Consider the following 238789-nt stretch of genomic DNA (forward strand, 5'->3'; position numbering starts at 1 on the left):
GTCTATTAGTTCTAACTCCCTGAATAATAATATGAATATTTCCATATTTTTAATGTTGACTAATGCAGGTACAAGTACTGACCTTTCTTCTCTTTAAAGGTATTCCAAAAAAATATTTTCTGTTTGGAAATGCATCTTTGTGTGCAGCTATAAGGTTAGAGGAAACAGATGCTTTCTTGCAGTTACTGATTATTAAGAAAGAAAGAGCTTTTAGGAATTTCTTTTTTTAAAGAGATTTACAGCTAGAGATAAGAAAAAGTTTACTTTCAAATTAAATTTTTCCTGATGCCCAAAGTTAATTATTATTTTATTGCAATCTGCATGCTGGCATTCCTAAAGGATGTCAGAGTGAAATCTGACTCCTTGTTTTACTCAATCTATTTGTCCTACATCCTACAGCAGACCCATCCTGTGTCTGTGTGTAGGTTTCTGAAAATCTGTGTGTGCTGGATGTGTGTTATCCATGACTACTTTCCTGTGGCTCCCTTGGAAGTAATGCCTTTCGACAACGTGGCCGTAGGCTGGCAGAAAAACACGCGGAGGAGCTCACTTCTTTCTGGGTGACTTTATCCCTTTAAATTAAACTTTAGGAAAAGGTACTCCATTCCTACATGTGGAAGATACCCATGTTCTCTCAAAGGGAAAGGCTTTTGTTGACATTCCTGAGCAACCATTAAGAGTTCCAGGGTGACATCCATGTAATAAGTTTTAGCAACTGAAGTATCAGCTCCTTTTCAGGTGCCCTTCCTGCATGGCAGATAAACATGATTCAAGTAATTTCAGTATTCCTACCTAGCTGTTTTTTATATTAAAACATGAAAATATTTCTGATAAATTTAACTTTGTGTATAATGTGGTTTGGATTTTTTAAGAATGGTTCTTTAGATGAAAGATAAAACACAGAGTTTGCAGATTTCCATTTAATTTGTGTAGGATATTCTTGAATTGAATTGAGCTGAATTATTTTTGTTGTTTAACACGGTAAGGTTTTCCTTTTTTTTTCCTTCTCTTTGCATTTCATGCTGAAAACATCTTGATTATGGAAGCAATCTAGTTAAATATTTTATGTTTTGGGAAAGACTCACTTCTCTTGGAAGTCTTTTTCAATTGCTGTATTTTGAGAATTTGTCACTGATCTGAGGAGAAAGGGACAGAGAGAGAATTACAAATCACAAATTTTTGTACTACTAGAATTGTAAGTGACAACCCAGGATTGACTATGGGATATTCTGCATCTTTAGTTTGACAGGGTGCAACAGTCCTGTGGCCATGCAGCCTTCACAGTTGTCATTTATACCCCCGTCTGTGCCCACGTGGATGTGGTGGATATAAACAGAGGCAGATTAGGTGGGACACTCCACTTCAGCAACACACAAGCTCTTACAGCTGGAGCTCTGGGACACTTCATGGAGTAGGGATGTTTGAATCACCTACAAGGTAGCTTGTACCATGCCCTTGACCACTTTACCCAGTTAAAAATGGTCATATACACATTTGCTGCTTGTTAAAACTTGGCTCAGGCCACCACTGTCCAGCATGCAACTTTTCAAGCACTTAAAAAAATTTAAGAAAATTCAGAGATCTCAATGCAACATTTAGGCTTTGTGGGTTATTGGGAATGAAGGAGGTGTCTTCGAAGGGAGTTGGATGTTCATGAAGTGTAGAGGTGCTGCACTGGTCATTAGGACACATCCATCCAGAAGCAGGTCTGAGCTGCTGGTTTGTGAAGGTGCAAAAAGTTCCTTGATCCACTCAGAACTGGGATGTCCCTGGCAGGGCTGGTACCTGCTTAAGGAGGAATAAAAAGCAGTGGTCTGGTGTCAGGAACTGCCTTGTTGAGGGGGGCTAGTGGCCCACCCCAAGAGGAAGGAGGCCAAGGACCTTCTTAGTGCACTGTGCCACTTTTAAAAGATGTCCTAACCATGAAGCTGTGGATAAGGCTATGGAAGGGCCACCACCAGCTGTTCTAGTGAAATCAGACTAGAGAAGGAGCCTGATCTCATCACTCAATCACATTTCCCTTGTGTGCCTGACTTAAAGTATTAATTAGTCCTTACCCACTGTTTCTAATTGTGTCTTTAAAACAGCAGCCCAGGGAGGGAAGGTCTCAGTGTGAAGACTCTCCTGTGAAATTCCCATGATTCCATTGAATTCAGCCATGATTCCTTGGAATACACCAGAATCATCTCTTTTCCCTACAGCACTATAGACTATTAGATTCCATATGGAGAAGGATTCCCAGCCAACCATCCAAATCCTCCTCAGGAGCAAAGCTGGTTGGACATTCACAGCCCTTTTGGGTGGCAATATTGACCTGTATCTTAGACAGTAGAGCAGCGTTTTGAGTAAACTGGTTGCTATTGTGAAGAGCCATGGGCACACCTCTGAGTCTGTCCAGGTCTGTCCTAAGTCGTAAAACAATATATAAAAAGACAGAAATGGCAAAATCCTGCGCTGTGCTGGTGCACAGCACACTGCAATACTGTTAATTAATCTTTGTTAGTTTGATGTCCAGTTTTTCTGGCATGGGTTTTGATCTAATTTTGCAGAATTCTAAAACTCTCTCTTTTTTCTTTTTATGTGCAAGTACATTTGGAAGAGATTTTCATAATTTCTTTGTGTCCAGCTCCTCTAATAAGGTTGGACAGATTCTCACAGTTTCTGTTGCTAATATGATTCCTGGCAAATAGAGCAGAAGGTTCAGGAGAACAAAAGAAGTGATCTAATTTTAGTAATGGCGCAGACTGAGTCTGTCATTTTTCTTTCTCTTTTATCCTGCTACCCTTTCTGAATGTCAGAACGTCTCCCAGCACTGCCTCTTTTCAGTTTGAATTGAATTCTTGTTCCTCGTCAAGGACTGGGCATGATGAGTTTTTAGATACTCCTCTGAACAGACACTGAGTATTTGAGAGGCTGATCAGGGAAATTCTGACTTGTCACAGGTAATTTGCTAAGAACGAACCGCTTCCAGTGAAGCTTTTTTGCAGATTAGAAACTCTCATATCTGAAATTTCACTCAATATGTATGTCATATTTCTATTCTCCATTTTAGATCTTAAATTGAGGTGTGAATGCATTGCAGTATAAAGCCAATAAAGGAATTTAGTTTTTGAAAGACAAAGAAAGTTGCATTTAGTGCAATAGATCTGCCTAGTTTGTGAGGTGCTCAGATCTTGGTCCAATGAAGGTCTTTAGCTTTTGCATAATTCAAGTGTGAGAATTTCTGTAGCTTTAACATAAAACATATTCTTGCAAAGACAATGGAAATGCAAGCATGTTTTAAATTAAATATATGCTTACAAACTTTTCTAGGTTTGGATCTCGGAGGATTGTTCTAGTGAACAGCAATTATACTTGTCTTAGCCTTTATTCTTGTGCTCCTGTTTTGGATGTGAGAAATAAACAAGCTGTGTATGCAATTTAGAGGATGGCAATTATAGACATCTGATGTGCAGAACTGGATAGGAAAGCAAAGAGTAAAGAATAACATAGTTTGAAGTGAAAATTGCTTGAGCAGTAACAAAATGCAGAGGATGTCCTTTGTTGGATGTTTATTGAGTGTTCTACAAAAACACCAGTGTTGAGAATAAATTATAGTTCAACATATAGAGACAGAGTATGTTACAAAATGAAAAACAAAGCCAGCCTAAAAGTTAATTTTGTTCCCGAGCAGGTCGACTTAATTAACTGTGGCAAACATGATTAAAAATGTGCAATCATTTTTCAAAATAAACAATTCTGTAGCATCTAGCTCCAGTTTGTTTCATTTCATGTGATCTCTATAGAAGGGAGCAGACTAGCATTGCAATTGAATCTATGAAACAAACCTACAGCCATATGATGATTGATGTAACAGACCACACTATTAGATCTAAAATTGGGCTGTGGAATACACTTGATGTACTTTAAAATAATATTTTCATCTGTCTTTGCAGATGAAATAATTAGGTAGACCTTCTTCCCTAACTTACATGATGGACTTAAAAACTAGGCTGAATGATTTTGAGATGTGAGGAGTGTTGTTTCTCAGTTTGTGTCTTTTGGAATTATGTTTACATTGCTTTTTCTGAAATTGTTAGGTCTGAAAAAAAAAAGAAAGCTTAAATGTATTCCAGGAACTGGAGCTTAAAAGAGCCCTCTGCCAAACAGGCAAAGCTGGCAATGAAATCTCCCTTATCACAATCAAACAGCTCATCATTTAACCCGGAAATGGAAGGGAAGGACCATTCTTTCTCCATTCCTGTTTTCCATCCATGAAGAGGCTTGGTTACACCGAGAGACTCAGCTGCCAGACCACCCCTTCAGCAGTGTTCAGTCTTGCTTATCCTTTACCTTTGCCTGCTCTGGTGCCTGCCCATTACTCCCACTCCACCCACAGCCATGGAAAAGCACAATATTTCTGCTGAAATGAATGTTCATGAAATACTTCTCTGCCAGGGGCTGGGTAACAGACTGAAAATGAACAGTGGGATCTGGGGTCTGCTGACCGTTTTCCCCAGAGTGTGAGAAGGCCAGGTCTACCAGGCCTCTCTGTTGGCTGCTCTGGAACCATCTCCATAGTTGTTTCCTATATCTGGTACTTGTTTGTCATGGGGTGATTTTCTGGCTGGGCTAAGGCATCCATACCCCTTTTGGTGAAGCAAATCCAGTGGCACAGGCTCAATCCCAGTTTCAGCCAGCCCTTCCTACTGCAGCTCTTATCAGTGTGCTACTACTGTGGCTAACAAAGTCGATGTTCTCGAGGCACATTGAGAAATCTGGCACCCAGCCCTCGTCTAGAGCTCAGATTCTGCAACAATAATGTTTACATTGGCAGCCCATTGAACAGAAACTCGCGTCCTCTCCAGCTGACTGGTGTGATTCTAGCAATTAATTCAGCTTTTCCAGTCACAAAAGTTTGTTGATACAGCTTGTGGCTCTTCCTGTTTCCAAACGCATCAGTAACTTGGAAAAAAACCTGGCTCAGCAGTCACAGAATCACAGACGTGTTGAGGTTGGAAGAGACCTTTGGAGGTTGTCTAGTTTAGCCCCTAGCCCTTCTGCTCAGAGCAGAGTCAATTTACAGCAGGTTTCTCAGGGCTGTGTCCTCTCAGATTTTCAGTATCTCCAAGAATGGAGACTCCAAAACAACTCTGAGCAACCTTTTCCAGTGTTTGATTTCCTTCCCAGTATAAACTTCTCATATGTAAATGGAGTTTCCTCTACTGCACTGCATGTCCATTGCATTACCTCTTGTCTTCTCACTGGGTACCACAGGGAAGAGTTGATCTCTGTTTTCTTATTCCTTCACATCATGGGTTTATGTGCATTGATATAATTCTCTGACCTTCTCCAGTCCCAGCTCCTTCAGTCTCTCCTTATATAACAGATTCCCAGTTCCCTTCATCATCATCATGGCCCTTTGCTGGACTCATTCCAGTATGTCCACATCTCTTTTGTACTGGAAAGCCCAGGCCTGGACCCAGCACTGCAGATGTGATCACCACTGCTGCTGAAGAGAGAAGGATCACTTCCCTTGACCTGCTGGAGGTACTTTCCCAAATTCTTCCCTGAAGGCTGTTGGCCCTCTCTGCCGAGTGGTCACCTTGCTGGTTCATGGTCAGCTTGTTGTCTGCCAGGACCCCCAGAGCCTTTCTTGCAAAGCTCTTTTCCAAGATGTTGGCCTCATCCTGTACTGGTACTTGGGTGTTTTAATATCTGAGTGCAGGACAAGGAGCTACTGGAGAGGGTCCAGTGGAGGACACAAAGATGATCAGGAGTCTGGAGCATCTCTCTTATGGGGAGAGAGGAGGGAGCTGGGCCTGTTTAATCCAGGGAGGAGAAGAAGAGGGGATCTCATCAATGCCTACAAATATGTCAAAGGTGGATGCCAAGAGGATGGTACCAAATTCTTTTTGGTAATGCCCAGCAACAGGATGAGGAGCAGTGGCTATAAACTAAAACACAAAAATGTTCATCTCATTGTAAGAAAGAACTTCTTTACATTGTGGGTGAGAGTACTGGAACAAGCTGCCCAGGAAGATTATGGATTCTCCCTCTCTGGAGACATTCCAAACCCACTTGGATGCATTCCTGTATCACCTGCTCCAGTTGGACCTGCCTCAGCAGAGGGGTTGGACTTTGATGTTTTCCAGAGGCCCCATCCAACCTAAACTATTCTTTGGTTCTGTGACTTTGCAATTCTTTGAGTTGACTTTGATGATATTGCTGTTTGCCACTTGGAAGTATTTATAAATAAATGCTTGGGACAGAGCTGGAGGGATGGAGATTGAAGTATCCGAGGTCCCCACAAAACCCACACATCAAGTTTTATTTCATGGCCTTCACATTTGTAAGACCTCATCATCCTGACCTCTGGAAGATGTCAGTACTCTGAAAAGAGGACAAAACCAATCCATACAAGGATTACCTTTGTAAATCTATACTGAAACAAGAAACTGCTAATTCTGTGTTGTAATTTGAGTCCTAAAATGTTGTATTTGTAGCATATATGTTTAAATGATGGCAACGCTGCCCCAAAATAAACATGTGTAAATGGAATTCTCTTAGTTATGAATGAACCACTTATTTTCTGTATATTTATGTAACTGAAATTCATAGTTTCCTTTGTATATTACTTTTTTCTGTATTATTGGTCTTTCCAACAACAAGACCTCACTGTCTCTGCCTTCAGCTTACCAATGGTGAGATGTAGAGTGTCCATCTGGTTTCTTGAGTACAGAGGATACAGCAAAATGCTGGTTGTGAAATGTCACTGACTGGAATTGCCAAATGTCCAGAGTATGCCCTGTTTGTTCTTTGCCTTTATCATGGTGCATGCTATTTTGGGGTAGAAGGACCTAAAGCCGAATAGAACTGTCTGAGAATTCCTGTTTTTCAGCTTTGCTTTTGCCATTCACATGGGACAGTCATTGATTCATGACATGGATTTACACCCATCTGTGAAATTTGTTACTTTGTTCTTTATCTTGAATCCAGACTTTCCTGTCTATATTGGATGGCTCAGCCAATGCACTAAGGAGATTGAGAGCACAATCCTGGTTTTATGGAAAGTCAGAAAGGACGATGCTTTTGTGCTGCCTGTATTTCCAAGCATTTGGAGATCAGGAAAATCCAGGCCTGTTCTTTCATCCACACTGAGAAATTTAAGCACATTCAGAATCCTCTCCCTACCTTTCTTTACCCAAACTCACTGAGTAATTTTTAACATTAACATAGTTTACTTTATTAATTTTAAATCTCTGGTTTGAAATGTTTGTTTTCTTTCAGGTTTTATACTGCAAATTTATAAATAGTACCAAAAGTTTGACTTTTCAAAAAGGTGTGGGATTGAAATAACATTATAAAGGGCGTGCAGCAGGGAAAGGAAGTAGAAATGTTGCTAAAATTAAATTATGATATTTACAATTAATCTGCACACTCCTAACTTGACTGTGGGAAAAGGTCAGGCTAGAGGGTCTTCATGGCATGCTCCTAGGAATCTCTTTGGGTTCATGAAAATCAAAGCAGCACATTTTAATCCCTCAGCTCCATGCCTTGCATGGCAGGACAGAGCTCAGTGCCTTGTCTGGGGCTGCCTTGCTCTCTGCATTCCCTGCAAATGCAGTTCCCCATGCCTTCCCTTCAGAAGGCTTCAGTTTGAAGGGTGGAAGAGTGGCCTTGAGTTTAAGATAATGGACTGAGATGCATCCAGGCTAAAATAGTAAAAAAAATGTTTTCTTTAAACAGATGTGATTTTTTTTGATCTTCTGTAAATCTGCCAAACTTCAGCTTTCCCTCTGAAAATCAGGTGCTGTCTGACTAAGTTGGTTAGATAACAGATAGCAGGAGGGAAAACATAATTATTTATTAAAAATACCCAAATCCTGCTTCATGGACAGAGCTCATCTCTTATAAGTAGGTCAGAGTCGTTTCAGAAAGCGTAGCCACAGTCACACAGTGTTTAATAGGTCCTTTTAATGTTTCACACTTCCCCCCCCCCCTTTTAAAACTTCCATTTCGCTGTCGGATGAGTCACTACAATATGTTTTTTTTCCTTCTTCAGTTCACACATTGTCCCTGCATCTTGGCAGCAGCGCTGGGAAACCTCGCTGGTGAATCCAGGTCCCCTGGTCTCCGAAGGAAGCACCCCTGAACGGGTCCCTGGGATTAGGCAGGAAGCGGAGGTTTTAATGAAGCAGACTCCATTCTTCCAAGGGGTGAAGGGAGGTAAGGGAAGCTCCTGTTGCTTATGTGATTATTGCTAATTACTGTAATAGAACATCCTCATGACGGGAATATTTGGTGCCTGAGGTAAGCTTGTTTGCTTCCATTCTCTTTTTTCAGCTTCCATTCTCTTTTTTCAGCTGTCTCGTAGTGCCCTCTCGAGGCAGGAGAGCAGCCCCTTTTATTTCCCTTTTTTACCGCTGAAGATGCAGCACGATCTGGAAACACAGATGCTGGTAAAGAAGCCGAGGAATTGCTGTTTGCTGTGAAAAAAACAAATTAAAGGTGTTATAAATCCATGCAAAATCACTATAGTTTTTTATTCCCATTTATAAAAGCACACTAGTCTCTCTGTTTCCATCTTTTCCATGAGATCCAGCACTTGAAAGGGCACAAAAAGCACAGGGCATGCTTCTTTGTAGTGCCCTGAGGCCACAAAGGTGCATTTCCCTGGAGCATGAACAAGCAGATCATACAAGGTTAAAGACTATTTCCATGAAGGATGGGAATGCATTTCCCACAATGTGCTCTTGGTGCCCTTGAGGCAAAGCACAAAATGCATCAGGAAATGCTGATGTGTTTGGATATTAAAGTGGATTAGGAAACTTGACGCATGAGGAAGGCTGACCTTAGGGCTCAAGTCAAACAGAGGGAATTGTGCTTGTGAGGGAGGTCTGTGAGTGAGGTGTGGTCTCTCTCCAGGCTGGAGGAAGCCAAATGCCTTGGATGTCATCACCACCTCACTGAGAAAGACTACAAATTGTTGGTTTCTCTTTAAATGTGACTATTAGATGTGTGGTCTTGAAATATCTCTTTCCAGGTGACAGCAGATTGTCCTTCCAAGAAAGCTTCATCTTAAATTCATCAAGGAGCAAGGACTGGCAACACACTGGGTCTTGAAAAGGCAGTGAATTAATAGGTTTTGGTTTGGGGTAGAGTTGATGCTGAGTGTTCGGGGCAAGGACATGCAGTTTGAAAGATGAGCACACTATGGTGCTGATTTATTAAAAATACTCTTTTTCTAAACATCTCTGCTACTCGTAGATAACTTGATGGGGATAAATGTAAACAGATGCTGAACAACATGCTGGATCTGAAGGCATAAATCCTTTCCACAGAGCTGCAAATTGAAGACTCAAGGCTGTGGTTTTGTTGAAAAGGGACTTTTGGGCCCAACAAGGGGTAAGATGTTAATAAAACCTTTGTTCACTGTTACAATAGGAAACAGCTAAATGTGGTTTGGGGTTTCTGCCAATTTAACCCTGACTTATTCCCATTGCCACAAATGCCACTAAGAAACCTCTTAACATCTTATTAAAGAATGAAAAACAATTAATACTCTTTATTTTAAATACTGGAGTTAAATCAAAAGCTTTTATTTTTAAAACATCATTTATTTCCTTTCCCATTTGCTAGACTAGGGGTTTTGAAGAAAATTCACCTTTCATGTGGCATTTACTTTCTTTTTGCAGGGAAAGAAAACCTTAGTTTAAATGGTCTAAGACTGGCACTGTCTTTAATATTAATGGAGTTTTATTTTCTCTAAGGTGAAAGTTCAGATGTTCTGAATCCCCACAAACACAGGCTAACCTGTCTTGTTTTATTATTTCTTTCTGTTTGGTCTGTTGTGCTCTGTCCATCTGTGGTTTCTCCACCTGTTGTTGTCAGCAGGAACTGTGAGCAGCACATTCAGACCGAGGACTGGACAGAATTGCTGTGGAAATTGAAATAGTAACAACAAAAAGCCATGGGAAAGTAAGACAACATTAAATAATTATTTCCCCTTTTTATTTCTCCAGCAAGAAGGGCAAAAGGGAGCTGGCTTCTGTCTGCAGTCTTGCCTTTCGCTGTGCTGTTAGGTGTGTGAGGTGGTAGGAGGTGTTGGTTTAGGGGCATCTCCACATGACATTGTTGTATTATCTTGAGAACAAGGAAGAAATGAAGGAGAGGTGTCAGGTGTGCCTGAGTGCTCTGGTCAGGACAGGATGTCTGGAGCACCAGGGTCACACAGGTCCCATGCTGTTTAAAATCAGGCTGGCAGAATATCTTGGGGTGACAATCACATTTCCTCCCGCCCTCATACTCTCTGCTCTACTCTGTGCCACCCCCTCATCTAAGGAAAGGTGGCATCTTTGTTCTGGTAGAATTAACTAATCAAAATATGCTGTTGGTGATTTCAATTATGAATGCTCCCTCCCATTCTTAAAATGTTTTCACTTGTTTTCTTGGCAGGATCTTGAGGATCTCTCCTGAGAGCTCCTTTCACATAGATATGCACAGAATGAATAGTTTATCTCCACCTCCTGCTGACTTTCATGAATAATTTGATGTAAAAAGCTAAGTTGGACTTCTTCTGTGTCGGATAACTTGGGAGTACCAGCTTCAAATATTCTAGCCACAGACAGAAACATATTTTCTAGTTTTAGAGGACAAAGTGACCTCTCTTGTTTCCACTTATTTCAAATACCTAGCCTTTCCCTCCTTCCCAAGTATAACTAGGTTCCTTTGGGCTTCCCAAAAAATGAGCAAGGCTTTGGAGGCTTCCAGCTGACAATAACATCCCTTGTGAGTGAAAGCGCTTTATGTAGACAGGGAAGATTTAGTGGGACATACGACCATGATTTTTACAGTTTCTTGTTTACCTCCCCAGGTATATGCCAGAAAAATCCTGTGGTCACTCCTGAAGCTGACCAGCTCATTTTATGGACTTCTTTTTGCTGTCCACTCTCACTGAAGGCAAACACAATTGCTTATCTGAGTAATGTCACACGTGTGCCTAAATGATTGCAAAAGATTGAAAGGAGCTGGGAGTAGAAATAATAGCACTACTTCATCTCTCACAGAGCTGTGCCAACAAAATAATGAAGCTATGTGAATAAAGAACCAACATAATAATCAAGCTCTAACCATTTTTGGAAAATTAGCACTTCTTCCATAACAGTCATGGCTGCTAGGAAAATGGTACAAAATATTAACTGTCAGGTTAAGCACACCTTAATCAACATGTGCCAAGCCTCACTGATGTGTCCTCAAACCTGTTACTTAAGTACTTGTTAAGGCCCATTAAATAAACAAAATTTTAAAGCCTAATAGCATAAACCACATAAATAACATAAAAGAGCCATAATGGTTGAATGGGTGGGTGTATAGCCCTTCTTGATTTAAAACAGTGATGTGAAAAATGTTGAAGCCCTTGAAGGTGATTTTGAAGACGAGGAAGTGACTGTGCTACACAAACAGCAATCAGAGACAATTAAGAGAACTGGGACAAGTGCCTCATTCTCCCCGCAGACTGCATGGGAAATTGCACTTTACATTTCAGTCTCATTGCATTTTCAAATAAGGCCCCCAGCTATGTCATTTTTCAAGTCCAACTCAAATCAAAAGATATTGCTTAAAATCTTCCTATTACTCCAGAAGTAAAAGGAATGATTGTCTATGCTGATGAGCCTGGAAGATTGTCTTGGAAAGAATTTGACAGTTTTGTCTCTTGGTCCCATTATAATGTTATTACTGCCCTGAAGAAGGCTGACAGAGACTGAATGCCAGCGTGAGTACAAGGGTAGTTGAGGATGGCTCTGTGCTGCTGCAGACTTTGTGTTGTTTCTCTGCAGAAACAGTAGAGAAAATGCTCTATGCTGTGCATGTGTTTTCTCTTTAAGCTTAGTCTGATGAAGGATCTCTGTGAGGCCCTATGTTAACAATACAACAGAACACACAAACAAGCTCAAAAAACCCCCCTCATAAAAATGGAATGAATTAAAATAGGGAAATTTGAAAATAGTTATCCATGTCTAATTATAACCCTGTCCCTATATAGAAAGTACAGCCCACCATCAGTACTTTTTAAAGAACTTTCTGTTGAGCATGGGAAGTGTTCCAGTACATGATTCAGAAATTTCCTGGAGTGTTGAAGTGATCCCACTTTCACAGCCTTCTCCCCACAGATGGGAGTACAGTGAGCTTGCAGAGCTGCTGCAGATGTTTAGGTTTGCCACAATAAGGGAATTGGAATAAGGGAATAAGGAATAAGGGAATGAGCCCTGCCCTTGTCCCTGGCTCCTCAAGGGGAGCCAGTGCTGGCCCAGCCACCGCTGCTGCTCCGGCACAGGTTGGAGAGCAGAGGGCAGCAGGAGGACCTTGCATCTGTCTGACTGCCTGTGTGGTGCCCAACAAACCTTCCCTTAACCAGCCCTGATGCCTCTGCTCGCTGTCATGGAAGCTGTGAAATGGAGGAGCTGTGGTGCATCATAGAAGTGATGCAAGCTTTGCCTTAGAGCAATTTTCCCATGGAAGTATCTGTGTCGATCTCATCTTACTGTTTCCTTTGCACAGGGCACTTTTTTCTTTTAAAGATTTTAACTGAAGCTCCAAATAAGGTGCTCCCCTTCCCCTGTTTCCCTCTGGCGACAAAGAGACAAAGGCAGAAACTGGGTTGAGATAATTTACTGACAACCAACAGTAATGGGATGAGAAACAAACAGTAACAGCAACAATATTTTAAAAAAGAGTGTACAAGAGTGATTTACACACAAAGGGTGCTCCATTACCTCAATGCAATTCCAGGTAGCAACTGAGACAAAGACAAAATGGTAGATAATTTCAAAGCCTGGAGTTGCTCCAGCACAGGGAGATTTTTTCCGCCCTGTGTGGTGCAGACGCGCCTGGCATCACAGACATCACAGTAACCCATCAGTCCTATTGCAGGAATGCTAAATTGTCAAGGCTGTCAGATCTGTGCATGAAAATACACCCCCATGTGGTGGGGTGAACCAGATGAAAACTGAGCATTGCAACAAAGTTAGCAAAGTGTTTGACTTAATTGTTGTATTCAGCAGAACTCTTTGCTCCTTCACCCAGGGCTGAGCCAGCAGATTGAAGTCTTTGCTTTCGCTGGTTGCAGAAACAATTCAGTTTGACTTGGAGCTCCAGGCTGTGCCTCTTTCTCATCACCTGTGAGAAAAACTAGGACAGCTGTAAATGGAAATGTTCATTTATAATGCTAATTAATAGAAAATCTAAGATCCCACCACTCAGATACAAACAGCTCTGCATAAATGAGGTTATCACTGAAAACAAGAGTGTAAATCATTATTTCCAAATTAAAGATTCAAACTTTTATGTTTCACTCTATAAAGATTGTCTGAGAGGTAAATTACGTTTACAGTGGCAATCTGGCTCTTGCTGTCCTCAATCTAGAACATAAACTACTCATATCTCAGAAAAAAAATAAAGCAATGCTTTGTTGCCTAGTGATGGTTGTAGAGCAAATATGCACACTGAAATGAAGAGGAATTTATGAAGGAAATAGTCTGCTTCTGAACCAGGGATTTTAGAAGTAATTATTAATTGTGATGACCCTGAGAGGAAGCCTTTTGCAGGGTGGGGTCAGAAAGCATCTCCAGCAAAATCACGTACATATGGAACTATGTAAAAGAAAGAAAAATACTGCAAACCCACATTCTCTGCACTCAGAACTTTATCCCAGTCCCCAGAACTGCAATGAAAAATGTCTCTAGCAGAAATTAATTTATTTTGGTGGGAGTTCCTTGGAGCACAGTACTACTCAAATGACATTTGCAAATTTGGGTCCTAACCTGCTTCTTTTAAACCAGGTTTAGCAAAATTACGTTTAGGGCAAGTCTTATCAGAATAAGACCAAGGGGAGTTTTGTGATTGAGTTTTCAAACTATACAACAATTACCTTTGTTACACATTCATGTACCTCAACTATGTAACTCCAAAGTGGAAGGAACACATTTATGTACATAAAAATGATGTATATAAAAATTCAGTATTTATTGTTTTATGTTCACTAGTATCTCAATGGCTCTGCATCAACATCCCTCTGTCATTCTCTGAAACAGAGCCGAAAGGCCAACGGGAGTGAGATACCAAACCTGAGATCACAGTCTAGCAAGGAAGGCAATGCTGTCACTGCAGAGGGACTTGGAGCAGAAGAAGTGACACTTGCAGTTACTGAGGCTGTCAGTCCAAATCCACGTTGCTTTGGTACCCTGGATAAAGATCGGGCCAACTTAAGAGCTGGCGACACGCCACGCAGACAGATGGACACAGAGTCCGTGCCAGAGCATCATCAACTGGGGGTTCTGGAGGCAGCATTCCTAGCTGGGAGGCTCCAAACAGCTGGCCAGCCTGAATTTTTAAAAAACAATTCATGTTTTAGGAAATGCTGCAGTTTGTTTGGTTCTGGATGATGTTACACAGTGAACAAGCTTGAGATAGGGAGAGGTATTGTTATTTAATGTTGGTAAATATGGCCTGAGCTGCACAAAGAGAAGGAAGTGGAAAAGGGCATTCCCTCTGAGACCTGGAGAAAGTGAGAATGAGAAATGAGAATAGAATTTCCTTGTGCTTTTCTGTGACAGGACAACACAGATCCCACACACTTCCAGGCAGAGCAGTGGAGGGATTGCACAAATGCAAAGCTGCACACTGGAAACAGGGAGGAGAAATCTCACCCTCAGTTCAGAGGCTGGAATTCATCATAAACTCACACTTCAGCCTTCCTCTCCCAAGAGGATCCGTGTTAGGGTAGAAGCCCAGTGGGACACCTCCTCTCCTGGGACAAAGGTAGACACAGGATAACTGAAATTTTTATTACAAACTGAAACCCAAAGCTGAAAATTGGATACCAGTGCATTGCTTTTTTTAAACAAAATAGTTTAGAGGACTTCATCTGTATATCTGGCTTTAAGGAGCTTATGTCCTTGGACAACAAACTTTAAACACTTAAATTAGATAATTGAAGTGTAACTAAAATTTATGCCGCTCTATTGAAGTTTGAATGCATGGTCCTCACATGCATCAGCATCCCTTTGTCTTAGAATATTTCAACCCTTCTGTTTGAAAAAGGGGAAGAGTTTTCCCAGACAGATCATTTATGTGGACTGCACCATATTAAGTTTTTAAATAACCAATCCAAACTGCATGTCAAACACCTCTTCTAGTCCATTTTCTGTAGCTGAGTCCTTATTTACTTCAAATTCCTGGGTTGCCTCATGTTTCTTTGCCAGCATGATGCATATTGGGCAATCAGGTCATTCCAGGTTGCTCTTGTTTGTGTTATTCTTGTGAAGTCAGTTTATATTTAATCCTGGGAATAACAGACACAAAAGGCCAACAAGAAAAAGAAGAAAAAGGAAAAGAAAAAGAAAAAGAAAAAGAAAAAGAAAAAGAAAAAGAAAAAGAAAAAGGAAAAGGAAAAGAAAAAGGAAAAGAAAAAGAAAAAGAAAAAGAAAAAGAAAAAGAAAAAGAAAAAGAAAAAGAAAAAGAAAAAGAAAAAGAAAAAGAAAAAGAAAAAGAAAAAGAAAAAGAAAAAGAAAAAGAAAAAGAAAAAATGTAAAAGGAAAAGAAAAAGGAAAAGGAAAAGGAAAAGGAAAAGGAAAAGGAAAAGGAAAAGGAAAAGGAAAAGGAAAAGGAAAAGGAAAAGGAAAAGGAAAAGGAAAAGGAAAAGGAAAAGGAAAAGGAAAAGGAAAAGGAAAAGGAAAAGTTGATGCATCCAGTGCAGTCAATATCATGCTCAGTCACAGAGTTAAAAGGGGACAGAATGAGAGAAGAGATTGATTAAGGGCAAAAGCTCTTAGCTTTTGGAATTGCTTTAGGTTTGATAAAGTAGAAACCTATTATGAGGTAAGATCACTGATTTACTGCTGGGTTCCTCTCTTTGGGACAGCCCTTCTAGTGCCATTTCAGGACATTCCTCCATATTCCCTGATCACTGCAGCTCCCCCAGAAAGGTAACATGCGCAAAGGCTGGGTGGTGGCCGTGTTGTATTCAGGGTGTTTGGATTACCAGAGGCCCAAGACCACAGATGTCAGCAGAGACTTTATCTAATTGTTGCCCTTATCTGGGCTGCAAAGATCAAGCACAGACCATTGTGCACCACCAGCAGAGAGGACAAAGCTACCACCATGACCCCAGCTCTAAGTTGGTGTTACAAAGGAGTGAATCAGGATTTAAGTCCACCTCCGTTTTTTTGAGGTCACTGATTCTCTTTAAAGAAACAAAACAACATGCAGACTTGTGTGCACACAAACACACACGCTTAATAATTAAAAGAATTAACACAGGAATTAGTTTGTGTTGCAAACCAAGAGGCTCTTGTTAAGTGGACATTTGCCATATGCTCTCCAACACTAGACACAAAGAAGAACCATTTTACCACTTAAACCTCTGTTTTGCTGTAGAATTGGGATGCGCAATGCTGTTGACCGGCTCATTTAAAGACCATTAATGTTTATTGTGGAATCTGTATATCACGGATATCAAGGTTACTTAAGAAGAAGTTTTGAGAAACTCTTTCTCCCAGGCTGCTGAGCTTTTATTTTGAGGAGAAAGTAACACAAATAATAAAAGACAGAGCTGCCAGTGGGCTTAGTGTAAAGAAGACGCTTGGAGGTTTATATTTCTTTCCCTTTTTTCTTTTTTTTTAAACAGTCCAATTATGTACCACATAGCAGCAACTGGGCTAACACCAGCCATATGATGGAATAGCTTGTAATCCGGTTGTGGGTCTAACTCCATGAGACAGACTCCAAGTAGATGAGTTTTAAATCTCCTTAGAATTAAGAAGGGTTTGGCAACCAAATTAATTGTTTTGGAAAAATCCTGCTTTATGGATCATGAAGAGGATAAAAAGGGAAAAAACATGTCATCTGTAGTGGTTAGTCAGATGTTCTTTTGGAGTTACAACGATTTCCTCTCTAATTCCTCTTCTTGTTGACATTCCCGTTAAAAGAATAATGAGCACGATGTTCGTTGCCTTAGCGCTGCTCATCCCTGTGTACATTACGAAATCTTTGCATTAAGCCACCCAAATGGATTGAATCATACCGTGAGGCAGACACTGAAAAAACAACTGCACTCAGCTGTGGGCACGCGTAGGAGCCACGTATAAACTGAAACAAGCGGCGATAATCGCCGGGACCCCGTACAGGAGTTTGTTTGAAAGCAGTGCCGGGGCCCAGGCAGCCAGGAGAGTGCCTCACTCTGCTTTAGCAGGGCTGAATTATTTTAAGTCTTTGGGTTGTTAATATTGATGCAGTTACCCTTTTACCAGGGAGGTTGTGATGCTTTGGAAAAATGTGTTCTATGCATTATTAACGCCATGTTTAAATAATGAGAGACAATTAAACGATCGCTGGGTGATATTTTCCCAGGTGTATTCCTGTTTTATATATTTTGTAGATCTATCCTGTATTCTTACAGAGGCTGCATTACTTAATTACCCCGTGCTTTTGCAGTATTTTGGTAAAAGTGGGTGTGCAAATAAAGGTGTTATTATTTCACAGGTGGCATAAAAGCAGCTTCATTAAGGAGCTTGGTACTAATAGTCCTTTAATAAACTAATAGTCTCAGAAAGCAAAGAGATGATTCTTCACATGGTACATTAAACAGTGAAATATGCCAATTTTGCCTTGATTTCTCTGCTGCTAAACTACCCCACATTCGTTTGCTTCAGCTTTAAGCCCTTCCATTCTCGTATTCTCTAGCCCTGGTTACAGAATTGCAGCTTGCTTTTCACCTATCTCCTAACAGTTTAACATGGATGTCTGGGTCCAGCCCATTGTTCCAATTGTATATAGTTTAAAAAGCTCTGCAGTATTTTACTCTTTTCATTATATCTTGGCTTCCCTGAGCGCTCTGCTCGCTGCATTTTGCTTGTACTGGCTCTGTTTTCTAAACCCATTTATGGCTTTTTTTTTCTGTACACACTTGTTCATTGGGGAGCTTAAATTGACTTCTCTCCATTCTGTTTCCTTAACTAAAAACACACCATTAAGGTTGATTGAAGTCTTTTGAAAACACTTCATAAAAAATGAAAGGCCACAAGAAATTAGGCTACCAGTGTTTGCAAATACCTGTTTTCAGCCAAATTGGTGGGAAGGAATAAGAACTGAAATTTAAAAATGCTACTGATATGTATTTGGTTGCTGGCTATTTTTATAAGAATTAAAAGAGTGTGTGTAAAACATTTTGACAAATAAAATACCAAGACTTTAACAAAATGTGCCAGACAGTAGCTGGTTGTTGCAGAAAGCCTTTTCCCCCAAAAAAACATCAAGCACAGCTCTGAGAAGAGAAAAAGTCAGAATGAACAGAAGTACCTAGATCAGTAATTTTTATGATTTCCCCTTATAAAAAATATTTTTTACTCTCAAGTATGTCTCTTCAGAGAGTACTGAAAACTCTTTAAAAATAACATTTGAACCATGGAATAACAAATTTATCAAGAATAGGAGTTACTAATAAATTTCTTTACAAATGAAGAAAAAAGTTTAATTAAAGCAGTGGAACTTTGAGTGCCTTTCAGAAAAAAACATCTGTGCAGAAGTTGAGGATATTAAGTATATTTTACAGTATGTACACGTATCCTTAATGAACAAAGCAGCCTCATTTCACAAATCTCTCACTAAGAATCAGGGAAGTCATTCTGAGCAGTGTGCTGAATTGTTAAGGAAACTTTTATGGACATATGGAAATGCATCTGCTTTAAAAAGAGAAATATCAAGAGGGATTTGCACAAAGTTAAAAGCAAAGCAAGTGCTTTAGAATCAAAAGTGATTACATTGAAAATGGCAGCTTGCTTGTCAGAGCAGCTGAGGCGGCTCCTCACCAAACAAAATACTAATTGTTCCAGCTGTTTCCAGGCTCTCCTAATACTGCTGCTTATCATTAAAAAATATGTACTTTATAGAAATGTGGCAAGCTCTGAAAGAAACATAATTTGATTTTGGTTTATTTTTAGATATTTTTTCAGACAGCTGCCAAACATATTTTATTTACAAGATGTATTGCTTCTATGGCTTTTTCTCTTTTTTAGAAATATAGATATTCATTCTGACAGTCATCTCACTAAGTGAAGACATCTAGAATGCAGAAGAATTTTGGTGTAAAACTTACGTTGCAGAATGGGAGCAAAAAAACCTGCATAGGATGAGTTTTACAGTTCTAATGGACTTTAAAAAAAAAAAATCTTAATATGGAAAAAACCCACACCTTTTGAGCCTCAAAATCAAACTCAGGCTTGAATTCAGGATCAAACAAAGTTGTAAATGACAGCTGTTCCCAGACTTTGCCTTTAATAATATGATGAATTTAAGACTTTTGTTCCTTTTTATTTTATAAAGGCAATGGAATCAGCTCTCCAGGCCTTGGCTGGGGCTGTGTTTGAAGGTGTGTGTGAGCAGAAACTGCAGAATGTATCCTGTACTTTATGAATTCTCCCCTTAATGGAGGAAGAGAGCAGTGAGATCAACAAGCAAAGTAGCTGAGTACAAGGAGGTCATGCAGCAGCACTGAGTTCTGCTGCAGAGCTACAAGGAAGCCCTGTCAGCTTCCATCCCATTAAACAAGCCAGGAGCTATGTGTTGGACTCGCTGGGATTACCAGCAAACCCCTCCCAAGCTGTCTGCTGGCTCTTGCTCACATCCTCTATCAATTATTCATTTCCTTTTATGCAAATACTGTTCCATGGAAGCGATAGAGGTTCATAATGGGGAGAAGAGTAACATCCATTTAGGAGAATTAAATGGTAGATGAAAAGTGTGACGCTTTGTGGGCAGAAGCTATTGAAATGGTGCAGTACCAGCACTCTTTAAATGCATGCACAGACAGGGAGAGTCAAAGTTTTGTTTGCTTTTTTCTCTGACAATCAGCTCTATACAAGATTAAACAAGGTGGGAATAGACACGGACTGCAGCATTCCTGGTTCTGCCCAGGGGACAGAGAAGTGAGGCCTCTGTAGCAGATCTGTCTGTGTTGTGCAGGCTCTGAGCTCTCAGTTTGTGCCTTACAGGGGATCTGTGCAGCCAGTCTGGATGCCAATGTGTCTGCCTGTGCTAAAGACAGGCTTCACTGCTCCTTTGAGTCAGGAGTCACAGAAACCAAGGGCCATTTCTGCATTATATTATCAGGCAGAACATTGGTTTCAATGCATATATTGGACCAAAACTCTGCTGTAGCCTCATTGTATTTCATAGGGCCCAACTCAGTCCTGCTTCCTTCTGAGATTCTTCCCACAGAAGAGATTGGTGAGTAAATGCAGACGATCCTGGGTGCATCCAGCCAAAGAACTGATTATGCCTCTATCTTTAAGTCCTTTTCTGGGATTTTTCTTGTAGGTTTATCCTTTGTCTTGTCAGTCAGCTCATGGTGGTTTTCCTGCTGAACTGTCTGTGTGTTGTTTGGCCATTTATGTGTGCACTGCCAAGTTTGGAAGCAGTGATACCCCACTAATGCCTCCACACTGCAAAGGCTGTGGTGGAACTGCCTGTCCTGAACACAAACAAATCTGTGGTGATGTGAACACCTCCGTCATCCTGTGTGCTCCAACATCAATTACAGAATCTAAACATAATGTTGTATTTTATACCAGAAGACCAGTGTTGTTAAGGCAGAAACTCAGAATTAGGACCACCTTCTAAGGGCTTCTGTCTGTGTCCTGTGCAGCCCCTTTGCAGCTACTCTTTGTGTGCAGGGAGTGTGAATCAAAGGCAAACAAAATGTTAATAAAACACAGAATCATAGAACCATTTGGGCCGAAAAGACCTTTAAGACCATTGAGTCCAGCCATTAACCCAGCTCTGTCAAGCCCACCGTGTCCCTTCTTTCAATCTTTCAACTTCCTTTGGGGGACAACAGCCCAAGTTAAGTTAGCCCAAGTGCTAAGTTCTCACATCTCCTGTATTCCCTGAAATGCACATACAAGATCCAGTGCTGTAACTGTGTCTTCTAGACATAAAGACATCTCTTTTAAAAGCTTTGTAATTCAAATGCCCTGCATATTTATGGAGCTTCAGCATTTAACTATCTTTAATGACACTGTTTTTCAAAAAGGAAATCTTTTGCTCAACCAAGAGAGCCAGAAAGTGTGTTTTAATGGAGTGCAGTTGGCCTCCAAAAGTGAAATAGGCTTCCATTATAAAATTCTGCACTTAAAAGAACCCTGGCCATAGGCAGAGATGGAAAATTGGCAGAGTGTTATGCACAATGGATAAGTTCAAGAGAATTAAAGCATAGAAAAATTCAGAGAATCAAAAAGAAGCCAAGCTACAGGGGGTACAGGTATGTTTCTGATTTTGTATTTACCATATGGTGCTTTTGCAGCCCAAGGAGATGGAAGCTCTTCCCCTGCAGCAGGCAGTGCTGTCCCTCTCAGGAGGAGGCAGCAGGCCATTGAAACTCCAAGATCTTGGGAAACTTTGGCTGCTTAAGGATAATTCTACTCAGGACGATACAAGGGTCTTTCTGTAGGGTTCAGAATTACAGAGAGAGCAGCAATCTCTGCAGAGAACTGAGCCCTTTCCTCTCCCCTTATCCCACTTAAGGCCAATTGTTAATTCTTGCCTTAAAATCCAGTTTTACCTCTATGGGGCTGGAGCTGCCCTTGTACACAAATCAATAACACAGAGCCACAGGCACCAAATGCTGTATGAGCAGCTCTACTCTTCTTTTTCCTCCACATAGTATTTTCACGTGCAGTTCACTCATAAGGGAGTGTCTTCTGTTGTTCTGTGCTTTTCCTCTGCTTGCTTCAGCTACATTCGTGTACCTCACCCCTTCAGGCTCCCTTTAGAGCTACAAACTCTGTCCCACCCTTCTGGCTCAGAGCAGCGCCTGAAAGCTGCTGCCAGCTAAGCACTGACTAGCGAGATTCAAGTTTTCTGTACCCAAACCAGCCCAAAAATTAAATAATGGGACCTAAATCTTCGATTTGTCCTGGTACAAATCTGCCACAACCCGGCTGAAGTGGGTCAGCTCTTGTTTGCCAGTGCCCTCCAAAGATGTGCTGGTGTCCCTGGTGTGGAAATTCAGCGGTACAACAAAGACACCTCGTGGCTGCCCTGCAAACCACACACAAAAAGAATTCAGCCAGGAGCATCAGCTCTGGTGGCAATCTTCACTCTTACTCCCTGACACCTACTTAAAAAGTGTAATTAATTCCAACCCCTCTTTCAAATCACCTCGGAGAAACAAGAAATGATACTAATAAATTGAGTACGTTATGTTAATTGTGAAGAATAAATAATGCACTCAATAGAAATGTGATGTTGGCTTCTGAATTAAGCTTAGGAACTTAAATTATTAGATAAAAAAAAAACCTTAAAAATTCTATTCAATAATTTAATTTGATCTGATATGCGAAGTGAATGCTGTGAAAGATTTATGAAGTCTAGAAGTAAGCTTTTATAGTTCTTCAAAGTCTTCTAAGAACTTTAATTTCATAGTAACATGGTAAATTTTCCTTTTAAACTACTACCACATTTGCTTTTAAACTACTTACAATTTTATTAGAAATCAGCAGGTACGTGTTTACAGTTTTTAAATATGTATTTTAAACCCTTATATAATATTACATGCTGTACCCCAAGCACTATATTTTAAAATATATAATATGAAAAGTGAGATTTATTTTTTAAAAATAGATGGAATAATAAAGTCCATAATCACATTCAGCTGTAGTTTCATTGTTATCCTTGGAGTCACACACACATATATGTGAGGAAGGCTCTACAGACACAATAAGCCCATTTATTTTAACAAGGTGTCAATTTTTTTTTTAATTAAACTATTTCTGAACAGCAAAACAAAGTCTTACACAGTGAATGTAGCAGCATAAAGCCTTGAGCTGATGTGTACTGATGTTGTATTTTCTTCCTCACCTTTGCATGAAAGTTTAATGTATCATAACCAGGTCAGTAAAAAAGAAGAGTAATTAAGTCAGATCACGAAGTTATTGGAAAACCCACTATGTAGTAAAATTGGAGAGATCAGATTCTCCCCTCCAATTTTTTCCTGGTGCAAATCTGAAGAAATCATATTAAATCAAACTTACTGTAAACTAAATTCTTAGATTTTATTGCTGATTTCTACGAGAGTGACTGAAAACACAACAAACCAAAGGCATCTCTGTGTCCCACAGGTATTCTGCATATGTGCAAATGGTTGTTTTACTGAATTAAATAATTTCTTTACATAATTGATATTTCATATTCATTATACATTCACGATGACTGTACTAAAATGAAAGTACAAATGCCCAAACTCTCCCTTTGGTGATACCACTTAAGTCTGTGGAGCAATGCTCAGAATAATTTTATTTTTTCCCCAGAATTTCTCTCATTTTTGTGTTCTTTTGACCCTTAGGTTTGATTTAGGTGGGGAGGCTAGAAACAGCTGCACATTACACCACAGAGACTTTGTTTTTTTAAAGTATCTATTAATTTAGAGAAGTAATAATTCTAATAATTTATTGTTATATATAATTATTTAATGGATTAGTAACATCACATTCAGTCCTATCATGTACCCCCATGACAATAACTTTTTTATGTTCCCTTCATGGATGAAAGCAGGAATTTGTTAATTAACTTGGAGTTCTACTAATACAATGTGCTAATACAGACAAGTCAGGGTTTCACCATTTACTTCAGTACATCCTTCTACAAGCATCTTTAGAACTTTATTTGTTTTAGAAAGAAGAGATTATTTACAAACAAGATGAAATACTGAATTTGCTTCCCTGAAACAGGTGATTCAGGAATAAAGAGCAGAAGAATGCCATTAGTGGTTCCTGAGCATCCTGTTGCATCTTTTAGCTCCAACTTGTTGATTTTTCTGGTTAATAGGGAATCTTTTAGCCCTGTTCCATTTGTGATGCCATGAAAGCAGCAGTGTACAAGGGCACATGTCCCAGAAAGGGACCTGAAGGAACCCCTCAGATTATCTCATTAAAATTATCTCATTATCCCTCTCATCTACAGGCAGCTGGTGGATGGAGTGACTCACTCCAAACCTACTGCCTGAAGCCATCAAAGGATAAAATCCCAACAGTCTTAAAACACAGGTGTTTCCATTTGAGTCCAAATTATCCTTTTAAAAATCCTCTTTTTTTATTTTTTTTTTCTAGAATTTCCCCTCTACTAAAATATAACTTGCAACTAAAATATTTAAAACTGAACAAAATGAAGATTGGAAGTTCTTAATATTTGGAAATGCAGACAAATGTGATGCTCCCTCTCAAGTTGGGGACTGTAGAGGGGAATCCAGTTGTAAAAGAAAGTTGTTTTAATTATTAAGCAAGTATCCAGACTCCTTCTTTTGTACATTAAGCAGTGTGTGCCTTTGCATATTAAACAGCTCATTACCATCTCTCTGATAGAATTGGAAAATTCAAGCATTTGTTATCTTTTGAAGTACAGTAAGGTGAAATTCTCTCTTTTAAGAGCTTTGCCTTCCTGTGTGGGTTGTTTCTTTTGATCACAGAAAAGGAAAACATACACTTTAAACTTTCAAGAGAATTCTATATTATATACATAGAATTAACTTGCATTAATTATCTTGCAGTAAATTTAAGCTTCTAATTAAAAATCACGCACAAGTGTTATTATTAATTAGGTGACACACAAACTAAGGGCAAAAATTCAGTAAATTACACCAAAGAATAAGGGAGAAATGCATTGGTTCATATGTTTTTTGGGGGTGGAATACAACTATAAATTTAGCTCAAATGATTACTTTGGTCTTCCTGCTTTCATGCATCAGTGAATCTTTCTTGAAATTTAAAAAAATAAGTGCTGATCAAAGACAGATCCAGTAAGCAGAAACAATGAACAGTGTTGACTAACAACATTCTTCTTTCTATTTTATTTAAAAATGTGTGCAGGATTTCTCACTTTCAATAAAATAAATTGTAAATAGAAATTAGTAAGTAAATATCAGTAACAACTGCAAAGTGCTAAAAGATCCTACAAATATCATGTCAGTTAATAAATTTAGGGAAGATAATACTTCAAAGAAATCTAATCACAGAAAGATTTATGCTGTCAAGACACCTGAATAGCTTTATCTCTGCTTGAAGAGATATCATGAGGGGAAAGATTAAAAAAAAAGTCTCAATTGCCCTAAACTATCACTTCATCTGGTCTGGGATGATGTGACTTGTGTTTCTTAATCAAACATTTTGTTGTTTCTTTTTTTCTACTGTCTAGGTGTCTTTGTGGTGTCCTTCTAATTTAATAAAAAAACTCTGTTAAATTGGAAACACCCAGACACTGAGCATGGAGTTGTAAAGGTACAACAGGCTGAGAGATACGAGAAAAGATCAAAGAGCAGATGTGGCATGTGAGGAAATGCAAACAAAACTGCTGATAGGGGATGCTTGCTGCAGCAGCTCATGTACATGACTTAAAAATACATGGTCTCCACGTGTTGGATTTTTTTTTTAAATGTGTGAGGATCAATTACATCATAGGGAAAAACTCATAGATGCTGCTTTAGACCAGAAAAGCCCATGTTTTAAATAGCTGAGAGAAGTACCTATAACAGATCCTGTGCAGTGAAGGTCGAATCCAGCCCTGTGAACCCAGCTGAGGTCAAGGCTGGGGGGAATTTAGCTCTATATAAATCAGTCATGCTGAGTAATGTCACTTCCTCTGATCACTGCTTTCTCATGTGCCACATCTGAGTCAGCACAGCCCTCTTTTGTTAAAATGGGGTTTATTTAAAGTGTTTCCTCTCCAGGGGTTTGGTGGTATCAGTCATGTTCTGTTGGGGTCAGAAGCACAGAAAATAAACTCTTAACTGTGGTGCCTGGCTCTGGCACCCAAGAGAGCACCAAGTTTAGCATAACACCATGGAGACAGCTTTTAAAGTTAAGCAGAGAAACTGGGAATGTGAGTGTGTGAATTAGAGTTTTCTTAAGTGACTGGGTGAGAAAGTTAGAGTTTAGGGTTTAAGCTGTATTAGAGAATAAGAGACAATATGGAGGATTTAGGGGTGTTGTCCCTTTCTCCTTCTTCTTCCTTCTTCTTCCTTCTTCATCTTCTTCTTCTAAGGGTTTTTGGGTAATAATGAGTGATTGGACAAAGAAATCTGCAGGGCAGCACACAGGTGTTGGGTCGTTGGGTCACTAAGAAAAATAACTTACTTGGCAATTGATTATTGGACAAATAGACACATAAAAGACCTTGGAGAGATTCTTCACTCTCCATTTTGCACCTCTCTGTCTTAGTGATAGTGATAGATATCTTGTGCTCTGTGTATATGTAATATAGATAAGGAAAGAATAAACAACCAAGCCTGAACAGAAGTAAAGAGCCTCTGTCTCCCATCACTCTCAGTCCTGAGGAGAAGAACCCAACCACCAGTGTCACCATGACAATGTTCCTGTGGAAAATACTCCCAGCACCACTGGGCTTATGTAAATCCCAGCTGAAGATGGTTGTGGAGAAACATCTTTGGGAGCAAGCCCTTAATTATCACTTTTTCATTGGCAAACATGACATGCAATTTTTAAATGCTTTTCTAGCAAAGAAAACTGACAGCTTATACTGTGGTGTATAAATACAATAATACATGAAATATAGCTAAGAAAATTGTTTGTTTGGGACTAATCTTACATGAAAAGCAACTTTACAGAATGATTGCAGAAGGAACCACCTCCCTGGCTTACACACTTGATTTTGAGGAAATCTCTTCAGGTAATAAATATTAATAATCAAGATGGAAGTGTAAAAGTCTGAGTTCCAGGTTTGTTCATGTTCCTGTTGCAGAGAAATATTTGATATGATGAGAAGTGTTGGTGTAACATGTGCTGGTTCCAGCCTCTGGCAGTCAGTGATAGCAAGATACTGCTGTTTGTATCATAATTATTATTCATAATATTCTTTAATAGAGTATTTATAATATTAGAATCTTAACTATAAATATTTAACCACAGTAAGAGCTCTGCCCTTGCATTTCTGCTTCCATACTTAATATTTTTAATTGCTAAGCAAAACTAGATTTCATGCGACAGAAAACAAACAAAAAAGCAAAGTATTAAGTTAGGGATAGAAAAGGATTAAGCATGGATTTGAGAGATACCAGCTTATTTCAGTTAAACAGCTGGCTCCATTTTCTATTACAGTCATTATTCTAGTTGCAAAGTTTTAAATTGTTTAAATGTTTTCTTAGATGCATTGCAAGTTTTATCAGAAGAAAGAGAGTAAATGTGTTTCTGGTGGTCTGGAAAACGAGACAAAGAAAATAGAGGAAGGAAAGTAATGTTTGAAGAGAAGCGCTTTGGCTGCACCCCCAATCCAAAAAAACCCAAAATGGAAAGAAACCAGAATGTTTGGGAGTGGTAAGAGCCTCCCCTGCCTGGATTTTCTGTGTGGCCCCAGTGCAGTTGTCTAGTTTGAGTTGCAGCACTGTGATGCATCAAATGGTTTAGAAGATTAGTTGCTGCTCCTTTGGCTTGCCCAAGAACTCTTTCCACATGGATGCTTCAAAGATTATTTGTTGTAATTCCTGGGTTCTTAGACTTATCTGTAACACAAAATGCACACGGATATTCTCCCTGCATGGCCTCCCCAGCTGCCAGTCACCAAGTTTGGCACTCATTCTTCTTTTCTTTTTAATTTTCCTCACCAGAACAATGTTTTCATAATTTCTTTTCAGTTCCTAGGATAGTTAAAACTTTAATTTAGAGTCTGAAGTTGTTTAATAAATTAAAAATTAAAAAAAACCCAAAACCAAAAACCCCAAAGCTTTTGAAAACATTGAAAGGCTAATTCTTCTATCTGAAGATCCATCCAAGGGTGAAGAACTGAGAAAGATATATATTTTTCCAGAAAACTCATTTTCCAGCTCTGGGAAGGTTGTGTAAAAGTTAGTTTTGCAAAACACCCAGGAAAGATAAAATTGTACTTATTAAAAATGCTCTGTATGACCATGTAATATGCAGCATGAAGGATTATAACTGTGTTAAGTATCCAGAATATCATGGAATCACTGAATGGTTTGGGTTGGAAGGGACCTTAAAGATTATTTTGTTCCAACCCTCTGCTATGGTAGGGACATCTTCCACTATCCCAGGTTGCTCCAAGCCCTGTCCAAAGTGACCTGGGAAACTTCCAGGGATGGGAATGGGTAATGAAGAAGTGTAACCTGAAGGAGTGTAACTGTGTTAAGTATTTAGGAATCTGTAATCCTGTTTATTTACATTTGCTTTCACTTGAGTTATTGAGAAGATGCCCTTGATGTTCATGACCAAATATAAGATCAGAGCCAAATAAATGGTAGATGTTTTCATTCAGGTTCCCATTTGTTGTTCTGAGAGGATTATGTCTTGTAAAGTTTGCTGGCGTTCCAGGAAATCCAGAGTTCCCTGGTGAGTTTGCAACTGGAAAATGCTTCATAAGAAAAGAAAAAAACTCCCCCAAACCATAAAGATTCTGTATCATAGTCTTTATAACAGAAATGTCATATTGGTTTTGCAATAACATAAACAGTAAAGATCAACTTCTTGTGAGTAAAGAACTGTAAATCATCTCAAATTCAGCAGTGACAACATTAAAAGAGATTTAATCAATAGCATGAAACAAGAAAATATTATTATGTACAGAGTGTTCTGGTGTCTACCTAACCCAGTACTAAATAAAGTGCCAGCCTACTCTCTGCTGGGAAAAATCTCTTTTGAAGCTTAAGATCAAAAGCACTTTTTAAGCTTAAGCAACACCATACGGTTTCAATTCTTTCTTTTGAGCAAGCACTTTAAAAAGCACAACTAAAATGCAACTGACAAACTCGAAAAATCTTTTGTGTTGTTCCACTTGGATGATCTAATGAGAAAATGGCTCAGTTCTGTTGTAGCTAATGAGGTATAACATCTTCACTGAACCTGAATATAAACCAGATACTTCTCTGAAGATATAGTCTGAACATGCTTCTATTGCTTTACTCATTCATTCTGCCATGTTTTTATTTAAGTGATGTCCAATGAATAGAAGCACAGGTCAGTTTTGAAATAGAACATTTACACGTGAAATGACTCGTTCCAAAAGTGCTTTCAACTCTGTATACAAGCATTGTGGATTCAAGTGGGAAAATGAAGGCCCCAAATCTGCAAACAGAGATATTAATGCAGCCAGACAGAGATCTGTGCTGACACATTTTTGACAGGCAAAGTTCTGAGACAGAACCTGAGTGTACGTGGATTTTAACCTACCTAGTTTCAGCAGCAACCTACTATCAATGTGAATGCTGAGGTTTGGCAAAGCAGTGAAATAGTATCAAACAAAAACATTTGTTCTGGTAGGACCTAGAAGGCAATATTCTGCTAAAGAGCTTTATTTATATTTATGTATAAATAAATGCTTTATTTATACAAGAAAGGATTAATGGCAAGAAATTTATACAAGGATACAATAAAGGCATAGGTGTGGGAAACAAAGGAGTGAGATTTAGTGCATCAAGTAGCATTTGCAGCTCAGCAGCAGTTTAGACATGTCTAAACATGGTGACAGCACCCTGGCAGTATAAAATTTAAGGAGACAATCGGAGTAGAATATCCTTGTGCTGTAGGTGTATACTGCTAGAGCTTCTTATCATAGAACCATGGAATCCAAGAATGGTTTGGGTTGAAGGGGACCTTAAAGATCATCTTGTTCCACTCCCTGCCATGGGCAGGGACACCTTCCACTATCCCAGCTTGCTCCAAACCCCATCCAGTCTGGCCTGGAACACCTCCAGGATGGGATCCAACTTCTTTGGATACCCTGTGCCAGGTCCTCACCACCTTCACAGTCAAGAATTCCTTCCTCATACCTGATCTAACCCTGCCCTCTTTACATCCGTGAATTCAGGTACAGATATGTCAGCTTCATCAATAAAGCAAAGAGGTGTTAGGAATAGCTGAATAGGTTGATGAGGATCTGAAAATAAAACTGAACTGATGCTTCTCATCATCCTTAGTACTTGTGTTCAAATCTGTAAAAGAACTTTTTCTGTGATTCATAAATACAAAACAGAGACAAAAGGAGAGAATTGGTTTGCAGAACACAAAGTCCACATCTTCTCATTATTCAGTGCATCCTTCTGGGTAAACCAATGTTAAAATGACAACTGCAGGCTTTTGAGCTGTAAGGAAGGAATTCCACTCATCAAACAAATCTCCAGTGAAGTTTCATGCTGTGATACAAAAAACACAGGTCTGCTGTGGGACAATGAGCTGTTTCAGTGAGTGGGGTCTTAGTGATAAACGGGACTACAGAGACAATGACCCTTCTGTTTGCAGGAGACAACGTGCTGGGCTGGCCTCCTCTCCGTTGCTGCTGTTCTTGTATTTAGGAAACCTAGCAGTGAATCCCTCTAAAAGTCTCTGTTCAGGGAATTTGTGCTGTAAAATAAGATGAGGCACACCCAGTGAACGCAGACAGACTGACAGATGGGTGAGCACGAAAAGATAATGAGTGATGAAATCGGTCAGTGTGACAGACAGTGATCACAGCAGATGCCCAACTGCTGGGAAGCTTTCTTTTGAGGTTCACAGTCAGAGAGAATTTCAGGGCAAAGTCTGGAGGAGAACAACAAGGTCCAGGCAGCCCCTTGTCAGCAAAAGGGGCAGCAAAGGTTGAAATACAGCAAAAAAGGGGTGTTGATGACCAGTAGCAGTGGTCATGCTCAAGGCATGAGGTAGGACACAACCTCACTCTCAGCAAGGATGGGCAAAGGCAGGACTGAGTCACAATAATGGAGACAATTAGCTTGATGAAGAGGAACAGTGAGAGCTGGCTCAAACCAACAGGCTTGTGTCAAAGCAATAAATAAAGACTATTTTCTGTGTTAAAGTATTTCCAGTGGAAGAAGATGGGACAAGATAGCATCTCTCAAGACAAGGCAATATGTTTTTGCATTCTCAGATTTAAATTGAAAATAACTATGTAGGTGACCATCATCAAGAAGATAAACTGGAATTTCAGTTAATGAGAAAATATGGACAGGGAAGTTTTAAGGGTAAGTATTGCACCTTGAAATTAAAATTTCAAACATTCAGACATAATTGCTGTTAAACTGCATTATGTAGTAACATTATGAGGCAGGAGAGTAAGTTAAATCTGAAACTTTTATGAAGAAAATATCAGACACCCTGTGAAAGTGTGGGTATTTCTTCTCCCTCTGTTCTTGTTTCATGTGGATATAATTGCATGGCATTGTGCTGTGGTTTAACCCCAGCCAGCAATTAAGTTGCCACCACTCATCTCCTCATGCCATTCTCAGGAGAAATTAGAAAAAAGGTAAAACCTGTGGGTTGAGATAAGAACACTTTAATAATTGAAATTAAAAAAAAAAAATATTATTGTAATAATTCTAATGGCAAGTGAGACAACAAAAAGAGAGTAAAAATGAAACCTCAAAATTGAACCAATATATTTTCTTTTTTCCAACGCAAACCCTGAGGTTGCTATAGAAATTTTATTGAGAAGGGGGAAAAAGTCTATTTTAATACTATGATGACTGCATCAGGGACCCATTATAGATTGCATTAGTATTGTCCTTGGTATCTGAGTAACACTTATTTTACTTGTTCAAGGGGCTGGTAAGCAGCTCCCATCCCTTTGTGTGCATTTGCTGACTGTCAAAACACAAGCAATGATCAGTAGTTCTGCCTCAGCAAAAGACACCCATAACCTTTCTGAATTGCCCATGTGTTGTTTTGAACCACTTCAGTGACAGTGGAAAACAATGTGTTTGATTTCATCTATCTGCCATCTCTACTTAAAACAAAATATCTTCCTAAATAAGATCTGGGCATCTTGAGAAACAAGGCTTAGGTCAATCATTATGATTGGCATTGCTTATATATGTAATTATGAAGAGTATATATGGGTGACTGCAATTTGATTAATCACTGGCACAGATTTTGTGGGAATTATATCTGTATATTATAAAAAAGATGTGTTGAAAAATTAAACCTATTACTTGGAGGTGTAAATATTACATGTATGCACTCCAGCTCTGTGGAAGATGGGTTAAATCTTCTGCATGCAGACCATGAAAATTAAAAAAATAAAAAACCAAACCTCTTCTGTTCATGGAAGTCTGAGGACATGAAAAGAAATCAGCTGTAAACTGCTGCTTAATTTAGTAAAATACTTACAAAATCACAGAATAGGTTGGAAGGGACCTATATTGTGACTTCTGTGTGTATTCTCACAACAGTTGAATGACAGTATGGCAAAATAGATCAACATGCAGTGTTCCACTCATCTGATTGTGAAAGCTTCCTTTATGTTCTGTCTGACCTGTGATTAGGCAACATGAGCTAATAAATTAATAAGAAAGAGAAGGGAAAGCAAGAGTTATCATTTTATCTTTGCTTCTTCCTTATGACCCAGCTAATGCAACATTGGGCTTGGTAACCCAAATTTCCACAAAACCACTAAATATTGGTGATCACTGAGCAGGTATAGGACATGAAATGATGACATTCATACATCAAACACAAAACAATATCCAAAATGTACGTTAATAGGCGATATTAATTTGTGTTAAGATGTGTAAATACATACTGTGCACACTTCACCACACAGGCCTATCTCAACAAGGCTGCAAAAATGAAGGGCTAATTCAATTTCTGGAGGATGTGTCAAGAGGATCTGGGGAGTCTTTAACACATATTTTTGTCCCTAGAATACTTCACACTTGAGAGAGAAAACAACAGTCATAAAGGTGACAGTATCCACACAGTGGGAATTTGAAAGCAGATAGAATAAATAGAAAAATAAAGAAATGGACAGTAAGAAGTAAAAACTTAAAAAAACCCCAAAAACCCAGAAAGATGGAAAGAGCAAATGCAGAAAAGGGGAGAGGGAGAATAAATTGAGTGCATATCCATAACAAAAGTAATCTTGGCAATGTTACTGTACTATTATTAAGTGAAGATGGTAGAAGCATCAGTAAATCTGAAATGAAGTGTAGGTGTTTACTAAATATTTTTGTGCTGCTTTTGTGGGGGAAAATAATGTCAATGTTATATATGTTACACAGTAATAATGAAATTATTTCCATTTCAGTACTGATTTAAATGTTGTTAAATAGCAGCTACTGAGCTAAAAGCTGTCTTAATCATTGACTCTGAGCAAGTCACATTTGAAGAAGCTGGCTGAGAAACATCATGGAGCATTTATATTGAGTTACACTGAATTTAGGAACATCAGCCAGGTTTCAGGGATATTTAAGAAAGGTACATTTTCTCATTATTTAATAAAGGAAAGGAGAGGAAGCTGGAAGGTATTAAAATGAAAAAAATATTTTCCATCAACAAGAGGGGCATTCCTACAGTTACTGAACAATTATTTCAAGACCAGTCTGTGTAAGGAATGTTCATCTCCCATGAGGAAACAGACTCACAAAATGAGAAGAGAAATTTGTGATTTTGTGATGAATACCCAGAGAGCCCATATCCATGTGTGCTTCTGTCAAGGTCCCTTTACCCAAGAAAATCTGAAAACAAATTCATGGTTTTCCCACCCCCCAGATGCTGAACATGTAAAAAGAATGAAGGAAGAAGAGCTGGGTGAAGTCTTGAGAAAGATGCATACAAGTGGGTTCTGAGGGGTTCTCTGATGCTCTGCCTCTCTTACTTCTATAAAATTGACCAATGTATAGAGATAATTCAATGTACAGAGGGAATTCTGTGTGGTGGCTTTGCAAGACTTGTCTGAGTTGATGAAGCTGAATTTGACGATGGATGTTGCCTTTATATATGCAGAAATGAGTAAATGAATCCTGACAGGTCCCGGAAGTTTCAGCCCTGAAAAAGTGCACAGATGAGAAATGCAAACTGAAAAGTGATTTGAAAATGCTTTTTAGGACAGAGGCAGATCCAGCATTGATGGGAAAAAGAAGATGAAGGCAGTACGGCCATCTCCTTCAGAGGATGACGAGAAGGATTTCACTTATGGAATGAGCAGAGGGAAGGAGGGTTAATGGCAGGATGAAGGATTGATCAGACTACACACAGTGCTGAGGAAGAACTTTGGAGGAATATAAAAAAAAAGCCTTCTTTATGCTCATAAAGGGTGCAGTAATCTGAACTGACTGAACTCATTGATTCTAACAAGGAGCTGTGACTGCCATCAGAACATTATACAGTGTAAGACAGCTGAATTTTCACAGGTCAGGCTCAAGGGACTGAAATACTATCTCAATATATTTCTCACCACCTGAATGTATATTTCTAATATTTGTTGTGTGATGTGTTACAAATTTAGGAAGGAAAACAAAGTATCAATGATCAATCTGATTGAATATACGTGGACACAACCTCCCAGATCACACCAGCAGAGAGGCAGGTGGTTCCCTTGCTCAGAATGAAATCCTTTACAGAAAGGTGAAAAAATTCAGTGTATGCCTGGCCCCCTGTGCAAAGAAGGGTCCAAAATACAGATGATGGAAGCCTGGTACAGTTGGTTGGATGAAGAAGTGGCCTAACAAGCTCTTCACAAAGAATTCAGCTAAGAAAAGACAACAAGGTGATGCCCCATGTGCCTTATCTGTGCAAAACAAACTAAACCAGCAAAACCGGGTTTCTTCAAGCTCAGAAGAGATAAAAAAAGGGAGATCCAAAGCTACTGACACTGAAGGCACCTCCTTCCTCCTCCATGGAGTACAGGAGAGGTAAAAGTATATGTTAAAAGCTGAAGGGGCTTGCTTCTTGTGGCATGTCCTTGCTGTCCATAGGCCACCTCTGGGCACAGCTGCTCCCTCTTTGTTACCTGATTTGGGAGCTTTTGTGCAGGCAGTATTGATTCAATCTGACTGTAGCTCAGCCATAATCCATGTAAAAAGGAAACACAGTTAATCAAACAGAATGTTCCTCTGCTAACACATTAGCAAAACTGCCAGTTACACTTTCCTGATTTGGGAATTTGATCTTTAGAGAGATGATTGGTCAGTTTAAGGAAGTTTGGTGCAATTCACTGATTTTGGATCAGATTACTGCGACAGTGCCACAAAACTGAAAGAGTCGTTGCAATCAGCTTGGTGATGAGTGATTGCTGTTGTTACAAGGCCCACAAACAACAGGGTATTAAAGGAGATTAAAGACTATTTTCAATCAGAGGAAATTAGTTTGTCATTAGTATTATTACACAAAAATAGACAAGACTGTGTTATGAATCCCCCTTGGCATTAGGGAGGAAGATTAAACATGAAAGACATGAGATTGTTGTTCTATAAATTCAGACTGCAGACATTTCTAGACTGGTCTGCAAACACCATGTCCACAGTTCTGAATAAAGCAAAAAAAGACAAGTGTGAGGATAAAAAAGACAAATGTTGATACCAAACATGTATTTTGCTGTCCTGGTTGTGAGTTTCTTAGACAGGATCTGACTTTGGACACCTGGCAGCAAGCTTCCTGTACAGGTAAGGCAGTCAGGAATCCTATAGTTAATTTGTATGATTTCCCATACTGCCATGGTGTGTTAGCAATCATTGTTCAACAGAGAAAAGATAGAGATTCTGAGTCAAAAAAATTCAGATTATATTGTCAAGGCCCAAATCATCGAGTATTGTATCTAGGTTGTAAGACAATCACTTTAATAATCAGTAGCATTAGGCTGCTTTTTAATGACTAAAGAACATTTCTGGCTGGACTATTTTATTTTCCTAAGTATTTATTGTACCCTTTATGAGTCCCTTCTCTCTGATGTCACAAAACATACATGACATATGCTAAAGCATTAATTTTCCTGGCAATTTTTCTGAACATGAATTCCCTAATGCACACAGAATGAAATACTGCAGTTATCAGCAGAAATGTGTTTTCCTCTAGCAATTCTATATTCTAATAACAAATTGAACTGACAGAGCAGCTTTTAACCTTTCATACTGGGCAGATTAACATGATTTCAGCTGATGGATCAGAACAGGTTGGGATGACCTTGGATCTTCCTCCACTGAGTCTTGTGGCTTTTTGCTAGGTCACTTTCCTGAGGAAACAAGCTAATGGGATTATGCTATCTGTATATCCATCTGCTGGCCTTACTGCTGATTTTTAAACCTATTGATGAGTTTTGGACCAATTTGTCAGACCAGAATTTCTTGCCTTCCTACAGATTCTGTGAAAATGAGCAGCTGAACAAGTGTTGTAAACTGATGGTCCCTGTGAAGGAACAGCTTCAATATTCAATATTGGCTCAAATACAATGCCTGGCACTGGAGGATCCAGGAGAGACCTGTTGTGATTGATCTGGGGAACCCTGAGAATTCACACCTGATTAAGCACTGCTAGCCCAAAGACAAGGCTCTCTAATAGAGCAAACCACTTTCCCACAGTGCAGCTGCTCATCACCAACTACTTAATTAGTTCATAATTTCAGGTGGTCTTTCGAGGGGTGAGGTGATACTCAGAGGGTTATTCTCAGTGTTTGCTAGTTTGAAATTAGATATAGTGGCTCTCTCCTTGCAATGTGCTTTTCATAATGGTATTCAGTAGAACTCTGAAATTTTAATCCTGCCTGATCACAAGAAATGGATTAGTGTGGAGGGTTTAACATGCACATGACAAAGCTCATTTGGCTTTAGACATGAAATATTCCTAAGCCTCTAAATTTTAGGGCAGGGTATATGTGAAGGGTCAACATTAGAAAACTATGTTGCTATATATATAGAAGAGATGTTTATAGAATTTTCTAGGAGAATTAATGTTTCAACATTATTCTTCTGTGACATCAGAAAAAGGCTGGGTTCAGAATTGGCAGAATAAATAAACTGAGCACAGCTGCTGAATTTTCTAATGAATAATTCTCAGGGCCAATTCCTACAGATCAGGGGGAGAATGCAAAGGAGCTGGCTGCAATTTCCTGAGTCATTCTGGTTCTTTGACACCTTACTCTAAAAAATTGCTCAGTAGTCTTGAGGCTTCATTGACACTCTCCTTTGAAATACTTCCAGAGCATTTAGAATTCCTGGAATCCTTAAATGAAGCAAGTAGATTAAGCACTTGATCTTGGCTTTAAAAGAGCAAGCACATCCATTGTACAACCTTGATGTTCTGTAAAGGAAATTTTTCATGTGCTGCAAGCAGGCATGAGTAAAATGTTACCAGAGTGACACAGAAACTTGATCTAAAAAATGTGAATGCTGTTTATAAGATGTTTAAAGATGCAGAAACACTAAACACTTCATCAATACACACTCATTTACATTAAAAACATCTTCACCCTCTCGAGTTTACAATAAAAGCAAATATTAATGAGCCCTGCTCTGTCAGGCCATGGCCCTTTTATTCCACTATAGCAGAAGTGAATGAAAAACAGGAAAAGTGATAGGAGTGAGAATTAGACAGTTGTTAGAAACACAAATTGCTGAAAATGGAAGCTGCCTTTCAATGCAAATGAAAAAAAAGCTTTCAGTGGCAATGAAAATTTGATGGCTCATACAGATCACAGTCAGGACCCAAGGAAATTCAAGCAATGCTGTAGGATTGAGCCTGTCTAAGGATTTAAAAATAGTCAGAATACAGAAGGGAAAGATAGCTCCAATGAATGTTTTTCTACACCTTTGGGAAGAACCATGATGAGATCCTTATGATTTGCATGGGTAAGGGAAAACAGTTTGTATTTCATTTCCAACTAGAAAGAGCCTAAACATGCTAATGTTTTTAAAGGAGGCATTTTTTGATCAGGGATGTTAATGAATCAGTGGCAGAACTTCCAGTTCATTTTATATATATGGTAGTAAGCTTGACAACTTGTAGAAGGTTATGAGCAATATGAAGTGATAATAATATTGAGAATAAATGAAAGATAGTAGGTTTAGATTGGATGTTAGGAAAAAGGTCTTCCCTGTGAGAGTGGTGAGGCCTTGGCACAGGTTTCCCAGAGAAGCTGTGGCTGCTCCATCTCTGGAACTGTTCCAGACCAGGTTGGATGTGGTTTGGAACAACCTGGTCTAGTGGAAGGTCTCCCACCCATGGCAGGTGATGAGCTTCAGTATTCCTTCCAACCCAAAATATTCTATGATTCTCTGATTTTCCACTCCATTGTTTCTGTCTGTCAAATATAGTTACTCTTGCGTTCTGGATTCAGCAGGATCTGAACATGACTGTTTCCAAGATCACGCTAGAACAAAAATTTTGATACCAGCCAAGATCTTTGTAGGATCAATGTTTAATATTTAATTTCTGCCCTACTGCCAGAGGCAAGGGCAAAGCTTCTACATTTACAAAACCCATAAAATGAAATTTGCATTACAAAAACAGGTGCAGAACTTATCCTGAAGATTTCTTTTTCAATAGCAGCTGGTATAAGTTATAACAAAACAGAACATTAAGCCTCATTCATCTTTGATCTTGCAATATTTTGTGATGCTTCTGTGACTTCTTAATCAGAAATCAGGATTGGATGCAGGTGAGTGAGAGCCTTTAACTGCCCAGTGACACTCAGCTGAAATGTGGCTGGCTTGGAGATTAAACATTTTAAAATTTCTAATATAACTTATATACACAAAAGAGATTTGCATTTCCTTTCTGTCTGGTGTACTGTCACCTCATTGGTGACAAGAGCCAGAACTTTGCTCTGGTTCCTACAGAGCCACTGTGCCATCCATGCTTATGTTGTTTGCTCAAAACACATGGGACAAGGTACTTTTGTGCCAGTTTTGATTGTCCCCATTTTCTGTGACACTGATGGTGATGAACTGCTCTGGAATCACAGGGGCTAACTCAGAAGCTGACTCATCTTGCACTGCTCACTAATATATAAAGTGTGTTAGTATTTGTTTTTATAATCTTGGGATTTCATTCATGACCTAGAAATAATACCAAAAAAACCCCAAAGAAAGCATCATAGGACACATGAGACATACTTAAAAGATTTACATGTGACACTGGAACCTCAAAGCATCACCACAAACCTGCCTTATACACACAGAATATGTTAGACTGCCCACTAATTTAACATATAATACACGAAATACACACCTCTCACATCGTGAGTAAAAATGTCTTTGTGAATGAAATACAGTTCTATTTTAACAACCAAATAAGCCAAAAGCAATCATAGAGTGTTTGGGGTTGGAAGGGACCTTAGAGATCATCTAGTTCTAGTCACCTTGTCATTTATGAGGTTTAGTGATCTGTAATACTCAAGAGTTGTTGCCACATAAAGCTGGTGACAGCACAGCAAAATTAGAATTATCAAAATTTATTATGATAAATACCTAAGGAATAACAACAAAGAACCAGAGACTGGAACTGGTAGCTCTTATTATTTTGTTTATATCTTAGCATGTGTTGATGAGATTAATTGGAGCTTAATTGACAGGACAAATAGACAAGGCAGCATCTTTTTGGATGTTTCCTGGGTGCCCTAATGGAGTTCTGTTTTTTCTGTTGGCTTGTTGTTCAAATTATTTCAGAGTTATTCTGTTCAAATGGTTGGCCTGATTCTGACCAGTACAAAATATTAAATTTAAGTGATCATTAAAAAAAAAAAAAACCCACCCAACTTTTTAAAGAGTGTCTCAATGCCTCAAATTTTTGATGTTTAAATCTGCCAATTCTGACTGAGCCCTTTAAATAGTGCTAAAATGCACTGATTCAAGGGGGATAAAACACAGAGAGAAAGATTTGTTCCAGAAGCTGCTTGGGCAGCAGGGATGAATGAGAGTCAGAAAAGGGCTGAGTACTGGCTCTGTCACCAAAGCTGCAGCCAGCACAGCTGTGCTGCTGCAGGCACATCCAGGCAGGAACAGGGACTCCCAGTGTGCACAAACCTCCCCAGGGCTGGGAATGTCTCTTCCCAGGGCTGGGAATGTCTCTTCCCAGGGCTGGGAATGTCTCTTCCCAGGGCTGGGAATTCCTCTGCTCCCTCCCCTTCTTCAGGGCAGCTGAGAATTAACACAAGCGCTTGGTTTTGATATCTGGCACAGGCCACCAATATGTTTAAATCCTAAGGGAAGCAAAAAATAGAAAGGAATTATGCCTCAGAGATGTCTCTGTGCAAAAATTTTGCATTTTATTCACTTGGTTAGGCTGGGACTGCAAAAAGAAGTGAAGGCCCTGCGAGAACAAAATGCCGTAAAACGACCACAAGGCCTCTGACACTGCAAAAGCCTCAGAAATAACAAGGTGGAAGACCAGACTTTAAGCTTTTACAACTGTTAGGATTCCTTCCCAGGAATTCCAAGTGCTACTGCCTGAATTGTGCCATGAGTTGTGTGTGATACCAAGACTGGCTATGTTAGTAACGTGTTTTTGTAAAATGTTTTTATTTTCCCTGGGCCCTTTTAGCTGGTTCCAGCTCAGGTTGAGGAAATGCACTTTGTTCAAGCCTCTGTTGCCCTCAAAAGTGATCACACAGTTATGATTCACATGCAAATATTTGGTTAAAATAGACACATTTAATTTTGAAGTACACTTCACTGGATCCAGAGCCCAGGACTCCCCATCCTCAGTATTGGGCCTGTTGAGGGAGACCCAGTGTGCTCCAGGAATATTTCTTTATTTGTTGAAATGAAATGACCATCATAAAGGTCAGATGGATGATAAAGTGACACCACACTGATGCTGTGATTCAAATTGGAGGTCATGTAAATAGGTACCAAAGCTTTTGGCTTCTGCTAATACCCCAATATTCATGATCCAAGTTCTGTTTCCCTTGTGCATCCTGGCCCAGCCCTGCCCTGTGGGCTTGTTGCCATTTGGTTCAATAAACTGTATTAGTTAGCATTGGTTTGACATTAGTAGTAGTTATGCTAAGGCTTGGTAGGCCACATGTAACCTGCAGATGAACTATACGGCAGATATTGCAATGTAAGCAGTGTAACTAGGAGATAATCTAGGAATGTACTCTTGGCAAAATTTAAATGTCAGAGAGATAATCGTACCAGGTAGTGAGAGAGAATTAAGAAATTATGATGATGAAGAAATCGTGTAGAAAACATATAAAAACCCTGTGATTTTTCTGTGAAATGGGGCTCTGTCTTTGGACGCTAGTCCACAGGCTCCCGGGCCCTCAATAAAGCACCGCATAAACGACTTCGGTTGTTTGTGTTTTCTTCGGATCGGGCAACAGTTTTCTGGCGACCGCGGCAGGACTCCGAAGGTGCCTGGGGCGGTTCGCGTTCTGATCCACTCCACGCCGGCACCGAAGTGATTCTCGGGGGGGAGTCATCGGTTCGTGCCGACCCCCGCACCTGACGGACGACTGCAAAAGGTAAGCCCGAAGGTGCTTTATTTTTTTTTTCTGGTTTGGGTGCTGCTCATAAGACGAGGCGGCGATCCTCGCAGGGTTGGGCTAAGACGTCTGGTTGGTCTGGGAAGCCTAGGCGCCGGCTGTCAGACGCGGCGAAAGCTGCGCAGGTCCGGCACTTGCCCCTCGCGGCGTCGAGAAGCGGCAAGTTGGATTGGTCTGGTATTTATTTGGTATTTATTTGGTATTTAGTCCTTTTTGTTTGTTTGTTTTGGATATAATTGTTGGTTGAATTTGTTGCTGCTAAAAAGGAAACTACCTCAGTATTGAAGTGATTGTTGTGTGAGTGTGTGGTATGATTGATTTTGTTGGACTGTTAATATTGATTGTGGTTTTATTGTTTTATATATTGCTGCATATTGGTTGTTGCTATTGGTTACCGAGTTTTTGGTACGGCTGTGAGTAAGGTTTAAAATGCCATTTAAGACACTTAAGTTTATGGTTCAGTCTAATAAAGGTATCCCAGAAAATACCCCACTGGGATGTTTACTGAAGAGGTGGAAAAGTGAAAGGTTTTTCCAGGAGATGAGTAAGGATAAAATGATTGACTATTGTAATCATTGGTAGCCCGAATATAAGCAAGAAGGACCGTTATGACCAGAGAATGGTACTGTGGATTTTGACACCATAAATTCGTTAATGCGCTATCTGGAGGAAAATGAAAAATGGGATGAAATACAGTATTTAGACTTGTCTCATTTACTGCACCGTAAAAAGGAATGGCAGACTGAGTGTGGAATAATGGTATTAAAGATGAAAGAATTTAAGTGCGGGGGTTGTAAAGAAGGATCTAAATGTGTTCAGTGCTTAGCCTTAACCTTTTGACCAGAGGAGGATTTGTCTTTTATGGTGTCACCCGGTGCGCTTCCTGCTTCACCCCCCCCCCGCTCCTGCTGTCTCAACCCCTCCTGCTGTCTCGCCTCTTCCCTCTGTCTCACCCCATTCCTCTTTCTTTGTATCCACCGTTACCAGAAACCAGCACTGAGGATGAGGATGAGGAGGAAAAAGTAGCAAATTTAACGGCAGTACCGGGGAATGTTAAGAAAGTTGTTATCCGACCTAAAACCCCTTCCCCTGTTACTCCCCAGAATCGGCGAAATACTCTGCTTGCGGCACGAACTAGACAGGGACGTAAAAATTACGGGGGAACCCCAGCTTATTGCCCCTTTAAGGGAAAGCTATGGGACCCCAAGGAGAGAAAGTGCTTGTGAAAGTGCCTTTCTCCCCAGGAGATCTGGTGATTTGGAAGCAGTCAGCAGGCTGTTACCGAGAGAATCCGGAGAGGGTGGCCCGGGTGGTCAAAATGATAATTAAAACCCAGAATCCAGATTGGAATGACATGCAGGTTTTGTTAGACACTTTGATGGATTTTACCGAAAAGGAGATGATGTTACAGGCAATGAAAGAGCGTGCTCGAGAGGTAATTAGGCTGCGTTGTACAGTAAAAACAGTAAATGACTTAGTTCCGAGCGATGATCCAGGGTGGGATCCAAACAGGGTCGGAGGAATGGAATCCATCAAGATGTACCAGGAGTTGTTAGTAGAAGGAATCAGGACTGGGATGCCTAAGACGCTAAATTGGTCGAAACTGTATTCTGTCAGGCAGGATAAGAATGAATCTCCCTCGGCGTTTTTAGAAAGACTTAAAGAAACTGCTAGACGCTTCACTGATTTGGAAATTGACAGTGAAGCAGGGAAATTGCAGCTTGCTTTAATCTTTTTGGGTCAAACACAGGAAGATATTCGGAAAAAAAAAAACTGCAGAGATTAGAAGGACAAGATACTCGGGACCTGGATAAAATGCTTAGAAGTGGCTTGGAAAGTTTATAATAACAGGGAGAAAGAAACAGCCAAGAAACAGCAGGCGAACATACTAGCTATAATGCAGCAAGCCAGTGAAAGGGGGGGAGGCAGAGGTGGTTTCGGGCGCGGTCGTGGTTCTGGACGCGGCAGGGCAGGATTCCAGAATGTTAATTTGGAGGACGGGGGATGGCCCCTCCTAGTCCCCAGCAAGGAGAGATTGCTCCCAATCAATGTGCGTTCTGTCGTCAGATAGGACACTGGAAGAATGAGTGCCAGTGAAAGCTGGATTGGGAGGAATGCCAGTGAATGCACCAACAGGTTATCCTGTGAATCCAGTAAGTGGCGCCCAAGCATTTGTATTGGGAAATTATCAGAATCAAAGCTGACTAGACAGGAACTTAAGGGTCAGGATTGATATTGATGGGAAAGAAGACAAGAGTTTATCGTGGATACGGGGGCAACGCATTCAGTTTTAAACAAAAGGTTAGGACCTATCAGCGATACTACCATACAGGTAGTGGGGGGCAACGGGACAATTAGAAGAGAGACCCTTTTTGCAACCATTAAATTTGAGATTTGGAGGAAAAGAATTAGATCATCAGTTTTTGTACATGCCTAATTGCCCCAAGCCATTGCTTGGCAGAGATTTGTTGTCATCATTAAATGTCAGAATCATATTCGAAAATGGGAGGGTAAAATTAGAGGTTCCGGGAGAGGAAATTGCTAAATTGTTTGTAATAAAAGAAATTGATCCCTCTCCTATTCCTATTGAAGTAGATCAAGCTGTAGTACCTTGGGTATGGGAGACTGGGAATCCAGGAAAATCAAAAGCTGCTCAGCGGGTGGTAGTAGAATTAAAAGAAGGAGCTCAGCCAGTGAGAATAAAAACAATTACCCAATCAAGTTAGAAGCTAAAACAGGGTGTCGCTCCTTTGATAACTCAGTTTTTAGCACAAGGAATTTTGCAGGAATGTGAATCAGACTTTAACACTCCTATTTTTCCAGTTAGAAAATCCAATGGTAAGTATCGGCTAGTGCAAGATTTGAGGGCAATTTAATAACATTACCAAAGACATTCACCCAGTGGTTGCCAATCCGTTATACTTTATTAACATCTGTGTCAGAAACATTTAAATGGTTCTCTGTTATTGATTTGAAAGATGCTTTCTTCTGCATCCCTCTGGCATTGGAAAGCAGGAAATATTTTGCCTTTGAATGGGAGAGTCCTGATACTGGAAGAAAGAGGACAGCTCACCTGGTCTCGACTGCCGCAAGGATTCAAAAACAGCCCTACAATATTTGGAAATCAACTGGCGAAGGAATTGGAAGAATGGAAGACTGCTGAGGTAAGAGAGTTACCTTCCTCTTATGTCATTCTCCAGTATGTGGATGATATCTTTTTAGCGACAGCAGAAAAAGGAATGTGTCTGAAATTGACTATTGCTCTGTTGAATATGCTGGGCCAAGCTGGCTACCGAGTGTCAAAAGAAAAAGCACAGCTGATAAAAGAAAGTGTAATATATTTGGGATGTGAAATCACCCAAGGCCAGAGACGGTTGGGAGTCAATCGAGTGGAAGCTATTTGTGCTATTCCCTTCCAGGAACCATCAAGAACTAAGGTCCTTTTTAGGAATGGTAGGGTGGTGCAGGCTGTGGATTCTGAATTTTGGACTTCTAGCTAAACCATTATATGAAGCGTTGAAAGAACCGCAGTTGAGCTGGAATCGACAGAGGAAAAAGGCCTTTGAAGACTTGAAACAGGCATTGAAAGAAGCTCCGGCATTAGGCCTTCCAGATTTAAACAAGGACTTTCAGTTGTATGTGAATGAGAGACAGAAAGAAAATTGGCACTGGGAGTGCTAGCTCTCAGAGACTTGGTTCCTGGAAACGCCCGGTAGGGTTATTTTCTCGAAGCAACTAGATACAGTAAGTGCTGGTTGGCCGTCATGCTTGCGGGCAGTTACGGCCACAGTTGATCCTCATCCAGGAAGCCAGGAAATTGACTTTGGGAAGGAAAAATTAGAGGTATTTGTGCCTCACATGGTACTGGCAGTCTTGGAACAAAAGGGGGGTCACTGGCTTTCATCCAGCAGAATGCTGCAATACCAAGCAATTCTGAGAGAACAGGATGATGTAGATCTAAAAATGACTAATCATGTTAACCAGCAGAATTTCTCCGCAGTGGGCAGGAAGAAGGAGAATTAGCACATGACTGCATGGAGGTGATTGAACAAGTGTATGCCAGCCGAATGGATTGAAAGATGTTCCAATGGAAGATCCGGATTGGGAACTGTTCACTGACGGGTCCAGCTTTGTAGAAAACGGGTACCAGGTATGCGGGATATGCAGTGGTAACAGTTACCACTGTAGTGGAAGCAAAAGCTTTGGCTCCTGGAACATCAGCTCAGCAGAGCCGAGATCATTGGACTCACTAGAGCCCTAATGTTAAGTTCTGGAAAGAAAGTGAATATATGGACTGATTCTAAATATGCTTTTGGGGTTGTGCACATTATGGCGCCTTGTGGAAAGAACGAGGGTTATTGAACTCCAAGGAACTTACTATCAAGTATAGTACTGAAATTCTAGCCTTGCTAGATGCAGTACACCAACCTAAAAAGGTTGCAATAATGCATGTGAGAGGTCACCAGAAGGAGGAAGGAAAAATATATCGGGGAAACAAATTAGCTGATGTCACAGCACGAGAAGTGGCCAAAGAAGTGTGGACTCAAATGGCCCTGATACCCACTAAGGTGAGTCCTGTAACTCCACATTTAACTCAGGAACCGAAGTATTCCCTGGATGATGAAAAATTAGCATCGCTGCTGAAAGCACAGAAGAATGCAACTGGATGGTATGTAACAATCATGGGACAAGTTGTAGTTCCCGCCCGAATTATGAAAGCCATCTTAGAGACGGAACATAATAAATGCCATTGGGGAGCAGAAGCGTTGGTAACATTTCTAAAAAGAGAAGTAATTTCTAACCAGATGTTAACATTGGCAAAACGGGTGAATGCCATGTGTTCAACTTGTTTGAAAAATAACCCAATAGTTAGGAAACAGATTCAGTTAGGGAAATTACGAGTAGGACCAGAACCAGGAGATTACTGGCAAGTAGATTTTTCAGAATTACCGAAAGCACAGAACTTTAAGTATCTTTTAGTGTATGTATGCACTTTTTCAGGATGACCTGAGGCCTTTCCTTGTCGCACCAATCAGGCAAAGGAAGTAGTCAAAACACTGTTGAAGGAAATTATTCCAAGATTTGGGGTACCGTTAGGACTGTCATCAGATAGAGGCCCACACTTTACAGCAGGAATAGTACAAGAGGTGGCCAGGATGTTAGACATATCTTGGGACTTACACACCCCTTGGCGACCTCAATCGAGTAGTCAGGTGGAGTGGATGAATCAAACAATTAAAGGATTTAAAGACATGAATTTGCAATTACAAGCCACATCCCGAATGACTTTACAGAACAGGATGGCACTAGATATGCTATTGTTAAAAAGAGCGTGGTGTGTGTCAATATCTAAAAACGAAAATTGACCATTGCTGCATCCATATTCCAAATGTGACCATTGAAGTAGAAAAAGATATTTCTCAATTAGAAACGATTGAATCCAAAACAAGAGAAATTGAAAAAGAAGCACAACATAATTGGATCGGAGCTATATTTGAGTCCTTAGGACTTCAGGTTTCTGGATGGGTTTCGTCAATAGTACAGTACATTCTGTTATTTGTAGTTTTGTCATTAATCGTTTGGTTAGCCTATAAGTGTGTTCTAGGAGTCATTGAAAAAGAAACAAGACGCACCAGAAGAGTGATAAAAACCTTGACAAGAACCAATGAGATACGCCTCGATGAAAGACGTCGACCTCCTCCGAAGTATGAAGATGTCGTTGGGCAGGATAAGCCAGCATTTGAAAGAACCAACGATAACTAAGAGTTGAGCATTCTTGCAGAAGATTGAAGAATGCTCAAAAGGGGGGGAATTGTTGCCATTTGGTTCAATAAACTGTATTAGTTAGCATTGGTTTGACATTAGTAGTAGTTATGCTAAGGCTTGGTAGGCCACATGTAACCTGCAGATGAACTATACGGCAGATATTGCAATGTAAGCAGTGTAACTAGGAGATAATCTAGGAATGTACTCTTGGCAAAATTTAAATGTCAGAGAGATAATCGTACCAGGTAGTGAGAGAGAATTAAGAAATTATGATGATGAAGAAATCGTGTAGAAAACATATAAAAACCCTGTGATTTTTCTGTGAAATGGGGCTCTGTCTTTGGACGCTAGTCCACAGGCTCCCGGGCCCTCAATAAAGCACCGCATAAACGACTTCGGTTGTTTGTGTTTTCTTCGGATCGGGCAACAGGCTCACCTCACAAAGCAAGAATATTTCTGCTACTAAATGTTCCTTATGAAGGAATTAGAGCTTAATTTCTCACCAGATCATAAATATTATTTAAGGAAATTAATTCATGATAGCTGATGATAAGTTTTAGAAGTGTTTTTAAGTCTAGAGACGTTCTGCAGTGTGCTCAGATTCAGAACCTAGGCCAAAAGTAGATCAGAAATTACAATTTTGCCAGACATGAAGCCAAATTCCCTAATGCTCATTGGCTGCCTTTAAAATAACAAAAGTTCAACTGATGGAGTACTAATAAAATATTGTCTTACTGCTAAACCATAAAAAGAGTATAAAATGGGAGTACACACTGAATGAAATGGTGAAAAGCCAACAAAGGCTATAGTGACTCTTCCTCAGTGATTTGAAGACTATTTATTCTCTAACTTCTCCTTGAAATAAAAGTGACCTGGGTAAGAGGGAGTCAGAGAGAAGGGAACAGATGCTGCTGACATGAAGGAACTGGCAACCCTTCCATTATGAAAGAGCAGCAAAGGGAGAGTGGAGCCAAGCAGAGACAGGCAACAGAAGAGGAAAAGAGAGAAGATAATTGCTAATTTTCCTTTTCCTTGGGAAAAGGAAAAGAGGGAGGAGAATTGCTATTATCCCACTGCAAACACAGAATCACTGGAAAGGTGGCACCTTGGTGAAATAGGAAGAGAATTGTTATTCACCTCTTTGTCCTTTTCCTGAACATTGCCTCTAAAATTTCTGCTTTGCCTCGAAAATTTTGGTGTTTTTTTTTCCTCAGGAGGCATTCTGGTGATGTCAGATTTCACAAAAAAGAAAATATTTTCTGGAACAACTGACATAATGACATGAAGTCATGTATTTCATAAAATTCAAAGGACAGGCTGATAGTTTAGGTTGTGTCCTATTTTCAGACACATTCCTTTTAAACTATTTGTCTTGGAAATTTTATTTCCTTTACACAATAAGAAATGTAATTAGAATTCAGCCCAATAATTATAATTCACATTGCATAACAACTGATAGGCAGAGAAATACCAGTTCTAGTTATGTTAAATAAATGTAAGTAACGTCAGAATCAAGCCCAAATGTAAACATAAATTTTTAACTATTGTGTTTGGTTTAGGTCATGGGCCAAGCTGAATAACAAAGTAACAATTACATAATGCATCCACTGTGCTGAGAATTTGACAAAAATATCTCACTTGTACCTGACTAAATATTGGCCTTAAACACTGTAAACATTGTGGGCTTTTTTCATTTCAGCAGTCTGAGGCCTGACCTTTACTGTCAGTTTCATGTTCAAAACACCATCATCACGTTACAAATCATGAGACAGAATGAATCTTTCTGTGTTTTTCTTTTCTTCTTCCACAATTACATTGAATGTAGAAAACAGACACTGTTTTTTGAGCTATATAAAATAAAAGGCATTTGAAATCTGCAAACTTTCTGATTTTTAATTAAATTATAAATGTAATACTGAATGTAAGCTGAGAGGACTTTAATTAGGAAATGAACAGCAATCAAGTCAGGAAATCATCTTTCTATAACATAGATCTTCTAGAAACTGGGTTTAATTTCTCATAATCAAAGTGTACCAAATTTAGTGTAAGACACTAAAATCCATCAGTGTATTCTGGCAGGACCAGCTCTTGGTCAAACACAAGCCTCTCACAATGCTTGTGGCTGCAGTCCCAATTCCCCTATCCCAAGGAAGCCCACGTTTCCAAAGTGGCCAAAACAGGGTAAATATATTGAAGTTTTTTAACTAATTTCAGAATGTTGAGTCAAAAGTATCTTTTTCTGTGAAAACCCACCAGTTTAATTCCTTTCCACCATTAGAGTTCTTTGCCATATGGACTCACACAGGCTGATAAAGGGGTTTAACTTGGCTGCCTGATGCCCTGTGCAGAATAAACAACTGTCAGATTCCAGCATGAAGATCTCAGCCTGTCAAAGTCTGGCTGAGATCCTGAGAGCATGGACAGCTCTCCTGCAGTTCTTCTCCTCCTGCATTGTCCAAAACTACTCCACACTCTGGTGTGATCCCCTTCCAAATTAGCTTTTGCTTCCTCCCTTCTGAGAAACCAGAAACAACCCCAGTTCCTTTAGAGAGAGATGTTGCTCCCTGTTAGCATTGAAAAACTTGGAGGGTGTATCAGAAGAGATTAAAATTATTACTGAAGTGATTTCTGTTCTCTTGCAAAAAATAGGGTAAAGCAGAATGTATCAGAGGACAAATATGACAGAGATTTAATTTGGTTACTTATAACTCTATTTCTCATTCTTATTTGCTTAGACTGTGGGTTTTAAGGGTGAAGATTTCCTCTGTGATATTTGTATATTGCCAACACTCACCCAGTCCCAGTGTATGAGGAGTAGGTGTGAATCTGCTTTAGTGTGGCCCCTCTCACATCCACTCTGTCAACCAAACAAGCACAAACGTCTCAGGTTTGGAATCTTCTTGCCTGTTATTGTCTTGGAAAAAAATGCACTTCAGCTGCCCAGGGATTGTGTTCTGAGGAATGAAAACTCTGACACAGCCCAGAGACAAAGATGATTTTAGAATACAAATGTTAATTTAAACCTTAACTTTATGCTAACAAGTGCCTACAAATACACACCATTGCCAGAAGTAGATGCATCACTTTCTTGGCATTTCCATGGCCTGAATACTGAATCAGTTCCTGGGTAGTTGGCCTGATGGATTTGATTCACTGCACAAGCTGGAGAACTGTGGCCAAGGAAAACTTTTGCAATTATCACTTTTCCTAAGTGAGGGTGAAAAGACAGCTAATGGTTCTAATTCTAGCTTGGGAGTGCAGATAGGATAACAACAGTGATGTCAATGGAATAACAGGTAGGCTGCATCTTGGTCTGGCAAATGAAGAGTCTAATATATATGTAGTACATATTAATAAAAATAAGTATTTTATCTATATCATAATCCTGGGTTTACAGTTTTATTAATTAAAAAATATACCTTGATAGGAAAAAAAAAGTGGTTGCTCTGTGAAATCTGACATTTATAGCTGGCTGATATTTAAAACCTGTGAAATCGAAAATACAAGTAATTTCATAAAGACTGGAACCTATGAAGCCAGGTATCCTTTGGATTTGTGTCATTGATACTTCATTACCTTTAAGACTTCCTTACTTTTCTTTTCAATTTTGGTTGAAATCTGACCAATCCTAAGCCACTGCAGTGACAAACAATTAATTGGTGTCATGAAAAGATCAGACACATCTAGTTATTTCTCACTCTTCAAACTCCTGTCTGGGAATTCCTCCCAGTAGCCAAAGCCCTGTTTGGAGCTTCCCAATATGCCAAAATGCCTCTGGGAAAGAATTCAGCAGTACTTGAGAGCTTCTTTCAAGGCTTTATGTGCCACCCCATGGCCATCTGCAGTAGTTACAAACTGTCCTTCCTGGAGCAGGAATTATTCCAGCCATACAGCACATATTTTACAAGATCTCTCCAAACTCTGACTCACCATGCTTGAAGGATTTCTCAGGATCCCTGTTGGTTTTGCCTTCTGCCTTAGCATATTGTTTCAGAAATTCTGTTTTGGGATATTCACACAAGCTTAGACTTACAGAAAAGAGAAGTTTGGGGTTTTTTTTGTTGTTTTTTTTTCTGTCAGACTCCTGCAAAGATTAAAGCAAGGGCCAGGTATCTTTATTTGACTGAGACCATATCTTAACCATTTAAGGAAATTTAAGCAGCATGACAATATAACTGTAAAATAACATAAAATACACCGTAAAATGTATGCTAAAGGATGGCATGCAGGGGAAGTAAAGAACAGTGAACAAGAAAACAGTTTGTGGTGTCATTATTCCAACAGAATGAGAGACAGGTGCAAGAAAATCAGACTATTAACTGGGCAACAGGATCTTTTTCCTGTATACTCATTTAGCCCTTAACACCTGTGCAGCACTGCTAGGAAACAGCAATAGCAAAATGATGTTGTGTTCAAATGAATACAAATGAAAATAGTTTCAAAAATGGCTCATGAAACCAATCTGTTCCACAGGCAGTAAATACAGCTGCTGCAGATGTCACTGTGGGGTCTTCCAAACTGGTCCTGCACCAGTCCCCCCAAACACTAATGGGGGGCACTGGGGAGAAGTGAGTGTGAAGAGACAATTTGCAACAAAAAGAGAAAGGGAAAGGTAGGAAAAAGATGATAATGAGGAGAAAAAGACAAGAATAGACCTTCTGACCATTGAAAGTTTACACATAGCACAGCATTTACCAAGTACAACAGGCTGTGGTTAACACAAAATCCACAATACTGTTTTTCACTGTCATCATGAGATCACTTGTAAGATGTTTTGGTTTTTTTCTCTTGTCTCTTTAGTCTGTAAGAGGAGTCTCCATGTTCAGTATTACCAAAAAATATCCCCCAAACAAAACCCAACTGGGTTATTTTCCTCAGGACACTTTCTACCATCCCAGGTTGCTCCAAGCCCCATCCAGCCTGGCCTGGAACACTGCCAGGGATGGAGAACTCACACCTTCTCTGGGCAACCTGTGCCAGGACCTCACCACCCCAAATCCCCAAGGAAACAAAAGAAAACCCTCTAAAAAAGCCCCAAAACATAATTATGCCATTAACTGAAATACTGCATCTCCGAATGGGAATGCTCTGGTGCCCAGGGAATTTGTTTTGATCTTGGCAGCTGAAATGTTCTGAGCTCACAACCTGCTGTCCCTCAGGGAGATGTGATTTTGCTTTTGAGATTGAAAAGGTCTTTTTTCTCCCCTTAAGCTCTCACCTTACATATAAAATAAACTTTTACAAGCCTACAGTAAATGCACTTTAAAAAGATAAAAAGCACCATCTTTACTAAAAATGTAAAATACAGCCACAAATATCAAATATGCAAAGGAAGAAATGGATTTTCCAGTTCTGTCTCAGAGGTGCAAGTGGGCAACTTGGTGTCCTCAGACCACTGGTGACACAGCTCTGTGAGCTGCTCAGGGCAGGGATTAGGACTCCATCACAATCTCAAAATGATTCTTGTAAGGCAGTTGAACAAATGAGTGCAATCATGAAAATTTCCAAGTTGAGATAGCCAGAAGATGTTGTGACTTACTTGCCTGGATAAAATCCACCTTGTGACTGTCCTGACATGCACACACTCTCCTGTGATACAAAGAAATGCAATATCTGGATGGGATTTGATTGATTTCTGAAGTCCAAGACCCATAGAAGTACCAACCATAGGCACTTTAGGGGGCTCCAAGCCAACTCTGTCCAGGTGAAACTTCTTAATAATCTTCAGTTACTTGCTGCTTTGCAAAATGTTTCTGTTCTTATAATCATGAAGTTTAGCAGGCCAACATTAAATTCCTTGTAGAACTTAGGCACTTTGCTACACTGAAAACTTGTTTTTACAGAAATACTTGAAACTTCTTAAATTTTACGATCAGAATTTGATTGGGCACTCTAAATCTGCATTTTATTTTCACTCCCATGAAACTGTTTACTCTGAAGTCTCTGGTAGAGATTCATGATTGAAGTATATAACATAGACTCAACCCATGTGCAGAAATGCATGTGGTGAAAAAGTTAATAGTGATTTTTCTCCTTTTGCACTAATTTTTTTTCAGTTCTTTCTGCAGTTCTTTTCCCACTCAGAAAAAAAGAATCACAAGCATTACCTCTAGCCTGTTTCATTTCATTGTAGCTTTGCTCTCTTGAATGGAGCCAAATAAATTTATTTATTTTATTCAGGGGCTGCATTCCAAGTAAAGCACCAAATACCAATATCTAATCACATAGTGTTCCTTTTCTCTTTTTGTTTTTAATCTGTTTAAATTCTTCTAAACCAATCTTGGTTTGAAAACACCTACAATCGTTTCTACAGTCAAACTTGAGAAGAAACTCCCATACTTGCACCTGATTCTATAAGATTCCTTAAAGAATTTGTGGTAATCAGTCACCTTAAAAAGAGGACCACCCTAGAAAGGAGGCAGGTTCTCCAGCTCTTCAATTAATGGAAAGTTTTCTTGAAAAGAACGAGCAGTGAAAGCCAAAATAATTACTGCAGCTATTAAAAAGGTTCTTTCTCAAAAATGGCTATGTGTTAAGATTACTCACCTCAAACCCTTTGGTTTGGCTTTCATCCCTACAAGGCTGATTTATTAATTTCTCCTTGCCAGAACAAAAGGATCCTTGGCTCAACAGAGAGTGGCATTAAAAGCAAGCAGAATTCTATTTATAAACAACCTCAAATGCAAGCTGTAAGTACAGGAGTACCTGCAGCTCTAACAAACATCCCTGAACAGGGAAAGGAGGCACACCTGAGGTGGACAAGCTTGGAGTATTCAAGCAGAAAACAGCCCGTGAAATACTGCCAGTCTAAATTTGAATCTCGCCTCAACCGAGCGTCAAGGTTGTTCATACAAAGGTTATGTAAGTGACTTCCAACGCTTCCCTACAAGAAAGGGTGTGTAGGAACTTAGAATAATCAAATTGCTGTTGTTATGAAGAAGTTGGGTAGCTTTCTTGTTCTTCTATATTTCCTTTTTAAAAGCAAGACCTTCCTATATAGAAAGAAAAGGAAAAGACAACAGAAAAATCAGTCGTTGTGGGCTCAAGGCTTCAGCTCCACCAAGAGAAGGAAAGGAGAAGGAATGTTTCTTTTCTTGCCAGCTGTCTCCAAATGGAGCCTGTGGAGCAGTGATACTTCAAAATACCCCAGATCCTCGTAATAAATTTGTCTTGTTAAAAGTTATTAACTTGGAATCATAAGAAACAGCTTCTAGTTTGAAGTATCTGTAAAAGTTTACCACGGATTATTTAAAAAGTCTTCTTCAAAGTGAGTGTTTCCCACTGTTTCCAATTATACCAGCAAGAATTGTACTACCAAAATAAACTTTTCTTCATTTCCACTTTGAAATATTTTAAATATTCTTCCTGGAACAACAACAACAACAACAACAACAACAACAACAACAACAACAACAACAACAACAACAACAACAACAACAATGGTCAACTGACGTAACTTTGATTTTTTGTAAACTACAAATTCAGGGAAAATAAGGATTACAGGAAGGCTTGTTTGTTGTCTGTATTGTTGTTGTTTTTTATTTTTTATAAGTCTGAAAGTGATAGATTATTTCACTGTAACTGGTTCTAGTGATCCTAAAATGTGGATATACTGATCCCATACTGATCCACAACCCTGAGCCTCATTTTGATGCATTTTGAGCATGTGGATTTTGAGCTTCCAAGCCTTGCTGGTATCCAGCCCTGGACCTGTGGCATCCCTGACACCTTCCACATGCCCCATCAGTGAAGGATTCTCTGTGTGTAGACTTTGTGCTGGCCATTGATTCCAGATGAATTTGATTTGGAAGTCCTAAGCCAGAACTGAGAAAGACAAGAGAAAGAGTCATAAAGTTCACATTGGAATTACAGGCAACACTTCCCCTTCAAAAAACATTTAAAAACCCCCAGAAACTCACAGCACTTTGCTGGATCTCTGTTGTTTAAAGGCCCAGAAAACTTACCCAATCTTCCAAGCATTTCTCCAATATGACTGTTCACTAAAGATGCTATTTCAGTTTTCTGCTCCAGAATGTTATCCTTTCCTCTAGTGGATTTATTTTTCTGTAAGACTGCCCTTTCAAGAATGCTTTTTCAGTGTCTTCCTTACCATTTTCAGTTTCTAGATAATTACTCCCTAGAGATTTATTATTTGATGTTTCATCCAAAATTTGCATCTTACTCAATTCCCATTCCAGCTGATAAAAAGCCCCATTAGGATCCAGAAGCGAGAGTTTACATTAAAACACAGAAGGAAAATGGCCTTTTTTATGTATCTCCAAAAAATAAGCTCTCTATATGTGCACTAAAAAGAATAAAAATTCCATAAAATTCTCCTTAAGAGAACTTTGTGCTCTCTGCCTATACTTTTCAATGTGAATATCATTTAAAATGTTTAAATATGGAGTTTCTATAGGCACTTCTGACAAAGACATGAGGTGACTGAAGCACATTTCCGCTTCCTAGATGTTACCTGATCCACCTGATCCAGAAGCCTGCCCCAAAAGAGTCCTTGGTTTCTGCACTCTCACTCAAAAAAAATATCTATTGACTCTTGATCAAAGCACTTTTAGGGTTCCTATTTGTGTAATCAGCAAGATTTTCTGGTTCTATTTTATAGATATATGTGCAAAGACTCCTGTTTTGATGCAGTTCCTTTAAAGAGCCCTTTGGTCAAAGCTCCTACCTGGGGCTTGAGGTATTTGATTCAATTAGTTATGAACCCAGCAGAACTGAAACTGGAAATGGATCCCCTGCAACACATGAAGTGTTCTAGAAACTTGGTTGTTGATTTTGCTGAAGAATAGTGAACAGTGACATCATAAATGTAATAATTATTAATTATTTTCTATTTCCACTCAAAATGTATGGATAGCATTTGGAAGATTTTTTTTTCTTTGTTACAGATGAAGATAAACCAAGAAATAAATATTAGATTCTCTAAAATCTGCTTAGAAATCTAGTCATTATTTACATTTCCATTTACAACTGATCAGCTCTGATTTACATTTAAATTAAGTGCCCTTTATACTAAAGGTGCTGAAAATTAAAAATAAGTATGTGAACAAATCTTGCTGATATGTACTTTCTGTCCTTTTTGACATGACTTCATCTGTGGGAAGGAGTCTGGAGTACTCAAAGATGAGCCCTGGGGAGTTTTGACACAAACTTTGGGATCCTTTGGTTGTGTATTTTGGATAGGACTCCAAATCATGCAAGTTGGTAGGAAATTGTTATTAAAATGAGAGAAAAATGAAACCATTTACATAAATACTTGGCAATAACGAGAATCATTGTGATAAAAATGCGAGACTGGTACCACCTTCCTATTTTTCTCAAGTTAGTTCCCGGTAAGCTTGACCTCTTGCAAATCCTGCAGAGTATGTAAGCTCTGTGAATGTTTTAAACAATACAGTTTTAATCTAATATAGCACTGCAAATGCTGAAGAGCCTGCAGGCTAACAGGCAGATCATTCAAATGTAAAAACAAATTTGACTGGAGTCTAAACAATGTTGGCCTCTGTTGTGAACTATAGCTTCCTTTTGACATGGAAAGAGAGAATACATTTTGCCAAGAGGGGATTAGCTTGGAAAGCCTCTGTAAATGATACAGCAATGAAAATAAACAGTTTCACAGCTGGGCATGAGGAACCTCAGAGATCATGCCTGGTGTCAGGGGTGCTCATTAGCTTTTGGCTGCAGCCCATGTCTTGGCCTGAGGGAAATCATGAGGGCTAAATCACTGATATCGATCATTTCTCTCCACCGTGACACTGCAGTTCTTCGCAGTGAGGTGACACTTCTGTTTGTGGTGTCCTTGCTAATCAAGAGTCATTTCTGGAAATGCTCTGCTCCCTTTACACTTGTACTTTGTCAGCTCTAATTTCTCAGTCTTCCCTTTCCTTACTTATCATCATGCTCCAGTTTCTCTCTCCTTGTTTTTTCTAACAGGTTTGAAGGGTTTGATTTGGTCTCATTCACCTTTATCAGCATCTCAAGCTCTGACTGCCTTTGTTTGGGTATCAGTATCTCACTCTGCCTTTTTCCCACATTCTCTCCCAAGGGAAAATGGACTGTGCTGCAGGAATTCCATCTCCCTCATGGGGTATGAAGAGTCAAGGAAAACAAAAAGCCACGTGGTCTTCTGCTAGAAAAAGGCACTCACACATTTCTTCTCCCTTTATCTGACAAATTTTCCATCATGAAGCTCTTGCTGGTTCTGGACCAGCTTCCAATTCAAAGGTTAGCATGGGGGGAATATATTTTTTCATAGGAGATAATTTGATTTATATAGGAGCCTAAGAAAAAGACAGGATAAAACTTCCTTCTGAAAAGGATTTTATGACTCCAAGTTATACAGGAATAAAAAAAATTCCAAACACACAAAAAGACCCCAAAACCCAACAAAAAACCCCAAACAAAACAAACAAACAAACAAAAACAAAACAAAACCACAACAAAATAAAACAACAGCAAGAACAAAACCTCACCAGGGAATCCTTTCACATAATACTGAAACTGAGACAAAAGTCTGCTGGTATAAGAAAAGTAAAAAACCCTTTTTATTAGGAAGAATCTCAGAAAATATTTGGAAATGAACAACTTATGTATATGCAGATCACTTTGACAGCTAAGCAAATCCAAATAATGTTTCAGCCTTAATTCTTATAAATTAAAGTTACAATTTTTCCTTGTTATTGTTCAACAGTTCTATAAGTTCACTACTTATTAGACACATTTATGCACCATATTAATTAAATATCATAAATAAGACCAGTTAGAAGTAAAGAAATCCTAAAAAGGACATGAGGCTTACCTCCATATTCTTCATAAAATTATTTTTCAACCAAAGTTGGTTGAATTTTTTTAAATCTTCCAGATTTTCAGTCCTGGAAATTTCATTGGAATCACAATAAATCTTTTGCAAATTTAGACATTTTTGAAGACCATCTATTTTCTATTTTCTCAGAAGAACTATTGCTTTGCAGCACTGAAAACAAAATGTCACCTTTTTAATAAAAATATTAATAATTAGCACAGAAAGTTGTTGGGTAGTCCCAAATAATTTGGGATCCCACCCTCGGTGCAGAATTCTGGGAAAGCTTTCCAATCAAGGCAAAAAACTAGCAGCTTCTACAACAATTCAAGGTAAAGGATTACATGTTTTAAAATAAAGTATTATTTTCATTTAAGTGTCTTTTATCTAACAAATTTCCTGCAGAAGGTTTCAATTTAATTATTTTTTTAAAATGTTGCTTCAAATGAGAGAGACAAAATCCAAAATGAGGTTCTAAATTACAGAACCCTCTAATAGGTAATATTTGATCTGTATATAAAATGAGATTTTCCAATACTGAAGTTAAAAATTACCAGATCCTGATTGCTTTGAACTGTGCCTTCTTCCTGGAACAGAAGAAAGGAGTGCTTGTGAAAGAATATGATTATTGTTGTGAGGTGCTGGAAATTGTATAAATTTGTCTGGAAAGGAAACTCATATTTAACTTCCCATTAAGCAGCGCAGGAATCCACAGCTCCTTGAGCAACAGGAGGGTCTGAAACCTTTTGAATACTTTATCCAAGGAAAATGTTATATTTATTTTTAAAAAAGTATATATTTGAGGAGTGTTTTGTGCATACAAATTTGGAATTATCTGAGAAAACCATTTCTTTTTTAATCCCTCTTGATCAATATCCTCATAAGACAATCCATTACATCTCTACTGGAAATGCAAATATTATTCTATTTATGTCCATGCTGTAAAAAATGCATTATGCAGTAGAACGTCTTAGTGCCATTACAGCCAATCAAAGGGAGCTGATTAACATCAGATGTGTCTTTTAAAACTTTCTCTGCACTAAAATGTGCAGTGTTTGCAATTTTGGCCCTGTTTAGTATATAGCAATTAAGTAGCTCTTTTCCTGCTCCCAAAGCACATTTGCAAAGTAGCAAAGGAGTACTTTATACCACGCCCCAAAATGTACCTTCCATCTAAAATAAAATACTTTAAAATCATTTTGAAACATTTTTTCCAAAAAATTACTTTTCAATTATTGTGTTGCAGAATCTGTATTTCTAATACAATTATAATGGGGATCTCAATACAAGAAATTTGAAATTGGTTGGAATACTCCACTGCCTTTCTAATAAACTTTTTTTTTCTTTCTTAGTTTCCAAAGGTCCAGAAAAGAATATTGTAAAAGCTCTTTTGACTGCCTTCATAAGGAAGGATGAGGAATTGCACCCACTTATTCTTGCAGTCAATAAGATGTATTTACACAAAGCATAAAGATGAAGTAAAAACAAACCAGAAAGAGCTCATAATCCCCCCAAAACCTCAATTAAAGCCCCTCTGCATGTGTGAAAAAATGTACCAAAATATAACTGAGAGTATAAAACACCTCTGCCAGAATGTTTTGAAGTAATCACACAGCTGCTATGATTAATCTTTAGAATTAACATTTATTAGCAATGAGAGGGATTCTTGAAGCAGGTGGGTTTTTTTTTCCTTTTGCTCCACTTACATGGTGTATTAACCCCACTACACATAAACTACACCTTGAGTAAACCTTCCACAATCCCAGGTTGTTCCAAGCCCTGTCCAACCTGGCCTGGAACACTCCCAGGGATGGGGCAGCCCCAGTTTCTCTGGGTAACCTGTGCCAGGACCTCACCACCCTCAAAGAAAAGGAATTTCCTTCCAATATTCAATCTAACTCTGCCCTCCGTCAGTTTAAAGCCTTTCCCTCTAGTCCTGCCACTCCAAGCCCTTGTCAAAAGTCCCTCTCCAGCTCTGTTGTAGGTCCTTGAGACACTGAAACATTATTTAAGATCTCCCTGGAGTTGGGTATGATGGTGGCTGGTGGTTGGGTGATTCTAAACCCAGAGATTTGTATATTATAAGCTATTCTGACCACCTTCATAAGGAAGGATGAGGAATTGCACCCACTTCTCCTTCCATCAGACTCAGTAAGTAACAGAGTAAATAATTCAGAGTTAACTCAAAGCCTGTCTCACATTTCTGGACACATCTTCTCTGCATCTTCATTATCATGAACTGAATTTACAGTTTCTCCTCATAGATGTGTTACTCCAGGTTTTGCCCAGCATTTGCAGATTGGCCAATTCGTGTTGCTCTCCCTGGAGCTTTCTCTTCTCCAGGCTGAGGTGCTCCAGTTCTCCCAGCCTCTCTCCATGGGAGCAGTGCTCCAGCCCTACTGGGGCAGTGGAAATTGGGTTTTTTTGAGCTCCTCAGCCCTGCTTGGCCGATGTTTGACAGCAACACCTTGGAGACCTTCCCCATCCCTTTGCTGGGCTGCAGATTTGAGCTGCAGTGACATCTCCTCTTGTTGTGTTTGTGTCTAGAGTGGTGGGGCTGATAAACCAGGCTGTGGAGAGCCAGAAAAAGAGGGTTAGGGAGTTTTCCTCTCTCTTTGGCCATGGGAAGCTGTCCTGTCTGTGGGGCAGGTTATCCTTGGGGGGAATAATAAGAATCATCGTGATGAAATCATGATAAGAATGGAGATTTACTGTGCCAAGCTGCAGGAGTTTACTGAAGCTGAAATCAGTAACAAATGTGAGCCTCAGCTAAAATAGGACATTGTCAAACCAAAAAAGAAGTGAGCCATTTACACTGGAATAATTTTGTCAGTGTAAGATCAATTATAATTAAATCACTGTGTTTTGCTGGGATTTTCCCCCCCTCATTTTCTTGCAGTGAGATCAGGGGTAGGATTGCTCTGCAGAAAATCGAGTCCTCACTGAAACAAATGTCATCAGACTTGTCTAGTTTGTGAGTGTGGAGGTTAAATTTATCTAAAATTGGAAAGATTTTTGTTGAAGTTTTGCATTAATTTTTTTAAACATTTTTAGTGGAGAGGGAGAAAACTCAAGCAGCTTCTGCTGTTCTGCCAAGGTGGATCCTTTGTCTGCAGCTCGTTGCCTGCACTGCTTTTTCCTGTCACAAGATGTCCCTCCAAATCCACATAAAGCAGAACCTTCCACATTTTTACCTTACAAAAATCTTGGAGTTGCAGCTATAGGTGCCTCGCACAAAGACAAATATATTTCTATATGTCTATATTTCTATATTTCTATTTTTCTATATTTCTATATTTCTATATTTCTATTTTTCTATTTTTCTATATTTCTATATTTCTATATTTCTATATTTCTATATTTCTATATTTCTATATTTCTATATATAATTCTATATTTCTATATATATTTCTATTTCTATTTCTATTTCTATTTCTATTTCTATTTCTATTTCTATTTATATTTATATTTATATTTATATTTATATTTATATTTATAGCTTCTTTTAGCAGAAGTTTGTAACAAGTCTATGAGTAGATATATGTTCTCCTAAATTAACATATCATGGCAAGTACACAATGGAACAATTTGAAATAATAATAATAAAAAAGATGCCAATCTTCTGAAGATTGTGCACATTTTCTAATTCAAGGAAAAAGCTCCAAAAAAACTGTCAACTCTGAGCTTTTTTTAGAGATATGTTTATGTAATTTTGCTAAAATGTTCTGTTCCCTTTACATCACCTCCTGCAAGAAAGGGGATCTTGTCTAGCAAATTCTTTTCTTTCCTTTCTCCTTGACAGCAATTTACTCCTTTTTTCTTTCCTTTCTCATTGGCAAAGAGCCTTAGGGACAACCTTTTCTGTAAATTGGTTTATGCAACAAAGCCAACTGATACCATTTTGTGATCTGTTTGGTATTTTTAAATAGTAGTTGAATGAACAAGCATTAAAGCTGGACATGGCATCCAAATTCAGAGATTCATTGGTACTCTCAGTAGCAAACTGGAACTGCTTTTGTTTCTGAGTGTCTGAGGGATGACTCAGTAGTGGCAGTGAGGAAAGCCAAATGATCTAATTTGGGTATAGGGATTTCTGCTTGATTGGAAAGCGCTCCTGTCTTACCAGAAGGGAATTATTGTACAAATCAACACCTTGGCCTTTTCTAGGTAACTGAATCTTCTCAGAGTGACCTGCTCTGGCAGCCTCAAATCTGAGTGCCTAAATATTCTTAATGTCTTTAGCTGCAGCAAACACACAGGGCAGCATTACAATATTAATCATTAACCCAGCTCATTAAAAGCTTGCTAATGTTACTGCTAGATAATCTTGTGGTGGTTTATAAAGCCATTAAAATGTACATTTTCATGTACAGTATTTTTAAAATGTCTGGCAGCAGTTGCTAGGTTTTCTTTTCAATGTAAAGGATTTTCAAACATATCTCAGACTGAATTAATCACTTTGAGTGTTATCTTTCACCTTCTGCTGCAGCACATTCTGCTCTAATTCTCCTAATGCCTTTCACTATAATTTGAAATCATTTCATAGCAGTGAAAGCAACTGTTTAAGTGCTGATGGTGCTTTGCTGCTCTATATTTACTTTTAGACTTGTCCTTGTGCTTTTGCTGACTGCCATGGAAACTTTTGAAACTGATGTTCTCCAGATTCTCGTGGATCACTGTGTGTCACAGACATGTGTTTCTGTCTCTGCCCTCTCCTGGTGTTGATATTTGATGGTTTCACTGACATTGCTAAACAATCATCCTTGCATTTCTTTGCAGAAGGCTCCCCCATCCTTAAAAAAATATTGTTTGCAATCTATGTGTGGCTTTTTGTCTGCTTTGTATCACTGGGCTGTTTCTGACCGTGTCATTTATTAATCCAAGTGCTTCTGGAATCATCTCTGCAAACCAGTGTGTGTGTTTAGATGAAATGTCAGATTAAATGGCAAGAAGCAGTCATTATAGAGCTCATGTAAATGTTTAAGAGAGATTACATTTCAGAAACTGGGCTCTCTGTGCCTCAGCCTTAATAGAACTGTTATAATTTAGCTGTTAAAAGTAAGATATATGAGACAGTTTTTGGATTGGGTGTTTTTTTTCCCTGATAATTTTAGCAGTAGAAATATTTTTATGTGAAATGCAGCTATGTCTTATAAGCATTTAAAATAATAGATTTACAGATATTTACATTACTACCTGGGTAATGTCAAGCCTTCAGCTGTGATTAGAAGCAGGATAAGCACAGGCAACAGCTGCAAAACTGATTACTTATATTACTTATATTACTTTTATGCCTCCATCTGATAAGGCAGAGTCCTTACTCCCACTGAGGTTAACAAAAATATTACTGAAACTGATACCGTGGAGTGGCCACCTGAAACAGAGGATAGACAAAATTAAGGGAATGAAAGTGGGTATTTATTGGAGGCATTCACTGGGTACACCTTGGGCAGTCAGAAGCTTTCCTGAGGCTACACCCAAGATGGACATGACAGTCACAGGGTTTTCATACAGTTACAAGTTTGGTCCATTTACATAGCAGGGGTTAATCCTTTAATTACAATTTCAGGTAATGAAGTCATTTACTCCAAGTTTTTCCCTGCCCCAATTCACTGTTGTTTGCATCTCTCAGTGCCTGAGACAATAAGGTGTCCTTGAGTTTCAGACCTAGAGAGGAATTGTTTTGTGTGGGTAAAATGGGAGAACAGTAGCAGACAGGCTGTGGAGTTTTAACAAAGCAGTACAGGATCTGAAAAATATAAAAGCTAAATCCTAAGGCATCAAAACAAGACTTTGAGGGTTTGATGAAGAGGGGTGATGCATTGAGTATGTTCACAAGAGCCCCATGAGCCACGGGCATGGATGTGATCAGGGGAGGAGAGCTTGGTTGGTTCTGGCACTGTCAAAAATAGATATTATTTAGGGAGCACTGTGGCAGTATCCCAACCAAGTTACAGCCTCATCTTCAGGATTCAAAGGGGTAAAAGTCACTTGCCCACGTAGGAATGGGGCTGCTTCTCATGTACCTGCAAAAACACATAGGAAGGCTGAGTTATCTCAGATTTCTTTGGGCATAGCTTTTGGGAGTCTGTAAGGAGAATAAAACCCTCCCTGAACAAACCAATAAAGCTTCACCAGTGCTTCTAAAAACAATAGGTAAGACATCACTTATAGAATGTTTTATTATTGCAGTAACTTCTGCAGCCAGCTCTGGACTGGGTGTTGTGCTCACAGACAGAAATGAGATCAGCATTGATCTATAAATTAGCAGTTGCCTAGTGACTCATGGTCTTGGCATGCTCACTTCATGCAAACAAAAAATATCACTATGCAGTAATGGATGAGTGCCAGTTTTTTGTTAGGGTCACTGTCCCAGAGCTCACAGCAATTTTTGACATAAATTTTGCACAGAGAAAGTCACTTGAAAATGGAAAATGTCGATGGAAGCAGGGAATTGTTCAGAAATTGTCAGCTAGGTAGTACAGAGGAATGTTGTTATAAACAGACTGCAAGAGGAAAAGAGCTCACACACACAAATTATGAACCCAAGTGTATGAAAATAAGCAGTGTAGAATAAAATAGAATTTTCAGGGCACAAGTCAATGGTATAAGAAATTGACTTAAAAGTATAGCTTGAAATGGGGAAAAATAATTTTAATTATTATTGATCAATTTAATAAAGCTATCTAATCATCTTATTGACTATCCAAATGGGAGCATAGGTACCTGCTAATTAAATCTACAAGTGGCACAGGCTTGTTGAGCAGTAAGTAATGAAGTTACACCCACAAAATTATTTGAATTACCTAATTAAAAGCTGATGGTCCAGCAATATGTGCTTCAATAGAGCCAAAAGCTCTGACACACCAGGTGTGTTTGGGCTACAGCTGCACAATGGGTATTCCCATCTTGGAATGCTTTGGCTCAGAGGAAGGATAAAGGGCCATCCACAGCAAACTGCTTCAGCCTGAGCTCTTGCTGTAGTGCTCTGCTTAAATTAACCAACGGGATCCACGGGTTTATCAAGTAGATAAAGACAGAAAAAAGGCCCAAAGAAGGGGTTTTTATTTGGTGTGCAGCACTCATAAAACAGCCCCTGTGATGGTGTGTTCATTCATTTTGTCTGAGGTCCAGAAAAGGAGGCCACAATCTCGGCTATGAACTGGAAACCAAACCTGATTGTTCACTGCTGACAGACCCTCACTGATGGATGCTGAAATGAATTGAAGAGGAGCATATAAAAAGCTACAGAAAATAACAGCTGTTAGCTGAGGGCTTTTGAGTATGCCAAGGAAATGTGCAACAATGTCCAGCCTCTGCACTTTTAAGTTGGCCAATGTACTGTAAAATGCATGTGAAGTATTGTCAGCATCCATGGGGTTGTGCTGTGTCAGTGCTGAATCCTTCTGCACCATTAATCTCAGCAGGATCAGCTTAGAAATCAGCACCTGTGAAACTTCTTCCTGATATTTTCATGGACAGTCTGGAAAAAGAAGTGCAAAGTAATGCTTTTCACTAATTTCAGCTTTATCCTTCCTTGTAAATTATCAATGATATCCAATGTACTAAACCCTTTAAAGATTGCAATTTATATATTTCAAACCCTATGAACAGTAAAGGAAATAATTTCTCCAAGAGGGAGGGAACAAAATTCTCCAAGCTTTCTAAAGAGGATTGCATACATAGGAATTTGAGTGTGCTTCTCATCTTAGTGGTGAAGAATATTTCCAATTTTTATAAAAGAAGAAACTGTGCTTGCACCAGTGCTTTGAAAAACATCACTGTCTTTGTCTCCATCCTTTTTGTCTTTGTTTTCATCCAAGGCCTGAACAAGCTTCACTGGAACAAAAATAAATCTTCCATGGGACATGGTGTCATTACAGGCTTGTGAATCTTCGAATCAAGGAATAGTTTGGGTTGGAAGGGTCTTTGAAGACCTTCCCATTCCACCCCCCTGCCATGGGCAGGGACACCTTCCACTAGAGCAAATTGCTCCAGGTCCCATCCCACCTGGCTTTGGACACTTCCAGGGATGGGGCAGCCACAAAAGGCTTTAATTTTGGCACCAATTTGCAGTCTCTGTGCACTCCTGTAGCTCCACTGAATCCCATGGAATGATGCCAGTGTTGTCCCCACTGAAGGCTGGGTTCTGGTCATATTCTTCCCTGGTTTTGGCTTTATCTACACACAGGACACGAAACCCAACTGTCAGAGTAGGTGTGGAAGAATCATTTCAGTCTCAAGAGGCATCCTGATGAATAATCCTTTCCCAGAGCCTGGATCCACTGGGATCAGGACCCCCTGCTCCAGGGTGGCAGAAAGGAGCGAACAGGAGTAGTCAGGAGAGTAAATGCTGCAGTCACACTGCAGCAGCAGCTACCAGAGGTCTCTAGGAAATGTGAACCTCAAAAAAAGCAGCATTGAATATTTTGTCTATCATTTATGGCAAAAAATGGTACTTGAGAACAACAAAGAAATGCAGTGAGGAATTCTCACCTGAGGAATTCTTTTCCTGCATTCTTCCACGGTGAGCAGAACAGCTCTGCCTCTCTGAGGCACAATGGAAATTAAAAACCTGCAGGACTGGAACAAGTGCCTTCAGATTTCCAGGATGAAATAATACCTTAATAGTTCTCTCTGTATGGAAAAAAAATGCCCAAGCCCTACCATCTCATTCTGACAGAAATTATGAGAAAAGCACCTGAGATCTGATATCAGCAAATCTTCCTTGAGCTATTTGTATCTTTTAATGAAGAGAACTGCTGATGTGATTTGCAGAACAAGAATACTTTAAATCATCCTTTTGAGCATGTAATGGCCTCCTACATAACCAGCTTAAGGAAGTCTTTAAAATAATATTTTTATTTCTCTTGTTTTTCTTTTTTTTGTCATTAATACTTCATCAGAGAAACAAGGCTAGCAAGCCACTTGGGAAGGTACCCCTTCCCAAATGCAAGAGAAAATAGTGTTATTCTCAAAGATCCTTTGATATTGCATTAACTCCTAGATTTTCTGTGGGAGAGCAAGAGCCTGGAAGTTTCAAAGTCTCATCTGACTGTGTCAGCTCTCTGAATTCATTGTGCAATTTTTTTTTTCCTTTAAGTTGCCCAAGAAATACAATTCTTGTTCAAAGTCATGAGCTGAAGATCGATAGCAGGAAACAGAATGAATTTGCTTTTTGACTTATAATTGTGTTAGAGGAGAACTCCTCCCAGTTTAGAGTTTTGAACAGCTTAAAAACAAAATCCTTCAAAATATAAATACTGAAAACATCCAAAACATAAGGCCATTTTTAAAATAAACAGGAAATCATATTTAGCTGTCACCAGGTCCCCACTGTAAAATAGTTGTAACACAGTCTAAAGAACCCAAAATTACTAGAAACATAGAATTAACAATCTAAGTTAATATTGTGAATGAATGAGTTAATGAAACATCCTGCAGGCTGCTAAACAATGTTATACTTTAAGCAAAGGAAGACTGAGAAATGGTCAGCTTGTATTACAATAAAACAATTCTATATATATTAAGGCTCTCTCTTCATGTTATAGTTAATTTAGAAAAAATAAAGGAAAAAAAAAAGGAAAAAAAAAAAAGAAAAAAAAGAAAGTGAAGAATTCCAGCCCAGTTCTGAGGACCACAATTGATATATTTCTTTTGAAAAGGAGCAGCAAAAACGTGGCTTTGATTCCTCTTGTATAGCCATAGGTAAAAACATTCCAGGACAAAAGGATTATGTATGAGTTTCTGTTATGAAGTGACTGTGCTCTGACAGCTTCTGATGTACTTCAGATGTACTGATATTGCCAAGGCAAAGGAGAATTTTGAGAAGCCCAAGTGACTGAGGCCATCTGAAATGTGGAATGATTCCATCAGGAGAGGTGTCAGCCAGTGGAGCCCTGAGTATCAGGAGTCCTGACAACTCTCTTCAGCTGCTCTGGGAGAGGGGTTATGATTTCAAAGGTGTGGCTGAAAGGCTGCACTCACATTTCTGGGAAATTATTTTACAATATAATACACCATTCTTTCTGGGCATAATATAGGAACTAGATACTAGGGCTCAGGACACTCCAGTGTTTCATATTTGGAGAAGATATTTGAGAAGATATCATATTTGGTGAAGAAAATGCTTTTCTCTGATACTCCTATTCTTTGTGTGACATCTGATGTTAAAAAGTTCATGCACACACCTTTTCCAGACCTTCATCTTACCACTTCTCTCATTATTTATAAGAAAATAGAAGAAGTTATAGAATAAACTCATTAATAATATAGAATATGATAGAGTAATAGAATAAAATAATAGTAAAATAAAATCATTATGAAAGACCTTCAAGATCATCAAGCTTCAAGTCCCACTAAACCATATCTTGACCACACTCACTTTGTGAGCACTTCCAGCAGTGGGGGCTCCATCATTACCAGGACAGCCTGTTCCAATGCTTAACCATTCTTCAAGTGAGGAATTTTTCCCAATATCCAGCCTGAACCCCAGTGGGTGCAGCTCGAGACCTTTTCCCCTTGTACTATCAAGAATCAGACCTGGACCTGGATCCTTTGTGCTCTTTTAGATGCAACTGGAAAAAGAGCAGAAATCAAACACCGTCACCACCACTACCCTCCCCCCCCCCCAAAAAAAAAATCAAAACAAAGTATAAAAGGCTTCCAGAAAAAGCAAAACCCACACATGAGGTCCACATGGCCTAAAGCCAGTCTCTATGCATTCCCAGAGTTGTGGGTGTGTGTCTCAGTAGGGAATTTCCAGCCAGTACAATGAAGAGAATTTCTCTGTTGGAAGAAACACAAATGCTGACAGCATCAGGTGCTTGGCTTCCTGCAGAAGAAGGGAAATGTGGCTCCCCAGAATTCTGGTTGCAGTACAGCATCATATTCTTGAGCACATCTTGGGCCAGCTGTGCTTCAAATTGTTTATTTCACTGAACTCAGGTCTTTATAAAGCCCAGTGGAGCAGCAGTAGCAAAGGCTGGTTTGCTATCGAGAGCAGCACTCACATGCGAGCACAGAAAATGCCTCTGGGGTTATGAGGAACAGCAGACTTAATGAATTCAGCTGATGAGACTTTTTTCTTGGTTGTGCTTCCCACGGACCAAATTAATTCCAACAGATGAGTAAAAGATGGAAAGACATGCTAATTAGCAGCTTTTTTTATGAACCACTTCTCTACTTCAGAATCTAATTAGCTTTCTAGATAAAGCTTAGGCTGTAGTTTGTTTCTCCAGTGTAAGGATTATGTTCCTGTTTTTCCAGTGTTTGAAGAGAAATGCTTTGGATTGATGGGTATTTACTTGTACAGTCCTTACTTATATATTTATGAATTGTATATAATTGTATATAACAATGATATATAATAGTATATACTAGATATTATGTGCTATTATATAATAGTATATCATAATAATAACTGCTATATACCACCTGGATGATGAGGACCCTCTCTCATTACAGCTCTGGGTAATTAAACAGCACAATAGATTCCTCCAAAACAGAGAAGGCAGAGGAACACAAAGGATTACAAATTGTGGGTAAGAGCATTTCACCAGGGTGATGGAGAGCAGTCATGGTTGTGAGACAATAAACTGAGGGAGAACTGAACAGGAGGAATCTGAGGGGAACCACAGTAAGAGGAGAAAAGCAAAAAGGAATTCTCAAAATCTATTTGCTTCTCCTACATGTTGAAGGAAGAAAACAGAAAATATTTAATGGAAAACAAGGATAGAAGCAAATGTGAAATCTAGAGGAAAAATATGAAAAAATAACTTAGCTGTTTAGGTTCAATTGTCTATGAGGACAAGATAATCTCCTGACAAAAGTTCTGTAGGTGTGAGGGGAAAAGATAAGCATGATAAATAGTTGTGCTGGAAGAAATAGAGTCATAACATTCTGCTGTTTGCAGCCCAGCACACTGGATTTACTACCATGAAACATGTAATTTTAAAAATTCAAAGCCCTACTGGTCAGTAATTTCTTCTGAATTTCCAGGCTGCAATTGTTAATCAATGTTTGAAAACAATTAGGGAAACCATGAAAGAGGCAGACATGCTAGGCCAGGGCCAAACTTGAATTGAATTTTGCATTAAGTCTGATTTCAGAAACACTCAGGTATTTAAAAATAACAGGATGCTAAAATATTCTCTGATTCAGGACATCCATGAATAAATCCACAGAGGGAGTGCATGTACTGTACTGCAGTGGTGGTGGCATGCAGTGAATAAAGCCTTTTTGACTGTCTTGGCATGTTTGGAAGACAAGCTCTGAGCCTCAAGACTACAGAAGTAGAGGACTGAGGTGAATTAATTTGCTACTTGGTGTTGGAACAGGTAAAACCCAAAGGATACTTTAAAAAAGCCACCCAACAGCAGCTTCTTGCAGTGTGACAGATCTAGGACTGTGCTGCCACACAGGTAATAAAGACAGACTCAGGAGTCTGCTTTTCCCTTCCAAAACTAGCTCACATTTCTAGGGACATGCTGGAAAAAAATAGAGGAGGAAGAATGAGAAAGATGTTAAATTTGGCAATGATAATGAAACTCTGCATATTGAACTAGGATCAAGTTAGACTGATTCTCTCTTGCCAGGGAAATCTGATTGCTTTTTAAATAGAATTATAAAATTAAAATAGAATAGAATTATAAAATAAAATAGAATCTTAATAGAATTATAAAATGCAATGGAAAGAGGGAATCCAAAATTTCCCTTGTATTTGACAGAATGTGTATTTGAAACACCTCAAAACTTCACTCAAGGATATTTAGAGGAGGGGGCTGGTAATACCTGTGTGAGACCCTGTTATGAAACCAGCCATGATGGAGTGAACTCTTCAGCTTTCCAATAAAACAATGACATTTCAGATGTCTTTACAGATGTTGGTGAAAATATAGTGTAGTGCTGCCTCAGTCAAGTCAGTGACAGAGAGCACAGGGGCGTTCAGACACTGCTGCTCCTGCTGCAGGGGAAGGAACGGCCACGCCGATTTCCCTACCCACATACATCAAACACAACCCACACTGCCCTGATCTCTTCCACTCAAAGTTCTGGCCAAATTAATCTTCCCGCACCACATGTGTCCCTGAGGACTATTTATGAGATTATGGTGTGAGAGACAAATCAGAAATTGGTGATGTGTGGATGGGAAGCGGCAAACTGTGCAACATGCTTCTGAATTCTGGGTCAATGGTCAAAACACTCCCTTCTCACTGGCTGCATCATGGTACTGACAATACTCTTGGAAAACCAATTTGGTCTTTCTGTGTGATTTTAATTCCTCTAGACTCTGTCACCACAGGAGATACCAGAGGTCCAAGTTGGGTGGAAGCCAGGCATAAAGCGACAACTTTTTTTAGCATTAGTTTACACACCATTTTGATCTCTAGAGTTTTGGGGTTGAAGTTGGATTCAAAAGATGGTTATGTGGGTTAGATCCTATTGCTCCTGTGTTGTTTTTTTAGGGCTGGTATTTCACCAGGATTGGAGAAGGTGGATGAAGTGTGAGAAGAATCAGCAAGCTGGGAATGAGGGAGGGAAGTAGGGGGAGGCTCAGGGCAAAAGAGTGGGAAATGATGTCTGGAAAGAGGAGGCAGAGGGAGCAGAGTGTTCAAAGGATGGATCCTCTCAGTAAGGATCAGGGGGGAAAAGTGCTGGCTTTGTCCTGCTCATCATACTCATAAATGATGTGGAAAACAGAGAGCAGTGATGTGACAAGGACTACAAATTATGTGGAATTAGGTGAGTAAGAACTAAGGCTGTCTGCAAAGAGTTGCAAAAGGGATCTCATAAAATCTGAGTAACTGGATCATGAAACTGTAGATATCAAACTCCATGTTGATAGCTGGAGGAGGAACAGGCATGAGTAGATATGCACCAATGAGCTCCAAATTAGCAATCACAGCTCAAGAAAAATCATCTGAGTCATTGTGGATAATTCAATGAAAATACCAGGTCCATATTTGGGAGCAATGAAAAAAGACCCCCAAAGAAACAGACAAAAATTTAATAACCACTGAAGGGTGAGACAAAAATCCATCCCACTGCAGCAGCAAATCCCCAGTGTACCCACACCTTATATTGTGCAAGCAGTTTGACCTCTTCCCACTTCCCCATTGACAATTTAAAAGAAAATAAAAATATAGCTAGAAAAATCCCAGGGAGGAGTACTGAAAATGATCAGCAACATGAAATATTTTCCATATGAGAAGAGGCTAAACAGAAGTGTTCCCCTTGGAAAGCAGAGGACTAAGTCACAAAGGTATATAAAATGTATAAAATATGTTCTGCACATGGCATGGAAGATGTAAATGGGGAACTATAGCCACTATTTCTTACAGTACAAGCACATCATGAAATCATCAGCAGGTCCTGAACAAACAGAAGGAAGTATTTCTTCAAGCAGTCTATAATTAAATTGTGGAAGTCATTGCTGCAGGATGTCATGGAAGCTGAAAGCATAAATGAATTAAAAATGTGATTAGACAAATTTATGGATTCACCTCCATCAAAGGCTGTTAAACAGAAGGATGTGGTTTCAATATCTGACTCAGGAAATCTTTCAGCAAACATTGCAGGAAATCTGCAAGGATATATTGAGGAAGGAGGGCAGAGGATTTTCAGTCCTTGTGAAAGGGACCCTTTTTGCTCCTGATTTTCCCCTGTGCACGTTCTCTAAACAGCTGAAACTGGGCTGTCTCAGACACAGGATCCTGAACAATCCCCTGGCTGGACTCATTATGACTCTTTATAGTTCTTACTTTATTTCATTTCTCCTTTCCCTTTATCTGCCTTCAGTTTTTATGACCAAGCCACTGGATGAACTAAGTCTCTCAGCAGCACAGCTGCTGTCTGACCAGACTTCACAACCCTTTTTGACTTCTGGGGTTGTTGGACAGTTTACCTGTGCCTTGTCTTAATGCTCAGCACCTGGAAAAAGCAGAGAGGATTTTCAATTAACTCCTGGGTACATGAACCATAGAATTAATTTTCCTTGATGCACGCTGGAGATGTTTTGAAGACTCTGCTAGGCAAGACTGGGCAGATATCTGAGGCACACCATGGACTGAAGGCACAGTTCTGACTGCTGGGGATGACTGTGAGCTGAGCTGGGCTGAAAAAAAATCCAATGAATTTCCATTATCTAAATGAGTACTTAAAAGCACAACTAAAAAAAAATGTGTAAATCCAGCTCTGGAACAGGATGCAAACACTAACGGGGGTGGGGGAAAATTAGAGCAACTAGGAAATGGAATCTGGAAATTAGTTTCAAAAAATTACCTCTTTTGTAAACTGATACATCTGGGAATTGCTCTGCCTTTCCTCTTCCCCATATTCCTGTTCTCAGGGGGAGGCAGAAATGCAAGTAGGTACATAGAAAAGCAGAGGTTAAGTGAGCAGCAGCAGGAAAGTGAAATGACAGTGATATATTGAAATGGAAATGGGGGTGGTCGATTTGATCTGCATATACAGGGACATTATGTCACGGAGCCTCTCGATTTAACCATGGTAAAAGCACATCTGTGGCACTGCACCTAGTTTCAGAAAACTGTTAGTAACAAAACCAGAACGAATTGCACCAAGTTTAAAACCCACAGCAAAATGAAAATAGGGAATGACTTTAACAAAGCCATGAATACATCAGCAAAGAAAACACCGAGGAGGGGGAAAAGTCGTTTAAGCTGAAGTACAGTGTTGGCACAAGAACAAATGGCTGTAAACTGGCCATGAATAAATTTAGGCTGGAGATTAGAAGAATTTGTCTAGCAGGAGTAAGTTTTTGGAACTGCTTTTTAGTAGAAACAAGAGAGACAGAACACTCTATTTCCAAATGACAGTGAGCAGCTTATATGATATTGTTGCCTGAAATAGAAAAGGACTGTGTCTGGCAAGCCAGGAAGTCCCTTATATCTTTATATTTTAAGCAATTCTGTATTATAAGATGAAAGTAGATTTGAGATCATAAACATTTGAAGGGCAGGGAGAGAATTACTTTCTTGAGAAATTTCTGAGAGTGGTTATGCAATATTTTCTCAAAGGGACTCAAGGATGACTCATCATTTGGGTGGTCTAAAATAAAGCTGAATAAAGCAGCAATCCAGGTAATTTCAAGATGTGCCAGCATGATGAACAAGTCAGTCTTAATTGTTTCTCTTCATCAGGAGTCATGTCATGGGGCCTTAGTGATTCAAACCCTGGAGCTCAATGGCAAAAGTACAAATCACAGGGAGGTGGATTCTCTGAAAGCTGCTGAAGAGGAGGAGATGGTGGCCAAAAGTTATGAATGTTGGGCTGGGGATTTTTAGTTGCTCACCTCAAGTGGTGTTAGGTTTCCTTTTTGTTGGCATGAGGAAGATCTGCATCCTAGAGAGGATCATGCAGGAGGAAACATTTCACGTGGGAGATGCTCATGGACCTGGGAGAGCAGCCTGGTGTAGAGGAAGATGTCACTGCCCATGGCAGGACAGGACAGGGACTAGAAAAACTGCAGGGTCCTTTCCAGTCCTAACTATTCTCTGATTCTATGATTTCAAAAGGAGGTTCAATTCCAGCTACATAGTTCAAAATGTCATAGAAGAACCTCAGATTCTGAGGCCATGTAGCTTCTGAAAAGTTCACAAGACTAAGGCAGTACCCATGAAAATATAAAAGATCAGACTTCAAGTATAAGGATTGGCCAGTGCAGACTGCAAAATTAGCTACTGATTTTAGTTTTATATTTAAACAGCTTACTACTCTCTGAAGATGGCTTGTAATTTTTGTTCTGTTTTTTTAAATATTAAGCTGCCATTTAACTTTGTGTTTCACTTTGGGAAAATATCTGTATATTTTATATACATTTGGAAATGTTCAGTGATCCCCTCTCCTCTTTCTCAGGCACACAGGAGGGTGTTCTGTCATCAGAACGACAAACACAGGAGAGGGCTTCTGTTCAGAGCTCATGGAACTGGGCTTTCCAGACCAGTGTGAAAATGATGGCATGGAGACTGGAATATGTGGAAAACAGGATGGAAGAGCAGGTCAGAATGCTTTTCTCATACAAGAGGAGGCTCTGGTGCTTAGATGTAGTGCATTTTAGAGATAACCTGGATCCTTTGTAACAGCGCTGTGGCCAAGGCATGCTTTAGGTGAATGCTCAGAAGGTAATGACTTCACAGTGGTGTTTTTAGCAAACTAGAACAGATCTTTAACAAGATAAAGATACAAATTCTAACTTCTAACAATTCTAATCTAACATTTGAATAGCTGTTTTAATAGAAAATAAGCCAAAGTTAAAGTAGACACGTTTGGGAAGTTAAGCTCTCCCAATGAGTTTTCTGACTTTAATTAAAACTGTAGTTCTGATTCTTTGCATTTTAAGACTCATTTCCATGCATATCAGTACAAGGTCATTTCATTGTTCTCAGAGATATCTTTTAATCTACCCCCTTGAGACTTGCATTCCTTGATTAAATAAATATGCTCTGGGAGCATTTATTATCTGACCATGCCCACTTACACATCAGATGCCAGCCAGTTACACTTTATTCTTAATACACAATCAAATTGATAAAAGCACTGAAATTCTGGGCTCTGTCCAACACAGACAGATGAATAATCAAAGTAAAAAAAGACTTCAAGTTCTCACATTTCTTTTTCATGATCTCACTTGATGTAACTTTCAATAGTGAGAATACCAGAGCTGGACGAAACTCTGACAGCAATACTTTCAACCACCAAAAATATAGGTTCAGAATCATTAATTATTTTCTACTGATTCTGCTAAACTGCTTCAGCTGAGAGATGGAAATGCAAATCCAGATTCCAAGCCACTGCTTTGGGATAGTGTCATTCAGCTTTCACAGAAGTGATCAGATTAACCAAAATTATTTCCAAACTCACTGTATATAGAACAGTGAACACTTAAAAATGCAGGAAAAACTCCCCATGTGTCCATCATTAATGAGCACAAAGGTAACCAATTTGATAGTTTGATACAGCTGCAAGTAGGAAATGCTAAGAAAACTCTGAAAATAGAAAATAGAATGGCAAATAATTCCTCTCTTGAGTCAAGCCTCAAGGAGCATCACACAGCTTTTAAGTTTTCAACTCTGTATTGAATCATGTAGTCACTTATTATGTGTTCATCTCACTTTGATTCATCATCTCTAGCTGAAGAGTCAGACTTGCCAAGATTCTGCCTTTTTTCAGAAGCCTCTTTGGGAATGTCACAGGAATTGTGTGGCGTGACATGGAGGAAGGACTCAGTTGTGACTTCCAGGCTAATTTTGTCCAGAAAGAGCTTGTGAAACCTGTTCTGCCCACAGCTGAACAGAGACACTGCTGACCTGAAATGTTTCCTTTTAGCATCACAACCCTCCTCCCATCTGGATTTAGCCCTTCTGTCCTGCAAGCCCAGTTATCTCACTGCTTTTTCCCCCCAGAGTCCACCTCCATTTTTTTTGTGTTGACTGAGGTCCCAGACCTCACAAAACTCCTGCTGCCTGGGGTAGGTGACAGGATTATGAGTCCTGTGGCCTTTCCATCCCTTGAAGGCAAGGGAATCCTTGGGAGAGGGTTGCTAAGTCTTCCAAGTATAAAGTGCAGAAAATATTCAACTCCTTCCACTTGCTTGATTTTTCTCAACAATTCTCCAGGATGAGTGAAGGTCAAAAGCTCATTTCCTCTTTACAGCATCTTTTGTTGGTTCTGGTCTGTCTCTGTTTCCTTATCTATTTCTCTACCATGTTCAGCTGTAATGAGTTGATAAGAATTCAGATAAGGAAATGACAATGCATGGGATGTTGTTTTCTTTCTTCTTGGACACAAAAAAGGCAGATTCTGTATAATTCTTACTTACTTACTCTGGGAAACCTTCCCTGTAGCATTGCTTGTGAGGTGTCAGAGATGAGCTGTAATCTGCAGCTCTGTTTTTATGAAGATAACGTTAAAGGCCAAAGGTTTCATGTTTTACATGGCAAAAGTACAAATCACAGGGAGGTGGATTCTCTGAAAGCTGCTGAAGAGGAGGAGATGGTGGCCAAAAGTTATGAATGTTGGGCTGGGGATTTTTAATTTCTCACCTCAAGTGGTGTTAGGTTTCCTTTTTGTTGGCATGAGGAAGATCTGCATCCTAGAGAGGATCATGCAGGAGGAAACATTTCATGTTGATGCAAACTCTGAACTTTCCACGGCAACGACTCATTTCAGCATTTTGAGGAAGAAAAGGATTTTCCCACAATCCAGCAGAGGGCCCTGGATATGATTTCACCTTTTATATATATATATATATATATATAATTTATTTATTTATTTATTTGGCAGAAAATTATTTTACTTATACTATGGAGCTGTTCACAGGAAACCAGCTGAGCCTTGCTTTCAGTTCAGGTTTTGATTTTTTTGGTAAAAGTTAAGTTAAAACAATAAAAGAACACATCACAAGTTATAAAAAAAGGTAACCAGACTTATTTACTTGTCCACCCACTTCACTGCAAAACACAGAGAATAAAAAATGATGATTTTAGAGGTTATTTATATCAGGGATTAATCCTGCCTGGTTTTGCTTTTTCAGCACTGACATCAGCTAGAATTTGGGGAATGGAGGCTTGTGTTCATTGCAGGCATTTAATTCACAAAATAAAGCCACAGATGAGTAGAGCTGATGAGAATTTGCAGGTTGTTCTCCCCAGTTTGAATTATGTGATATACAGAATGCACTACAAAGTGATTTTGAAATGTAAAACATTAATGTTCCCTTTGAAGGGCTGATGTCAAGTGCCAAATGATATATCAATTAAATGGAAAACAAATCCCAACCCTGCAAATATTGTACAAAAACAGCTTCTTTGAAGTCAATGGGACTAATTACAAGTGTAAAATAGAGCCTGGTTGTACAGCACTTCTGTTAACTGGAGTTAAATTTCATGAATTTAATAAAAAATAGATCTCAGAGCAACTCCAGCTTGGCTTCCCACTGACAAAGTGCAATTCCTGCCTGGCTCAGCCATCTGTGGGGTCTCTGGTATCCAAATCCTGCAGGACAGTTTCTAACTTTGCACTGCAGAGCTCCACAATTCCCATCTCAGAGATGAAGTGTGTGGGCACCAGCTGGCAAAGGATTGTGTTCAGTATTCCCAAATCCTCTGCTATCACACCCAACCTTCAGCTCCAAAGGGCTCTGGACACAGAATTTCCTGGTTTGGGATGGAGTTGCCATGCTCAGGCTTGACTGGGCAGCAGGCATCAGCCTCTTCCTCAGATAACTTCTTCCCATCAGCAATGTTTAAATGAAAAGTGAGAAATGGGGAGTTCTGACCCAGATTTTGATTTATGGATTAGCCCCGATGGATGCTGTAAAGCTGTTCTTGGTTCTCATTTGTATACAAAGCAAGAAAATTAGGCCTGGGCTATAAAAATGGAAGAAAAGACAAATATATTGCTCATTGGGGGAATATGATTCCCAGCTATCAAGGTTACACTGAGGCAGCAATTGCAATAGTCAGTTCTTCCCTACCCTCAGACCACTTAGATTAAATTTGATCTCTCAGGTTACCTATTAGCATCGTATCTTTAGATGAACCAATGTCCTGCACATCAATATCTTCAGTGCTCTTGGAAGCACTGCTGATTACCCTCAGGTAACAATTGCTTTGAGGTATTTCTGAGCACAAAACATTGCTTTTACCAAACATGTGTTCCCTTCCACTGCAGTTTTGTCAATATTTTCATATTGCAGCAGTTCTGGGTCCTAGGAATGGAGATTGTGCCTCTCAGTTGCACTAAAAGGAGCAATCTCTTGTGGTTTCTGGGAGGGATTGTAGGTTTTATCTCCAGAGGCTGAGTCTCTGGTACCCTCTGTGCCATGACAAATTATAAATGAAAGCCATGTGAGTGTCCTCCACCTCACAAGCTGCAATCTTTAGTATCTATGGCTATCTGGAGATGTGCAAATGGTGCATAATCAACGCTCAGAGCCTGGTAAAGGCTTGGATCAGCATAAAGCAGCACTCAGGAGCCAACCCCTAATGGACTTGCTGAGGAGCTGTGCAAGTGTACAGAGCACTCTGTGCACAAATACCTTCTGATGTAATGCAAGGGAATGAGAATTCATTTAAAAATGTTTCTGCATCTCTGGCTGTACCTTTCAAGTGCCAGCCTAGCTGTCCTATGATTGACACAATTCTGGCCAGACCTTTGTCTCACTTTTTTCAGCTTCTCCCTAAGCAAATTTGTGGATACTTTTTATTGTAATTGTATTTTTGTTTGCTTTCACTGTTTTACCAGTATCAAATCACTGTCCATATAGATTTCTGGGATTATTAACAGTGCAATTAAATAGCACCAGACCCATTGGTGTCAGTCTGAACATTTTCCTCAGTGATGACTGGCCTCTGAAAGTGCTCTGCCAGGACTGAAAGGAGTAAGTCCTGTTCCATGCAGCTGGGAATCACCACAGGACAAATTCTAATGCTTCTCCTTTTAGTACCCCTGGGCTGGGCTCCCAGGATGAGCAACTGTAAAAGGAGAAAAAGATTATTGTTCTGAAGATGCTCCTGAGCAGCACTTGCAGTGGCATGCAGAGATCCTGCTGCCACAGGGAGGATGTACTTGCAAATAATATCCTCAGAAAAGACCATGCATTCAGACTCCTGGGCCAGCACCCTCCAGGACAAGGAGTCATTTCAACAGATGTGTGTTCTAGAGGGGAGTGCAGAGCCTTTCAGACACTTGGGTGGTAAATCCAGCTGCCAAGCACTGCTGAAATTAGGCCAATACTGGATGTATCTTGGATATCCCACCTACTCACCTGTCTACTCTGCTCAGCTCTCTGTCTCTACAAAGAGGCTGAAGCTGGGAAGAAAGGAGAGCTGGCCACATTCACCAGAGGCCTGTTGGGTTTCCTCCCCTCTGACACCTGACAAACACCCACCCCACAGCTGTGCCAGATCATAGGTTGGACAGTTTTGCTCTTTAAGCTCCTGTCACTGGATTTCCTTGCAGAACCCTCTTCCCAGAGAAACAGAGGTAATCCTCAGCTCTCCTAGAGCGGCTGTTGATGTGCAGGGGATGAAGGATGGAGCAGTCAGTCAGGCTTACCCAGGGAAAGCACCACCTTTAATCACATTGCATTACAGCTGGAGGGCTGGAGAAGCTGAAAGCTCTCACATGATGTGGGAATTAAAGGGCCAGGCAGGGTCTCTGTGCACTGCTGTGATACACCCAGCAAACCTCAGAGCAGTGAAAGAGAAGGGAGGTTAAATTACACAATACACAGTAAAAATGCTGCTATTGAGACTCTGGTCTTTTTGAAATAGCATTTCCTAAAGATCCAAGTTGAACCAGTCTCCCCATTTCACAGCATATGGTAAGAGTGGGACTATCCAGGAGATCATTTTAGAGAGCTGCAGTTTTGGACTCAGTACCTGTCTCATCTCTGAAGCTGTTCATCACAAAGGGAAGCATTCCCTACACAGCTGTTTGTCTGGGAAAGCTGGAAAGGTGTGATCACATCCCCACTTTCAGTCTTTCCTGGGCTTGGCCCATTTTCCTGGCACTGAGATGCTTGTACCTTCAGAGCAAAGTGGGGTCTGAGACCCACTGGCTGGTGCAGACACTCCAGATTCCAAAAGAGTCTGGAATAGGAGCCTGTGGTGGGTCCCAGGAGGACTGTGGGGAAGGTGGGGAGGTGGATGATACCTTGAAGCTCAGGAGTTTGGGTTATCTATTTCCAGAAAGACCTGAAACATTGCCACAGTTGTGGCAGTGGAGGAAAAGATGAAAAGTACCTTGGAGAGGCTGCCTGGCCCTGCTTCATTGCCAGAGCTTGTGGAGATGGAGAGGGAGAAGGTGGAAGACCAAAGACCCAAAAGGCTCTCTGGGAAGGATCTCTGTGGACTGAAGGATGCTGAATGGCCTTTGCTGTGGGGAGAGCCAGCAGCACCCACAGGTTGCCTTTTCTCTCAGGCCTTTTGCCTCTCTGTAGTGACAGTTTGGGGTGGTTTGGTTTGCCCAGGAGGAGTTGTTATTCTCACCAGGTTTCCAGACTTTCTTTGGGTGTTTCAATACCTCTCTATGCCTTGTGAGGTGGGTGTGTGACAGATTAACCCCACAGCAGTGGGGCTCCTGGGGTTCCTACCTGTCTGTGTCCCAGTGGGATCTGACTGCATGCTGCAGAAGGAATTCATGCATGCTGGCCAGACCAGTGCTGTCACACACTGCCAGAGGTTTGTCTGTGTGAGGGTGAGGATGTGAGACACATGGAAAGCAGCTGGGCTGCACTGCAGATGTGGTGAACTGAAAAAGAGACTGTAGCTGCTTCAGTGTTGAAATCTTCTCTGTGGGGTAGGGGAGGTTGTTTTACTTATCTTCATTTTCCTATTTATGTCAAAAGCCTCTTTCCCCCCCCCCCTTTCCTTTTTCCTATTGCAATTCATTTATTCTATAACCTTGAGAATAAAATCTTCAAGGAAGAGGAGATGATTTTTTTCCATTGCTGAACCCCTTGATATACCCTGCCAGGTCCTGTGCTCTTTGCTGGTAATGTTGGTAATGTTACATCTGAGACCACAAATCCCCTCGAGGTTCAAAGTCACTTTGTCCCAGCATCGTGCAGCATCCCCAGAATACAAAGGGCTAAAATAGAAAGAGAAGCAATTTGTGTGTCTGTGTTTTCAGACTTCATACATTCAGAGGTTTATCATGTCCAAAGGGTAGATCAAGATAATTAAATACCAATAAGCAGAGATAGATGAGCCCTGTGCAGGTCAGTTTGCTACACAATACAATACAAACTACCAGGAGCTCTTATAAATGTGCTGAAAATAGAAAGAATTCATTTTTATTCCTTGTGCCACTTAAACTCACACCTCTCTTAAAGAGATATTTGATTAAATCTTCATCCAGCCTGATCTTCCTGTGGGGACCTTAAAAAACCCCTGTAAATTCACTTCATGCAGGACAGCCCAGGTTGTGCCAAGTTCAAAGTTTTCTCTACAGCATGAAACATGGACTAATCAAGATTTTTGAGTATTGTCTTGTTCCTCCTGTTGATTTTTTTTTCACTCATTTTCAATGTATGTCCCACATCTGTGATGGTCAGTAGGAGCTCAGGGTTTGTATCCAAGGTTTGAAAGCAGAGCTCTGGTTTTCCCTTGCAATATTGCATGGTGATGAGCAGAGCTGACTGTATTGCATGAGACTGTTCCAGGCCACCTGAGGGCTGTACAGGAAATGGTGAAATAAAGTCCTGGGTTGCACTATAATGGGGATCCCTGAAGCAAAAAATCCCACTTTTATTTATTTATTTACATACAATTGTAGAATCATTAGGGTTGGAAAAGACTTCCAAGTTCTTCAAGTCCAACCTTTGACCAATCAATGCCCTGTCAATTAAACCATGGCACTGAGTGCCACCTCCAGACATTTCTTGAACATCTCCAGGCACGGTGACTCCACCACCTCCCTGGGCAGCCCCTTCCAATGCTTGACAACCCTTTCCTTGAAGCTGTTCCTGATGTCCAATCTGAACCTCTCCTGGTACAACTTGTGGCCATTTCTTCTTGTCCTGTCCCTTGTTCCCTGGGAGCAGAGCCTGACCCCCACCTGGCTCTGCATTCCTGTTGGAGTTGTGGAGAATGAGAAAGGTCTCCTGAGCCTCCTTTTCTCCAGGCTGAGCCTCTTCAGCTCCCTCAGCTGCTTCTCATCAGACCGGTGCTCCAGCCCCATTCCCAGCTCCCTTTCCTTCTCTGCACATGCTCCAGCCCCTCAACATCTTTCTTGTCATGAGGGGCTCAAAACTCATCACAGGATTTGAGATGCAGCTTCACCAGTGCCCAGCACAGAGGTGCAATTGCCTCCCTGGTCCTGCTGCCATAGAAAGAATTCATTTTTTGTTCCTTGTGCCACATAAACTCACACCTCTTTCTGCTGCCATAGGAAAAGACCTTGTATTTTTGATACAGGCCAGGATGCCATTGACCTTCTCAACCACACTGCTGACTTCTGCTCGTCCCCATTTCTATTCAATAAGCAGAGCATGCAGTCCACTATCTTTTTTCTCAGTCTTTTACTGAAGTAGCACTGCCTGTGTTCATGGCAGCAGCCTCAGACCATGATAACCCCTTTGGTCTGTGGAAATGAATCATTCCTAGTGACAGTGTGCACACATTCTGATGATGCTGCGTTATCACAAGACCTTTGTGATGGCCCATTGCTCACACAGCAGAGCTGCCAGGGGCTCAGGGCTCTTACAGACTTCTCCTCAGTGCTTCAGTCCATTGCACACATGCACAGAGAGACTCATCCCAGAGAGTGGTGGGTGCAAAAGAAAACTGGGAAACCCAAACAAAGATGTGCATTAAGAACTACGGGGAAAACATATTTTTAAAAACAGAACATACTGTATATTATTAATTTCATTAATATCAGTGCTGATGTCATCAGAATCTTGCTGCAATCATATTCAGACATTGCACATGTCAAAGGGGAATCATGAATTTTCAAAATTAATCTCCTTTGCTAATGAGGAAAAAATTGGTGGTATGGGATGGGATTTGGCATCACAACCATGATGACTAAAATCTTTGCTGCTGATATGCAGCAAAAGTGTCCTGTCTTGGAATAAAGAAAATCTAATTAGCCTGGCCAAGTTCCTGACTGTGAGGCTGGCGAGGGCCCGGCCCACGCTGCCCGCAGCAGCTGGCGGTGTTCCAGGCCAGCTTGGCTGGGGCTTGGAGCACCCTGGCCTAGCGGAAGGTGTCCCTGCCCATGGCAGCGGGGCTGGAAGGAGGCAATTTCTAAGGAGCCTTCCCAGCCAAGCCATTCTGTGATTCTGTGATCAGAGGGGCTGGGGACGGCTGGGCCTCGTTTCTCATTGGAACCACTTCAGCACTCTGAGTCTGCTGGAGTTCAAGGAGACAGTTGATGAGCCCACATTGACGGCGTGTGACGTTTACCCGTGCTCTAGGTCTGGCTGATATCAATAAAGTCTCGCACAATGCAGATTCTGCAATGTTGCATTTTATTGAAACAAGAGCAAAGCCGTTTCCAGCTTGCCAATCCTAAACATGCTAACTACACAGCATTAATATGGCTCGCAGCTGAGAGCCACACTAGATACGGATTTGCTTGTAAATCAAAATATTATCCTACGTGTTCTAGCTATCTGTTCTATATGCTATCAATATACCTATTTGATGAAACTGACTCCAGACAAAAATGTGCTAAATGCATTAATATGCATCACAATAGATAGTGACACTTCATGTGTCCTCTATTGTTATTATTTAAATATAATTACATATTCAACTCTTTAGAATGATATTGCTTAATGACACAAGAATTACCTATTTCATATTTTTGATATTATTTATATTAGTCTATTGTTTTCTTGTGTTGTATTTTACTATCATATATGATATATTAATCATTATATGACTATTATATATGATTACATGTTTATAAACATTAAAGTATAAAATATATGAACACTATATCTATCTATATCTATCTAGCTATGAAGTAAAAATCTAGGTTCTTCTATAGATAAAATTTCAGGTCAGCTCCAACACAGCTGGTCCAGAGCCGACCCAAAGGTGTCCCTTCTGGAGTCAAGGAGAGACGCCGTCCATGGACTCATCCCGGGCAAGCAGCGCTGACTTCTCCTCTTGGTCCTTCTTGCTCCGTTTCTTTCTTCTTTTCCTCACCCGCATTCCCGCTTCTTTCACATTCCGATTTTTGGCCCTTCTCAAAGGCTGGCAACAAGTGCATGTTGCAAGTGGGATTTGGTGACTTTGGTGCTGCACGTGAGGCATGTTCTCTCTTCAGGTGCGCTCTTAGGAATGGGGAAATGAAAGCCGGGCTTTATGCAGATCTGGGTGTGTTTTTTTGGAAAAATCAAAGGATTCAAGGAGGTAGAAGAAGCCCTGCTGTGGCCCTCCACCTGCTGAGGCCGCAGGAGAGGCTGTGGGACTTTAGCCAGAGCCTTTGCCTGCATCCTCTTCTCCTTAAAGAATCAAATTTGTAGGATGAGGTGGCTCTTTGCTGCCAGCTGCCAGCAGCACAAGGCCAAGCACAGGCTCTGTGCTCGTAGCCGTGACTCCTCTCCTTCATTCATTCAAGGTTCATTGTGATTGTTTCATCGAGCCACTGTCGCAGAAGCCAGTACTCCAGCATGGCCTGGCTGTACGCGTCCGAGTCCTGCGCCAGGCGATGGAAGAGATTGTGTGTCGTAGCCGTTGGAACATCTGGGGGTACCCTGATGTCACGAGGAAGCCTCTCGTTGCCCACAATGAAGTGGTTGAGGCGTTTTGCTCTGACACATAAAAACAGGCCATCTCTGATCTGCAGCAGTCGCTCCAGGAAATGTCTCCTGCACCACAATGCCACGGGTGTGGCAGCGAGCAGGTGCATGATGAGGGTCTTGATGGCATAGGTGGAAAAGCAGAAACCCAGCTGGAGACGGGTGAAGAACTGCAGGCATCGGAGGTGCAAACTGTCGGGGGGGGCCTGCCTGGCAATGTGCTTGAGGAACTGGGTCTCTGCCACAGCATAAGTCTCAGGCCAGGTTGTGTTTGGGGTGTGGGCCTCTCTAGGCTGGCTGCTGACAAAGATGTCTGAGTCGCCTCTCCTTACCCCAAACAACATCTCAATCCTGAAGGTCTCGTCTCCATCAGTCACCTTGAATTGGCAGGAGCGTCTGGAGGGCAGCAGCGTTAAATGCCAACCGTGTGACTGAGGCAAAGCTGGCCAGATTGCTCTCACCAGTTGGCAGAACCAGCGGGCCGTTTTCTGCACGTCGAGGTAGGAGCCGGTGCACAGGGTGTCCAGGAGGCTGGGATCCTGATTCCTCCTCAGCTCCTCCTCGGGGTGGTGCAGGAAGCACAGCATGTTGTCGCCCTGCTGCTCCCTCGTGCAGGTGCACTCCAGCTGCACGCGCACACGGAAGTTCCTCAGCTGCGTGTGCCCTGCAGTGTCCAGCTCCAGGTGGAAGCTGTGGCCTCGGGGAGGGGTCATGGGTACGAGCACGCGGTACACAACGTCCTGCTCGCGGGGACTCCAACCTTCAAAGGCGCTGCCCACCCCGATGGCTCGTTGCAGGACTGGGTAGAAACTGTTTGACAAGACACGACCAAAGAAAGTGGCATAATTGTCCATCAGGTCATTTGTCCACTCACAGCCTCTCTCCAGGTCCTGGACAGGCCACTGGATGCGGTCCGTCAAAACTGCACCAATGATTTCCCCAAAAAGATCCTCTACTTCTTGGATTAAATCTTCGTAGTTGTTTTCTGCAGCTGCATCCTCATTGACAGCTCCGTTTCCACCACGATCTGCCTCATTTGCAGCAGCATTGCCCGCTTGCTGTACGTTGCCGTCATCATTGTTGTCTTCCTCCCGATTCGCATTGCCTTCTTCATTTCCAACAGCTTCTTCTCCGTTTGCATCCCCGTTTCTGACTCCCTCTTCATTTGCGCCATCATTTTCTTCTTCATTCCTCTCTCTCCTCAGGCTCCTTTCCCATCCCATAAACCAGAGGAGCAAGACGAGGACCAGGAGCACAGCAACAGTCACGAGCTGCAAGTACTGTTGGGCTTCACTCTTCCGGATGAGCCGCTCCACTTCCTGCTCCAGCAGGAGCCTCTCGCGTTCCAGCTGCTGGGCACGCATTTCCATGCGCCGACGAGCTTCCTCATCCCAATCCCCCACAGGCTGTGGGTAAAGGGTGAGGCTCTTCAAGAGCATGAAAAGGAACACGACGGAATTCATGGTCTGCAGGAGGATGGAGAGAAGGCCTTGAGTCATGCTGCGAGGGAGGGAACTACTGGTTGCGGGAGGGAGGGCAGCAGGGATCTGCTCAGGGATCTGAGGGCAGGAAGGACAGGGCCCCAGACAGCTGGCAGGCAGCAAGGCCTGTCCTGCTGACCCAGCAGCAGCAGCAGCAGCAGCAGCAGCTGCAGCAGCGTGGCCTGCCCAAGGCTCTCCCACGAGGGGATGTCCCCACACTCAGGGGGAGAAGCCAGCCCCGGGTGCAGCGTTTCCACCCTGGCCCTTGTCCCCAGCCCAGCCTCCCCAGCACGTGTGCACTCACCGCTTGCCCAAGCAGTGAAGGCCAGCGTTACCTGCTAGGGCCTTTTGGAGCTGCCCCCATTGTGACATGTCCCCTGTGATGTCACGGGTGTCACAGCACATCACAGCCCAGCCAGCCCCACCCTTTGTCCCCACCCCCACTCAGCCACTCACAGTGGTCCTGGTGTGCTGTTTAAGGCTGCCTTGGAGGGAATCTTCTTCCAAGAACTCCCACTGTTCTTTCTTTTGGATTTGTTTTCATCTGTCCTCCACTGACAATCTCCCACATCTCCATGTTGGAAGGCACCCTTGAGCATCACTAACTTTTGACTCCTCACTGCTTGAGCTACACGTCAATCTCTGATTCAGCGAGGTTGAAAAGGTCCCTGAAGATCACACAGTCCAACTGCAACCTTAACGCTGCCTATTGAGCCAATCAGCCAGGTCCCCAAATGCCACATCCCCATGACTTTTAAACCTTTCTGAAGGTGCTGGCTCAGCCATTTCCCTAGGCAGCAGCCTGTTCCCAAGCTAGACAGCCTTTTTGTTGAAGGAAGATTTCCTAGAGGTCCAATCTAAACCTCCCAGGGCGCAACTTGAGGTCGTTTTCCTCTGGTTTCCTCCTGTTGTTTGTTCCCTGGGTTAATAGCATGAGCCCCACTGAGCTCCAACCTCCTTTCAGGAACCAGGGGCATGGTGTCAGGTGCTTGGGCTGAGGTGAAGGCAGCTCCTGGCAGAGGAGAGAAAGCTGGTGCTTTTGCACTGCACTTCCCATCACCCAGTGGGACAAAAGCGGCTGTGGGTGGGGAGAAGAGTTTCAGGTTGCCCGGAAGCATTTCCGTGTGAGGAGAACCTTAGTCCCAAACACATCAACCAAGGGAATCCATCCCCTTCCAAGCCGAAGGAAAAACCAGAATTTTCCTGGTAGAAAATGGAAAGGTTTGGAATGAAAGTCAGTGCTGGAATGTCCCCGGATGCCCGTGTGGATTTTGCTACCCTGCAAGGCCGGACTGTGAGGAGGGGATCCCAAGAAACGCCCTCTTGCTCGGGGGCCTTCCATGGCACGGCAGCACAAGTGAGAGCCCTTGCTTGGCCTTTGCCTTCAGCAAGGCCCCGGGATGGGCCAAGCCTCAATGCCCTGGGAAAGCAGCTCAGATTGGCCGTGCCCAGCATGAAGGACGCCAGAGGACAGAGAGGCAGGCTCAGCAGCGTGCTAGTGCAGTCCAGCTTAGGCTGCAGCTTTCTGCCCTTGTATCTCTGGAGCCTTGGAGGGGAAGGCTGCGTGGCTTGCGGTGACTTTCACCAGCGCTCCTGCTAACAGCACTGGGCACCCCAAGGCTCTTTGGTCTCAGCGCAGGCAAGAGCAGGAAGAAACAAACCCTCACCTGGCTTTGTAAACCCCTGAGACAAGCAAAGACGAGCAGTGTGCGGAGAAGGGACCATCAGCACTGCGCAGCAGCTTCTCTCCGCCATAAATCACAGAAAATTCAAACATTACTGGCTGGCTTTGGCCTTTGTGTTGTGTTTTATTTGGAGCTTTGTCCCTCAAAGGAAAACCTGTTGCATTTGCCATATTGCACAGCTGGGTTGGAGTGGTCCGCTCTCTGACTGGGAGCTGCCTAGATGGAACTCACCAGTGTGCCTTTGCCCCTCTCTTTCCTCGGTTACGATGTGTCAATTCCAGAGGTTGATGGGAAACAGCGTTTCCCTTTTCTCCCCTTGTGCTCAGGAGCTGGGGGAGCTGCTGACATCCTCTCCTGCCCCAGCTTGACCCTAGAAGGTTTCTGCAGTAGGGGAAGGTGGCACGTAGCCAGTGGCTCAGCTGCCAGCACCGGTGCTAGCCAACGGGGAAGGCTCATCTCTATGGCTTGAGTCAGCTCACAGCTGCCAGCACCTGCACTGTGTCCTGCCCCACATTCGTCCTGCCACGCAGTCGGAGGGCACAAAAGTCCCCCTGGAAACCACGTCCCCAGGTGCCACATCCACTTGACATTTGTCAAGTGCATCGAGCAATGAGAATTGCACGGACTCCATGGGCAGCCTGTGCCAGTGCTTGACAACCCTTGGAGAGGAGAAATTTTTCCCTAAACCCCATCTCCGCCTCCCCTGGCGGAGTGCTGACTTGAGGCCATTTCCTCTTGTCCTGTCCCTCGTTTCCTGGGAGCAGAGCCTGACCTGCCCGAGCCCCAGCCTCGTGTCTGGGAGTTGCAGAGAGCGAGAAGGTTCCTCTCTGATGCTGAGCGGGACTGCAGCCACGTGTCCCCCTCTGGCTGTGCCCGGCCCTGCTGGCCCTGCTGCCCTGCTGGCAGGGCCCTGAGCCCGGGCAGAGCAGTTCCCTGTGCGGGCACAGCCCATGGGGTGCTCCCTGCTGCGGCCTGGCCCGGCCCCAGAGCAGGGTCCCGCTTGCGGGAGGCCCCGGGGTGGCCGCGTGTCTGCAGCCGGCTGTGGCCGGGCAGCTGCCTCGGCCGTGAGGGCTGCAGAGCTGCGGGAGCCCGGGGCTCTGTGCCGGCCGCACTGCGGAGCTGCCCGCTGCAGCCGGCAGGGCCTCAGCGCCCGCCCGCTGCCCTCCCGCCCGCCCGCTCGGAGGCGCCAGGCCCCGCTCGCTGCTCTCATGGTGCCACTCGTGGCCCCAGGGCTCTCCGAGGGCTTCTGCAGGGCCACCTTGCTGCGGCCTTTCAGTCCCTGCCCGAGGCCCAGCAGAGCCCTGCACGGGGGCTGTGTCCAAGGGCCTGCAGGGACAGCAGCAGGGCCGGTGGCTTCCCCGTGACACAGGGCGGCCTTAGGCTGGAGATGGGCAAGAAATTCTGGCCTCTGAGGCTGGCGAGGGCCCGGCCCACGCTGCCCGCAGCAGCTGGCGGTGTTCCAGGCCAGCTTGGCTGGGGCTTGGAGCACCCTGGCCTAGCGGAAGGTGTCCCTGCCCATGGCAGCGGGGCTGGAAGGAGGCAATTTCTAAGGAGCCTTCCCAGCCAAGCCATTCTGTGATTCTGTGATCAGAGGGGCTGGGGACGGCTGGGCCTCATTTCTCATTGGAACCACTTCAGCACTCTGAGTCTGCTGGAGTTCAAGGAGACAGTTGATGAGCCCACATTGACGGCGTGTGACGTTTACCCGTGCTCTAGGTCTGGCTGATATCAATAAAGTCTCGCACAATGCAGATTCTGCAATGTTGCATTTTATTGAAACAAGAGCAAAGCCGTTTCCAGCTTGCCAATCCTAAACATGCTAACTACACAGCATTAATATGGCTCGCAGCTGAGAGCCACACTAGATACGGATTTGCTTGTAAATCAAAATATTATCCTACGTGTTCTAGCTATCTGTTCTATATGCTATCAATAGATCTATTTGATGAAACTGACTCCAGACAAAAATGTGCTAAATGCATTAATATGCATCACAATAGATAGTGACACTTCATGTGTCCTCTATTGTTATTATTTAAATATAATTACATATTCAACTCTTTAGAATGATATTGCTTAATGACACAAGAATTACCTATTTCATATTTTTGATATTATTTATATTAGTCTATTGTTTTCTTGTGTTGTATTTTACTATCATATATGATATATTAATCATTATATGACTATTATATATGATTACATGTTTATAAACATTAAAGTATAAAATATATGAACACTATATATATATATATCTATCTAGCTATGAAGTAAAAATCTAGGTTCTTCTATAGATAAAATTTCAGGTCAGCTCCAACACAGCTGGTCCAGAGCTGACCCAAAGGTGTCCCTTCTGGAGTCAAGGAGAGACGCCGTCCATGGACTCATCCCGGGCAAGCAGCGCTGACTTCTCCTCTTGGTCCTTCTTGCTCCGTTTCTTTCTTCTTTTCCTCACCCGCATTCCCGCTTCTTTCACATTCCGATTTTTGGCCCTTCTCAAAGGCTGGCAACAAGTGCATGTTGCAAGTGGGATTTGGTGACTTTGGTGCTGCACGTGAGGCATGTTCTCTCTTCAGGTGCACTCTTAGGAATGGGGAAATGAAAGCCGGGCTTTATGCAGATCTGGGTGTGTTTTTTTGGAAAAATTAAAGGATTCAAGGAGGTAGAAGAAGCCCTGCTGTGGCCCTCCACCTGCTGAGGCAGCAGGAGAGGCTGTGGGACTTTAGCCAGAGCCTTTGCCTGCATCCTCTTCTCCTTAAAGAATCAAATTTGTAGGATGAGGTGGCTCTTTGCTGCCAGCTGCCAGCAGCACAAGGCCAAGCACAGGCTCTGTGCTCGTAGCCGTGACTCCTCTCCTTCATTCATTCAAGGTTCATTGTGATTGTTTCATCGAGCCACTGTCGCAGAAGCCAGTACTCCAGCATGGCCTGGCTGTACGCGTCCGAGTCCTGCGCCAGGCGATGGAAGAGATTGTGTGTCGTAGCCGTTGGAACATCTGGGGGTACCCTGATGTCACGAGGAAGCCTCTCATTGCCCACAATGAAGTGGTTGAGGCGTTTTGCTCTGACACATAAAAACAGGCCATCTCTGATCTGCAGCAGTCGCTCCAGGAAATGTCTCCTGCACCACAATGCCACGGGTGTGGCAGCGAGCAGGTGCATGATGAGGGTCTTGATGGCGTAGGTGGAAAAGCAGAAACCCAGCTGGAGACGGGTGAAGAACTGCAGGCATCGGAGGTGCAAACTGTCGGGGGGGGCCTGCCTGGCAATGTGCTTGAGGAACTGGGTCTCTGCCACAGCATAAGTCTCAGGCCAGGTTGTGTTTGGGGTGTGGGCCTCTCTAGGCTGGCTGCTGACAAAGATGTCTGAGTCGCCTCTCCTTACCCCAAACAACATCTCAATCCTGAAGGTCTCGTCTCCATCAGTCACCTTGAATTGGCAGGAGCGTCTGGAGGGCAGCAGCGTTAAATGCCAACCGTGTGACTGAGGCAAAGCTGGCCAGATTGCTCTCACCAGTTGGCAGAACCAGCGGGCCGTTTTCTGCACGTCGAGGTAGGAGCCGGTGCACAGGGTGTCCAGGAGGCTGGGATCCTGATTCCTCCTCAGCTCCTCCTCGGGGTGGTGCAGGAAGCACAGCATGTTGTCGCCCTGCTGCTCCCTCGTGCAGGTGCACTCCAGCTGCACGCGCACACGGAAGTTCCTCAGCTGCGTGTGCCCTGCAGTGTCCAGCTCCAGGTGGAAGCTGTGGCCTCGGGGAGGGGTCATGGGTACGAGCACGCGGTACACAACGTCCTGCTCGCGGGGACTCCAACCTTCAAAGGCGCTGCCCACCCCGATGGCTCGTTGCAGGACTGGGTAGAAACTGTTTGACAAGACACGACCAAAGAAAGTGGCATAATTGTCCATCAGGTCATTTGTCCACTCACAGCCTCTCTCCAGGTCCTGGACAGGCCACTGGATGCGGTCCGTCAAAACTGCACCAATGATTTCCCCAAAAAGATCCTCTACTTCTTGGATTAAATCTTCGTAGTTGTTTTCTGCAGCTGCATCCTCATTGACAGCTCCGTTTCCACCACGATCTGCCTCATTTGCAGCAGCATTGCCCGCTTGCTGTACGTTGCCGTCATCATTGTTGTCTTCCTCCCGATTCGCATTGCCTTCTTCATTTCCAACAGCTTCTTCTCCGTTTGCATCCCCGTTTCTGACTCCCTCTTCATTTGCGCCATCATTTTCTTCTTCATTCCTCTCTCTCCTCAGGCTCCTTTCCCATCCCATAAACCATAGGAGCAAGACGAGGACCAGGAGCACAGCAACAGTCACGAGCTGCAAGTACTGTTGGGCTTCACTCTTCCGGATGAGCCGCTCCACTTCCTGCTCCAGCAGAAGCCTCTCGCGTTCCAGCTGCTGGGCACGCAGTTCCATGCGCCGACGAGCTTCCTCATCCCAATCCCCCACAGGCTGTGGGTAAAGGGTGAGGCTCTTCAAGAGCATGAAAAGGAACACGACGGAATTCATGGTCTGCAGGAGGATGGAGAGAAGGCCTTGAGTCATGCTGCGAGGGAGGGAACTACTGGTTGCGTGAGGGAGGGCAGCAGGGATCTGCTCAGGGATCTGAGGGCAGGAAGGACAGGGCCCCAGACCGCTGGCAGGCAGCAAGGCCTGTCCTGCTGACCCAGCAGCAGCAGCAGCAGCTGCAGCAGCGTGGCCTGCCCGAGGCTCTCCCACGAGGGGATGTCCCCACACTCAGGGGGAGAAGCCAGCCCCGGGTGCAGCGTTTCCACCCTGGCCCTTGTCCCCAGCCCAGCCTCCCCAGCACGTGTGCACTCACCGCTTGCCCAAGCAGTGAAGGCCAGCGTTACCTGCTGGGGCCTTTTGGAGCTGCCCCCATTGTGACATGTCCCCTGTGATGTCACGGGTGTCACAGCACATCACAGCCCAGCCAGCCCCACCCTTTGTCCCCACCCCCACTCAGCCACTCACAGTGGTCCTGGTGTGCTGTTTAAGGCTGCCTTGGAGGGAATCTTCTTCCAAGAACTCCCACTGTTCTTTCTTTTGGATTTGTTTTCATCTGCCCTCCACTGACAATCTCCCACATCTCCATGTTGGAAGGCACCCTTGAGCATCACTAACTTTTGACTCCTCACTGCTTGAGCTACACGTCAATCTCTGATTCAGCGAGGTTGAAAAGGTCCCTGAAGATCACACAGTCCAACTGCAACCTTAACGCTGCCTATTGAGCCAATCAGCCAGGTCCCCAAATGCCACATCCCCATGACTTTTAAACCTTTCTGAAGGTGCTGGCTCAGCCATTTCCCTAGGCAGCAGCCTGTTCCCAAGCTAGACAGCCTTTTTGTTGAAGGAAGATTTCCTAGAGGTCCAATCTAAACCTCCCAGGGCGCAACTTGAGGTCGTTTTCCTCTGGTTTCCTCCTGTTGTTTGTTCCCTGGGTTAATAGCATGAGCCCCACTGAGCTCCAACCTCCTTTCAGGAACCAGGGGCATGGTGTCAGGTGCTTGGGCTGAGGTGAAGGCAGCTCCTGGCAGAGGAGAGAAAGCTGGTGCTTTTGCACTGCACTTCCCATCACCCAGTGGGACAAAAGTGGCTGTGGGTGGGGAGAAGAGTTTCAGGTGTTCCAGGCCAGGTTGGATGGGGCTTGGAGCTCCCTGGCCTAGAGGAATGTATCCTTGTCCATGGCTGTGTGTTGGAACCAGATGCTCTGGTTCTCAGAACTCTGAGGTTCCTTTCATCCCAAACCATTGTATGATTCTTAGGCAGCAGCAAGACAGAGTGAGGATAAGGGTGGCAATTCCCTGGGAAGATAACACAAATGGAAATCTTCAAGGCTGCTTCTGCATCTTTTCATCTTGTGGCCTTACCCTGGATTTCCTACCTCTTTGTCTGGAAAAAAGTGGAAACATGTTCAGTTTTCAAACCCAAGCATAAGCTTGCTTTTGCTGGAGAGGGTCTGGAGCCTGCCTGGGGATGCTGTGCCATACAAACCACAGCTGGAGACCCACTGCTGCAACAGGCAGAGAACCAGGCAGGAATGAGGTCTCCTGGCTGGGTCAGTTATGCTCCACCTTGCAGCTTGACCTGCCACGTGACAAGAGAGAGGCTCTTCTACAAGGCAGGGAATTTGTTCCTTGACCTGTCAGTGCCAGAACTCTGTGTAATGGAGGAACAACCCCATGCCCTTTACCTGGGTCCATTTGCTCATCTGTAAAAGGACAGCAAGGAAACTTGTTCCTAGTTCACCTCAGAAGTAGCACAGATTCTGTGAAAGCACAGATCCTGCCCTGTGCTTTCACCTTTGCTGTAACTCATGCTGCTGCTGCTGCTCTCACTGACAGCAAAAATCCCTGATATTTCTCATCTCCTCGGTACACACACATTACTTTTGTGAGGCAGTATGCAAGCAAATATAATGGCACACACAAAAAAAAAAAAAAAAAGGAAAAAACCCGCACACAGACACCTGCTGTGAGTTTATTTTGACAAGTGTCAATAAGCTGCGATCATGTCTCCAGCGCGCCTGCAAACAGAGAGGAGCCAACTGGGTAAACAAACCCAGAGGCATAGTGTGGCTTCTCTCGCTGGGTCAGGGGCTGGCGGAGAGGGAGAGGGGCAGGAACGGGGCGATTTTCGGGTGGGTTTACTGCGAGCTCTCTGCCCTCTCGGCAGAGCCCGGCGGTGCGGGAGGAGCCGGCGGCTCTCCCGGCGGGCGCGGTGCCGTGCCCGGCTGCGGCGCCTGCGGGATGCTCCGGAGCGCAGGGATGCGGAGGAGGGGGACTGCGGGAGGGGAGAGGGAGGCGTGTGCCTGCCTGCAAGGGGGCATTTCTTCCTTTAGCCAAGCGAGCCGATGCCTACCCTGCTGAAGCGGTTAAACGGGGGAGAGCAGCAGCCCGGCTGGCAGATTCCTGCCCTGTGATATGCCAGCCACAGGGTGACGCAAGGGCTGGAAGGCTCCAACTAACAAGCCATTTTCACCTGCGTAATACGCGCTAGTGGAGATACAGCAGCGGCGGCGGCGGCGGCTCCCGGTCCCCGCAGCCGGCCAGACCCCAGCGCGGCCGCAGCACCAGCCAGCCCGGCGGCCACCGCAGCCCTCCCGGTGGCTCCCGCTGCATCCCGAGAGCCGGAGATCAGCGGCCGCCTTGCAGGCAGCATGTCAGCCCCGCCGGACCCCCAGGACCTGCTGCTGGCGGGCACCGGGGTGCACTGGGCTGCGGACGGGGCGGACCAGTACGCGACCGGGGCTCCGCTGCGGGATGGAGATGGGGCTCAGCAGCGGGAACAGCTGGGTTTCGGCTCCTCCAGGGAACACCCGCCCGTTACCATGGCGACTGCATCCCCAGGTAAAAGGCGAGGGGTACCCAGGGATGCTCAACAAAGGGGCCCTGGCAGCAGCATCTCCCGGTTGTCTCGTTCCTGACGCTTCCTCTGTTTTTCTTCCAGCCCGGCTGCTTGGAAACATTGCTAAGGAGTTAGCGAGCGCATGTAGGGAAACAGAAAATAACGAGGAATTGCGGCCTTTGCAAATAGTTATTTTTTGCTGATGTGGGGGAGGGGGGACGCGGGAGCCAGCCAAGTTCCCTAAAGCTCTTTGCAGTTTGTCAGGCACAAGACAACCAGATTTTAGGCAAATGTTGAAAGGCATTTGGTTTCACCTGACTTGATGTGGATCTGTCCTCATTTGTTGCACACCTGTTCACATCTGGAGTGACAGATCTCGATGGAGTTACTTCAGCCATTCCCCATGCACCTGGAATTCTTGCATGGCCCCTTATGATATTTCAACATGCAGCTTTTAATGGAGTGCCTATTCTGAAGTGTTTGTACATTTTGTGCATGCTTTTGGGACTTGTTCATTTATTTGTGGACTTCTTGCTTGCTGTGTTTTCCACCTTTAGAACACTCAGGTGTGTTCCACTTTGGGTGCATTCAGTTTAGGGTGCACAGGTTCATTGCTTTTCAGTTTATTTTTGGGATGTGTTCAATTTCCCTTGGTTTGGGGCTGCTTTCTTTAGTAGGTGTATTAATAGCAAGTGCATATCTGTCAATGAACCCCAGGAGGCTTCAGCTCCCCATAGCTTCTGGTTGAAATGTTTGGGGGAAAATATTTCTCTTTCCTTCTTGGTGATAATTCCCTACTTTCCTTCCCAATGCTGTCTGTCAGAAAACCCAATCAGCCAGATGCCCCAGCCCTGTGGGAGCTGATGCATCCCATCTCACTGGGAAGTAGATGTTTCCATTACAGAGCCTGAAGCATTAAACTTGTCTTGAGTAAGTTGCGGGTCAGGGCTCGGGACAGGAATCGATCTCTGTTATGCAATAGCTGCAGGAGCATTAGGAACTGCGTTTTTGGGCTGAGTCCCTTCTAATCCCCTCCAGTCAATCAGCATAAAGAGTTGCTGGCCAGGAACAGCCCAGTCTGTGGCTACGTGTGCTGTTCTGCTCATCCCCACACGCGCAGGGTCTGAGTGTGCATCGGTGCTGGTGTGTGCTCCCGACATGGATGTTCCCCTGCTGCCTGTCTGTCTGCTCGATGTGACCGAGTTCAGGGGTAAAATGGGATCTAACACCCCTGTTTTGTTGTTTCGTAGCTCTAGGCAGGCAGCTCAGCTGCTGATGTGCTGCTCATTCGCTGAGCTGAGTGTTGGGTTGTGAAACGTGACTTTCTGCTGGAGGCAGAGGCAGCTGGCTGGGAATGTCAGGCTGCCTGAGCGTGTGTGAAGAGGGGCAGGATTGGGGTCTCCAGGTAGGGCTGCCTCAACCATTTAATGACACAAAGAAGAGGGGAAAAGAGTCTTGTGAGCATTTTTTTGTTCACTGATGGATAAAAATATGGCCATGCTGAATCTTAGTGTACAGAACAAAGAGGGGTGGTCTCTTAAACTGTGTAAATCACCATTTAATGGAATCACTGTGGAACTCCTTACGCTTAATGAAGGCTTCTTCAGGCTTGACATACCTGTAGATCTACACTTAGAGAATGCAGAATAGACAGACAGAAAGAAACTAAAAAGAAGAAAGAAAAGAGGAAAAAAGGAAAGAAAGACAAAAGAAAGAAAAAGAAATGCAAAGAAAATTTCCAGCTTTTGGAATCCCCTGTACAGGGCCTTAGATGTGTTTGTTTGTGTCAAACTGTGGCAAGGTGGAGGCAAAGTGAGTGATACTGACCCTTTTTTTGGTGTTTGCTGGCTGTGGACTTTCAGGCTGTCTAATCAGCAGTACCATAAGAGTAGTAATGTGCTTTAAACATTTCCCATTTTGTTTTCCCTGCTCAATAAAGACCCGTTGTGTGCCTGTGTGCGTGTCTGGCCGACCATGGCAGACAGAGCAGCATCCCAAGCAGTGCAGCCCTGCGCACGCAGTCTCCCTCTGTTTGTGGCTGCAGCAGCTGTATTTCTGTTCCACGCTACCTAGAGAGCCACGACTCCCGCCCCCTTCACCGGGGGAAGTAAATAATTTCCTTGTTCTCTCTGTGTGACTAAGTATTCATAAGTTTCTGAATAAGAAGACTGTCATATTGTTGAATATCTGAAAGTGTCAAGCTTTTCTGAAAACTCTTTATTTCTCCTGCTCAGAGAGAGATTCCTGCATAGGAACGGACCCAGCAGGAGATACACAGCTCCAGCTTTTTCACAACACTGCCATAGTCTGCTGTAAACTCAAACACTGACACAATGGGCCATCTGGGGACACTTTAGACAAGGAGCAATCCATCCAAACAAGAGTGAACTGCACAGAATAATTTTCAGGTAGCTTCCCAGCACATCCTGTATCTTCCTCCACACCTGTCAGACCAGTCTTTTTTATTTTTTTTGTGAAAAACATGGTTATGTTCTTTGAGGCAAGAGCAGGGTTTGGAGTCTGGGAGATTCTCTCGGCATGAAAATAACTGAAAACAAATGGTGGGAATTTATCACAGGTTGTGCAGATGTTTTCTTATACAACCTAAAAATTTGCAAACTTTCCCTGATCTTGGCTTTTGTTTTAAGTTTGAAAACCAGCCAGGGATTGTTGAAAGGTTCAGGAATATTTTCAAGCTGGCCGTGGGCCCGGCTGTGAGCCAAGCTGGCTTTGTATCAAAACCTGGTGAGTGGTTTCTGAATGATGAAAAGCAATGGATTTCACTCCCCATTCTTTGGATCAACCAAAATCAGCAGTGATTGAGACTGCAGAAAAGAATTCCCACGAGGAGTGGAAAGCTGAGAGATTTCTCAAGCAAAGTCAGGGTAACGGGGAGCTGCAGAGCCCACATCAGCCTCTCCTCTTGCAGGGCTCCAATGAAGATAAACTCCAGTAGCTTCTGGGCAGGGATAAGGCTGTTTCTCAGTCTTTTATCCTAGGCCCCTGAATTTTGCTGAAAATGTCTCTCTTCCTCAAATGCAGAGTTTTCTTCCTTCTCAAAAATGAATTTGGTTCAGGGTGAGAGGACCTTGTAGGCAGCTCTTGCAAGGACTGGTGAGCAAAGCGGTCCTGAAGGGCTGGTGAGCAGTTTCATGTTGGTGAAGAGAGCCCCATGTCACCCAACACACCATCTGGTCACAGATTCTGTTATTTTATTTTTATTCACCAACAGTGATTAAAATCCCTTGACAGGAATTATTTCCAAAAATATTACACAGGCTAACAGGCGTTCCCTAGGATAAATACATATGGTTTCCTCCAGAGAAATGGCAAAATGGAAGAATGGACTGTACCTCCATACTGGATGTGCTCTTCAGGGAAAAAGAGCAGGGAAAGGACAGGAATTCATACAAATAGTGATTCCTGTATAAGGATCTGGGAGATTTTATGCAGCCTGCTGCATGGGTGGGTATCTGTAGGGTGATACAGTCAGTGGTGTGATGCCCCCATGTCCATGCAGCTGCCAGCTCGTGCTCACTCCAGGCTTCAGACAGGCCACAGCAGTCAGGACATCCCTGGCATTCCTGGCCTGTTTCCAGCTGCCTCCAAAGTCAGGTCACATGTGCCCAAAGGAGAGGGTGCCATGGGGATGGCATTAATAACTGGGACATGTCTATGGGGATGCAATGGGATGGTGAATATGACCTGTGGGAACCCTTCTGGAACAGCATCCAGGGGTTGGCTGGGGTCCCCTGGGGTCCCTCAGTGGTGTGGAAGCCCTGTGCCTGTGGGAGTAACAGCACCCTTTTGGTGTGTGCCAGTGAGGGATGGAGGGACTCAAAGCTGCTTGGATGAGGCAGATGAGTTGAGGAACAGCCTCTGCCTGCTGAGGAGCAGTGGGAGACCAAATCCCAGGAGTGTTTCATGCTCTGATAGGTACAGATATAACACAGAAGACTGTGAGGGGTGTGGGCTCCCACTGGATGAGGACAATCTCTAATGTCAGTGCTTTAAGTAAAGACCTTTTTAAAAACCCTTTCTAATCCACATGATTTGTAGAGGCTGGGTTTGAAGAGATGTGCAGTTTACCCATGTGCTCTCACCATGAGCTAACCCACCAACCCACCCCTCTGCCTGCAAGGGACTGCAGTGAGGTGCTCCTGCCATAAGTCTGAATTTGCATTGATAATTCTGCACCAGTGAATCTCAATTTATGGTTTCTCTCCAGTTACTGGCAGCTTTGCACCTCAGCATGAAAGAGATTTCTGTTTTCAGGCAGGCTGAGAGCCCCGTGGCTCACCTGGGTGGAGAGAAGCAGGCATGGACATGAATGTCTGCTCTGCTTGGGTTTGGCACTGACACTTTTTGGATGTCAGATCCTGGACATATGCAGCAGATTCCCCAAGATAATTGACTCTTTGTGGCCTTCCCACCCTTCCCAGGTGTTGCCTTAGGAGGATCTCCCTCTCCCCAGGTATCCATAGCAATGTGCTGCTCAAAGCCACCACACTGGAAAGGCCAAGATCCAAACTCTAATTTTTCAAGTTGCTGTAGAAAAGTCTTGGTATGGTGGATTCACTGGCCTAAGCATGACACAGGGGAGCCTCAGCAGGTGTTTGGAAATATGTCCTGAACTGCCAGGCAATCCTGCTCAGATTGAACCACCTGAGGCCAGATTTAGCCTCACTATGGAAGAGTACATATTCATGCCAATTCTACTACCTCCATTTTAGTCCTTCCTGATTTAGAGAGCTGAATTTAGTGTTTTTCTGCTCTCTGGATTAGCCACTCAAAACTTCTGATCTACTGCTGTGAGTGTAGGGGACGGGGATCATTTGGTGGAGGTTCTTCCCATTCCCCGGTGTTTTGTTAGTGCAAGCAGATTTTGAAGAGGGACAGAAACAAAGTGGATTTCTTCTCAGATCTTTCTATTCTTGTAATCCTCATGAAGCTTGAAAAAGTAGCCTAAGCCCACAATTAGCCATCCAAAAAAAAAAAAAAGGAAAAGTTCTGTTGAAATGCCATCCTTTACTATCCTTCATGCTCACTTGAGTAAAGTCAGAGCAGTGGCTCCTGTTGGGCCTCTCCAGAAATGCTCTGTATTTGGGGTGCTCTCAGAGGTGCCTATAACTCCTGGTATAGAGTCTGTGCAGCAGTGTAGTTCTCAATTCCATACAGATCAAAATGCAGCAGGTTTTCCCCTGTTCCTCACAGGGATGCAGATAGTTCTGTCTGCTTTTACTGCCACAATGATGAATTTTCTTCAGCCTTCAGAGTTGCAACTGGGTTGAGGAAGAGGATGAGGCAGATGAAAGAGCAAAGTAGTACCAGGGAGGGTGACTCACCTGCCTTATTTTAATCTTCATCACTCAGTAATGAAATGTTTTATTTATAGGCAAGGAACAGAGGGGGAGAGTTTGGTGAGGAGGAGAATGGTGTGGAGGGGAGAGGCTTTGGATGTCCCAGTTACTGCAAGTGTTGGGTTTTGTGAGTTGCAGTATTTTCTGGGCTGTGGATCTCCCCAGGGCTGGGTGGTTCATTATCTCTCACTGCTACAAGGGTCCCAGGAGGCACCTCTGTCTCCTTTTTTTCTTCAGTTCTGGAAATGCCACTCAATGACTTGTCTTATGCCTTATTTTTACCAAAAATCCTGTATTGTGCAGGTTTCAGTCTGTCTGGAAAATGCCTGTGTGTTGTCTCTGTTTCAATCCTCCCAGAAAAGTTAGGGCAGATCCCACAGGTCTGTTTATCATGTCCTCACAGACCATCCCATGAAGGGATCCTGGCCCAGCTGCATGGCCTGGATTGGTCCAGGATGCTCAGGATTAGAGTTAGGCTCTACTTTCAGTCCTGAGGTCTGAGCTGGCCCTGAGACCTAATTATTTCCTTCTCAAGTGTTTTTGCTCAAAGTTCCTGAAACAACCAAGGAGTTGTGCTGCAGGTCCACATCATCAACAGGGAATGGAGTTTTTTAAATGGGTGACTTCTTGGAATTTCCCTCACTCTCCTTCCTTAGTAGTTGGTACCTGTAAAGTGGGCCAAGTACGCACTGAGATTTTTTCATTTTTAATGTAGCATTTATGTCCTCATGTCTGTTCTTTGTGTGCTACTCTCTTACTTCTAAATCAGGACTGCTTACAAAATTCTGGGGGTTCTTATTTTTCTTGTTTGTTTTTTGTTTTGTTTTGTTTTTTCCAAAGAGAAGGTGGCTTCCACATAGCAAACCATGTTTCAAATAATGAAGCATTATTTGTAATTAGTTTTCTAGATTAGGAGAAGCTGTAGAGTTGGCATGATTCAGCACTCAGGGGCACACCTCACATTCAGTGTTCTTGTTTTTTAAGATATTTCTGATTTATGGTCAGTCTATTCCTCCAAGAAACCTCGTACCTTCTACAGTAAGAATAAATTCTTGGCATTCACCTGCAAGACTTGAAATAGAGAGGACCTTAATCATCTATTTCAGTCCTCCTTCTTTCAATGAAGTATTTAAGATTCTAATTTTATGGAACATAAGTGCATTCTTACCTGTTATTAAAATTAGGATGTTCTTAAGCATATGCATAAAGGTGAGCATGTTTTGTTTAATTTAAGAATAAATGAGGTAGAAGATATATCATGTATAAATTGGCTTTATTACCCATTAGACTAGACTGCTTCAGGACATTTGCATGTAAAATAGAAGAACCAGCACTTACCCATCTCATTACATCACTGTGAAAATTAACCTTTAAAGAGATCGAAAACTTAGAATGAAAATCATAATCATGTTGCTGTTGCTTATTTTGATCTGTCGTGTGTGTCTAGGTGAGAATAAAAATCGTTAGAAATGACTACATCCTTCATAAGCCTGTCACTTTCAAATATTGAGGTGTTACCTCATAAACATTGGCTTTGTACTTTAATATTCCTTAAGAGCGGGCTTTCCCATCTTTATTTAAATAACAGCCGATAAAAGAGTTATCTGCATATTTCTTTCACTGCTGTTACGAGCCGCCTGCCCTTGATACAGCCTCCTGCTATCCTGAAATCTTGTATGAGAAAAGGTAGCTGGTTCTTCAGAGATGATTTCAACACAATTTCCACAATTCCCAGCTGCAGCATTCCCAACATGTCCCCACACAGCTGTGGCTCGCTGTGAGCAGGGGATGCAGTGCTGCAGCAGGGGGTTTGCTTGGGTGCAGGAGATGATGGAGCTGGGAATATGCTTTCTGCAGTCCTGCAGAGTTTTGTCAGCTCGAGGCTTTTCTGTGCCATTCAGGACATGAGTTGTGTTTTATTTTTCAGCAGTGCTGAATTTATTAACTGCAGCTGATTTATTGCCGGTAGCTTTAAAGACATTGAAGGGACTTATTAACTGTGGCCAGTAAAAAAGCAAATGCATGGGGCAGCTTTGTCAGGCTGGAAACTTTCCTGCTTCCAGTCCCTCAGGATCTTGTGTTTCTCATCTCTGAGGGATTTTTTTCTGTGCAGATTATCAGTCCATGTCTTGGGTGCACATGTGGGTTCCCCTGGGTGAGCCCTGTGGCTGAGAATGAGGGAACACCAAGTCTGGCCAGGGCTTGGAATCCCAAACACAGCCCTGGGTGCCATCCCTCACCCCATCAGAGCACCCATGGACATTTCAGAGCCACAAATGCAGAAGTTACAGATCCAGATGACGTCCCCAGCTTTCCCTGCACTGCATTAGTCACTGGCTGCATGATCAAACAGAAATCCTCACCCTGTGAGCTGAGCTGCAGCACAGCTGTGCAGAGAAGGGCTGCAGACAGCCTGAGCCATCTGAGTTGGTGCTGGTGCTCTCCTGACGAGCCTGGGCCCCTCCACACAGCTCCCAAAGCACTCAGGCCCACCTGTGAAAGAACTGCTGGAGGGACAGACTGCATTTAAGGGCTGTGATCAGCAAGAGACTCCTGCCATTCACAGGCCTAACCCATCCCCTAAGTAGGGGCCTACCCCCCACAAACTTCATTTTGCATCTCAGGAAGGTGTGGACTCCCTCACCCCACACAGGTTTTGGGGCACACATAACCAGCAGAGCAGCTCTGCTTGGAAATATTTTTAATGCCAAGCTCCTGGGCAGGCCAAAGGGCTGGATCCTGAGCACAGCCTAAAGGCTGCTCTAAATCTGCCACTGCTGTTCAAGGGTTCAGCTGTTCCCAGGTCAGCTGCATCCCTCTCCCTGTGTGAGGCACCGAGGCCACGGCAGGGCTGGGAGGTGAAAATCGGTGTCCCAGCTCTGCTCTGATCTGTGGAGCAGCATCCCATTTGCTTTTTGGGAGGGGGAATGAGGATTCGCAGTTATCGGCTCTCCACTGGCTACTGGAACACGGAGGGGTTTTAATTCCGATCAGTTTAATTGGGTCTTTCCCTTGATGTCCTTAATGCAGGGGCACAAGAGATGCACTTGGTGCTCACGTGCATAGGAGAGGTTTTGCATTTCATTATATTTTCATTGACTTCAGCACTGAAGCACGATGCAACACGCTGGAAATTAAATGTGCACTTCAGCTGAACTGGAAGCTGAGCTGCTCCGTGCAGGTGCAGCTGTGTGATATGAGCAGCAGTCATTTGTTATTCGCAGACTGATTTTAGTAAAACTGGAAACGTCTTCTCCCTCTCCTTATAAAAGTTACAAAAATGTGTATCACAGTTTTTTCATCTTCTGTTTAGTGCTCATCTCTATCTAAGGGTGTAGCATGCCTGTCAGTTTGCTGGGTTGGGGGTTTTTTGGGTTTTTTTTTTTTCCTTTTATTTCAAAGGTTTATAGCTTCATTGAGCAAATGCTCTAAACTGCAATATTGCTGTGCACTAAATTTTAATTGAGAGAGTCGCCTTTGATGTAGGGTTAACCTAAAGCTGAGGCTGATTCCTCTCTTTTGCAGCTTTTGCAGTTCTTTAAAAAAAAGACATAATGCAGCATTTATGTAGTTGCTGATTTCTCTACTGCTCTGGGAAATTATCACTGGAGTGGAATGTAGAATTGATTCCTTAGAATTTCCTGCTTATCCTGAAAATCTCTGTTCATAATTTGTGATTCTCAAAGCATAATTAGTTTGTAGGAAAGATGTTGGGTCCAAAGTTAACCCTCCAAGATGATGTGTGAGAGTTAAAATCCCAGAGGAGTCACCTCCTCTGAACACAATGTTTATGGGAAAAAATAAAATAAAAGGGGTTTGGAATCTCTGGGCAGTAGTTCTATTTATCACTTTAACTAAGAAATCCCTATAGCAAATTGGCTGGTAAGTGGAATCTTTGTTGCTTGCAAGAGAAGATTTTTGTAGATTCTTAGTGTTTTAGGTGGTATCTATATTTTTTAGTAAAAAGTTCTGTGAGTGTTTAATGTGGGTACGTTACACACAGGACTGAAACGTCAAATAAACAATTAATTGATTTCATGGGCAGATGTGGAGTCATTAAGTAAAACCTGGATTACTTTTACATGGATGAAATAGGAACTCTGCCTATGAAAATGTATACCTGCCTCTATTGCCAGGAGAAAGGACTGAATTTCCTGAAATTTAAATGTTTTTAGAAATTTGACATCAGACAAAAAAAAACCCTTTCCACAAGATATACATAGATTAAAATATTAATAATAAAAATAGTGAAATCTTGTAAATAAGGGCATGTATTTTCTAATTATTCTCAGATCAATTCATGTTTCACCTCATTTGTCTGGCAGCAGCATTTAGAAAAGTACCTTTGCTTTTAGAAGAAGACATATATTCCAAATATACATAAATTCCATTTCAAAAGCACTAATTCCAGCCTGCAAAGATCTTTATTCTATTTTAGAATTGCCACGTCATGTACATTTTTTCTGTTGTGGTTTTTTATTTATTTATTTATTTTCTCCTTCCCTAACAAACTCTGCTGGAGATTATGGAGGATTATCTGAGCAGTTATCATAGTAAAAGCCAGTTGCCATTTTGGGATTTTTTAAAATTTTTTTTCCCCTCCAAGTCCTTTTGACATTAGCTTTTATAATTCAGTGCTGTGTAGTAGAAGTTCAGGTCAGAGCTGAGGAGACAGGCCTGGGGATTAATGCTGGGTGAAATATATGCGATCTCCTTCCACTTTGAACGTGCTAAGCAGACCATGTATAATCCCTGGAATATTTGGTAGATCTGCCAGACCTTGAAGATGGCATTCCTAATATATGTCTAGCTACATGTATTTTTACATGCTTGTCCCTCCCTGTGCCATCCAAACTCTATTCAAAAGTGAGGAGAGGGGGCTGAACAAAGACTGAGAAGTAAATGTACCATTCCCTGGAGGAGATTTTAGAGTTTGGGCTTTTTTTTTCTTTCCCCCTCTCTCTGCTGTTGCTTTTTAATGAATCGTTCTTCTAACCTACTTTAAATTGAGCTTCTAGCACGCTGGATGTTTTGCAGATGAATCATACTGTGCAATGCACTTATGCATATCTGCTGTGCAAGTACATTGTCAGCTTGTATTTGATAACCTACCAGCAAGCAGGATCTTTTTTTATGGAAGCTTGGGATGCTAACGTCGTTCTCCAAGTGAGAATAATGCAACCACTGTTAATAAATCAGCCTGGGTCCAGGGATGTCTCACCACTTTCACTGCATCCTTGATTAGCATTATCCTCAGAGGTATAAATTAAAGAGGAAAATATATAATCTGGGAAGCTTTCCAGCATCGTCTTTGAAAATGAGAGCTCAGTCCTTTGCTGGGATTTCTTTGGTGGAGGAATGTTAATAGCAATGCTGAAGTTGTGCTCTGATTGCACCCTAAAGAGTAGGAAGATGCACAGAATAGCTTTTTTTTTTTTTTTTCTTTGTAATCAAGATAATTTCTGATGTGATCTGCACTGGGTGAAGTTTTTTACATGGTTCTGTGAATTGATCCCAGAAGTGCAGCTTCAGTCACTCCCTTTTCTACTACTTGTTCCCTTTGTCTGATATCTGCATAGAATCTGGTGCATGTTTTCCCACCTCAGCCTGCAGACAATGGCCTGCAGCAGCTAGAGAGTGGACACAGCTCCTTTGAGACATTGGCCAAAGCCTGGGCTTCAGCAATAAAGATTTCAGGAATTTCTTCTGACTGTTCCTGCAAGGTGTCATCACAGCCGGATGGCAACTCCTGACACCTCCCTCTCCGCCAAGGGAAGAAAACTGTGCTGCAGAATGTGCTGATCTGCAAAAAAAACCAACAAATTTGCAGGGAGGGCTTGATTTTTGCAATGTTCCAGCTGTGGCTGTGCTAAATGAGCACAAAGGGGAGTTTTCAGCATATCAGCAACATGTTGGAAATGGAAGTGCCACATCTTCCAGCACTTTCTGAGTAAGTTTTCCCCTTCCCTGATTGAGTCGTCGGCACTGACTGGAGCAAGGAGTTTGGCATGTTTTATACTTGGAGTCTTGCTGTATAATGTCTGTGTTGCTATTTGCTTTCCCTTGGCCAGCTCTCTGCCAACATCTTCCTTTGCTTTCCAAGAGATGGCAAAGAGCACAGAATGCAAGACAAAGCTGTTGTTCCTCAGGTTGTTTTCTGGGGAGACGTAAGATACCTTCATTACTATTTTCCTGTTGGAACATCTGATCTACAGGAGGGTGAAGAGTCACAAAGAGCACCCAGGAGCTGCATTTGAGCTCAGTCTGGGTCTGATGAGGTCCAGGCAGTGCCAGGCTTCTCCAAAGAGGTTTTGGCTTCATCATCAGAGACTCAGTTTACAGGGCCTCTCAGCTGAGACTCCAAAAAGTCATTCCTCTCCCCTGAAAAAATGTAGGGCAGTTATTTTTACTTAGCTCCTGAAGATAGTTCATTTTTTTTCCTGCATGCTATCACTTTTAAATTAATATTGAGGATCCTTAGTTACGTTTTACAAAGGCATTCACCCTTCCAGCTCAACAAAATAGAGGGAATACCATGTGCTATTTGCCACCTCTACTGACATTGGTAGATTTGCTGAAGCAACGTGTTTCAACATTTCCAGACATTTTTCCTGTGGAGCTTTCTCTTCCATAGAATGGTTTTCTGTTTCCCCTTGATTTGAGATGAAAAGAAAATTTAAAATAATATTAAATTTTCCCACAGGAGAGAATTTCTTTAGCAATAGCTCAGATTCTAGGTAATGTCAGGAATAACACAAACCACTGTGATCAGTGTGCTTAATTTCAACTCTGCATTTATGGCTTATTCCTTGACATTTCTGTCTGAGGAATAATGACATGAACACACTTTACTCTCAGCTTGAAAATACCCATTAAAACTGAGAGTTACTGCAACAGCAAGTAGGATTTGTGAGCATTTCTTTAATGCAGTCAACAGGGTTGTGACCTTGGTTCTCTGTCACTGGAAATGAAATTGCCTCCTGGTCCAGCCCATCTCATCGCTGCCAAGCTGTAGCACCAAGCAGGTTATTTTCTCTTTGAGGCAGATGACTTTGCCAGCACTGTGCTGAAGAAGACAGGAAGTGTTCCCCAAGCCAGCAGCTGCCCAGGGTCCTTGGATTTAAATAATTATCACAGAATCATAAATCATAGAATGGAATGGGTTAAAAACCACCCAGTTCCAGCTGCCCTGTGGGCAGGGTCACCTTCCACTATCCCAGGGTGCTCCAAGCCCTGTTCAACCTGGCCTGGAACACTGTCAGGGATCCAGGGGCAGCCACAGCTGCTCTGGGCACCCTGTGCCAGGGCCTGCCCACCCTCATAGGGAAGAGTTTCTTCATAATATCTAACCTAAACCTACCCTTCTTCAGCTGAAGGCCATTCTCCCATGTCTTATCACTGAATACCCTTGTCCAAAGTCCCTCTCCAGCTCTCTTGGAGTTCCTTCAGGCACTGTAAGGGGCTCTGAGATCTCCCTGGAGCCTTTTTTCTCCAGTCTGAGCACCCCCTCTCTTAGTCTGTCTTTATAGATGTATTCCAGACCTGTGGTAGCTCTTGGCTGGACTCATTCCAACAGGTCAACATCATTATATAGTGCTCCTTCTTTACTCACTTAAAAATGTGACTTGCCTGTTGATGCCAAGCAAGGGAAGGAAAGTGAGGGAAGACAGCAAATTAAACTCTTTCTTCTTAGTCTCTATACAAAACTTTCCTTTTGGAAAAGCCCTTCCCTTCTCACGCTGTGAGCAGGAAAGCAATGCAGCTCCTCATGAGCGGGAAGTAAAGCCTTTAGGAGCCATCAGATTCCCTTTCCTGACCCTGAACTTGCTGTGCTGCTTGCTTTAGTCAGCTTTTCAGAAAAAAAAAAATAAAAAATGGTCTGTTCCAAAAGTTTTCAACCAATTTCAGTCCCGTTCAGCTGGACTGCAGCAGCTGCTAGAGCAGGTAAAATCCAAATTTTACCAGGAGCCTTCTGCTCCTGCCTGCTTCCAGCACCAGGTGTCCCAGGCTTTTGTAACTTTTAGAAACAAAGAGCCAGATGTCAGCAAAAAAAAACATGTTGAGCAAAGAATCTGCAGAGCTGCTCACTCAGATTTCTAGTTACAACTGCTCTGCTGTGCAAGGCACAAGCCAGTTTCTGAGAAAATTAATTAAAGAAGCTGGTTTCTAACCTTGTCCAACATAAAGTTGAGAGGGAAAGGGTTGTTTGCTCCTGGTGCTTGGTGAAACTGTCAGGAGAAATGAGCTACACTAAAAATCAGTGTAGGCAGAAGGGTAAAATGGTGTAAATTATACAGGACTGTCAGTCTAGGAAGGAGAGGAAGTCAGCACAGAGGGGAAAATGGACAGCAAGAAAAGAAATCCCAGCTACTCTCAAGAGTCTGGATTTATCAAGCAATGGATTTCTCACCAGTTTACGAAGGGATGTAGTGATGGGGGTTAAGCTTATAAATTCTGCAGATACTTTTTGGTCCATGTCTTCTGTGCTCACAAGATCTGGAGGCAAAGTTTGCCTGCAAAACCATCTTCTTCCACCCTTTGTTCAGTTGGAGCAATTAACATAATTGCATTTAAAAAAAAAACCCTTTTGAATGCGTTTTTGTTTCTTAGTTATTTCTTTCAGCCAATTGAAAGGGCATGAAATCCCCATTCTTCAAAGCAGAGGCAGATCTGTTGAGCCTTTCACCATGTGAGCAGTACCTGGAGGAGTGCTGTGCCACAGCAGGACCTGCCTCATGTGCTGGGTTCACTCTCCAGACCCCTGGAGGCTGGCTGAGCTCTCCCAGCTCCTACATCTAGCACTGGGAAACTACAAGGAAGACTGTGAAAAAGCAGAATGATCTTGGCCACCTGTATAAAAATCTGGAATAAACAGGAGGAGGTTATGCAGGGACAAGGCACCTCAGCAGGAAGAGCCAGCTTCATAAACATGGGGTGGGAAACTGCAGATGAATCCCTCAGAGAAGGACTGGGGTGTTGAGGGTCACAAGGCAAACCCAAGCCACCATAGGCTGCAAGTCTTGTGCTGTTTTGCTGTTGCTAAACAGCAGATGCCAGGCTGAGATGTGGTGATGTGTTTTTTATGTGCAAGATGCAATAAATGGCCTAGGCATGAGCATGGTGTCCAGTCTGGGGCACAACACCTCAGGAGCAATGCAGAAAACCCAGAGGAGAGGGACCAGAGTGATCAGATGTCGGGGAAATATAACCTAGGAGGTAAAATTGAAAGAAGCAGGCTTGTTTAAGCTAAAAATGAGAAGTGCTGCGGTGCAGAACAAGAGCTTTGAGTTCATGGGAGCCCAAGCAAAAAGTCAACCTGATCTCCAGGAAAGGGTGTGCCTTCAACTGCAACATTCAGATTAAACATTTGGATAAAACCTTTGGAGAATGTGGGCTGGTGGGACAGAGAGACACAGGCTGCTGCGTGGGTGCTGGCTGCAGCTCAGGTGCTGGAGTGGGCAGTGCAGATCACTTCGCCTTCACCCAGGTGGCAAAAGAAGTGATGCTGGGGCCAGTGATGGAATCAGGTCTTTCAGATCTTTCTGGCCCTGTTTTTTTTGGTGAAACTATAAGCTGAGGTGAGGGATGGCAGCAGGAAATACACTAATTTATCCTTTTCCCATATTAGTTTGGTTACTGGTACAAACCAGCAGCTTCTGTTACTCTTCAAAAATGTGCATCAACCACAAGTCACAGAAAAGTAAGTGTCCTGGGGTGACTTTATGATGCTTGATTGGTTGATTTTTGTATTTCAATGTCTTTTTATGGTAATTATTTATTTTTTAAAAGAAAAATAGCTTTATGTATGTCTTGTGGGGCAAGCCCTGCTTTCCTTAGGGGGAGTGGGTGAATTAGACAAATCTCAATTTAGCATTCAATAAGTTGGACAAACAGCAAACTTCAGCACAAAATAATAACAAGGATTTTAAATAAATGCAGGCTTGGCAGAGAGAAATTATAGAAGATAAAGTGTGCAGTGATAGTTGGATACTAAGAGCATAGTGCCTGCATCCAAGGAAGGAAGAAATGGAAAATGATACAGCAGCTACAGTCTTATTAAACTGATTTTATTAGTATTGTTGCAAACATAAAGGGAAAATGGCAAAAGTGCATCACTGATTTATAAATATGGACTGTGAAGACAAACTTGATAGTTTACTTCAGTAAGTGATTGTTTTCTGACAAGGTTTCAGTGAAGTGTAAACTCCATTAATGCTTGAAGCACTTCTGCTGGGGAGACAGGCTGAGAGATTTGTGGTTGTTCATTCTGGAAAAGACTCCAGGGTGACCTCATGGTGACCTCCCAGTATTTAATGGGAAGTATATATATATATAAAACAGGGTCAGTGACTTTTTATGTGGGCAGGTAGTGATAGGACAAGGGGGAATGGGTGAAAACTAAGAAGAAATTCTTCAGTGTGATAGTGATGAGACCCTGGCACAGGCTGTCCAGAGAAGCTATGGCTGCCCCATCCCTGGAAGTGTTCAAGGACAGGATGGATTGGGCTTGGAGCAACCTGGGATAGTGAAAGGTGTCCCTTAGGTACCTGAGATAAAGCTGTGAAATCAGAGAAAAAGATATCATTGAAATATTAAATACCTAACACTTGGTTCCAATGTTTTTGATTTGCTTTGAAACAGTTTTAATTCCATTAAAAAAAAATGTCTAGTTTTATAGAAATTAAATTTTCTAGCCAATTCTCTTAAGTAAAAATTTTCCATGCTTCTGAAAGGGCAAGGAAATAATCAATGAACATTATTTAGAGAAATGCAGCACCTCTTCCCAACTGTGCTAATATTGGTGAGAAAACATCATTTCCTCAGACCAACTTGTGAGTCAAATTTGGAAATTATTCCCTTTATACTTGGGCTCTATGGACTGCTCATGAATATTAGAAGTATGAGCTGTGCTGCTTAATTGTAGCTTCTTGTATGAGTCACATGATTATTTAATGAGGATCCTTGATTGGAGGCATGAGCAAACACATCTCTTATACACACTTGATTGTGCCAATTTCAGGGCTCATTTTCTCTTGATGCTGATATGTAACACATTTGTCATTGGCCTTGGCAAACATTCCTTTGCCAGAAAAAAATTAATTTCTCGAGTATCAACAAAAAATGATACATGGATTTAGCTAATATAACAACAATAGAGTCACAGAATCATGGAATCATTTAGGGTGGAAAAGAATTTTAAGATCACTGAGCCCAACTGTTCTCTCAGCACTGCCGAGGCCATCATTAACCCTTGTCCCCAAGTGCCACGTCCATGTTTCTTTTAAATCATTCCCTTCACCCCTTCTGCATCATCTCCCCTGTAACAACATTAAGAAAATAATTAGACATTAAGAAATAATTAAGATTCACTTGTGAGATAAACTTGGGTGGCTGCAGCATGTGTCTAGCTTTGGGAATTTTGTTAGGCCAAGTCACAATCCTCTTCAGGAAAGGCTGATCCATTTGCTTTCCTAGCTCTGCTGTAAGCTGGGATCTTGTTGGGGTTTTTTGGTTTTTTTTTTTGTGTTTCTGGTATGTTTAGGTTTCTCCTGGGCATGAGGGTGGCTGTAATTCTCACCTCAGAACAAGAGTGGGTGTTTCAGCTCTGATATAGCTGCTCCAGTGCCACATCTTCTGCCCATCTCTGGGTCTCATCCTGCTTCCAGCATTAATGAGGAATTACAAGGTCCTCAAAAGATCTCCAAAAATCATAGAAAGCCTTAGGTTGGAAGGGACTTCAAAGGTCATCTAGTTCCAGCTGGAGGAGATGGGTAGTTTTTACCATTTGTGGTACCCTGCTTGTGTGACAATTTTCTCATGGAAGTTTGTTTATTAAGTTTTGTGGGGAAAAAAACACCTCTGTGTTTCCTGAAGACTCTGTTAAAGCACACAGCTACACCAGATTTCAGGAGAGCCTTCTCTGAAGTACCTTTTCATTGGATTTAAAGCTGTGTTTTGTGAATATAAAACATGACATGTGTGATCTTCCCTCTGCCTAGCAGCGAAGGCTGATGCTGATGTAAGACAGAGTCAATGGCCTGCTTGGATTGAAAAATAATCTTCATTTTTTTCACTGTAAAGGTCAGTACAGTTGCACCAGACCAGGATACCTGACCTGCTTGATTGCTGAAGTTACAGATTTTTTTTTTAAAGAGTACAAAAATGAGATTACCTCTTTGGAAAGTGACTCCACTGGTACAATACAGTCATTTCTGTTCCAGCTATGATTCCACCATTCCAAACACTGATGATTGTTTCCCAGCTCAAGTGAATGTTGTAAATTCATTGTGGTGGCATGGTTATTTCCACAATTCCTTGGTCTATGTGTTGGTTTAAATTATTAACACACTGTCCTTTCAAACACACTGCCAAGCCAGCCACAACCCATGAACAACAAACAATCAAAATCAAATTCTTTCCAAAACACAACATTGTTTTTTGAATAGATTCACTGACCAAAGGAATGAGAGATTAAGGAAGAAAAAAGAGAAAGAAATAACAGGCTTGGACATCTGAAGCTGGGCATGGATGAACAAGAGGGGATCATGGCAGTTCTTTCAGTATGCAAAAAACACATATTTGGGAAGAAGAAATGGAGAATGGTTAGGAAAACATCTGCAAGGAGTGATTCTAGATGGTTGTTTCCTTTTTGATTGGACCAGTATTTTTCTGATAAAACATGAAGACCCAATTTCATGTTTTTCAATATTTACAGATCTCAGCCTGTATGTAAGAAGGAAAATAAAGTCTCAAATAGAACTCTGTGCATGCTTAAAATAATCTTGATATTTTCTGCTTTGCTGACTCAGCCTAAATGGCCTGAGATTTTGAAATGATGGGAATGCTCCAATATTTTAGCACTTGCTGGTCTGGGAATGCTGCACCCCAGTTACAGAAAGGGTTTTATTTAAAGAGGCAAACTCTGGGAACTTCATGATTAGAAGATTTTAGCTTATATTCCCACCACAGCAAAATCAAGTTGAGCTGGTAGCAGGGTGGCATTGACTGGAATAATTTTTCTTAATTTCTGCTTGTGGCTGCTGGTACAGTTCTTGCTTTGGATATTTGGTAACCTCAAAGATATTTTCAACTGCAGGAATACACTTTCCCCCATCAACCACTATGAAATGCCAAGGACAAAAGCAATTTTTAAAATAAATCTCTAGACTTTCGTTATGTGGCTTTGAGGTAACATTGTTTTCCCCACTTAGAAGGGAACATATGCATTTTATGTAACCTTGAGTAGCTATAACAGCAAATTATTATGTTTTCTACAAAATATTTGTGTTTCCTTTCACAGACCAGTGGTCTTAAACTTATAAAACCTGATGTTAAAGTGGTGTTGAATTACGGGTATTTTTTCATTTCATTGTGTGCAATGCTGAGATGAACTTCCATACATCCTGACATTCAAATGCTGGGATTAGAGTGGGGCTACAGTTAACATCATTATCCCATGGGGAAAAACATGATTTCTGAGAAATTTAGAGAAGTTATTTTGCCATTTTCTACCTGGGGACTTCTTGAGGATATCTTGAGGATGCTCCCATCCAGCTGGACATCACCTTTGCAAAACAAGATGCTCCCACATTTTAGAGAACCCCAGGTGCAACACCACCTGCTGAGAGCCTCATTTTGGGGATCTGAGGAGAGAATGTGGCACAGCTGTGGGTGTTGTGAACACACCTGGGAGGGGTCCAGACTCTGCTGTTGTGCTCCAGCCCTGAGTCACCCTCCTGTCACACACTTGGTCCTGATCCGTGTTCCTGGTGCCATGTGGGTCACTGAAAAAAAGTCAAAACTCTTTGCATTACAGGGCACTGAAAGTAAATAATTTCCTACTCAGGGAGTGAATAGCATTAGAAGTTTTTAGGGTCTTCCTTCAGTTTTAATTGGATTTCTGTAGTTTAAAATTCATCAGAACTTTGCTAGCATGATCAGAAAACCACATTTATTCACACAAACATACTTGGGTGTATTGCAAACACACGGTGCAATTGTCTTGCCTGAATGATGTGCAGAGGTTCTGGTGGTTGGTAAGTTGGGCTGGAATGAGCAGCTGAGTGAGCTCAGGGAGTTGAGAGAAGAAGTCATTCCCTCTGTTCAGCCAAGGGTGGATAGAAGGAGAATTGAGCTACCTGAGCTAGCTTTGAAATGCCTTTGCTTTGAGCAGGGGTTGGGTTGGAGCCCTACAGAGGTCCCTTCCAGCCTAACTTTTCCTGTAATTCTGACTTTTAAGACTTGGTTTTATCACCTTTCTCTCTGCTCTTCTTCTACCTACTGTTCCTGACCACTTCCTCCCGTTTTCCCATTATAGAGATAAAGGTAATTAGGGCTATTTTAAAAGTTGGCTGCTGGCCCTCGAGACACTTCTGCACCAACAAAGGGCTTGGGTTGCTTCTCAAACCCAGCTGCGTGTCTTGTTGCTCTGCTGTGTAAGTCTCTTCACTCTTTCTGGTTCACAGACTGAATTAATGAAATAAATTGTAAGTATTTCTGCCTGAGACTAGAAATTTTCACTTTCCTCAGGAAAACAAACAAACAAACCAAATAAAAAGTTGTTTTTATTAAATCCCAGGTGTTCAATTTTCTCCCTGCCAGTTCCTTTCACTTCAGTTTGGAAACTACTTATTACTTTTATGAAAAGTCAGCTTGGGAAAAGACACTGCACATAAATTGTAGTACAGTCTGCCAGAACCACTGTGCAACAAAATATTTCTTTTTAGCTAAAATAATTGCCTGAATTTGGCAGAAACTTCCAAACGTTGGGGTTGATCAAATGTGAGTTTTTCACCCAATCATCTATCAAGACCCCAAATCTCAGCCATCTTCAATTCTGGCAATGCAGCAGGGAATTCCTGTATGCCTTATTTGTGCTACAAAGGCCAGTTTTTAACAGTGTAAAGCAGAGATTTGCACTGGTGAAACTGCTGCTGGTTTTGAGGAGGAATAATCTGCCAATGGAGTGTTTTTTCTTGTCTTGTAGGAGTGAAAAGCTGGGCTCAAACTAAGGAGAAAGGTGAAGGTGCAGTGGATGAGTTTTCTGTGAGGTGATTTGACTGGGCAACTGGAATGGGGACAGCCACCCCTTCTGTGCACATCTCTTTTCCTGTCTTTGTCCCTCTTTTCCCAATCCTCAGAGATGAGGAATGGTTTTCTCCTGGAGCTGGCAGTCTTGCCGGCAGCGTTTTGTGCGGAGGGGTGGTGATAACAGAATAAGGGCAAGGTAGTGACAAAAGTGCTGATGTTTGCTCATGTGCTGTGCTATCAGCTCATGGGTGGAAAACCTGATTAACACTTGAAGTCTTGATTTCTCCAGGGGAAAGAGTGTTTGGCCATGAATCTGCGGCTCCCAGTTGCAGAGTGGTGGGACCCAACTCACAGCAGCTGGTTTGGACAAGGCAGAGGGATGCGAGCAAGAGTGTCTGGCCACATCTTTCCTGCTGTGGGCTGGCTTGTTTCTTTTCTGGCCTAATTTCCATGGGCAATGTGCACTTCTCCTGCTGTTCTGCTCACTCTGAGGTTGTAACAACTCTTGAGCAAGGCAGGAAAGGAGAAAAGAAGCAGCATTATCTATTTCAGTCAGTAGCTGCTGGCATTGAGGGCATGCTGAACCCAAAAGTGGTGGACATTTTGCATTCCTCAGTTCCTCAGGAGAAATTCCCTCTGTTGAATGCTGTGGTATGTGGACAGAGTGTGATGTGGGGTGGGTATTCCCAGGGAGACCAGAAGAAACAGCACTGTGGGGATGTGAGAGCTGCAGATGATGTGGAGGCAAAGCAGCATGTTCAGTTAGTGAGAAAATGGGAAATTTCTAAGAGAGATGCTGTGGGCAGCTGAAAGCAGGCCATAGCCAGCAGTTCTCTATGGATGAGCCACCTTCCACCCATCCTGGGCAGTGCCACACTCTGTGAAGGTGCCATCCTGGCCTCGTGAGCTGCAGTGCTCTCCCTGTCTGCACAAAATTGTCCTTTCAGCAGGACTGAGCGGCTGTGCCCAAGGACAAAGGTGGACATTTGCCACCATCCAGGCTGTGAAAGATGAAAGGGTTTGAGAACAGTCTCCAGCTGTGATGGTGACTGGTCTACAGAAGGCTTGGGAATCCAGAGGACACTCATCAGGAGGTCCAGTTATAGAGGATTACATGGAGACTGTAGTCAAGTGGGAATGTAGTCAGGTGGGAATGGCACACAGAGGTTTGTAGGATAGAGGGGTGAAGGCATTGACAGAAAGCTCTGCTGTGCTTTGCTGTTGGTTTATAGAAGCTGTGAAGTGTGCAGCCCTGCTGAATAACATTTATTTCCTAAGTGTAGTTTTCCAGAAGTCAAACTGTGCTGATAAGCCTTCATTCCTAAGTACTCTAATACAGTCTGCCCCAAATATAATCTGCCATTTATCTGCACAAAATAGAGTCTTTTCTCAATGACAGAAACTCCAGCAGCCCGTAACTGGGTGGAGTGGATGGAAACATGAGTTTGAATCCTGAAAAAATATGAAGCCTATTGTTAAGCCCTAAATGTGTTTTGAAAGGGGGTCTAAAGAAAGAAGAAATATTTACCACAGATATTTACTACCTCTTTTTTGCAGAATTCTGCCTCTCTGCTGTTCCTTTGAAAAATCTCTGCTGGAGTTCCTCCAGTAAGAGCAATGACATCCACAACACCTCTGCCACCCCTGCATGGGCTGTGTCCTGCTGTGAGTGCCAAGGGTGACATGTGGGCTGGCACACCTGGACCCTTGGCCACTGCAAGCCAGCAGAGATCCACTGAGGTCCCTTCTCTGGTTCTTTGGGTTCAGGTGGGCCACAGATTTGCAAAAGACCCTTCCAAAACCCTTCTTTGCCCCAGGACTATCCTTGGGAAGGGTGAATCTAATCCCTCACAATTTGCACTTTATTGAATTTTCCCTGCTACCTTCTTATCTTGATTTCTCCAAGAACATATTTGGCAACTGCTTGGAGGGCTTTTGGACACCCCTTTCTGTTTTCTTTGGATTGCAGGCATGGAAAACTGCATGCAAAATGTGCTAAATACTTCCATTAACTTCACACTGTTTATGAGTTACTCTGTCTCCTGACCCCTCACAGCAGCTGATTAAGCTGGGGTTGAGCTTCCTCTAATCTGTAAATTGAGCAATTTGTCAGCTATATCCTTTAGTTATGAAACTGGGATTATTCCAGCATGGATAAAATCAGAAGGCCATCAACTGCTCTAGTTGAGCCTCTCTCTAGCTGGGAGCAGGAATACATATCCCTTACTATAAAACCAGCTGGGTGGGTGCATTGTTGGGGGGTGTACTCCACCTCTTTTAAATGCTACACTAAAGCCAGGATGTCCTTTGTTTATGTTCTGAGTAGGAAAATGAAGCCCTTGGCACGGCACTCTGTTACAGTAGGAGTTAATATGTGGTTTGGTATCCAGGCCATTTCCAAGGAGATGTGATGTTTGCAGGTCATCCCGAGTATCCAAGCTTGTCCTACTTGCAAGAAACCAAGCAATTCTGCTCCTGCTGGAGAATTTAACCTCGTACTGCTTGGTTTTGCCTCCCTTTCTCTCCTGAGCACCAGCTGGACATCCCTTTATTTGCTCCTCTAACTCCCCACGCAGGAGCCGAATCACAGGGTCCCTGCTGGTCCCTGCTGGTCCCCGTGGTCCCTGCTGGTCCCTGCTGGTCCCTGCTGGTCCCCGTGGTCCCTGCTGGTCCCTGCTGGTCCCTGCTGGTCCCTGCTGGTCCCCGTGGTCCCTGCTGGTCCTTGCTGGTCCCTGCTGGTCCCCATGGTCCCTGCTGGTCCCTGCTGGTCCATGCTGGTCCCCGTGGTCCCTGCTGGTCCATGCTGGTCCCTGCTGGTCCCCGTGGTCCCTGCTGGTTGTCACGGCCCTGGTGTCAGACAGGGCCCTCTCCACCACCCGTCACAGCCGGCCCCTGTCGACACCGTGACAGCGCGTCTGGGATGCCTCCCGCTTCCCTCCTTCCCATCTGTCTCGTGGGGAAAAGCACAAGGAACAGCCTTATCTGCTCTGACAGGCAGGGTTGTGCAGAGGAAAGCTCCTCCTGGAAAGCAGATGGGGCCCATTGAGAGTGGACAGGGACATGTGCTAAATAAATCTGGACCAGCCAGTGCTTTGGGCAGGTGGGGAGAACACATGTGCCAGGCATGGAAAGGTAACCACCATGTACAGGCTTCACTTGTGGCTGTTATAATCTGGTAAAACTCCCATGCAGGAGCTCAGGGACGTTGTTAAAAGCATAATATTTGCTAATAATAATATGCTGTCTCTCCTGAATGGTAAAAAAGCCTCCAGATCATCCAGTACGATGGTGTTTCCCTTATGGGAGTGGCTCCAGCTGAATGCATGTGCTGCTGGGTGGGATTTGCTCTGCAGCTGTAAACATGGTTTGTGTGGCCTTTCTGGCCCATCCAGGCAGACACCTGGGGGTCAAGAGACATCTTGAGCATCATCAGGATAAACTAGGAAAAATAAATGTGTCTTTAGGGCTATGAGCAAGTTTCAGAAATATTTCTGCTTCTTTCTTTGATCTGTTCCAAAGAGGAATTAGCTGCTGTTTCTGTGTTTAGAAATAAACTTGGGGCATCCTTCAGAAGATCCTGAGCTGTGAAAGGTGTGCTCACCTTTCAGGTGACCTGAAACTGAGGGCAAAATCCCAACATGGCAAAATTCCCATGGGTAGACCCAAAGTTCTGGAGAAGGAACATTTTTCCTGACCTTCTCCTCTCTCACTGCTCTTAGTGAAACCAGGGAGAGTTACAAGGTACTGCCATGTACACAGGGTCACTCACCTGGCAATTTTTGAGGGCATCAAAAAACATCCCAGTAAATACACCAAGGGAATGTTTTCCCTGCTCAAAATAGGGAAAGATCCTGGAGGTGTTTGAAGAACATGGTATATTTGCTATAGCTTTGTTTTGACATTTTCCAGAACATTTCTCATGTTTGCAACCAGAAGCCAAAATCTCCAGGTAGCTGTTGCTACTAAAAAATTGAAATTCTTTGATCAAGGGCTGTTCAAAGCAACACAGACACAGTGCAGGACAGGGAGAAGGAGGAGGGTCAGGAAGGGGGTCAGTCTTCTTGGAAAGATTTCCATGTCATTAGAGAGCAACATTTTCATGCTTGGAATGAAAAACAAAAGGCTTTGACCCAAGAAAAACTCAAAGTCCAGCCTGGAATAGTTTATTTTATTTTCTGTGTCAATAGGTTCTTGTCTCCATTCGCGTGTCCAGAGAAGGGCAATGGAGCAGGGCAGGAGTCTGGAGCACAGGTCTGATGAAGAGCAGCTGAGGGAGCTGGAGGGGCTGAGATTGGGGAAAAGGAGGCTCAGGAGGGACTTTCTCACTCTCTACAACTCCCTGACAGGAGGGTAGAGCCAAGTGGGGCTCAGGCTCTGCTCCCAAGGAGCAAACAACAGGATGAGAAGAAATGGCCTCAAGTTATACCAGGGGAATTTGGTTTGGATAATAGGAAAAAATGACCATTCAATGCCTAGGGGTGGTCAGGCATTGGAATAGGTTGCCCAGAGAGCTGTTGTAAATGCCATTCCTGTCAGTGTTCAAAAAAGGTGTGCATGTGGCACTTTGGGACCTGGTTCAGTGGTGATCATGGTGGTGTTGGGTTAAGTGTGTGACTCGATGATCTTAGAGGTCATTTCCAGCCTTAACAATTCTGTGGTTCTGTGATTCTGTTCCTGTGAGACTGTGAGCACCTGAGAACAGCCACTGCAGGTCTGTCTGCCCCATTCCATGTCCAACTGCTTCTCCATCACCAGGATACACAAGAAGGAAGCAGCAACAACCAGACCTCGCAGATCAGCTGGGGTTCAGCCCTTATTGTCCCATCCTGCTCTGGAGTCAAAAGGTTCTAGCAGCCTGTGGAAACCCCTCAGCCTTGTGTCTCTTTATAAATAACCAGGCATATTAAAGCAGACTGGGAAACCCTGCTGGGATGCTGCTATTTTCCCTCTCCTCTGGATTTGAATCATTTGCTTTGTCCTTTAAAAGGACAAAAATGCTGATGAGCCTGAGATCAGGCTGACCCCTGGTTACACTCAGGAGCCTTGAGTGGTGTGGATAATGAAAATCTTGCAAGAAGGACTAACACAGTCCAGGGATGCACCTCTCTGGGAAAATGGATCTCTGGGAGCACAGACAGGAATTGGTATGTGCCTGTGGAGATGAGACTGCAGTGTTGGTCACTGACATTTATTCCCTGTTAAGGTTAATGGGAACCTCTAAAGGAAAATTTTAAACACCTTTTTAAAAGTTTTAGATCAACTGGTTTTCATTTGTCTTTTGGGCTGGTTTCCTGGCATTCAGTGTAAAGAGGTGTAAATAGGAGGGGCTGTCCCTGTGGGTTATAATCCTGCTGACTATAAAACATGCCCATGGTGGGGTTTACCAGGAATGGGGGGAGTTATGTGAAAAAAAGGCTTCATCAATCACAAAATCAGAACAGATGATCATGAAGTAGAGGGAAGAGGGTTTTTTCCCACTCTTTTCAGTAGGAAAGGTGCCTTTTCCAGCAGCAGTTCTGCCAGATCGCCTGCAACCTGCAAGGAGCTGAACAGATGTAATAAAAAAGAGAACAGTGGAAGTACACCCTGTACTTTTGTTTTTGCCCCCATGGTGCCTTTGAACAACCACTCTTGTTGAGGTGGGAGCTCCACTGCAGCTCGGGGGCTGCTCAGCAGGGCTGGGCTTTATGGCCCCAGTGCTGCTTCCCTCTCCACCCTCCCCACACGTGTGTCTGTGTGCCTCTGTGTGGGCTGGGGGCTCCCAGAGAAGTCTGACATTCCTAACTAGCAGCTTCTTCTCAGCAGCTGAACATGCCAGGCGCTTTATTCACCTTCCTAGTGGCAAACACCCTCAATTGCTCTCCCTTAGGATGGGCAGAGAAGGCTCAGGGGGTCAAGTCTGACCCACCACCACCCTAGCCCAGGTCTGAGGGGGCAGGGATGTTGCTGAACTGTTCAGAGATGGAGAGTGGGCAGTGGCAGGCATGAGCACAAAGGTTTTTTGGGCTGTGCCACACACAGGGGACTCTCTGCTGTTAGGAGAGCATCCTCCAAGGGCAGTGGTGCAGGAGGTGAAGCCCCCCCTTTACCCATCAGGAGAGATCAGCCCAGCAGGCTTGCCTGCCTCTGTGATACCCAGGGATGGCCTCTGCATCTCCAGCTTGTGCAATATTTATGCAGCTGATCTGGTAAATGGTGTGGGTTTTACTCTCTGTCAGGTGGATGAGTGACCCCTCAGCTGTCCCAACCACCGTGGGCCCTCCAGAGAGCTCTGTGGCTGCCCGAGAGAGGCTGTGCAGCATCATTTCCACAGCTTTGTGCAGATGAATTAGGTTGCAGAGAGCTCACACATGAATAAATGCAGTTCTGGAACACACAGGTTAGCAGTGTTGAGGCCTCATAAAACCTGTGGGGGCAAAGACACAAGTGTTTGCTGAAACTGCAGTGAGTCTGTTTAAGCACCAAGGAAGGGAAGATCCGTGGTGAACAGTGGTAAACCTCCCCTAAAGCCTGGAAAATACCTGAGGAAAGAGGAAAGTATGGCAAGCAGGTCAAAACCCTGCCTCCAAGCCATGATCTGCTGCAGGGCTGGGGTGTCCCCTGAAGCCCAGGCCACTGCAGCCCTGCAGGGAGGAGGATGAGTAGGAAGAGAAGAAGAAGGAGAAGGAGGAAAAAGTCTCCAAGGACTTCAGCACAATGTAGTGGGAGGTGTGGGGAAGCCCTTTTCCAGGGGGTTGTCCCCAGATTGCCAACGTGCCTGTGGCACTTCCCCTTTCCTGTGCCACCCTGACACCCCAGTTACACACCAGCTCAGTCCCAGGCTGCTCCCTGCAGCAGCAGGAAATTCATCTTTGCCCCCTGCCAGATGTGGATGTGGGAGAGCCCCTGCCTGCAGTAGCTGGGAAGGACTGAACTGCTAATTAGGAGCCCAGGCTGAGGCTGTCAGGCCCAGCCCAAAGAGGGATTTGGAGACATGCCCTGCGCTCGTTCTGGTATTGTTAAAACCAGTAAGTACCTGAGCCTAACACAAGATTTCTGTCTGCATCCTAATCCTGGAGCTGGGTGTCTCAGGACTGCCTCTCCCCCTCTTCACAGATTTCCCTCTTTAGCGTCTTGCAGGCTGCACCAAGCACCTTCAAATCCAGCTTTCACCCCTGGAGAAATTCTTGGGGTTATTTGGTGGTGAGCAAAGTGACACACAGACACCATGGCCCTCCAAATGTCACATTTGACAGTGCACTTAAGGGGAAGGCAAGGAAGCTGGCTGGATTTTCACCTGTATTTATTACTATTCACCCATGGGACTACAGGCCATAAACCAGTTTTGTGCATAGGCATTCTCCCATTTTTTGCAGCCTGGTTTCACACAGCTATAGCACAGATAATGTTGCTGCAATAACAATTTGTTGGAATGTGTTGGGCTGCAAACCTGCTTGCTAGGGACTTCTCTGGCAGAGGGGAGAGCCCCTTTTTAGCAGCACATGGAGAAATTATGTTGGAGAGTTTCTCTCCAGCAAGTAGAGCCCTCTGAACCAGAACCCTTATGCAATTATGTGTGTTTTTTTGACTCCAGATCCTAAGAATGTCTCTCTTGAATAGCATGTTTCTTGCTAGTTCGTTCATCTGTGAATTTCCCTGGCAGGTAGCGTATAAATAGCTCTGAGACACAGGCGATCCACGAGTTCTTTTCAAAATACAGCATTGAGTCATTTTAAAGCCTCCTACTGTAGCTCTTTTAAAGATTAACTCATTATTTTAAGTGTAAGATTTGTGCCTCAGAAAGAAGGATAAAACCCTGGCTTAAGATGTTCTTCCAACAAAGTACCTTGTTTAAAAACCACTAAATAAAATGTCGAGGGAGCTGGCCTGTGAAGTGAGCAGGGGACATCTGCCCATCCCCACCAGGCTGTTCATCAGCCAGAGGCTACACTGCTTTCTAGAGCCAGGAATAGAAACCAGAGTTCCTCATTCCCAGGAGCCCTTTGCCATGTAGGGCAGAGCAGCCCAGCTGGTTCCCCCCAGCCTTTTTTCTCTGCCTGACCCCAGGCACCACTCAACTTTCAGTAATTGGGGCAGAATTAGGGCAAGATCCCAGGGGATGGAGGCTGCTGGAGCACGGCTTGCACAGAGGGCAGAGCTCTTCTATATATTGAGCTGAGCCTTCTTTACCACCTGGAAATGTTCTCCAAAGGGAATTCAGGGATTTGACACACTTGTACAGGCCTGGCATCCCAGCAGGTTAGAGCAGCAGCTCTGCCCCTGGGTGTCCAGAAGTACCTGTGTCTGTGGTGCATGTTCAGATAAACACCTGCTGTTGGTGCACTGGGCATCCAAAGCTTCCACTGCCACAGGCTGGAACACCAAAGTAAGCAGGAAAACTGAAAAGACATAGTTTCTGTCATGCCACTGCTCATGGTGTGCAGTGTTAGCAGCCTGAGGAACAAGAGTGTGCCTGGTGCTGACTGCACACACCAGATGAATAATATATTTCATTGGAGCTCCCAAACAGACCAAATTGTAGTGTGGAAACAGCCCAAGACTCTTCTTCTCATGTGCAAAACAGCACTGCACTGCCCGTGCTTAATTAGTGAAGGACTGTTTCATGCATTGTCTTTCACATGGATGTACCCCAGCACAATTTTCAAAAGCTGGGTCAGGATTTACTTCCCCAATAAGTTAGACCAACATTTTTCATTTTTTATTTTTTTTTCTGGAGGGAGTTTTGGGAGGAGGAGACAGCTCTGGGACTGTTTGTAAGTCTGAAGTGGGATATGTGACCAGATTAAACCTGCAAAGAGAATTTCAGTAGGATACTTAGGTGGAATTTTCCTTTCTTTTATCATCAAAACATGCCTGAGTGCCCTGCCCAGTGCTGCTATCTCCTTTGCTAGATGCACTGTGCACATGTACACTGGAATTAGTTCTGTGCCTTCAGTCCATCCTCCTGCAATGTGGCATCAGGATTCTGCCCTCAGCGTGAAGTGCAGTGGTGACTTGTCCCTCCTGCAGGGTCAAAGGAACAGAAGCAAATTCTGAAAATCATAAACATCTCTGATGTCTCTAAAAGTTCAAGGTGAAAATGAAAAAGAGCTGTTTGATGCCTGAGACTTTTGATGCATCTTTAGCTTTGTGGTTCTGCTGACAGGAGCTCTGTGAGTCACACAAGCCATCAGCACCCTGCTGTTCCCCAGGGCACTTTTAGGGGTTCTCCAGGGGACACTTGTGCCACATCTGCTGTCAGGCAGGGCCCACAGAGCAGCAAGATGCAAAGGTGATGCCCACAAGGGCACAGTTTGGGGCTCTTGGGCTGGGATAGACACTGTGAGTGGGAATAATCTGCTGAAGATCAGGCCCTGTGCTGTGTTACAGATGGACCATGACACGCTGAAGTTCGCAGTCTTAATGGCTGCTGATGTTATGATAAAGTAATATATCCAAGTAAAAAGCCTTCTTTCTTAAAAACCATTAATAGATTTGAATCCATCTATTATTGATGAGGCAATAAGCAAGATGCTGTGCTGGGTCTCTTACAGAGACTCCCTAATGCATTAGTGCATTGCTCCTTGGCTCAGGAGGTTGCACAACTTGAAATTGTAGTTAGAATCCTGGAGAGTTCAAGTATCCATAAGGGCTAAAAATACATAGGGAATTGTGGTGCATGAGTGTGGGTGCTTGGGATACAGCAGAGTTGAGATGGAAGTGCAGGAGGAGGAGCACGTGGCCTTCTCCATTCACTGGAACAGTTTAATGTGAAAGGAGAAAAAAAAAAAAAAGCAAGCAAAGCTAAAGATCAGTTGCATTTCATGGATGGAAGGTTACTGGTGGAAGGAAATGGTCCTCCTTGGATTTGAATCAGAATTTTAAATGGCATCATTTAATCTGACATCCTGCAGAACTCATGCTTAAAGATTTTATCTTACAGTGCTATGGCAAGGTCAAACTCACTTTGTCAGTAATTACCTTGGAAGTCAGAGTGTGTTTCTGTGCATGTCCACATTTGAAAGGGAAGGCAAATAGAAGAAGCCTTTTCATTTCTTCCTGGCTTTTGGTATATTTGAAATAAGTGAATTCCCTTATGTTGTGTGGTTCTTCAACACTTTTAATGGATTCTTTCTGCTGCCTCTTCCCATAGTGGGTGTGGAAATACCAAGGCCAAGTGACTAAACAGATGGGGAAATTAAATGGAGTGCCCAAAGGCACACACCTCTCCCCAGATGAGGCACAGCATGAGAGTTTGCAGCCCTGTGCTGTGTGCAGGCTGCCTGACCCCATCTCTCTCTTCTGTACCATCCATGAGTGTGAAAAAACACATCCTCTTTTCCTCCAAAGCTGGAAATTATTTCACAGCACTTCTTTTAATCTTCTTTGACAGCTTTTTTGTTTAAAAATAAAGGGGTTATGACAGTGGGATAAAGCAGTGCTCACAAGTGTTTGCTCGAGTTTTGATCAGGTGCTAGGTGGCTCATCCAGCAATGCTCCTCCTCATTTCTACAGGGCTGTTCCTTGATAATGTGGATATTTGTTATTCATAATCTGCTGCTGGTTACTCTCCTCATCAGCTGAAGGAGACAACATAATGTGTGTTAATTGTTTAGTTCCACAGCATCTAATGAGTAGTGTATATATTCCAATATAACAATTTTCCACAGCTCCATGGGAGAGAGTATTAAGTGTTCAGTGACAACATGCAAATAATGAATGCATTTATAGAAAGCAGAACTGAGGAACAATAAAAGGGCCCAGGTTTATGGATCATTTATTTGAAACTAACAGTGTGGTTGTAAAGGAGATCCAGATTAAAAACCTAGATATGCCATTTGGGAACTCAGATGTCATTCCTAGCTTTTTAAAAGTTCAAACCTTTTACAGATTTTATTGAAAGAAGTGGGAGTACATCTCTGAAAGATGTGGCTGTTCAGTGTTTGAGTAAAAGCAATCCAGCCTTTTTGTCTGGCACTGGTGATACAGTTCCCCCCTAAGAAAATTTCTTGCCAATCTGTTTTCAGCAAGGCAGAGCTTGATTCTTACTTGCAGCCCTCAGAAAACCATGGCTCTCAGGTGAGCACACTCAGAAAATGTCTGTCTTATTATCACATCCATCTTATAATATCAATCAAGGTCAAGGCACTATTGAGACTGGTACTCTATGGATATGTAATAGGAGAGATCCTCTCTCAGAGGTGCACAGAGAACCAAAATAGTAAATGGTCCCAGTTCCACTGACATGACTTCTTTGTGTTCCCCATTTCTCCTTCACTTTCTGCCTCTGCCTTTTCAGGCTGCAGCCATTTGGGGCAACAATATATTCTTTTCTCAGCTTTCAGTATATAGGAGTATGAATCACTACTGGGGTTCCTATTTCAATTTATTGAAACTCAAATAATTGATAATAATAGTACATGCATGACACAATAGATTGTGTTCTTGTGTGCAAGAGCACAGGCTTTTACGGCCCTAAGGTACCAGTGCCCCAGATGTGCACCAGAGAGAGAGGTGACATTTTTAAGAGCATTTCTCTTTGGAAAGTATGGCTGGAAAGTCAGGCTTGAACCTGTTTTGAACGTATTTTGGGCACCCTGCACTTATGTATTCTAAGATCAGTGCTGTGTGGAGACACTGTAGGAGACAATAAACCCACCTGCAATGCAGAGTGACTGAGCATGAGTGGGGAGCAGTTGTATCTCCTCATACAGAGCAGCACCAGCAATTGCTACTGCTCCACCTCTGCTGTTAGTTAGCACAGCAGAGCCTTTGAAGAGCTCTTGAAATTCCCATGTTGCTCCTTAAGAGACAGGCAAGGCTTTCCAGGCTGGCTTTTTAAAAGGGCATTTCATTGTAATTGTCTGTTAAATCTAGATTATTAGGGGTTTCATTGACCCCTCAATGCAGTGATCAAAGGACATTTGCCACACTTGATGGCAATGACAGCCACTGACTTCAAGTAGAAGGATAAATGAATTAGTTGGGTGATAGATTTCTTTCTTTCTTTCAAACACCCAAGGCAGAAATCAATCCTTATAGTGACAAGGTTTAGTGTGCTAAATTCCCTTGGCATTACAAACTCTCTCTTTCTTTCCCTACCCTTAAAAAAAAAGAAAACAGGCAGATATAGCTGATGCTGTGTCGCATCCCACGCGCTCGTGTTGCTCCTGCAGTCTGTTGCTTTTTGGGATTCACACACACATTTGCATTTGCAAGCGCCACTATTGCTTTGCAGTAAACACTGCTCACAGCTCTCTCCCCAGAGAATCCAGATGTCTTCCTCTCAGGACTCTGCATTTATCTTTAGGTTTCCCAGCCCACTGCTGCATGCACTGGATGTTCTTTGCTTCTGCTTAGAAACCCTGATCCTCATCGCAGAAATTGCGTTTTGCAGTGAGGACGTTGATTGGGAGTTAAAGGTATTTATCTTCCAAACACCCAGGTTTCAATTTCATTCTCCTGATTCCATCAGGTCTCCATGGATAGGTCTGTGCTAGGAGCACTTTTCTCATACAGCCAACTCTGCCTCCCTCAGCCTCTTTGACTGCACATGGCGTGTGCAGGTATTCACTGGCTTTTGGGAGGTGAGTAAGAGAAGAATTTTATTTTTTCATTAGTTGAAATGGGGGGGCAGGTAAAAAAGGAGACAAGACATTCATCTCAATTTTTTTTTAGGAAAGGAAGGAGCAATCTGAATGAACAAAAGGGTCAAACCCCTCTTGTTGGTGATGAAATGAGCAGCAAATCCCGATCACCCTGAAGCTTGGTGGAGTTTCCAGTGATCAGGATATCATCCTGGGAAGTGCTGCTGCAGGTTCAGTGAGATCTGGAGAAGGGTTCATGTGTTCATTCTCCCTCCCCCTTCAGCCCAATCTTTGTGGTGTTATAACACCTCAGACTTGGCCTTCAGAGCTGTTTTTCAGAGTCAGAGCAGCACTGCAGCTGTGATGGCCTGGGGACACATGAGGCACAACTGGTAAGGAGAGATAACAACTTCTAATGGACCAGCTAATATTGGTAGGGAAAACAGACAGCTCCCAGGCATGACTGCTCCCTCGTGTCTCCAGTGTTGTGGACATTCAGAATGAGGATTTGCATCTCCAGGGCACAAAGTTCCTGCTGACCAGGATAAAGGACCAGCTCCTCAAGCTCAGCACATGCAGAGGGTGATTGTTATAAGTGAGCAATTCTATAATTCTGTTTGCATCCCTGGGTACAAACCTTTTCTTTTTTCTTTCCACATGATTTCCCAAAACAGGACACTAATCAGGTTCAGATGCCTATTGGGAGCAGGGTCACAAGCTGCCTCTTTCCCCCTCTTTTGCTACAGGAAAGGAAAGGTGAGGGGTTTAAACCATCTTTAGGCTTTTACTAATCCTTCTAGGTGATGTGTGCAGGAACTGTATTTTCCCTAACCCCACTGGTGTGTCATCCTGGAGGACTGAAGTTATAGAAGGGCAGAAGGTCTAGCAGAACAGCAAAAACAACAGCATTATAAAAAGAAGCCAGATGAGTGGTGGCATTGTGTGCAGTCTGATGTCTACTTGAAGGTTATAAACACAAGTTTATGAATGTACCAGCATTAATGTCTGCTGAATGAGACACATGAGTAAGGAGAAGATGAAGCCAAGAGATGGTTGAACTCAAGGACATGGTTTTTATTCAGGAGACATCTGCAGAGAAGGAAAGAGAGAGAGAGGAAAAAAAAAAAAAAAAAATAGAAGTTCCTATTATAAGATTTTTGGCTGCATGCAAGCACAGGCAACCTCCAGGGAAAGTTCTGTGGAGCCACCAGGGTGATCCAGTCATGGAATGGGAAAAGGATTTTTAACAGCCTACCCTGTGGATGGAAACAGTCCATGACACACCCTGCTCTGCCCTGTGTGCTCCCTGATTCCAGCAGTGCCAGCAGGGCATCTCTGACCCCTCCTGTGCTGCTCCTCTTGCCCCCACACAGCTCAGCACTAGCCATGGGGCTGGCCATGCCACCACCATGTCCCCTGCCTCACTTGGACCCCTGTCTCTCTCCTTCTCTCCATCACTTCTTGTAGGAAGGAAATCATCTGCTAGAGCTTGCCATTTTGCTTTTTTCCAGAGGTGGGTGGAGATGGGAAAATAGAAGTAATTTGATTTTTGATACTCTTTCACCTTTTTGTCTACTATATAATCTCAATCTGCAGGAGAGGAATTCCTGTAGAAGGAAACCAGGATGACTACAGTGTCCAGTATCGAGGGGAGATTTTATTTGGGAAATACTCAGTGTCTCTACCAGAGGCCAGTGTTTCCCTCCCTGCACAGGCAGTGACTCAGCTGGTCTCATGCACGTGGAAGATCAGGGGTTCAAAAGGGATTTGATTTAGCATGACCTGCTGTTTCAGCTGGTACACATGACTTCCTTAAGCTCACAACTTATCAAAACACGTGCCTGCAACTGGGCAGGGAATTCACATCTCATCTGTCACTGGATTGCTGGCTTGCAGATGGGGGATGCTGTCGAGGCAGCGTGGGTTTGGGTGAAGATTTATTACAGGACAAATGCTGAAACTATCAAAATAAATGGGGAGATGAGGTTTTCAGTGCATTACTTGTGAATGGAGCTGCTGACAGCCAAATACTTTAGCAGATATGATGATCCATTTCATTCTTTTTGAGCCAAAGCAGAGGGAGTTCACCTGCCTCCAGTGGCTCCCTCCTGCATATCCCCCTTACTGCACAATGTACCTTGGTGGGATTTTTAGTATAGACTAACACCTTTATGTCTTAAAACACAGAAGCTTCAGCCATGAAATGATCAAATTCAGTGAATTTGAGACTTGCACTAGCATTCCCACTCGTGCTGAATTTGGAGGGTGGGTTCCATGCCCAGCAGCAAGGACTGGGCTCTGAGCTGGTCCAAGCCCCACAAAGCCACCCTGCCTTCTGCATTTACCAGGAAAAAGCAGCTTCTTTGATGCCTGAAATGGCTGACTGCAAATCTCACCCTTTCCCCCTAACAATTACAGAGCACAGGTGTTTCACAGCTAAAATCTGGAAACTAGAAAAGCATCTCAGATCCTTTACCCCCGCCTCCTCCCCTTTCTTAAGTGGTATTGAGGATTACCACATGTGGTTATATAATGATTTCCCTCAGCCTGAGCTTTTTAGTAATTAATTAGTCAGGGATTTGGGGGAAAATATGCCTAAAATGGTTGAATATCTGCTTACTGATCCACAAATGTACCCTATTTTGTTGTAGCTGCTGTTCTAAAAGCCTAAAAATGAATATTTTTTAAAAAAATCGGAAGAATCTGTGACAACATTTTTTTTTGCTTTCATTTTATGTATCTTTATTAAGTGACCACGGGTAGGGAGGATATGGAAAGCTAACACACAGCAGGGAGAACATCACTGCTAGTGCCAACAGGTTATGCAGAGCCTCTTCCACCCAACCAAAGGTGATTCAGGTACTTCTCTTTCTCAAAATTCTGTTTCCCCACTGTGTCTCTCAGACAAAACACTTCTGTAACCCTCCAGCGTGGCTCTAAAATTGCTCAGAGCTGAGGAGAGTGAGATGTGCTCCATTCAGTGCCCAAGATCAAAGCCATCCAGGTTGTTAACACCATCCTCTGAGCCATGTAACCACCTGCTGAGTCAGCCAGAGCCTTTCAATGCTGCTGCTGCTGCTTCCTAAAGCTTTGGGAAACCTTTGACTGCTTCCAGGTCTGTGGGTGAATTGTGCTATGTAGGAGCTTGTTTATTTACTGCTGTCTCCCACCAAAACCCTTGGACAAGGAGAGGAAAACTCACTGAGATTCCTTGGCTCAGAGGGGAAACTTTCCTGTGGGCTGAAAATAGAAGATGTGCCCTGTTACAGGGGCTACAGACACAGCTTTCAAAGCAGAGCTGTGGTTGTTTTCAGCCCCGTATTTGCTTTGTTGAGATGCCCCTTATCCTTTGGAAGACACCCCAGCTTTTCCCCCCAATCCCTCTCCTTTCCCTGCGCTAAAAAGGGCTCTAGAACATCCTTGTCCCTAATAAAAATCCCACTGAAGGAGTGTTTCCAACTTTATGGGCTTCCCTTCTTATTTCTGCCTTCAGACACCAGCTCACAGCAGTGCGACGAGTGGGTGCTAATTATGGAGAACCACATTCAACAACAGAGCCTTGCTGCTGGTGAATACAGAAAAATTGCTCATTAGAGCAGCATGGTATTTAGTCAGATTGGCTTCCCTAGATATTAACATTCTGGCATTAATGCAGACTGGCAGCATGATACTTGAATAAAACCATCTCAGGATAAGATGTGCAGAGGGGCTTGTGCAATGTTTGTCCAACATGTGGGGCTTGCAAGACATTTCTGCTGGGGGCTCCCATATACTGCTTTAGGGGAAAAAAAAAAACCAAAACCCACCCTTGGATTTCAGGAAGTCACAGATACAATTTCCTGGTGGTTTTGTCTTACCTCACACAACATGGTTCGTCATGCATGTGATTTATTTTGCTGGCATTAAACACGCTGTGCTCGATTCTCTTTCTGGACATCCAAGTTTTCACGGTACTGTTTGGTGTGACAGTGCTGTATCCATGGTGCAGGTGGCAGGGTTCTCTGTGCACAGCACAAAGTGTGTGTGTGACAGTGAGGCCACCCTGAAAATGTATTTTTTGTGCCTTTTGTACAGAATAACTTCATGAGGGAGGCTCAGCCAAAGCTGGTTTGAGCACAAAAAGCTTCAGGTGCCTTGTTTTAATGCAGGGAGGCTTTAGCATTGTGAAAAACAAGGTTCACATATTTTTGTATAGAATTTAAAAGTTTAATAGAAGGACAATTAGGAGATAAAAATAAAATAAAATATACAGATAAGGCTGGGTGTCTCTGCATTCAGCCAAGAGAGCACACCTTACTAACAAAGGATTGTCCCTTAAAAACAGAACCCCACTACATATCCATAAATTCTCATACATATTCATACATTCTTCTTAGGATCTTTGGTGTTCTTCTGTTTTGTTTTCTCTTGCCCCCTTCCCAATAGATCAATGCTCTTGGCGCCACTGAGATTTACATTCTCTGATACCAGAAATGCAATAAATTCCTCCCCCACAGTTCTGGTCACTGCTGTCTTCATCTGGATAAGATAGTTTACCAATGCAGGGGTTCTCTAGCTATATTTTTTTTCAGTCTTTGGGTTATACAAACAAAAGCAGTTTTTATTTTAATACTATTCCATAGCCTAACATATATGTATTATACCACTATTTCTAAGTTGCATCAATAACAGAAATAAAGGAAACTATATTGATACAACAAAAATTTCTAATCTTATACACATAACATTCATTTTAATATTTGCAAAAAGCCAACAATGTAACATGTATCTATAACAGCAAGAACCAAAGCTGGGGGCTGTGTGCTGCAAGTAGAGGTGTCTTTCCTTGGGCACAGCTCCTTGCTCACACCTCTGCAGCACCAGAACACCTCCAGCTTGGTTTTTCTGGCTTTGCAGAGCTGCCCACGCCTCTGGAGCTGTGTGGGGAGAGCCAGGGCTGTGCTGGCTCCATGGGCTGGTGCTGGTCTGTGCAGCTGTGTGAGCTGGAGCTGCTGCTGGAGCCACAGCCACAGGGAATTCCTCGATCCCATGTCCTGCCCTCTTCCCTCTCCAGGCCTGCATCATCAGCAGCCGCTCCAGTGGGCTAATGCAAGTGCTATAAACACACACACAGAGGACAGAGCTGTTCAGTGGCCAGCAGAGCTCAACCAGACACACACATGACAGAACTTCCCCTCCTACAGCCCTCTGCTCTCCATTTCGACTCGAACACCAGCGTTTTCTAATTAGCTCTGCTTCATATAATTAGCCCCCAAATGGGAGTGCCTCCCTCAGTCACCCTGAGCTTGTAAAGACCCCAGAGCTGAGGATTTGTGTGGGTGAGGGGTTTTCCCTGGGGCTTGCATGGTGTGTGCTCACCTCTGTGCACTGGGGAGGTGTGTGAGGGTGTCCTTGCTCTGGTGGTACCCCACTGCAGGAGCTGGATGGACCTGCACTAAATTGCCCCTCAACTCCCAACCTGTTTCTGGCCTGTGAGTTTACTGTGTGGCTTTTTTCTTTCTTTTTTTTTAATAATGGGCATGGTATTTTGCCTGCAGTTTGCCTTGGGAAATAGAGTGTGTCCTACATCTGTATCTATTTTAAGGCTCTGCTCTATTGCCTGCTACCAGCTGGGGACGTGGCTGGAAGGAGTAGTGGTTTCATGTTGTAAGAGGAAATACTGGATATTTCTAGGAGCCTATAACTATGAAATATATTTCTAGCCCAGGATATTATGCTCTTAGGGACAGCACTCATTTCACCTGGCTTTAGTATTTTAAAATATGGCTTTCTGGCTTATCTTGATCTGTAAGATCTATTTTCAGATAATGGAGACTAAGGCACACCCAGAAAGCAAATGATTTTGTTTCTAATATTTGTATTTCATTAAGGAGAATATTTTTTTCCTTTGGGTTAGTCCTGCTCTGATGTGTTTGTGTTTAGGGAAGCCAGTAGAGATTTTCTTATGGAAACCTTTTCATTTTTGTGGTCCGTCCAGATTAAAGTATCAGGGGGCTACAGCAATTTCTTCCAAAATTAAAACAGACAGACAGAACCTCTGTTTGTCAGAAAAACATGAGAATGCTTCCACACAGCTGAAATTCAAAGATTTGGAAGCAGGTGCCTTTCTTAACGTTTCACATCTTATGTTTATACCTATGAAGGTCTCCTAGTCCACAACTCTCCAGCTCAAACATTGGATCATTTTCATCTTGACTGCTTTGTTGTGTCCCACATGTGTTTTATTCAGTGAGTTGAATAGCATGGTATTGGCTAAATCCCACTTTAGGCAGTGATGTGGCTCAGAAAGAATTCCATATGGGAGTCCAGGGGTCTGGCTCCATCCTCTCTGTGTGTTTGCCCCATCCTGGAAGGTTTTATGCCCTCAGAAACCCCTGGGTGCTCTCGTGCCACAGCTCTGGGTGGGCAGTTTTGGGTGATGCTGCACAAATACCACTGTGCTGCATGCCATGGTGCTTGTGTTCATGGATTAAAAAACAAAACACAAAACAAACCCCAAAATGACCCACCAAAACAAGAAAACCCTCCAATAACCCCAAAAAACCTTTATGTCCAGAGATGGCCAGGAAGAATCCCAGAGCTAGTGTTTTGTGGTCTCTCTGGATTACCTTTTTTAGTGTTTTGGCCTGGGGGAAAAGAGGGACAAAGGTGCATAAATGTGACCTTTTAACTCAAAGGTGAGCATCTACTTGGCAAACCTGGCATAAACTGTCCCATGGTTTAGGGTGGCTTTCTCTGAGGTGCTTCTGTTTTGGTTAAAAAGCTCTTTGCTTCACACAACTTGGGTCTACGTGCTGTCCATGAATTACCAGGTAATAATCTGTTTTCTGAAGGGTTCCTCACTGCATTCAGTGGTTCTCCAGGGAGGTCCAAAATCACTTGTAAACCCACAGGTCACCTCTGAGATTGAAGGAGCAGAATTTTCTCAGTCAGAGTTTTGCAGCCACTTCCATCTAATATTTAAGACACAGCATAAAAGTTACAGTTTAAGCAGTAGTACTGGGGAGTGAATTTTGTATTGATTTTAAAATTAGTCATTTTTAGCTTACTGTTTTAGGCATCAGAAAATGGCCTCAGCTTCATTAAGAATGCTGTATATTATTAATATACATCATTAATTTAGTCTTGGCACGGGGCTCGTAAAAGCACTTAAATCATTGCTGTGCCCTTAAAGTTGGACAAGTGAGGTAGTAATAAATGTGATGGGGAGCAAAGGCATTTCAGAAAAGAGCTGCTGGTCCCATCCCTGCTTTCCTCACACACCTCATTTTTGGGGGGTCACTTGCATCTCCAGCTGGGCCTGCACAACAGGGGAGTCTGGAGGTGTTGAACTCACCATCTGCAGGTTTGATTTTTGGCACCCAGGCCATTGGTTCAGAGGTTGGGAAGCCCAAATAGTTGATAAAGCAGCTGATTTGGGTGGAGGAACAGGGATGGGGAGGGAATCTGCCCTTCCCTAGTGCCTTATCCTCGTTTTCAGGGGAGCTGGGCACGAGCTGCACCCCGGCAGGGTAAGTGCAGGAGCCTCTGTGCAGCCAAGTGGAGATGGAAAGTACCAGTGCTACAGGCAGGCCTCCAAGGCAAAGGACCCAATTTCAGTCCCTGTTCTTGTGCTGGTTTATTTATAAGCTGTTAAAGATGCATAAAGGGATTTTTGGAGCCTGTGCCTCTCTGCTTCCAAGTGCATGGTCTGATTGACTGGTTACAGACTCCTGCTTGCTTTCCCACATCCTCTTTTTGGTGTTAGATTCTCCAATATTGGACACAGCTCTTTCTCAACTGACATAAAAATTGAACTTTTGCAGGGTTTGGACCCATCCTGGTAAACCAGCAGCTCTTCTGTGCAGGGGATTTCTTGTGACTCTTCCCACCAGAACTACTGGGAGCTGTATTCCTCCTGCTGGCTGGACATGGCTCCATCTTCTCTGCCAGTTTTGTGGGAAAGTGGCACTCACTAATTTAAAAATACTTGGTTGAGCAGTAACTTCAGCATTAGATGTACATTGGTAGAATGGTTTGGGTTAGAAGGGACATTAAACCCCATCTTGTTCTACCCCCCTGCCATGGGCAGGGACACCTTCCACCAGATCAGGTTTTTCAGAGCCTCATCCAGCTGGCTGGAGCACTGCCAGGGGTGGGATATCCACAGTTTCTGTGGACAGCCTGTTCCCCATCACCCTCACAGTGAAAAATGCTTTTCCTAATATTTATGCCTCTGCTCTAAAATTATTTTGCTGCTCTCAACCTGCTTGCTTTTATGGCATCCTGAAAATGAAGTTCTTTATCATTGTTCTGCTAATGCAATTAAAGGAAAAATGTGGAAGGAAACCCTGCTGCATCTGCTGAGTGCACTTGTTATTTTCTGGCAGTGATCAGACAAATATGTGATCTTGTAGGATGGCCACCTTAAAAATGAAACAAACCAAAATCCCTCAAAGCAGTTTGTGGTCATCACAATTCACCCAAGTTATTTGCTGAGGTCTGTTGCTGCACAGATATTGAGGTGTGACATCTGAGTTGGACTGATGGTGCTTTCAACTATCCCATCCCTCTTGGTGTTAGTGCAAGAAATACATAATGACAGATGGCATTGTTTTAAAGCTTGAATATGCTGTGCAAAGCACTGAAAAGCCCTCAACCTTAGAAAAATCATTTTGTAAATTGGCATTCTAGAGTCTCTTTAGCCTGCTTAGCATCATTTACAGCAGGACACCTGACACATAGAAGCACTGTGGATGTGCCTTTAGGAACAGAAAAAGACATGTTAAGTTTTTGGATATTGGAGGATGTATGAGGCAGAAGGTATTGTCATCTTGTGGTTTTATTGTTTTAAAAGTAATTGTAGTAAAAGTTGTGGTAATCCCTGGTGCTCTGCTTCAAAGCCCCTTGAAGTCTGCAATAATGGCTCCACCGAATCTTGGCAGCCTTTGAGTCTGATTTTTCCCATGGTGGAGTGGCACTGATCAAACCTGGAGCTCCAAAGCTCCCTTCAGAAACACTTCTCACTGCTCTTTCCCTCTTCCCCAGGCACTCACAAACGCCAACACAACCAGCATTTAGAAAGTTTTCTTAGATCTGTTGATGAAAAGGACTCTCTAAGAGCTTGATATTATTCTGCCATCACATGTCAGGTTAGTGGGTTACAGAGTCTGGGCTACAGTGAGGAGCTTGCTGCTTTGGATGTCTGCATGAACCCGTGTAGCTCCACTTTTATGCTCTGATGATGGAGCTTTCCTTTTGGGACCAAAATCTATTATGATCTGTCTTTGACCAAGCTCAATAAATGCCTCTCCATTGCTGCCTCTTTGTCTGAATGCAAGAGTAATGCCCTAAAAGAGGGTTTTATATTTGAAAATATGCTTTTCTTTGAAGACTTTGGGTCTGTTCTAACCACGGTGCTACAATAGGGCTGTGTGGTGTAAGGAATCACCTACTGAGTGCACACGAGTGAGGGGACACGTGGCAGCCACCCCTTCTGTGGGGTGAGCAGTGACTTGAGGTGGCCATTCACTCCCTTGATCCTCCCATTGTGGCTTTGGACACGTTATTTAAATGCTCAACCTCACAATTTGTCACCTGTGGAATGGCCAGCTCCTCTCCTGGGCTGGCCCTGTGCAGGGGCTCTCTCCAGCAGGGATGTTCTGGCCAGCGAGTGCAGCACTGGTGAGGAAGCAGGCTGGACACTGTCCCTGCTCTGCCATGCCTGCAGTGCTCTGTGCCTTAGGAAAACGGGATACAAACCTGCAGCAACACCTTGCAGAGCTGTGAAATTCCACTCTCTGCTCTGTGCAGGGCCTGAGCTGTTTGTGGGCAGCCTGATGGAGAGCTTTGTCTCTAGCTTCCTCATTGAGCTGCAGCTTGTTGAGTTTGTTTTATTTTATCTTTCTTGTTAGCATTGCCAGTCACTTGGTGACACCTAAAAATGTGTTTTCCAGTGTAATTCTATTGACAAACCTCATTATTGGCTGATTGGGGAGCTCCTACTCTGCACTTAGAAATGCAGCATTGATTCACTCCTGAGAGTGAATTTGAAAAGCAGTGAGCCTCTGCTCTCAAGGAGCAGTTCCTCTCCTTGTTTAATAATGTCTATAGGAAAATTCCCAACACTTGGCACAGTCTTCCTGTCTGCCTGTGTGCTGTTCATATCCCAAAGGATCTTGTAGCTAGAATGTGTCTTCTTACCAGTTCTGGGCTAAGTTCTGTAGAAACTTATTAATTCCTCCCCTGGTTTGTTCCTATAGGGGATGGAGGTGACCTGACTGAAAGCTTTATATAAGTAGAAACAATTCAGACTGGCTTTACTGAGTTTTCAGCTGGGTCTCAGATATATGAATAGCTGCAAAACTGGGATATCCATTCCTACAAAACTCTACAGGTAAAAATACGTTTTGTAGCAGACCTGGACTCAGTTTGCTGTGATCATGCAGCTGGATGTGGAGAGCAGTCTGAGAACATGGAGAATTGTCTGTTACCAGCTAAATATTTTGCTGAGCCCCTGCACACACACCCAAGCCTGTGGCATTTGCCTTTCCACGTTAGAGACCTTCTGGGAAGGTAGTTCTGCACAAAATCCATCCTGTCTGCACCGAGAGCAGAGGCCATGGGGACTGGTGAGCTGCTTTGGAGGGCAGTGTGGATTCAGCTTTTTATTTACAGCTGCTCCCAGCACAGCAGACAGCGTGTAATGAGAGCAATTAAGGGTAGGGGGACAACCTTTTTGAAAAGTGTGTCAGAAAGGTGAGGAAGTACATGTCTGATGGGCTTTAGGAAGAGGAGATAAGGTTCTTGGAGAGGGAAGCAGGATGTATTTGCATCTTGTCTTCATTAGGCATGGAAGAGAAAATATTGGATTAATGGGAAGGTACTGAACTCTGCTAACTGAAGCTATTTAAATTGAGTTAAGAGGAGAATTGACCAAAGAGATTTTTTGGGAATGGGGAAAGCTGAAATTGAATCCACTCTGGAAAGCAGAAGACAGGGCTGGGGAATTGAGCAAACACAGTTGTGGTACTTGTAAATAAGGTAAATGAAAAAGGATTAGCTTCAGCTGGATGGAGTGAATGCTCTGAAAATCCATGGGGAGAGGTCACAAATTTGCTCTGAATTTTTGCAGGTGATTGCTATCACTGTCTTGTCCATTATCTGTGAAGAAAGAAAAGCTGCCTCTCTTCTGGAGGCAGCTCCCCTGGGTCCACATCCCAGTGGCTGTGTTTGGTGTGTTTGGCTGGTTTGCAGCTCCTGCATTGGGCAGGTCAGGATTTGGCTGGCTTTTTGTTTAGGACTGGTTTAGGGCTTTGGTTAGGACTCCAGCTCCAGAGGTGGTTTCCAGCACAAAGACCTATGGATGCCTCAGAACATGTGTTTAATGGAAAACATGTCAATGAGTGTGGGGAGCAAGAGGGCAGTGAAAATGGCCAAAAAACGTTTTTAGTGAGGCTTACTAGGTGAAGAAACAGCAGAGGAAGAGAGAGCTTAACAGCAAGAAAATTCTCTGGGTGGGATGGGAGCTGGAGAAGGAAGAGTAGGACTGATTTATAGACAGTGAAGATGTCTTTACAACTCGTGAGCTGCAGCTTTTTGTATTTGCCATGACTCAGCAAAGCAGTGGCTTGTATTCTGTCTCTTCCTGTGTTTTATATTAAACATGTAATTAAGAGGTCTGAGTAGGAACCTGTGGGCTCTGCAGAAGGAAACAAGTTGGTGCAAATCAAGACAACAGAGGGAAAAACTCCAGCAGAAGGATTGGAAGCAAGAGCAGGGCAGCACAGGCTGAGAACTGCAGCACACATCCACCTCCTCTTCCAGCCAGGGGTGCCACAAAACACTGAAGCTTTCTGGGATCTGACCTTAACATTTAACATCTTGAGTTAAATAATCATGATAGGGAAAATGGGCTTCTATTCCATGAAGTGGTGAAATCCAGGGGTGGTGATAAAATAGACAGTGCCCAGAGGATGAGGGTAGTGGGTCAGGGAGCTTGTGGTGCCCAGCTGATTCCTGATCTCCTGTGCCCTGGATCTCATCAGGATACTGAAGTGGCTCTTCTGGACTTGGGCCAGGCTGCTTTGGAGCCTCCTGAAGTTTGGGATGTGAGAGATGGTGAGAAACCCAGCCCACAGCTCCCTGGTCATGGTTCTCCCCAGCCACCAGTTTTGTGGGTGCTGGTGAAATACTGCCTAACATGAGAGTTTATCCTGAGATGTATTTAACAAAATGTGCTGTGAATGCTGCACTGATCACCTCTGTCCTCTGGAAGTGGGATTAAAGGGAGCAGGGGTGTTGGAGTGTGCGACAGTGGATGGGCTCCTGGCATCTCCAGGGGTGCAGTGAAGGTGACAGGAGGCTGTGTCCCCATGGGCTGAATGTCCTCCCCAGCTCCTGAGGACGCCTGTGGGGCTATGAAGCTCGTGGGTGTGAGGGGCAGGGCAAGGCAGGCAGCCCCCACTGCTGCCTTCCCTCCACGTCCTGCCTTCTTGAGAGCCAGGAAAGAAAACTTCTCCACACGCCTGGGGAGGTGATGCTGGGGTCGCTGGGCCCTTCCCTGCAAATTAGCTCGTGGCTTTGCCAGAAATGACATCATTTGTTAGGCAGATTTCTTCATTAGGAAGCTTTCTAATCTCAGACATGAGCAGTGCAGAAACCCTCCCTGCTCCCCAGGCACCGAGGAAGCCGGGCTGCTCTGCCAGTCTCTGCAGCACGCTCTGCTTATTTATCATTCATGGCATCATGTTTGTTTTATGACAAATGAACTTAATCACCATTTTCACAGTGGAGTACACAGGAAAATATGCAGGATAGCCATAGCTGCAGGTATAGAAAACCAAGCTTAATTTAGAAAGGATATACAGGAGCAGTCTAAGCAGCCGAAGAATTGAATTAATCTAATAAAAATATTCAGCTATACATAATTTTTCATGCTGAAACAAAAGCCCTGTGAGATAGGATGGTGCTCAGGTTCTGCATTAAACTTTTTTCTTTTGTGCTTAATGCTCAGCCAAATCATTATTTGTTACTGAAAGGTGCATTTGGGTGTTGGGAATATTTTTTTCCCCACTATGTCTTAAAGTGGAGGAGGGCAGGAATTGCAGATCATTTATTAATGCTCTGCTCCATTGTGGTGTTAATCTCCAACAGATGGGCCAGGATAGTCTGGCTAACATTCAGTGTGAGCCTGCTGACTTGCACAGAGCTTCCCTTTTCAAGCACAGTGATGCAAGGACTGGAAAAGGCACTGGGTGTAGTGTTCATCCTGAAATGTGATTCCAGCAATTTCAGAGGCTGGGAGTTAATCCCTGTGCTTGGGAGAGAGGGGATGTGCACGTAGGTGTGTGTGTGCACACATGGATGTGCCTTCCTGTGGATGTGTTTTGGAGTAGCTGGGTTTTGATTCTTTGATGTGGCATTACTGTGTGGCCATGCTTGCCAGGGAAACTCTGATAACTGCATTCTTGACCCTGATAATCCTGTATGCTTCCAATTTCAGCACCATTTCTGATCCTTATCAATGCTTCTCCTCCTTTCTTGATACCAGAGCAGAAATTATTATGGTTGAACCAGAAAGAATAATGCTTCAGAAATGACCCTACTGCTAGCAGTGGATTTTTGTGCTGCTCCAGCCAACTGAAATAATGGTGTGGGCTGCCTGCACTGCACTAAAATGAATTTCCATGTCTAGAAACATCATTAAAGAGTGGCTTAAAATACACAGCATTAAAGAAGAATTTAGGACAAAAATTGAAAGAAACTTTCTAGAGTGTAGCACCAGGTACCCTAGAGTCTCCAGGAGATTTAGTGTCCAAGGCTGGAGAGCTTTCCTGAGGACACTGGTGACAGTAATTTGTTCAGCCTGGCAAAATGAGAGCTCCAAGGGAGTGATTGCTTCCTATGAATATTTTCAAGGGGCAAGAGCTGATGCTGACAGAATAATGGATGTAGGTTGGCGATGAATAAATTCAGGCTGGAAATTTAGGAGACTCCTAAATATCAGACAGGTTGTGTAACAACTTTCTAAGGAGTGTAAGGAATCAAAAGCCAAATTGCTTTTTAAGACAGAGGTTGATGTCCTGAAAAGGGCCTTGTGACAGTGTTTGTCTTTTGGCAAGGGGATGGCTTTGCCTAGTGTTCCAAATGTTCCCCACTTTTAGTTCTGAATCTTGTGGAAAACTGGTTCCTTGGCCATGGAGTGTCCTTAAAATGTGCTGGAAAGCAGCAGGGTCCTGTGTGAGGGAGCAGCTTGGTTACAGAAATCTGACTCCTTGCTCTAAGGGTGGGGTAGCTGGAGATAAATTGGATGGCCTTGTTTCATCTGAAGACCCCAAAAAGTGGAGTTGAGAAGAGAGTCACAGAGATGCCAGATCCTGTGGGGCTAGAAAGGGCAGGAACTCCAGGTGTATCACTTTGTTGTGTGCCAGCCCTTGTCTTGCACATCTGGAAGGCGTTTCCCTGCTTCCATTTGCCCCTTTCAACAGGCTGCCATTCACTCCCAGCAGCATCTCCTGCCAAGGACTGATAGGAAATAGATTTATTCGTGAGGGTTGAAGTACTGATAAGCAGAAAGGACTTTCAGCCATTTCCAAGGCTGGCAGCAAGCCTCAGAGCTGAGATATCCATCTCCTTCTTTAAGTGTGGCATCAAGGCAGTGCTTGAAGCTCTGCTGCTTCTCCCATATCTCAAACCCTTTGAGGGTTTTGTTCCTGCACTGCCTGTGCTCTGCATGGCTTTGAATGGGATGACAGAGGAGTATCATAGGAGACACTGATTCCCATGTGGACATTTGTGCATTCTCCACCTTCTGCATATACACTGGTAATTGATTTCACCAGGAAAATGTGCTTCCAACCATCAAGCAGCACTTCTGCATCTTCCCAGCTTCTGCTGCTGAGCCACAGCCTTGCCAGGAGTTCAGCACTGCTGCTCTATTTCCACCCAGCTTTACCTTCCTGCCATCTCCCTGCATCTCTGGCTTATTCCTCTGGCCACAGGACACAGCCCAACCAGTTAAATTCATTAAAGCCATCTCTGCTGCAACCAGGTCTTCTGGAGCTCCAGTCCTGGAGACTTTGGGAATGGGCCAGAATTGGGAAACATACGGATTTTTAAGCAGGGATATGTTTCTTCAAATTGCACATCAATTTAATGAGGATAAATTGTGCAGGCACTCAGACTCTGATGCACACTACTGATATTTTTAGTGTCTGGACTCTCAGGAGGGTGCATCTCTGTCATCCCAGTTGCTCTAAGAGTCAACTGAGTAAAGTCAAATTGCAGGTGGACCAAAGTCTTTTGTTTTTACCTCTCATAAAAGTGATGCCTCCAGTGCCATTTTATAAAATTCACCAGTGCCTGACTTCATAAACTTCCAGATGAATAAGGCTGCACAATTTAAATAGTCAGTAAAATCTAGCAGCTAAAGAGAGGGAACATTAAAAATAATAAAAGGATAGCTGGAAGATTGTTGCCCAAGTCCTGTCAAACAGTGTTTAGCTCCTACATCTCTGCTCATGGGTGTCCCCAGCCACCTGCCAGGGAGAGGGACATATGCTTTTCAAAGCAGGCTAAATGTTCCTTATGGCCAAATGGCATGGGGCTGGGGGAAAAGATGGGTGGGAATGGCCTTGTGCATCTCCATGTGCTCCCTCTTCATGTGGGGTAACAAGAGTGGCTCCAACTGGAGTTAGAGCAGCCTTGAGGCAGGGCTAAGCCAGCCTCCAGCAGCCCTAAGTGGAGGAAACAGGAGGTGATGCTTCCTCAGACTCCATCCCTGCCTTCCTTGACCTTTTCCTCAAGAAGGGATGGTGTTTTTTTTACAAATGCTGGGTTCTTCCTCCTGTAAGTGCTTAAATCATCCCCAGCTGATGCTTACAGTGAGGGGCAGAGCAGCTGTAATGTGCAGGAAACAGGACACAGCAGCTTATTTGACTGATTCAAGCACATAGATGACCCTGGGGGAAGGTTCAGCCTTAAATCAGCACATTTCTGCCTTAAGCTAATCCCCTCCCTGCCCAGTGTTTCCCACTGCAGCAATATCCAGCCCTGCTGATGAGGATGCACAGAGCATCCCCCCAGCAACCTGTCTGCTCCAGCCAAGGTCCCCACACCTGATATGGAACTAAAATAGCATCAGACTGCTGCTCCTGAGCCTGTTTCAGGCTGTCCTCTGGCAGATTGGCCTGGCCATGGTGCAAGGAGCTGCTGCCTTGGTGCAGCTCACGTGCTCACCATGTTCCTCTGTGCACATGTTGCTCCTCGTGCTCTTTGCTGTTCCAGACTGGAAAAGCTCATTCCCCGCAGGAAGACAGGTAAAATGCCTGAGGAGGCAGGTAAAATTCCATACAGGGAGGCCACCACCTCGTTATTCACTCCCAAACATCCTCCTCTTGGGGGCTGTGTGCTCATCTGAGAATAGCTCCTTGCCACAGCCTCCTCCGCAGGAACAGCGTTATTTATTCATAGGCGCTGGGTTTGCTCCGATAGTCTTTCTGAATTTATTCTAAAAAGAGATCTGCCTTGTGCCTGGGAAGTGCCTGGCCCATTCCTCCAAAATGGAAGTGAGAAAAGCTCCTTGTGTGTTTTTTGTGCACGGTTAAAAATAACCTCCCAGAACTGTATGTTGGATAAATATGAATGAGGGAAGAACAAATGTAGTAACCTTCAGAGTCTACAAATGGGACAGGTATGTGTGTCTATCCTAGGGCTTCTAAAATGTCTTTTCTCACCCATTTCATACTCCAGTCTCTTTCTTCTCTACCTTTCTTTGTCCTTTCTTCCCATGGCTTTTATTTCTCCTGCATCATTCTTTTTTTCATTTAATTCTCACTCTGCTCTGCCTGTTTCTCTCCCTTCCCATCAGAGTCCTTCACTGCCTCTGCTTTCCACCCTGCTCCTCCACACCTCATCTTTTCCTTCTTTCCCAATACTTCTCCCTGTTTTTAACCAGTGCTTCCTGTTCTCCCTCTTGTCTCATCTTCCTCTTCACTCTGGAGACTCTTGATCCCCCAAGACAGCCCTGACCTGGGTTGCCAGCACAGCCTTTGGCTCAGGAATGGGGATGGCAGCCAAAGGGAGGTGTTTTATTGCATCCTGGCTGTGCAGACAGAAATACCTCACTGAAATGGCTGTTTACACTTGTCATCTTGGTCAGAATCAGACATAAAATCCTTCAGCCTGTATCTGATGTATTTAAATGGAGGAAAATGTTAGAAATGAAGAATCTGCCCATATGTTGTGAGTGTCTTACAGTGACAGACCTGAATGTTTATCCACATGAAGACCCTTTCACACTAGCAAACAGTGTTAAATGGCTTCAGGGTAAGTGGAATCGAGCCAGAGAGGGTATAGACAGCCTGCTGGAAATGCTCTTCATGCTGTCTCCTATCCTCAGCTTCCCTCATCTCTCCCATTTCTAGTTTTTCTAGGAGTAAAATGTTGTGGTTTTTTGATATTTCAGGTCAGTCTGGGAGCTGTGTGGGCCTCAGCAGCTCTTTTTGTGTTCAAACCTCGTGGCTGATGTGAGCATCTGCTGGGCTCATGGGCTGTAAGGAAAGAGCCTGAGCCGTGTGGCATTTGGAGCAGAAAGCATCAAATGCTGTTTAAAACTTCTTGAAATCCCCAACTTATTGTGGAAAGCCATTGACTAACAAAGAAGTTGTATTTAACCACTCAAAGCCACTTTTCCTCTTGGAAGAGGAATTTATTGGAAGGATGTAATAACTTCTGTTTCAGAGCATGGGCAGCCTTTTTCTTCCTCCATCCAGTGCTCTCTGGCCATCCTCAGCTCTGTACTAACTTAATTTCATGTGTGCTGAGGAATGTGCACTATTCTAATATTTAACATTAAAAAAAAAGTGTTTATTATCCTTCTTAGTGAAAAGGAAGTGTTCAGAAAGTTCTACTGAAAAATTAAACCTCTGCAGCATCATACTCTAAATTCTTATCAAAAAAAGGAGGGGAAAAAGTCTGAATTTTAAAAGTCTGAATTAGTTTGTGCTTGGGCTACCAAAAATCCTCATTGCCTGCATTTAAATTAGAGCATATTTTGTTCACTTCTGGAAACTTTGCTGTGAAGAGGCAAGCTGGGCCCTTGGAAGTTCCTTTTGCTTTTTGCCCTCCACAGTTCTGTGCACTGAGGGAAGACAGGACATGGTTAATCCAGTGCCTGGATCAGCTGCTCTGGGGAGCAATGGGAAGTGGAAAACCATTCAGACAAAGATGTCTTCTACCCCTGCTGCACAACTCCTTCCAATAGATGGGATTTTGGAATAGCAATTTATATTAATACTCAATAGGATGTTGCTATAGCAACTATACGATGTGGTGAATAATTTCATGGGCTTAAATCCAAAATGCTGGGAGCTAAGATGGGTCTGAGCATGATTTAGAACTTTGGTTGTGTGAGTGCCATGCTGGAATGATTTGACATGAGGAAAAGTTGGGCTAGAAGATAAAAGGTGCTTCTCTGGCTCTGAAGGGAGCTGGACCCTGTTAGCTGGGGTGGGAGAGTGAAAATTAAGGACACTCCAGAATCCTCCCTATGCACCAGTCTGCATGTGCAGCCATGAGGGACCCTGATGCACAGCAGTTCCCTTTTGGTATTAGAAGTTTGCTGTAAACCAGATCTGACATTTAGCTTCAGGTCAAAGTAAATTGATTTGACCTAGAATGATTTTTATTGGTTTGTTTTTGTTTCGTGTTAAAAAGAAAATCGTTAAAAAAAAAAAATCTGTTGCAGCTCAGTTCCAAGCAGAATTACTTCCCTTTAATTTTCTCTCTTGCCAAACTGAAGAGTCTCTTATTTGCCTAGTTTTCATCTGCAGTGCTAAGTTACAAGAGGAAAAATTGGGCTGTTTATGGTGGTGCCAGAAAAGGACATCTGGAACCCTGTCAAATGGCAGAACTGGAATTCATTCCCTCACCCAGATGTGCTGTGATGGGGAGATGGTGTATGGGCACCCCTGTGCTCCCTGTTCCACTCCCCTGCCCTTTTCCATCAAGAAATATACCTTGACATGCTAATTTTATATATTAACTTCAAGCCACTTTTTCTCCCATCCTCTAAGAATGTGACTAATCCCTCCCTTCACTTATACCTTGAGAATATTTATAGTCTGTGATCCTGTTCTTGCCCTCCCTTCCCTCTACTGTGCAATAGAAATTTATCTGTTATTCCCTCCTCCAGACTGGTCCCAGGTGTCCTGCCCTCCAGTGCTTGTGCCATCAGCATCTTCTGTGGCTTCTCTGCATCTTCCTCTTCTTGTCCTCCTAAACAGGGAAAAAAAACCACAAAATGCCCAACTTCAGTGCTAAAGGACCAGGTACAGACAAATAACAGGGGTCTCTTCTCCCTGCCCTGTCCATTCCTGCCAAGGGCTTTCTGTTTGACATTGCAGGCTTAGTGCATGAGCTCTTATTTGTATTATTTCTGTCCATGGGCTGGCTCTGGCCTCCTTTAGTGTCCTGCTGGGTGTTCAGTGGTGCTCAGGCTGCAGCACTGCACACACACCCTCACTCCTGAGTGGGGTGTACCTCATCCCTGAGCACAGAGTCATCCACTGAGGCATTTACACCGCCCTGGCTGAGGTTTTTAATGCAATGAATGATTACCAGTATCTGATACTGCATGTAAAGACCTCACTCTGGGACATCTTAGTGTCTTCATCCCCCTGTTATCACTTTATCCATCTGGCTGATATCCTGTATGTACGTTACCAGTTGATTACCAGAGGGAACCAAATGTCAAAATTACAAGAGAAAATGAAGTTTCCCACACTCAGTATTTTTCCTCTGCTGCCTAAAGCCAATATTAGAGCCAAGAAGGCTATTAGATTTAATCTTTTAACACTGCTTTTTTAAAGCACAAGCCAGGGGCTGGACATGACTGAGCAGTATGTGCTGGCAGCACCAAAACTCAACTGTGTCCTGGGCTGCAACAAAAGCAGTGTGGGCACTGGGTTGAGGAGGGAGATTCTGCCCCTCTGCTCTGTTGAGACCCCACCTGGAAAGCTGCATCCAGCTGTGGAATCCTCAGCACAGGAAGGACATTGAACTGTTGGAGTGAGTCTAGAGGAGGCCACCAAGGTTCTCCAAGGGCTGGAGCTGCTCTGCTCTGGAGACAGGCTGAGAGAGCTGGGGATGTTCAGTCTGGGGAAGAAAAGGTTCTGGGGTGACCTAATTGAAGCCCTTCAGTGTCTAAAAGGGCTACAAGAGATCTGGAGAGGGGCTGTTTCCAAGGGCATGGACGGACAAGACTGGGGGGAAATGGCTTCTAATGACAGAGGGTGAAGTTAGATTGGAGATTAGGAAGGAATTCTTCCCTGTGAGGCTGGGGAGGGCCTGGCACTGGTTCCCCAGAGAAGCTGTGGCTGCCCCATGCCTGGCAGAGTTCCAGGCCAGGCTGGAGGGGTTTGGAGCAGCCTGGGACAGTGGAAGGTGTCCCTGCCCATGGCAGGGGGTGGAACTGGATGATCTGTAAGGTCTCTTCCAACCCATTCTATGATTCAAATGCTCTTCCAAATGCCCTCTGGCTCACTGACAGTGGTAGACTCTAAAAATGGGCCTTTCCCAGAGGAAAAACTGCTTCACTTGCCCTGAAGTTTTCTGGATCTCCTATCTCTTTGAAAACAGTGCGGAAAAACCTGCTTGCCACATTTTCATATTCTCTTTGGACATTTTTATCCTTGTGGTGCAAACCTGTGGGTGAATCAGCAATATCTGCAGAGATGTCCTGTCCTGAACTTGTTCTGGAAGCTGCTTTCTCCTCAGCTGAAGTGGTGTACCTGGTGTATCTGCTGGGATGGAGAGGTCCTTGTTGGTCATCACAGATGCAATTCTGACTGTTGTGTGGCTGCTTTCCAAAAGTAGCTCATGCCAGAGCCTGAAGCAGGAGAACTGCCCTGGAGGTCATGTATTTACCCTGTATCTTCAAGCAGGAGCACCTCCACTGATTGCATCTGAGAGCTCCTTCTGTAACTCGCAGTTGCTCAGGATCTGAAACCTTCCTGGGCTGCACAGGAAACTATTTCAGTGCCTCCTGCCTCCTCTAGTGCCAAGGTGGCATCAGGCTGGGAGTCTTGGGTGTTCCACTGAGGGAAGGGACGTTCTTTGGAGGCAAACAGACCTCCCTGTGACTGAAAATCTAAGTTTTTTCATTGCAGCTTTTCCTAGAAATGCTGCAGCAGGTGCAGATGGGGCAGCAGCACTGCCGGCACACGGATGGGATACAGGCAGAGCAATGCTGGCACCTGACCTGGCTCTGGTAAAGCTGCACCAGGTATCAGGACCTGTGTGATTATCCCCAGCCTTTCCCTCGTGGAGCCAAACCCCAGCTGTGCTGCTGAGCACAGGGAAAGCTCCTGACAGGGAGGTTGGTCCTGACGCTGCAGCGGAGCTGCTGCCCCCCTCCTGCTTTAATAACACACCACAATTCCAGCAAATGGTTGGTTTGGACCGAGCCTGCTCTGCCACAGCCTCAAAAGCTTTCAGGAGTGCAGGCTCTGCTGTGCTTAACTCTGCAGAAAGCTGTGATTTAGCCACCAACCTCAGCTGTGGGAGCTGGGTCCCCCTGCGAGGAGGAAAGGAGCAGAAGCATCTCCTGGGCTCTCAGGGAGGGCGACAGTCAAACTAGCTTTGAAATCTTAATTATGCCTTAATTATGAGCACAGAGGTCAAAGTTTCTGGCTGCTTTCCTGAGTGGGCGAATAGTTTTGGTGTCATGTATTCACAGTAAAGAGAGGGAAGGACTTGTATTGACTCTTCTGTAAGGTGGGGTGAAGGGTGGGATGGGTCTAAAAAACATTCTCCAAAGGAGTGAAATGTCTGGGGAGGATTTTCCTGTCTCTGCTTGGAGTGAACTCATCTGTCACAGCAGAAGAGACACAGTGGCAGGTAAAGAAAGGAGAGACCTTGAAGGGAAGGACATTTCTAGCATTAGTTATAGCACACATGGCCCAATCCTCCTCAAGCAGAAGCTGGAGCCAGCAGGATGATGCTGATTTATGACTGCAGTGGCTCTGCCCCACATTCTGCACTACTTTGAGAGGTTTAACTTTTAATACACTTTTGAAAACTTTTTGATTGACTTTCAGGTGCATCCTTGGTGGCACCACCTTCTAGAAACAGAGAGAAATCGTTTAATGTGCAAGGAAACCCCATTAGTGCTTGGATCAGAGTCTGCTGCCTCACCTGCCTCTGCAAAATCTCCCCATTTCTCCTTTTTTCTTCAAATATTCTCTGATATTATATATTCTGTATCCTTCTCGATGCTCTATTTGGTCCTAATGTTTCTGCTGCTGCCTGTAAAAGTAGACACCAGGAGCCAGCACACCTGGTCCTCTGGCATTTCTGGAGCAGTCATGTTGAGGTGGGAAAACCTTGGGTGGAAAGAGAGCTTGACGATGATTTTTGATATTTTTCTGTGTCTGCCTGTGTCAGCCTGGCACTGCTGTGTCCTCTGTGACCTAGATTTCCCTGCTGTCCCCTGGGCATTAGATTTGATCCTGATTTATGGCCAGTAATGCCTTGTCTTCAGACTCTATTTGTTGGCTCCCAGGGCCTCGTACTTCCTTCCCTGGTGACAGTTTTATGCAGGTGTAGCTCTTGTACCTTTGGTGGAGTCACTCCTGATTTACCCCAGCCTGCAGTACCTGACAGCTGGTTTTCTCCCTGAATTACCGTGCCTGACACATCACTGTAGGTGTTAGGCATTGTCACAAAATTAATTTTCCTCTTGAGAGCCCTCAGTGATTTCAGCTGAACCTCTTTGCAATTGTCACTCTGTCTCCCTGGAAGATTCATGCAGCTGGAGTGGCTTCAGCCTTGGGGGATGGGGAACCAAGTGCAAGACAGCCCTTTTTGCCCTTTCTTTCATTTTTTATTCATGGCTTTCCATGCAATTCCCACGATTTGTTGTGGTCAGGTATGAGTGGCATAGAGAGAACCCAGCAGTCCCTCCAGATGTGTATCAAATTCGTACTAAAATGCTTTTATTTCGGCAAAGCTCTTCTCCAGCACTGGGTTTTGCCTCCCTGTGGCAGATCCTGAAGTTGCAGGGCAGTGATTTCTGTCCCAGCTTTATCTCAGCATCAAAAGCAATTGGCATTGGAATTTCTCCCTTTTCCAGGCTGGGTTGGAATCTGTAGCTCCATGACTGGGGATTGACTTGGAGCAATCATGAAAAGCTGAATTTACAAGGAACTGGGACCCAGCAAAGGTGGGGCTGGATGGGCTGAAGGTGCCTGGGACAGGGCATTGCAGGGATGGAATCTGGCCAGGAGAGAAGGTGGTTCTGCAAGGGAGGTTGGAGAACAACCTGGTCTGCTCTAGGGTGAGCAGCTGAATTTCCTGAATCATGCTGGAAATGGGATTTAGGTATTCTAAAACTCAAGAGATGAATGAGGCTTAGCCAAACACATCCAGATTTTGTGAGATGCTTTGGACTCTATTGCTCTAAAGGGAGTTGGGTCCCATTTCAGGTAATGGAAAAGCGTGATTTAGGTGCTAATTCACTTAGTGCTTGGAGTATTTTTGTCATGGAGCTCAGTGAAGTTTTACCATTCCAGAGGAAATGTGAGTACAGTGAAATAAGAAAGAATTAATCTTATAAGTGGGCTTTAATTATCCTCAGGAAATTGCATTTGAAGGTATTTTAGGTAGTATCATGGTGTCATTGAAACCTATCAACCAGTCATGTTACTATCACTGGAGTGAAAACCTTTTTACAAGAACCAGATTTTTAACTCACCAAATTATATATATATTTATTTTTAAATTATTTTAATAATGCTGCATGTATAGAACCATTTGCAAATTTCAAACCATTACACATTTCAAACCATTCTTGTGCTTTCTCAGGCTTCCTTTTATAATGTTCTGTATTTTTCATGCTGTTCAGAGTACTGTGGAGGGCTGTCACAGACCTTATGCCAGGGTTTTAATGCCAGGTCAAACTGGAGCTCCCTGAGACCATTTATTGAAGCAGAAAGCCCTGAGGGCACATGGGGGTGGGGAGTGCTGAATCATTTTCAGTGGGTTCGCTTTGCACACCCATGGTTGGCTTTGGGGCACCTGCTCAGCATCTCCTGCCAGATTCTGTGAGCCCTGGAGTCCTGGGGGTGCCCATGGGAGCTGAGAATATTCAACATCACCAAACCAAGCTCTGCTCCCCTGTGTAACTTGGCTTGGTCTGGGGTGCACCATGACACCCACAGGGACTACTCAGCAGCAGCAAAAAGATGGACCCTGGTGTCTTTTCAGAGAGGCACTCACAGGGAAACAATAGCTGCTGTGGTGCAGCACCTGTGGCCAAAAAAAGGATGCTGTTAATAACCTGCTGGGATGGAGTGGACCTTCTTAACATTATTGAAAGCTCAGCAGGGTTTCCTACACATCCCTGCCACAGATGAGGCTGTAGCACCCCACAGCAGAGCCAGGACCTGATCCAGGCCTGCCCAGCTGTTGGAAGAAACCAGAAGCTGTCTGGGGCAACAGGAAAATCCCCCAGGGAGGGCCTTGGGGACAACCATAATGTGGTGATAACCTGCCCCCAGCTGCTGAGGGGAGTTTCTCAACCAGGCAAACTGATGCTCCCAAAAGTGTTAGGGCCTCTAATTGTTGGATGCTGAAAAGGATTTGTCCCCTGCTCCAGTCTCTAGGCGTACAAGAAAGTGGGAAATTGATAAAGGTTGCTGATCCTCAGCCATCAAGGTGTTTTGGGGGTTGGGATCCCAGCTGACCCCCATTCCCCATAGGTTTATCATGTGCAGGACTGAGATTGGGTATCCCTGGATCTGGAAACTGCAATGCCTGTCTACAACAGACAGCTAAAGCTGTGGAAAAGGGATGCAGCTCCAGCTGGGAGGCTGTAGTAACTCATATCCTCTGCAGAATGACTTGGAGGAGAGGTTTTACATGCATCAAAGCTGATCATTAACTTGTTTGAATTTGGGACTCGCTTCCTTCTCGGGGGGAATGAATCAGAAGCCACTCCAATGAAATCAGTTGAGTAATCAGAGTGTCAGTAGAATTAAGCCTGTTTTTTCCACACTATCCTCTTGCCCTCCTACCCGTGCAGGAGACAGCACCTGCCTGGCAATGTTTGCTCTGGTTTCTGCAGGATCTGGAGGGGCAGGAGCAGTAACCTGCACAGCTGGGGCACTGAGTCCCTCCTGTCCCCGGGAGCACAGGCACAGCTGCTGGGGACAGCGGGGAGCAGCATTCCCTCTGCTCTGTGATTCCCCAGCACATTCGGGACCACGCAGAGAGCCACGGGGAGGAATAATGGAACTGGTTCCCTCCGAACCAGTTTTTACACCCGGTTTTTCCGTAGCATATATTGTGCAAATGAATCCCCAAACGACTCTCGGGGTGTGGCCATCCGCGTCTGCCAATGCGATTTCTGGGGATATTATCTTTGTTGCAGACAAAGATTATGAGAGTTCTGGAGGAAAAGTTGCCAACCTGTGAAGTGGGTTTGGGAATCCCGAGCTAAAACAAAGAGCACCATCTCCTGGCAGCTGGGAATAGCTGGCACCGCTTGCAGGGATGCTGCAGCTCTCCTGCGGGCTCTGTCTAGCCCAGAACATCTGGAGGTGGGACAGCTCAGGGCTGACAGCTGGCTCTGGCCACCGAGAAAGGCTAATCCAGGGCACCCTGGGAGCTGATCCAGTGGTGTTATCCACAGCACAGCGATGCCTCTGCCTGGTGTGAGAGCTCTCAGCCGTTTGGGTTTCAAGCTCTACTCGAGCTGACACACAGTTGCTAAAGTACTTTGGAGTTTGGGTATCGAAGTGTTTGGGGTTAGAAAATTCACACAGAAGGGTCTTGCAGAACGGAGAGCATGAATAACACAAATATCCCTGAGGGTGGAGGATTCTTTTGAAGCAGTGTATGATTCGGGTTGGGGTTGAGAGATGCCTCTGCCACTCGTGTGGGCTGCCCTTGCCGCTGCCAGGAAGGCACCAGTCAAGGGTGTTCGGAAACCTGGAGCTTTCCTGAGGTTTGGGTTGAATTTGAAATCAAGCAGAGAGGGAAAAACAGCTTGGTCTGGATCCAAGAAAACGGTGTGCTTTGAATTTGGAGACAGGCTTGGGACTGCTGGTCTGTCTGGGTATGGTAAAGAGGAGTGGAAAAGTGATGTTGAACTGAACACCTGCATAAAGATGTGCATGGATACAGATGAGAATGCAGTAAGGCACTATGAGTTTTAAAAAGGAAAGTAACTGAGCTGGGGAACGAAAAGGACACAGTGAGACATCATGTATCATGGTCAAAAACCAGGAAAAAGTCTTTCCCTTTTTTCCCCTCCATTTTTAAGTGTGAGGAATAAAAAGAAGCCAAGGTCAAGCAAAGGCTTTTTACTAGTGGCTGATGACAAAGTTGTAAATTTGGTGCAGAAAAGAAAGGCAGGACTGTTTAATAACTACTTTTGTTGTGCATTTGGAAGAAATCAGGAAGGTACATTTTCCTAATGGTCATGGTTGATAAAAATAAGTGATAAAAATGAGATTATATCTCTAATTGATTAATTGCTACAGGGATTGTTGAAATGGGACAAATCCTGGGTAGACATTGGAGAGAGCTGGGTAGACCCTGCTTCTGGGAGCTTTCATCCCTGCAGCACTGGGACAGCCAGTAATGACTCCTGAAGCTCAGTATCCAAAGCAAAAAGTCAGAGACAACTATTTAAAAGACTTACAGGAATTTGCTGGAAGCTGCTTGCTCCCACTCTTCTGCTTTTGTCTGAAAAGGTCACTGAAACCTTGATTCCTCCCATTGCAACCAAAAGGATTTTGTCTTCTCTGCACCGCTCCAGGCTGTAAAAACTACATCACCTAATTAAAGATTAGTTCTCCCCTCTCTTCTTCTGAAAAACTATTAATTTTGAGCAAATCAGTGACACACAATAAATACAGAACCTTGCATTGAGGGGTTGCCATCTGTTTTGGGGAACTGAAATTTCAGGTCACAGAATCATGGAATGGTTTGACTTGAAAGGGACCTTAAAGATCATCTTGTTCCAGCCCTCCTGCTATGGTCAGGGACACCAGGTCCCTCAAATGTCTGTCTGTGTGTGCCAGTGAAGATCACCAGAGCTGCATGTGAACCTTGCTAGGTTAACATGAAATAAGGTTATTTTATCGAAACTTGGGCACAATATTCTGAAGTGATCCATTTTAATAAGGCCAAGAATACTCTAGTTGGGGGAAAAAAAAAATTAGTTTTATTTAAATCAGCTCTTTTTCTTGACTGTGATCCTCAGCTAACTTTTTGTTCCCTGTTCCAGTGTGGTGCAGCAGTGCAGCTTGCCTTGATCCAAATTGGTCTTCAGCTGCCTTTCTTAAATTAAGAGCTACTCTGCATGGAACCGATGATTTCTAAATTATTTCCTGTGTCAATTGCTAAATAGCTTTAAATCCAGTTCCGTAGGAGAGGATTTCTGGAGCATTCACTTATTCTGAGCAAACAAAACAGTCATTTTCCAATATTTATTTTTTTTTCCTTTTCAGTTGGTGAAAACACATGTAACTTGCTGAGCATCTCAGCTGGGCTGGAGTGATTGAATCAGACCCATTACTTCTTAGATGGTGGCAGGAAGTGAAATTATTTCCCGAGGGCTCGTGTTACGAGGGAGCACAACTGCTGCTCTCAGGAGCTGAATAGCTTTCCTTCACCTGAATTGGCAGGCAAGTTTTTGGGCAGTTTTGAGTGAAATCCAGATTAAAAAACCCCCAACCTTTGTAACAAGGGTAAATTCAGACCTGATACTGTCATCTGTTACCGGTGCTATTCAAGGCTTCTCCTTCCCACGGATATTGAACCAAATAAACTTAAAGTCAGAAAGGGCACTGCTTAATCACCAGGCTCTGAGTACACCATTCTTCAGCAAAAATCTGCTCAGCTATTATCAGTTTCCAAGTCTTTAATAGCCAATCTAATAGCTGAGAGATTCACACTTCCCAAATGAGAGGCAGTTTCAGCAATGGCTTTAAATCAATCCCAGTGGAAATGGGGAGTTACATTAAATCCTATTAATTAGGCAATTTCATCTGTCTTCAGTGCTTTAGACTCTGCTGTTGCCTTGAGAGTTGGGATCCACATATGTCCTGCTAATGTGAACCCTCCCTTTGCTCACATACCCTGTAGTTCTCTATCCTCCTCAGCCCCAGTAGGAAATGCATTTCCTGGTTTCATTTTCATTTGAAAAAACAAAAAGGTTTATGATGGGCAGTGATTCCATTCTAAATCAGCTCCTGTGTTAACATCTGCTTAGAGTATTGAGTTTGTACTATTTGAAACTGTGATATTTGTGTCAGTGACTATTTCAGGGTTATTTTTCTTTCTGCTGAGGAATAACCTAACGAATAGGTTGGTATTTTCTCAACATCTCTTTTTCACCCTGGCTCTCCTGTGAGCTGCTCCTGTTATGAAGCACCTGACAAAAGTGCATTAGAAACCCTTTCACTGCTCTATTGATCAGCATTGCTAAGAGCTGCAAATGCTTGTGCATGTGGCTCCCATGTACTGTGGACAAAGCACAAATGGAAGATGGGAACAGCACCTGTGAATATTGCTTTGGTGGTGGCTCCAATCTCCTTCCACTCTGTTTGCGCTCTCTCTCTCCCAGCAATAGTGGGGTGTTTGTAGGGATGGATTTTTGCCCTCTGATGGTGTTGTGACAGCTTATTCCTCACGAGCAGAAATTATTCCACAGCCATCTTGAGCTGGTCCACAGCCACTCCGAGTCAGTGGGACTTTTCTAGTGAATTCAGTGGGCTTTGGATCAGGTCCAGGAAGCACTGAGGAAGCATTTAATGAAAGAGCAGCCCTGTGAAACCCTGTGATTTAGACAGCACTCACCCAGCACAAATAGTAAATTACAAACAGCAGATACTGGCAGCAACAGGCATGAATAGTCTGTAGTCAGCAGTTCACAGTCTGGAATATGTTGGCGTAAACAATGCATCAGATAATTCCAGCTAACCAACACATTTGTGAAAATCCAAGCCTGTTCATGGATAGTTTTCAAAAAGGCAAGTTCAGCAGGAAGAACACTTGCAAGGAATAAAACCACTCCCTTTCTGCTTACTGCTCATTTAGAAATGTGTTCTGGGTGTGAGCTGTCCTTGCAAGGCACTGGATGACCTCAGGTAGAACGTGGGTGTTGGGCAGCCCAGTTTATCCCTTATTCTGCTTTGGTTTTGCTGTGGTTTTCCACTTAGGCTTTGTTCTCACGTAGCTTTGCTGCTGGGACTGAGCTTTTTGGAGCAGTGAGGATGGGAGCTGCCTGCAGCAAGTTACAAAAGCATCTTGCAGCCCTGAGTGAGCTGGCAGGAAAACAGATGATGAAATTTGGAGTAGGTGAAGGTAAAGGTGTGTAGATAGAGAGGAGGGATATAAGCCCCAATTTCACATCTCCACAGTGACCCTCAGCACCTTGAGGCGTGAGCTTGCCTTGATGAGAAATGTTTCCATGGAAAGTTCTATGCAGTGCTACACAGCAGTGAGAACACCCAGCTGAAGGCTGGGAATGTCTGGGCATGGCTGATTTCCCACCTGCTGGCTGCAGCATCCCTTGCTCTGTGCTCTCCTGGGACAAAGGCTGCTACAAATCCCTGGCTGAGGGGATGGAGCTGCTGCCAGCATGGTGTGTGCAGGAGCAGATTAGCAGGGAGGACTTCTGGGGAGCAGCAGCACCCAAAGCCAGGGAGGATGGGGACACAGGAGCAGGTAGCACTTGTTATAAGTGCATATTGTATTATTGGCTTTTCACAAATATCATAATGAATATGTATAAGGTTAGAAAACTTTGTTGTACTAATGTAGTTTCTTTTATTTATGTTATTGATGAAATTTAGAAATAGTGGTATAGTACATATATATGTTAGGCTATAACATGATATTAAAGCACAAACTACTTTTTGTTTCTATAACCCAGAGACTGAAAAGATAGTCAGAGACCCCCCCCTGCATTCTTAAGATTATCTTGTCCTCCAAGAGAAGAATTTATTATTGGAGGATATAAAACCCAGTGGCACCAAGGAGATTGATCTATTGGGAAGGGGGCAAGGTAAAAACTAAACAAAGGAACATCAAAAAACTTAAGAAGAATGTATGAATATGTATGAGAATTTATGGATACATAGTAGGGTTCTGTTTTTAAGGGACAATCCTTTGTTAGTAAGGTGTGCTCTCTTGGCTGAATGCAGAGACACCTGGCCATATCTGTATACTTTATTTTATTTTTATCTCCTAATTGTCTTTCTATTAAACATTTAAATTCTATAAAAAATATGTGAACCTTGTTTTTCACACACTGAAAAGCAAGCAGAGGCACTTTTGGGTTGCTTTTCTCCATATGCTACCAGGCTTCCCCTTGTAACAGGCAGGCCTTGTTGTTCCCAGCCTAGAGGTGATCCAGGAAAAAGAGATTGCTTGTAAGACATCACAACACTGAACAGTACAGAAATATGATGAGGGAAATGATCACTCTGCCTTTGTGCAGGGCTTGGGGTGTGTGTGTGTGTCAAATCCAGTGAGGTTGTACAGCAAAATAAAGCCTTCAGCTACAACTCTGAAGTACTACAGGGCAGAAAATGCTGCTTCAGGGCTTGCTAAATGAGCTGCACATGCCTGATGCATGGAGGGTGTGGGGAAAAGCAGTTGTGGTGGTGTTTAGAGATGGTGTCATTCTCTGTGTGTGGAGGAGGAAGGAAACACTCAAAAGCAAGTAGCTCAGGAGCTTCTGTATGGACATTTTCCAGCTTCTGGCTTTGCAGCTGCAGCAATGTCCCTTTATTATGATGAAGTCTGCACTGTGTGTAGTTGCCCTGGCATGCATGGAGCAGGTCGGGAGCCTCACATCCCTTGCAGGTGATGAGCAGAGGTCGGAGAAAGCCAGCCAGCCCCTGTGATGCTTCAGCACACGAGGGGTTAACAGGTTGCTCCCTCCCATAGGCACCAGCTCCTACAGACATTGGCTTTGTTCCTCCTCATCTCTCCCACCTCCCTCCTGGGGGATCTCGCTGTTCCATCATCGAGCTGTGCTTTGTATGAATGCTGCAGAGGAAGAGTGGCCGCTGTTTCTAATTTAATTAGCATCATCCCCAGGAGCTGAGAGCGTGGCAGAGAGGGATTTAGAGGCAGTGCATGAAAACGATGCATGGGTTTAACCACTTTCATGCCAGCACCATTGCTAGATGATGCACAGAGGCTACAGCTTTCTCAACATGTGGACATCACTAAATGAGGGTGTTGAGTCTCTGCCTCGGTGTGTCACAAATTCAGGGTTGTTGCTCTTAAGAGAAAATGTAATCTAAATCTGCTTGCCAACTTTCCCTCTCAATTTCTGTCCAGCAGAATTCTTTTCATAATAAAAAGTTTCCTTAGGATTAAATTCCTCCAGTTCTATGTACTTAAATACCGGTTTAGTGTTGGATATTCGATTTATTTTAAGGATATTGGATGCTGAGCCCCTGGGTTGGATTGTGAGGGATGTTGTGAGGTTGCAATCACAGGAAGTTTTTACTCACAGGCTGGGCAAACATTGGCCAGGAATGCTTAGTTACTGTCAGGATCCTTACAGCTATTTGAAGATGGAACAGCAGCTGGAAGCCTTGTGTGACAGATGTGCCACTATATTGCCCAAAGGTATAGAGACAGTCCCCAAGAGCTTGCAAGCAAAGTCAAGTCTAGTTCACAGACCAAATCTAAAATCAGCAGGGGTGAGTGTGGCTCTGCAGAAAGCATGCAGGCATTTGTGTCTTACTGTGCCTCCTTTTTGTGTGTTTGCTTCAGGTGTCACAGGCTCGTCACATCTCTTTGACTACGGCTCCACTGCCAACGGAGGGGACAACTCCTTCTACACCTCCCTGATCTCCGATGTCCACTACACCACCCCACGGGACTCCACCTATTTCACGGGCATCTACCAGCAGGAAAACACCCCCATTCCCTGTTCAGGCAGCACGGAGGGCTTTAATGCTCTGGGGCATCCTGTTCAAGATGTGACTGGGTTTGAGTCCCGTGGCTTGTTTAGCTCAGACTCGGGAATAGAGATGACTCCTGCAGAGTCTACTGAAGTCGACAAAACCTTAGCAGATCCCATGAAAGTAGAAGCTTACAAATACATGGACATGAGTAGATCAGAAGAAATAAAGTACCAAGAAAAACATGACTCTGACTCAGAAGATGAGAGCCCAGACCTTAGTGATAAGTACAGGGGAGCACCCGCAGGGTCCAGCCACGTCGCTGAACCTCCGCGGATGCCTTCAGAGAGCACAAAGGCAGCCAAGGAACAAGACCTGCTGGAAGACAGAAAGTCTGGGGGTCAGCACAGTCCCTCTGTGGCTACAACCCCCATCAAGATCACGCTCACTGAGACAGAAAGCACCAAGGAATCTGCCAGCAAAGAGCCGAGCCCGACTCAGCTGGACACCGGCCTGAAGCCGAGCCATGAGGTGGTGCCCACGGTGACGGTGTCGGAGCCAGAGGATGACAGCCCAGGATCTGTCACACCACCCTCCTCTGGCACAGGTAATGCTGGTGTTGGTGCAGGGCACTGTGGGTTTTGCTATTCAAGAAGGGATTGCAATTGTACCCTGCATAGTGGAGAACTACCATGGATTTTGGGGGTGAGTGCAGTGGGGTGTGAGAGGGCATTGACAAGTCTCCATGGCTGGAGGTGTTTGTGCCCTGCTCTAGCACCAGTTTGTGTAGCCAGAGGGAAAGAGGGAGGCAAACTGTGCTCCCCATCACAACACACTGCTCAGGATGGGCTGCCCTTGCTGTGTGGAAAGGGATCCAGGCCTGCTGAGCCCAGTCCTCAGGGATCTCTCCTGGAGGGGAAGCAGTGTGCCTGTGGGCATCACTGGGGTAACTTCATCTAAGCCGTGGTTTGAGCTGGATCCTGTTGGTTTGGGGGTCTCTTGGTCACCCTGATCTCTTGCTCTGCCCTAATTCCCCAAGAAAAATGAGGTGTATGGGGTCAGGGAAATGCAACAGACTGAGTTTGTATTATTAAAATTTTAATGGCTGGCTTAATATCTCTTTGCCCCTGCAGAAAATAAGGTTAAATTGTTAAAAATCAGTGCTGTTTTCATGCCAAAGTGCTGCTTTTATGAAGTGCTGAGGAGGGAAATGCTGTCACCTCATTTACAAAGGGGCCTGGAGGGACAAAGGGCCAGTCTTTCTAAAAGACTCCTGCTTTCTATTGGAGAGCACCAAAATCCTGTGTTTATATGTTTTCTTATTGACTGATTACTGTGGTAGTGCATAATATCTATTCCTCATTTTCTCTACTATACACTGCCAAAGTATGAAAGCAGCAGAGTGCTTTGAAAAGGAATAAAATTCTGTGGCAGGAAACAGAGTTTTTTAGACTGAAAATTAAATTTCATTTGGATCAAAACCCTTTAATGGTGAACATTTGACAAAGAACATCCCCAAGCTGAAACTTCAGTTGCTTCAATTTCATTTTGAAGAGTTTAAAAAAAATTAGAATTTCCTTAAAATGGCAGTCTGACACCCACACTAATACCTCCCCTTGGAGAAGTATTTGGGTCCTGCAGAAAAGTGAGGGAGCATTTGTGCATTTCCACATAGGAAAAGGAGATAGAGTCCACCACAGCTCTGAATTTATTCTGCCTGCACCAGCCAGAAACTTTAATGAATAGACTTTAGAGCCACATTTTTCTTCTTTTATTTGACTGAGTGAAATCACACACTGCTTCCGAGACACGCCACTGTTCATCGATTTACACTTTTTGCTACAAGGTAATTAAGGATTTCAGGCACTGTTACTCAGTCCTGGTGGCTGTTCAAGGCAGCCTTGGGGATACTCCGTATCTGTATCCCATCAAAACTTCTTATCCATCACATTAGGCAAAGAAGAAGGCATTTCTTTCTGGAGGCTGGCTCACAAGGGGTGTTTTCTCTGGATTTCCCCCCCTCTCCTGTAGCTGGGAATGTTCCACTCCCAGACCCCACATTCATAAGTGATGAAGAAATTTAAAACCTGCCCTTGCTATTCCCACGCAGTGACCCAGCAAAGCCGTGGCTCCTAGATACCCCTCAAGCATTCTGGCAGAGCTGCCAGTCACCCCCTGCTTGGGCCAAGACTTTTTGAAAACATTTCGCTTTTAATCTCTGGCTCTCATCTTTCTGGGGAAGGAAGACATGGTCTGTCTCTGTGCTGGCGCTGAAAGGCCGTGGGTATTTATCCGCCTCCCAGTGCCAGAGGTAAATGTGACACCCTGCTGCTGGCCACAAAGGACTGTTTTATTCACAAGGTGAATGCCAGGGCTGGGAGTTACACACTGCCAGCACAGGGAGGAGCGGGGTGAAGCCCAGGGACAGCGCGTTGCTTCGCTACGAGGGCTGGAAGTCACATGCCTGTTTGGATTGGTGCCGGATTCAGTCGTGGCTCAGGGAGAAGATGCTCACATGCGGTGATGCAGGAGAGCAGCGCAGCTTCCTGCAGCCAGAGGAGGATGCACAAGCTCCCAGTGCAGCAGAAAATTCCCAGCATCCAGATAGGAGTGCGTTGTAACAGTGTCAGCACCTTAATCCTGCCTGCTGCCACAATCTGGGCTGCAGAAGAACTTTTTTGTGTCATCTGTAGGCACTGTCCTGTCACGGAGCTCTTCACCAGCATCTGCTGCAAGAAACTTGGGGATTTATTTTCCTGGTGGCTTTCTTCATGCCTCACAACTTGCAATGCCACTTAACAACCCCATCACATTAATAGTGATTTTAAATTAGGGAATGAACACTCAGGATTCCAGAGGACAAATTTCCATGATGGCTGCTTCAGTGTGACTGGGAATTTGCAGTCAGAAAACGCAGACTAGGTTGTTAATCTTTTTGTTTTGTTTTGTTTCAGATTTTGGGTGATGAGACAGTCATTATTTTTGTTAATATGGTTCATGGTGATGTTAAGCATTACAGCAGAAAAAATCAGTTTCATTCTTGGACCCAAGTGAGCTAAAAGCAAACAGAGAATTCACCACCCACACCCTGAGAAAAAAACAACCCCCAAATAAATTTAAAAAAGAGATAAAAGTTTCTGATCTTAAATTTTCCACACCTGAAGGTTGAAGCTTGGCAAAACTGCAGGTAACTACACATGGGTTGCTAGGATCAGCAGAACCCATAATGATGTGTGTATTTGTCCCCAGAATAGATGAGTATCTCTTGGTGACAGTCTGATGCTGTCATGTGCATCCTCAGCCCATGTTCCTCTTGATTGAAGATTTTCCTGGTGAAAATCACGTTGTTGAGCCACTGGTCAAGCAGTGACCAGTATTGCCTTGTACCTCAGCTTTTGATTCAGTAAGTGATGCTTCTTTTATAAGGAGTACCTGCATGGCAAATGCTGTATAAGGTCAAGTTGTTATCCCTGTTAGTCGTCCCAGCCTGGGAGACTTTGTGCCTGTGCTCCCAGCCAGGCTAGAGGGCTACGTGCTGAAATCTATTGTGTTTGCTCCCTAAATTACTAGAAAATAAGATTAATAAATATTTATTTATTTTTTTTTCCTCCTGTATGGCAGAACCGTCCGGCTCAGAGTCTCAGGGCAAAGGCAGCCTGTCGGAGGACGAACTCATCAGTGCCATCAAGGAAGCAAAGAGCTTTTCCTTCGAGCCCCCGGAGGCTCAGCGGCCGCCGGCGGCTCCGGCGGAGAAGAGGGAGCAGCGAGCCAAGCCCGGCCGCGCCGCCGCCTCCTCGCACGCCGACAACGAAGCCAGCAGCGCCGAGTCCGGCGACTCGGAGATCGAGCTGGTCTCGGAGGACCCCCTGGCTGCCGAGGAGGTGCTGCACTCCAACTACATGACCTTCAGCCACATCGGGGGGCCGCCTCCGTCGCCCGCCTCTCCCTCCATCCAGTACAGCATCCTGCGGGAGGAGCGGGAGGCGGAGCTCGACAGCGAGCTCATCATCGAGTCCTGCGATGCCTCCTCGGCCTCCGAGGAGAGCCCCAAGAGGGAGCAGGACTCCCCTCTCATGAAGCCCAAGGTCATGGACATTATCAAGGAGGAGAACAACTCCCGCACCGACGCCTCCGACTACGAGGCCAATAAAATGACGGAGAGCAGGATGAACAGGGAAAACCTGGCAGAGTCCTCGTCCTACCTGAAAAGCTCCTTTGTTGCACCAAAAATAGGCGCTGAGCCCCCGACCTCTGCCGTCAGCACCGAGGAGCTGAAAGAAAGAGTAATCCTGAAGAAACCCATTGAAGAAACTGTTGTTAACCAAAGTAAAGTGTCTTCCAAGGACTTGGGCAAAAAAAGTCCTTTGGCCTCGTTCCTACTGCCGTTTTTAAATAAGCAGAAAGGTAAATGCAGATGTTCTGTCGGTTTTTGCAGCGCTGCTGAGAGGAGGGGGAGGGAGGGAGAAGTGCCTGTTCCTTGCAGGGGAGATGTCTGAAGTGCGGAGCAGGGGGAGCTGCTGGCACAAGATACCCCCAGGTGGAAGCTGGGCATGCCTGTGACATTCCACACATCATCACTGACCTGCCCATCCTCAAAATAAATACCAGCAACAATAATTTTTAGGCTTAAGTGTAGATACAGGATGGTGCAAGGACCCCAGCACCATAAGGCTGATTTGTGCATCTGGAGGCAAGAGCAGCAAATGAACATCTTACCTGTTAAATACTTCTTGCCTGGTCCCAGGGCAGGGGTGCAATCAGGGATGTGGTCCTGCACCCTTCAGAAGTGTAAGGACAAAGATTTTCAGGATGCACTTATGAAAAAAAATATAAAAAAGAACGTTTTGGAGGGGAAGAAGAGTTGGGTTTGGTGAGTCTGGGTGTTTCTGGACGTGTTGAAGGCCAGGTTTGATGGGGCTTTGAGCAATCTGGTCCAGTGGAAGGTCTCTCTGTCTGTGGATGTGGGGTTGGAACTGTGTAATATTTAAGGCCACTTCCAGCCCAAACCAGTCAGTGATACTGAAGTTTAAACAAATCTCTCTCATGGTGGCTGACACCCTTCATTCTTAATAATGAGGATGCTTCCAGTGCAGGGAAGTGGGTGGCTCATCCCAGCTCTGCAGGACTTAGGGGACATCCTGTGTGCTCCTCTGAGATCCCCTTCCTGCACCCAGCAGTGTGAGGAGGAAGGGCAAGACACTTCTAGGTGAGCTTAAGTTGTCTCCCCACAGGATCCCTTCAAGGCAGTGCAGGACCAGCTGTGTCCAGGCTGGCTGTGCCAGGCACTGTGGTCTAACAGGACCCACCAAACTTTTAGAGACAACTCCAGGTTTTAGTCTGAGCTGAACCCTGAGGATCAAGGGGCAGCATGTGGTCACTGCACTGCTATATAGTATATATAGCACTGCACCCCCCCTATAGCCTCTAGGGGGCTTGGGTCACAAACCACACACAAAAAAAATATTCTTTACATGATGCCAGCTTTAAGTAGCATTTTGTGTGCCCTGGCTTTGTAGGCTGATGTGGGAGGGAGGGACACTGGCACTGCCCCACACCTGCCCTGCTGCCCCTCTGCCGTCCCCCTGCCTGGGCTGGAAGTGCCCACACCTCTTGTCTGATGTGTTTTTGGAGCTCAAAGAACTGCTGCTTCCCTTCAAACAGCTGGAGAGATTGGAGGAGGGTAAGAATCCCCCTCACCCTACTTAATGAGCATCTTTTCCCTCTGTCCATATTTGTGCAGGTGTGTCCCAGAGATGAGGCAGGCATGTGTGAGTGGCACACTTAAAACCCATTTCCTGTGTGCTGTGAATCCAAGTGTTTCTGGTCAGGAAACAGCCTGAACTTGTGCTGAGATCTGCAGCACAAACAAAATATGTTAATACTGATTCTGGGTGGTAATGCACTAATGACATTAATAGTCTGAATAAGAAACATGATTATTGCTTGTAAGTGTGTTTTCCTGACAGACTCTCAGAGCTCCCAATGCCATGCTGTGCGTCTCATCTCCCTCACAAACAGTCTGAGCTCAAACCATTTCTTTCCCACTTACCCAGTTCCCATTTTTCAGGACTAGACAAGCCTCTGCCACAAATCCTACAAGTTGTAGGGCTGATTAAATTAAAGCAGCTTTAAACACTGCTCCATCAGTTTAGCATTGGGTCTCTGCAATCCCAGTGTGTGTGTGTGTTGTTCTGGACAGAACAATAACAATTTGGTCTTGGAATTTGGAAAATAGTTGGGGACTATCATGTGGACAGCTAGTGTTCTGTCCCTCTGTTTTGAGGTTTCAGGATCTGTTACAATTTTTAGTACCCCTCAATCATATTCAGATTTTTTTGGCCTAAGTTTCATGACTCCCTTTATTTCTGTCATTGCCTAAAGTGATGCTAACATACCTGTTCTCATATGGTGGTCAGAGAAAATTCCTGTGTACTTGAGCAGACTTTGCCCCTGTGTCCCTGTTTCCTTTCTTTATTTCCCTAGGACAGCAGAAGCAGGAATTTTTCCTCACAAGACAGCTAATTACTGCTTGGTGGTGCAAAGAGGACTAATTCAGTACGTGCTTTTTTGCTCTCAAGACACCCTGGTGCCTAAGGCAAGGAAAACAAAAACATAGAGCCTCTTGAGAGTACTGTTGGTAAAACTTGTGTACCTTTTTTTAAAGCTTATTTCTAGATATGTGGAGGTGGGTTCAAGATAAGAAAGTCTGGATGATGGCAGGATTCAGTTTACAATGCCTTCTAGTCATGGGTGTGTTGCTGTATTTGGGAAATACTTAAATTGTTATGTTAAATGTGGTATATGGGGCTCTCCTCTCCTGGGAAAGGATAGCTGGTCCCTCACTGGGAGAATCCACAGGAAACCCACAGGAAATCTACATGAAAGCCAGCACTTTATCAGTTCTCAGAGGTGAGCTGAGGGATGTGTTAACAGGCTTGGTGGAACCAGAGCATTCCCATGGGTCCAAGACACATTGTCTGGCAGGGAAATGATGTGGCAGAGCATGGCTTTCTCAGGGACTGCTTTCATGGCACCAGCTTGAGGTCTTGGCAGAGCTTGACATCGAAGCATCACATTTGTACCATGTGCCAACTCAGAGGCACCTGGCAGGCATTTGGTACGGGCCACACTCAGCCAAAGTGATGAGAACACGGCGAGAAGTGGCAGTGACACACAACAGAGGTGCAGCAGAGTGATGTCACCCAAAGCAGGAACAGTCATCATTTACTAATTAGGAGAATTATCTTAGTCATAGTTATGTATCATTAAGAGAATACTAACAAGATGCAACAAAGTACTTGTTAAATACAGAAATGAGAAAAACTTTGATTGTTTCTTATTACTTGCTTATTCCACAAGATAAAATGAAGCTGTTCAACACACCTGCCTGTGTTTTTGACACCCTGCTGTAGATCTTTCTGTGGCCCTTGGCCAGCTCATAGCCAGGTGTATGTAATTTAAAACCAGTCCCCCATCAGTTTCAATGTAAACCTTAACTATTTCAGAGTGTGGTACTGTAATCCCAGCAGGTCTTTTTTCACCCCTATCCATGGCATTGATGTATTTCACATTGCTCGTCAGAAGAGCTTGCTCTGAGCTGGCGAGACAAAAATTGATTTTAAGTGCAGGAAAGGCATTGAAAGGCTGTACAAAGGAAAAGCCCTGCATTCAACCTGACCCCAGGAACAGCCTTTCTGGTTGTGTTGCTGCCAGCCTGTGGGCTCTGGACCTCTCTGGTGTGTCTGCTGGGCGTGCTGACACCACAGCCATCCCCCTGAATAACAAGGTGGAGTACAGCAGTTGCATGCGTGGTTTGCACAGTGATGTCTGCTTAACATCTATTGCCATCCAGTGGCAATAGCAAAAATGGGCAGTGACTTCCCACCTCCATTTTACTGGAGCTGTCAGGATTTGATGGAGTGGAGCCCTTCCCACGCTGTTGATCACCAAGCAGCCTCTCCCTGCATGGTTGGAATGATGGCTTTGCTTGATGCACCCTTCGGGCTTTGGCCAGAGTTGTGCAGTTGCTACCTGTGTTGGTGCTGCCAACTCCTCCTGCAGAGCACCGAGGGGAGGGCAGAGCTGCAGCCAAGCAGCTGCTGTTTGGCTGTTGCTGCCCTCACATCACTCCTGGCATCTCCTCCCAGGGGTGGGCACAGCCCTTACACAACAGGGCTTGGAGCATATCTGACTGTGACACTGCAGAAACTGGGCTGCCAGCTCAGTTTCTTCTTCCTTTTTATTCTTTTTTTTTTTTTTTAATTATTATGTGCTGGACTTGCACATGGCTTGGGCATACAGAGAATTTCAGAAAAGACCTGCTGTTCTTGAAACGTGAATCCTTTGGCCCAGGGCATTTTGCAAGAAGCCCAAAAGAAACCTGGATCAGTTCAAGCTGAGAAGGAGCTCTTTGGCTGAGTCCTTTCCTGTCTTGTCTTGTGGTGCCTTTTGGCCACTCTCTGCCAGGATGGCCTGGCTTACCTTGTGTTGGTGTCCCACAGCCTGAGGACCTGGTCCTGGGAGGAGACCTCTTATGCTGGAGGATCATGTCTCTCCTCAGCCCCTCCTTCAGTGACAGTATTAAAAGATTCCTTCTCCTTGATCCATTTAATGAAATATGCAGCAGCCTGTCACCTTTCAGATCAGATGCCTGACCTCGGGATAGAAAAGAGATGCGGACATTTATAGTAATGGTTGTTTTAATTTTCTTTTTGCTTTATGACAGAATTTCACTTAAGAAAAGCCCAGGCCTTGGGCTGTGGGCTGTCACTCACAGGTTGGATGACACAATGGGTAGGACCCAGGCTCCAGGCAGGATCTTGCTGGACACACAGTCAAATAAAATTAATAGTTTCAAGTACATTATTCTGCAGCATAGTCCTGTGCCAACCTGTCATGAAGCATCTTGATTTTGATGCCTTATGAAAAGCTTTCACAGCACTACTCCAGTCAGTCCCCTGCAAATGTGTGTCCTCACCACACACCCTTGGTGGCTGCTCAGCCTCTAAGCACCCATGAGGGACACCAAGGTTCAGGACCACCCATCTCTGCGTGGTATCCTGGTGTCTCTTAGGTAGTGTCACAAGCTGCAGTCAGGATCACTTCTGGGGTGGCAGTGGCAAATGCCCTGGATTGAAGAAGGTGTTTTCCCTCCTTCCTGGTGCCTCTTGTGCTGTTCCTTGGTGTCCAGGGCTATCCCACAGTGGACAAACACTAAGCAGTGTGGGCTTTTCCTCCATTTGGTGTCACAGAAAAGCTGATTATACAGAGTTTCTCAAGGAAATGATTTTCCAGCAGAGATCTGGGAAAGACCTGAATTTGTTTGGAATGTTTTTTGTTCAGCTAAACATCGTCTGCATTGAGTTAGCACATCCCTGCTGTTGGAGGAGCTGCTAGTGAGGCATTTTTCCATGGGAAGGGGATGTTTGGTTGGGTGCTTTAGCAATCTGAGGCTTGTTTCTCATCTGCATGCTCTCACCAGGCTGGCTCTGCAGTCAGCAGCAAGCCAGGCCAAGGCTTAAGCATACGGTAATGTTAGTTTAATATTTTAGTGCCATCTGCTGAAAGTGCCTCCACACTCTGGCCCATCTGTTTTCTGTGCTTCAGTTTGCTTTTTATGGGGCTCCAGCAGCTTTGCATCCTTTGGAAAGCCCCTGCTTGGAAAAGGTGTAGGGAAGAGGGAAGTTCTGCCTGGGGGTGGAGTGTCTGCACCTTGTGATGCTGGAGGAGGAGTGGGATGAAAACCTGTCCAGAGAAGTAAACTTGTGAACCTAGTCCTGGTCTTGCCATGAAATCTTGGAGTAGCTTGGTGAACCTCTGTGGACTTTCCTCCCACACAGAACGATTCCGGTGGGAAGGGGCCTGTGGAGGCCGCTGGTCCAACCCTTTGCTCTCAAAGCAATTTGGTCAGGTGGCTTGGGGCCTTCTCTGCCATCTCTGTCATCTCTGGCCTCCTCTGCCACCTCTGTCCATCCTCTCAGCCAAGGCAGAGGTTTTGGGGAGCTGAGAGTTGGAGCCTGCAAGTCTGGGTCAGTCCCATGCTGACACCTTGGTGCCGCTGCCTGCAGGCAGAGCGGGCTAAAGGAGAGATGCCACCCAATGCAGCTCAGACAGAGCAGGCTGGCAGGAGCTCCATGAGGTCCCAAAAGCCCATCTCCTGGCCCACAGCCACGATTCCTGGTAGAACACTCTTGACAGATGCTTGTGACTCATTTGAAAGGCCTCTGTTGGCAGATCCTCCACTAGTTTCCAGGTGTCTCTCAAAAACTGTTAACACTCTTCCATCCTTCTTTACTTCAGGCTAAGCAGTTCTAGTTTCTTCATTTTTTTACCTCTGCGGTTATGTTTTTGAGCTTCCTGAGCTGTCTTGCTGTCTCTGTTCTTTCCTGCCATTGGGGCCCAGACATCACCTCCAGCCACCATGACTGAAGGAGTTTCCCCATACCAGCACTGACTCTTCCCCTGACCATGGAGGAGGAGAGAGAACTTCACAGGTACACATTTCTGCCTCACCTCCCCACTTCTGGCCATTTCATGTAGTTCAGCTGCCACCAGACAGATTGTCACCCATCAAGCTGTGATAACTCAGCCAGAGCTGAGCTGGCAAAGCTGGAGATGTGCAGGCCATGGTGGTGGAAATGAGCAGCATGGATGCCAAAGGGTCTGTGCTGTACAGGATTTGTCCTTCACTCCTTTTCAGGGAGCAAGGACTGAGTTTGGCTCCTTCTGGCCTCAGGAGTGGTTGCAGTGTGACCCTCTGCAGAGGGGAAACAGAGCTGAAAAATACTCACGTGCTGACTTGGGACTTCTTCCTGGAGTCCTGGTTTGATGTGAGCATAGCAGAGTCCCCTAAGTGAGGAGTGGTCACTTACAGGAGATGCCTGCACTCTGGAAAGGATCAGAACAAAGCAAAGAATGGGATTTTCTCCCTGGATAACAGTTTGCTTGGGCAGTGGCTGGGATCAGTGGTGATTACTGCAATAATCCCTCTCACAGTGAGCACCATGTACATACACCAGAGCATGACTTTTATATGACTTTCAGAAATGTCTCTGTAAATCTCACCCCTTCATTCCACAACCTGTGTTATCCATAGCCTGAGTATTTGGCCTGCTTCACCTCTAGCATCTCTTTTCTTCCCTGATTTTTGTCTCTGTTGCTGAAAATTACTCCCCATCTGTTTGGTAAGATCAAACTTTTAATGCATGTGTGTCAAAGCATCTTAAACACAGTGACTGGGTGCTCAGAGGGGCTTTTAAAATTTGGTACAGCTCTAACGTGGGAGGATCACATGTCTTCTCCTGGGACTGCTGTCTACTCCACTGCCTGTGAGTGTTAAGTACTGAGCTATAAAAAATTATAGGCTTTATCCTTCCGCTTTTATATATCTCCCTTTTCAGAGCAAGGGACAGCCTCTGAAGAGTTGTCATCAGTCCCAGCGCTCAGACAGAAGTGTACCTTTCTGACAGATATGAAACATAATGGTGTTTATAAAATCTTCCTGCCTGATCAAGGTTACATAGTGACCAGTAGAATAACAAACAAACAAACCCCAGAAAGCTACTTGTTTAACTCTATGCAGGGACCTGATGGTTGTGTCAAATGTTCAAGTGTCAGGGCCATGCACAGCAAAGTCCAGGCCAAGCACAGAGAGTTGGGAGGTGTCTGTAGACAAGCAAGAACCTGCTAACAAGAGGAATGGAGAGAAAATATGTGTTAATGTGCAAACATTTGTCTCTGTGAGTCCATAGCTTGCTATATCCATATCCATGTCTGTGTCCATGCCACACCAAGCTGAGCACCCAAAGCTGGCTCAGTTCTGCTCCTGGGAAAGGCTGCAAGGAGACAACTGCTCCTTTCATGAGTGATTTTTCTGTTAATTCAGGCATACCTCTAGTGCAGAATCACTCATAGTTTAAACAGATTTTAAAAGCCAAAATCTTGACGCAGAGTCCCTTTTGGTGTCTCTTCATGTCAGGGATCAGTGGCTCAGCTTTCAGACAAGGCTGTGACACTGACAATCTCAGTGGCCAGATTTTGCAGATGCCTGATGTATGGATGCTTTGCCTGCATATTCCAGCAGATTTGAGAGATGTCATGGACAGAGAATCATCTAGCACCTATGAGATAGCAATGATAGCTTTTCTATGGCTGACACAATATATAGTGAGAGGTGATGTTTACTCTGGGCACACAGAAACAGGAAAAAACCCAAACCCTAAGTCATAAATGATGAAGGGGTGAAAGTTATACAGCTTGTAAGGTTTTTTTGTAAATCACATTAAAAGATCTTTCACAGAATCAGAGTGGTTTGGGTTGGAAGGGATCTTGAAGATCATCTTGTTCCACCCCCCTGCCAGGACAGGAACACCTTCCACTAGACCAGCTGGCCTTGAACACTTCCAGGGATGAAGCATCCATACCAAGTCAAGGTTTTAGCTCAGAAGGTGCTTAGGGAAGTTTATAAAATGGAATACAGATTAGGTGAAGGAAAAATCAAAATATATTTATTTTGCTAACACAGAATATTTTTCTCATGAATGCAGTTTTCTCATAATTTAGTGTTTTGCAGGGAATTCCTAGAATGTATTGTTTTCTGATCTAGAAATGCTGCTTCTTAACCTCTGCAGTGCTCTGTGAGCTGGTGTTTTTTCACCAGTTTCACTGATTAATTAATTTGAAGAGTTTGGACTCATTTCAGGTCAGATTTAAATTTAAGATTAAGCTCCAGTGATACAAAATATACTTCTAGGTCTCAATGAGAGGTGGAATACAAATTTCTGAACCTGTTGGCTCTAATTCCTCGGATGTTCAACAGAATAATGACTTCCCTGAGTATTGCTATTTGTGTCTGGTAGATACCGTGAAGTTAAAATTAATTTATTTGATTGTAGTGAAGGGTGGGCATGTGATAGATTTCCATTGGGAATAAAACCTGGAGGTGGGTATTGATTTTCCTGGTGTTTTTCCTTAGCTTCTGAGAGTGTATTGCTGATTGGGACATAATAGCTGTATTGACTGAAAAGGGGATTTATTTTTTTGTCCTCCTTGGGGAGCTGCTGACTTCATGTCAGTTCAGAACAATATAGAAATTAAGGGTCATGCAATGATCCAACATTCAATCCAAGGGCTTGAATTCCTCCCTGAAGGAAGTATCTCATGATCTTGTCACTAGCTCTTAATCTTACCTCGGTTACCACATTCCTTTGTTTAATTCCTCTGCAGTATATTTTTTTTCTAACTCTCTTGACCTTTACACAACCTGGGCAATTTAGTCTGCTATTTTTTTTCCAGAGAGACATCACAAATACCCTCTTTCCCCTCTGGCTCTGAGAGCAGCTCGGTGGTTTCATGGGAACTGTGGTGGTGAGAGGTCATTCTGGTGTTCTGGCTCTGCTGTGTTTCATTTGTGTGTGAAGAATACAAACAAGTGTGGAAAAAACCCTAATGCACATGGAAGATGGGTTGGTTTTGTTGCCAATAATCTCCTGTCCCCACCACAGGTCTGCCAGATGCAAGCATGCTTGTGGTGGGGATATGTGGGGATGTCAGGGTTGCTTAAATCAGCTGTAGAAATGAAGGTGAAGGTTTGTCTTTTGGGTGGTGATGACCAATTTCACAAGTGCTCTGGGTCTGGGAGGGTCCAGCTGACCCTGATTTCTGAAAATTTGGGATACAAAGCTCCTTGCGCTTCTGAAATAAGTGTTTCTCCTCTCAAGATGGCTGAGCAACTGTTTCCTGCATGTTCAGGGCTCAGAAGAAACAAACCATGAAGGATTTGCAGCTACCTTACATAGAAGTGAATTTTTTGGGGGGGAAATCCCTGCCCAGGTGGGTTGCTTTGGTGCCAGAACCTCTGGTTTTGGGGTTTATCTTCCTTGAAGTTTCTACTTGACTCTCTGTTTGAGTCTATGCACTGAAAGCCCTTTGATATCACTTGCTCAGAGAAACCCTTTCCCAGCTGGTACCATGAGATTTTATATGGGATTAGTCCTCCAATACTTTCCTGCAACACTTGAGCATCACTGGAAAAGATGTACAAGATTTCTCCCAGTTCGTATCAAAATATTTCACAACTCAGTTCATGAGAGTGCAGGCTACAGCGAGAGGTGACCTCAGGAGTCCTCTGAGCTGGGGTAACTTGAGAGGCACTAAAAGGACACAGATAATCAGTATTATCTTTGCAAAAAAGCCATGTCTTAGAAAAGGAGATATAAGGCTTCCAAGGCAGCAAATTGAGCTTGCCTTCAGGATTTGTCATTAGATTATCCAGACTGCCAGGTAGTGTAGGAATCTCAGTAAAGACTGTCCTCCTTCAAACTGGATCCTAAAAAATAATTTGTCAGGGAAACAGCTTTTGATGTTGCTACATCATCCATCTGGGATGAGAGCAACACGTTTCATACAAATGAGAAAAATGTAATTTTTTTTTTTAATAGCTTCTTATCTTTTGAATAGAAGGTGCAATGAGACTGCAAAATTCAAGGGATAAAATTGATTCAGATTTCCAAGGTTTTGTACCAACATGGCCTGGCTGGTACAAGCTCTCTGCCTTGATTGGTGCTATTTGGGATCCACAGTGGTGCAAGATCAAAATCCAGCCTCTGACAATCCCAGAGACACTGTTTTCTGAGCAACTCTCATAAAGGCAGCCCAGGATCTCTGCTCAGTCAGTGTGTGCTGTTGGCAGAAGCAGGCATTGCACAGACAGGTTTTTCTGCTCTCTTTTAGGAACAGAGACAGTTCCTTACAGAGGAGTGTGTGAGGGGGTCCTTGCATTCATCCTCATGAAATTCTGATAGCATCCACAAAACAAGGTCTGTATCTGAGCAATGAACAAAGCAGGGAAGCCTGAAGAAAAGCCAGCAGAGATTAATAGCCAGGATTTCTGAAGGTTACTTCATCAGCTAATGAAGCATTGAAACACAAACAGCTGTTCTTACTTGGGTTAAGTGCAAGAGATGTGCCAAGGAATTGGAAGTTACTTCCCAAAGAGGGAGAACAGGTTGTTTTCCCTGTCTGTCTGGGATTCCTGCACTGGAGCTTTGCTGGTGCAAAAACAGAGCCACATTTCACCCTTGGCTGAAAGTGAAAGACTGATTGCTCCAGCCAGGGAGTGATAAAATGAGTGGGATTTAATAAAAGCAATAGTAGCAATTGTGCCTTCTGAAATGAGCGCTCACCTTAACCTTCATGGCCACAATTATTGCAGCTGGATGTCTCACACTGACTTTGCTACATGTGCACAGCCCCTTTTGTCTAGAAAAGCTGCTGGAAAAGGACTGATGTTGGCTAATTTATTTTGTGAGTAATTGATTTGTTGGGTGTGATGAATTGCTTTCACTGCAGTAACACCAGGAACACACAACAAAACTGGGAAATTACCTCATTTTTTTTCTGAATTCTGGTTTGTGATATTATCCTTATTGCATGGTTATTGAACCTAATATCCAATAGATGTCTCTAAAAAAATATAGCTGTTTTTTCTGTCATTAACAGAAGAAGTGAGCAGGAGCAGTAAGGCATCCAGCAGAATGATTAGCAGCACACCATGCCTATCAAAGAGGGAATTTCCATATATATTGTTATATTTCCATATAACTATGGAAGTGTGATTTTTACTTGTAGATCTTGCTCCTCCAGCAGCAATGAAAAGGAGATTATGTTGGAATGAAGTTTAAATGGAGAAAAAGACCAAAGAACTGATCCTACTAAGAACTGAAACAGCTTTGGCACGTGTTTGATGTTGCTGAATTATTCATTGAGCTGGATGGGAAAACTGACATTGCAAAAGGAAATATATGAGGGTGCTGGAGGAAAAATGTTAAAGGGTGTGTTAGCCAAAAGTCCCAGTGTCACAGAGGTCCCAGGGAATGGGGGCAGTGATCCCACCTTGAAGTGCCAGTGGCTGTCAGGGCAGGCCTCTTCTAAAGGAGAGAGTGGATGTTTTGGCTGTGCACACAGCACTGACTTTAGTGATGTTTGTGGGCCCAGATTAGCTCAGTTTGGGATGTGAGACCTTCCCTTTGAGAGGAGGCATTGCAAAGAGCTGGAAATGGCCAACAGGGCACTGCTTAGGGTCAGAGGCATTGATGGGGCAACTCATGGAGCATGCAGAGCCACACAGACTGAAAGATTCAGCTTTGTCAGGCACACCTGCCTGGGGAACATGCCATCTCTTATCCCTTTTCAAGGAGTCTTGCTTCCTTCTGTTCCTGCACCCCTTGTTCAGTTCTATCAGTGCCTTCCCTCAGTGCTTCTTCTCCAGGTGAGAGGCCCTTTCCCTGACCAATCTGGGCAGCTGTCTGCAGCTATTCCCTCTCTTCACTTCAAATCCCACAGAAAGAGAGCAACAATGGCTCATCACACTGCTCTGCATTACACCACTACATGTGAAGGGAAGTGTTGGAGTCTGAGACACAGAGTGTGTGCCCTTGTTTCTGATACTTATCCCAGAAATTGGGGTAACATTGCCTGCAAGCTTTGGGGGAACCTCTGGAAAATGAGTTTTACTGTGTATTGATGTGGCTGAGAGGATGTTCCCTGTATCTCTGGGGTTACTTATCAGTTTTGGAGGGCTTGTGGTCTGAACTAGATGCTGGGTATGACCTTTTCCTCCTCCTTTTCCTCCTCCTTTTCCTCCTCCTTTTCCTCCTCCTTTTCCTCCTCCTTTTCCTCCTCCTTTTCCTCCTCCTTTTCCTCCTCCTTTTCCTCCTCCTTTTCCTCCTCCTTTTCCTTCTCCTTTTCCTCCTCCTTTTCCTCCTCCATTTCCCCCTCCTTCAGCCCAGCAACAGAGATCACTTGATGGAGAGGTTTGACCAAGTGGCCAGGGAGAAGGAGAAGCTGAGGTGGGACCTGGAAAAAGTACAGAAGTGCAGCAGAATCAGAAAGAGAAAAAAGAAATGAAAAAGAATTTAATAAAAGTTACAGAAGGGAGGGAACTGAAGCCTGTTCCTTAACACAGCTGGGATTTGGCACTTCTTGGGGACAGTCTGAGCAGGGGCATTGCCTTTGCAGTGTTCTCTGCACTACAAGCCACAGCAGCAGCTAAGAGGAGAGTCTGGATGAGCAGTGGTCACTTAGATCATGCTTGATGCTACATGGAGGGGGAGTTTAAAAAGGTCAGTGTGATAATCATGGCCTCACAGGCCTGCCTGTGCTGTGGTTTGAATCCTGCTTGGGGAGTAGAATCATTTCCTGGCACCTCTGTGTCTGCTAAGAGTAGAAAGATTGCCTCAAACACTGTGTAAATATCTCTGTTACATATAGCTGTGCTCTCCTGGGTATTGTGAAAGGAAATATTCAGAGCACTTGGCTTCAGCTCCTGTTGTTGTTGTACTGGTGGGAGATGCTGGCAGATGAGATTTTCAGGATTTATTCAGATGAGAGCTTTGCTTTTGCCCTGTGGGCAAGGCTGGAGTTCAGAGCTGCAGACTCTATTTGTGGATTTGAGTGAGGCATAGACCCATATCATACCTGAATGTATAACCCTCTACCTGCAGTTTTTGTAAATCAGGATTAAATGTAGGAGTTTGAATCTTTCCACAAAGGTGAGATTGCAACACACTTTCAGCTGTCACCCCCACTTTTGCTGACCATAATGTAAAATGTTGAGGCATCCCCTATGCATCCTTTTAGCATTTTTCGACCCAAAATAGGAAGGGAGAGGATGTAAATATTTACTGGGATTGTGTATCAGAGAGCACCCAGGGATCTGCAGTTGGATAATCTGCATTGCAAGGGAAGTCAAGGGAAAAGCAGATGACTTTGAAAGGCCACAGTGCTGGATGTGTTTCTTAACATGCACAAATTGCTCCCTGATTTCTCAGGAAAAAGAAAGCTCTGGGCTGATTATTGGTTTTAGATCTTATTTTAGATGTAGTGCCTGGAGACCCAGTAAAGATCAGGATCTTTTGTTAGCCAAGATAAGAGCAAGCAGTAAGGCTCTTTCCTTGGAGAGCTTGCAGGATGAATTTCAGTGTGAGGAGGATTATTAAATGCAGGAATTGCCACCTTTTTGTGTTGTCTGAGGGTCAGCCCTGCTTTTCCTGGGGCCTGCTCCTTTTTTCAGGCCCCTCACAATGGTGTTACCCTTTGGGTGAAGTGGTAGGTGGAAAGGTGAAGGAGAGGGGAGAAAAACAAGGGGTCTGCTCTGCTTTTTTCTCAAACCTTTTCCATACTTAGAGGCAGTTGGGAGGTGAGAACTGGCAAACTCGTGTGTTAGTGAGTCCCTGCGTGCCTGACAATGCCAGTCAGCCCCGTGTGCCCCAAGAGAATCTGTCCCATCTCAGAGGGGAAGGATGAAGAAATGTGCCTAACACAGCCATACAGAAGTCTGCCCACTGATGCTGAATGAAGAGATGTGTCTCTCCTCCTTTCCAGGAACCGTTTTGGCCCATTGCCTGCAGGTAACACAAACACAATACATTATTTCCAATCCCCACACCCCAGGTCTCTGATCAGTCCGATTTGGAAGTGCTCCCATTCCCATTTTATTTGAACTCAGCTTTAAATATAGCTCATGGAGAAGGATGCAGTGGTTTTGGTAGGAGATGAAGCAGAGCCAGTCCCTGTGATCACAAGATTCCTCCTGCCACATGCTATAAATGATGCTCCTGCCGTGCATTAGAGGAACGGAACTACGCAAGGGCCTGAAGACCAAGTGCTCTGCTTTAATTATTCATCATTAGCTGTAGCTATTATTATTTAAAAGTCTGACATTAACTGCTGGTCACTTTCTTTCCTTGATTGCTACCATCCACTGTCCTTCTCTTTTCTTTCTCTTGGGCTAAAGCAAAATTCTTCTCCATCAAGCCATCTCCAACCCTTTGCCATATCCCACTCATCCAGATCTCCTGGACCTCCTCTCCAGGCTCTTGCTTGCTGTTATTCATACCAAGCCAGACAGTGCTTTGCTGCTGGTGTTAATCCCAAGTTTGTGCTGGGTTTCCCATCAATATCCCCGAGTCTGACTCAGATGCTTCATACAATACGTTCACGGGAACAGTTCCCACCGGCGGTGCCAGCACGCCTTACTATCATCCCCATTTCTCCCTGAGAGGCACAGGCCTTGTTTACTCCTCTTTTAATAACACAGATGGTTTTAATAGTTCTCTGCCTTCGCCCCCAGTTCTTTCTCCTTGTCTGTAGTCTGTTTAATGCTTCCTTCTAAGTGATGGCTTTGTCACTTAATCTCATTAAAACTTCTCTCCATTGAACTCCGTGAGCTGCTTATCAGACCGTAAGCCTAATCTCCCATTTGTAATTAATTTGTTCTGTGCCTCCTACAATTTGGCATCATTAGATAATGGCATCACCCTCAAGGTCACTGATACACAGCATGAGGTAAACACCCATGGCTCCAGCACAGGCTGCCCTGCTGGCCTCCTCCTTCCTCCTCCTCCCTTTGACACACGGCTTGATTTTATTGACATGTTTCTCCTTTTCCCTCAGCCAATTTCTGATGATGCTTCCTGTCCAGCCTGTGCTGCTGTGTGACTGCAGATCAATATCTCTGACTGTCTAGAAGCAAATGCTTTTCTGATATCCTCCTAGTGCAGGCTCATCTGTACCAGTTTTCTGCTCACCTTTCATTTCCTTCCTACTTGGTCCAAGAATTTATTTGCAGTGCTCTTCCTTTCCTTATATGTTTTTAAAACTTGCAGAGCCTTTTCACAGAACCCTAGAATCACAGAATACTTAGGTTTGGAAGGGACCTTAAAGATCTCCCAGTTCCAACCCCCTGCCATGGCCAGGGACACCTTCCACTAGACCAGGTTGCTCAAAACCCCGTTCAGCTTGGACTTGAACACTCCCAGGTGTGTCCTGGTGGGCTTGGAGTTGGGAATAGGACACAGGAGCCTTTCACCTTCAGGTCTTTGTGCCCAGTGGACACTCAGTGGCTTATCAACAGCATAGGTAAAACAACCCATAAATCACTATTACAGTTCAATCAGATCATAATAATGCACAAACCATTATTATGATTTGACATCCTTATTTTTGAAAAAAAGGGAAAAATCCCAGATTATCACAGTTCAAGGCACCAGCCAGTATCACCAGGCAATTTCTACTGGTGAGATGAAGGATATTAAGCACTAGCCAGAGATGAAAACCAATCCAGTGCACCCTCCCTTAAGCCATGTGTTCACACACTTCTAAAGGAAGCAGGATACCTTCTGTGGTACTCCCATCTGTTCACTGGGATTTGCTGGTATTGAGTTCTCTGGGACCTTTGCAGGCTCTGAAAATAGGGTCAGTCCTGCTACAAGCTCAGTCTCTTAATTTTCTCCAGTAGATTTATTTTCATCTCTCATATTTCCCTGTTTGGGTGTAGTTTATAATAGATTTGACCCATTCTTTCAATTTTTGCTGTTCTCTGCCTGAAAACAATCTACTAAACTTAAGTCCTAGATGCACACAGAGCTGTCATTAGATCATAGCTATCGTTATTCAATAGAGTATTGACCACAGTATTCAGAAATTCAGCATTCAGGCAGCTACAGAGAACAGCTCCAAATCCATTGCACATAGAGCTGGGGGGAGGAAATCTCCCAAACACTATAAAACTCAGGAGTCTGCAACTCTGTCTTCTAATTGGCAGCTTTTGTAAGTGTGCCTAATTTTTCTTGCCTGATAAACAAGAAAGAAAAGCAATCCAAACCTGCTGCTGAGAGATTCTGCAGCCTTTTGGGACAAGGCAGGCTGCTATAAAAGAGATACATGTTTTTCTGAGGGTGGGTGAGTGCAGGAAGGACATTTTGCATTTATCCTGTAATGGCTGCACACAGATCAGCCCTGGTGCCTTGCTGGGAGCTGGCACGAGGCCACCAGGTAGATCCAGCTTTGCCACTCGAGAGCAGCTACAATCAAGTCACCCAGTGCCACATTTTGGCCAAGAGGCAGCTCTTACCTGGGGATAAATGATAATTACTCCCAATGAAATGTGCCTGGCTCAGCAGCAAGATGTATTTGCAACTGGCTTGTGGACTGTTAGGAATAGTGTGTTTTCTTTGGATGGGGTGATGCCTCAAGATGCTCGTTTAAAAACTTCATGGTTATAGTCAGAAACGTTTATGCTCAAAGGACATGTTGATAAGACAAGTGACTGACTGACAGTTTGACTTGAGGAGACTCACTCCTGAGATCAGAAACAGGTTTGATCAACAGATAAACCTTTCCTTTTCCCAAACGATTCATATTTCCTAAACCATCCTTAGTTTGGTCTCTCTCACTCCTCCAAACCAAGCTGAAAACATGTTTTTATTCCATTTGTATAACTGCCTTTGTGTGCTGTGCTGCCATTCTCTGTGCTCACACAATCACTACACCAATGTGACCAACAAAAGAGCAAAAATCATTTTATTTGGCGCATACTCTGATTCCTCTGAGAATGAGCCCAAGTTTGGTTTCATTCAGCTGTGATGCACTTGAACCCCTGTCCCTCAAGAGAATGTTGCAGCACTAAATACCAGTTACCTACTATCAAAAGGGATGTTTAAAATTTCAGGTGTTATTTTATTTTTAATGATCCATTTGTCTTTCCAGGCTTGTGAGCAGGCACTGAGATTGCTGTGATTTGCAGCCACAGGCTGCCCGTTTCCTCCTCTGCTTCCATGGAAACACGTGTTGGATGAGGCAGAACCAGGCACAGACTTAAAGTACATGATTTCCAAACTATTTGCTTTTCCTTACAAGGAGTCCTTTACCTCCTGTTTTTACAAAACTCTGTGTGAGGAGGAAATCTCTCTAGGGAGAGGCAGCTTTTTGAGGTGAATGACTGGTGTTGATGCACAGGTTTGAAAGTTCAATCCCCAAGCATGTGAACGTGCTGCTCAGAGGTGAAATGCATGAGACAGAGCAGGGACAGTGCATTTTGGAGCTTGTGTCATTCTGGCTGTGGCATTTGGGATCAGAAGAGTTCTGCTTTTATGTAAACTCTGCTTTACTTTCATCTCCTCCCTGGAGAGGTGAAGATTGTACCTTGTTCTGCACTTCAGGACCCCAAAGATATCCAATTTGCACATGTAATAGCTCCATGTGTTCTCTGGGCAGCCCCTCTCCTCCTTACTAAAAAGCTCTCTCCCTCAGGGTAAAAAACAGGTTATTTGCAGTTTGATGGTAAAATGAGGGAGGGCTGAGAAAAAGGCAGCAGCTCACACAGAGCTGTGTGTCATAGCTCAGTACAACTCTGGTGTGTTTTGTGTGGGGAATTGATTCAGAAAGAAACTGTAGGAAAAACTGGACCTAAAGTGACACCCACCAGCTCTTCCTATACCTCCCATGCAGCAGTCTCCTTTAGAAGGGCTCTCACCCTGCAAGGACACCAGCTTGCTCTGCCACCCAGTGCCAAGCTGGAATCCCAGTGCCATGGGGGCCAGGTCCTGCTCTGGGGGACAGATCCTGCTGTGGTGGCTGAGTCTGCAGGATCTGAGCCTCACCTCTGGCAGATGCATGCCTGGTATCTTCTATTTGACTCCTATTTGTCAGTAAGAGGGGAAAAAATGCTTTTAGATGTGGTGACTCTAATGAGGCACCGAGACAAATTACTGGGTGCTGCATATACAGGATGTCTTTCCTGCGTGGAAAAGGAATGTATTTTATCTTCCATCACTGGCAAAGCATTCGTATTTAGAAGGCTGCTGATGTCTGTGGCAGCCTAAGCAGGGCAGAAACCTTTTTTACAGAACAAACCTCAGGCCACGCCCTTTCAGCTGCAGGAAAGGATGGAAACATCATCACAAAGCCCCATCCCAGGCATCAAGAAGTAAATGTCACTCCACACTGTCTGATGATTCCACAAGATTCACACAAATCAGAGCCCTTCATTAATTATTTAGCTTCAGGGAAATGTGCCAAAGGGTTCTGACACTTCGGATGTACAAAGTAATTGCCACGTTTTCTTCCCAGCTAATGGGGAGGCCAAAATAAATTGTACCAAGATGAGTGGCTGTGTGTGTGTGGGCAGGGGCAGGACCTTCCTGCCCTTGCATGTGATTCCATCCATACCCCAGAGCCCACAGAGCTTCTCAATGTCTCAAAGAGCTCAGGGTTGTCCCCCCGTGTGTCAGTGTGGGCTGGATGTGTCACCACACTCAGCCACGGCCATCTCCATCCTCCCCTCCACGCAGTCTGTCCCCCTGCATGATGTCTCCACATGCCTTCTCTCACTCCAGGGCTGCTCTGGCTCCTCCAGCCAACAAAGGGGCTGCTGGTGGGTTTGTTCTGAGTTGCCAGAGCAGGCCTGGACCCTCTATTGGGAGCAGTGCAGAGCCACATCCTGCACGGAGGGTTCCGCTCCCTCCTGGCTGCTGAACGCGTGGTGACAAACCAGCAGCTCCCCCTGCTCCAGAATAAGTAGGTCTCTACAGCAGGTTTGCAACCTGAGAAAAACAAACACAGAGCAGCGTGCCTATATTTATCTGAAATTTAGAAGCTGTGGTTCACAGGGAGCTTTGATCATTTTAAATGTCAGGCAGTCGGGTAAAAGAATGAGGGGGGGAAAAAAGCACAGTTAAAAAGAGTTTTGGAAAAGGTAAGAGCTGCTGCTACTTCCAAAATGAAGTCCTTCTCTTCTTCCCCCAGTATTAATGATCCTAATTTTGAGGGCTGGTGTCTCATCTTCAAGCTGGGGGTACTCAGAGGCTGAGGTTTCACAAGTCCAGCCCCACAGGTGCTGAGGACCAGCTGGACTCAGAGTCCTGCCCAGAATTCAGTGAGGGCTGATCACATCTACTGCACCTGTGAAAGAGGCAGTTCATCCAAAACAAAATAAGACAATTGAGTTTGGGGTTTGCAAACCAAAATAAGATTGTGGTTTTCTTGAATTTACAATGATTTGAAATTAATGTCATGCCATTACGGTTTATCTCTGATTCATCGGCAAGACATTAATTTTAAGTACTTGGCACTTGAAATTCAAGAACCTCACATGGGACACAAGGGATATTGTGCTTTGGATCCCTGGGTGGATTTATTAAGAATGAACTAAGTGATATCATGCAGTGAGGCATTTGGTGGTACCTGTCTCAGGGAGTTTCATCAAAGCCCCATGTACTTAAATGTTTGCAAGGAGGGAAACACTTAAGGAAAGTAGTCCTAAAATCCCATTAGAACTTTAGTGAATCTTGCCCAGACCTATTTTACTGTTCTCTTTGGAAATCCCCCATTTCTGCAAAAGCCAAACCTATTGCAAGGGAATTCACTACTCATGCAGAATATGTACTATGCTTCCTTCCACCTCACACTGCTCGTGTGCAGTGCTCTGGGATACAGCTATTTCTGGATCTCTGCAATCTGCATTTCTCCTGAAATTCCTGTGCTTCTACCATATCCACGTGCTGTTATCACAGCAGAGTGGTTAAACGTGCTGTCAATAAGGAAAACATCTTCCCTTGTTCAGTTTTGTCCAATGGACTTTTAATCTACTTATTAATTGATAAATATGGAAAAATAAATCTATTTTTCATGTATATATTCAAATCCAGCCTATACATTCTGTTTTGTTCACACTCATCCCAGGACAGAGAGTTATCAGTCCCTCTGCAGCAGCAATCAGGAAAATGTGGTTTGTGGTGTTAAGCAATATCATCGGGGAAATCTGAATTCCTCAGACTTTTTCATTTGGTTTTCTAAATGTGAAATAGTTTTGCTGATCTATCTTTAATCCTTTAGCCTTGAGAATGGGAAATTAAATTGTCTTTTCTCAGATACTTGATGTCAGCATCCAAATCAAGAGTTTCTCATTTTGTGCAGAGAAGGAGTGAGGTTATATGATAGTCAAGTGCTCAGAGATAGGATCTCTTCTTCAGAGAGAAACCCATTTCCACAAATTCAGTGGGTTCAGCTGGGTTCTGATTTTTTTTTTTTCACTTCTCTTTTTCCTCCTTTTGCATCTGTTTTCATAAGATGACTAGTTTTAGGGATGACTGATCTTAAGTTCCTAATGAGCTGGCTTCAGGGTGTGGATTTTCATGGCATATTCTGCTGATTGGATGATGGAAGCTTACTTGACCTTGCTGATGGTATCTTCCATAAGATATACACATATGATTTGTCCTCTTCCCTCTGCCCCATGTGAGGGGATGTGCTGGGGCAGGGCCAGCTCCCCACTGCTCAAACCACTTCTGATTTTCTGTGTTGCTTCACTTCCAACCAATGTCCTAAAATGCCACACAAGACCATTTTCCCTGCTCGTTTCCCCGGCAAACACAACTCTGACCACTTTTCAGCCAACGCTTCTGGCACATCATTTCCTGATCTAATTCTTCTAATTGCCCCAGAGGCCCATAATAACATTTAAAACTCAGAGTGCTGCTTCGCCGTCCAAAGCATTTCTCCAGCCAGTGCCCACACAGACTCTCAACAGAACGCTGCCCTGTTCTCTCCTTGTTTTCCCCTTCTCACAGCCTGCACTGGCATTTCTGCCTTACACACCAGGATTTTATGTCCTTCATTGCTCCTTTTGGGTTGTTTTCCCCCACTTTGTGCCACGCAGCAGCGTTGGCACTGCTGCAGTAAGCAGTCACAGTGCCTCCTCCGTCGCTTTTGCAAAGGCTGTAGGCTGTGTTTGCTCAGGACAGGAGCAGCTGCTTCCTCACCTCCCCTTGTCCAACCTGTCCTCCATTCCTCTGCAGCCTCAGCCAGGATTTTCCCATATTAACAGCCAGCTTCCCAGGCTGGGTGTGACTGGAGCTGTCTCTTTCCAGAGAGCATCTTGGTACCCAGGTGTCTCTCCTCCATGGAGCAGGCTGTTGAATCCAGCAGTGTGGCAGTGATTTGCTTCTGTTTTCCAGGGAAAGCTGGGGTTGTCATGACAATGGTGTGCAGGCCAAGCTGGTGCATGGCTGTAGTATCCACACACCTCCACCACTAATGCATTTCATCCTCTCTGCAGGGCGGGGTGGGGGATGTAAAACTGCCTCTGGTGAGATGCTTGAAGCAGCTCTCTAGCATGGTGAGAAGCTCAGGCCCTTCTGGGGAGCACCTTTCCTCAAAGAATATTATTTTTTGGGGGAGTATCTGAAGCTGGGGAAAGGGGTTTGATCTACATTAAATCATTCTGCACCTTCTCCCCTGGTCTGAATTGGGCTGGCAGCAAGAGTGCCAGGTACAGGAGCTGTGGAGCCAGCAGAAATGCTGCAAACTACAGATCATTCTCAAGCACCCCTGGCTGCTTATGAACATCCCAAACTCAATTAAGGGCTTGTGGCACTGCTGTAAATGTAGTCTCAGTATCCTGAGCCTCTGCCTGCAGGTTGTTGGTTTAATTTGCAGTCACATTTGCAAAATTTGTAGTTGCATTTTGCACTTGGGCAGAGCATCCCAGCCTGTGAATCAGCACCTGGAGCTTAAAAACTTGGGTCTGATCCCAGCAGAGCCGGAGCAGAGGGTGGCTCTGCAAGCTGGAAGCAAAGCTTTGGCATTTTTTGTGGGAACATCTTTCCTGGGGTGCACTGGAGCTGCCTGAGCTCAGGACTTGGATGTGCAGGGGAGCAAAGGGCAGGACCTCTCCATTGTGACATGTGGCACTGCCATGTGGCACTGCCATGTGGCACTGCCCCATTTCCCCAGCTCAGGCACTGGATACCAGACCTCGCTTCAAGAATTTGCAAAAAAATGCATCATCATGCTTGGTCAAAGAGGAGAGTCCCCTGTGCCCCTTACACACCACCAGGCAGGATTTCACCATTTTCAGGAGCAGTGCAATCCAAATTCATCTTTACAGCCTCACTTGATCTCCCCTGGCCCAAGAATGGCAGCCAGTAACATCAGCCTTGCGAGTTGTGTTGCAAAAATGAGCGAGGCTCCTTTGTTGGAGCTGCAGATGTTGTGCTGGGTGCTGCAGAAACAAAGCTCAAAAAGCAGGCGATGCCCCAAATTTAAATAGACCGAGCAGACCCGGAGAACTCGGAGAGAGGATTCCCAAGGTCACGTAGGAAGCCTGTGGCAGATGTGGGGACTGAACAGAGATCTCCTGAGGCTCAGCCACACTGAGGTCTCAGGACTGTCTTCTCTATTGTCTTCCAGTACATTAAGAAGATCAGTTAATGAAATGGAATTAATAATGCCAGCTGCAGCACCAGCAATGCTGTAGGAGAGAAAAATTTCACAGCACAGGCTTAAAAACAGAGGGCTTGAAAATGGTAATAAACTGCAAGCACTTGCCTTTGTAATGGGGGAGTGCAGGAGGTCAGAGAGAGTTTTAGGGTCTCTTTAGCTTTACTGATCAAATCTTAAAGGAGGAATGAAGATGCAGTGACTACCTCCCACAGAGGAGAGAAACTCATGATTTTAAGGTTCCCAGCAACTGAAAAAAGTAGTCCCACTGGAAAGAATCAAAAGACTTTTCTAGGTCAATGGCAGGAATAGAGCCTTTATTTCTATGAACCTCACAGTTCAAAAATAACATTAAAGAACCAAGAGAAATTACCCACCTCTGAAGAAGCAGGAGTAAATCAAAACTGATTGTCATGTGTTAGTTGTGCTGCTGCCTGCAGTAATCAGGGCACCACAGGAGTCCTGGCCATCTCTGGGATGGCTGCTGAAGAAGGTCTGTGCTGTGTTCACTGAGGAGCATCAGAGGCTCAAAACCCAAAATTGTTTCTTAACAACAATGTTGAATCTAAGGAGCTCCCCCCAAAGGGCTCATTTACTGGGATTCAAGGAAAGGCCACCTCATTCCCAGGGAAGGAAGCAAGCACAAAGCTTGTCTCAGCTGGGTCTTTCACCAACTCATTTGGCTCGTGTCACTGGCTTGCTGCTGAAAATCTTATTATAAAAGGGTCGTCCTATACAGTTATATACAGTTATTATACAGTTATATATGATTGTTAACAGTTATACATAGTTATACAGTCTTCTTATACAGTTGGGGCTCTTGAACCTGGAGAAGAGAAAGGGAGACCTCATAGCACCTTCCAGTGCCTAAAGGGGGCTGAGAAGAGAGCTGGAGAGGGATTTTGGACATGGGCATGGAGTGACAGGAGAAAGGGGAATGGCTTCATCTGGCAGAAGGCACGTTTGGATTAGATGTTGGGAAGAAAGTCTTCCCTGTGAGGGTGGTGAGGCCCTGGCCCTCGCTGCCCAGGAAAGGTGTGGATGTCCCATCCCTGAAGTGTTCCAGGCCAGGTTGGATGGGGCTCTGACCAACCTGGGATAGTAGAAGATATCCCTGCCCATGGCAGGGGTTGGGAACTGGATAATCTTTAAAGTCCCTTCAAATTTACACTTCTATGATTAGATATGTCCATATATATCTATATATATCTATCTATATACATATACATATACATATACATCCACAATCTCAGCCTTTGAGTAAAGATGGGTATGAAGAACAGTTTTGCTGAGCAGAAACAGAGGCAGCAGAGCAGAAACTTAGCACATCTCGAAATCACACTTCTTGTCCTTGTGAACCACCCAAATATTTTGACTGATGATTAAAAAACACCCCTATATATCCAGGCATTTCAAGACTTTAAAAGAAATCACAAGGAGACTGGAACATTATGTGATGTGCCAGGACATAGGGCTGCCTTTGTTATGATTGTTCAGTTTCAGGCTTTAATTGTGCCAATTTAAGACCATATTGTCTTTTTTTTACCAGCTTATTGATTCTTTTTGTGGTTTGAAGATCTGAGAAAAAATGTAATTCATCACTGCATTACATCTTCTAAGAGAAAATAGCAAAGACCTGGGGCAAAAGACAGCAAGGACAGAACTATCTATGTGCTTCCTGTACTGTGAGAAGGGATGGACCTGAAACAGCCATCAGCATCTCCCAGCTCATGGCCTTGCCATTTGAGCTGCCTCTGAGCAGCTCTGCAGACCAGAAAATGTGCAAGAATGAGCACAAGACAGTGAAAAGGATGAGAGCAGAGCCAGGATTTGGCCCATCCTTCTGCTATTGACAGCCTCCTGACGGAAATGTAATTGCTGGCTGCCCTTGCTTGGAGTGCTCAGGCAAAAATTCCCCATTGCTCTTTAGAGCTTCGAGACATATTAATGCAACTTTTAAAATAGCATCTTCTCTATTTTTGTTGCTAATGCTAAGAACAAATTAGCTTAGAAAAATAACCCAAATGATCTCTCTTAATGCTATTGTTCTCCTAAAGTGCTAAGTGTCAGGATCTTTCAGCACCACGTTGCAGATCTGGCGCTGCCCTCAATGTGTCCCACCGAGCCTTGGCAAGGAGTGATGCAGGAAAACGCAATCAGTCTAAAGTACCTTCAAAGTCACTGCACTCCAGACAGTGGTTTCAGCTCTGTCTTTGGGTTTTTAATCATTAAGTAATCTTTGAAACAAACTGAAAGCAGCTGACTTCCACCCCTGCCCTCCAGCTGGGTTGCTAAGGGGTGCCCTGACATTTAGCTCCTGTGGTAGAACAGTGGGTGCTTCTGAGCTCTTATGGATTGATATATGGTCCATTCAAGTATATTTACCTAAAAAGCCTTAAATGTTGCTAACTCTGACCTCATCAGAGCTCATCAGTGGTTCACAGGTGGGTTGGGTCACCGTAGAAGGACCTTTGGAGGGAGGCAGGGTAGGGCTGGAGCACCGATCCCTGCTGCAGGATTTCCTGTACCCCTGCAAGGAGCACAACCCTGGTGGCCACACACTATGGCAGGGTGGCCCTGTCCTCTGCAGAGCTACAGTCTGCACCTCATTTGGCCATCCAGAGGTGGGTGCCCCATGCCTGGAACTGTTAAAGGCCACATTGGACAGGGCTTTAAGAAACCTTGTCTAGTGAATGGCATCCCTGCCCATGGGCAAAGGGTTTGGAACTAGATGCCCCTTAAGGTCCCTTCCAAATCATTCTGTGATCCCATGATCTCTGTTGGAGGGATAGGAAGAAATGAGGCAGACAGCAATACTCTGCTCCTGTGTCTGCTTGGCCAGTGGTTTCCTGAAACGATCCCACTGCAGGATGGGCTGAAAGCAACCAGGTAACTTTATTTTACTGAGTGCTTACCCCACACGTCCTGCACACTCAGATCATTATCTCTAGCAGAGCTATGTAGCAGGCAAATATCGATAAGCCCTCTTGGCTTGTGGCTGTACCATCAACACTGAGCTTCATGTGACCTCACTAACACATTTTAAGATATGTAATGATTTCAGTAACACCCACAGGAGGCTTCCAATGGACAGTGCTCTGAAGGGAAGCAAATTCCACTTACTACTTTTCATCCTGCTCCTGTTCATGATCACAGGAAAGCTTTCTGCCAACACTGAACTTTCCTGCAGCTGATGCCAAGATCTCTGTGCATGTCTCACCCTTTCAAGATCCAGGCAGAGCAATGTTTATTTGTGTCTTCCAGCCTGCTCCTGGTTTAGTTCTGTGTCAAAGAAACAGTTCTTAACCTCAGGACTGATGGCCAAGTGTTTAGTCCTAATTCTGTCCCACTACTTACTGAATGCATAATTTAAAATCTCATTATGGAAATGCATTTTTTTTTATCAATGGCCATTTTATTCCTGGGTCCACCCAGCACTGATTGGGATTTTGTGCAATTTCTGTAGTCACACATAGAGTTGCTTCTGTCCCCCACCTTCCTCAGGTCCTGGGACAAGTGAGTGCACACTGGAAGCTCTTCTTAGCCCATGTGCATTTTCTAAGAGTCTTCATCTCACTGTTCCAGTTCAGCTCTGTTTCTGACACAAATGCAGTGTTCTTGTTACTGCTGGTAAAGCGATGGGTTCTGGTGCCTGTGGATTAAAATAGTTCTGGAAGTAGTGTGGGAGAGTCCAATCACATGGGCCAGGTCTGAAGAGACACTTGTGCAAAGGCGAGTAAGAATTTAAACAGGAAGCCTGATGGTGCGTTTGTTTTGGTAGCCTGGAAGAAGGAATGGAGACATGAAGTCTGAGGCAAGAAAAATTTCCACCAGCAATGAAGGCAAGGAGAAATAATTAGTGGGATGTTAAATGTGCATGGACTACTCTTCTGTCCAAAGAGAATTTGTTCCTCACACTTGACTGAGAAATTTGGGTTAGTGAGACCCAACAGAGATCTTTTGCCTTCTCACTGCTGTGTTGCTGGTGGTATTCAGCCAGTAGCCATAAATTTGACCTATGCACGATGTTTGGGGTGCCTATGGCTATTCCAGGGACAAGGACATAGAACATTTATGTGAATTATGTCTCTGTTTTATACACACTGCTTGAAAATACTTCATAGTATGGCATGGTGCTGGGAACCCCCATTACAGAGCTGCAATGTTTGCAAGGAAAAATGTATCAATAGAGATATTTTCTGCTCTTGCAAAGGGTCTAAACCAATCAGTCCATGCAAATTGTCCCTTGCCAACCACTTTATTCCTTTTTTTTTTTTTTTTTTTTAAACAAAGCCAGGAAGAACACAAAATCCAAATTTGTAACATTCTAGATGGTTTAATCTTACTACAATGCAATGGCAGCTGAAGCCAGTTCTGCCCTAATTAGCTAAGGATTTCCCTGTTAGGGCAATGAAGATGCTGGGTTCAAGCCTAAGCAAGTACTTTTGGGGATCTCAAGGATGGTTTATAAACATGAATAATGGGCTGCTGGCCCTCATAATCCCAGCAGAGTTTCCGAGGTAAAGAGTAAGATAATACAATGGTGAATCTCCTTAATTTTTGGGGTTTTTTTTCTGTGAGTTACCTGAGGGAAGGATAAGTGCAGTACTACTGCCAGTTGGAGGAGATATCTGTTAACTCAGGTTTTAAAGACTTTTTATGTTTGGAGTCAAAAGAGCAGAAGGGTTCAAACTCTATTCCCCATGCTGATGAGTATGTGACCCACTGCGTCTGTGTTCCACATAAAAAAAACCAAAATTCAGTAAAACGCAGCTAAAGTGAAATTATTTCATGAACTGTCATGATCTAAATGTTTAAATCCAGCCACAGAGCTGAGAGGTGCCCAGCTGGGGTCATTCTGCCCAAAATGACTGGACATAGTCTGACACACTGTCACTCTTCAGTGAAATGGGGTGACTTTTTGGGGAGTTCATTAATATTACTAGGCACCCCAAAATCTGATAATGCAGGTGGGTTGAGTGGCAAAGGATTTTCTTTCCCGGTGTTTGCCAAGTATGACCATTGCATGGTTATGATGTCTCTGCAAGGCTATTCAAAATAGTTTATTGGTGGGGAAATTGAGGCAGAGGCTGTCTCCTGCTAGGAAAGGAGTGGTGGGGCCCACGTTAAAATTCAGCTATTAGTGGCCATTTCACAAACTGTCCTGTATTCCTGCGCTCTTACACCTCAAATCCTGATTTATGCAGCATTTTGGGACATGAGAGAAGGCAGCACTCATTCCCTGCACACCCAAACCTGGTGCAACTGGGAGTCCTCAGCATCCTGGTGTGGCAGGGCTTGGCATGGGGGGGCCACATGGGTCACCCCGTGCCCGCAGGGTTTTCCAAAAAAAATAGCAAATTAGGGGTTTCTCTGCAGGGCTTGGATCCTGACCTTGTTTATTTTCCTGCCTGCTCCCCGACCCCACCCAGCCGGCCAAAGGAGAGGGAGGCATGAAAACCTGGAGGAGTTGTGTGAAATTTGGCCTTCAGACATAAAAAAAAAAAAAAAAAAAAAAAAGAAGAAAAGAAAAAAAGAGAAAAGGAAAGGAAAAAAGAAAAAAAAAAATATACCAGATTCCATCACTGTCAAGAAATTTCTGGAACACGAACAGTCACAGCCGTACTGACACATAGGAAACACTGCTCACCCCTCACCGCCCCCCCCTTTTCCCCACACCCAATTTGTTTTTATTTCTTTGCCATCAGGTTGCCTTAACCATTTCCATGGCTTAGGAGGCTAAGCCGCCGGAGCGCAAGCTTTTGATTTGAAAAGGGACCGCATCCCCTTTTCAAAGGAGCCTGCTCCCTAGGGCAGCCACATCACACTGCTGATTTGCTGCAGTGGAGACCGCAGCGCGTACAATATGCCCTCCCCCTCCGCCTGTGCTGCTTACAGCATCAGTCCGGAGCCGAGCGGGGAGAGGCAGCGGTACCCAGGATCCCACCCATGCTCGGGAATGCCTGACTGCTAACGCAGTGCCTCCGACCAAAAGGACCGCCAATCCCTCAGCTCTCCGAGATGCAAGCCAGTGCCGATTCCACCAAGATGGACTGTCTTTGGAGCAACTGGAAATGTCAGGGTATTCTATCTATTCTGGTGTTGCATGCTAGGACTGCATGGCAGAGGAGGCAAAGGCAGGATCCATCCATTTTTGCATTGTTCACCTGTGGGCCTTTGCATGCTGTTTCCTCTCCCTCCCCGCCGAGCTTTTCTTTGGGGGTAATTTAAGAAAGGAAGATTAAAAGCCCCTATTTCTGCTCTTGGAATGCATTTCTCCCATCCCCAGGTGTCTCACCCTGAAAGCATCCAGGATACAGGTCCTCCCTTCCCACCTTACAGCTCATTCCCACAGCATCCGCCCTTGCCTTTAGCGGCGTCATTCCTCACCCTCGGCTCTCTCCGTCGGGATATCGCTGGCATGATTTCCCACCTTTCGGGCTTTAGGGAGGCCGGGTGACGGTGCCCTGGTGCCCGCCGGGGTTGGAGGTGGTGGCTTTGGGCTCCTGGGTGCCTCCTGCCCACGGACACACCCAGAGCTCAGCCCGTGTCACACAAAGAAAACGCAGCTTCGGCAGGGAGGGCGACAGAGCCGGGGCACCGCGGGATGGCCCCCCGCTCCCTACTTTGTTCTAGGGTTGTTTTTTTTTAAAAAAAAAAAAACCAAACACAATAATCCTTTCATTACGTTCCCTAGCACTCGTTCGGGGGGTAAAATTTTGCGATGATGTTGTGTGGCTGCCGCGTAGGCGAAGGGAACAATGGCATCTCCCTTCTGGGCTGATTTGCAGTGTATTTTGAGCGGGTCGGTGTCTGCGCTGGGTGGGGCTGGCCACCTTCCCGGGTGCCTTGGACAGCTTTTCAGCCATTTTTAGTCGGCTTCACACTTCCCAGCCGGCATCCAGCCTTTGTTTTGATAAAAGACAGTCTCTGTGACGCTGCTCGGTGGGCAGATTAGAGGGAGAAAAGCTAGCGGCTGATCCTGCCGGGCAGGCTGGGGATGCTTCGGGCAGGCTTTGTTTGAATGTATTTTTATTTTTTTTTTAAATTTTAAGGTGCATGTTTATGCTGAAATAGTCAGTTCGTGGTGCTGATGCTCACAGCAGGGTCCCTGAGAGAGATTACTCCGTAGCATCATCTCATTAAAGGCTCCAGGATGCTTGCAGACAGTTTCATAAACGCAGCTCGGTGCAACAGAAGCTGGCAAACCGATCTTAAGTGTTTTTTTGGGGAGGGGTGGGGATGGAGAGACCTTTCAGACGCTTGTCTCTAGGGAGCTTGATATTTTTGCAATCTCAATTCAGCATCTAATTGTATTTAGGAACTGAGGGTTTTTAAAGGAGGGTGAGTAGCTGGAAAGTAAACAGATGCACCTGTTAAATGCCAGGCTCCAGCAGCTCCAGCTTTCCACACTGAAATGAAAGGCAAGGGATTTCCATGCATTTGTGGGATTCATTAAGCTTATTTGAGAGAGTCACAACCAAACTTCAGGGTCTTTTCGTCTGAGCTTTGCAGATGAACTTCCTTGTAGGGTGGGGTTTGGGTCTTTCTTCAAAAATGCTCAGTATTTTGCTGATTCTTATAAAAACATTGGCTTGCTGAGTCAGATTGCTGAACCACCTGTTTTTAGAACCAAACTGAGAATTTTCCTTCTCATCAGAAAAAAAAAAAAAATCCCAGATTATGAAAGTGGAATAATGAAGGGCATGATGCTGTTGTTTAATTAGTAATTAATAATAATAGTGGGGGTTTCTCTCCTTCAGTGCTTTCCTTTTTGAAAGTGGGGTAGATTTGATGAAAATTGAATGACACAATATGTCCCATGCTGATTTGAAAACAAATCCCAGGTCTGAAAAAATCAACGCAGTTAAAATAAATCACTTGCCTCACTTCCACAGCATTTGCATATTTTTTATTTTCCTTGGGTGGTGCTCTATGATTCCAAAATGATCCTGCAGAAAACATGAAATAGCCATAGAATATTATTTCTGTCATCAAAATTCTTTGATCAGTCCCAGATAAAATAGAGGAAATTTAAAATTCAGGAGAATGAAGACTAAAGACGATTCATTGATTCCTTTAATATCTATTATTCATGTTGTCTCTGTCTCAACCTGGAATACCAATTTTGTGCAAATCTGGAGTTGTATAATTTTGCCAGCTTGATTGTCAATGGAATTGTGGTTCCTCCCTGAAAAGTCTGGAATGTGTCTGTGAGTGTAACAGATGCAGAGAGAAATCTCAGTAAATACAGAGCATATTTTTATGGAAATTATGGAGATTCAACAATGAGGTTAACAAAAGTTTTGAGTACTAAACAAGCAAGCCTGCAACTGGCTGTACCATTGAATTGATCCTCTAGCACTTGTAATTGGTGTAAAATCAGGTGGGGATTGTGAGAAGCTGCAAAGGCTCTTGGTGAAGCTTTGACTTTACCCTGCTCAGTCAAGGTACTGTTATTTATTTCCCTTGCTGTGAATCAACTCCTGCTGCTGCACACAGTTAGAAATATTGGTTTTTACCTGCCCATCCTGCAGGTACAGCAGGATTAAAGCAAAGGTAGATCATGACCCAGCCCTTGGGCGAGCAGGACAATAATTCACCCTTGCTGGGCGTCTGCTTCATTCAAAATATCAGCATGGGTGGCTTTGGGGAATTGCAGTGACTTCCACGCCCAAGTCATCTCCGTGCTGGAAGGTGATGCATTTGAAGCAGGCTGGGATGGAGCCATGCATAATGCAAGAGTGTGAGGAGAAATGTCCCTCCTGGGTGTGCTGGTGGCTGTGGGCCTTGGAGGAGCAGCCCACAGCCTGTGCCAGCCGTGTGTGTGACACGGGGTGTGACACGGGGTGTGACACGGGGTGTGACACGGGGTGTGACACGGGGTGTGACACGGGGTGTGACAGAGTGCGCAGCTTCCCGCAGGAAGCTGCTGGGCCAGGGCAGCCTCCAGCCTCAGGTGAAGGAGCAGATCCCTGTGCCTTCCCCGGGACTCAGCTCAGCACAACACAGCTTTACAACCTGCTAGAGATGCTCTCTGGATTAGGAAGGACATAAAACCATGGAATATCCTGAGCTGGGAGTGACTCACAAGTTTTGTGTAAGTCCAAGTTCTGGTCCTGCACAGGACACCCCAACAATCCCACCCTGTGCCTGGGAGCATTGTCCAAACACTCCTTGGGTTCTGTCAGGTTTGGTGCTGGATCCAGTGCCCTGGGGACCCTGCTCAGTGCCCAACCACCCTTTGGGTGAGGAACATTTTCCCTTCTATCCAACCTAAACTTCCCCTGACACAGCTCCAGCCATTCCCTCAGGTCCTGTTGCTGAGGTCCTGAGACCTGCTGAGGCACCAGACAGAAGGGATCAGGAGCTCAGTGCCCAAGTTAGCACCCATGCCTGGAGGAGTTGTTTGGTGTCAGTACACTCATCCTCATGAATATTCCCTTTTCCACTCTTCCTTCTACATGCCAGCTCTTGGATGGTCATAAGTGTCAGGCTTGCTCCTGCAGCTTCCACCTGCTGCAAGACTCATTAAAAAAAATGTAAAGATCTAGAGATACAGGCTGGTGAAATGTTCATAGAAATGATCCTAAATATTACCCACATTATAATTATAACTTAACATTGAAAAGAACTGCCAACTTTATGAAATTCATCTAGTTGACATAACTCTGCTGGGACTGCAGTTATTGATTATCATTTTCTTGGCAGCTGTTTTCAGGGAACCAGCTGCCTTGCTTGACTGATATATCCAATGGTTTCCAAAGGGTGATGGGAAGCTGCAGCAACTGTCCATGGTGATGTTCCTCACTTTAAGACTGATAAAGAATTTCGATGGCAGTAATATGGTTGCATGCTGTTAATCTGTAATCTTATTGACAGTTGTGAAGTCTGCCTAATTACAGCTTTATAATGAGAATGAAACTTCAGCCAGTTGCTACCTTCAGTGCTTTACTGGAAATACTATGGGCTGATCTCTCAGATGGGACCCACTTGATAAAGATCTGCCCCACTGTTTGGTCTTATGTTGGATCTTGGTAGGGATAAAACCCTGGTACCAACTCAACACCTGCTGTAGCCAATTTAGCTCACAGTTTCATAAAACTATACCAATTTATGGAGAGCTTATTTTCTAATTTCACAAAAGATTTCCTGTGAAGTTTGAAGGAAATTTGTCAAGATTATTTACCACTTTCAGATTTTTTTTTCCACTGATGCAGAATTAGTATCAATTCTTCTTCCAGCATGTTCCTGTTGATAGCAAAAAAAATCAGTGAGAAAATGTGCTCTGCACATCTGCTGTGCCAGCACAGAATCACAGAAGGGTTTGGGATGGAAGGGACCCTAAAGACCACCCAGTTCCAACCTCCCTTCCATGACCAGGGACATCCTCCACCAAATCAGGTTGCTCAGAGCCATATTTTTTAAGAACTGATGGACAATATTCTTCCATTGCCAGAACAAGGGGAAAATTCCCCCAAAATAAGAGTATATTGAGTATTCCCTGAGGAGTAATTTAAACTCCATCAAGGGGGTGTTGGGGGGCAGTAGCTGAAGGCAATGTTGGAGGGTTTTTTTATTTTCATTAGCTCTCTGGGAAGTGAATTCTGGTGAGGCTTTTATGATATCAGAAGGTGTATTTTCTCCACATCATATTTAATTATAAATAACATAGGTCTGAACCACTCATTTTGAAAATCTGCAGATTTTCAAATGTTTGGATAGAGTCTAAGAGAGAGTCCAGGTCTATTCCTTTGGTCCAGGAGCTCAGGAAAATCTTAACATTTCCATAGCATTTTGTGCACTCAGAGCCTGCATTCAGGGACTCTGCTTGGTCTCCTTGGTTTCTGCCCAATTAAGGTGAGAGCCATAACATCCTCCACAGAAACTGCCCAAGGCAGGCAGTGATACAGTTTGATGAGCAGGAATTGTGTGTTTCTCCTGCTGCTGTTCTCAGTCCTGGTCTTAGAGCATCTCTCATGTGAGCATGAAAGTAACAACAGTGTGATTGTTAATAGCAGCACCAATCACATAATAATTAATAATTAATGACAGTAAATGCTACAATAGACTCATGTGTGGTGTGGTTGTAGGGTTGATTCTTTATTGACAATCCTCTTTTACTGCCAGTCCTCTCCTGTCTACCCAAGCCTACTCTGGTGCCTCACATAATCCATCAATATTTTTTTGCTGACATCTTGATCTTGCAGATGTTATAGGATATAACATGGAGGGCGTCCTGTATCAAGGTTTTTCTTTTCCCTGATCTTATTTTTGTTCCAGGTCTTCTCTCATCAGACTCTGGGGACTAAGAAGGTCTGAACTTTCAAGTTAAACCTTGAAACAGGTGGATGATAAAGTTACAAAGCTAAACTTAGGAAGTTAATGGTCAGTGTGTACAAGAGGTAGAGATATGGAGAGATTGCAAAAGGCTGGAGATGAAGGATCAGGAGATATGCCTCATGAAAGAGCAGAGATACTCTCTCTTGGCTCTGCTGTTCATCACAGCAGTCTCCTGAAGGCACCAGACTGCTCATTAAGCCGTGTATCCATCTGTATTACGTTAGAATCAAATCTGTTGTGGGGAGGGGAGCAGTGTCCACATTGGATCCTTCATTGGAGGGGAGAGGGAAAGGCTGGTCCTGCAGCCTGTGGTTAAACCTGCAAGCCAGGCTTGCTTTGAGTGCCAGCAGTATTTATTTTTACTCAGCATTGTCACATTTGTTGTCAAATACTTTTGTGACAGCGCTATAAACAAGATTGTCCTTCTTAAATTGTGTTTCTTGTTTTTTTTTCACTCCCAGAAGGTCTGATAAATGCCTTATGAAGTGATTTATATTTATGAAGTTGTAATGTTACACTGTGTACAGAAGTAAATGCTGTGCACAGAGAGGTTTTTCTCACTTCTCTTAAGAACTATTATTAGATAGGGAGTGAAGCAGTAAAGCCCATTGATTTTACCTCCTAAGCAGGTCTGGTGGTATCTCCATGGTGGGAAGGACAGCTTGATCACTTCCAAAGGTGTTAGTAGTGTACTAGAGAGAATACAACCTTTTATAGAATCATCAAGGCCCATGGGCTTCATTTGAAGGCTAGGTACCAAGGCTTTTCTCACACATTTTGTACTAACTTCCATGGAAATGCTGCTTTCTGTGTGATCACTTTTCACACATTTGTTGAAGTAGGAGAAAAACTTGCAAAGTCAGAAGGAGAAAACAGAGATTTGCAGAGGAGAAGCTGTGGAAGATTTGAATTGTCCAGTCTCTGCATGGTTGATCATTAATTTTCATACCACAACGCTTTCTTTGAGACAGGAATGGGAAAATCCCCATTTTTCCTACAAAAGTATTTTTGGGAAAATAACCATGCAGGAAGACATTTTAGCTACAGGTTGGTTTGGATCCTCTGGGATCTCTGCTGGGCCTGCAGCTGCCCCGCACCACGAGGCTTCTGGGGACCACAAAAACCCCCAAAGCCCAGCCCTTGTGTTTCCAGGTCCTAACAAGAATGGATTCAGGAGCATTTTTAATCATTCTGCCTTGGCACTGCCCTTTCCAGCCCCCACATCTGTCTTCTGGCTTTTTTGATACCAAGTACTGAGAAGCAGAAACATTTTCTGCTGCAAGCCATGGAAAGAGCTGTGAGAGCTTTTTGGCACTGCTGAGCCATTACTTGCTGCCACAAGCTCTGCCTGCTGCTGCTGTTTCTTATATTTGTGAGGTTAGTTTTAGCTTGCCCCACAAACATGGGTATTTACCAGCTGTTCATATTAACAGGTGGTTTCTTGTACCATAGAGTTCACCTTTGCTAATCTGTGACTTGGCCCCGAGTGCAGCATCCCACTAGTTTAGCCAGATGAGGTTCTGCCATCAAGCATCTCCTTAAAGCACTGTTTTGGCACCCTTGGAAAATATCTTGCAACTGGAAGATTACTTGAGCAACATTTTGCAAGTTCTACTGTGAGTTAAAAAGCACAAGCAGGCGATACTTGCAGATAAACAGCTCATCAGACACGCTTCTCCAGAAAAATTCTTCAAAGGCAGTGGCAGTGACCTGCAGCACTGCTGTCTTAAAGATGGCTGGAAAGTCTTCCTTAATAAATGCAAATAGTTTTGAGTCTAAGGCAGTTCTGGAAAAACCCAGAGTCCTTTTATACCTCCACAAATGATTTAGACCTCTGATGAGTTACACTGTTAAGAGTGCAAAATGAGTGATGTTCCTTCCCTTCTTCCAGGAGGCTAAAGGGAGACCATGGAAAGCTACAGCAGAACAGCTTCTGCATGTTAATGGGCATGGGCAGCATTTTGCAGTAGTGATTTTCAAAACAGAAGGAGCCCGACCCTCAAGTGAAGCCAAGGCTGATTTCAGTGCCCAAACCCCTTTTGCAAATCCTCGCTGCAAACTGGGTGGTTCGAAGTTGGCGTTTTGGCTCTCGGAAGTGGATCTTGCTTAGCCAAACAGACTGAGCCCCTGTCCAATTGCATGCACATCACACATCAACAGCCTCACGTGGCACCAGCCTCCTGCCTCATGAATATTCAGTGTACATTGCTCAGAATTGTGCCATTGTGGTGGGGTCTGGGCAGCGCCCTGCGCACACACACCCCTTCCCAGTAAACTTTCAGGACACTGCACCATGCTAGGACCTTTGATTCTTTCCCTTCTGATTGAGCAAAGCACTCAATTATTGTGTGGTTAATTCATGCTGTGAGGTATCCTCTGTGCTTTAGTTTATCTGGGGAATGCCATACCCACCTTAGAGCTGGGCTGGAAGCTGTCTCAGCCTGGCCAAGCGTGGGGCTGGCGCGTGCTGGCGAGTGGCTCTGCAGAGGAGGGGGTGTGTGAAAGCTGCGCTTCCAGCTCAGCTCCTGGCCCTGTCATCCTCATCCCCACTGCGTCTCCATGTGCTGGGGAGGCTCCTCTGAGCCTGCCTGGTTGTCTCTTCAGTATGCCAAGCCAGGGGTACAGGCACGAACAGGGAGCTGCCCTTCAGCAAAGGCACTGGTTATGCTTAGTGACCTGTTGGAAGACATTAAACCCATGGGGTCAGAGTTGTTTGATATCTTAATCAGTTTTACATGAATAAAGGCTGAGAGAAAACTCAAAGCAGACATATAAATGTGGTGGACACACTCATCCTTAATTTTCATTCCAGTTTAGAAAAAAAAAGAAGGGGTGTGAGGAGGGTTGATGCAAAAGTCTGATTTCACCTGATGGCCAATGAGAAAATTTCTCATTTGTTTTCTCCTTGGTCTCTATTTACAGCACCAGACACTGAGGTGACAGGTGCTTTGGCTCTGGTGTAAATGGTTACAGGAGAAAATGGCACTCTGAGGAAACCAGGCAAAGGATCCCAGCTGGGGTATTCTGCATCCAGAGCACCTCTCCCTGATTTTAAGAGATATTTGTTTAGGTAAGGAAACATAGGAGAAAAATGTGTTTGGCTACTGTCTCAGCAAGGAAGCATTTCTTTGCCCAGAGGGTGGCCAAACTGAAACTGGCTTCTAGAGAAAGGGTCAATGCCCCAAACCTGTGTTTCAGAATTATTTGAAAAATTCCCTCTAAAACATGCTTTAGATTTTCATCAGCTCCAAATTGGTCAGGCTATTAGAGTAGGTGATGGTTGTAAGTGCCTCCCAGCTGAAATAGTCTGTTATTTTCTATATTCTATTCTATTCTATTCTATTCTATTCTATTCTATTCTATTCTATTCTATTCTATTCTATTCTATTCTATTCTATTCTATTCTCTCCATTCCAATAATGTAAAAAGCCTTTGAAGTGACTGAAGCTTCAACTGAAAGAGAAAAATGGTTCTGACAGGTGTAGCTCAGGTGTTTTTAGCAGCATCTAAATTCCAGGGGAACTGATACAGCTCAAATCCCTGAGGCCTGTCAGCCAAAGTCTTCCCAAGTCTCCACTGATTTCTAGTTCTGGATTCTCCTTCTTCCCCTTCCCTGCCCAAGGAGCTGTGAGGTTCACCTCCCTCCTGTATCATCTTTTTCAAAGAGGTTTGGCTCAGCCCCTTCTCCTTAAGGGAGAGGAGGAGGAATGGCTACAGGAGCATCAAATCCCACCCAAACAGCTGGACAGGGTAGCAGTGCTGCAGCTGTCTGTCCCTTCAAGGGAGATGAGGAGAAGGCAGATGTTCTTCCTGCCCTTGAGAATCCTGACAGACCTGGCAGGCCACGGGTGAGGGGAATGTGCTCCCAGGCTGGACCTGGGCACTGGGAGAGCCATTTAAAAATCATTGAACTCGTATCTCTCTTTTCTATGCTGAGATTTTCCAACTAGCAGTTGGCACTTTTTTTTTCATGCACATTGGAATATTTGCCTCAGGCCTAAAAGACACAGGATCCCTCTCTCCCAGGTCTCCTTTGGCTGGAGAAAGAAACCAGATGCTTTTTCATCTCCTCCCTGGTGCATGCACTTGTTCCCAGAACTGTGTCACTTGGCCTCTGTCCATCTCACTCTGATCCTTTCCTTACCTGATACAGCTGAGTAAATATCCCAGTCATTCCATGGCAGGAACAGATGACTTTCAGGATATTCACATACCTGGTCAAGTCTGTCCTGAGTAACTCAGCATCTTCCCTTTTAAGGGGAATGAGGAAATGCAGTTTGGCATCTCTCTACATGAGAATGCAGCCCACTGCCAGTCTTCAGTTTGAAGATCATAGGAAGAAAAAGGCTTAGTTGGTCATTTTGGATCTTAAAATTAATTTGGATTGACTCAGGGAACTCTGTTGGAGTTTGGTTTGTATTTTTTGGCTCAGTTCTCATTTGTTTGCCTCTCTACTGCCTGTGTCCCAGGGAGTGTTTTCCCCTGGCACATGTCCTTTTTCTGCCATCAGCAGATGATGTACCACATACACCAGCTTATCTGTGCTTATTTAATTTAATGTTGAGGTTTTGTGTGATAGAAAACTTAAATATCTCAAAGTCAGATTTGCATAAATTTCCAGTGCTGTCCTCTGACAGAGTAATTTTTGATCACAAAAAGTATCAGGTCGTGAATAATCACAGAATTTCAGAATGGGTTGGGTTGGAAGGAATCTTAAAAAATCATCTCATTCCATCCCTCCTGCCATGGGCAGGGATATTTTCCACTTGTTCCAAGCCCCATCCAGCCTGGTCTAGAACACTTTCAGGTGGGGCAGCCACAGCTTCTCTGGGCACCCTGTGCCAGCACCTCACCACCCTCATAGAAAATATATGTCCAAATGACACCAAATGTTCCCTGGTGACAGCACCCAGTTCTTGTGCTGCAAGATTTTGAAGTACCTTTACTGAATAAATGAAAAATGGCCAAACCTGCACGCTTGTGTTCTGGATGCCATTTTGAAAGGATGGTTTGCAAGGATGGAGCTGCGTGCTCCAGCACCTCATCACCGTGAGCAATCTGTGGAGCTCCAGCTGTGTCCTGCAATACAGCTGTGCCTGCTGCTAAACCTCCTCATCCAGATGCTCTGACCATGCTGGAACTGCATTTTGGAGCGTTCCATACCCCCTGCCCAGGGGCTTCTGCAGGAATCAGGCATGGGCATGTATCTGTAACATCCCTGTTTCATGGAGTCAGCACCTAGGACCCCTAAACAGGCACCAAAGTCCCTTGTCCTGTGGTTTCCATGCAGCCCATAGGATCCAGTCATGTGTGTTCATGATCACAGGTCCAGTGCTGAAAGCTTGAAAATAGTAAAAGATTTTTATATAGTGTATATTGATGGAAAATATAATTGGATGTGAATGATGCATGAAGAGAGGAGAGCTCAGTAATATAACAGCAATTTTTGCATTCAAGCCCATCACTGTAAAGCAAGGCTAATATGTGTAATAGTAATGAGTAATATAACTCATTGACTCAAGGCAAACATGCAGTAATGACTCACAATTTTTAGAGATTAGATGATAAGGACTAAGATTTTGGATTAATTTTGTTTCTTTTAGTATCAGTCACTTTTTTTTTTTTCCTTGACAGATTGCAGTTTTCCTGAATTTACTCTTTGTTCAGAATGATTTGACAAGTGGCATCTCTCAAATCTGTTTGGCTGGTGGTGTGTTCAAACTGTTCTTGAGGACTTGTGCAGTGTGTGAAATTAAAGCTGTTTTGTTTAGGTTGTTATGAGCATATTCTCCGGCTGGATGAAGAGTCCTCTCAGAAACAGGTTGTGGGTGTAAGCAGATTAAATTCACCTTTGTGGACTGGATATTCCACAATCTTTTCATAACATTGTGTTATTTTAGTGGCTGTCTCCGATGTGAAAATTTTTTCTGGAGAGGTTGAAGTAAAATATGCAAAGTGGGTGGGAAAACACTGTAAAAGTTACTTGCTTTACAAATGTAAAAATGCACTAGTTGAAAATGGGTTTATGCACTTTTTTGTTCTAACCAGCACCTCCCATGGACAGGGGAAGTTATATAACAAGCAAAAGGCTTTTTTATTTATTTTTTTTTAGTATTTCTGAGACAGTTGGATTGAATAGCAAGAGAGATTTATTCTGTATTTGAAGGCCTTATCTGAAAAATGGTTTCCTAGTCATGGAACTATTAAGCAGTGGTAAAACCAGGAGTCTTTTCCTCTCTCAAAACTTATGAAATAACACAATTAGATTGTCAAAACTTTGAATGGGAAAGTGGTTTATCGTGGCTAGCCCCAAACTTTCTCATTCATTTATCAACAACCAAAACTGGAAAACGCTTTGATCAAGCATTCAGCATTTGAACTTGTGGGGGGAAAAAAAAAAAACAAATGAAAAATTGGAATTTTCAGGCTCAGTACATGCGAGGTAGGTTGAAATCTTCCAAACAGCCCTAGCAACAACACAACAAGCAACCCCAGCTTGCACTTGCCTTGCTGCTACAAGGGACCCACCCACTGTGCTGCGGTTGGAGATATTCATCCATCTTATCTAACCCAGGCACAGGCACAAGGAAAACAAGGATTTCAAGTAGGTCATCGGTTGCAATTTCCTCAGCGTGTCGCTCCAGTCCCTTCCCTGCTCCTGCTGGGGAGCTCCTGTTGATGCTGCTGTGAGCAGAGACATCGCTGCTGCCAGGCCCTGCGCAGTGCCCACAGCGGCCACCGCCGCTGCCTTTCCAGCTCTTTAACAATTTGGTCTTCTCCCCCCAGCTATCGACCTGTTGTACTGGCGTGACATCAAGCAGACAGGGATCGTGTTTGGCAGCCTCCTGTTGCTGCTCTTCTCCCTGACCCAGTTCAGCGTCGTCAGCGTCGTGGCCTACCTGGCCCTGGCCGGCCTCTCGGCCACCATCAGCTTCAGAATCTACAAATCGGTCCTACAGGCCGTGCAGAAGACGGACGAGGGCCACCCCTTCAAGTGAGTGGCTTCATGGTGGTGCCCATCTTTTTTTGTGCTGGTTGAAATTCTCTTCTTGCTCGTAAAGAGGGAAATAATGATATTTTCACGGCGTCTCAAGAGTTGTAAGGTTCTATTGACTTAGATCCTGGAGAGCGAAAGGAAAACAACACACCACACAAATTGTCATCTTCTTAGACACGGGGTTTTTCTTCTCAAAAAGATGGAGGAAATTTTAAGCAAACAGAGAAAAGGAGTTTCTTTAGAGCTAGTGATAATACAGCATACCTGCAAGCAAAAAGAGCATTGTTTCTGAGCACAATCTATTGGGCGTAGAAGGAATCTCTCTATGCCTTTTCTCCAGAAACCCAATATCAAAGAGATGGTGCCAGTGCCAATGTACCCCCCACTCTCCACAGGGTCAGGGGGGTTTGCTCCACAGAACTTTCTCCTCTGCTGCGCCAACCATTTGGTAAACTAGGTCATGGAACTGGTGTGGTTTGCAAACACACACACTAAAAAAGAATCTTGTTGGGGTGCTTCTGCTTCACTTGGGTCAGTTCTGAGCAGCGACTCAGGATGGGAGGGCATAGCTCAGAGAACAGCACAGAAATTTCTGGGGAAAACTCCCAGGTCAGATTTGTATCCCCCTCTGGGTGAAAAAAAGAGATAAATCCATCAAGACCAGGCTCTGTGTGGGAAGAGGGCGAGGCTGGAGGAGAACAGCCCCAGCTCAGCATCACCCAGCGAGATGGGTCATGCAGGGTGAAGAGGGTGTGCTGGTGGCCCTGTGCCTGCAGGGAGGGGAGCAGGCTGCTCCAGCACAAAGAAATGAGGTCTGGGAAGGAGGGAATGATGGGTTGGATGGGAACGAGCATGAACAGCAGGGGAAGCTTCCCAGCTTTGTAATGGGACCTGTGTTTCTGGCAGAGCCTACTTGGAGATGGAGATGAATCTTTCACAGGACCAGATCCAGAAATACACAGATTGTCTCCAGCTATACGTCAACAGCACAGTCAAAGAGCTGAGGAGACTCTTTCTCGTTCAGGACCTCGTGGATTCTTTAAAAGTAGGATTGCTTTAAGTAATTTTAACCCCTCTCTAGAGGATCAATCTACATTTCAAAGAGCTGCTTCCCATGTTGACAGGGCTGTCACGAAACCTAGTTTTGTGTAACTTCAAATATGAAAGCTGCTCTGCTTTTTGATTTAAAAATGTTTCCAGCACTTTAGAGGTTTGGCATCTGAATGTATTGATAGGTAATACAAAATGGATAAATTTGCAGAACCAGCTTAGCTCCACCTCAGTTCTAGAAGCATCCCAGCATTATGCTTTCTATTGCTTTGCTATAAAATAATGTTCCCCTCTGTTAATCTGGATTTCCTCTGGTGGCATTTCCTGCAATGGAAGATCTTCTTTCACTCCCTGCTGAAATAACTATTGATTTTTAGCCTTACACTCAAGCAGGTGTCCTTTAGGGCAAAGGGAAGACCATTAAAAGCACAGGCATAGGTTATACTCCTAAATTAGTAAAGAATTTTAGGAAAATGTACCCCTCTCCCAGCCTCAAATGCTATCAGTCCCTGAGATTATCACTTCAAGGCTCTGTTTAACCTCTGGGATGACCTCTGCCATCATAAAAATTGGATGCAGAAATCTGCCTATGCCATTCTCAGTGCAGAGTCCTATATAGATGCAATTTAAGCCCTAAATAGATGTGAGAGCTGAGCTAAGAGGGCAAGGAGCAGAACAGAGAATGGGGTTTATACATCTAGAAAAACTATCTCATTCCTAATGTGCTTTAACTTCTCCCTTCCACATTAAAAAGGCTAATGTGCTGCTATCTTAGCTAGTTAAGCAAACTACTTTCTTCTTATGCTGCCACTGGAGGTGATGTAATGATCCATCTTTAATTTAGTTTGCAGTACTAATGTGGCTGCTGACTTACGTGGGAGCCCTCTTCAATGGCCTGACTCTTCTGATAATGGGTAAAAATCAACATTTCTTTTAAAAATCTATTTTTAACTTGAACTCCCTTCGGATTTCAGCTTAGACAAAACAGCCTATCCCTGACATGCCTTCTCCTCAGTTAAACCATCAACATTTATTTCCCATCCCAAATATTCCTTGTTCTATTACGCTGTCCCTCCTGCTAGAGCTACTTTGCAGCTCCCAGTCCCAGAGCAATGGGGAATTCCATATTTGGGAGGCTTGAGCAAAGTGCATTTTTAATACAAAGCTCCCTGGTGGATCAGCTGACCAAGTGGCACCATAATGTGTTTGCCACTGAAGTAGGTCTCTCCTCTGGAGGAATCTGATCTGCAGGAAAGTAACACTGTGCTCTTTTTCTCCTCAGCTGTGGTGTCTATGTTTACTCTCCCCGTTGTATATGACAAGTACCAGGTAGGTCTGTCTGCATTTGGGGTGGCTGGGTGGCTGTGCCTGGTTGTTGCCTCTTTGACTTGGTCCCCTCTTGCTCTTTGCAGGCACAGATTGATCAGTACTTGGGGCTGGTGCGGACCCACATAAACACGGTGGTGGCAAAGTGAGTTCAGCGGCCGACTGTGTGAGGCTGTGGTGCCCTTGGGGGTGGCTGGGGCCTGGGTGCTCCTGGGGACACTGTGTCCTGTCAGTGCTGTCCTCCCCAGATCCTGGACTGTGAGAGGTTGAGGGAGAGCAGAACCCTGGAGAAACTCAGGCCCTCTCCTGCCATTTGGGGGAATTGTGGACAGAGCAGCCCACTCATGGGCTGGTGTCCACACTGGTACCCGGCCAGGACAAACAGCAATGAATGAGTTCTCTTCCCCACTGCTCGCTCCAAGCCTGGTTTTTTGCATTCAGGGAGTTACTAGCAGTGATGAACAATTGGGATGCCACCCTTTTACAGAAAGAACATACCTGGAAGCACCATGATCTTCAGTGTTTCAAGCCCCTATGAAACAGGCAGAAGACCTGGGTGAAATTTTGTTCTGAAAATTCTATTTTTAGACTCATTCCTGACTTTCTATAGACAGTAGACCATGGAGAAATAATGTTGGGGGGAGAATATCACTGAACATATCCCAAGATTACATGAACTACCAAAAACCAGGCCTGTAAGAACACCTAGATGGGCATCACTTCTGTTACTCATGGTACTTTAATTCACTTGTTGAGACAACATGCTGAGCGTGGACTAGAGATTATCCCTGGATAAGAGTTCAAATGGGGAACCACTGGAATGGAATAACTGCCTCAATATATAACCCTTTTTCTTTTTCTTCTTCATTTTTTAGGATTCAAGCTAAAATCCCAGGTGCTAAGAGAAAGGCAGAGTAAAGCAGACATCAAGAATTCATTGGCTACAGTAGTACATAATGGGGAAATCTGGAGTGAAAACAGCTCTGTTCTTACACTTTACTGCAAATTTATCATTCTTTTTTTTTTTTTCTCGACACCATAATCTTAGAAACATGAAATCTGGAAGCAGTGCTTTTCCCCTGCTGCTTCTGCACTTAGAATATTTGCAATCACTTGTGTCAAGCACTAAAGTATAGTAAAGAGAAAAGTGTACTAGATGTGGTTTTTTGTGTTGCTTATAAAGTGCATGATGGTGAGAGCCTAAATAATATTGACCTCTTTATTTAATTTTATTTTTTTTTTTAGTGTTTTTCCTTCTTCTATTGGCATTGCTTCTATAACTTTTAATGTTACATGTGGCTAGGGGCTTTCCTGCTTAGCGCACTTGATGCAATAGTTAAAATTGCTTCTACGTCACTGGGTTGCTGGTTGGATTCATCTTTATTAACTATATAGAATTGTAGACTGATGTTTTAGTGTTTTCCAGCACAAATAAAATAAACAGTAATCGGTACTTATGGTAATCAGTTTTGTATAACTCAAAAAATAAAAAGAAAAAAAGAAAACAAAACCCAGTACTTTTGTCGTAAAGGATTGACAGGCTGATTTACATGTATGGTAACTGGAAAGTTCCAGCATGTTCAATTTATTACAATTTGTATTACATTCTCTGTAGTTCCTAATGGACTTAATTATGGACTCTGAATATTTGCACTTATGTACTTGATACCGAATGCAGAAATAAATGTTACTAAATGTAAAAAGTTCTCTTTCTTGTCACCACTGGGGCTACCTTGACATTTGTGAGCTGGACATATACTGTACAAAAAGGAGAATTTTCCCTCTTTCTCTCTCCTCTGGACATCTGCACACACCTTGCCCTTACATCATGGTGCAGTCCAGCAAGTAATATCTAACTAAGAATAAGTAGCTCATCTAATATTTTTACATCTTGATGATTTTTCTTGGAATAAAAGGAAGATCTCTGCACACAGTTTGTTTATTTTTGTTGGTGGTGTAGCAAATATCAGGTACATGAACAAGTGTCTCTTCCTCTGTTTGCTCCCTGTGCAAACCACGAGCAGCACAGCACAAAGGGCATTTCAGTTTCCTTATCACCAATTGTTCTCTTACCCAAAGCTTTTCTCTGAAATCTGTTTTAAACAGAATCAGTATCAAATCCAGAGGCTGGGAGCTGTAACAATTGTTTACTCTGGTTCAAAGGAATTTGGTGTTTGAGAACCATAAAGGAGAGAAACAGCTGTTGAAAATTATCCAAAGTGCTTCAAAACAAACAATTGGTTAAGTGCTTGGTTTGCCCATTTGTGGAACACACCTGTGGAATTTTTTTTTTTTTTTTTTTTTTGGTATAAAAATGTGAACATCAAAATATCTTCAGACAAATTGCTGGTTTTCTCTTTTTCAGTCACAAAGGTTTTATGAAGAATTAATTTTTTTACAAAGAACTAGATTTTTAAACACTTATCCCAGCTTTTTAAATTTGAAGTCTTCCTTAGACTCATTCATTAATCCACCTTTGTCTCAGTTCCACATTGCCACAGTGACACCTGTCCAAGGCCAAGCTGCAGTTCTGCTTGTATCTAAAAGTAAAATCCAAATGCACATTAAGAAGTTGGTAGAAACATTAGTATGGCTGTGGGCTAGTTAATTCTTGTGACAAGTCTCAAATATCCTCATTTTCATTTAAGCTCTATATCTAAATGTTAAAAATACTAGGTTGGGTTTTAAATGTCACCTGCAGCTAGACAGGAACATTTTTCCTCTATGAGAAACTGAATGTCTTTTTTATATATATATACTAAAAAAACCCATATATTGGTTTTGATCAAATGGAGTATGTTTGCTTTAGCATGTTTGCAGCCAGGAGTCAAAATTCAACATGAACCCCCAGCTTTAACTGCCTTGGAGCTCCCTGTGTCTCTGAGGAAGGGAGTGCAGACCATAGAAAACATCCTTGAGAATAAAGATTGACCACCAGAATTCTTATTAGTTACAAAATGAGTGTGCAATTTTGAAAATGAGCCCATTTAATGTTCCATCCCCCTGGTCCCATAAATGTATTCCTCCCTCACACCCCCCTTGCAGTAATGTCCAAGATTGGCCTTTTGCAATGCTGAACCCTAAGCACAATTTAAAAGCTGCATTTCCTGCCTATTTGGAAATAAAGCAAAATAAACCTTCTGGAAGAGTTCAACTATTCCCAAGAGCTGAAACCAATACAGACCAAGACTCCCATTCTTGCCTCCTCCAGTATCACCCTCTCTCAAGCCTCAATCCCAGTCATGCTGACTATACCCCTGCACACACCTCTCAAACCCACATCCTTTTCTCACGTCCCACCTTGCCAAGCAAACTTCCCAACTTCCTCAGAGCTCTGACTTTCCATATATTGGCAGTAACCTCCTGCAAGTGCTGCTGAGCAGCTGGGCTGCCTTAACCTGGAGGGTGGGACCAACTGGGAAGGCCAAGCTGGGATGTGGGAGAAGCAGAGGGTTTCAGGCAGGGTTTGAATTGCTGATGCTGCTCATGGCCACCATCCCCTTCCTGGGATCACAGCAGCACTTTCTGTGGTACCTTTGAACATGGAAGCTTGGAGAAAGCCAGCCTCTGCTAATTCCTGCTCCTGCTACACACCTTGCAACAAGAGAGTCCATGTGGATATAGGGAGCGAAGGTTTGCAGCACCTTTGGTGTCCCTGGTAAGTCTCACTCACAGAGCAGCACCTTGTGGAGGGGTTGGGCATCCATTCTTTTGTTTTTCAAACAAGTGTGGGGGAAAATAACCAACACTGAGCTCAACTTGTTAAAATATTTTAGTGTGATTACAGGAGATGGCTGAAGATAACAGAATAATACATTCAGGAGCTGTGCTCTGAGATACACAGGCTGTGAAGCACTTTTGTCTCTGATCTTCATTTGCAAAGTAAAAAGCAGCAGTAGGAAAGCTTGATTAGTAAAAGCAGCAAACCTGTGGGTGTTTCTAGGCAGGTGAAATCTGGGAAGTAGCTCACTCTGCCTGGGTAAAATGCAGGGGAAGATGTTAAACCATTCATTTCTCTTCAAAGTGTCCCTTGAGGGGGGAACTTGGACATCAAATCACCAGTGATTCAGGGATCAGCATTTCTGCCTGTTCAAAGGCTGCTGTGATGAGATAAGGCAGTGAGGGGTGTTTTGAGCACCCACCTCACCAAGGGAGGTGGTTCATGTGGTTGGAGGTAGGTGTGTGCCAAATACCCGGCCTGGGCTCTGCCTCCCTCCTCATCTCTGCATAGTTTGTGACGCTGATGTTCCCTTTCTGGAGAGAAAGCTGAGAAGTCTCCAGGGTGAATGTCAGAGGCTTTAGATGTTAGAGGCTGTTTAGATGCAGGGACAGGTACAGAGCAAACCTTTCCGTGCCTGGGAACTGGCTGGGTAACGTAAATACAATTTTTGATCTGCCCAACATGGTGCTGCTTTTCAAGGAAGATAACAAGTCCACCTGCTGAGCTGAGCTGTGAAAGCCAGCCCAAATGACTGTGCTAATTTGAATTGAAAGTAATTTAACTCTGACTTGGGGATATGAAATCAGGAGTGCTCTGCTGGCAGGTGACAAAACTTTGTCAGAACATCTACCTGAGTTTTCTCATCTTCTGTGACTTTAAAATATCTTCTCCATGGTTTCACTTGTACCTTCCAGAAACTTTATAACCCTGCTCCTAAAATGCTGCCTGTTAACAGAGGCTTAATGGTTACTTAAAAGTTCTGTCAGAACTTTATGTCACTTAAATGTCTGTTCCTGTACCTTGAAATGATTACTGCATTGATATTTCCTGTGAAATGTGAATATTCTCGAAGGTCTCTGGTTTTGATTCCCTGGTTCTTGGTGCTTCAGCAGCATTCCACAGTATCATCAATTCCACAATACACATTGTATTCGCCTCTGTTACTGATCTGCTTTACCCTCCTTCTGCTCTTTAATATTTATCTAGTGAGAGTAGGATCATAAAGCACATGAGTGTGAGGAAAGCCCTGGAACTGGGAGAAGATAAGAATGTTATAATGTTCTGTGAGCAGCTAATCCATTTAAAGAGAACCTGTCTGCTCCCCTGTAGCTTTTGCACTCTCCCTGCTTGCTTTCAGATGGCAGCTGGCTCCCATCCGTGTCCTGGTGGGTTACAAGTCAGTCAGCTGTGAGCTCACCAGCCTTTCCTTCTCCATATGGGCTTGGGAAATACGTGGCAAGCCCGTGTGTTTGCCCAGTCCAGCTTTGAGAAGACCAAGTGTGATGCATTTCTTCCTGACTTCTCAATATATTCTTTTCTTAGGCACAGGATTAAGAGATGCTCCATCAGGGAGCGTGCCTGTGGGTTTCCTGGGATGCCAGGAATGGTTGGAGTGAGGCTGCTGGCACGAGAGAGCCTGGTGAGACTGGCTGGTGCATGCAGCACTGCAGGACATGTGGTATTTGGGTCAGGGTGAGATATGGCCACTGACAGGAGTTGAAATCTGCACTGCCGGAAGCAGAAGGAGAAGTGGGCTCTGCTCATTTCTGCCAGGCTTCCTTGGTGCTCAGCACCTGCCCAGGGGAGTGGCAGAGCCCTGCTCTCTGACACGACAGGGGAAAGATACTGGCAGTGGGGACCCCTCTCCACAGGGAAATGGGAGTGGATTCTACACAGGCAAATGAGCTTGTCCTGCTTCTCTCATTTATCTGAGCTGCTCATTTCCTTGTCTTTGGTGTCTGCTCACAAGGGAAGAGCCAGACCACAGTGTGCTGGACCTCTCCTCTTGTCAGCATCTGATCCAAGTGGCTGCCACTTCTGCAGCTCCCCTAGGAAGAGTTCTAAATCTACATAAAGAATGCCAGATTTATAATCTGGGGAGAGCACCAGGTGTGTGCAAGGCAGGCTAGTTACCTGTGCAGTTACTGTTCTGTTCAGCATTTTGGCAATCCCTCCTCAGCTGGAACATGCTCATCTCTGCAGTGCCCCTCTTCTCTTCCCTTTCAGTCCTTCTGCCCCAGCCAAAGCCCTGGGAGATGCTGAAGGCACGAGGGTCAGGGTAAGAGGATGGATAGAGCTGCAGAAGGAGTCTGTCTAAGAAAACCAAAGGATGCCTGTGCTGACATGCTTTCATTATTTTTCCCTCCTGTCTGCCCCTCCACCAGCAAGTCAGACTCATTTCCCTTGTTCATTGAATATTAAAGAGGTTCAGCCTCAAGGCTGCAATTTATGCCTCCTCATGAGTCTTTTTGTTTTAGCTGAAAAAATAATTCAGTCCAGCGAAGCTAATTGTCATTCACACTAAGGTCCCTCTGCACACATTTCCCTTTATGAGGGAGCTGTAAAGAGAATTTAGTTACGTTTTTACTTCTTTTGCACAGCCCTCTAATTTAGATGCAGTGATATAAAGTACCCCAGACTGGTGTAAAAATTACAGAGTTACAGAATCTCAGAATAGTTTGGGTTGGAAGGAACCTTAAAGCTTATCTAAAGTTTCAACTCCCTGCCATGGGCAGGGACATCTTCCACTATCCCAGGTTGCTCCAGGCCCCATCCAACCTGGCCTTGGGCACTTCCAGGGATGGGGCAGCCACAGCTTCTCTGGGCACCCTGTGCCAGGGCCTCAGCACCCTCACAGGGAAGAATTCCTTCCCAATATCCCATTTAACCATCCCCTCGGGCAGTGGGAAGCCATTCCCCTTGTCCTGTCACTCCAGGCTCTTGTTCAAAGTCCCTCTCCAGCTCTCCTGCATCCCCTTTAGGTTCTGGAAGGGACTCTGAGGTCTCTGTGTAGCCTTTTCCAAGCTGAACAGCCCCAGCTCTCTCAGCCTTTCCTCACAGCAGAGGTGCTCTGGCCCTCAAAGCATCTTTGTGGCCTCCTCTGGACTCTCTTCAACAGGTTGATCTACAGTATCATCAAAAATTCTTATATTATTTTATAGATGTGCCAAAAACAACAAAAAATATATGTAACATGCAGGCAGCGGAGTGACTTCAATAGCAGATGTCTTTACACAAAATATTCTTCATTTGCCAAGTTAGACATGAGGTCTAATTTAATTTCTCCTAATTCCACAGATGCTTGCTTGGAGAAACCAGCATCCACACAATCATTACACTGAGTGAAAAAGTATCACTTTTGGCACAGGTTAAACAGAATTACTGAGCAGTTACCAGCAGAACACCAGCTTGACTTCTCAGCATTCAGCAAATTTGAGGCACTTAGTTAGGAAGAGGTGGGCTGCAACCTTCTTAGAAGAACCTACCTGGGGAAGCACCTCTTGTGTTCCTTCTAGCTAGAAACCTTGGAGTTCTGGAAACCTTCACACCTCTCTCCCCTCAAAATCTATGCAATTTACAACTTTTTCCCTAGATAAAATATAGAAATATGGTGAACTGCGGAGAGAAAAACTCTCAAAAACTATACTGTGAGCTTTCACGTGCCAGCTTAAAAAAAACCTGAAGGAATGTAAAATTCTAATAGTACTACTGTCTCTTTTGAACACCAGACTTTCAGGAAATCAGCTTGCATTTTAATTCTGACATCATCATGTAATCAAGAATCTCTCTTCGTCTCAAGTGTTTTCTCCCACCCACTTTCCCCACAGCAGTCACACGTCTATGACTCACATACTATACCAACAGTGCAAATTAAAAGAAAACATTTTTTCCTACTGCCATTTAGCCAGAGGTACTCCCACAGCTCCCCAGTCACAAGAGACTTGAGTAAGTTGGCATTCTAGGGAGAAGTGGGGCTGCCTCTCTTATGCAGGATGAACTGATGATCAAAACTAAATTTTGCAAAGAAAAAAATCATCCAGAGAAGCCCTTAGAGTACCTGGAGTCAAGGTGTCATGGGTATGGTGCTGTGAGAGAAATTATGAGTGAAGCAGATATAACCTTGATTGATGCAAGATTTTTAAGGAGATGTCCAGGAGCAGATGGGAATTGGTGGCATAAAATGAAAATAAAAAAGCTCCTGAGCTTTGCTAAAGATATGGAGTGGTGAATGTCATGAGGGAATGCCATAGGGAAGGAGAGGGGTAATCTTGACACCGTGAGCAGTAAAAATCAGATTATGTTTTGCATTGCAGAGTTTTGTCCTGGATTTAAAACAGAAAATTTCCTTGTTGGCTAGAAGGCTGCTGGTTAGAAACAAATACTGATGAAAAGTTCTGGTTAAACACTGTGAAAATGCTCAGTGGGACAGAGAAGTGCTGTTAGGGTTATGCAAGGGGATGTGGGGCCATTACAGGACTGGAGTCCAGAAGAGTTTTAGCAAATCAGATGCTGGGAAGGGGGAATAGAATTGCTCTTTACATGTACATTGGGCAAAAACACAGGAAGGCTAAAACACAGGAAGGCTAAAATCTAAGCTGGTGCTTAATGAAGGTGCTAAATAATGACGTAGAGGAAAAAAAAATTGCATTCCATGGTTTTGTTCTGTAAGTTCAAATTTATTATTGCTCAGGGAAATTAACACTGGCTCCCAAATAGGAGTTACAAACAAATATTGTGAATTTCTGAGTCATTTAAGGTGGGAAATAGATTATGAAAAATGCAGAGTGTCTTGTTGATAACATGTGCAAGTGGCAATTCCCCATGTGGCCTTCTGTTGTCAAATGTGAATTAACAAAAAAAAAATGAGTTTATGAGAAGGATTGGAGGGAACCACACACATTTTTTCCCCCAGCAATTACTGCACCAGTGCATTTAGCCATTAGAGAGTGCCTGTGTTTATTTATCAGGGAGAGACCATTGCATGGATGTGGATATGACCAAGCAGACCTGCTGAAGTCAGAGAAGCTCTCCCCAGGTCACATGAACTCAAAATTTGGCCCATTCTCCTTGGGAAGAAAAGATTGCTCTGGTCATTTATTATGATGTGATCCCAAGCAGGGTGTTCCAGGCTCAGCTCTCAGAGAGGGAGGCGCTCACCCAGGCACCCGTGAGGTGAGGCCATCCTTAGGCTTGTGACAAAATTTCAAAGCCTTGTCAGTTCTTCCATTTGCAGATGGTGCTTCATGACTCCTCTTGTTTCCTGGGAGTTAGAAAGATGCTATAAAGGCAGACTGGTGAATCTGGTTTGCTGTGACATAATTTTGCAGGTGGGGAAAAGGGTAACCAGATTAGATTCAGGTTGTGATGGATAGGTTAATAGAAATGAGTGCAAACAAACCCACAGGGGTTTTCTGTTTGGTGTAAGTAAATAGAAATGGAAAAAATCTACTAGAATTCCCTTCTTAGATTTTAATAAACTTGTCAGGACGCAGGTGATTTATGAGAGATGGAAATTTCCATTCACAGTGAAGGTGCAGTTGTTCAGACTGAGAGTTGTAGTGTAAGGAAGGAGGGAGCAGAGCAGATCCTCCTATGCAGAATTACCTCTGCTAACTCAGGCCCAGCACCCTGGGCTCTTGTAGGCTGGTGCTGCATTTCCCAGCTACTCTCTCCTTCAGGCTGGGCAGGGATTTTTCTGTCCCCATTTGATGATGATTGCAGTAGCTGAATTTATTTCAGATGTAGGGCAGCAATAAATCCTTAGAAGTCTGGGGCTAAAAATCAGAATTTAGCTTGAATGTCCTGCAGCAGCGATAAAACCATCCCAATTCATGACTTATCCTTAGCTTTTGCACTTTATGTGTCTGTACCTTATTTAACAACCTCATCTTTGACAGAGTTTGAAAGCAAGACCTGCAGATAAGGTTTTATTGGACATGCAGAGGCAGCATGATGGCAATGGAAAAGACATTTCTCTAGGAGAAGAGACACCTCTGTGGAGGACCTTTTGTGCAGGAGTCACCAGACATCATATTTTAAGTGTTAAAGGACTGAAATTCCTGTGCAACTCTGCAGAGCTGTTTGAAGTGAAGTCCTGGCTTGAAATACCTACTGGAAAAAATAAGTTACTATTTCATATCAGCAGTTCTGATTTTTGAGGCTGTTTTTACAGAAAAAAAAAAAAGAGAGGTTATACAGTTCATAAAGAAAAAGTAATATTACTATTATTTTCCATTAAAATATGTAATTCCACTGATGTATTTGTACAAAGCTGTGCCACCACAACTGCAGGACCATAATATATATTAAAAAAAAAAGGTGAAGAATAGGTAAATATTCTACATAGAAATATTTTATTGCTTGAAAAGGAACCAACCTATAATTCTTCCTCAATAATAATTTCTAGTTGAGGGGCTAAACTCACCAGGAGAATGGAGTACTTTGGTATTACAGTGCTGGGTTAATGGTTGAACTCAATGATCTTAGAGGACTTTTCCAACCTCAGCAATTCTGTGATTCTAAATCCATTTGTTTACTTGGCTTAGAGCTGCCTGAATTTCAGTCAGGTACAAAAGTGCAGCTACCAAGTTCACTGAGGCCTGAGTCCTGTTTAAGACTTGAAAAGATATTCAGAAAAAGCCTCCTCTTCTTCCTGGCAAAGTTCAATTGCTAATTATTCAATTTGCTGTCATGCAATGAACAGATGACTTTCTTTGCCCCCATAAAGCCGGGTAAAATAGGTCTTCTGCTATTCCAGGATAACTGTGTTCATCCAGATAATGTTATTTTACCTGCAGGGCAATGAAGACAAGGATCCAACTATTTTTGGGGTGAACTGGAGACACTTTGCACATTGAAATCACAGAAGAGCATCGCTCTAGCCCACAAGGTGGGGAGCAGTGATTTGCCCCATCCCTTACAAACATCAGGAGGAGGGATGGGAAGGTTCTCACCTCGCTTGGGATCAGGTCCTGACACACAGATCGTTTAACACCTGCCTGCTCTCGGCACAGTTCAATTTCCAAGGCAATTTCTCTGAGTGCTGGAGGTGAAGGATGGCCCCACCTTTGGTGCTGGGCCCTTGCTGAGCCGTAAATCCATGCTGATTTGGAATGGGGAAGGTCTCCAGGAGCAGCCTGGCAAGGTGACAGCAGCTGTAAATATGATGGAGGAAAAGGGGCCATCTCCTGTCAAGCTGATTGTCTCCAGAGGAAAGATGCAGCACTTTTTATTAGACTTTTTTAGGTAATTGCAAAGAGGTGAGGCTATCCTGCTGGTTCTTTGTTTTTACAAACCTGTTTCTCACAGAACTGGTCAGCAGTGCCACCTGATATTCCCTCATATGATCACAACTCCATCTTCAGTTTTGAACTGAGGATATTTGTCCTTAGACCCCCCTGTGATAACTGTAAAACACAGATGGCTGCATTTAAACACATCCACAGGAAAACCCCAAAATGCAACTCAATTGCAATGTGCAGGCTTCGAAGAGAAAATAAAGTGTGTAAGGTTTACTGCTAACATTTCTTAAGCTTTCATGGTTTTAAAATTTGGGATGCCAGCATAGTCTCCAAAATTATTTCTAATAGTCTAATTTTTAATCAGAGATTAGTTCTTTTAACTGCTAGAAGTACCGTATGCCCTGTGTTTTGTGACATAACCATCTCCTTGTATTGTACATGTTTTCTAACATGAATAACGTGGGGTTATTTGGAGCCAAGGATTAACAGGGGAAATGGATCTTATTTTAATTTACTGTTTTTAATTGTTTTGTTTGTTTGTTTAAAGATCTGCCTAAGAAAACATAGTTATCCCCATGGCTACAGTGGCTGTCTTTTCCTGTTTCCTTGGGTAATATAAAAGACATAAAATCCAAAAGGAAGAGTCACAGCAAGTATTTGGTGGGGAAGGGCCATGTGAAGGCCACGTTTTCCAAGGTGAGGTGACTGCCATGGTTATTAATGCATTTCCTCCTCATCTTTTTGGTTTTACTCTCACATACGGGGCCATCTGGTTCCTCTGTGGGACTCCCAAGACTTTCTGGCAAGCACATACCTGAAGATGTCTAGGGTTTTTCCTCTTTGAGCCTTTCTACTACATCTTATTTCTGGAAACCCTGCTCAAAAAAAAACCAAAACAAACCCAGAGAGCTTCAGTCTCTACCTGTCAGACAAGGCTGGCTGTCAGCAGTGTTGATGTTGTAGGGCAGCACTGGGAAAACCCTGCTCCACTGCCAGGTCTGGTGGCACGTTAAAGGAACACGGTGGTGAGGTGGCAGGTGGTGAGAGACAGATGCTCCTTGTCCCCTCTGCCTCTGAAGTGACCACATGGCCTGGGATCTGAAGGCAGAAGGAAATTTAAAATATGCTCAGAGCACAAATTCATTCCTCTCAGGTCCTGAGAGGTTAGAAGCTCTTGAACTGTCTTGAATGTTAATTTTTTTTTCCCCAAGAACCTGGTTATGGAGCTGTTGGGCTTTCTTGGAAGATAAATGTGACCCATTGAATGCCATTTGTCATGGTGACTGCTGTAAGAAATACAGCCTGCTGTCAGGGTACCTGGATGGATTACAGGGATGCAAAGCTGGAACAATTCAGCAATCAGCATCTCAGTGTGAAGGCCTTCCTGAAAGAGATGAAGTAATGGCTAAAAACAGAATAAATTTGTTTCAGAAGGCAAGATTAATCCTCATGCAGGAGAAGGATTGCTTCAAGTGCAAGGAAGGAAATTGCACTATGAGTAATAAAGTTGCCCAGAGAAAAAAGCACCAAATAAACTAAGTACCAGGAGACACATTTCAAACAAGTTTTATCTGTCTCTGAAATGCCCCTCTTTGAGATGTAGGGGCAGACGTGGCTGAGCAATCTCCAGGGATGGATTCCACACAATGCCTCTGGTTATCACTCCAAATTGTCCAATTTCAGAATGCTTAGAACTTTCCATCATTTTCAAATGTGTTCAACTGTAATGGAAAGTTATTCCTGTCTAACAAAACCGTGAGGATTTGGCTCAGCTTGTGCTTGTAACATGTACACCACAAAATATTCACTTCTGGAGGCCTCAGCTATCAGAATAAGAATGGGATGGGGGCCTGAGCTGCCCTGTTGCCTTTGGGATGAGTTTCAGGGAGATTTGGTTTCAAATGCTGCACATTTCTAATGTCCCTCGAAGAGCTTTTAACCAGGAGGTCAGAAAAAGGCATTCACAGATGAGAGAAATGGCTTGGGGCGACATGAGCTGGTTGATGAGATGTGAGATGGTCTGGAAACGCTTTCCCAGCAGCAGTCCATGATCTCAGCACTCTGCCCTCCTGGCCACTGTCAGGCTGCTCTTCAGGAGGGATTGCAAGAGGGACAAAGCAGGGACTGTGCCCTGTCCATGACATGATGCCAGTGAACAGGGAAGTGATGGAGTCAAAATCCCTGCAGGAGTTTAAAAGCCATGAGGATGTGGCACTTGGGGACACGGTTTAGTGGTGGCCTTGGCAGTGCTGGGGGAACTGCTGGAACTGATGATCTTAAAGGTCTTTTCCAACCTAAATAATTCCATGTTTTTTGGGAATATGGTGTGCAAGCAGTGCTCTGCTGTGCAGGGAACATCAGCTGGTGCTGTTCTGAAGTCAGAAGTTTGTGCCTGTGGCAATGAGTAAGAGAGTCCAGGAGGGATGGAAAAGGGTCAGCTGACTTTTTTTTTGCATATCATCTTAATTTTTAAGCCTCTTTTAAAAGGTTTAAAGGCTTGATTAGGAGAAAAACTTCAGCAGTGAAGAGGTTGGGATAAAAGGCTGTCTGGAGTTTGGAGGAGCATGTAGGAAAAAATGGCAAGACTTTCCAGAGGAATCTTTTTCCTTAATAAAACCCCTATATTTGAAAAAGCTTTGCCTCACTAATGTGAGTTTATGGCTGGCATTTATTTTTGGTTTAGAAAGAGGCGTAGAAGGAAATTGAAAATATCTAAATGCTTTATCTCAAATTTTTTTTTAATTTTTTTTTTTCTGAATAAGATGTTTAATCTAGCAAACAGATGCTTTGAGAAAGCAAGTGAAAGAGACCTTTTAGTGCCTTTGAGCCCCTGGAAGAGGCCACCAGAGAGCTGCAGAGGGGCTCTGTACAAGGACCTGGAGGGACAACCCTGGGCCAGTGGCTTCCCAGTGACAGAAGGCAGCACTTAAGTTAGATTTTATCATGTATCTTCATTTATGCACAATATGCCTTAAATTTTCTGATGTTTCTGGGGAAAATAACTCACAGTTCTATTGACCTGAAGGTGGCAAAAAAAAAAAAAATAAAAAAATTGTGATTTCAGACTGCTGTTGTTAGAAAGAATTGCTGGGAATTGCTACAAAATGGTGAAGTTGGGGTAAATTCTGTCCTTTCAGAACAGAAACTCTGCTGTTTCCTTTGTTTCCCAACATTTCTCCTGCTGATATTTCATAGACAATGCCATGCCAGTGGCTGGTCTCCATCAGGGATGAGGATGGGCAGGTAAGGCTGAGGTAGGAGCTTCTCCCTGGCCTCTGCTCCCCCCAGCTGTGGATAAAGACCCCATGGTCATGGGGCTCGTTTTCCAACAAGTTAGTAGATGAAATTACAACCAGAGCTCTCAGCTGGCCAAGTGCCTCTTCTTCACTACAAATTATTCATGGATTACAAATTTTCTTTTTCCCTCTCCTATGAGGATTCAGGCTCTGTTACAAAACCAGGATATAAAAAAATTTCATGCCACTGTAACAGGTACAATAATATTTTGGATGAATTCAAATCCCTGCAGTTACTATTTCAGCTCAAGCTAAATTAAAATTTACAACACAAAGAATAGCTTCTGGACTAATGTAAATCTCACTTCAGGCTTTGACGAATCCGGATTAGTAGTTTTGGTTGGAAAAAGATATAATGAAGGCATGACTGCCTGGAAAAATTCTGAAGATTAGCTACACCCTGCTTAAGGGGAAATTATTTTGATCCACAGCTCTCAGTTCAGTTTAATAACCTCTGTAAATTTCTCTGGATGACTGTTTTAAAAGATTAATTCAGTAGAATTGAAGTTGGAAGCATTTTGTCACTGAAAATTTTACCAGGTCCTGTGGACCTCAAACGCTGCTTGTGCATCTGCCTCTTCTGTGCACCAGGAGGAGGAGGAGTGGGAAAGATGCTGACCTACTTTAGAACAAGGGAAAACAGCTTTAGCAAATGATTTTTTTTAAAAAAAATTCCTTTTCTTTCAGAGTAATCCTTGCAGAACAATAGAGCAATATTTGACACTTAGAAACCATACATTGTAATTTCATTGTGTTTTTGCATTTAGGAAAACACTTGGAAAATGAAGACTCTGCATTCAGTGGGGAAATGGTGCAGTGTCTTGAAGGTACTATTGCTGCTAATAAGAAATTGGTGTGGAAAATTTAATATTTAGTCTCAAACATATGGGAATAGATTAGTTGGTAACCGTGGAATTAATCTTTCACAGTTGTACTATTAGGAGTGTTCTCTGGTGTGAATTAAGAGAGAGAGAGAAAGGCATTTTGGGGGGATCAGGGAGTGTTTGCCTGCACTTTGCTGCCTGCAGAAGTTTGGCTGCCACAGAAAAAATCAGCCTGACTAGGGAAGATGACACAGCTGAGCCAAGCCTTGGCTCACCTGGAGAGGTTTTAGTGGGGGAGCAGAAGATGTCATTTATACTTTATAGTGTAAAAGCTGGGGAAATGGGACGTGTTTTGTATTTGAAATACTTCTGTCAAAGTAGAAAGAGTAAGGGTCTTATGGTCAGTGAAATAAATTGTGACTCAGGGCTGGAGTTCTCATCTCAGATCTGTTGTGATTTCATTGTTTGCTTTTGTGCACCTGCAGGCTCTGGATCTGCACTGACTCAGCAGGAACACCTTGAAAATCACATGGGAGCAAAGATCTGCTCATGTAGGGCTTTGTGCATCATAAAGACCTTAACACTGTCAGTGCCAGGGGGGAAAACACTGCTCCCCTCCCTCAGTGCTGCTGTGGGGATGCCCCCACTGCTGTCAGATGCCCTGGGACCGGGTGAAGAAGGATTTTTTTAAAAATAATTTATATTTACTTGAAATTTTGTGTAGATTCATAGAATCATAGAATACCTTGACTTGAAAGGGAACCACAAGGGTCATCAAGTCCAACTCCTGGCCCTGAAAAGGGCATCCCAAAAAATTCCACCATGGGCCTGAGAGTGCTGTCCAAACATCTCTTGAATGGTGCTTGATCATAAAAGACCTGGCAGCAATTATGGGCTGGGGATGGCTGCTCACAGGTAACTGCTGTAAGACCTCTGAAGCCAATAAAGCCAGAATGGCTTCAAACAGAAGGTGTTTTAAAAACATCTCCATAATGTATTTATCTATGCAGGTGTAAAACTTCTAAAATTTCCCTTTCTCCTTCAGTGGGTCTCTAAATCATCTGTTTCAGGCCAGCTCTGCATTAGTCTGTCAGATGAGTGTTTTATTCAAGGTGATGAAATCATAAAGCTGTTTTCTTTTTCACCACTTCAGCTAATTGAGGATGTAACTCACAGGTAAATTAAAACCTTTTATGCATTTATTTCACACCTCTAAATATTTCACCTTGCCAAGGAAAGGAGAGTAATTTCTATGCATGGATGCAAAACTGGCTCTGCAGACAGCAAAGTTCAACAATGTAATTTCTTTGCATAGTGTCTCAGCAGGTGATTGTAACTTCCAGAAAAATGGAAGGAGAAAGATTTAACTGGATTTATGAATAAACTGTGATGCTTTAAAGACCATCTTGTTCCAACACCCCTGCCATGGGCAGGGACATCTTCCACTACCCCAGGTTGCTCCAAGCCCCATCCAACCTGGCCTTGGACACTGCCAGGGATGGGGCAGCCAAAGCTCCTCTAGGAAAGTTGTTGAGCAAAGTGAGCAAGCAGAATGATTTACCTAGACATGGAAAATATCCAGTATCAAATAGTTAAAATTAAAAAAAAAAAAAAGTAAGGAAAAGGTGCTTTTTCATCAGTTGTATTACTTCATTGTCACCTGTGGATTTTTTAATTGTCAGAAATTTGAAGGCATACGGTGGAATGTCTAGAAGAGACTCTAAATAGCAGCAATCTTTGCTTCAGAATGCAGAATTTTCCAGGAGAGATTATTGCAGAGATGACAGGTAGTCTTGACTTAACCAGCCCTGAAAAAAACACCCCCCAGAAAAAAACCCTGCAAGAGAACTGAATTTTATATGCCTTTAAACAATTTGCAGTATTCTATAAAATAAATCTTACTGCTAAAAATTATTAGTAATAATAATAGTTAATAAGTTATTAATGGAAGAAGATGGGTGTTTGCTGGTGTGTGATACTGTGAGGGTTAATTTCTCACATGAGAGTTTAAAGGAAAGGAATCTTTATTTTTTTTTAAGGTTTTTTTTTAAAAGTACTTTTTTAAAGTACATGTTTTACTTTTTTTAAGACCCTGCAGAAGCAGAATGACTTTGAGGAATGACTGGAGAGCTGCAGCTTTTAATTCTGATTCCAACAACTTCCCTCTGTGTGAGGTAGGGATAATGATACCTAATTAGATGTGATATTGCTTCTGGGTGGGGTTCACCTGTCCAAATGCTTGTCACCTGTCCCTTTCAGACAGCAAAAAGAAAGAGGCATTTTCAGACATCCTGCATCCTGGAATAGATGCTTCAAAGCGAATCAGAAGAATCACAGCACCATTTAGGTTGGAAAAGTCTTCTAAGATCAAGTCCAGCCATTCTGCCAGCACTGTCAAGGCCACTAACCTGTGTCCCCAAGTGCCACATGCACACATTTCTTAAATCCCTCCAAGGATGGTGACTCCAGCACTGTCCTGGGCAGCTGTGCCAGTGCTGGAAAACACTTTCAGTGAGAAGATTTTTCCTTAATACCCAATCCAAACCTCTCCTGGCACAACTTGAGGTCATTTCCTCTTGTCCTGCTCCTGGTTCCCAGGAGCAGAGCCCGATCCCTGCCTGGCTGCTCCAGAGTGTGGAAAGTTTCCCTCTGAGCCTCCTCTTCTCCAGGCTGGAGCTGGAAGTTCCTCTTTCTCTCCATTGGCTATGACAGGAGGCTAAAACCTCAGCTCACATTTAGATATCCACATGAAATAAAGTTTGAGCTCTACTTCTCTTTTTTCCCCTCAGGAATGACTTGATTTGTAGGATGACCAAGGCATATTCTGCTCCCACCCTTCTCTTTGCTCTGTGGTCACAAAACAAATTGTTCAGGGAGCTGGTAGAGATGAAAGTCAGAGTTTCCTTTACTTGGGAGAAGCAAGGGAGCTGCAGTTCTTTATCCAGCTAACCATGAGGCCACATAACTGCTAGTGGTGACACAGGAGGAGGGATGGGAATGTGGCAGAGTGGTCAGGGAGAGCAGGACTGGCTTTTTTTGAATACTACTGAGTTACATCAGCTTTAAATTCATCAAGAAACAGCAACCAGGCCTTCTCTTTTTTTATTCTTTTTCTTTTCCCCCCCCACAGCTGTGTTTGATGTTTGTTGTTTACTCTTTTATAGCCAGTTCCCTGCCTCACCTCTCTCTGCCCACAGCATGAGAAGGCCAGAAGGCTCTTTGTACTTTTTGCTCCCATCCTGCACTCCCTAAGTGGTTTTTTTTTTGTAGAGGTGGAAGTTCTCTGGTGTGTCTCTTATCTCTGAAGCTGAAATGATGCTGTAGCACAACAGCCCTGCACAGAGGAGCTTCACCCCCAGTGCCTCCACACTCTTCCCTTTCGCACAGCTTTGGCTCCTCTGGGAGAAAAATACTGAATTTCAAGGCAGGTGATCCCACTCCTTCTCCTTGGCTGCCAGAGCTCATTGTGCAGAAGATGTTTTGGGGAGGAAAGGAGTAATTGGTATCAGTTCACTCTATGTCTAGTGAGTTTCTTAGATAAACAGCATCAAAAAGAGCATTTGTTCTGTGAGACCACAGCAGGCTGCTTCTCGTTGATAAATGCAGATGACTCAGGGAAAATGTGGTAAGATTAAATTCCTGGAATAAATCTGGGATTTCTGGGATGTTGGAATCACAGCTATCCTTTACCAGCTGACAGCATCAATATGAGAGAACTGAAGATTATAAATCAATCCCTTAATGCATTATCTTATATATCTAAATAGCTTTTTATACCTAAGAGGCTTTTGCTTGTTCTGCATTTATTTTTTAGCCCTTGTTATGGCTGCACATGAGTCTGGTGCTGCTCAGACACATCAGCTGCAGCTTGTTGTGCTTATGGAATTGAATTTTTGTGTGAGAGGCAAAAAAAACCTTTGGAAAGAGAGAATGCTGCACCATGGCATGCGTGGAAAATTGCACTGGAGAGATTATTGAGGGGAATAGAAATATTTTCAAAACATGGTGAGCAGTGCTTGGCCCTCACCCCTGCAGCTCACTGCTGATGTTCCTAAGCAACTCTCTGCTGCAGCAGCAAGAGGTTTTTAAGATCTTTTTTTCTGGAACAGCAGAGCCTGCCTGCTGCTGCCTGCCTTCTGCAGCCCTGGAAAACTGGAGTTTTTACAATTAATGTTAAGGAACTGCTGCAGACAAAAATCACAGAATCATTACTTTGGAAAAGCCCTCTAAAATCATCAGGTCCAACCATTAGTTCAGCATTGTTAAGCCCATCATTAAAACAGCCCTAAATTTTACATCTTTTAAATCACATCTTTTAAATCCCTCCAGGGATGGTGGCTGCAGCACTTCTCTGGGCAGCCTGTGCCTGGTCACCCTTCCAGTGACAACATTTTTCCTAATATCCAATCTAAGCCTGGCACAACCCTTGAGGTTGTTCCCTCATCGAAAATCATAGTTTTCAGATAAATAAAAAGGATAAAAGAAGAATTCTGAATCTGTAACTGTGCTAGAGATCCATCTTCTTCTTCAGGAGTTGCTCCAGCAGAGACTTGGGAGATATTTGTTTTCTCCCTGCCAGATTTCAAGTCACTGTCACCTTCTGCTAGAGCTGTTCAAAAATAAATCACAATGCCCCTTCCTCAGGGAAGCCTCTTCCTGCTCTCCTTGTTCTTGCAAGCAGCCCTTCCATTTTCAGTGAAACTGGTGGGAAACAGCTGCATCAGAAAAAACATGAATTTCTAGAAGCTGAGATACAAATAAATGGAATCTGTTTCATTGGAACACAAAGTCCTAGAAGGTCTTATTCCAGCTACTGGTCATGTCATGCTTTATTGTGTGTATATTCATTTTGTTTGTGTATGGATCAGCAGGGATTCATTCCAACAAACACAGAATGGTGGAAGCACAGAATGGTTTGGGTTGGAAAGGACCTCCAAGCCCATTTTGTTCCAGCCCCTCTGCCATGGGCAAGGAAACCTGGAATGAGATCATCTTGAAAGTCCCTTCCAACCCAAACCATCCTGTGCTTCTGTGAGCTGATAAAAAGGTAAAAGCTTTGACACCTACTCCCAGTTCTGCTGTGCCAAAAATGAAATTTCCTTAGAAATTATTCCATATGTTGAATTTTGCCTTCTCATATTCAGCTAAATGTTTCCACAGTGGCACAGGCAGAAAAGGGGCTCCCTTGGCCTTGGGTGCACATGTGCAGTTTTGCCTTCTGTGTGTGTGTGGTTTATATAAATGTATGCACTCACAGACACGGAATGTGAATTTTTTTCTGTATCAGAACCTTTCAGAAAGTCACATCTGTATTGATGCTTCTGACAGACTGTGAGACAAACAAACACACACTTGGAATTCACTCCCTCCAGGCAAACTGCTTAAAATGAAGGTACCTGCATTTCCCAGCAAGCTGTGAGATAAGGTTTTACTGGCTTTTATGTTCTGTCCTACTTTCTGTTGTGTATATTTGATATACTTTCTGAATGACAACATGAAGACAGATTACCAGATGAAAAATTATTTAGATTTTTTACTAAAACTGGTATAATCAGGTTCCTACAGTGGAATAAAATCACATGAAATTTGGCCAGGTCCTAATTTGCATGATATATTAATTAATCATTGTTGCTTTATCTTACAGAATTTTGTCATTTGGTGCATAGCTGTGATTTTTGCAGAAAATTATTTTCTTCCAGTCTTTTTGTTTTGTTTTGTTTTGTTTTGTTTTGTTTTGTTTTGTTTTATTTTGTTCTGGAAGGCTTCAGATGTTTTCATTTAAAGTGTTAAACGCTGCACAGTACATTGCTCAGTTAATTGCATTCTTTTTAATAAGGAAGAAAGAAATGAAAAGAAAATCCTTGATGCTCATCTTCCAAGAAAATCTTCCAAGAAAAAGGTTGAATTTGAAAAGCTGAATATAAAATTTTTGGATTTACAGCTTTTGATAAGTCAGAATTCAATGGTAAATTATACACAAAATTCTTTGGGTTCATTCAGTGCAAAGGTCAAAATTCAATTTCATAATTGGTCAAAGTGAGGGGCATTTATAGAGAAATGCAGTCCCTACCTTTTAAGAAAAAAAATGAGCTTTTTTGATGTCTGACCTTATTAACTGTTAATTACTTGGTTACAAGGTAATTTTCAAAAACACCAGGTCTGTACAGACTGTTTTTACCAGAATCATGGAAGAGTTTGCCACTCTTTTGGTCAATTTGTCAGGACATTTTTATAAGGAATGTTAAAAAGAGTCAGGGAGAGGCTGATTTGGATCCCAGTCCCTCCCCTGCCTCTGGTGGAGCTGCTTGGAGGACCAGCTGAAAAGGAGAAATTAAAATCAACAGATATTTAGTGGATGCAAACTATGATGTGAAATAGGAAATTCAGAAATGACTGTTCAGACATTATGAAAGACTTTGTACACCTCCAGAATTTTAACCTGAATTAATCCTGCAGTGAGGGTCCCTCAAATAGTAGATTTCACAGGTTAACATTTTAAAGTTTATTAACTCTTTCTGTGATTAAATGCTTTTAAATACAGAAAATACTGCCTTAACCACTGCTCCTTCAATATTTTTTCTTTGCAGGCTGTTGAAATTTTAAGTGTGAAATCTCAGAAGGGTTAGAAAATAGTAGATACTCATGCAGATATTATGAAAACTTTAAAAAAACCCACCAGTAGCAGTAAAGGGATTCATTATCTGCTGTTTTGGAAATTTCATTTGTTTTGACATATTCTGTTTTATTTTTATAGGCTATATTTAATTCTCATAGCAAAACTGAAAAAACAAAACCAAGCAAGTGGAAAAAATGGAATTTAAAGAGACAGACATTTTGGCATCCTCAGAAAAGAGAACCTGTGGCACAGAGGTTTCTCCTTCTGAATGTCACATCACAAAAGGTGTGAACAAACAAAATAATCCAAATATTCTGTGGACTTATCCATGTTATATTCATGGAGCTCAATGTGCATATCCTTAATTTAACACTGTAATAATAATTTTATAATTATTATTATATATATGTTGTTTCTCTCCTGATGTGCCTTTTGAAGGGTTGTAGTACAAAAGTAAAGGGGGAAAAGCTGAGACTCTTCCTGGTGAACCAAACCCCACTTTTGAATCCCCTTCCCTCTACAATCTGAACTAGGAATCCCTACAGAGAAGAAAATATGAGTTCCTGGAAACTTGTGTAAAACCATTGCTCAGAACTCTACTATTTTTCTTGGTGGCAGAACTATTTCATTAATGTCCTTGTGAAATGAATGTTGCCATTAATTAGCAATGAAATTACTGTAAAAAATGAGCTGCAGCCAGCATGCAGCCATGGCCCTTGATCTTGTAGGGAGTTATAAATGTCTTATCTTTTCTCAGCTTTAACTTCAGCAGAAATATCTTTGCTGGGGAAGTTGACCAAGATGTTTTGAGGGCCCAGGGAGTTATGATCCAGAGAGTTGCAGCCCAGGAATTTCACAGCCTGAGTGGAACAGAAGCACTCTCTATCTCTTTCTTTTTTTCATTTATTTGTTCTTTTTCTTTTTTTTAATTTGTGCTGCATTTTTACAGCTGCTCAGTTGAGTTGAGCTGAAGAAAATATCTCATCAATGTATTTTTTCCTTTATATTTTTTGCCACATGCTCCCCTAGCCTGTTCAAGATGGATTTCTGGTTCTGTATTTTTTGTTATAACACTGCTAGGGTGCTGGGGTTTCTTCTTCTTCTTTTTTTCCTTTTGGTTTATCCTCTTCTCTGTATCAGATTTTTTCCCTCAAACACTTCTTTAGGCAGGCTCATGCTTCTTGCACAACTCCTGTTTTGTACAGGAAATTAAAAAAAGGAAGCAGTTATCCCTTGTTCTGAGTGAATCTTGTCAAACACACAAATAAATGCACAATGCTCACCCAAGAGAGAAATAGAAATTTGTGCTCAAACTTTTATTCTATAGACCAGAAGGTTGGACTTGCCCACCTGAAAGCACCTGTTTTCTCCCTGTGTACTTTTCCTGTGGAAAATGTTGCCTCTCCTCACAAGCCTGCCTTGACTTGTAATTTAAGACCTTGTAGTAGAAATCCTACAACTTCTGGATGTCCTTGCTTTCTTTGCCAGTTTTATTCTCATCAGACATGTCAGTGGGAATTAATGAATAAAGATGGAATGGAACAGAGCTCAAAAGCATGTAGACATACCTTATATCCATATAAGAGATCTGAAAATTAGAATGCAATATTTTTTTCTTAATTTTAATTTTTTTTTAAATTATTTTTTTCTTTAAAATCTCCTAAATATGTCTGCATTGGTTGTGTTTATTAGGATTCAGCTTGACTCTGAGTTACTACTTTTACAATCAAAAATTGCCCAGGAAAAGAAGGATTTGAATAATGAACATGTAAAGGTAAGAGAGATATATTTATCCTGGCTCAGAGTTCTTACTACTGAGGACATGGGCTAATGTTGAAAGATTTGAAAGGCATTGGAAGGTCTGATGAGCTTAAGGAGAGTATTTCTGTGCTGGGGTGCAAGGGAAGAGAGGGTGATGAGGTTAGGATGTTGATTTGGGAGGGACTAAACGTGCAGTAAGAGCATGGGGCAGACAGATGGACGTGGGAGGGTTGTGGGGAGATTTGTCAGCAAGGATGAGGTTCCTGGTCTGGAAAGCTGAGTGTGGAGTTTTCAGAGTTGTCCTGGCTGACTTGCTCCAAGAATTTTTTATGTTAATATTGACTTTCACTTTATGGGGGGGGGAATCTGAATCTCTTGGGGGCTCTGCACACGGGGGCTCTCCTAGCTGGGCCCAAAACCTCTCTCCAGAAGTGTGCATGTCAAACAAGAGGCCATTAAAAACTCTGCCATGCTGGGATTAGGCAGCACAAGCTGGGAGCTGCATTCTCCCCATCCCATGGCCAGCCCACCTGCTCTTCCAGAGCATTCACAGCCGTGACCCCAATCACCCACATTCCTATTTCTTGTGTCTCTTTCATTTTCCTGCTCTTGCCTCCATTAGCCCAGACCCACAACTCCTGCCTGCCCCTACTGATATCACATTCCTACCACCCCATCCTTCATTGTCAAGACTTCCCCATTTTAGGCACTGGTGGAAGTTTTCTCTGAATTACTGCAGTAAATCTACTGGAGTGAGTGATGGTGGTCAGGACATCCCCCAAGGCTACTGGCTGTCACTGCTCCTTAGAACAATGAGCAGCTTCTTTCCCAAAGAAAGTAGGGCACTGAAATGCTGAGTATGAACTGTGCAGCTCTCAAAGATTCCAAGAGCTCCTTTGGTCTACAGCAGATGCTCTGTCCCCAGGGAAATTGTCTGACTCTTGGTCAACAGTCTGACCTGAGACAGGATAAATCAGGTGCCAGGAGTGCAGGAAAGATCCTCTGTGCACGTCTGACTTTAGAAAAGTAGATTTACAGCTGGCCTTGAGGATTGTTCTCATTCTGCTGGTGGAGAGGTTGGGCTCCCACATCACAAAGGACAACCGTGGTCCTCCTCAAGCATCCCTAAAAACCAGGGCTGAGGCTGTCACTGCTGAGCAAACCATTGTGCTGGATTCATTCTCATGCTCTTTCTGGCAGCTGAGCTAAGCAGAACGTACAAAAAGGATGCCAAATAATACCTTGATACTTTCCTACTCTGTCTTTTCCTTCATATGATCCATCCTAAAAGATCTTCCTCCCTCACCTAACACAATGGTGATGAGAATGTTATCAGAGGATTGCACTTTCTTTTGTGTCCTAACAGAATGAGGTATAAAAAGTGATTGTAACTGTTTATTTTCACTCAGTGACACACTGGTAAAACTCTACTTTTCTGTTTTTCCTCCTGTTTTGATGAAACAACTGAAGTTGATTCCTTTTCTCCTCCATTTTTCTTTGGGGGCTTTCAATATTTCTTGCTCTTGCCCTCCACTATTTTCATTTGCAAAATGCCTCAGTCTGCATGCTGTGTTATGGACGTGATGTGTGTGAGGGGAATAAATTCCTTTGTAGGAACCATGCCAGATCAAGCTCATTCTTCTCATTACAGTGATGCAAAATATCAAAGTAGTTCACAGAAATGAGACTCAGCTCACCTTTCTCTGCCTTCCTCACATACCTGTTTCTGCCAAGGGAGCCGTTCCCTTTGTTCTCCATATTTTACTTTTTTTTTTATTTTTTATACTGATTTTTCTGCTACAGTCCTTTATAAGAAAAAGAAATGTAAAGCTCGTGAGAATATCCAAACATCTATACTTTGAGTTTATCTGATGTTTCTGGTCTTTGATCACAGGAGTGGATACTACAGGTTTACCCAAATTCAGAGTCTCAGAGGGAACAAAAACAGGTAGTGCAGCACTTGACATTGAAGTCCTGTACAGAAGTGAGTTCAGAATCCTGTGTTGCTTCACATCCTGGGCCCAGTTTCATTCCTTTGTTTGGCTTTATTTCCTGGGTATCATCTTGTCTCTCTGTTCTCCAAGTCTCCCAACCTGCATAGATTGTTCCTGCCCTCCCTTTCTGTGCTTTTACCTACTGCAGCAAAACAAGAGGGACGTATTTTTCCACTGAAAAGTCATTTAACTTGTGACTTGTGCTTCTTTGGCCCTAACTGAGATGAATTCCACTATGCTGAGAGATGCACATACATCAAATTAGACTTTTTTTTGGCCAGAGCTACTCGTGATTATATTTAAGTGCTCATCAGGAATAGGTGAGTGAGGTTCAAATCAGCTTCAGTTCCCAAAATAGCCAGGCTGGGTGAGGCTCAGGGCTGGCCCTCCCAGGATCCTGTCTTCTGCAGTGATCAATAGTCCTCCTTGGAGGAGTAATGCAAGAACAGTCAAATATAGAATGACCCTTCTTCTGTATAATCTCCATGACAAATGGAGTGTCAGGAACTTCTCTGGGTGAGGATGATATCTGCATTTTAATAGCTTTTGATGGAATTTTATGTTATGCTGGATCTTCAGTGCAATATTCTCCTATCACTGATTGACTCTTTTAGCTCACACAGACATTTATCCTCCCTAATAACTTATTTATTTAATAAGGACAAGAATTCTCGTGTTTTAAACCTGCTCTCTCAAAAGTTTATTGGTATCCTGCAGTTCTTGTGTTATGAGAAACAGTAACTCATCTCCTCAATTCCTCCAGCAAAGGGGTGTGCTATTTTTACACACCTTTATGTCCCTTCAACTGCCTCTTTTCCAGGCTGAGCAAAAACAGCTGGAAAAATCACCCTAGATAATTGTTACCCATGCTTTACTGACTGAACAGAAGAATAATTCCTGTTAGTTTGCAGGAGGTCTGGCCTCATACTGGAATTAATCTTTTTTTTCCTGAAGGACTCAGGTGATAGGATAGAGCAAATGCTTATCACAGCTGCAGATGACAAACATGATAAGAGTGGGAGCACCCTCTGCAGGGAAGAATGAGAATTAAGAATTATTTTAGCAAGCCAGAAAATTAATTTAAGGGAAAAAAGGTTCATAATAATTTTTAAAAATCCACCTTTTTGCATTTAGGTAGAAATAGTTTTTTGTGCAAATCCATCAAGAGATACTTAAGCCGTGATAAACAGAATTAAAGCTGAAAAGTTGGATAAAAGTCAACAAATATTAGCAGCAGTGAAAAAGTCAACAGTCAGACCAGTGTGTGTGAAAAGGTGGCCTGGCAAAGTTTAAGGTGTGAGTTCTCATCTGTAGCTTTGGTATAGGACAGACCTGGAGTTTAAAGGAGGATGCAGATTATTTTGAGATTAAAGAGGAATTCAGTAGAGATGATGAAAAAAAGGCTGAAGAAATGTGCAACTTTTCCATTTAAAACAGGTAAATCTAAGAGAAGGCATGGTAGGAGCTATTAAATAAATAAAACTTCCTAGCAAGACAGTAAGCTTTTCTCCTTGTCCACTTCCTCAGACAAATCACTGGGAACAGAAGAGATTTAACATAAGAAGAAGGCCCTTAGAAAGCATTGCCAGCACACAGAGGAAGCCCCTGGAATCAAACTGGAATCAGCTGTCTGAGTTTTGCAGAGACAGAGTATTTCTGCCACCAGGGTTTTTAAGGACAAATCAAACATCTGTCTGGGGTACTTAGGTCTAATTGATTCTGCTGTACAGCAGAGATGGACTAAGATGACCTTTTGAGATTACTTTCAGTATTCTTTCCTCTACTGTAAAAAGGAGAAGAATTAAACCCCATCAGGCTAACCTTGGAAGAAAACCCAGAGAGAAGCAAAAGAGAAATATACAAAATTAAAAATAAATAAATTAAAGGAGCCTGTTTAAATCAATCATTCACTGATAGACCCTGCTTTTAGACATGACAGCCTAAGTCTAATGTGCAGTCATTAAAGGGTCTAAAAACTCTTTTTCTGCTTTGCAGAGAAGAGAGGTGAAATTTGGAAGGAAACAAAGGGGATTATCCAAGGGCAAGGCACCTGCCTGGGGCATAATCAATATTGTGTGTCTGGTGCATTGTAGGATTGCAGGAAAAGGCTTCCCTGACACATGGTGGGGGCTGGGATGCAGGTGAGGTGAGGAACAGGCTTGTGAAATTTGGAATTTATGCTTTGAAATGATTCTGTACATCTTTCAGGCCCTTGGCTATCAGCTCTACCTGATCCTGTCTGTCTGGAACCGAAGGCTTCCCCCAGGGTGAAATTTAGCTGGGTACTGGTAGAGCTGACCCAACATTATTGGGTCAACACAATTTTTTGGGAGCAAAGGAGGAAGAGTTTCCCTGCTTGTGCTTCTGGCTCTTCTCACCCATTTTGTTTGGTGCCAAAGACAAGAGTGGCTTGTGTTGATTTGGGAAACTCCTAAAATTTGTCTGATGGAGTGAAATGGATGATGCTGTTGAAAGAAAAACTGTCTTTTTAATGTCAGAGGAATACATTAACCTTTGTATTTCCATAAGGTAAAACTCATTTTATTCTTCCTGATCTCTCCAGAAACAGTGAAACTCTTTGGAAAATATTTAGAAAACTGTGGTAATACTCAGTTGTAATTATTTTTTTCACAGAGCAATAATAAAAGAAGATATTTTTTCAGTGAACTCAAGCCAGCAATATGCAAAAGCCTGAATGACCTGACAGTGCTTCATGGTAACATGTTAATAACTACTTCAAAACCAAAAAAAAAAAATTACTTTTTTTCTTTTTAAGGTGACATTTTAAAGAATATCTTTCAGTCCTTAGATTTTACTTTTTTGGCACAGCAATCTACCCTATTTTATCTCTTAATGGGGATAAATCTTATAAATATTAATATTAATATAAATATAAATATTTTATCTCTTAATGGGGATAATGTTGTAAATCTTCTGATGGGAGGGATGGTCAGAGGAGATCTTTATTCAAAAGATGAACTTAAATTATTTTTCTAGTGTACTGGTTTGCATAAATCTATTTCACTTACCATGTAAAAAATAAAGTTGCATATTGCAAATAAGGCACTACCTTCTTTGAAATCATATGAGGCAAATTATTAAATCTGTGTTTTCCAACAGTGTATAAAATCTTGGCTATAAAAACAAGTTTTCCTCATTCCTTTTGTTGGTCTGATACTCAAGCTTTTCTTAAATCTGTACCTCATAATGTTCTTGCTGTTCTCATTCAGCTCATCAGCCTTGTAATATTTTTCTGGTTGGGTGTGGCTTTAATTTTTAACAGAAATTCAAATAAACGATGAAGCAAGTTTTTTCACCAGTTTTCCTGTGAGAAAAGCAAACTGGGGTTTTTTATGCAATGATTGGGTACTTGAAAAAGTTCCTGCAGAGCTGCAGGTCTGGTAGTCAAGCTGTGGGAAAACAAGATAAGCAAACAAGTTTCTTAATATTTTGTGGGTTTTTCATATTAAGAAAAAAAATAAATAAATTTTACTCTGTATCACTACACAGATTTCTGGAAAATGAGTGAGAAATACTGAACACAGTGCCAGCTCTAAGAACAGAAGTTCAGCAATTAGAGGAAAAGATCAGTGGTTTTTATAGCAGGCTGCAATACAAGCTGGAAGGACTGGATACTCTGTCAAAAATCCAGAATGGGTGATCACTGTAAGATATACTGAACTTTTTATTTTTCCACACTTCCTTCTTTCCTTCTAAATCCCACAGCATATTAATTCTTAGCTGGTTTCATCAGGCACTGTAGTGATAGAAAAGGAGGAATGGCTTCAAACTGAAAAAGAAGTTTAGATTGGATTAAGTTTAGGAAGAAATTCTGCCCTGTGAGGGTGGGGAGGTCCTGGCACAGGGTGCCCAGAGCAGCTGGGGCTGCCCCATCCCTGGAAGTGTTCCAGGACAGGCTGGACAGGGCTTGGAGCAGCCTGGGATAGTGGAAGGTGTCCCTGCCATGGCAGGGGCTTGAAACTGGATGGATTTTTAGTCCCTTTCAATCCAAACTCTTCTGTGATTCCCTGAATCTGTAAAACACAAGCAGTGTGTCCAGTCCTCTGGCTGCACACTGAGACCATTTATTGGAAGAACCAGAAATGCTTTAAGGCATTCCTTAACTTCCTTAATCATCCTTAACTTCCACTTCCTGAAGAGCTGTGGGAATAGCAGTGAGGGGGCTGTAAAACAGTCTGAGCACCACTGATCTTCCCAGAACTGTGTGTTTGCTTTTCCACAAAGGATAAATAAAACTAACAGACCCCCAGCTCCTGCAGCTTGTGGCTGGGTGGTTATTGCTTCAGGACTATGTGGTTAATTAATGTTTGTGCTCTTTAGAATTTTCATGTGAGCAATTTGTACTGCTGCTTCTGTGGCTGCTATTATGTATATAAATATATATATATTCTTCTTTTAATGCTTCTGAGAGAAGATGATAAAAGACTCTATGAATTTGTATTTCACATTCCAGGTTTTGCTGAAGGCTAAAGCACTGGAGTCCAGCTGAAAGGTCAGTGGTTGGGGTGCCAGGCAAGGTCCATGGGGTGCACTCCCTTCCTATAAGCTTTGCTTTTAACAGAACCCCTCATTCTGCTTTCAAAATCAACACAGTGTTTTTCCAGACCTAACAAAATATGTACTCTTTACCTGGGGCTTGTTACTTTCCTTTTAAAAACAAGATCTAGCACAACATTTAAACCCAATACACATAGTCCACACAGAAATATACATGAAAGAGTAAAGTCCTTAGATGTGGTATTTTAACACGAATTTTAATCTCATACTTTTAGAACTCTCCTCTAGATCACTGTGTCTGCAAATTAGACATTGTACACAGCAATACAGACAGTATTTGATTTAAGATCAATTACTACCTCAATCCCTAAATAAAACCTCGCTTCTGCATGCAAGAGTGAGTTTGTTTGCACACGATTTTTAGGTGCAGTGAGCCTGTCAAGTGGCATTTCACATTAAAATAAAAAAAACCACATAAAGCTATGAGGAAGGGCATATCAGACAAAATGAAAACAACCCTTCTGTGGAGGAGAGTGACAGCTCGAGGCA

At 43.4% G+C, this 238789-nt stretch overlaps 3 protein-coding genes across 4 annotated transcripts; 1 reads left to right on the forward strand and 2 right to left on the reverse strand.

Moving 5' to 3' along the window:
- Window positions 1-84916: 84916 nt before the first annotated feature.
- LOC148184047 (inositol 1,4,5-trisphosphate receptor-interacting protein-like 1) lies at window positions 84917-86569 on the reverse strand. The gene is made up of 2 exons (XM_088058072.1): window positions 86261-86569; window positions 84917-86164 (listed from the first exon to the last, which is right to left on the reverse strand). Exons 1-2 carry the CDS (start codon window positions 86567-86569, stop codon window positions 84917-84919), a joined length of 1557 nt encoding a protein of 518 aa, XP_087914198.1.
- A 4564-nt stretch (window positions 86570-91133) lies between these two features.
- Window positions 91134-92786, reverse strand: LOC106628052 (inositol 1,4,5-trisphosphate receptor-interacting protein-like 1). The gene is made up of 2 exons (XM_088058073.1): window positions 92478-92786; window positions 91134-92381 (listed from the first exon to the last, which is right to left on the reverse strand). The coding sequence occupies exons 1-2, from the start codon at window positions 92784-92786 to the stop codon at window positions 91134-91136; spliced, it is 1557 nt and encodes a 518-aa protein (XP_087914199.1).
- A 2316-nt stretch (window positions 92787-95102) lies between these two features.
- Window positions 95103-209972, forward strand: RTN1 (reticulon 1). 2 transcript variants are annotated; one of them, XM_005520037.2, is made up of 9 exons: window positions 95103-95626; window positions 160366-161103; window positions 164118-164900; window positions 205683-205890; window positions 206800-206938; window positions 207788-207857; window positions 208226-208272; window positions 208356-208414; window positions 209145-209972. In XM_005520037.2, the coding sequence occupies exons 1-9, from the start codon at window positions 95437-95439 to the stop codon at window positions 209185-209187; spliced, it is 2277 nt and encodes a 758-aa protein (XP_005520094.2). In that variant the 5' UTR covers window positions 95103-95436; the 3' UTR covers window positions 209188-209972. The 2 variants fall into 2 exon arrangements, with proteins under 2 accessions (XP_005520094.2, XP_005520095.1); XM_005520038.2 differs by lacking the exons at window positions 95103-95626; window positions 160366-161103; window positions 164118-164900 and adding an exon at window positions 193306-193635.
- The last annotated feature ends 28817 nt before the right edge of the window (window positions 209973-238789 follow it).

This window comes from Pseudopodoces humilis, chromosome 7 (assembly GCF_049639895.1).
Source record: "Pseudopodoces humilis isolate 2021_Gansu_Grassland_sample_001 chromosome 7, ASM4963989v1, whole genome shotgun sequence".
In the NCBI taxonomy this organism is placed as follows: Eukaryota; Metazoa; Chordata; class Aves; order Passeriformes; family Paridae; genus Pseudopodoces; species Pseudopodoces humilis.

Coding starts and splice junctions, on each gene's coding strand:
- LOC148184047 (XM_088058072.1), bottom strand. CDS start 86,569: ATGAATTCCGTCGTGTTCCTTTTCATGCTCTTGAAGAGCCTCACCCTT. Junction 86,165..86,260: donor ATGGCGCAAATGAAGAGGGA/GTCAGAAACGGG, acceptor GGCAACGTACAG/CAAGCGGGCAATGCTGCTGC.
- LOC106628052 (XM_088058073.1), bottom strand. CDS start 92,786: ATGAATTCCGTCGTGTTCCTTTTCATGCTCTTGAAGAGCCTCACCCTT. Junction 92,382..92,477: donor ATGGCGCAAATGAAGAGGGA/GTCAGAAACGGG, acceptor GGCAACGTACAG/CAAGCGGGCAATGCTGCTGC.
- RTN1 (XM_005520037.2), top strand. CDS start 95,437: ATGTCAGCCCCGCCGGACCCCCAGGACCTGCTGCTGGCGGGCACCGGG. Junction 206,939..207,787: donor ACCTCGTGGATTCTTTAAAA/GTAGGATTGCTT, acceptor TCTTTAATTTAG/TTTGCAGTACTAATGTGGCT. Junction 208,415..209,144: donor ATAAACACGGTGGTGGCAAA/GTGAGTTCAGCG, acceptor TTCATTTTTTAG/GATTCAAGCTAAAATCCCAG.